General features: G+C 44.6%; 3 protein-coding genes across 5 annotated transcripts; all 3 read right to left on the bottom strand.

Annotated features, from left to right (window-relative positions):
- Positions 1-33,579: 33,579 nt before the first annotated feature.
- Positions 33,580-50,519, bottom strand: SOX15 (SRY-box transcription factor 15). 2 transcript variants are annotated; one of them, XM_033925163.1, is made up of 2 exons: positions 49,728-50,519; positions 33,580-34,349 (listed from the first exon to the last, which is right to left on the bottom strand). In XM_033925163.1, exons 1-2 carry the CDS (start codon positions 50,330-50,332, stop codon positions 34,064-34,066), a joined length of 891 nt encoding a protein of 296 aa, XP_033781054.1. In that variant the 5' UTR covers positions 50,333-50,519; the 3' UTR covers positions 33,580-34,063. The 2 variants fall into 2 exon arrangements, with proteins under 2 accessions (XP_033781054.1, XP_033781055.1); XM_033925164.1 differs by having other exon boundaries at positions 33,580-34,346.
- A 45,103-nt stretch (positions 50,520-95,622) lies between these two features.
- Positions 95,623-179,005, bottom strand: FXR2 (FMR1 autosomal homolog 2). Its single transcript, XM_033924538.1, has 17 exons — positions 178,754-179,005; positions 148,801-148,853; positions 133,741-133,834; positions 132,613-132,684; positions 125,725-125,873; positions 124,925-125,018; positions 122,834-122,950; positions 119,017-119,187; positions 118,816-118,894; positions 113,482-113,591; positions 112,061-112,147; positions 111,607-111,805; positions 111,175-111,396; positions 110,845-111,045; positions 103,451-103,549; positions 99,868-99,974; positions 95,623-96,850 (listed from the first exon to the last, which is right to left on the bottom strand). Exons 1-17 carry the CDS (start codon positions 178,814-178,816, stop codon positions 96,743-96,745), a joined length of 2,025 nt encoding a protein of 674 aa, XP_033780429.1. The 5' UTR covers positions 178,817-179,005; the 3' UTR covers positions 95,623-96,742.
- A 4,443-nt stretch (positions 179,006-183,448) lies between these two features.
- Positions 183,449-204,956, bottom strand: LOC117350370 (zona pellucida sperm-binding protein 3-like). Of its 2 annotated transcripts, XM_033924639.1 has the most exons (9): positions 204,529-204,956; positions 193,416-193,534; positions 193,227-193,330; positions 192,970-193,147; positions 191,004-191,121; positions 190,827-190,868; positions 189,000-189,091; positions 188,778-188,917; positions 183,449-183,711 (listed from the first exon to the last, which is right to left on the bottom strand). In XM_033924639.1, the coding sequence occupies exons 1-9, from the start codon at positions 204,913-204,915 to the stop codon at positions 183,491-183,493; spliced, it is 1,401 nt and encodes a 466-aa protein (XP_033780530.1). In that variant the 5' UTR covers positions 204,916-204,956; the 3' UTR covers positions 183,449-183,490. The 2 variants fall into 2 exon arrangements, with proteins under 2 accessions (XP_033780530.1, XP_033780531.1); XM_033924640.1 differs by lacking the exon at positions 190,827-190,868.
- Between the last annotated feature and the right edge of the window lie 64,088 nt (positions 204,957-269,044).

Genomic DNA, 269,044 nt, shown 5'->3' with positions numbered 1-269,044 from the left:
GGATGCACTGGGGAAGGCTTTTGGCACCTGAGCCCTGCTTTAACGAGTCTTACTGCCATGCAAAGTTTTTGTGCATCTTGCCCTAAATGCTGACTATCATCACTGAACCCCCAGGACACCTCCAAAATAGCTTGTTTTCAGTTTGGCACTAAGCAGACATTTTAAGTGGCAGTAACCAGTTAAAATTAGCCACTGAAAATTAGCCCCAAACAGGCAATTTAACCAGCCAGGAGCTGTTTCAGGCCAGTTCAATCACTTTGAATATCATACATAAATCGATAGACCTTATGGCCAGTTTTATAGCATTGAGCCATTCAGTCCTGCAGCTGCACCGCTGTAGGGAAGCTCCAGGAGCCATGAAATGGAAGTTGGCGAGGGAGGAGGTGTTGGCTGTGTGATCGCCCGTTGCTTGGTGGTAATTCTCCTCCTTTTCTTTCGCATTCTTTGCTTCTTCTCTTGGGTCTTTTGTCCGAATGTCATTCATATGTATCTGTGGGGGAGAGATTGGGAGGCTGGGCTCTGGCTATTGCCCCGTTGCCCTTGGAGATTCCCTCAAGTAGATGTTGCAGCTGCTGCCTTCCCCTCCCCCACCCCTCACTTTGTTCTTCAGTGGAGTCCAGAGAGCTTTTCTGCTGAAGCTTGTGCTGAAAGAGAATCAGACTGGCGGCAAGATGACATATACATATATTTTTAATTTGAAAGCGTTTTTGTGTTTAGCACAGTAAACCCCCCCCCCCCCCCCCACACACACAAAACCAAACCTTGATGTGGGCACTGATTATTAAGGCATAGGCGCATTTGATAATATACCACCCAAAATGACCCATTGGACTGTGGTTGGTAGAACTGGGCTGCAAGAACCAGAGGGAACGGTACAGTTTAGGGGGTGGAGAACTTATGTGAACGACGGAAGAGCGGGACTTGGGTGTGATTGTATGTGATGATCTTAAGGTGGCCAAACAGGTTGAAAAGGTGACGGCGAAAGCTAGAAGGATGCTAGGTTGCATAGGGAGAGGTATGGCCAGTAGGAAAAAGGAGGTATTGATGCCCCTGTGTAAGACTCTGGTGAGACCGCATTTAGAATATTGTGTACAATTCTGGAGATATAAAAAGGATGGAGTCGGTCCAGAGGAAGGCTACTAAAATGGTGCGTGGTCTTCATCATAAGGCGTATGGGGACAGACTGTATACTTTGAAGGAAAGGCAGGAGAGGAGAGATATCCCGGAAAAAGTGGTGGAGACGGAGACTGTCTGAATTCAAGAAAGCCTGGGATAGTCACGTGGGATCTCTCGGAGAGAGAACGAGATAATGGTTACTGCGGATGGGCAGACTATATGGGCCATTTGGCCTTTATCTGCCGTCATGTTTCTATGTAAATATTTTCAGCTTTTGCCAATGGTTTGGGGGGTGGGGCAACAACCATGCAATAAAGAGAAATAGCACCCACCCAAGAGAAATAATCCAGGCAAATTCACTTCCGATGCCTGCTTTCGTACAAACATTAGCCTCATAAACATTTCTTGCACATAAAACTTTAGTGAGGGCAATGTGTGCTTACAGTTTCCTTTCAGTTTGGCACATAGAGCGTGTCAACCTTAAATTGGGCGCCATTTATAGAATCACGCCTAGCGGCACCTAAAGGGGACTTAGGCATCTCTAGGCGCTATAATCGTAGGCGTTCCTGGGTTTTCATGGCCTAAATACCGCCACTTAACTTGGGTGCCTAAGTCCACCTTTGGTGCCTACATACAAAGCACGCCCAGGATCTGCCCAGGTTCCGCCTCTAACCACGCCCACTTTCTGGTAGGTGACTTGGACCAGGCTCCTACCAACCAATTAATTTATATTTATGGCAAGTATGAGGTACTAATTGCTTGTTATCGACATCAATTAAGCTTTTTAAATTAAGTTAGGTGCCTGGATCAACTAGGCCCAGCAATCTAGGCACCTAATTTTAGACGTCTTTTATAATAATAATAATAACCTTATTTTTCTATACCACCATAGTCAGTCGACTTCTAGGCGGTTCACATCAAGAGAAGGCTGGACATTCAGCGAATTACAAATGCATGAGGGGAAAGTTACAGGAGAAAAGGGTTGTAGGGGAGGGAACGTAAGAGGGGGTAGGAATTGCCTGAAGAATTGCTTAGGGGTTTGAAGGGGGGAAAAAGCGTAGAGAGCGCGGAATGGTCTATTTAGGTGATGAATTTGTCAAACAGAGCGGTTTTGATAGATTTTCGGAATGCATGGTAGGTTTGTCTGGTTATATTTATGTAGTTTTCCAGCCAGGATTGTTGTCGGTTAGCTTGGAACATGAAGGTTTTGTCAAGGAAGGATCTTCATGTTCCAAGCTTATAGGATATGGGCCTAAGTTTATAGAATAGCATTTAAGTCTACATAACTACAAATGAATGCCACTTAAGTGCTAATGTTGGCACCTGATTTAATTATTAAGCTAGGCTAGGGTTACCAGATGTCTGAGAAAGCCCAGCCATGTCCTCTCTTTAAAGGACTGTCCGAGTGCCCAGACAGATGTTCAAAGTCTGGTAGTTGGTCTGGGTTTCCCGAGCTCAGGGCCGCGTCTGGAGGGCCTCCGGGCATGCGCGGAGGCGATGCGATGATGTGTGGCATCGTCGCATCACGTCTGGACACGCTCAGAGCCCTTCCAGACATGGCCCCGAGCTTGGGAAACGAGACGAGGGGGTGAGGCTAGGGGCAGAACGGAAAGGGGACAGGGAAAGTCGTGGAGAAGAAATCTGGTAACCCTAAGCTAGGCGCGCATAACGTATGTGTCCAAATGAGCGCGTTGGTTGGAAATTTGGGTGGACGGCTTTAGAGAATCTGGTCTATTATGGCATAGTGTGCGACTTACAATGTCAACACAAAAAAAAAAAAATCTTAAGGCAGCCTAGGCCGCAAACAGAGGTGGAATATGTAGGCTGATAGGCCAGAGCAACAGGCATTAGAAAATAAGGGTGATTAAGATAACGAAAAGATGCACGGGAAATCAGGAAGGTGCATGAAAATGATCTCAGCTGGAAGCAGAGTGGAGAAATAAGTCCTGGTACAGCATGACCTGCCGATGTTAATCCTTGAGTGTATGACTAGGCAGTTAGGTGCTTCTTCCATTAAATAACTGGAGAAGAGCCAAGCTTTTACCCGTTTCCTGAAATAGAGATGGTCTTGAGTAAGAGAAGCCTTTTTGGGTGTGCATTCCAGAGTGTGGGAGAAAGCTCATTGCCGGGTGTCATACCACATAATTTCCTTTGGAGAGGGTGTGGTTAGGGATTTTCTTTGAGAGGTCATTAGCAACATTGAAGGTGTGTAGAGGAAGAACTTGTTCTTCAAGTACGGCCCATTTCCTTTAAGGGCCTTAAAGATCAGAAATTTAAATTTTCCCCGTCCCCGCGGGAACTCATTTTCCCTTCCCATCCCCACGAGTTCTTTTCTTGTCCCTGCCCCATTCCTGCAAGCTCCGTCCTCAGTTGCACAAGCCTCTAACCCTTTCAGATCATAAGTAGGAACCTTCTAGAGCTCAGATTGTGATGTCATAATGCCTCATTCCACCAATGCCTATGCTCCGTCCTCAGCTGCACAAGCCTCAAACCCTTTCAGATCATAAGTAGCAACATTCTAGAGCTTAGATTGTGATGTCATAATGCCTCATTCCACCAATGCCTACGCTCCGTCCTCATCTGCACAAGCCTTAAATGTTTTAAAATCCTAAGTAACAACATTCTAGAGCTCAGATTGTGATGTCATAATGCCTCATTCCCCAATGCCTATGCTCCGTCCTCCGCTGCACAAGCCTCAAACCCTTTCAGATCATAAGTAGCAACATTCTAGAGCTTAGATTGTGATGTTATAATGCCTCATTCCACCAATGCCTAAGCTCCGTCTTCATCTGCACAAGCCTCAAATGCTTTAAAATAATAGGTGTTCGAGGCTTGTGCGGTTAAGGCAGAGCTTACAGGAAAGGGTCAGAGACAGTGACAAAATTCACGGGGACAGGACGGGGAAATTGAGTTCCTGTGGAAATGGAGAAAAATTTGTCCCCGTGTCATTCTCTAATAGCCGGTGAAGTTTTACAGAAGAAATCAGTGTGGTGGCTTGTCTTGAGCCCACACCATTAACAGGGGGATGAGCCAGTGGCATAATAAGGGGAGGGAGGAAGTGTGGACCACCCTGGGTGCTGTTTTAGTGGGGGTGCCGGCACTTCTCTGCCCCCCATGAAACGCTCGCGCCCCTCTTCCCCGAACCTGTACCTCTTTAAATCTTCACCTGCACGAGCAATTACTCTGGCCTGCTGCTTCCAGGTTGCGGGGCCAGGAAGTGACATAAGAGGGAAAGCCAATGCCGGCGCGAGCAAGAGATCGGAAATTAGAGGAAACAACGCAACACCAAAGAAACCGTGATTTATGACCCTCCTCTACTGCACAAAATGTAACATAGCAGATGTAAATTCCAAAAAAACGATGCATTCTCAATCACTAATAAGCTAAAAATTAATTAAATTTAAAAAAAGAAAAGGAAAATAAGATGATAACTTTTTATTAGTATATTTTTTTTTTACCAGCTTTTGGAGGCCTAAACCTTCTTCAGGTCATCCCTTCACCTTCTCCACTACATCCATCTCTTTTTCTTTCAGCTTTCTTTCATGTATTTTTCTCCTGTCCACTCAGATTTCATTTATTCTTATTATCCAGGCTTCAATCTCTCCCTTTCTATTGCACCCACCTATACTTTTCTCTTATTTATCTGTCTTTCACTAAATCTTCTTTCTCTTTTACTCTGCCCCCTGCCATCCAGCATCACCCCTCTCTCTCACCACCCCTCTGTCCATCATTACACATCTGCTCTGTCTTCTTACTTCTGTGTCCAGCATCATCCCTGTCTCTCCCCTTTCCCCTTCCATCCAGCATCTCCCCCTCTCTTTCTTCCTTCTTCCCACCACCTTCTTTCATCCTGCATCTCCTCTCTTTCTCACACCCCCCTTCTCTCCAGCATCACCCTTCTGTTTCTCCTGACCCCTGTGTCCAGCATTATTCCTTTGTCTTCTTACTCTCAAGAATCTCCCTGTCCCCCTATTCACCCTTTCAAAAATAAAGTGCTCAAATAAGTAACTAATAAAATATGAATACATTTTTAAATGTGTGAAATAATACAAGATAATAATTCAAATGAGTGAGCTCAGTGCTCCCACTCACCGGTCAATTAAGCTGAAGACCAATGGCACTTGAACCATTATCGCATCACTGTGGTCTCTTCCCCCCCCCCCCCCAGATATTTTATTGAAAAATATATGAATAAAGAAATACAACAACATATTTCAGTAACATATTTGTACATAATTATATCCCAAAGAGCAACAACATTCCATGCTACCGATCCAGGGCAAGAAGTGGCTTCCCCCATGTCTTTCTCAATAACAGACTATGGACTTTTCCTCCAGGAACTTGCCCAAACCTTCCTTAAAACCAGCTACGCTATCCGCTCTTACCACATCCCCTGGTGTCAAAACTATGGGTAAAGGTGAATGAGAAGAATATGTCAATACACGGACTATTGATTCAGATTTTTCATTTGTGTCATTTTTCTTAACTACACTATCGCAAACAAACCACTCCCTGTGTGTATTCAGGGCTCGTTTATATGTCCTTTTGATTGATCGGCCTGGATACCACCTGTGGGTAAATTTGCACTGTATGGAGTAAGCATGATGTTTAAAAACTGTTACATCAGAGCATAATTTTCTTATTCGCAGAAATTGTCCAGAGGGGATATTGTCAAGCAAAGCTTTGGGGTGGTAACTAGTATAATATAATAATATTACTAGTATAATGCCTATTATTCAAGATCCTACATGGCATTCTTCCTCCCCTAATTCCACTATCCTGGAATTCTTCGAGACCCGACACTACCAGATCCGCCCACATACTCAAACTATCTTTCCCCTCGTTAAAAGGCGTCATGTATGCAGGTAAATTAGGGCAATCCCTTTTCTTCAAATTCACTGAGCTTTGGAATAACCTCCCTGCCCCGCTGCGGAACCTAGGCCCATTCCAATTATTCCAAAAGCATCTGAAAACCTGGCTTTTCTCCAAAACGTAAAGCTATCTATTGAAAATGTAAAGCTAGTTATCCTCTTCATAACCTCTAATTTCTTATTGTGTCCTTCCCTCATTTATTGAATTACCTGTAAACCGTGCCGAGCTCTATCTTTATGGAGATGATGCGGTATGCAAACTTAAGGTTTCGTTTAGTTAGTTTCTCTTCCTCTCCCTCCTTTTTTTCTCTCTCCCTTCCTCTCTCTTTCTCTCTCTCTCACTCTCTTTTTTCTTTCTCTTCCTCTCTCTCTCTCTTCCTTTCTCTTCTCTCTCTCTCTCTTTTTTTTTCTCTCTTTCTCATTCTCATTAAAAGGTGTCATGTATGCAGGTAAATTAGGGAAATCCCTTTTCTTCAAATTCACTGAGCTTTGGAATAACCTCCCTGCCCCGCTGCGGAACCTAAGCTCATTCCAATTATTCTGAAAGCATCTGAAAACCTGGCTTTTCTCCAAAACGTAAAGCTATCCTCTTCATAACCTCTAATTTCTTATTGTGTCCTTCCCTCGTTTATTGAATTACCTGTAAACCGCGTCGAGCTCTATCTTTATGGAGATGATGCGGTATATAAACTTAAGATTTAGTTTAGTTTAGTAATAAGGTGTTATGATCTGTGCCTTTCTTATATAGACTGGTAGAAAAACAGGTGATATCACGCGCATGATGGCATTGCTTGGCATCCGCACATGCGCGAATGCCCTCTTGCTCGACACAGTTTCGGGGGGGAGGGAGGGGGAGCTTTTCAAAACCTGGACAACTTTTGCAAGCTGATTTGTTTAGACAGTTTGGGGGGAATTGCTGTAAATGTACAGTTTTCTCTTATGTGAATCTCAGGATAACAATAAAGCTTTATGCTATGTTATAGGCCTGGATTCTCTATATGACACCGATATCAGTGGCCAGGGTGGCACGGCAACAATCGCGCATCGACATCTGCACGCAGAATGCATGCACGCCACCGGTTCTGCCGCTTTTATACCTTACCGTTAGCATTCTGTGGGTGGGCATGGGGGGAACCCCCCACTACACATAACTGCTCATGCTCCCACTGGAGGAGTTTGTGTGTGTGGGTGAGAACCCCCCCCATACTGAAAACTCCCGAACAGCGAGAGAATGGAAGTTTTCAGTGTACTCCCCAACCCCCCTAGCCCCTCCCCCCACGGGTGCGCGACCAGTTCTAAGTGTACTGGGAGGTTCTTCCCCACCCCACCCTCAGAACGCTAACAGGAAGGCGTGAAAGCAGCAGAACCTGCATGCTTTCGTCGGTGTACCAAAAAAAGCGGCCGCTGCTCATGTGTCGGTCCCATGATGGCACCATATAGAGAATCACGCCTCCGGGAAAGAGGGGCACCAGAAATATAGGACAGGGTTTTCCAGGCCTACATTTCCAACGTCTGGCTTTGTCGTGAATCACACCTTCGTGGGCGCTTTAGGCCGGCCTAAAGGACTTACGGAGGCGTGATTGCAGTGCCAAGTTTTTAAGCGCTTTGAAACTCAGTTAAAAATGTTGTTTGGGTTTTTTGTGGGTTTTTTTTACAGAGCTTGGAAACCTAAAAAAACAGCGCTGGTTAGAGAATCTGGGCCATACTGTCTATTAAGATGTTTCATGTGAATTATGTTGACACTGTATATATTGTACTATGCTTCTTCATCCTTTGGAAACTGAAAACCATAAAAAAATACTTCGACCCGCTATCCTTCAGAATATTGGTACAATCACTGATTTTATCCACCCTGGACTACTGTAACATTGTCTACTTGGGAATATCTTAAAAAAATGTGAGAAAACAGAATAGTTCAAAATACGGCCATCCGTCTAATATTCGGACTAAAGAAGAGCGATCATGTTAGTCCATTCTACAAACTCCTTCATTGGTTACCAACTGAAGCACGAATTCTATTCAAATTCTCCTGCCTCTGCTATAAACTAATCTGGGGACTGGCCCCCAGCTACCTACTACCTCACTTCGAATTCCACTCCTCGATTAGGCCTAGCAGAAACCGTAACCTCTTTACCTACCCAAATATCATAGGCTGTAGATATCGCACCTTCTTTGATAGAACATTCAAATTCCAAGCAGGTAGACTGCAAACTTGGACAGGCTACTTCACCGATGCCGCCAGAGAATCATATAGTATCTTTAGGAAAGAACTAAAAACCACCTTGTTTAAGAAATTTATAACCTAACTAGACTTCTCCCCTAAAATCGGAGCCTCCTCCCATCCCAAGGAGTCCGTCTACCCTCTTCTGCCAAAATTTCTATCTTTAATTGTTACCAGTTTTTCCCACTGGTGCCCGTCCTTCGTTCAAATGTACCAAGTTAACAACTTACTTCTCATCAACATCTTATGTTATCTTTTTCACCTTCGCAGTCTTGCACCTTTGTAACTCAAAGCGCAATCTCCTTTCTCTTCTCCTACTTATGATCTGAATATCGTCGACTGTATAATGCTACTCATTGTGAAACCGTGTAATATGCAGACCCTGTAACTCTCCTGTTACTATCACTAGATGTTCAATGCTATACTCTGTAATTCGCTGTCTGTACAGTTTCTCTTCATTGTAAACCGCCTAGAAGTCGCAAGATTGTTGGCGGTATATAAGAATAAAGTTATTATTATAATGTAGAATGTCATTAGAATTTTTTTTTACTGCTGTAATTATGTATTGCCTATATCCAACTTAGTTTTGCTATACAGTGCCTTGGGTAAATTTCTTCAAAAAGATGATAAATAAATCCATTCACATTGCGATGAAAGTCAAAGTCAGACGTGGGATCAGTTTTGAGGCTCGACCTGGGTTGAGTGGCAACCCTGGATGTTTCTGAAACCGTAGGGGCCTGTTTTCAGGTGAGAGGCTCGACCTGAGTAGAGTGGCAACCCTGGATGTTTCTGAAAGCGGAGGGGCCTGTTTTCAGGTGAGAGGCTCGACCTGGGTAGAGTGGCAACCTTGGATGTTTCTGAAGGCGGAGGGGCCTGTTGTCAGATGAGAGGGTCAACCTGAGTAGAGTGGCAATCCTGGATGTTTCTGAAAGCGGAGGGGCCTGTTTTCAGGTCAGAGCCTTGACCTGGATAGAGTGGCAACCTTGGATGTTTCTGAAAGCGGAGGGGGCCTGTTTTCAGGTGAGAGGCTCGACCTGGGTAGAGTGGCAACCCTGGATGTTTCTGAAAGCGGAGGGGCCTGTTTTCAGGTAAGAGGGGAACTCCTGTTACTACTTGCCCTGACAAAACCCTTCACTTCCTCTCTTACAGGCTGCTCAGAGAATCCTGCTCTGCTGGTCCCCCCTCCTTCTCTCTCTCCCCACCCTAGACAGCAAAGGGATTCAGTCAAAGCGTCATTTAACCCTTCCCCACACTGGAGGAAGAAGGGGAATGCAAGCCCCTGCCAATCACAGGTAGATAAACGGCGATCAAGTGACATGCTGGAGATCACACACAGAGTTTATGGCTTATTATAGCTTTGATATACCGTTCTCAGTAAACATGTCAGAGTGGTTTTTACAGTAATAGATTAGAACAAGAAAAGGCCTTCAAAACACTGTTTGTTTGACTCTCTGGATCTTGGTGTGCTGTTATGACTGAAATATTTTCCTCAACCAATCCTTCCTTTTCTTTTGGGTCTTTTAAAGACTGTTCACTGCCTTGTCCTGCCCTGTCAGTAGAGAAAATTGGAAATAGTTTGAAAAAGCACCTAACCACGCGGATCAGAAATCCGTCAAAGTGACTAACTACCTTAATTAAAATCCGTTGCTATCATTCTGGCATGACATTTATTCAAATACATATGTCTTTGGAAATACAGACCATATACTAGCCACGTCCTATTTAGTAATGTAGCGAGGCAGCTGCGGGGGAGGGCTGTGACCAAAGCGGGTGGGCCAAAAATTTAGGGCTCCTTTTTACTCAGGTGCGCTAGGGTTTTTAAAACCATGAAAATTCAATGAAAAAAGTACAATGATAAAAAATGCTGTGATAAAAATCCAACCGGACCCTACACGGTCCGTGTTTCGGCGAACACGCCTTCCTCAGGGGTCCAGTGGTTTGCAAACTCACATATAAAGAATTGGACTGAAAACGGTCTATTGTGAGCAAAGAACACCGCAGACAAGCTGAAGTAACTTTTTTTTTTTTTTGCTACTTCAGCTTTTCTGCGGTGTTCTTTGCTCACTGTATTTTTTATCATTGTACTTTTTTAAATTGAATTTTCATGGTTTTATATGTCAGTGTTTAATAAATTATCTCCAGAACATCTGTATCCACAGTTTTTGTTTTCATTGGCCCCTGATAACTAACCGCAAGTCATTTGATTTTGATTTTTTTATACAGTCGTTATTCCTAACTTGAGCAACAAAGCAATCAAGGCTTTGTTACTTTTTGGATCTTCTTATCTTTGCGAACTTGGATTTTCAGCTCGGACAGAAATTTTAAATTTTTTTTTTTTTAAAAAGCGAACGACTGCAGGTGGCGGATGATGAAACGCGTATTTGCTTGTCGACTCTCGGGCCGCATTTTCAGTTCATTTGCACTCAAAAACAAGCTCATCCATCGCATTGATTAGCAATTCTATTCTATTCACTTTAGTTTCACCCATACGTAGCTTAAAGAACTTTATTATTCCCCAAGAAACCAATCAATGCAAATCAGAATAAATTGCTCCTCATCATGACAGGAGCTGATAATGAAAAATTGGAAAAGTTGGGATAACTTAAATTATAGTCTCTGTTGAAAACATTAACTCTTTACAGAGGGGACACCATAGCAAATTCAAGGAAATTTGGGGCCCGTTAGCAAAGTATTTTAAGATACGATTGTGAACTATGAACAATATTTCCCTTTGATTCGTGAAAGATTGTTATACACATCCTGGAGGGACGGGGGGAGGGTTAGGACGGGAGGGGGGGGGTTTAAACAGCTTTAAATAATTTGTTGGAATAAAGTGCAATATGTGATATTATTTGATTGTTCAACTGTTTGCACTATGTATTTGATTTTAAAAACAAATAAAGAATTTTTTTAAAAAAACTTTAAATTAATAACTCTCAAATTTAATTTTTTGGTTGGTTTGCAGTTTTATAATTTCAATTACAATGTGCCGTGGAAAACATTTGCTCCGTTTCGTGTTGCCAGAGCTAAAAAAAGTTTGAGAGACCCTGGCCTAGGGCCTCATCAAGTCTAAACCCATCACTGATGGCTGGGGCTGTGGCAAGCTGGGAAATGAGCACATGGCAGGGTTTTGTCTCCTTTGGAACTGGCAACCCTCGGCACATCCTTAGAAGACAGCATCTGCTCTCTGAATAGAAGGAGGGGGATGTGTACACGGATGCCGCCCTCCAAGGATGTGCTACTGTGTAAGCAGGGTAATCGTATAAGGCTGTTTTCAGGAGCCTCTGAAGTAGGGTTACCAGACGTACGGATTTCCCCCGAACATGTTCTTTTCAAAACCCGGCACTTTGTCCAGGTTTCGAAAAGCTGCGTCAGGCAGGGAGGAAGTGTACGCATGCACAGCCGTCATGCGATGACATCATGTGCACGCGCGTGTGTGACATCTTCACGTAGCATCTGCGCATGTGCGGACTTCCTGCCAGACAAGAGCAGGCAGTGGGGGCGGGGCTAGGGCAGGCTTGGGGGCGGGGATGGGTGGAACTAGGAGGACCTGGGGGCGTGGCTAAGGGGTTCCAGATTTTCCGAAAGGAAAATCTGGCAACCCTACTCTGAAGGCTTGGATAGTCAGTGCCAGTATATGTAGGGTTACCAGACGCACAGAATTTACCCGGACAATGTCCTCTTTATAGAGGGCATGTCTGGACGGCTTTTCAAAATCCGGCACTTTGTCTTGGTTTTGAAAAGCTTCCTCTTCATATTGCGTTGGGAGGGGGGCACCTGCGCATGCTTGGATACTCTCCCGGCCAACGAGAACAGCTGAGAGGGGGTGGGGCTGAGGCGGGGATGGGTCTGGATTTTACTTAAGTAAAATCTGGTAACTCTAAGTCAGGGGTGTCCAACCTTTGGCTTCCCTGGGCCGCATTGGCCGAAAAAAATGTTTCTGGGGCCTCACAAACACGCAAACGCTGCAGCAAGACAGAGGAGGGAGCCGGCATGACGGTAAACACCCGGGGGCAGCAGAGGAAAACACTGCATCGCCCTCGACCGGGGCCGCACAAAATACTCCACGGGGCCGCACGGGGCCCTCGGGCCGCAGGTTGGACACCCCTGCTCTAAGTATATGGATATGGCCTGATGCTGAAAATCTGAGTCCATTTGTGCCCTCTTAACTGCCCACCATGGGTGGAATATTGACCAGCAAGGTATTCCTATTGAATATGTTGCTAGAGCAATGGAGGTTATGATAGAAAGTTGGGGTGCAAAGGGCTGAAAACTTGGTGAACCGGGTTCAGTTCCCACTTTGGCTCCTCGAGACTCCGGGCGACTCACTTAAGCCTCTGTTACCCCCAGGTACAAAAATGTAGATTGTGAGCCCACTCGGGACAGAGGAAGTATTTTATTTAATTTATTTCTAAAACTTCTAGACCGCCTTTCCCTAAGCGGTTCACAGTAAGAACATTCACAATAGTTCAAGGCAGCATGCATACAAACATTTTCAGTTACAATCGCAAATTAACGCAACCCTTCAAAGATTAGAGGGTATCTCATGTACTGACTAAATGTATCTTTCTTGTAAACCGCTTTGAACTTCACGGTATAGCAGTATATAAGAAATAAATTATTATTATTTTACTAAGGTGCGCTAGTGGTTTTAGCGTGCGTGCTACACGCTAACACCTCCATAGAGCTTGCGTATTTTTCATGTAGCGCGCGCTAGAAACGCTAGCGCACCTTAGTAAAAAGAGCCCTAAATTAAATCATCTTTTATTTATTTAAAAAAGTTTTAGACCGTTTAAAACTACACGGTTTACGTAATTTCCATACATAGTTTTAAAACAAAAACATGCTAAAATCAACGTGCAAACAATGCAGAAATCATAACTCCGAAATAATGCCACAGCTTGCGTAGTAAAGATCACGCACAGTTCGCCGACTCCGCCAGAGAGGGAAATTATTGGCTCGAAGAAAGGCATCGACAAATAACCGCGTCTTAAGAAGTTTTCCTCACACGCCCTTTTCACGGCCGTTTCGTATCTGACCCAGTAAGGAGTTCCGTATCTTAACTCCTGCTCAACAAAGAGTCATTTTAACCAGTCTCGACAAGCCTTGGATTCACAGTCGCCTTCGGTAAAGCTAGAGTCGCAGAGCGCAGTGATCTTTTTGGTGTATAGCTAAGTATATAGTGTTCCCCCCCCCCACCGCGGTTCGCGATCGCAGACTCGCTCATTCGCGGTCTGCTCCGACCGCCTCTTCCTGTAGTAAAGTCGAGCTACACCAATCAGGAGCTGCGTGTCAAAGCAGCTCCTGATTGGTGTAGCCCGACTTTACTACAGGAAGAGGCGGTCGGAGCAGACCGCGAGATATTTTCTTTACCCTCCGGCGCTCCAGCTGCCCTCTCCTGCCTTTTGACAGGTGGCAAACCGCATTTGCGGTTTTTCAAAATTCGCGGGGGGCACCCGGAGCGGAACCCCCCACGAATTTCGGGGGAGTACTGTATTAGTTTTAAACAATTCTGGAATGTTTCCATACAAGAACTGACGACAAATCACCACTGCTTTATACTGTACTCAGAAGGCGACAGGTAGCCAATGCCGTTGTTGGAAATGCGATCGTATTTGGACCGTCCCATTATCAATCTTGCTGCTGCGTTTTGTACTCAGATAAACAGTATCACATTATATGAGAATTTTATGAAATCTAGAAATAAACAGAACATAAAATGCAGCGTTAGAAATATTTATATAACAGTTCTTCATTGACAGGTAATATTCTTCTAGGACAGTGGTTCTTAACCTTGTTGGAGGTACTGAACCCCACCAGTTTCACATGCGTGTTCACCGAACCCTTCTTTATTCCCTTAGTTTTGCCGGAGCTAGACTAGAATTACTCAACTTGGCATTGCAAATCATGCAATTAGGACGCTGACTCCCATCACGTTCTGTTATACATGTGAATCCGTATTGTACATATTCGTCCGACCACTTTCGTATTTTGCTCGACATAGTCAGTAAGGGATTAAAATATTAAGATAGGTATCACACGACGTACCATCACAACAGTTACAATTCGACTACTGTGCGCATCAAATCCCCTGCCAAGCGATGTTGCGTGATCACCTGCACCTGTATCATCACGAATCATAAGCGCTTTGGTCACGTTCAATCATCTATCAGTTCAATCACAAATTTTGATCAGGAACTGATTGATGTATACAAGGCGTTAGTTACAGATTGATAGATCAAGAAACCGAGTCCACGATCAGTCTTGATCAAAATCACGGAATAACTGATAGATGATTGAACGTGACCGAAGCGCTATAGGAGTCGGAGGTGTGTTTAGACCTCCGCCGAACCCGCGAGACTGACTCACCGAACCCCCGGGGTTCGGTCGAATCCAGGTTAAGAACCACTGCTCTAGGAAAACCTTCTCAAAATAATGAGTTTCCAGGTCTTTTTTTTTTTTTTAATTGCTAAATACTGTATTTGAACAAAGTCTTAAATAACCTGGACGATTATTCCACATAATCACATTTCACTTGGGGGTAATCGTCAGTGAGGACATGAAGTCTGCCAATCAAGTGGAGCAGGCTTCGTCCAAGGCAAGACAAATCATGGGCTGCATACGAAGGGGTTTCGTCAGTCGTAAGGCGGAAGTCATTATGCCATTGTATAGATCCATGGTGAGGCCCCACCTGGAATACTGTGTGCAATTCTGGAGGCCGCATTATCGCAAGGATGTGCTGAGACTGGAGTCGGTGCAAAGAATGGCCACCCGGATGGTCTCGGGATTCAAGGATCTACCATACGAAAAACGGCTTGACAAATTACAGCTATACTCGCTCGAGGAGCGCAGAGAGAGGGGGGACATGATCGAGACGTTCAAGTATCTTACGGGCCGCATCGAGGCGGAGGAAGATATCTTCTTTTTCAAGGGTCCCACGACAACAAGAGGGCATCCGTTGAAAATCAGGGGCGGGAAACTACGAGGTGACACCAGGAAATTCTTTTTCACTGAAAGAGTGGTTGATCGCTGGAATAGTCTTCCACGACAGGTGATTGAGGCCAGCAGCGTGCCTGATTTTAAGGCCAAATGGGATCGGCACATGGGATCTCTTCACAGGGCAAAGGTAGGGGAGGGACATTAAGGTGGGCAGACTGGATGGGCCGTGGGCCCTTATCTGCCATCTATTTCTATGTTTCTATGTTTCTAGCGTTTTTAGAGCACCCACCGGATTAGCGCGTGCTAAAGTGTGCGCTACCCGAAAAACTACCGCCTTTGTCAAAGGAGCCCAAAATGCGAGAAGAGGATTTTCCGGGTTTTTCTTTCTATCCTGCACCTCCACCTAAATTCTTCCAGGAAAGGTCAGTGCTTCTTTTTTTTTTCTCTCCATTCTGTCAGAACATGCCTGTGAAGTGGGGGAAATGACTCAAATTTCCTGGATTTCTGTAAGTGACAGCATAAAGCAGCAATTACGCTTTACGATTCCTCCAGTACGAGCCAGAAGACAATAGTTTCAGAGGGAACACTTTAAGGTCACTACCAGCTTCTAAATTTACTTTATGGAGAGAGAGAGAGAGAAAGAGAGACCACTTATTCATTCAATTTTCGATACCGTTCTCCCAGGAGGAGCTCAGAACGGTTATACCTGAATTTATTCAGGTACTCAAGCAGTTTTCCCTCTCTGTCCCGGTGGGCTCACAATCTATCTAATGGACCTGGGGCAATGGGGGGATTAAGTGACTTGCCCAGGGTCACAAGGAGCAGCTTGGGTTTGAACCCACAACCCCAGGGTGTTGAGGCTGTAGCTTTAACCACTGTGCCACTCTAGAAATCAAAGTGTAGCAAAAGTGAGCCAGGTATAGGACAATGAAGCCATTGTGACATCACTGATGAGGTTGGCTCTTAGGCGTTGGTGGAATGAGGCATGATGATGTCACAAGACCAGCTCTGGTTATCAAAGGCTGAAACTTTTCACACTATTTATTCCATTTTCTATCCTGTTCTCCCAGGGCAGCCCAGAATTGTTTACATGAATTTATTCAGGTACTGAAGCATTTTTTCCTGTCTGTCCCCGTAGGCTCACAATTTGTCTAATGTACGTGGGGATTAAGTGAACCCACAAGTGCAGGGTGCTGAGGCTCTAGCTTTAACCACTGCAGAAATCAAAATGTAGTAGAAGTGAGCCAGGTATAGGACAATGAGGCCATTGTGACATCACTGATGAGGTTGGCCATTAGGCATTGGTGGAATGAGGCATTATGACATCACAATGCCAGATCTGGTTATCAGAGGCTGAAACTTTTCACACTATTTATTCCATTTTCTATCCTGTTCTCCCAGGGCAGCCCAGAATTGTTTACATGAATTTATTCAGGTACTGAAGCATTTTTTCCTGTCTGTCCCCGTAGGCTCACAATTTGTCTAATGTACGTGGGGATTAAGTGAACCCACAAGTGCAGGGTGCTGAGGCTCTGGCTTTAACCACTGCAGAAATCAAAATGTAGCAGAAGTGAGCCAGGTATAGGACAATGAGGCCATTGTGACATCACTGATGAGGTTGGCCATTAGGCATTGGTGGAATGAGGCATTATGACATCACAATGCCAGATCTGGTTATCAGAGGCTGAAAGTTTTCACACTATTTATTTATTCAATTCTCTATACTGTTCTCCCAGGGGAGCTCAGAATGGTTTACATGATTTTATTCAGGTACTCAAGCGTTTTTCCCTGTCTGTCCCGCTGGGCTCGCAATCTTTCTAATATACCTGGGGCAATGGCTTGCCCAGGGTCTGAAAATAGATTACAGCTCGAGAGAGCAGGTTTCTTTTACCGAGCTTACAGGAACTGACAGATATACACCTGGACGTCCTTGACTGGGGGAGGGAAAATGGTGGAACTGCAATTTGTCAGGTAAAGCACATTGAAAGGGAAAAACATTAGGCAAAGTTATGAAACTGCCTAGAGAAATGGGTTCCCTTTATACCTAGGATTACAGCCCTATGCAAGTATTCTTTGCACAGCACACAAGATCACACCCTGGGTGAGAGAGCAGGTCTTGTTTACAGAGCACACAGGTTCACAACAACCGAGGATTGTGTCTTGCAGGTCTCCCATCTACAGGTTCTCGGAAAGAAGGAAGGTGAGACGAACAGGAATAGAAACGATATATCAATCAAATTTTCTACAAAAGGTTACCTGGAGCCGTTCACCTGTAGGGCTTGGTTCTTCCCAGCTGAAAGGAATTATAAATATGTTTCTCGCTTGAGAGAGAGAGAGAGAGAGGTGCAGTTCCAGCCTCTGCCAGCAGGAGTCACTCCATCACAGCATTTCTCATGCTGATTCTGGAGTACCCTTTAGTGCAGGGGTGTCCAACCTTTTGGCTTCCCTGGGCCGCATTGGCCAAAAAAAATGTTTCTGGGGCCGCGCAAACGCTGCAACAAGACAGAGGAGGGAGCCGGCAAGATGGTAAACACCCAGGGGCAGTAGAGGAAAACACTGCATCGCCCTCGACTGGGGCCGTACAAAATACTTCACAGGGCCGCAGGTTGGACACCCCTGCTTTAGTGCAAGGGTTCTAAACCCAATCCTCTGGACACACCCGGTCAATGAAGTTGTCAGGATATCCACAATGCCTATGCATGGGAGAGATTTGCTATCTCTCTCATGCATAGGCATTGTGGATATCCTTAAGGGGGAAACTGTAGTGGAGGGAAAAGGTTACATATGAAGCAGTCTCAGCCTCTCCCAGCAGGAGGTGCTGTAGGACTTGGTGCAGGAGCATTGGCTGAGGGCGGGAAGTTATAGCTCCTGCTGCCTTAGCCTCTCCCATAAGGCAGTGCTGTAGGAATTGGTGCAGCAGCTGTGTTGGGGGGGGGGGGGGAGTTAGAGTTACAGCTCCTGTTGTCCCAGCTTCTCCCAGCAGGAGGTGCTGTAGGGATTGGTGCAGGGGCATCTTCTGTGGAAACACTCACTGGTTCTCCAGTCCCAAACTCTCCCAGCAGGAGGTGCAGTAAGGACTGGGGTGGCCCCACAATTTATTAGATACACTGACCTCCTTTCTTTTCCTGCCAGGGTGTCTCTGGTTTCCTATTGCAGAACTGATTTTTCAAGTAAACCCTAAGGCAGGAAGGGATCAGGGAACCATCTTGCTCCTGGAGTCCTGATAGTCTGCTGAACTGTCACCATCCTGATCTTATCTCGTCGTCCCTGAAGCCTTTCTTAACCTTTTCTGGCCTCCCCCTCTCTGAGCCTGACAGCTCTCTCAGTGCAAGACAGCACTTGCCCAGGTGATGGCAGGCCCCCCCATGGTTCAGTCATTAAAGACCACACCCAGTACATACCAGACTTGGGTAGGGGAACTGACTGATGGTATCAGGTGTAGACTAGAGACAGCCCCTGCTCGGCAAGAAGTGGCTGGCTTGGGCACAGTGTGACAGCCCCAGGAGAGAGCAGTTGAGGAAGGACAGGTGACAATGACTCAGCTTTGAGACAGCCAGGACTAAGCACAGAGTACAGAAAAGTGCTTTGGTTCAAGGAGTGGCTGCTTGTTAGTTCTTGGCTTGCAGGCAATGGAGCTGTCTCAGCTGGGAGTGTTCAGATGGCTGAGCTATGAGAGGGCTTAGATTTAGCTAACTTCACTCACATGACAGTTGTACTGCCAAAGCCATACAAGGGTAGGATAATTGTAGAACTGGTTAAGAGAGTAACAAGGCTGGAGATTTGGGGGCAGACCCGGTTTTGAACTTACTGCAGTGTGGGATTCGTGGGGCCTGAACCTGCCTATCAAAATCAGTCCCATAATGCACCAGGGTGGGGTGGTCAGAAATCCAGGACTGCCCAAAATCGCCAGTCTGGAACTGGGTTAACTTGGGCAGCTTCACAAGTACCTGCGGTCAGACATGAATGATATGATCTCCCATAGGCCTTTGCTGACATTGGTTAGGCTACAGCATTATAGGTTAGCCTAACCAATGTCAGCAAAGACCTATGGGAGATCATATCATTCATGTCTGACCTTAGGCTTTTGCTGACATTGGTTAGAGTCCAGTGGTTCCCAACCCTGTCCTGGAGGAACACCAGGCCAATTGGGTTTTCAGGCTAGCCCTAATGAATATGCATGAAGCAAATTTGCATGCCTATCACTTCCATCATATGCAAATCTCTCTCATGCATATTCATTAGGGCTAGCCTGAAAACCCGATTGGCCTGGTGTTTCTCCAGGACAGGGTTGGGAATCACTGGGTTAGACTAACCTAAAATGCTGACACCTGCCACCTGGGTGCAGAAAGGTTCAAAATACCAGCACTTTATGGGATCCTGTACCAGTCCCCAATTCAGGCTGTTCTTCTCACAAGGTTTTTCAGTGGCAGGCCGGGCCTTCCTTGACTACTGTCTTGTCTCTGGGTTGGGTTTGGTTTTTTTTTCTCTCTCTCCTCTCCTATCACCTACAGCAGGAGTAGGCAATTCCGGTCCTCGAGCGCAGGAGCCAGGTCAAGTTTTCAGGATATCCACAATAAATATGCATGAGATAGATTTGCATCTCAAGGAGGCAGTGTATGCAAATCCATCTCAAACATATTCATTGTGGATATCCTGAAAACCTGACCTGGCTCTGGCTCTCGAGAACCGGAATTGCCTACCCCTGTTCTAGGTGGTTCACAAAAGATTAATCAGTCATAAATATGGATGGATGAGGAGAATAAAAGAGATTCTAATTGCCTCTAAACTTTATGAAAAGATGAGTCTTTATAGTTTCAGTTTTCCCTTTGTAGACTGTGGATCACTTTGTTCTCATTGAAACTTGCAGGGACATAGTTACAGGTGGGCCGGGGTGAGCCAATCTCCACATAGCGATGGCACTACACTGCGCTCTCCCTTCTCCTTTCTGCGGCTTTCTGGCATTGACCGTCCCTCCCTGGTGCAATTTGCAGCTGGCCCTGATGCCAGCAGGGATTCAGTTTTGCTGCCAGTGCCGTGCCCCCTGCACTTCCTCCTGCTGTGGCCTGCCCTGACTAACATCACTTCCTGTTTTCTATCTGACAGGATGTGACAGAGAGAAGCTCGGGGGGGGGGGGGGCCTGCACAAGCAGCAAAACGGAATCCCTGCTGGTGTTGGGGAAAATACACCATAGAGGGACAGGGTTCTCAGATAGGGCAAGTGTTGTGAGGCCTTGGAGGAGATGGGGAACAGAGATGCTGAATGTGGGATAGGTATACCAAATACAGTTTTTCATATCCCCTGGAAGGGGTGTGGAAGGGTCTGTCCAAGTTAACTGTGGGCTCGTCTAAAATACTAGGTTTGGCTATACCACTGACTGAAAGGCAGTAGATATATAAGAATACATTATTATTATTATTATAAAGTGCCAATAAACATAAAAAACGCAGTATTCAGGTAGCGGCACAGTGGCGTAGCAAGGGTAAGAGGCACCTGGTGAGGTAGTGCCCCCACCCTTCTCTGCTGAGGAAGGCTCTGCGCAGCCGAAACACGGACCGTGTCGGGCGACAACAATAAAGTTTTGGATTTATAAAAAAAAAAGATTAGGGCTCCGAACTGTTTCAATATAGACTTTTGCCGTTGACCCGCTATTTGACTTTTAACACTCTTGACCACCACGGTTGATGCCATTAAGACTCCACTCTCGGGGGGGGTCTCATCGTCCAGATCGTGCCACTGAAAGTCAAACTCTGGCCCCACAGTCAGTGGCTCTATCTAGGCAGCAGGTGCCCGTTTCCAGAGTGAGTGAGTGGTTTTGAATATCGGGCAGTGTGCACGTAAATCGCGATTCTACGTGCGCTCTGCCTAAACTCTGCCACTGCATATGCCTACATGCGGGTCATCTAAAAGTGTGTGCAGTTTTGTCATCGCTTATAATTCTTTTACACATGAAAAAATCACCCCCCCCCCCTCATTGGAAGTTAAGAGAAAAATAAATACATAAAATAATTTTTTTTTTAAAACCCTGAAGAAAATAATTTACAGATTCTTAGCAGATGCAGGGTTTCGGCAGTCTCTAAGGGCTGCTGGCAGTCTCACCTGGCGTGAGAGGCGCTTGCATGCCTTTATAACTCTCCCTGCTGAGACATGTCTCCAGGGACTGAGCCTTGGAGACCTCCCTGAGGGAGGGGCCCTTCAGTCTTAATCTGTTTCTCACAGGCACTCCCTTGCAGAGCATCCTTCCTAGAACGGCACAGTTGGAAAAACCAGAATAGCTGGACCCTAAATACTCCTAGTCCCACTCGGTGATTAAGAAAAAGCTTCAAACTGTAAAGGACTGCCCTCCAAACAGGCTGAAATGAGTGCCTGTACGATATGAGGGAGACCTGCTGTCTTCCCCAGTTGGAGCTGAAATCTCCAGAGGTGAGGTGGGGAAGAGATGGGGAAGTGAGGTGGGGAAGAGATACTCAAGGGCGCCTCTCTGCCCCCGCCTCTTCCTGCTCCTGCCTTCTCTTCCCCGTACCTCTGATTGTTCGCCGCCGTGAGCAACAACTGCAGCCTGCTCCTCGCGACCGCTTCCTCTTCGCCGCGCATAGGAACTGACGTCAGAGGGAGAGCCGACGGGGTCGCCAGGAGCACGTTGACGCTCTTGTTGCTTGGGGCGGTACGGGGGGGGGAGGGAGTGCGTGCGCGGCAGGGGGGGAATGGGGCGGAGGAGGAGCGCCACTGCCCTGGGTGTCTCGCCCTCGCTACGCCACCGATGGCGCCGTTGATGTCTCTGTGGTGAATGACTGGGAGGTGATGCTGTTGGGAGGGGGGGGGGGTGAATGATGTGCGGAAGAGGTGTTTAAGGGGGTGATGCCATTGGAGTCTCTGGAGGAATCTTACTAGCATTCGTGGAGCCTCTGGTAGCCATAGAGAGTAGCAAAGTGGGTGGCAGCTGCCTGGGACCTCTCACTTGGTGGGCCCTAAAATTTTATCAAGAAATATTTTTGCAGGTGAGGATTTTTCTAGCCAATGTTTGTTTTTCCATTGTAACTCTTGGCTCTTTATTAGATACCTCTCCCCTCAAACCACCATTAAACGGTTTTACAAAGATTCACGATACAATTTTCAGAGCATTTCGTTTTGGATCGAGCAAAGCCAAACTGAAATAAATCTGCCCAATATGTTTCCAGAATAAACTACCCCAAACAACTCTCTGGACACCAAGACCACCTCTGATGTAAGTGACTGACCTGAGAAAGAGAGAATTCCGGAAGACGCTGGAATCTTGTCTATATGCTTTGTTTTTTTGTCATTTTAATGGGTTGTATTTGTGTTTTACTTCATAATGGGGCCTATTCACTGACTAAAGCCACATTATTTATTTATTCATTCAATTTTCTATACTATTCTCCCAGGGGAGCTCATGAATTTACTCAGGTACTCAAGCATCTTTTCCCTGTCTGTCCCGGTAGGCTCACAATCTATCTAATGCGTCTGGGGCATTGGGGGAGCGGGTGATCTGCCCAGGGTCACAAGGAGCGACATGGGCCTGCACCCGCAACCTCAGGGGGCTGAGGTTGCAGCTCCCACCATGGTGTTGCATTCTCAGACATAGTATGGGAAAAGACAGCATGTCAAACAGAGACCAAGATGGCAAAACCCAGCTAAGAAAGCAAGGTGGAACACAATGTCATAGCTTGGCGAGCATAGTTCAGCAAAACATAGCCTGGCAAACATAATACAGGGCACCCACAAAAACACTCCTTTGATTTTAAATGGTTACAAAATCGAAACTTATTGGAATATGTGTATAAATAAGATGACAGCAAATACAAGTCCCCAAAAGCGCGGTTAGCAAGATCTTACGCAATCGCTCGCACTTTCACCCTTATAGGCTGCAATTGGTGCAGACGTTACAACCTTCAGACGACACGACGTAATAAAATGATCAGGTGCTCCTCAAGTGACCCCCGAGATCACCGGACATTACTGTTGGTGGCTTTTTCCTTGGGGGAGGGGGGGACGTATCTCCACTACCCGCAACTATGGATGATCTGCAGGAACGCATCACTATAAACGCGATCAGGCTGGATATTATTCGGAGAGTCTGGTCCGAGCTCGATTATCGCATCGATGTTTGCCGAGTAGCAGGCGGGGCGCTCGTCGAGTGTATGTAATCAACGGATACCATAGGAAACTTTATGAGTTGAGGAAACTGTAGCCTCAAAGGTGAAAGAATATTCCAATCAATTTTGGTTTTGTAACCATTTAAAATCAAGGAGTGCTTTTGTGGGCACCCTGTATGACAAAACATGGTTAATAGAAACATAGAAGATGACGGCAGAAAAGGACTACAGCCCATCAAGTCTGCCCACTCTGCTTACCCACCCCCTGTCTATGCCCTAATGACCCAATTTCCTTATCTTGACCCTCGTAGGGATCCCACATGGGTATCCCATTTATTCTTAAAGTCTGGCACGCTGTCTGCCTCGATCACCTGCACTGGAAGCTTGTTCCAATGATCAACCACTCTCTCTGTGAAGAAATACTTTCTGGTGTCGCCATGAAATTTTCCGCCCCTGAGTTTGAGCGGGTGCCCTCTTGTGGCCGAGGGTCCCTTGAGAAAGAAAATATCATCTTCCACTTCGACACGTCCCGTGAGGTACTTAAATGTTTCGATCATGTCTCCCCTCTCCCTACGTTCCTCAAGAGTGCAGAGCTGCAATTTGTGTGGCTCGACTTGGCTAAAATGGCATGAGGAAACATAGCATGGAGTATTTCAAGTTGGACATTGTTTTGGTTTGATTCTTATCTCGTTCTATTTCAATTTTATTCTATTGTTTTTTTCCGCTAGGGTTCATTTCATTTTGCTCTCTCCTCCTCCCTATTGCATCCGTATTATAGGCACCCCTAGTTTAGAATGTGAACCCATCTGGGACGTGGTGGGTATTATTTGACACCGCATCGTTCAAACTACTGGCTCAGTCGTTGGTGTTGAGCCAACTGGACTATTGTAATAGGGTATATTTTGCAAGTCCTTAAAAGAATCTATCTAGGCTGTGCATCCAGAATGCAGCGGTTCGCCTGATCTATGGATTGAAAAAGTTCGATCAGGTGAGTCCTTATTATTGAGAATTGCACTGGCTTCCTGTGCAGGCTCGAATTAAATTTAAATTCGGTCGCCTCTGTTACACAAGTCCTCTTTGGCATTTCGCCCATTTACTTATCTGAATTCTAATAATAATAACTCTATTTTTCTATACCGCCAACACCCAAAAAGTTCTAGGCGGTTCACAGAGTAAGAGGACTGAACATTTCATTGATAATGCAAAGCATTCAAGAAGGCACCATACAATATTTTGTTTATAAAACCTCAATATGAAAACTATAACATAGGGCTCCTTTTACGAAGCCGCGTTAGCGGCTTTAGCGCGCGTGACTTGTAATCAGGCGCTAACCCCCGCGCTAGCCCAAAAAAACTACCGCCTGCTCAAGAGGAGGCGGTAGCGGCTAGCGCGTCCGGCAGTTTAGCGCACGCTATTACGCGCGTTTAACCGCTAACGCGGTTTCGTAAAAGGAGCCCATAGTCTTCAATCAAGTAACAAATATTTTGAACAAATGGGTCTCAACTGATTTTCTAAAAGTGCAATAAGAGGCAGTCTGTCGAATCAATTCATCTAACCATATTTGAACTTTACCTGCTTGATAGGCCAAAGATCGGTCGAAAAACTTTTTATAATGATGATTTTTGGGATTAGGGAAAGTGAATGAACCAGTGCGCCGAGTCGACTTAGTAGGCCTATGCGATTCAAAGTGCGAAAAAAGATCGGATGGCGCTAATCCAAATAACAAGCAAATTTTAAAAATATTCTTGCTTCCGTTGGCAACCAGTGCAGCTGGCGGTATCAAGGGCTGACATGTTCCTGTTTTTTTCAAAGATTAAACGAACAGCTGTGTTTTGGGTTAGTCTTCCTAAGATAATTTTATAAGATCCCAAATAGATTATATTAAAATAATCTAGAATAGATAAGATTAATGCTTGAACTAATAGTCTAAAAGAAGTAGGGTCAAAATAGTTTTTCACGGAACGCAGTTTCCATAACGCGAAAAAAAAACCCAAAACATTTCTTAGCAAGCATATCAGTGTGTTCCCCCAGAGTTAAAACGACGGTCTAGTACAACTCCTAAAATTTTGAGGGAAGAGACTATCGGATATTCTTGTCCTCTTAAATGGAGAGTTTTATCCTTTACTCAATCCAAGAAATCACGCAGCTCACACAGCCTCTTTACTTTTCCGCCTGTCAAAGGCTGACGTTACACAAAATACCGCCAATCTTTGCTTTCTTACCAGGCGGCTTTCTGCGGCGAGGAACTGAAACCTTTGTTATTGAGTTCCACGTCTTACAATCATTTTCGAAAGCAACTGAAGACACGTTTGTTCGCAAATTACTCAATTCTCTCTAGTTTATATCATTTGTTAAATTTTGTAGACCGCATCGAACTTACCGGTTATGCGGTATAGAAATAACTTGTTCCGTTCTGGGTAGTTTAATATACCTATTTTATTATATTTAAAAGCCGCTTTGACCCGCATTAAGCGGGATAACAGATGTACGATAAACGTAAACATAAACATGTTTAATGCCGCATTGGCCATCTTAACGCTGGCTTTTACAAAACGGCGCTAGCGGTTTGTAGCGCAGGCCGGTGAGGTAAATACTCCGACGCTCATAGGAATTCTATGAACGTTGGAGCATGTACATCGCCGGCCTGTGTCAGAAACCTCTGCCGCAGCTTTGTCAAACCCAGTCTAATTTTTTTTTAAATTGTCTTTTTAATCGGTTTTTAATGGCACGTTCAATTATCAGCGCCAATTAAACCAATTTCAAAAAAAATTAAGTTAGATGCCTTAATCGGCAGGCACCCCTATCTAGGCATCTACCAGTAGGCACCTTGTATAGAATCGGGGCTTAAGTGTAAAGTTGGATACCCAATTTTATAGAATTAGGGAGCTATTTACCCTACTTAATTGGATTTATTAACTGTCTTTATGAAGAGATTCACCCAAGGCTGTGCACGGCAATTAGTGTCGAGACCATCAATGTTTCAGTGCTGTGTGCTGAACAGAATCCATACTGAACCTGTCCAAAATATCAGCTTCCTCCATAAACGGACACTATTACCAAAATGCTACCTTCTCTATAATCTTTGCCGTGACAGACAACGAAGACACCATTTTTATGGCCTTCCTTTCACTTGCCTCTACCTTCTTAGGGTTGTGGTGTCCAAACTGAAAACAAGCAGGACGGGATTGACCAATAGGCCAAGTAGGCACGTGCCTAGGGCCCGAAATGGTCAGGGGGGCCCGATGAAGGAGGGCACCAACATTGTTTTTCCAAACGGCGATGGGCCCCTCTAGCATCGATTGGCAACGCGCCCCCTCCCCCCATCGACGGAAAGTAAGACAAGCAAGCAACGCGGGTAAGAAAGGCAATGGGAACTATTGTGCAAGCTTCCTTCTGACGCAGCTTCCTGTTTCCGCCTGGGCACATGGTGGGGTGGGGCGGGCAGGGGGCCCAATGTACTTGTGTGCCTAGGGGCCCTCGCCGAATTAATCCTGCCCTGATGCTACTTATAATCTTTGCCATGACAAACAACGAAGACACCATTTTTTATGGCCTTCCTTTCACTTGCCTCTACCTTCTTAGGGTTGTGGTGTCCAAAATGGAAATAAGCACTCGGCCGGAGCCTTGCTAGAGAGGTAGGTACAAATGTCGAACAGGGTGATGCCAGGGAATTCATTTTGTGTGCCCTTTGCTGATTCCCCCCCCCCCCCCCCCCCCCAGGGCTAGAGCCTTCTGAAAACTTATGTAAGAGGAGGAGGTGGAGAAGGATGGTATCCTAGGGTGAAGTACAGCTTTCACGTGGCAAAATTTCCAGGTAGGGGGAAGAAAGTCACACCCTCAGAGAGGCTCCTGTGGGTTGCTAGGCCACTGTGAGTTTGCATCTTTATGCAGGCAGCTTTGGGGAGGAAATCCCAGCACAATAGGGGAGGGCTCTTGCCAGTAAAGCACACAAGAGGACTAGGGCTGATGAAAAATTAACTCTCGAAAAGGGGAAGCAGGTTACTGCGATCTATGTAATAATTTTTTTCGCTTAATGCTAATTTGCAAGTGATTTTTTTTCATCGCCGCCGATCTGTGAATTTTGCACAGCGCCTGCCCGCTATAACATTGGATAATTCTATCGCAGGCCCCGATGAATGCGTTTCATACTGTTTCTGACTTCCCATCCGTTTCCAAATACAATTCAAACTCCTCATACTGAGCTACAAATGCACTCACTCAGCTGCCCTCACTATCTCTCTTCGCTTATCTCCCCCCCACCCCTTGAGCTCCGCTCAGCTGGTAAATCCCTCCTATCTGTGCCCTTCTCTTCAACTGCCAACTCCAGACTCCGTCCCTTCTACCTTGTTGCGCCGTATACTTGGAACAAGCTGCTCGAATCCCTACGGCGGGCTCTGTCTCTGGCAGTGTTCAAGGCCCAGTTAAAAGTCCACCTCTTCGAGAGGGCTTTCGACTCCTTTCACCTCACCCATCCCCAACCGTAAATGTCTTGTCTGTCTGTCCAAGTTAGATTGTAAGCTCTTCCGAGCAGGGACCATCTATTAAAAGTCAAACTGTACAGCCTTTCAACACTACCTAAGTGATAAAAAGAACATAATAACATAAGCAGTGCCTCCGCCGGGTCAGACCATAGGTCCATCCTGCCCAGCAGTCCGCTCCCGCTGCGGCCCAAACAGGTCACGACCTGTCTGAATCACCAGAAGGGGCTCCCTTGCCACCTTGGTTTCTCATTGAAGTCCTATCTTCCCATCGAAGTCCTAACCCTCCGGTCTTGCACATGCACGACCTGATTGGGTTTCTATACTTATTACCTGGTTAGCTTTCTATACTTGTGTTACATCCCAGCACTTCTCTCGGTATCCCACGATCCCTTTATCCCTCAGAAATCCGTCCAATCCCTGTTTGAATCCCTGTACCGTACTCTGCCTGATCACTTCCTCCGGTAGCGCATTCCAAGTGTCCATGACCCTTTGTGTGAAAAAAAAGTAGTAGTTGGCTTAGTTCTACACCGTTCCTTCTTTTGCCGTTCCCTGATTTATTTTTTTTTGGTCGTCTTCTCTGGCTCTCTCTTTTTTTTTTTTTTTCTTCACAGTACTTGTTGGAACCTATGGCTGAGTTTTGTTGATTTAGCCTTGGGCTCTAGGACATCCATCCATCCATCCACCATCTGCCTGTGATTCATGTCCCGACCGGCTTGGCAAGGGGCAGATCCCGGAGGCTTACTTCTAAGCCTTTCTCAGCAATGAGTGGCACAGAGCCAGGGCCTCTGGCTCTAGGTTAGCAGTGCCTCTGTTGCTGATCTCCAAGCCTTGCTGGCACAGAGAGGAGGGATTACGCTGCTTGGCATGAGAGCGGCACCCCCTAGTAACCAATTTTGTTAAGTAATTATGGGGCAGATAAAAACCGGGGAAAGTAGCCTGCACTGTACATAAGTAATCTGGCAATGCTTCGGGGCAGACTAGATGGACCAGATCAGTCTATTTCTGCCATCATCCGCCATATGATTACAGTAGAAGCATTTTAGTTGGGATCGCAAATCCTTTACCCTTCCCTCTTTTAATATTATAACCCCTGAAGCAACCCGAGAGTAGGCAAACGTGGACCACATTGGGTGAGATTTTGTTTTGCAGCACTCCTTCTGGGATCTGTTTCTTTTGCATCATAGAAAATGGCAAGGACAGCTCAAGGTCAAGTATGTGTATGTTATCTCTTTTTGGGCAGACTGGATAGGCCATGGGATCTAGCTGGGTACTTGGGACCTGGATTGGCTACTGTTGGAAACAGGATACTGAGCTTGATGGATCTTCTACTGTAAACCGCTTTGAACCTCACGGTATAGCGGTATACAAGAAATAAAATTATTATTATTATTATTCAGTCTGTCCCAGTATTGGCAGTTCTTATGTTCTTAAGTGAGACAAGTTTAGGACAATGAAGCCATTGTGACATCACTGATGAGTTTGACTCTTAGGCATTGGTGGAATGAGGCATTATGACATCACAATCTCAGCTTTGGAATGTTGCTACTCTTTGGGTTTCTGCCAGGTACTTGGGACCTGGGTTGGCCACTGTTGAAAACAGGATACTAGTCTTGATGGACCTTTGGTCTGTCCCAGTATGGCAATTCCTATGTTCTTATGTGAACCAAGTATAGGAAAATCAAGCCATTGTGACATCACTGATGAGGTTGACTTTTAGGCATTGGTGGAATGAGGCATTATGACATCACAATCTCAGCTCTGGAATGTTACTACTCTTTGGGTTTCTGCCAGGTACTTGAGACTTGGGTTGGCCACTGTTGGAAACAGGATACTGGGCTTGCTGGATCTTCAGTCTGTCCCAATATGGTAGGGTTATCAGATGCCCGGATTTTCCCCGAAACCCAGCACTTTGTCGCATTGGGCAGGAAGACAGGCAGCTGGGAGGCTGGGTCAGGGCTAGAGTGGGATTTGGGGTGGGATTGGGGCATAACGGGGCATGGATGGGTGGAACTGGATGGGCAACTCTTAACAGTAAATTGTTGAACATTTTTGGAAGACTGTTATTTATTGGTGCACCCAGACATCCCAGCAGAGCAGTGGGGGCAGCTCAGAAGACACTGCAATGAACTTCGCATAAAAGGTCCCAGGTACACATCTCACCATAACCGCCTTAGCTAGTAAAGGTATGGGAAACTTGAGCTACAAAGAACGCCTAAGAAAACTGAGCTTGTTCATCCTTGAGAAGAGAAGACTGCGTGGGGATAGGAATACTAAAAGGATTTGACAAAATCCAGCAAGAAGCATTGTTATTCACGTTGTCAAATGTGACTCGGACGAGAGGTCATGGACTGAAGTTGAGAGGCGACAAGCCCAGGACAAATGTCAGGAAGTTCTGTTTCACACAGCGAGTGGTGGACACTTGGAACGCTCTCCCGGAGGAGGTTGTGACGGAGAGACCTCCACTGTGGGATTCAAGGGCAAGTTGGATGCACACCTCCTTGCAAATCACATTGAGGGATACAGGTAAACAAGGTCTCATCTGGGAACACCTAGGTCTTCATCAGGAAGCACCCAGTTAAGCCTCAGCGTGTGCGGGTCGCCGGACTTGATGGACCAAGGGTCTGATTCGGTGATGGCATTTCTTATGTTCTTATATTGTGTGGTGAGCCCTCCAAATCTCACCCAAAACAATAGCCCTTATGCTTGCAGGAGTCACCTATATGATAGTCCAGTAGGTTTTGGATGGGTTCACATGCTTCACCACAAGAGTAATAGTTAGAGTGGGATAGGGGTCTGGGTCCCCCTTCTCTGCAATCCACTGCACTGATCACAGGTTACTCCGGAGACCCGCTTGCTGTTCTAATAGGACAGGCCATGACATCTGAATCCGTCATCCATACAGGCAGGTATGTACTGGTTCATTGACATCTTTGGAGGTGGGAGGGGCTCTGTGACTACTGGGGGAGTATGGGGGGGGGAAGGTAATGCCTTCAGTCCGCCAGTGGTTATCTGATCAGTTTGGGCATCTTTTTGGCACTTATTTCTTGTTAAAACAGGTCTAGCCCCAAACATCCAAATTGTGCTCTGGATGTGTTCTAATATGTTTGATTATGGCAGAAAAATGTCCAGGTCATCAGCATGCCTCCAACGTTAGAACATAAGAATAGCCTTACGGGGTCGGACCAGTGGTCCATACAGCCCAGTATCCTGTCCTCACGGAGGCCAATCCAAGTCAAAAGCACCCGGCAAAAACCCAACCAGTAGCAGCATTCCACGCCACCAATCCAGAGCAAGCAGCGACTAAGTCTAGAGTCTGTCTCAACAGCAGACCATGGATCCTTTCTCCAGGAACTTGATCAAACCTTTTTTTTTTTTAACTAGCTCCATTAACCACTCTTTACCGCAACCTCTGGCAACACACTCCAAGAGCTCAACTCTGAGTGAAAAAATTCCATGCCAGAAAAAAAAATATTTCCTCCTATTGGTTTCAAAAGTATTATCCTGTAACTTCATCAATGGTCCCCTAGTCTTTGTAAATCTTGATGCAGTAAAAAAAAAAAAAATCGATCCACTTGGACCCGTTCTATACCACCCAGGATTCTGCAGACTTCAATCGCATTTCCCTCTCCAAGCTGCACAGCCCCAACCTCTCCGTACGAGAGAAGCTCCATCCCGGTAGACTCAGTTAACTGGCACCCATGGGTAGGATTACCATATGGCTCCAGAAAAAGGAGGATGGATTGAGGCATCCGGGTTTTACTTCTACTGAAAGCAATGGTAATAAAACCCAGATGTCTCAATCCGTCCTCCTTTTTCTGGAGTGAGATGGTAACTCTACCCATGGGGGATTGATAGGTGCAAGATATATGTAGTTTCTGGTTGTTTGAGAGTTACTTTAAAAAGCAGGCCTAACTAATACTATACTCCACACTATGCCATACCATAAACTTTTCCAGACAAACTACCGGACATGCGGTAGGCAAAACGTGGGTGTACTCAGGTGTGGCGTGCCAAGTTTACACTCAAATTTCTGCCAGAAATTGATTTTATTTTCATTTTATATTTAAAGTATTACAGTATTTCTTAGATATATATTTTTTTTTTTTTGCTGGTTGCTTGAGTTCCGGTTAACAGAGAGTGTCTGATGATTATCTCCGTGAAAACAGTGAAATGGTGAATAAGATTAATCTGTGATTGCTACTGGGGAGGGATAATAGGGAAAAGGACGGGTGAGGGGACCCTTTGCCCAAAATAAATAAGTTGCCGGAACTTTTTTTTTCTGTAGACTGCAAACTTTCAAACAGATTAGGACTGTGGGCAGTTCTAGCTATGTCGCTTGTTGAAAAAAAATGATTTGAACATAAATATAGAGATTAATAGGTACGTGTTAAGGCCATTTGAATACTGGGCCCAGTGTGTTCATCTTGGTAATATGATTGAGACCCCCCCCCCCAACCAAATACTTTGAAGTTATATTTGGCTTGGGGTGTCATGGATAAGCTGTGTGGAGAGAAGACCAAAACAGATCAGCCATCTAGGACACTGGTTCCCAACCCTGTCCTGGAGGACCACCAGGCCAATCGGTTTTTCAGGCTAGCCATAATGAATATGCATGAGAGAGATTTGCATATAATGGAAGTGATAGGCATGCAAATCTGCTCCATCCATATTCCATAGGGCTAGCCCGAAAATCCGATTGGCCTGGCGGCCCTCCAGGACAGGGTTGGTAACCCCTGATCTAGGATATTGCAGAGTTGTACCACACATTGTGCGAATGCTAAGGTTAAATAATATTTAGTTAAGGCATTTCTTTGGCAACTGGGACTTGAATTTGTGCTCTCACCATTCTCTACAGCACCTCCCCCCAATGTGGCCCTTTCACTGTCCACTTTCTCATTCCTTCTCTTGCTGCAAAGGGAATGGGGGAAAAGAGAGAGAGGGATACAGAATGCATCTCTCCTACCCCCTCTACTGCCACATCCAACAATTCCCTCCCCCCCCTCTCTTTCCCTCTCCCCATGTGCGCCATCTTTCCCTCTCACACCCATGACCGACAATTCTCCCTTTCTTATTCCCTCTCTCACCTCAGCATCTTTCCCTCCCTCCCTCCCTCCATCTTATGTCCCAAGTTTGTGCCCCCTCTCACAGAGCCATCCAAGTAGGCCTCTTTTCTGCCTTCCAGCCACACTTGCTTTTTTGCAAAGCTGCAGGCGGCAGTTCCTACATGCTGCCCGTGGCTGACCCGGAAGCCTTCCCTCTGACATCTTAGAAAAGGTTTCTGGGTCAGCTGCGAGCAATATGTAGGAACCGCTGCCTTCCAGCCGCACTTGCTTCTTCACAAAGCTGCGGGCAGTGAAGGAGGCGGGTCTTAGAGTGAGGTAACACCTGCGGGAGCCCCGAAAGGGGTGCCTACATCCCTGCTGAAGATCCCCGTGGATTCTGCGGGATTCCCGTCGGCCCCGCTCCCGTGCAGCTCTTTAATCCTGACTTCTCTGGTTCTCTGCTCAACCCACACACGCACACAGCCATCCCTTATACACCTCCAACAAGAAGAGACCAGATACTCTTGAAATCTTTATTTCTTTTTGTAGATGACCAAAAGAATGTAGCTTTTTGAGGATCTCCCCCCTCAAAAAAAATTCTATTAAAAAAAAAAAAAAAATAAGTCAAGAGTCCATCTGTGCAACTTAAGGAACAAGATGCAAACATTTATTAAAGACATGAATATAGGTTCTACCCCCCCCCCCCACCACCACCTCCCTCCAAGATATTCTTGCAGAGAAATGTCCATTCTTTCCCCATAGGGGAACAAACTTTTCACTCTGAAAAAAAGTTCTAGGTTTCATTGTAATGTACTTAAAAAAAAAAAACGTCTCCCTTTAACCACTCTTTGGAGTGGCAGCGTGTGACATCAGCACAGGTCTGCGTTGCCTGCAGGCGCACAGCAATGACATCACCCGTCGCTGGGGAAACAGTTGCCAAGCTCTACAAACTGAGCCAGAGGCCTACGTAGTTATCTATACCAAATAAATATCACACCTGTTTTCATGGCCCTGATATTTATGTGCTTGCATTGAGAGGGGCAGAGCAGCTAGATGTAAAAGCAGAAGGCACTTTTAAATTATGGAAAGAGAGGATGTTTAAACATTCACACAAGAATTATGTACAAAAGTAGATAAAAAACCCAAAAGTTCCTTCATTATATTCTGTACATCATTAAAAAAAAAAAAAAAGCACAAGACATTGAAAGTCTCTTCTCCTGCAGTCCGCGGCTGCTGGTTCCCACTGCCTGTGGTGGGCTGTGCTCCTCCAACCCCCCCTTGTTAGAGGTGCGTCAAGGGTGCCGTCCCGTTCAGGCCCAAGTTCTGATAATGAGGTTGAGGGGTGTGGTAAGCCCGCTGGCCGGCAGGCTCTGCCACGTCCCCTCCCGCCAGCCCGTACATAGTCATCATGTCGCGGAACTCGCCCTGGAAGCCACCGGCTCCTCCGACCCCCCCGGTTGCTCTGTGATGTGCCACCGAGGAGCCAGGGGACAGCGACCCACTTTCCTGCTTCACCATAGGGAGAATCGTGGGGGAGTGCTGGGAAGGGGAGCTGTACGACAGGCTGCTGCAGTGAAGAGAAAAAAAAAAACAACAACAAAAAAAAACATGTCATTATTAAAGCAAAACTGGGTCAATGTTTAAGCCGTTAGTCTACTTTAAAAGGAAAATTAGGTGATAAGTTCTTACCACCTTATTTTCCATTTTATTTATTAACCTATAACAGTGATTGCATCTCTAAAAACAAAACACAAACTATGACACTGCGTCTGTTGCTTCATGCTTTTTATTTTTTTCATTTTAAGACTGTAAAGTAGTTTATTCAAGTATCTTAAAGTTGCAAACCCTACAAACTATGGTCATCAGATTTTTAGTGGATTCGTGTAGAACGGATCAGACCTCTCCATTATTTCATTTCCACTGGCTTCCCTGGGGGTCAGCAGGGATGTAGGCACCTCTTTCGGGGCTCCCGCAGGTGTTACCTCACTCTAAGACCCGCCTCCTTCACTGCCCGCAGCTTTGTGAAGAAGCAAGTGCGGCTGGAAGGCAGAAAAGAGGCCTACTTGGATGGCTCTGTGGGAGGGGGCACAAACTTGGGACATAAGATGGAGAGAGGGAGGGAGAGAAAGATGCTGAGGTGAGGGAGGAAATAAGAAAGGGAGAATTGTCGGTCATGGGTGTGAGAGGGAAAGATGGCGCACATGGGGGAGAGAGAGAGAGGGGGGAGGGAATTGTTGGATGTGGCAGTAGAGGGGGTAGGAGAGATGCATTCTGTATCCCTCTCTCTCTTTCCCCCCATTTCCTTTGCAGCAAGAGAAGGAATGAGAAAGTGGACAGTGAAAGGGCAACATTGCACTTGGGGGTGGGGGGAGAGAAAAGATGAAATGCTGTGGAGAAAGAAATCAGTGAAGATGCTGTATAATGGAAGGGAGGGAAGAGAAACGCTGGACCATGAGTTTTATGACGAGCTATCATTATGCCTTTCGTAAACAGCTGAAGATTTAGTTCAACAGTACTACGGATCATAAGCAAACATGCTTATGGCAATTTTTAATATACCTGTATTTTATATCAGGACAGAAGATTTGACTGAAAGTGTTATGTGTAATTTTTTCTACTGATTGTAAACTGTTAATCTGATAAGCAGTTTACAACAACTAAGGTTATTACACTGTGTCCAAACAGTATATGAAATAAAAATAGGACCAATCCAATCCAATGGACAGCAAGTGCTTGAAGAAGAATTTGCAGAAGACAGGAAAGCAAAAAACCAAACAAACCAGAAAAGAGAAACTGGAACCAACTTGATGGGAAAAAAAAAAAAAATCTCCAGACATCAAAGGTGAAAAAAAGAATTTATTGACGGACATACATTAGCTTTGGGAAATGTATGTAGCAGATGGCTTCATTGCGCTCAACCGAAAAGGATATGCATTCCTGGTTTTATTTCACCAGTGTTGGAAGTTCTTGCTGTAGCTGTAGGGATTCCCCCAAGCACCGTCAGCTGAGGACCTCCTCCAAAGGTGGCCAGAACTCCCTTCTACCAAGTGGCAGCATCCTTGAGCCACTGAGGTGCCAGCGTCTGTGGCTTAGCCACAGCTTGGTACAAGAGATTTTGGGCCACCTTCAGAGGAAGTCTTCAGCAGACACAATACTGACATTAGAGGCTCTGGCAGAGACCCATTTACAAAGTATGCTTCCCAATTACTATTTCTAAATTGAAAAAGTGTCTTTACAAATAAGCAAATGGGTCTCTACCACAGCCTCTAATTCAGTAGCATAATTAAATCAAATAACTACTTCTGAAGTTCATGGGGGGACAAGCGAGGACGAAAGATTACTGTGGAGATGGGCGGGAACAGATTCAATTCCAGTAGGGATGGGTTTGATTTCTGTCCCCGCTCGGTCTCCTAGTCAGGATTCAAATCCCACTTGTCCTGATAACATTAACATCGTACTTATAAACCGCATAACCAAAAGTTCAACGCGGTTAACAAAAAGATTAAAAATAACATAACCTAGGGATCATTTAACTTAATTCGCCAGATAAGTCACTTCACCGTCAGGTAAACTTTAGATCAGGGGTGTCAAAGTCCCTCCTTGAAGGCCGCAATCCAGTCAGGTTTTCAGGATTTCCCCAATGAATATGCATGAGATCTATTAGCATACAATGAAAGGAGTCGGGCCGCATCGAGGCGGAGGAAGATATCTTCTTTTTCAAGGGTCCCACGACAACAAGAGGGCATCCGTTGAAAATCAGGGGCGGGAAACTACGAGGTGACACCAGGAAATTCTTTTTCACTGAAAGAGTGGTTGATCGCTGGAATAGTCTTCCACTACAGGTGATTGAGGCCAGCAGCGTGCCTGATTTTAAGGCCAAATGGGATCGGCACATGGGATCTATTTACAGGGCAAAGGTAGGGGAGGGACATTAAGGTGGGCAGACTAGATGGGCCGTGGGCCCTTATCTGCCGTCTATCTCTATGTTTCTATGTTTCTATGTTTCTATGAGTGCATGCAAATAGATCTCAATGCATATTCATTGGGGAAATCCTGAAAACCCGACTGGATTGAGGCCCTCGAGGAGAGACTTTGACACTCCTGCTTTAGATCCTAGATAGGGAAATAACTCGTGCACTTGACCGTGCCTCACCTCAAGCTCGGATTTAGAAAAGATGAGTTGCTCAGGCCCAGTCCTGCCTCTACTAGGATTGGAAGGGGTTCCACCATCTACTTCCCATGGAGAGGGGATATGGGCTCTCTGGAAGCTGTGAATGAGTGTCCAGGACTGGTGATACTGTTGGACATTGAAGACTAATTGTAGATGGCTACTGTGGGAAGCTAGGGTTGGAGGGATGCGGAGATTTTGGGGGGGGGGGGGTTACAATGGAACTATGTTCTGTTTCCTAGTTTATATACTGTTGTGATTTATGTTTTCGTAGTTAATAAAAATCATTTAAACATAAGACTAATTGTAGAGCAAAACCAAGGAAAATAAACCTCACAAGGGGGTGATGGAACTGTACACACCAACCAGAGATACATGAATGAATATTTATTAAAATATTAAAAAATGAACAGAACAGTCTCTATTATCTGTATGTGTTGTAGATCCGACACGGTCTGTTTCAGCATTGGAGCCTGCCTCAGGGGTACAAGAGACATCCAGTATGATATTGCTCTTATAACATCAATGATTGCTTATCACAGTGGGTCGGGAACAAACCTAGAACCCTCCAAGGGAATGTTAGGAAGTGTTTCCGAGTCTAATCTAATCTAAACCTTAGGTTTGTATACCGCATCATCTCTACATTCTAAGCGGTTTGTGACGTTGGGAAGGGGGTTGCGGGTATGGAGGGGGGCCTGAGCTCAGAGGTAGAGGATGACATGGGGACAAATTTTTCCCCATCACCGCGGGAACTCATTTTCCCGTCCCGGCGAGTCCATTCCTGCAAGCTCCGTCCTCATCTGCACAAAAGCCTCAAACCCTTTAAAATTATAAGTAACAACATTCTAGAGCTCAGACTGTGATGTCATAATGCCTCATTCCACCAATGCCTAAGCTCCGTCCTCATCCGCACAAGCCTCAAACCCTTTAAAATCCTAAGTAGCAACATTCTAGAGCTCAGATTGTGATGTCATAATGTCTCATTCCACCAATGCCTAAGCTCCGTCCTCATCTGCCTCAAACCCTTTAAAATCCTAAGTAGCAACATTCTAGAGCTCAGACTGTGATGTCATACTGCCTCATTCCACCAATGCCTAAGCTCCGTCCTCCCCTGCACAAGCCTCAAATACTTAAAAAAATCATAAGTGTTCGAGGCTTGTGCGGTTAAGGCAGAGCTTACAGGAACGGGGCGGGGACAGTGACAAAACCCGCGGGGACGGGGGGCGGGGAGATTGAGTTCCTGCGGTGATGGGGACAAATTTGTCCCCGTGTCATTTCTCTACTCAGAGGGAGCCAAAGCCCTCAAGGGCTCCATGGCTAAGCCACTGTGTGCTACACATTGTATTCTGTAGGCTGTACATGCAGTGGCGTAGTGGGGGTTGGAGGCGCCCCACTCCCACATCATAAGCGTCATGGGGGGTGGGAGAACTACTAGCAAATCATGCAAATGTGAAAACACAAGATATACATTCCTCCCTCCATATTTGCGGTTTTAGTATTTGTGGATTTGGTGACGCGCATTTTTGAGGCCCGGAACCCCCCTGGTGAATCGTTCCGTCCCCGACCTCCCCAGACCTTACCGGGAGTGATCTTCCTACATGGACAAGCAGCCGGGCAGCGATCAAAGTTGCAGGAGGAGGGTTCTTCCCTCTGCACAGGTTGGACAGAGCCCAATCAGCCAATCTGTTGGACTACCGCTACCATTTACAGCACGCTTTTAGAAAAGACTTGAGGCGGTCCAGAGGAGGGCGACGAAAATGATAGGAGGCTTGCGCCAGAAGACGTATGAGGAGAGACTGGAAGCCCTGAATATGTAAACCCTAGAGGAAAGGAGAGACAGGGGAGATATGATTCAGACGTTCAAATACTTGAAGGGTATTAACGTAGAACAAAATCTTTTCCAGAGAAAGGAAAATGGTAAAACCAGAGGACATAATTTGAGGTTGAGGGGTGGTAGGTTCAGGGGCAATGTTGGGAAATTCTACTTTACGGAGAGGGTGGTGGATGCCTGGAATGCGCTCCCGAGAGAGGTGGTGGAGAGTAAAACTGTGACTGAGTTCAAAGAAGCGTGGGATGAACACAGAAGATTTAGAATCAGAAAATAATATTAAAGATTGAACTAGGCCAGTTACTGGGCAGACTTGCACGGTCTATGTCTGTGTATGGCCGTTTGGTAGGGGAGGGCTTCAATGGCTGGGAGGGTGTAGATGGGCTGGAGTAGGTCTTAACAGAGATTTCGGCAGTTGGAACCCAAGCACAGTACCGGGTAAAGCTTTGGATTCTTGCCCAGAAATAGCTAAGAAGAAAAAAACTTAAAAAAAAAAAAAATTTAAATTGAATCAGGTTGGGCAGACTGGATGGACCATTCGGGTCTTTATCTGCCGTCATCTACTATGTTACTATGTTACTACGATTCTAAAGCTACTCGGAGCTCCCAACACTTTAACAATGCCGATATACCCACCACATTCACCCAGCTACCTCCGTGATATGAACATTATCGCACTAATCTCGTCACCCCTCTAATAATATTCTTACCCACGGACCTTACCTGGTGGTCTTGCGGTGACTCGGGGCAGAAGCAATCTTCCTACGCTCCTGCCCCCGTGCAGATCCCTCCTCCAAAATGGCTGCCGCGAGGTCCCGTTGTAGTCTCGAGAGACCACGGAAACTCCCGGCAGCCATTAGGGATGATGGGTCTGCACGGGACAGGAGCGTAGGAAGATCGAGGTAAGGTCCGGGACCCAGGAGGGAGGCGGGGGCGGCTCAGAGTCAGCCCAAAAGTTATTTACGAATTTTCCATATTCGCAGGCCGGCTCTGCTCCTAACCCCCCACAAATACGGAGGGAGGAGTGTATATGTTTTTATTGGTACCCCCGAACCAGACTTTTTTTTTTTTTTAAACTTCCACCTCTCATGCAATCAGCAGCCCCAGACTTGCTGATATGTAAATGCTTTTAACCACACACAGTTCAATGCCACCAGCGCCTCCAGACCTGCCGGCAATTCTGGAGCGCTAAAACTTTGCGCTTCATTTTGTGCATCGTCCGGCGTGCTCATTTTAATATTAATTAGCTGGCTGAACTACATTGCCACAGTATTCTCGGAAGCTGTTAAGAAGCACAAAACCATTTTGCGCATTAGAAGCTAAAATGCTTGGACGCTAAACTGATTAGAACTGGTTTAGCGTCGAACGTTAAAAGCACGGTAAGTTTTGAACATCGGGACCTCTGTCTATTTGCTGCCATTTATACATGGAAACACCAGTTTTCTGTTCTCTGATACACACAAGTGGCATGTGAATTCAGGTGATCTGTTCTAGGCTTGCCCCTTAAAAAGCCAATTTGCAAGCATTAAAAAGTTCAGACTAGAGAATGACACGGGGACATATTTTTCTCTGTTCTGTGGAAACTTATATTCATGTCCCGGTGAATTCTTTTCCTGTCCCTGCCCCATTCCTGCAAGCTCCGTCCTCATCTGCACAAGCCTCAAACCCTTTCGAATCCTAAGTAGCAACATTCTAGAGCTCAGATTGTGATGTCATAATGCCTCATTCCACCAATGCCTAAGCTCCGTCCTTGCTTTAAAATCCTAAGTAGCACCATTCTAGGGCTCAGATTGTGATGTCATAATGCCTCATTCCACCAATGCCTAAGCTCCGTCCTTGCTTTAAAATCCTAAGTAGCACCATTCTAGAACTCAGATTGTGATGTCATAATGCCTCATTCCACCAATGCCTAAGCTCCGTCCTTGCTTTAAAATCCTAAGTAGCACCATTCTAGGGCTCAGATTGTAATGTCATAATGCCTCATTCCACCAATGCCTAAGCTCCGTCCTTGCTTTAAAATCCTAAGTAGCAACATTCTAGAGCTCAGATTGTGATGTCATAATGCCTCATTCCACCAATGACTAAGCTCCGTCCTCATCTTCACAAGCCTCAAACACTTTCAAATCATAAGTGTTTGAGGCTTGTGCAGTTAAGGCAGAGCTTACAGGAATGGGGCAGGGGCAGTGCCAGGGCCAAAACTCACAGGGACGGGACGTGGAAATTGAGTTCCTATGGGGACGGGTCCCCGTGTCATTCTCTAGTTCAGGCCATGTTAAATGATTTGCATTAATGCATGTATGAAACTAAAAGGTCTGAAGATCATAAAAGGAGAAATGTTTCCCCGTGACTAACCCTGGCTGAGGCTCCCTGGTTAAAAGAGCGCATGCATGCTTAAAATAAAAAAAAGGAGTCCCTGTGGAAGTGTCCAGGTTGGGATGCAGGAGGAACCAGCCAGCTTGTATTCATTTCCAGCCGCGTATGTGCGATCTTCATTTGCCCACACAAAGAGCAACTACATGGCCGGCTTTTAGTTTCACTAATTTGCACTTCTGTCCGCGTGATTCCCCTTTTGGGAGCCGAGTGAAGTGCCAGTGGGCCTAAGTGTCCAGGTACATTGCACAGGGACCATTCCAAACTGCCTCTAATAGGATTGGAAAGGGTTCCACCGCCTCCCCCTCCCCCATCAGTCCTAGCCCCCATGGAGAGGGGGGATATGGGCTCGCTGGAAGCTGTGAATGAGTGTCCAGGACCGGTTCTTCAGGTTTCCAGGAGCCTGTTCCATGTGGACACCTGCTGGGCCTGGGCCTTCCTGCTCAGGCTTGTCAGGAAGGGGGAAGCAGAGGGCAGGATGTGCCAAGAATCTTCAGCCCTCATTCACACATCCTCTAAACACATTTATCCAACAACCAGTGGCAAATTGCTTTATACCGCATCAGGCCGCAGTGCCCACAGGGAGCCCTAGGCCTGTCGGGTTGCTGTCCTCTCCTGCCACACTGCCAGGCCTCATCCTCCCTTGCCCTCTATTTCTGCCTTAATTTTTCAGCTTTCAGTCCAACTTTCTGAATAAGACTCAAAGCCTCAAGTAGAAGTACCCCCCCCCCCCCCCCAAAAGAGCACCTGAAGCAATGGGAGAGTGATATACATTTTATGAAGGGACAAAAAGGTATTTCTGCTAATTAGAAGTCTAGCATCCTATATCATTAGTACCAATTTCAAGGCCCATCGAACTCATAATATAATTGCTCTTGTCTGTGGTTTAAAGCAGGCCCTTAGGAGGAGAAAAAGGTATTCGTGAAAAGTTTCATGACCCTCCTGGAAAAAAAAAATAGGAGAAAAGTGTGGGGGGGGAGGGGGGAGTTGGAAATAAATGCCGAATTTCTGGGGACAGAGTGCAGTGGGGTTGTAGGTTATTTCTCTGGCCCATTCCGTTCCCCATAACCCACTCGACAGTCTCCCCTCCCTCCACCTTCACAAGGTTTTAAACTGGAGAGCTCTGGTCCTGTTCCGTCTCCCCCCCCCCCTTTCTTTAGCCAGTGTCCACGGAGAGACATCGCTGCCAGTGATTGGGCCTGCATGGAAGGGTTAAAGTGCACACGGAAAAGTGTCCTGAAGAGACCTGCGTGGAATGGTCCGGAAAGATGGCATCAGGAAGCAGCCCAAGAAAGAATCGGGACTGTGAAAAATTAAGCCCAGCTGTGTGACACTTGGACATCAGAGCAATTCAGAGACTTGATCTACTCGGCCTCCAGCCACCTCCTTAACACTGGATCAACTTGACACTAAAAATTATTTGCCGGACAGTTTCTCAGAGAATTTTTCACCATTATTTTCATTCGATTAAGTCTTCTTTCTGCCCCTATTACCCGGTAGCCAGTATGTGTGACCTTCCACACACCATTTAACATCCCTGAAGTCAAACTTGGTGTCCCCTGTTCATAAACTCTGGTGGTGGGGGTAGGGGTGGCTCTACAAAGACCTATGATTTAGGGCAGGAATGGGCAACCACTGTCTGAGGGCCACAAGTTTAAGATTTCCATAATGAATATGCACGAGCTATGTACATGCACTGCTCCCATTGTATGCAAATAGATCTCATCCATATTCGTTGCGGAAAATCTGACTGAGCTGTGGCCCCCAACGACTGGTGGCCCAACCCTGATTATGAATATGATTTTTTTTTTCTGAGTAGTCTAGCACCATGGACAGCGAGAGTGGGATGATCAGGGTCAGGGAAGGAGTGGGGGAGGTGGGTATTTTTAAGAGACCTTTGCCCTCCCCCTTGGGCTTGGTGGATTGAAAAAAAACCTGTCAATGTACCTCACTCCTGTCCTGCGGTACCCCTGCTACTCCGGTAGAGATTTCCCCAAACAGCCCAACCAAATCTTCATTCTTGCCCTGCACTCTCTGCTGTTCTAGATCAGAGACCCGCCCCCCCCCCCATTCAGTCACACATCTCTCTACCAAATGTACCTCACTCCTGCTCTTCTATTCCACCCGCCCGCCTCTGCCATTTCACCTCACTCCTGCCATGCAGTACCCCTGATATTCTAGTACTGAGACACACATGCACACAGAGCTCAGCCAAATGCACCTTATTCCTGCCTTGCAGTACCTCCATTCTTCCAGTACCGAGAGAGCCCCTCAAACACACAACTCTGCTAGCTCACCTCACTCGTGCCCTAGAGACCCCCTTCGTTCAGAGCTCTGCCAATACCTCTTACCCCTGCCATTCACACCCCATCCTATGAATACAGTCACCTTGCACTGCATCACCCCCTGCTGTTTCGGTAAAGAGATCCCCTTCCCAAACACAGATCTACCAGTATATCCCATGTCATTCCCTGTTATTCCAGCACAGACTTCTTCACTCTCAACCATAGCTCTTCCAGTAGTACTCACTCCTACCATGTAGTACCACCTTGCTGTTTCAGCACAGAACACCCCCCCCCCTCCAAACACATACATACTCATTCCTGCCTTGTAGCACCCCCCCTATTTCAGCGTGGAGACTCCCACCCCTACACACACAGCTACAGTTCTCCTCACTCCTTGCCCTAAAGCACCCTAGCCAGTATCCAAAAGTACTAGACTAGTCTGATTAAGAGTTGCATTTTTCTGTGAAGAACTTGAAAACAAGTACATAAAAATTCCCATACCGGGACAGACCGAAGGTCCAACAACGGCCCATCCAAGTCACAAATACCTGGCAGAAAGCCAAATAGCAGCAACATTCCAGAGCTGAGATTGTGATGTCATAATGCCTCGTTCCACCAATGCCTAAGAGCCAACCTCATCAGTGATGTCACAATAGCTTGGTTGTCCTATACTTGGCTCACATAAGAACATAAGAGCTGCCATACTGGGACAGACCAAAGGTTCATCAAGCCCAGTATCCTGTTTCCAACAGTGGCCAACTCAAGTCCCAAGTACCTAGTTAAATCCCAAGTAGTAAAACAGATTTTATGCTGCTTATCCTAGGAATAAGCAGTGGATTTTCCCAAGCCATCTCAATCATGGCCTATGGACTTCTCTTTTAGGAAATTGTCCAAGCCTTTTTAAAACCCTGCTAAGCTAACTGATTTCACCACATTCTCCTAGAACACAAAGAATTTGGGTTTTCTAGGGAGACTTGGTGGCTAGTCCAAAGTTTTCAATTTACTGTACATGCTTTGCTGGATTCTTTTTGCCTTTGGGTCTATAAATTTTACCCTGTCCCCTCCCCCCATTTAGCTTTGTTTTACCTTAACTAGTCAGGGAATATAAAATCCTAGCTACACCTTAACCCACAGTTGATGTCCATACTTACTCTGCAGTAGTATATGCAAGTTTATATAAATACTGATGCCCCAGATTGTAGCAATTCCAATGTAAATCTGTGGCATATCACCACAGGAAAATACCACACCAATAAATGAGCTGAACCTGTCAGAATACACCAAACACCCCAGGAGAGATCCCAGGGAAGGAAGACAGCAGCAATGTCTCTGTCCAAACCGATAACCACAGGAAACCATCCTCATGCCATTCTTTAAGGAGAGAGGGAAGAATCAGAGTATGAACGGGCCCAGCCACTGACCCTCAAGCCTTGCATTAAAGAATGCTGGTGTAGGACTAAGGTTGAGACAGACACTAAAGAATGACATTGGATGGTTAGAACATAAGACCATAAGAGTTGCCATAGTAGGACAGACTGAAGGTCCATCAAACCCAGTATCCTGTTTCCAAGAGTGGCCAACCCAGGTCCCAAGTATCTGGCAGAAACCCAAATAGCAGCAACATTCCAGAGCTGAGATTGTGATGTCATAATGCCTCATTCCACCAATGCCTAAGAGCCAAACTCATCAGTGATGTCACAATAGCTTGACTGTCCTACACTTGGCTCACATAAGAACATAAGAATTGCTGTACTGGGGCAAACTGAAGGTCCATCAAACCCAGTATCCTGTTTCCAAGAGTGGCCAACCCAGGTCCCAAGTATCTGGCAGAAACCCAAATAGTAGCAACATTCCAGAGCTGAGATTGTGATGTCATAATGTCTCATTCCACCAATGCCTAAGAGTCAACCTCATCAGTGATGTCACAATAGCTTGATTGTCCTATACTTGGCTCACATAAGAACATAAGAGCTGCCATACTGGGACAGACCAAAGGTCCATCAAGCCCAGTATCCTGTTTCCACAGTGGCCAATCCAGGTCTCATATACCTGGCAGAAACCCAAATAGTAGCAACATTCCGGAACCCCAAAAGAGTAGCAACACTCCAATGTTACTGATCCAGGGCAAGCAGTGGCTTCCCCCATATCTGTCTCAATAACAGACTATGGACTTTTTCTCCAGGAAATTGTCCAAACATTTTTTTAAATCTAGCTACACTAACTGCCGTTAGCACATCTTCTGTCAAGAAGTTCCAGAGCTTAACTATTCTTTAAGTGAACAAATATTTCCGCCTATTTGTTTTAAAAGGTATTTCCATGTAACTTCATTGACTGTCCCCCTAGTCTTTATGATTTTTGAAAGAGGAAAAAAAAAAGGGTTAACTTTTACCCATTCTACACCTTTGGGATTTTGTAGACCTCAATCAAATCTCCCCTCAGCCATCTCTTTTCCAAACTGAAGTGCCCTAACTTCTTTAGCCTTTCCTCACACAAGAGGAGTGCCATCTCCTTTATCATTTTGGCCATCCTCCCCTGAACCGTTTTAATTCTGCTATATCTTTTGAGATATGGGGGCCAGAACGGAGCACAACGCTCAAAGGGAGTGTGTGGTGCAGTGGTTAGAGTTCCAGCCTCAGCACCCTGGGGTTGTGGGTTCAAATCCCCATTGCCCCAGGTACGTTAGAGTGGGAGCCCACCGGGACAGTAAGGGAAAAATGCTTGTAATCCACATAGAATTGTAGGATATGTGGATATAAATAATATTCTTGGTCTTATTTACCATTCCTTTCCTAATAATTCCTGGCATCCTGTTTGCTTTATTTGGCAACCACCATGCATTGGGTGGAAAGTTTCAGCATATTGGCTATGATACCTAGATCTTTTTTCTTGGGTGCTTACCTCTAAGGTGGACCTTAGCGTCTGGTACCTTATTCAGGTTCGTCCTCACGATGTGCATCACTTATCCATTTGACCGCATTAAATTTAAATCTGCCTGTTGGCTACCCAGTCTTCTAATTGGCGAAGAACTTTTTAGAGTTTAGTATCATCCGAAAATTTAATTACCTCACTTGCCCTATCAATTTCCAGATCATTTATAAATAGGAAGGGGGGGGTGCCGAAAAGTTCTCTGCCCAGCCAAGAAGAGAAGGACGTGGATATAGTTTAATCAACGATATGAACATTTAAAAAAAAAAAAAAAAAAACCCCATAGAATTTTGTTTCTACAGATTGGCATTTAAAAAAATAAGCTACTCTAGCTACAGTGGCAAAATAACGCTCAGAATTTAGAAAGTTGGTTGGTTGGGCTGAGAACTTTGTAGCGTTCTCTCGTACGTTGACTAGCGGGGGTTATTCCCCCTCCCCCGTTGAGAGAAATGGCCATTTAGCCCCACCCTCTATTTTTCCGTCCAATAACTAATTCCTAATCCAGAACGGAACATTATGCCCCGATGCATCCCTCCGTTGAAAAGTGGCAACCTCTCACCTGCTGACGAGATACGGAACAGTTTCTTGTACCTGTATTATGAATGTCACCAGCCAGGATTTAGGGTGCGCTAGTGTTTTTAGCGCAGGCAGGAAATTAGCGTGCAGTAAGACAAACTGTGAAATCAGCAGGTTAGGGAGACTTTCACCTCAGTGGCTTCGGGTTTTAACCAACTGGGTGCTGAAAAAAAAACTCCTTTCACCCCTCACATAGTGAAAAATAAATGTTTTCCTTTGGTATTACAGGGTGACAGGGGCATACAAAGGCCCGACTGTATTTTTTTTCATCAGACAAATCAATCACCATCGCTGGAGTGGGACCAACACAGTAGCGGGCGTCAAGAAGGAAACAGAAAATGTGCGATAACATTTCATGATTTGGGGCAAGGGAAGTCAACCCCCAGATGTCTCAATGTGTCCTCCTTTTTCTGGAGTCGAGACAGAAACATGTGGGAACCCACAAGATGCTTCCACACGGGGATCTTTATTGACGTGGCTTTATATCTTTGGGGGAGGGGGGGGGACGACTTTGTGTCGCTTTTTCCTGGCGGAACGCCTTCTGGAGCCATTTGGTACGGGAAACAAATCGATTCACCTGATGCCCACAGACACAACCAATGGCAGTACAGCTTTAAAAATATTTAATGACATCACAATGTGTTCTGACTCAAACTCCACCCTTAAAAATATTTAATGACATCACAGTGTGTTCTGACTCAAACTCCAATAGAACTAGCCCGTTTGCCTATGAGAAATTTTTTTTTAAAAAACCTATAAAATAGGATTCTACGGTAAGGTCTCCTTTTACTGAGCAGACGTTAGTTCTAGTCACGTAGCCCGCGGTAATTTCCTGCCTGCGCTAAAAACGCTAGCGCACCTTAGTAAAAGTGTGTGAGCATTGTGGGAAGTTAGGGGGGGTAGCAGAGTGCTTTACTACCTGTAGCAGAAATCTGAATGAAATCCGACGAATGGCTCATCATTAAGAGGGGGATAGGCAAGTTAACAAAACCCCACAACCAAATCATGCCGAAATCTCCGTGCTTTCCCCTCCATGCAGTCACACCACAAAGAAAACCGAAAGAAGTTTCAAGGTCGGAGACTCAAAGCAAGACAGACTCCTTTCCCTGATTTGGGGGTTCCTCCGCTTCCGTTATAGTTGATCAGATTTAGGATGATATAAAGGAAGTAGAATCGGAGCCAGAGGACGACCCGAAGAATTCAAAGGCAGACCTTCTGGGTAGCCCTAAAGGCTTTGAGAACATCCCCCCCCCCCCCACCACCACACATAAAGTTCAGGAATTCTAAATCCAGGAGATATTTCACATTTTTAAAAAATATATTTTATGAAATTTTGCAAAATAAATCATTTCAAATCGTGTCACTTGTTAACACTGATATTAAAATATTTTCACATTTGTCATTCAAAAATAAATTATATATATTTGTTTTTGTTGTTTCAAGAAAAGAAAGCATTTGGAAGGCTCTATTCTCTCTCTCTTTCTTGCAATGTCTTATTTCTCCCTTACTTTGGTGGGGGAAGTTTCTGGGTTTGGATTTTTTACATAAAGGGAATGCACATGTTCCCTTCAATAAAAAGTGATTATTATTTATATTAACCGCTTTTTTTTTTAACCCCCCAAGGAACTTTTTTCAGAAGTTTTTCTGCTAAGGAATGACAAATGCCAAAATATTAACCACTTTAACTGCAAAGGAACTTTTCAGAACTTTTGAAGGAAACATGTGCGTTCCCTTTTTTTTGGGTAAAAATGCAAACCCAGAAATTTCCCCCACCAAAGTAAGGGAGAAATAAGACATTGCAAGATATGCATGGAGGGAGAAGAGAGAAAGAATATAACCAGGATTAGGATGTTTGTTTTTTAAATTCCTTTTAAGAGCTCCATTCTCATTTCATACGTACATACAGCCTTCTCTAGTTAAAAAAAAAAGAAGAGCCTAAAGCAGTAATCCCTTCATTTCTCCCCATTTCTGTATGTACCGAAATGATCACCTGAGGTCACTAAGGTGAATGAACGGTAAGTACCCGATGTGATGTGGCAGGAAAACCCCCAAACACTTGAGTGTTATCTAATTTCTTGTTTTTATATATATAATTTCTGAAGACCTGATGAATAAGTTGATCATGCAAAATACAGTCGAATGGATATCGGGATGGGGGGGGGGGGGGTACTCCGGAAAAAGAGGGTGAAGGATCTGAAGAGAGATATTCTGGATTCAAGGGAAGAAACACAAATCCCACAATCGGTTCCTTATTAGTTAAATATGGGGTGGGGGGATTCTTAGCACAGAGATACTTGGGAGGGTTACAGTGGATCCTCTGTAGAGGTGGAGGGTGGGGAAAATAAGTGGGATAAGTACAGAGAAAGCTCAGCAGGGAAGGAAAGTTTTGGGGGTCGTGCTACCGGTTAATTAGGGTCACTGCAGGAAGGACGAGAAAGAGTGGAGGGGCCTAAAGAGTCAACTTTTCAATCTATCATAATGTAACTGGGGGCAGCGTCAAAGGGAACAGCGTGGGGTTTTGAACCCACAACCTCAGGGTGCTGAAACTCTAACCACTGCACCACACTAGGCTAAACTCATAAGTCTAAGATTTAAGCCTTGGTGAATAGTTTAAGATAAACCCCGTTTAATTAAATGGATAAAGTTCTTTGTCCGATGTCACATGTCTATGCCGAGCATGCCCTAGTATCAGAAACTAACCCCCATATCAGAAAGAATCCCCCCCCACTCCTCCCAGAAACAGCATGTAAAGAGCATTATGAATCCCAACAATTAAGAAACAGGGAGCCTGACCTGTAGGAGTTCGATGCACTCATGTAGCTCTGCGAAGGGGTCAGCCCTGGGGGATACTGCAGTCCTGACAGGTCGTAGCGATGGAGAGGTTGCTGGTACCCGAGCACCTCGCTCTGTATGGGGGCGTAGCCACCGGGGGGGCTCCAGCTGTAACTGTCCATGTGCGGGCTGCCCCCGGGGCCCGGGCTCAGCATGGCCCCAGCGCCCACCAGTGGGTACTTGCCAACTGGCTCCTTCTTGGCCGTGGGCTTGGTCTTGCGGCGGGGCTTGTACTTGTAGTCGGGGTAATCCTTCATGTGCATGGCCCTCAGCCTTTTGGCCTCATCGATGAATGGCCGCTTCTCAGCCTCGCTCAACAGCTTCCACTCGGCCCCCAGCCGCTTGCTGATCTCCGAGTTGTGCATCTTGGGGTTCTCTTGAGCCATCTTCCGCCTCTGGCTGCTGGACCAGACCATGAAAGCATTCATGGGTCTCTTGACCTTGTCCATGGGGTCCACCGCCGGGCTGCTTTCACAGGGCCGGCTCTTCTCCCCAACCCCTGGGGGCAGCCCTGAGCTGTGCTGGGGCATCTGGAGTTTCAGCTGCTGGTCCATTACTGCGTACATCTTGGTGAGCCTCAAATGCCCAATCAGTCAACCCAAGACCCCCCCCCCAACCCCCAACCAACAAAGCCCAAACTCAAGAGCTTGGACAGTGGCTGGCTCTGGTTTCTCTTATTCAGCTTTCTTCTGGGAGGTGCTGCTGAGCTGGAGCCTGACTGAGGACTCAAGTAGCTAAGTTTGCACAACTTCAATCCTTAATGTCTCCAGTGACAGAACAGATACAGGAAGATCAGCTCTGGGTATGGTGGTTTTAAGGATTAGGGCTCCAATCAACTGGTCCTCATGCTAATTGGGAACCTCCTCCCTCCACTCCCCCACTTCCACCCCACCCCTGCATTCCAGGGAAGAAGGTGTGGTCTACCAACCAGTCCCTTGAGTGTTTTTAAAGAGACATTGCTGAAGAATTGAACTTTTTGAGAAAGTCTGAACCATCAGGTGCCAGTTATTGGGGGGGGGGGGGGGGAGGGAAGAGCCCCCAATATTTCATTTTTTATAAAATATTTTACCACTACTATTTCTGGAGCGAGACTAGACATACGCAGCGTTGTACATCACAACACAGAAGAGCCAGTCCCTGCTCAAAAGAGCTTATAATCTTTCTAGGCAAGAAAGCGCATCAGTACACTCTGCTCAGGTAGGAGAATTACAGGTTGGGAATTTTAGAGACAGTTCTGTTTTCCCCCAGTGAAACTGCTAATTGAGAAGGGTGGTCCATATGCACTCGGGATGGATTGCTCCTGTACCCTAAAACTCCCACAGCCTAAACACCATGCATGAAAAATTGAAGAGAGATCTCAGGAAACAGCACCCTAATACACTCAAAGTCTCTCTGGAGCACACAGAAGTGAAGCGACCACGAGGAAAGCAGACAGAGTCACTTCTGTCTGAATACAGTACAAACACCTGAAGACAGACTTCCGCAAAAACAATATTATGTCTACGAAATGGACTTCTGAAGAGATAGTTTGGGGAGGAGGTGGGGAGGGGAGACCAGCACCCTAAGTGTTCCAAAAGTCTGAACACAATACAATGAGGTGAAAACAGACCCCCCCCCCCCCCCAGAGGAGGAGACAGCAGTACCAGAAGACACCCAAAACCTGAATACAGCACAAACAACCGAACCATAACTTGAACACAGCACGACAGCTGAAGGCAGACTTTGGGGAGAGAGATAGCAGCACCCACAGCCACCAGGCTGATATTCCTGGGGAATTCTGTGCAGAGATTTAAAAAAAAAAAAATTATGCACAATATTTTAAATCTATGTAAAATTCCGGATACTATGGGACACTTTTACTTAGCACACACTAACAGCATTAGCATGCATTAAATACTAAGAAACCGGAGGGCTAGGACTTCGATGGGAAGATAGGACTCATCAGGAAGCCAAGATGGCATGGGGGCCCCTTCTGGTGATTTAGACAGGTCATGACCTGTATGGGCCGCCGCGGGAGCGGACTGCTGGGCTAGATGGACCTATGGTCTGACCCGGCGGAGGCACTGCTTATGTTCTTATGTTCTATGTTAAAAATGTCCAAAAAATGTCATGTTGGCCCTTGGTTGTCCTAATCGCCGGGACGTCCAATTTTCAAAGGCATTTTTCTGGACGCCTAGCAAGGCATTTTGCCCGCTGTACATCCAGAGTTCCAGGGGGCCCTGTTGGCAGGCGTGTTATGGGCGTGCTCAATTTGGATGTCTTGCGGCGATAATTAAACCTTTCCTAAGATGTCCTGGACGGAACTTGGTCTAGGTCATGCCTAGGTTGTCCCAACTAGGATCCCAGTTTCGGCATCCGTAGACGCCTTCATCAGGGGACGAGCGAACACTGCCATTAACGAGGGACAGCAAAAAAACCCGGCAGGAGTAACCGTCAAAACGCAATGAAAATGCCTGTGCAGGCAAATTAATGACTCCTTATTGCGTTATTTTGATAAATATAGGGCTCCTTTTCCTTTTTCCTTTCATGGCGTGCTTTGTGCCTGCACAGACGTTTTTATTGCGTTTTGACTGTTACTCCTGCCGGTTTTTGCTGTCCCTCATTCACGGCAGGAGTACTGGGATCCTAGTTGGGACAATCTAAGCATGACCTAGACCAGGGGTAGGCAGTGAGAGCCGGAGCCAGGTCAGGTTTTCAGGATATCCACCATGAATATGTACGAGATGGATTTGCATGCACTGCCTCCTTGAGATGCAAATCTTATCTCATGCATATTTATTGTGGATATCCTGAAAACCTGACCTGGCTCCAGCTCTCGAGGACCGGAATTGCCTAGCCCTGACATAGACTCAGTAAACATCCATACCAAGATGGACATTATACCATAGACTTTGTCTATTTTTATGACACTCTCATTGTTGACTCAATAAAGGATTTCCATGGTTGACATTCAGACATCTCTTTTGCAAAATTCTTCTTTTCCTTTCTTGTTTGCATATTGGATGGGCTAGTGAACCATTGAGAGGAGGACCCAGGCCCATAAGCCACCCTAACCTCTATTCAAATTTGCACAATCCCACACGAACAACCAGAAACAAAAATATCTTTGCATACCCAAAGATCACAGGCTGCAGATACAAATTAGAGAATGACACTGTGACAAAATTCATCACCGTTCCCGTCCTGGGACCTAATCCTTTCACCCACGGATAACCGCGGGAAATAAACCCATGTCATTTTCTAGTGTCTATTTCATCCTCTGTCCTTCTACACCAGCATTATTCAAAGCAAAGCTTGCAGGTCAGTGGTTGTGGCCATTCATACTCTGATTCTTCCCTCTTTCCTTAAAGAATGACATGAAGATGGTTTCCCGCGGTTATCCGCGGGAACGGGAACGGTGATGAATTTTGTCACCGTGTCATTCTCTAATTACAAATCCTTCCTGGATTGAACCTTCATGTTCCAAGCGAATAGACAGCAAGTCTGGCTGAAAAACTTCCTAAATGAATCCAAATTGACCTACAACGCATTCCGAAAATAAATTAAAACCGCCCTATTCGACAAATTCATTGACTAAAACAGACCACCCTCTCTCACTATGATATTCCCCTCTGTAAACGCTATTTCAATCTCTCAGGAAGCTCCAATTTTCATGTATTCTTTACCCATGGAACTCATAGAACATAGAAACATAGAAATAGACGGCAGATAAGGGCCCACGGCCCATCTAGTCTGCCCACCTTAATGTCCCTCCCCTACCTTTGCCCTGTGAATAGATCCCATGTGCCGATCCCATTTGGCCTTAAAATTAGGCACGCTGCTGGCCTCAATCACCTGTAATGGAAGACTATTCCAGCGATCAACCACTCTTTCAGTGAAAAAGAATTTCCTGGTGTCAACTCCAATTAGTATGTAACTTTTCTATTTTTAGGCTTCTTGTTATTCGCTGTCTGTCCAGCCTTCTTTCAATGTGAACCGCCTCGAAGTCGCTTGACTATGGCGGTATAGAAAAATAAAGTTATTATTATTATTACTACATATATGGTAGAAAGTGTGAGGCCACCAAAACCCTACTATACCGCCATATATGAGGGTTCTTCAAAAAGTTTCTGCACTTTCATATTTTTGTGGGGAAAGGGTTGGGCGGGAGAAGAGGCAAGAAAGAGGCCATGTCGTAGAATGTCATGTGACTAGTCAGTCAGGCAAAACAGGGTGATTATGTGGAAACGTGAAATCATTAATTTGTCTGCACAGAAGTTTTCACTGTGTTTTGACGGTTACTCCTGCCGTTTTTTTTTTGCTGTCCCTCGTTCATGGCAGTGTCCGCTCGTCCCCTGATGAAGGCATCTACGGATGCCGAAACTGAGATCCTAATTGGGACAACCTAGGCATGACCTAGACTAAGTTCCGTCCAGGACATCTTAGGAAAGGTTTAATTATTGCCGCAAGACATCCAAATTGAGCAAGCCCATAACACGCCTGCCAACAGGGCCCCCTGGAACTCTGGATGTACAGTGGGCAAAATGCCTTGCTAGGCGTCCAGAAAAATGCCTTTGAAAATTGGACATCCCGGCGATTAGGACAACCAAGAACCCTACTACTCTTTGGGGTTCTAGAATGTTGCTACTCTTTGAGGTTCTAGAATGCTGCTACTCTTTGGGGTTCTAGAATGCTGCTACTCTTTGAGGTTCTAGAATGTTGCTACTCTTTGAGGTTCTAGAATGCTGCTACTCTTTGGGGTTCTAGAATGCTGCTACTCTTTGGGGTTCTAGAATGTTGCTACTCTTTGAGGTTCTAGAATGTTGCTACTCTTTGAGGTTCTAGAATGCTGCTACTCTTTGGGGTTCTAGAATGTTGCTACTCTGAGGTTCTAGAATGCTGCTACTCTTTGGGGTTCTAGAATGTTGCTACTCTTTGGGGTTCTAGAATGTTGCTACTCTTTGGGGTTCTAGAATGTTGCTACTCTTTGAGGTTCTAGAATGCTGCTACTCTTTGGGGTTCTAGAATGCTGCTACTCTTTGAGGTTCTAGAATGTTGCTACTCCTTGGGTTTTGGCCAGGTACTAGTGACCTGGATTGGCCACCGTGAGAACGGGCTACTGGGCTTGATGGACCATTGGTCTGACCCAGTAAGGCTAGTCTTATATTCTTCTTCTTTTTTTTTTTTATTCCAGCAATCTAAGAGCAGCTGGCAACGCTGACTTGTTGCAGCAACACAGCAGGTTCGTAATTGTTGCCATAAAGTGAGCATTTGAAAAAAAAAAAAAGGTCATACTTGCATGTTGTAGACTGCCCGTTCCTCCCCCCAGCACACACACCCTGTCTTTGTCCCTATTATCATCTCCCCTAACTCATAACATAACAAATTAATTTCTACAGCGCAGGAACGTCTCAGTTCAACGCCGTTCACAACAATTAAGAGACTGTACAAGCCCAGTGCATTATAATCACATTCAGAAGAATTTGTCAAATGAGTGGGTCTTTAGCATTTTTCTAAAGGAAAGATAGGAGTTGGAGTTTGTTCTCGGGACAGAAAAGGGCTTCCCCCCTCCCTCCACACAGATCCCCTTCCCATCTAATTTCTTTTTCACCCCACAGGATATGCCCCTTTACCCCCATCTCTTCCAGGTTATCTGCCCTCTTCTAACCTATCTCCCCAGCTCATTTTTTTCTCTTTCCACCCTCTGCTGTCCCCGGCTCTCTTCCCTTGCTCCCTGCAGCTCATCTCTCTCTTTCCACCCCATCCCTTCGCCTTCTGTTGTCCGCAGTTCTCCCTCCCCCTACACCACATCCCCTACCCCCTGTCTACAGCTGGCCTCCCCTTTCACACATGTCCTCTTACCCTCTGTTGTTCCCAGCTCTCCTTCTCCCACACCACACGCAAATTCCCTCCCCCCCCCTTCCACCCACCACTCATGTTCCAGTGGTCATATCAAACAGCATTATAGGGTAAGGACATGGATCATCTGATTATGCTTTCTGATTCCTTTGTGGAATTTAGGAGACATTTAAAGACATATTTGCTCGTGAAATACTTAGGCAGCTAACTGGCAAAGATATTGTGGGTTCAAACAATTTTTATTGATGAAAACACAGCAAATACAATACCAGCGAACCCCAAAGGTGCACAGTACAAATAATAATGCATCATATACAATAATAGAACAAGCATATACAATAAAAGAGTAATATCAACCACACTCCCTCCCCTTCCTTCTCTACATAGGGCAAGTGAGATTAATAAGGGTGGAAAGGTTCTCCAAAGCCCTGTACTCTTATGAACCCCAAAAATGTCACACCACCCCTTCCCCCCACCTGAACCACTTATCCTATCTTTGACTAATTGCCAGAACCTTCAATACACCCCATTTCCCCTCCTCAAACCCCCCTCTCCTCCCCCCCAATGATACTCTCCACCCCGCCCCATCAGTACTCACCATTACTCTCCCAACCCAACTAACTAACAAATTAGGACACCCATCTTAAAACCGCACTGCGACCCTTAGGATGTAAGACTTGCAGATAAGGCTCCCATATATTCAAAAACAACATCTTTCGTTTCCTAGATCCTCCAGCATCTCGCGCCTCCCAAATGACCAACTGATGCAATTGGTTCCGCCAATGCCAATATGCCGGAGGGTCCGGAACCATCCAGCACTGAAGAATACAGTTCCTGGCCAGTAAACTCATCTTCTTACACAAAGCTCGATGCCCCCTAGGTAAATGGCCAAAAGCCTCTGGCAAATCCAAGACAAAGTGGTCCGGGGTACTGCGTAAACTGTCTAGATTCTAGATCAGCGGTCTCAAATTCAAACCCTTTGCAGGGCCACATTTTGGATTTGTAGGTACGTGGAGGGCCGCAGAAAAAAATGGTTAATGTCTTATTAAAGAAATGACAATTTTGCATGAGGTAAAACTCTTTATAGTTTATAAATCTTCCCCCCCTCCCCCCGAAGGCCTGCATGTTCCCTTCCCTTCTTTGCAGCATCCTCCAGCTTCTCCCCCGGCCCCCGATTTTAGTTTCAGATAATTACTGCAGCCTGCAGAGAGGATCGCCAGTGCTGTAGCGTTCCTTGCAGGCTGCCATCGGCCTCCGCAGCACATTCCCTCTGCCGCGGTCCCGCCCCTCCTCTGACGTCAGGGGTAGGATCGCGGCAGAGGGAACGTGATGCTGAAGACGATGGCAGCCTGCAAGGAACGCTACGGCACCGGCGATCCTCTCTGCAGGCTGCGGTAATTTGCTGAAACTAAGACCGGGAGGCCAGGGGGGAAGCCGGAGTATGCTGCAAAGAGCGGGAAGCACTAGTACAGACAGTGGGCCACAAAAGAATACCTGAGGGGCCACTTGTGGCTCCCAGGGCGCAAATTTGAGCCCACTGATCTAGATCATTATAGTATTATTTCTAATTATCTGGTTATCTAACTTTTTCTCTTAATTGTAATTGTTTAATTTTTTGTAAACTGCTTAGAACTTTACAGCCCTGCGGTATATAAATTGATCCTCCATCACAATAAATGATATCCCTATTATTTCTGTGTCTGCCACTAAAATCTTGGGTGTTGTAATAGATAATAAATTGACTTACCGCCCACAAATCAGCGCTGTAGTAAAGAACTGTTTCATTAGACTAAGAATGATTTGATCCCTTGCGAACATTCTCTCAATCCTGTCCTGGAGGACCACTAGGCCAATCGGGTTTTCAGGCTAGCCCTAATGAATATGCATGAGAGAGATTTGCATATAATGGAGGTGACAGGCATACAAATCTGCTCCATTAGGGCTATCCTGAAAATCCGATTGGCCTGGTGGTCCTCTAGGACAGGGTTGGGAACCAAAGTTCTAGATCCTCAATCACTCAACATCTTAATACATTCTCTTATCACATCCAAGCTAGATTACTGTAATGCACTGTATAAGGGTTATCTGTCAAAAAGATATCCGTCGCCTACAACTGATACAAAATACTGCCATAAAAATGATTACAAACAGGAAAAAATTTGACCATGCCACTCCTCTATTAAAAACCGCTCACTGACTACCAATTCCACACCGTATCATATATAAAACAGCTGCGCATGCTCAGAGGCCCGCTAAACGTGGCTCTGAGCTCAAGGAGACGAGGTTCGAGGGTTGGGCAGAACAGGGCGGGGCTGGGGGAGGGCCACGTGTCTGGATTTTATAAGCCTAAAATCTCGTATCTCTATCTACGGTGCTCCACCGGCTCTATTGCCATGTCTGTGTGCCAAGGCTGGCCCCTCCCATGTCCAAATGGTCTGTATTTGGACGCTTTCAACTTGGACTGTTATGTGGTTGAAAATGGAGAATACAGTTGGCCGTCCTAAGGTTGGACATCCTGGCAGCCAAAACGTCCAAATAGACGATTTTCAAAAAAAAAACAAAAACAACCCCAACTTTTGGATGTCCATCAGTTTCAAAAATGGCCGTTTCTCCACCTCCCGATTTTGGACGACTTGCAGGAAACATCATCCAAAGTCGGACTTGGACACACTATTGAAAATGGCCCTCCACGTATGTTAGAACACATAAGAACATAAAAAATGCCACTGCTGGGTCAGACCAGTGGTCCATCCTGCCCAGCAGTCCGCTCACGCGGCAGCCCTCAGGTCATAGACCAGTGCTCTAAATGAGTCCAGCCTCACCTGCGTACGTTCCAGTTTAGCAGGAACTTGTCCAACTTTGTCTTGAAACCCTGGAGGGTGTTTTCCCCAATAACAGACTCCGGAAGAGTGTTCCAGTTTTCTATCACTCTCTGGGTGAAGAAGAATTTCCTTACGTTTGCACGGAATCCCCTTTCAACTTTAGAGAGTGCCTTCTTGTTCTCTCTATCTTGGAGAGGGTGAACAACCTGTCTTCGTCTACTTTGTCTTCAATCCCTGGAGGGTGTTTTCCCCTATGACAGATTCCGGAAGAGCGTTCCAGTTTTCTACCACTCTCTGGGTGAAGAAGAACTTCCTTATGTTTGTACGGAATCTATCCCCTTTCAACTTTAGAGAGTGCCCTCCCGTTCTCCCTACCTTGGAGAGGGTGAACAACCTATCTTTATCTACTTTGTCTTGAATCCCTGAAAGGTGTTTTCCCTTATAACAGACTCCGGAAGAGTGTTCCAGTTTTCTATCACTCTCTGGGTGAAGAAGAATTTCCTTACGTTTGTACGGAATCTATCCCCTTTCAACTTTAGAGAGTGCCCTCTCGTTCTCCCTACCGCAAAACTGTCAAGTGGACTATGAAGACAAGAAAAGTACAACAATGTTTATCAAATAATATCAATAAAACCTCTCAGGAATCTTGTGGAAGGTCACAGGTTAACACAGTGGATTATAAACAGGGCCCATAGTTTCTCAGTAATCCTCTGTTGACTGGGGAACTCAGCAGTTATGTTCAAAACCATGAACCATTGAAATGGGACACCACCAAAAAGTCATTTTCAAGAATGTGGTATTGTTCTAGTTGACAAAGACCATGTGGATTAATATGTCCACCAATCGACACTGCCGCTTGTCCAGAGGATCTAAGATGGCCATTGATCAAATATACCTATGTGTATCCCAAAGACCTCAGTTATAGGAAGGACTTTTTAAAATTTCTACCCACGCACAAAAACCCAATACGGGTGAATCAAAGAACAGTGAAACACCATATGCAAAAGATCTCCCCAAAGAAACTTTATAGTGCCAACAAATATTATTGGGCCATTGTCCCGCTCTGTGCATTTTGAGAAGGGGGGGGGGGGGTGTTCCTTGGTAGTCAGTGAATTAAGACTAGTTGAGAGTGTAGATCTAGGATTGAAAATACTTTTCTTTTAAAATATTTTTATTTAGAAAATTTTCAATACAGAAAGTACGACATTCATAAATACAGCCCAATCTGAAAAAGCAAACAATAAGAGAGTCTACTGCGTGGTTCTTCGCGTACGGACCCAGAAAACATACCAATACCCCCCCTCCTCCCCAGCCCCCAACCCACCCCTCCCAAGCACTCCAGTGTCAAAAATTCAGGAGAGCACTTGGGGCTCTATGGGATAAGTTGTCCCAAACAGGAGCCCAAAGAGCCCGGAATCTCCTCCAACGCCCAGGACCTTTGAAAATACTTATAATCGACTACTTGTTGCTGGACAAAATGGCAGCCTGCGTTTCCCTTCAGTGTTAAGCTCATGTACTCTTAGACCTGCAGCCTAACTCAGAACGACAGCGTGGCATCTCAGCTCATTGCACACTGCATGCAAAAGCCAGACTATTGAATTCTCTGCTTGCCTGGCTGAGTGCCACATTCACTTAGCTGCACATTTCAGAGACCTTGGTGAGTACGAGCTTAAGAAGAGAAGAACATAAGACTTGCCACACTAGGATAGATCGAAGGTCCATCAAGTCCAGTATCCTGTTTCCAACAGTGGCCACCCCAGGTCACAAGTACCTGGCAAGATCCCATGGAATAAAACAGATTTTTATGCTGTTTATCCTAGGAATAAGCAGTGGGTTTTCCCAAGTCCATCTTTAATAATGGCTTACGAATTTTTTTTTTCAGGAAATTAGCCCAACCTTTTTTGAACCCTGCTAAGCTAAGTGCTTTCACCACATTCGCTGGCAACGAATTCCAGAGTTTAATTTCATATTGAGTGAAGAAACATTTCCCTCCAGTCTGCTTTAAATTGACTACTTAGTCGTTTCATCGCTTGCTCCCTAGTCCTTGTGAGTATCTGAGCTGGTACAAGTTTCTGGGTGGGAACTACTATTCCATTATAGATATGGATATAGAGACAGACACATGCACACAGGGGGGTGTAAGAGCAGGGAAGACGGCAGAAAAAAGTGTGACAAAATGAGATGATATCTTTTTATTGGACTAATTTAATACATTTTTGACAACGCTTTAAAAGTTAGAACCAGGTAGGAACCAAAAAAATGACAATATCAAAACATACGTTAACTGAAATGTGAAAAGAATTCCAAAGAAAGGTCGGGGTGGTGGGATTACAAAAAGGGATCAGTGTCTACCAAATAGGAAGACAGGAGTGTGAAAGTGTGTGAAGATAGGAGGAGGTTGCAGGAGAAAGTTACCCCCTCCTTTCACCTTCCCCCCCCCCTCCCTTTCTATCACAGTCAATGCAAAGCTGAACTCATGGCACAAAAGGCTTTCCCCCCCCTCACATCTCTTTTCTCCCCCCCCCACCCCACCTCTTCTTTTTGTCTTGCAGATGTGCTGGCTCCCATCTTTAATGGGAGGGGGCATGGGGGTGACATTTTAACCCTTGCTGCCAGTCCTGCCGGATGACTCCCTCCATTCATCAGTCCCCCTGGTTCCCCGTTGTCAGGGCAACTGCCAGGGCCTCCATAGCTCCGCTTATTCTTCAGGGTAACAAAAGAGCTTGGGCCTTCCCCCTGCTGTCCTTCCTTTCACATAGGCCCCTCTTTCTCTCTTGCATCAACCAAGAAATTACTTCCCCATTACTCCCCTGCCCCCACCATAATGCGCTGCCATCAATTAACTATTTGCTGTCCTGGCTCCACATCAAACTTTCATGCACCAGGGCTAAAAAAAAAATCACGACATCCCTGGCACCCTCGCTCAAGGGAATACAGGCACCAGTGTTTCTATGGGAGATCTCCAAGGAACCCTGGGTTTGTGGCTTAGTAGAGAACAGTCTGTGTCTTGAACCAGTACTGGACCAGTGTGGTCCAGCGCAGTGCGTGTGGAGGTAGGGGGGGAGGGAAGAGAGAAAGTTTTCTCAAGTCAATACTGACACTTTACTAGCATGGTATGAAAGAACATGCTTCTCTGAGCCAATGCTGACTCAATACCGTGCAGAGTGTCAGGCCAACTCTTTCCTCGGGCTCCATACTGAGTGTGATGACAGGTGGCTCTGTGCCTTCGATGCGAGTACTGACTCAGCTTAGTGTTAGGGACCCTGCACTGGCCCAGAATCCCTGCACACACTCAATGTCCCAGCATGGTGTTAGTGACACTGCCCTCTGAGCTGGCACCGACTTAATGTCCCAGGATGGGGCAGAATTGCATTGCAATTCATGAAAGGATAGAGGATTCATTCCTAAGTGATAGAAGAGGAAGGTCTAAAGCTAGCAGGTGCATAGTAGACAATTCTCAAAGTCAGAAGTGAGGGAGCAAGGGGTAAAGCCCAGGATGGGCAAAAGGATCCTCAACAGTGAGAAGTAGATTTTCTGAAGAATCCTCAGGAAATTAGAAAGGCATGTTTTGATAACTGGTTAGGTTAGGGCTAAGGGCCAGATTCTCTAATATCCAACGGGCCACTGTCATGGCCGAAAATGTAACGATTTAAAAAAAAAAAACCAGACAAGTCATTCTTGAAGAACTGTGATGCAAATAAGGTTCGCGGAGGCTCATGGAGGGTTGCCAAATTTACATGAGATGAGTCGCTGGGGATAGCGATCGGCACATGCGCAGAATAGTCCGCGGAAAGAGGCTTCAGTGTGGGCGTATGCCAGGGAAAAGCTATGCCCCAGGCACACATATCGTGGGCGTGCCTAATTGGAGCGCAATATATGCACACATCATAGGCGCGCATCCCACGCGGCTGTTGAGTGAATCGTAGGCGTGCCAGCACTATTGGACGGAGGGGAGGGGAGGTGGAAGTGTAAGCTTTCAACGGTTCATAGTCAAGAGCGCGCGCCGACAACCGAGCGCAGACAACTGAGTGCAGGCCTTAATCGCGCCAAAAAAACCCCCATATTTTAAAGGGGTCCGACGGGGGGTGTTGGTGGGGAACCCCCCCCACTTTACTTAATAGAGATTGCGATGGCGTTGTGGGAGGTTTGGGGGGTTGTAACCCCCCTCATTATATTGGAAACTTAACTTTTTCCCCCCCCAACATGGCAGCGTGAGGCAGGGTGATCCCTATTAAGTAGAGTGGGGGGTTACCCGCCCACTTTCCCCCCCCCCCACTTCCGCCCCACTCCCCGTCAGAACCTTTTAAAATACAAGTTTTCTTCAGCGTGATCAAGCCCTGCGCTCAGTTGTCTGCGCAAGGTTGTTGGCGCACCTTTGTCCTCGTGCGCTTTTGACCCGTCACCCTATAAATTAGGTGAATGGTGTATTTTTTCTAGCATGAGCCACAGCCAGAAACACACGCCTGAGACGTGCATTTCACAGTACCGGCACCTCCGGACCAGCCGGTAATTTTTGGTCTTCGAAAACCAGTGCTGTGCTTGGAGAATCACTTAGCGATGATGGAGAATCGCCCGGAGTGCTCATTTAAATATTAATGAGTCCATTTTACTACCGTTTTAATATTTATGTCCTCGTTGTAACACGTTAGCACGGCATAGTCGGAGGCTGCTAGGAAGCTCGAAAAAAAGACCACGGTGAGTCGTTCTGAGAATCACGCGGTAAAATGCTGCCACGCTAAACTGGCTGGAGCTGTTTTGGCGACCATTGTCAAAGGCGCAGCAAGTTTTGAGAATCCGGCTCTAAGTGGTTACTTTTCCCATTGAAGAAAGATAAACACGCCATATTTGCATAAAATCTGACAAAGAGAGCAGTGAGTGACGTGATCAGATCTGTGGCGGGAACAAAACTTTTTGACGTTGTTAACCCCTTCCTTTACGTAGCATTTGTAATGCCGGCCGCCGCGGTAACAGCTCCGACGCTCATAGGAATTCTACGAGTGTCGGAGCCGTGACCGCCGCGGTCGGAGCTACAAACGCCAGCATGGCTTTGTAAAGGAGGGGTTAAATCACAAACAGATTGTGAAGAACGGTGTCAGGTCAAAAGCGCGCCGGGACAAAGGCCCGAGCAGACAATTGAGCGCAGTGTGGAGGCGCGCGCCGAAGAAAATTACTGTTTTTAGGGCTCCGACTGGGGGGGGGCGTGGGGGGGGGCGTGGGGGGGAACCCTCCCACTTTACTTAATACAAATGGCGCTGCGTTGTGGGGGCGTTGTGGGGGGTTTGGGGGGGTTGTAACCCCCCAAATTTTACTGAAAACTTCACTTTTTCCCTGTTTTTAGGGAAAAAGTTACGTTTACAGTAAAATGTGGGGGGTTACAACCCCCCAAACCCCCCACAACGCCGGCGCGATTTGTAGTAAGTAAACTGGGGGGGCTCCCCAACAAAAACCCCCGTCGGAGCCCCTGAAAACAGTAATTTTCTTCGGCGCGCGCCTTCGTCTTGCGCTCAGTTGTCGGTGCGCGCCTTTGTCTTTCGCGTTGTTGTCTATGAACCGTGAAGAACTGCAGAAGGACCTCATACGGCTTAAGACTGGGCATCTAAACAGCAGATGAAAAGTAATGTGGAATAATGCAAAGCGATGTCACATGGAGAAAAATCATCCCAACCACAGGTCACCAACCACAACAAGGATCATTCTGACCAACATTTTAGAAGACAATTAAAGACTCATCTTTTCATAAAGTTTAGAGGCAATTAGAAACTGTTTTCTTCTCCTCATCCGTCCATGCTTATGACTGGTTAATCTTTTGTGAACCACCTGGAACAGGGGTAGGCAATTCCGGTCCTCGAGAGGCGGAGCCAGGTCAGGTTTTCAGGATATCCACAATGAATATGTATGAGATGCATTTGCATGCACTGCCTCCTTGAGATGCAAATCTATCTCGTGTGTATTTATTGTGGATAGCCTGAAAACCTGACCTGGCTCCGGCTCTTGAGGACCGGAATTGCCTAGCCCTGACCTAGAACTATTTGGTTAAGCAGTCCGTAAATTGATTTATGTTTATGTAGTGTGGTGTGGTGGCTGTGTTTACCTACTTTAAAAGTCAAAAGGTGGAGAATAAGTTGACTATATGAAGTTAGCCCAACTAGCTTTCAATGAAGCCAAAACCTCCTTCCTCAGGTCAGAACATTATGAGCTCATTCCATCTTGACTTAAGGTGGTTTTGGCCTCCAAGAGCTAGGCATAAATGAATTATGGATCTTGGAGTCATAGTGGACAGCACAATGAAATCCTGAGTTCAGGGCAGTGGCATAGCTACTCTCTCCTGACTAGGGTTTCCATGTGACTCCAGAAAAAGGAGGACCGATAGAGACATTTAGAGAATGACACGGGGACAAAATTTTCCCTGTCCCTGCGGGAACTCATTTTCCCGTCCCATCCTGACATGTTCTTTTCCTGTCCCTGCTCCATTCCTGCAAGATCGGACCTCATTTGCACAAGCCTTGAACACTTTTAAATCATAAGTGTTCCAGGCTTGTGCGGTTAAGACAGAGATTACAGGAATGGGGAAGGGACAGGGACAAAACTTGCAAGGACGGGAAGGGGAAAACTTTGTCCCCGTGCCATTTTCTATGGGTTTTACTTCTACAGAAAGCAATGGAAGTAAGGAGGACCTTTTTCTGGAGCCATAAGGTAACCCTACTCCTGACTCCAGATTCGGCATTCCCTTCTTGCTCTAATCGACCACAGCAATCTCCGCTGGCGCAACCCCAATGCACCTGTGCTGTCAGCATTGGCCCCGTAGACGTCCGTCTGTTGCATTCTACCCTCGCTGACATCACTTCTCATTTCCAGGATGCAAGGTCAGTGCCATACCGGCAAAACACTGAGGTAGACTGGGAAGGGGGAGCTAGAGCAGGATCTGGGGTCCGAGGAGAGGAAGAGATGCAGATATAGTTTTGGAAGGCCCACTCAAAATGGTAGGTCTGACGGCGATCCAGAAAAGCAAGTGGTCGGAATTATTCAGGAAGAAATCGAGAACATCTCTGTGTCTCCCTTTAGCTCCACTCTCCTAACCTGTTAACTTTAATGACCTGTATTTTTCCTGTAAATAAATTTTACCTTCCTATTGTACACCCTTGTATATCTCGGTCAACTGTACATTTCTAAACTGTTAACTCCAACGACGTCATTGTTTGTAACCTTAATTAATTGATGTGAACCGCCTAGAACTCCCTGGGTATGGCGGTATACAAAATAAAGTTCTTCTTCTTATTATTCCTTTAGTAATGAATGCAGTTCTGGCTGTCCCATCTCTAAAAAGTCCGGAGAAGGGCAACCAAAATGATAAAGGGACATGGAAACAGCTCCCTTGTGAAGAAAAGCTAAACAGATTCATCGGGAGGGGATAAGACAAATTTTTAGAGCCATGAGTGGGTGAAATGAGTAAATAAGAAACTTTTGTTTACCCTTTCAAGTAGCTTCAGCATCTCTTAGTGTTAGTGGTAACAGGTTTCAGACAAATCAGTGAAAGCATTTATCCGTTCAAGGCACAATTAAGCTGTGGGATCTGTTCCTGCAGAATATGGTTATTCTCCTAGGACAAGCAGGATGAGTCAGCCACATATGGGTGTTGTCCCAACACCTCCCAATTTGCGGATAAGCTCTCCAATAGGGGACATCTGCGATGCAGCCACTTGGTCCTCCATGCACACCTTCACCAAGCACTACTGCCTCGACATAGCATTCCACGCTCCAAATGCATTCGGCCGAGCAGTCATTGACATTGACCAGTTTTCGCTGTTCTGTGAGTTAAGTAGGTCTTCCAGCACTCCTATCTAGACTGAATGTGGAATAGGCAAGTATGAATTCTCACATGCAAGTACGAATGGTCACTGTTGACCAGTTGGTTTCTCACTGTTCATTGATTGTCATTGACCAGTTCATTGTTCTGTGAGTATTATTGCTCAGTTAACACAGCACTTTATCTAAAACCTTGTTTCCACAACTTTACCTGCTTTGCCTGATTACCCTGCCCGGCTCGGCCTCCACAGCCAGGCGAGGGATGCACAAAGCGCTAAGGCGCAGGTCCAGTCGGTACATCCCTCGGCTAGGGAGTCACCCATATGTGGCTGACTCATCCTGCTTGTCCTAGGAGAAAGTGTAGTTACTTACCTGTAACGTAGGTTCTCCGTGAACAGCAGGATAGTCAGCCACACAACCCACCCGCCTCCCCATACGGCCGACCCGGCCACAGCTAGGAACATCCTGGGGATTAGGGGGAAGCAGGGGGAAATGGGTAGGGCTCGGGCATGCCCAATGGGGCCTGGGCACTGCACGTGCTCAGAGAGAGAGAGAAAAAAAAAAAAAATATCTCTCTGAGCTATTGGAGAGCTTATCCACAAATTGGGAGGTGTTGGGACAACACCCATATGTGGCTGACTATCCTGCTGTCCACGGAGAACCTACGTTACAGGTAAGTAACTACACTCTATAGCTGGGTTTAAAAAGTGTCCAGGAGAAATGGTCCATCAGCAATTAGCAATACAGACTTGGAAAAGTTGTCACTTATCTCTGGGAGTGCACAAGAGGGAATGGATCAACTCTTTGCATCTTGTTGGATACTTGTGACTCGGATTGATGCTAGATTCCGATGGACCTTTGCTTTGATCCAGCTCAATGCGTTCGATGTTCCTAGGCTTATTTTATTTATTGACAAGGTGCTTGTGAATCTTTTTGGCGATCGTGACCTCACGATGGTGGATCACATCTAGAGTCAACCAGGAGGGTCTGAGCGTGCGTCGCGATCGCTCTGCAGTATCCGTGGGGCGTGCGTCCGATCACATTAATTTGCATGAGGACTCGTAGTGAATCTTAGGCCATAGTAACTAAACGGTCTACTACACTGTTGGTTGTGTTCAAAACAGAGCTAGAGAAACAGGCTATTTCAAATCTGTATTTCATGGAAAAACAAGACCTGTTTTGTAGCCAACGGGTACCAATCTTCCCTGATGTATCCAGGCAGACTCAGTATAGCAGGAAGCAGTTTCTACTGATCAAGCCAAAAGCTTTAGCGGTGGGTGCGACCTTCTTCCTAAAAATTCCTTGCAAATGCCTTATTTCGTATGCAAGTGATAAATATGTGTTCTTGGACCCGGTCCAGTTGGACGATTTTCTCAGAGATAAACGTTTGCTGATAGTTTCTTAATTTTTCTTCTTAAAGCTTCGGAGGGTGTTTTTTGGACACTTAAAAAGTGAGCCACAAATTTTGCCTGTTAAAGATGGATACGAGTCATTGCAGTTTATAATTTCCAGCATAATGTGAGCCAGATCATTGATGATGTTTATTTTCCTTGTACGTATTGTTTGATGTACATTTTTTTTTTTTAATTTGATGACCATTTTTATTGATCTTCCCCTGCCCCCCTCCCCTCCTTTGGTTCTCTCTCTCTCCCTCTTACCTTCCATCCAACCTTTGTCGTTGCTTATAACTCTGATAAATTTCAGCTAAAATGTTCCAACATTTCCTTCCTCGTTGCTTGTAACTCCGACAAAATATTGTAAATCCGTGTTCAGATCGGATCTTAATTAATTGATGTGAACCGCCTAGAACTCATTGGGTATGGCGGTATACAAGAACATAATAATAATAATAATAATAATAATAAACATAGCAAACAAGCGTAACAGAGAAGCAAATCAAGCCGTACATGAAGAAGGACACAGTACTACTCGAAAAGGTCCAGAGAAGAGCGACTAAAATGATTAAGGGGATGGAGGAGTTGCCGTTCAGTGAGAGATTGGAGAAGCTGGGCCTCTTCTCCCTTGAAAAGAGGAGATTACGAGGGGACATGATCAAAACATTCAAAATACTGAAGACTTAGTAGAGAAAGACAGACTGTTCACCCTCTCCAAGGTAGGGAGAACGAGAGGGCACTCTCTAAAGTTGAAAGGGGATAGATTCCGTACAAACGTAAGGAAGTTCTTCTTCACCCAGAGAGTAGTAGAAAACTGGAACGCTCTTCCAGAGTCTGTTATAGGGGAAAACACCCTCCAGGGATTCAAGACAAATTAGATAAAGACAGGTTGTTCACCCTCTCCAAGGTAGGGAGAACGAGAGGGCACACTCTAAAGTTGAAAGGGGATAGATTCCGTACAAACGTAAGGAAGTTCTTCTTCACCCAGAGAGCGGTAGAAAACCGGAACGCTCTTCCGGAGTCTGTTATAGGGGAAAACACCCTCCAGGGTTTCAAGACAAAGTTGGACAAGTTCCTGCTCAACTGGTGAGACTGGACTCATTTGGAGCACTGGTCTTGATTTTTGGGCTGCCACGTGAGCGGACTGCTGGACAGGATGGACCATTGGTCTGACCCAGCAGTGTCAATTCTTATGTTCTTATGTTCTGTGTGTTTGTTATTAATGTCTAACAAATAAAGAATGAAAAAAGATGAGTCATTCTCAAAAACCACGCATGCAAAGGAGGTTGGTGGAGAATAGTGAGGGTTCGCTAACTTTACACGAGAAGAGTCACTGGCAATAGTGATTAGCACGTGCGCAGAATGCACCATGAAAGAGGCGTAAATGTGTGCATGTGCCAGGAAAAGTAATGCCGTAAGCATGTATGTCACGCGCATGCCTTATTTGAGCATACTATATGCTCACGCCATAAGCGTGCGACACATGCAGCCGTTGGGCGCTCGTGTCGCAAAAGCAGACAAAAGCTGCTATAATTCGTGTCAGTCTTGTAATTTGTTTTTAAGGTCAAATTTGATCATGAACCACAGCCAGAAACACGCAAGACATGGCTATAAATCACGCGCGCTCAAGGAGTGTGCTTTGGTTCACCCCCCCCCCTAAGAAAAAGACTCTAATATATGTGAATCATGCAATTTTATTCTGTTGCATTAGCCAAAGTCAAAACACGCGCTGATTTTTGCTCGCCAAAAGCCGTGCTTGGAGAACCACGCGGCGACGGCGACGAATCCACCGGAGTGCTCGTTTAAATACCGATGAGCCCTTTTGCACGGCAGACTCGTCGATTGCTAGGACGCTCGGAAAAGGCCACGGTGAGCCGGATGTCGATAAATCCGCCGCCAGAATGCAGTGCGCGCTACGCCAGCCGGACACGGTTTAGTGACCGCGTTAACGCCAACCTTAAGCCTTGGGAATGTGGCCCTATGCGACTTAGCACCGAAAGAACGCAACGTTGTTGTACTTGCACTCCCGGGCTCTGATCTCACTTCGGTACCAATCGCCCAGCGTAACCCCCCCCTAGATAATATATTTGGGATGGGGGGGTGGGGAGAGAGAAATAAAACAGCAATACAGTACGGTAATAGCAGAAGCTGTTGTACGCAGGAATGAGCTACGTATTTGCAGGTTTGTGTGTGTGGAGGGGGGTCCGAGAGCGCCATTGTTATAATCTGAAGGCCCGGGGTCAAGCCTCCCCCAGGTGCTTTGTTAAACAAAATATGCTGAATGTCCCACTAATCATCTTTAAAGCCTCATTAGCCAACCACTGAGCTGAATGGCCCAAAAAGCAGGTAAGGAGGGAATATCATTAACTTCACCCAGAGGGTATGCTTTCAGTATAACAAAGCAATCCCAAGGACAGTGTGCCACGCAGATATTTCTCCTCCTTCCCCAAAATACACACACCAAACCCTGCTGCTAGCCAGGGCTTTTGCAACCGGGGCACGAAGGTCGACCCTGCACCAGGAGTTGGTCGTGGGGGGGGGGAGGGGGGAAGCCACAAAAGTGGAGAGAGAGCCTCCTTTCACCAGGGAAAGAAGGGGAGTGGCACCCCGGGTCTTTTGTGTGCCCGGCCGCAGTCATTCACCTGCCACAGCCCCAGCAACAGGACAGCCCCGGGGAGGGGGGGGGGAGGGGAAAGACAAGCAGCAGATTTTGAGCTGGCAGCGGGTAGATGAGTCTCCTTTTCTCATGCTAATTGGCACCTGAATGCCCTCTCACAAGGGTGAGGGGATGGGAGGAAGGGGGGGGGGAGGCTGGGAGATGAAAAGGCAGCATGGCCAAGGGTTGGGGGAGAAGAGAAGACTCTTAGTTAATGTGCCCTCCCCCCCCACCACCACCCCATCCATTCTGCTGGTACAGATTGCAGGAGGCGGGAGAGGATGCGGAGAGTCTGGGCAAGCACTTTGCAAACCTTTCCGCAACACATTGTTGGTTGCTATTCTCTCTTTGGGCCCAAAAGCAAGATCCAGGCAGGTGGGAGGGGGAGGGGGTTGAAGGTAGTTGCTCTTAGATCTGTGCCACACATTCGTTTACCCTGTGTTCCTTTCCTGCCACAGCAGAGAGGTATAGGATCTCGCCCAGCGCCAGAGGGGAAGAGGCTCAGCCTTGGGGGAGCTCTCTGCAAAAGTTTTTTTGGGTGTTTTTTTTTTTTTTTTTTTAAGTGACTGCCTTCTCCATTTACATCAGAGTTATCTCACCTAGGGCAGGTGCTGGGCACCCAGGGGGGAGGGGAGGGGGAGCCCATCCATTCTTTTCTCCTGCTAATGGTTTTGGCTTTGTTGGGCTGAGCATTTGGAAATAACTCTGGCTAAACTTGGCAATGCATCGTTAAGACGCAGCAGGAGAGGGACAGAGGTATAAGTCCAGGTTGCAGAACCAGGTACAGGATTTGTATGTGTACACACAAACTACTTCTGTCCTTTTCGTCACTACGGTGTCTTTTTATTCTCTTCTCCTTCCTGTTGTTCTCTTTCCCTCCATTTCTCCCCCCTTCCCCTGCCTTTTAACACACAGCCACTGATTCCAGCTCATGGTGTTAACAGGTCTCCACATCAGACATCCCTCCCAATTTCATAAATGGTAGCCTATAGTTAGGCACTTAACTGACAAAATATAAGAAAACAAATGAAAGAACCTCCCTCACCCCAAGAAGTCTGCAAAGATTAGGGAAAAGAGATGAAGTCCAACTCCAAACTAAGCAGAAAATGAAAATAATTCTATAATTTAATTTAAGAGCATTAACCGGACAAGCCCTCAGTCACACAGCAACCTCTGGAAACTCCAGGGAAAAGCTGTCGCGAATTTACACCCAGAAAGGTGTTAACTGCGAAACATCCCCGGGCTTGCTCCGGATAACGTTTGAGGTGCTTAATTAGTGCAAAATGTGCAATGTGTGAAAAAAAACTCAAATGAAAAAAACACACATTATCAAAATAAAGAAGGAATTCATCTCTTACCCCTAAGCTGGGGGCCAAACTGGAAAGTTAGTGTCCAAATCCAACCAAGCTCAAAAATACACAGGCTGTAAGAACTTGGCTTCTCCGTGCGTAATGGAAATAGTGATCCATAAGCAGTAAATGAAGTAAATGTCCAACGGACTCCGTTTCGGGGGAGAACCCCCTTCCTCAGGAACCGCACTGCTCGATGACTCTCAAGTTCGTGAATGAAGCAGGAAAGAAATGGCCATTTTGATAATGTGTGTTCATTTGAGGAAGGGGGTTCTCCCCCGAAACGGAGTCCGTTGGACATTCACTTCATTTACTGCTTATGGATCACCATTTCCATTACACACGGAGAAGCTAAGTCCTTACAGCCTGTGTATTTTGGAGCTTGGTTGGATTTGGACACTAACTTTCCAGTTTGGCCCCCAGCTTAGGGGTAAGAGATGAATTCCTTCTTTATTTTGATAATGTGTGTTTTTTTTATTTGAGTTTTTTTCACACATTGCACATTTTGCACTAGTTAAGCACCACAAAGGTTATCCGGAGCAAGCCCGGGGATGTTTCGCAGTTAACACCTTTCTGGGTGTAAATTCGCGACAGCTTTTCCCTGGAGTTTCCAGAGGTTGCTGTGTGACTGAGGGCTTGTCCGGTTAATGCTCTTAAATTAAATTATAGAATTATTTTCATTTTCTGCTTAGTTTGGACTTGGACTTCATCTCTTTTCCCTAATCTTTGCAGACTTCTTGGGGTGAGGGAGGTTCTTTCATTTGTTAGCTTGTTGTTGTACCTCCTCCATTTAGGGTTCTATTTTTTGTCTTGTTCAAAATATAAGAAAAGACATTTGGAGTCAAACATAAATAATTAAAGTGGAGGCATGGCCTAGAGCTTAGAACTCCTGCCTCAGCACCATGAGATTGGGGGTTCGATCCCCCACACCGCTCCTCGTGACCCTCGGCAAGTCGCTTTATCTTCCATTGCCCCAGCCACCATAGTTAGATTGTAAGCTCACCGGGACAGGTAGAGAAAAATACTTAAGAATACCTGAATGTAACTTGCTTATATAAGAAATGTAAATAGATCAAAGCAGGGCTGGCATTAAGTGGGAGGAGGCAAACAGGGCAGCTGTCCTGGACCCTACAGCTCCAGGGGGCTCCCGTGGGCCAGGATGTCCTTCCCTTCTCCCCACATGGTTCTGAAGCCCCCCCCTCCCCTCGCTGTAAAAAGTGCCTCACTGGCATGGCAGTAATTCTCTTCCTTTTTTATCCGCTATGGGTTTTGTACAGGCAGAGGAGCCTCCCCAGCCCCTGCCATCACCGCTCTGCCCATTGCTTTTCCAAGTGAATGGGAGTAGTAAAAGACCAGATAATATGTCCTACCCCATCTAATGTAAACTTCGTGCATCACAGGGGACAGAACTGGCAGAGCTGGCAGTGGAGCATGCAGGAAAATGGTGGCACCATTGCCAATCCAGGATGGTTAAGCTGGAGAGAGGGTGAACATGATGAATGGGAAAGATGAGAGAAAGGGTGATGGTGATTAGGGCTTGATATACCACATTTCTGTGGTTACAATCCTGCTGTCCACGGAGAACCTACGTTACAGGTAAGTAACTACACTTTTCTGTGGTTACAATCAAAGCTGATACAGATACTTGTTTTGGGGCATTGGAGGGTTAAGTAATATGTCTAGAGTCACAAGGAGCTGCAGTGGGTATTGCACCTGGTTTTCAGGTCACTGCAATACTCCTCCAGTCCTGGATTGGGGGGGGGGGGATGAAGTCTCTACACTTAGATTACCCAGCATACAGTGCATCAGCCTGAGACTGAAACTAGCCTACAAACTGCAAAAAAAAATCCCACACACCTAAACCTGCTTGGTCGGAGGTCCAAGCCTGGCCTGAGCAGAGGCAGCAAAAAACAAATCACAGTTTAATATCTTCCAACAACAGCCGTGCCACACTGCAGGTCATGCTCAAGCCCAGGCTTAGGAGTTGTGTTGGAGGTCCATCGAGAATGAGCCGTTCCAAATCAGAAATGTTAATATGAAATCCATTTAAAAAAAGACAAATTACAGGGTATAGAAACAACAGTAGCAAATACAAATAATGACAATGGAAATTTCATCCAGGCTATATCTAGGGAGAAATGTTTAATTAGTACTCATAATATTTAAGGAAAACTAATTCCATCTACTTATACAGCATAGTATTCACTCTTTACTAAAAAAAAAAAAAATTCACTTCTCATGAGCTTTAAGAAACTCTGGAAACTAATTAAGGCCCCCTTTTGTCAAGCCGCATTAGGGATTTTTATTGCCGGCCCCTGCGGTAAAAGCTCCAATGCTCATAGATTTCCTATGAGTGTCGGAGCTTATACCCCAGTGGCCTGCGATAAAAAAAACCTACTGGGTGTCAAAGTCCCTCCTCGAGGGCCGCAATCCAGTCGGGTTTTCGGGATTTCCTCAATGAATATGCATGAGATCTATTAGCATACAATGAAAGCAGTGCATGCAAATAGATCTCATGCATATTCGTTGGGGAAATCCTGAAAACCCGACTGGATTGCGGCCCTCGAGGAGGGACTTTGCCACCCCTGGCCTAGATAAAACGGGGCCTAAATATTTGCAAAAAATTTGAGAAAAAAACATGGCACCCAAAGCCAACACCCTAGGCTTCAATATCAAAAAAGCCTTCTGTCTTAACTGTGTGGCCCTGGCTATGTCAGGAAATATCATCACTTTTGCCCCACAAAAAAACCCACATCTTTCTTTTTTAAAGTTAAGCTTCATAAATCAAAGATTTGTCATACTCATTAACATGTTACTTAAAGAGTGAAGTGGCATAGAAGGGGAGGGGGTGGATTGCCCATGTGCTATCTTTGCGGGCGCCAGCGCTTCTCTGCCCCCCCTCCCTTCCCATACTTCTTGAAATGTTCACTGGCGCGACCAGCCCTTCTACCTGCTGCTCAGGCTGGCCTTGGCTCTCTTCTGACATCACTTCCTGGTCGCCGGACTAGGATGTGATGTCAGAAGGGAGCCGAAGCCTGCGCCAGCAGCAAGTGGAAGATGCTGCTTGCACTGGTGAACATTTCAAGAAGTAGGTGTGTATGGGGGGGAGGGGTGATTGAGTGGCAGGAAAAGAACGCAAGGGGGGGGCACGGCAATGCCAGATGCCTACCTCCCCAGCTCCGCCGCCGAAAGAGTGGATCTAGTTTGAATCCCTTCCTGAGAATCTTCTAAATGAGCAGTTAAATCTATGTCAGGTGAGAGCAATTTATCCACTCTTTGCTCTGTAGAAGCCTTTTTTCTTCACAGGAAGGTAAAAGTAATTGGTGGAAGGAAGTGTTGCAGTGTTATGCAAACTTACGACTGCTTTGAGATATTGCCTCAATAAAATCTCAGGTGAAAGCAAATAACTCAAAGGAAAATGAACAAGACAAAGGCTTTCTCCATCATTTCTCATTTTAAATAGTATAAGAGTCTTTAACTGCAGAGGTAGGTACTGCCTGAAGAGACGAGGCCTGTGTCTGGGGTTCAACTGCTGACAAACATTTAGCCAAAAGTACTTAACATTTGAGTCCACATTAACAAGTTTCTCTGCCACTTCTTGAGAGAACATAAGCAGTGCCTCTGCTGGGTCAGACCAGAGGCCCATCAGGCCCTGGACCTGTATAGTAATTCTCTATCTATACCCTTCTATCCCCTTTTCCTTCAGGAAATTGCCTAATCCCTTCTTGAACCCCTAATACCGTACCTGTCCTATCACTCCCTCTGGAAGCGCATTCCAGGTGTCCACCACCCGTTGGGTGAAGAAGAACTTCCTGGCTGAATTGGTTCTGAATCTGTTCCCTTTTAATTTTTCCGAATGCCCTCTCGTTCCTGTAGTTTTCGAAAGTTTGAAGAATCTGTTCCTATCCACTTTCTGGTGGAGAATTTTTGGTTCTGAGAAATAGCCGATTTTAACATTCCCTCCATACGTTGATTCAAACCCCATAAATCTTTTTAAGGCGGGAGTAGGCAATTCTGGTCCTTGAGAGCCGGAGCCAGGTCAGGTTTTCAGGATATCCACAATAAATATGCATGAGATAATTTGCATCTCAAGGAGGCAGTGCATGCAAATCCATCTCATACATATTCATGGTGGATATCCTGAAAACCTGACCTGGTTCCAGCTCTCGAGGACCGGAATTGCCTACCCCTGTTTTAAAGTAATGTCCTGTGACTCTCTAGACCATAGGTGTCAAAGTCGGTCCTCGAGGGCCGCAATCCAGTCGGGTTTTCAGAATTTCCCCCATGAATATGCATTGAAAGCAGTGCATGCACATAGATCTCATGCATATTCATTGGGGAAATCTTGAAAACCCGACTGGATTGCGGCCCTCGAGGACCGACTTCGACACCCCTGCTCTAGACCAGTGGTTCCCAACCCTGTCCTGGAGGAACACCAGGCCAATTGGGTTTTCAGGCTAGCCCTAATGAATATGCATGAAGCAAATTTGCATGCCTATCACTTCCATCATATGCAAATCTCTCTCATGCATATTCATTAGGCTAGCCTGAAAACCCGATTGGCCTGGTGTTCCTCCAGGACAGGGTTGGGAATCACTGCTCTAGACCAGGGGTAGGGAACTCTGGTCCTCAAGAGCAGTATTCCAGTCGGGTTTTCAAGATTTCCCCAATGAATATGCATTGAAAGCAGTGCATGCAGATAGATCTCATGTGTGGGGTCTCCTATGTCTGGTTGTGGTTGTTTGGATTAGTCGGTTGTTCAAGTAGGCTGGGCAGTCTCCGTTTATGGTCTTAAACCATTTATGCATCTACACAGCGGGGCAGTTGACTATATCAAATAATGTAATATGTGGACCACATCATCACAACTCCAACCAAGCCCGAGTCAGATAAAGGTTCATCAGTTCTAGCACCTTGTCTCCAACTGTGGACAATTAGGCTTGGGGGGGTGCTTGGTGGATGTTCAAAAGTAGACCCTTTGTGCCCTCTGCTGGTGAGATTTTAGATTGGATTGGAATTTAGGTAAGAAAGCTTCATGCAACCAAAGCAACATGTGAAATGAAACCAGTGCCAGTGTTAAACATAGACACACATCATTTTTACTACTTTTCTCATGCCCCAGTCACATTCACTTTTCTAAACTTCCTTACACTTCCTATGAGCTTCATTCATTGCGAACGCCCTATGTCACGACACTTCTGCAGCAATAGGAGTGAAAGTGCAGAGCCTAGCTACAGGAGAGGTGCCAATAATAGTTTGTGAATGGGCATGGAGCAGTGAACTGGTACATACTTCGAATATGATGGTTCAACAGAGCTGCCAAACTATTAATTTCTAGGAGGGGGATTCTGAGCCATTCCTAGATTTCAGACAACTCTATTCTGGTGCATTAAGGGACCTAAAGCATCGATTTTGACAAGGAATTACAAATAGCACCCTGAACTGGGATGCATGCTTAAGTTCAAAAACAGAACTAATCAAAAAAAAAAAAAAAGTCTCCCTTCTAGACCTGAACAACTTGGCAGCTCTAGAAAGGTGGACTTTAATGTAGGGAAGAGAAACTATTTTCACTACCCTTGCCTGTGGTACAAACTAGAGATGCCAAAGAAGGCCAACCCCCAAAGAGCGAGACTTTAATAAAGTTTTACATTTGAAAAAAGTTTCACAAATAGAAGATGCAAAAGAAAATGGTACTTATCTTGCTTTGTTGCTTCAGAAAGGACAATGAAAACAGACCTAATACTGAGGAATTTCCTACCGTGGCATACCTGTCGGGGCAGGAACCCGGGGCAGAGTGCACCCTCCTGTGGCTAACGTACCCCCCTCCTCCAGGCAGTGGGAAGATAGGTGAATCGGTCGTGGTTTTGCAGGCTGCCTGTGTGCAACTGTTGGCTCTTCTGGTCTCTCAGAACAGGAAGTTGACATCAGAGTGGGGTGGGGGCAGCTGATGGCCATGTATAGGCAGACTGTAGACCCATGTGCTCCAGCACCCCCATGCTCCCTTCAACCGAGGCTCCGCTCCGCCCTTGCTATACCACTGATTTCCTATGAAAAGGCAGCTCTCAACTAACTTTCCCTTACCCCTTTCACCCTCTACCCTCCTGTTTTCCATTTATTTGTGGGTCTTGTCCATGTTTTGGTTTCTCGTAAATTATTTTTATTTTGATCCCCTCAATTTAATTGTATTATATATCGCCTAGAATGTTAATAGGCAATTAATCACATTTTTAATAAAACCTTGTATCTTATTAACTGGGTGAATTCCCTGGGAAGAAAACATCCCCTCTCTTAATAGGAGGTAGAGCTAAGTTTGTACGAAGGGCGTTCAATAATTTTTTTATCTACCTGAGTATGCGAGAACGTAGCAAGTGTGTTGAAACAAGTCTGTTGTTGTGACATGACTCAAGGTTAGTCATGCAATTGTAATCCATCTCATTCTTGTGTTTCCAGGCTAAACTAAACAGAAGTGCCAATTTACATTAAAAGTGTTCTTAGCTGTTAATTTCCTTTCCTTGAATCCTGGTAGACCAGCAGATGGAGACAAAACACATTTCTGTACTGTAAATCAGTAGCATTTGCTCTTCATCACCAACAGGGTTGCCAACAGGTCACATTTTTCGGCTACCCTTTTTTGTCCCCAAAATTTTTATTTTATTTTAACAAAGACATTAATTAAATACAACAGTCAGAGCACATACAAAACTGGTTCAAAACAAAAGATAAGATAGTCATCCACAGGGTTTCTGCACGGAGACTAAAGAACACAACAAGACAATGCAAAAACCATCTCCCCATCCCAATCCCACCCTATACCGTCCCCAGTACTCCAGTGTCAAAATGCCAAAAAATTACAAATTCAACAGGACACTTCGGGCTCCACGGGACAAACTATCTCAAATAGTAGCCCAAATGGTCCAGAACCTTCTCCGACGACCAGGCCCACAATTCTTAATATCCAAATATTCATATCTTTTTCGGATACCTTTAATGAATATGTATGACAGAGGTGCTTATTATGGAGGTAGTATAGCATACAAATCTCTCATGCCGATTCATTAGTGATATCCTGAAAACATGACCCACTGGCACCCTCATGACCAGCATAAGCGCTTGTCAATTAGATGAACAATCTCTCCAGCAAGAAAAACCCCCGACCTCTTTAACTGTATATTCCATGTAGGGAAACTTAATGTAGCCAATATTTCCTCAGCGGTATGACCAATTAGATGTCATCTGCGTAAATGTAGCATTCCCACTCTAGGTTTCTGATGAATTGTCCAAGCCGTCGGAGGAAAATGTTGAATAGCCTGGGTGACATGGCAGATCCTTGTTGGTATCCCTATGACAAGTTTCTTTCCAGTTGCTGGTATTCCCTTGCCATTCTACTCTCGTTAGTCTTTTAGATATCAAATGTAATGTTTGTTTCTCACTAAACTGCAATAAATTTAGAGCAAATCACTTACTGATGAAAATACCTCATAGTGACAAATATCCCCTTTTTCCTCTTAATTGGGATAATTGACTATAAATTAAGATATGTTCCAGGGGTGGGTGGAAAGTAAGAGTGAGAAGACTAAGTCAAAATGATGTAGACCGGATAATAATGTTCCCTGGCCAAGTCATTTGATCCCCTCATTGTCCCAGGTACATTCAATAGATTGTGAGCCCACCGGGACAGAGAGGGAAAAATGCTTGAGTACCTGATTAAATTCACATAAACCGTTCTGAACTCCCTTGGGAGAACGGTAGAGAAAATTGAATGAATAGTGTGAAAAGTTTCAGCCTCTGATAACCAGAGCTGATATTGTGACATCATAATGCCTCATTCCATCAATGCCTAAGAGCCAACCTCATCAGTGATGTCACAATGGCTTCACTGTCCTATACCTGGCTCACTTCTACATTATGATTTCTAGAGTGGCGCAGTGGTTAAAGCTACAGCCTCGGCCCCCTGAGGTTGTGGGTTCAAACCCACGCTGCTCCTTGTGCCCCTGGGCAAGTCAATAATTCCTCTCTTGCCCCAAGTACATTAGATAGATTGTGAGCCCACCAGGACAGACAGGGAATAATGCTTGAGTACCTAAATAAAATCCACGCAAACCATCCTGAGCTCCCCTGGGAGAATGGTATAGAAAATGAAAGAAAAGAAAAAAAAAAAAGGACTGAGTTGACATAAGCAAAAACTTTTCTTCGCAAGCAAAGGAGTGAGCTCTGCCTGCTTTCCCTACTTATTTACCTGTTGTTTAATTATACTGTACTAGTCTTATAGCCCGTTACATTAACGGGTGCTAGAATATATGTGTGTGTCTGTCTTTTTTATTTTTTCTCTCTCCTTAGCTGCTTTCTGTATTTCTGTTTGTCTCTTTTTTTTTTTTTCCTTGGCTGTCCACTACCACCCCTTGCCTGCTCCCTCTGTCCATTCTCCCTTCCTTTTACCTCCCGTGTCCTCCACAACCCCATCACTGCTTACCTTATCCAGCAGAAGCCCTTCTCCCTTTGTTTTACCTCCCCCTGTCCATCATCACCAACAGTAGGCCTGTCTTCATTTTTCTGCCCCCTCCCTGTTCATCAGCACCTCTTCCCCTGTCCATCAACCCCTTTTCTGCCCCTCCATTTCTGTGTGTTGCGGCATTTCCCTCCCACCCCACTTCCCTGTGCAGTATTTTTCTCCCCCCCCCCATACCTTCCTCCTGAACTCCATGCCCTACTTATGTCGACATCCTTCTGGAGGGGGGAGGAAGAGAGAGAGAGAGCTTCGGGTGGCTAGCAGCCGCGGCGGCCGACATCTGCCTCGGGGGGGGGGGAGGAAGAGAGAGAGCTTCGGGCGGCCAGCAGCCGCCGTGGCCAACATCCGCCTCTGGCCGCCGCGGCCGACATCCACCTCGGAGGGGGGGGGGGGAGGAAGAAGACCGTAAGCCACGCATGTGCACTTCCTAGCTACAGCTCACGGAAAATGGACGCACGCATAGGAACTGCGCATGCGCGGCTTACCGTTTTATTATATTAGATGTTTATTGCTGCTCTGAATTTTATTCAGCTACTGGATTTGTTTAACTCAACTTAGAGGGAACAATGCTCCCCCTGTATGAGCACTACTTTTTTTTTTTTAATAAGGAGAAAGTAAAGGGTAGTTTTGAACACAGCAGGGAAGGACTCTTCGGTGTCTACCAGCTGCCGCTCCCAGTAACTTTTACTGATGGGTATTATGCGCTGTGTATAAACTCTTTCTTATGTACTCTAGTCTTAATTACATGTGAACCGAGTTGAGCTCCGTTGGGCGATGACTCGGTATTTAAATTGAAGACTAGATTAGATTAGATATTCGTGTGAGGTAGTCAAATCATAGCCCCGTTCAACCATGCACTAAAACTAAGGTGTTAAAACTAATTTATTGCACTATTTAAAAATTTATATTAAAAACACAAAACATACTTAAGAACTCTTCTATCAAACTACGCTAGCAGATTTTAGCGCAGAATGGCCTGCGCGGCTCCCGACACTCATACGAACCGGAATGTACGCAGGCGAGGCTGGTCTTTGACCTGGGGGCTGTCGCGTGAGCGGACTGTGGGGCGAGATGGACCACTGGTCTAACCCAGCAGCGGCAGTTCTTAGGTTCTTCTGTTAGCCTTTAGTTCACTGCAATTTATTTCTATTGGGCTGCTAGACGTAAGAGACAAACCCTGGTCAATACAGCTAATATATATTATGTATTGGCTGTACCTAATGGTAAGAGCAGCAAACTGAGAATCAAGGAATCAAATCCCAGGGCCACTCATGGAGGACCTACCTAGGAAAAAGCAGCACCTACATGGATTAGACAACTAAACAAGCCATATTGGTACAGATCAATCCTGAACAGTCAAAGCTAATAGAAAAACATGTTTCTTTTACATACACAGAACAAATAGATCCTCACCCAGTACAGAATAAGTTTATTTTAATTAATTTTTCTATACTGTTCTCCCAAGGGAGCTCAAGAATAGTTTACATGAATTTATTCAGGTACTGAAGCATTTTTTCCTGTCTGTCCCAGTGGGCTCACAATCTATCTAATGCACCTGGGGCAATGGGGGGATTAAGTGACTTGCCCAGGGTCACAAAGAGCAGCGTGTGTTTGAACCCACAAGCCCAGGGTGCTGAGGCTGTAGCTTTAACCATTGCGTCACACACTAAACTAAAAATAGAAATACAAAGACAAAAATTAAAGCCCCCCCCCCTTTCAAGAAGCCAGAAACTGCAACCAGTGCAATACCAGAGAAATAGTGATGCATGTCCCCTATACAGTGCAAAATATAAAGATAATGGGCAGAATGTCAAAAAACGATATAGTCCTAGCACTACATTACAAATTAACAAATACATATAAAACAAATAACAAATACAGTTTTCAAGTAGCTTTCGGAGGCTATAACCTCCTTCCTCAGGTTAGGACAGAATACTGCTGTTATGGTATCCTGTCTCCAAAAGTTAGTCAAAAATGTGTCAAAATTAATCCAATAAAAAGATATCACCTTATTTCCATTTTCTATTTCTAATAATGTCTATTAACACAGCTTCCACCCTTCTTTATCCTAAACTAAAAATACAATTCTTTCTAAGTTTGTTGTTTGTCTATTTACATATTCTAATTGTGTTAGACCCAGTCTCTGGTTTCTGCTTTCCTCATATGCTCTCAACAACTCTCTTGCCAAGACTTTCTGTCCATTTGTCAATTCCCGTCTTCTTTTCCTTTCAGCTTTTTTCAGTTTTGGTTTTTTTTTTGCCTCCCTGTCCAGATTTAATTCTCTTACTATCCAATCTTCAATTACCCTCTTTGTACTATGTCTACCTCCCTCATCCTGGCTCTCCTATTCCACTTCCTCTTATTCCCTAGTCTCTTCCTTTTACAAAACAGTGCAAGATGTTTTTAGCACCAGCTGACGTGCTAAATACTCTGCGTTGCGCCGATGGTCATAGAGTTTCGATGAGCATTCATCACACCGGCCGGTGCTAAAAGCCTCTTGCATGGTTTTATAAATGGGAGGGTATTTTAAAAAAAATTAACAATCCTACATAATTTCTTCTATACCAAATCTACTAACAAAGTAATAGTCACTCACTGAGTAAGGTGGCTTCACTCTCAGAACTTCCTCTGTTAAGATTTTTGAAATAAAAATGGCCGAACGTTATTACATCTCTTTCTAAATTCCGTGTTCAGCTGTCCATGCTAATTTCTTTCTTTATATGTACAAAAATATCAATATTAAGGAGGGAACCTATACACTAAAAATTTAAACCTCTCAACCAAAATACTCTAAATAACCACTGTGAACACTCTCGCATAGCAGAGAAGGAAAAAGCCTCAGATGGAGTGTCAGCAACAACGGCTCTACCACACACACACACATCACAGGCATAAAAAAAACTTTCAATGCTCCTTATGAAATATTGTGACACCCTTATGCCTAACATATGCTTTTGCAAACCCCCCAAAACTTTTTTTTAATGTATTATGTATTACTTCAAAGTAAAGATCTGCCAATTTCTGCTGCGTAATGGCCGCTTTTATGAGGTGCAGCATTATCTTAAAGAAATTAAGGTTCCTTTCAAAAGCTTGCCTTGACGTTTCGAGACGAGTTGCTGCTTCAGTTTATCAAGAAATGCAACATAGTACTTTGCCATTGTGGTTATAGCCTTTTTCAAGTAATCTACAAACAAAATTCCATCTTCGTCCCAGAAGACAAGACGCCAATGCCTTGCTTGATAACTTGCGTCTTGAACTTCTCAGGACATAGGACACACTGTGTCTCCATTCTTTGGACTGTTCTTTTGTCTTGGATCATATATATACATATCCAAGTGTCATCCATAGTTACATGATGGTTCAAAAATCCCACCAGATCATGCCAAAATCAGTCCAAATTGGATTGTGAGGCAAAACACTCGATTGCATTTCTGGTCAGCACTGAGTTATTGGGAACCCATTTGGCTAAAAGCTTACTCATATCTAAAATCTCATGAATATAGCCTACTCGTTCTTGGGATATCTCCAAGGTCTCTGCTATTCTTTTCGTGATATTCTTCGAACGTCCAGGATCAGGATCATTTGAGGTATTCTGGAATTGTCACTCGAGTTGATCTCCCAAAATGTTCTTCGCCTTCTGTTCTCCTGTTCTAAATCCAGAAGCCCAGCTCTCGGCTGTGGAGTAGGAAGGGACAACGTGTCCTCTAATTAATGTAACCGACATAGCATCGTAAATTTGTTTGGCCGAGTTCCCTTTTAGGAAAAGATATTTCATCACCGCTCGGCCCTCTTTTGCAATGAAATTTGTTGTCTTGTTAATATTTAGAAGCTTATGAATTTGATGAAATATGATGGGTGAGTTGATTAATAAAGCAACGCCTACTTTTAGGTACTTTAAAAAAAAAAAAAAAAATCTGTAACTTGTCTCAAACTTATATGATGAGGCTTGACATCAAATTATAGAAAGTACAGAAATGATATGACAAGTAAAGCAATTGTCGCTGCTGCTTTAGAAAGGGTACACTATATTAATTTGGAGCTTGTTTCTAAGACGGACTGTTTTCCATTTCACTTTAACTGCAGGCCAGCAAAAGTAACAGGATTACTATGGAGCCGTTCAAGTAGGTGTAGAGATACTGGCACACCTGTGTGGAGGCAGCCAGGTGTTCTATAGAAAAAGAAAATAGCCAATTTGAAAGCATGCAATCATAACAGCGATGACTAAACAGTGTTGGCCTGGTGATTAATGCCGTAAATCCCCCCACTATTTATTCTGGCGGGGCAGGATTCCGCCTCGAGCAAGCTAGAGCTTCACCGATCTGGAGAAAATAGAGGGTTCATTGGCACAGATAAAATCAACATTGGCCAACAGGCCCAAGGCTACGCGTCGATCTGGAGGACCTCCTAGCTGGTCATCCCGGAGCAGTGGCAAAGCAAGGGTGAGAGGTGCCCGGGGTGGGGGGGTGCCCGGGGTGGGGGGGCACCCCCTCCCCTGCCCTCTTTTCTGTCCCCTGCCTCTTCCCCGTGCCCCCTGCCACAAACACACCTTTCCGACCCCGTACCTCTTTCAACTTCCCCGGCGCGAGCAGCATCACCAACTCACTGCTCATGTCGGCACGCACTCTAGGTGCGGGACCCGGAAGTGACGGCGGAGGTAGAGCTGACGCTGTGGTGGGGGGAATTGAAGGCATGCACAGGGTGGGGCAGAGAGGAGGAGGGGTGTTGGCGCCCTCACCAAGATGGTACCTGGGGCTTACCGCCCCCCCCCTTTTCTATGCCACTGATTGCAAGGCTCCTTCTGTGAAAGAATGACGAACACCAGCAAGACACAGAGAGGGAAATTCTGTAAAAGGCGCCAAAAGATAAGGGCCAAAATAGGCACCTAACTTTAGTATATTGGCTTCAATTATGAGCTTTAATAACTGGCTGAAATGGTTTTCATATCCTGTAAAATGCATTCATTTCAATCTGCCCCACTTGCTATAGTAACTTCGATCTCTGAAGTGTGCTGCTCAGGTGCCTCACTTATGGAATTTGTTATCGCCGATAATCCAAAATAAAGTGAGTTTTTAAAGTAGATCCTTGGTGTTGTAGAATCAGTATGGGTATTAATTTTTAATGCTTAAGACCCAGTCTGAACAAGTAGGCCAAGGCAGTTTACAAAATTAGTAGCATGTGTAATGTAAGCTTGAAGTCTTCTAGTGCAGTGGTTCCCAGCCCTGTCCTGGAGGATCACCGGGCCAATCGGGTTTTCAGGATAGCCCTAATGAATATGCATGGAGCGGATTTGCATGCCTGTCACCTCCGTGATATGCAATCAGACTAGCCTGAAAACCCGATTGGCCTAGTGTTCTTCCAGGACAGGGTTGGGAACCACTGTTCTAGTGGCTCTCAAAGCTTTTCCATATTGCAGCCGTATACATCAGGGATCTCAAAGTCCCTCCTTGAGGGCCGCAATCCAGGATTTCCCCAAGGAATATGCATTGAAAGCAGTGCATGCACACAGATCTTATGCATATTCATCGGGGAGATCCTGAAAACCTGACTGGATTGCAGCCCTCAAGGAGGGACTTTCAGACCCCTGGTTTACATGAAAAAGATTGGAGACCACAGCTGTGCAGACAATTAATTTGTTGTGATACTCCAAGACAAACAAGTGGCGAGTTCATGCAAAGCATGGCTCATGAATTCTTTCCAACCTCTGTGTGTGGCTATGGGTGTATCTATCTTCTGGGGGGGGGGGGGGTATGAGAGGAAGAGAATGACAGGTTTGAGGTAAAGATCTACATGGGAATGGGGATTCCCACAGGGATGGACACAATTGCCAAAGGATTCCCATGGGTGTGTAGTCAAAATCTCTGACGATTCTAGATCAGGGGTCTCAAAGTCCCTCCTTGAGGCCACAATCCAATCGGGTTTTCAGGATTTCCCCAATGAATATGGGAGAGCCGACAGAGGAGAGCTGCAGTCCGGCGCTCAGCACTAACAGTCGGTTCGGGAGCCCGTTCCAGCAGGGCACCCGACACCATCTTCACTCCTCCCCCATTCCGGCAGGGGAGAGCTGCAGTCCGGCGCTCAGCACCAACGGTCGGTCCGGGAGCCCGTTCCAGCAGGGCACCCGACACCATCTTCACTCCTCCCCCATTCCAGCAGGGGAGAGCCGAGAGAGGAGAGTTGCAGTCCGGCGCTCAGCATCAATGGTCAATTCGGGAGCCCTTTCCAGCAAGGCACCAGACACCATCTTCACTCCTCCCCCGTTCCGAAGGGGCTGCCTCTGAGGATTTCGCATCATGTGCGGCAACAGTGGAGATTACCTTGCCAGAGATGTCGCCTGTTCTTGGAGGAATCTCATGACCCAGATGATAGCCATTGGAACTGGGGTTGATGGCAGTTAAAAAATAGAATGGGAATAATGGTTGAAGTGAATTGGGGTAGAGATGGAGAGAGATAGGGATAAGATATATTCCGGAAAGGCATTAAGATCTGATGTTAAATGATCATAATAATTACAAGTCAAAGATCTTGATGTTTTTTTGGAGTGTGTTTCTGTTTCTCTCTATGCTTGTTTTTATCTGTATTTTTGTTTACTTTAATTATTATTTTAATTCTATCTTTAAATTATTTATTCATTACTTGTTGGAATATTTCATTTCTATCTCTATCTCTGTCTTTATATTTTTATTTTTCATAGTTTCTTCAGGTACTTTAGTTAGATTGTGAGCCTTTGGGACAGTTAGGGAATTTCCAAGCTCCTATCTTATTTATTTTTATTTAATGTATCTTTAATGCATCATTTTTGTAAACCGCTTAGAAACCTCACGGTTATTAGCGGTATATAAGAATTAAATTAAATTAAATATGATAGAGATGTTTAAATACGTACGTGATGCAAATGCACACGAGTTGAAAGGAAGCTCTGGAATGAGAAGGCATAGGATGAAGTTAAGAGGTGATACGCTCCGGAGTAATCTAAGGAAATCTAAGGGTGGTAGATGCGTGGAACAGTCTCCTGGAAGAGGTGGTGGAGACAGAGACTGTGTCTGATTTCAAGAAAGCCTGGGATAGGCACGTGAGATCTCTCGGAGAGGGAAGGAGATAATGGTTACTGCGGATGGGCAGACTAGATGGGCCATTTGGCCTTTATCTGCCAATATTACATTGCATTACATTACATTAGTGATTTCTATTCCGCTTGTACCTTGCGGTTCAAAGCGGATTACATAAGAAGAAGCTGGACATTTCCAGGAGGGTACATGACATTTAGGGTAAGACATAGTTACAGAATGAGTATAGACTTGGTAACATTGGATGAGAGCAGTTATATTACATTACATATCAAATCTTTTTCCGGTTTTTGGTCGGTTGAGGATTTGGTGTCAGGGAGTGGGTAACCTGGTCGGTGTATGTGGAAGAGGAGATTAGGTGTTATGAATATGCTTTTTGAAAAGTAGCGTTTTGAGTTCTTTGCGGAATGCTTTGAAGTCAGATGTTGAGGTTAATAATCTGGTTATGGAGGGTTCGAGTTTTGCTGCATGCGTTGCTATGAGGTTATCGTAAAGCTTTTTACGATGAGTGCCGTTGAGTGGTGGGTATGAGAATGGTGTCAGTGTTCTTCTTATTCTGGGTGGAAGGTTCCGGTGTAGGCGATCGATTAGATAGGCAGGTGCTGTACCGTTGAGTACTTTGAAGATTAGACAGTATAGTTTGAATTGGATTCTGGCTCTGATCGGTAGCCAATGTGAGTCTAGGTAGGCGTTAGTTATGTGGTCATATTTTCCGAGGGAATAGATTAGTCTGAGAGCCGTGTTCTGAATGGTCTGTAGTTTTTTGATCATTTTTGTAGGACATGGTAGATATAGGATATTGCAGTAGTCCACAAGTCCTAGTACCAGGGATTGAACAATGATCCTGTAGTGTTCTTTGTCGAAGAATTTCCTTATTTTTCGTAAGTTGCGCATTGTGAAGAATGCTTTTTGGGTAGTTTTGTTGATTTGAGTCTGCATAGTGCAGCATCTATCTATCAGCACTCCCAGGATTTTGAGGGAGGTCTGGATTGGGTATTTGGTAGTTTTGATTTCCAGGTCTGATATGGATGGGATTTTGTCCATTTCAAGCATTAAGAATTTGGTTTTATCCGAGTTTAGTTTTAATTTGTGGTTTGTCATCCATTTTTCTACTTCGTCCAGTATTGTTTCCAAGTGTCCAGTAGCGGAGTTGTCTTGGGTTTCGAAGGGGAGGAGGATAGTTATGTCGTCTGCGTAACTGAAGGATGTTACGTTTAGGTTGTCTAGAGTGGTACCAAGGGAAGAGATGTAGAGGTTGAATAGAATGGGCGAAAGTGGAGAGCCCTGAGGGACTCCACATGGATTAGACCATGTGTTGGATTTCGTGTCGTTTATCTTAACTCTGTAAGTTCTTGTTTTGAGGTATCCTTGGAACCAGTTGTACACCACCCCTGAGATCCCTATTGCGTCAAGTATCTGGAGTAGTATGGTATGATCAACTAGATCAAAGGCTGCGGAAAGATCTAGTTGGATAATTAGGATCCTGTGACCTTTACTGAGGTGTTGTCGGGCTATGTCCAGTAGTGTTGCTAGTAGAGTTTCCGTGCTGTGATAAGATCTAAATCCTGATTGGGATGAGTGAAGTATATTGTGGTCTGCTAGGTAGTTAGAGAGGTATTGAGCCACGAGTCCTTCAATCAGCTTGACATAGAGTGGGATTGAAGCGATCGGTCTGTAGTTGGTAGGTGTGTCTACAGGGCCTTTTTGGTCTTTCAATATGGGTGTGATTATGATCTCTCCTAGATCTTGTGGGAATTGGCCTTCTATGAGAGTGCTTTGTATCCACTGCATGAGGCTGGTTTTGAATTTAGGGGAGGCATTTGTGAGTAGATACGATGGGCAGTTGTTCAATTCGCATGAGGTGTGGCTGTATTTTTTATATAGTCGGTTTTTATGTAATAATTTATAGATCATAAATGGGTGCTGTCAGATTGAGTAACTGTTGTCACTTTTCCTTTGGGCACTTTAGTGCTCTAGAACCCCTTTCGAACATGTCTTTTCTCCAGTTCATCTCTTATGCTAGATTTGGGCCCATTCTATTCAATTTTCAGAGATTGCCAAAAAGTAGGGCTACCATCTGGCTCCAGAAAAAGGACAGATTGAGACATTTCCATTGCTTTCAATGTAAGTGAAACACAGATGTCTCCATCCATTCTCCTTATTTCCATTGTTTTCAATGGAAGTATAATCTGGATCTCTCAATCCATCCTCTTTTTTTTTTCTGGAGTCATATGGTAACCCTACCAAAAAGAGTTTCCATATATTTATGCCAACAATATATACCCATCATAATTCCTTTAACCTCTCAATTATCTGCAGTCACTCAGTTCATACTCTGTGATTTTGTTGGTTGATAATTGAACGAGAGATTTCAAACTAAAGTTGAATCCAGCTAAGACTAAATTTTTTTAGTATCTCCATATAATTGTGAAGAAACTAGAATAACTCTAAATGGAATCACATATCCCATTGCATCTATCATTAAAATATTAGGTGTTTATTTGGATTAATCAAGTTCATGCGTTGATGAAAAAATATTTTTTTTCATGCTTTGGAAACTTAGAGTGATTAGATCGTACTTTGATGACAAATCATTCAGATTAGTAGTTCAGTCCCTCGTCTTGAGTACTCTGGCCTACTGGAATATTGTTCATCTGGCTGGTAACCAAAAATATCTGGTTTGATCCAATTAATACAGAACACTGCAAACTATCTGATTTTTAAAGAAAAAAATCAGACCATATAACTCCCTACCATAGGGAGCTGCACCGGCTCCCTATAGAAACATGATGGCAGATAAAGGCAAAATGGCCCATCCAGTCTGCCCATCTGCAGTAACCATTATCTCTTCTCTCTAAGAGATCCCATGTGTCTATCACAGTCTCTGTCTCCACCACCTCTACTTGGAGACTGTTCCACACATCTACCACTTTCTGTTAAAAAAGTTATTTCCTTTGATTATTAGAGAACATAAGAACTGCCATCTTCGGATCAGACCTTCGGTCCATCAAGTCCGCACACGCGGAGGCCCAGCCAGGTGTGCACCTGGCGTAATTTTATTCACCCATATCCCTCTATGCTTCTCGTAAGGAAATGTGTATCTAGTTTGATTTTAAATCCTTGAACAGTGGATTCCGCAATAACCTCCTCTGGGAGAGCATTCCAGGTGTTCACCACCCACTGCGTGAAGCAGAACTTCCTGATATTTGTCCTGGACTTGTTCCCCCCTTAGCTTCAGTCCATGTCCTCTTGTCCGTGTCACATTAGACATTGTAAATAATTTTTTTTCCTGCTCTATTTTGTCGATTCCCTTAAGTATTTTGAAAGTCTCGATCATATCCCCTCGCAGTCTCCTCTTCCTATTCCTCAACCTATCACCTCTTAACTTCATCCTATGCCCTCTCATTCCAGAGCTTCCTTTCAAATGAAAGAGACTTGACTCATGTGCATTTACATCACATAGTTATTTAAGTGTCTCTATCATATCTCCCCTCTCCCATTTTTAAGTCTGTCTCCATATGCTCTATGACAAAGACCACGCACCATTTTAGTAGCCTTCCTCTGGACCAACTCCATCCTTTTTATATTTTTTTGAAGGTGCGGCCTCCAGAATTGTGCACAATATTCTAAAGTCTTATATAGGGGTATAAGGAGCATCAATACCTCCTTTTTCCTATTGGCCTAGTATCCTTCTAGCTTTCACCGTCACCTTTTTTGGTCACCGTAAGATCATCACATACAATCACACCCAAGTCCCGCTCTTCTGTCGTGCACATAAGCTTTCACTCCCTAAACTGTACCATTCCCTCGGGTTTTTTCAGCCCAAATGCATGATCTTATGTTTCGTAGCATTAAATTTTAGCTGCCACATTCCAGACCATTCTTCAACCTTTGCCAGGTCTTTTCTTCATGTTATTCACACCATCCTGGGTGTCTTCTCTATTGCAAGTTTTTTTCCAAGTTTCGTTTAAAATTTGATAAAACGCTTATATATTTTCAAAGCGATGTACATTGATAAAATAGACAAATAGAAACATATAATAAACAGGCTTTAAACATTACAAACTGGAAGGTGGGGGTAAAATGGAAGAACTAGAATTTCATTAATGGAAAAAAAACATTGAGGGATGGGGGTCGCTGGTAACCAAAAAGGTTTATTCTTGAGGGTAGCTAACAATGTAATGTAAAAGAAAATCTATTTCCAAGGGCATCAGTAAAAAGGAACCGTTAAATTTCTCCAGATTTTGGTATCATCCGCAAAGAGGAAAATCGTACCCGACAGCCCTTCAGCAATATCGTTTCTAAAAATGTCGAAAATAACAGGCCCAAGAACAGAACCTTGAGGCACACCACTGGTAACTGTATTTTACTTTTTGCTTGCAGCAGGTTTTTTTTTAACTTTGTTAAACCGCATAGATCTGATGGGGAATGTGGTATACAAATGTTATGTTATGCTGGATTGAAAAAAAAAAAAAAAAGGCAGCACTTCCTCCCAATGGCCAGACTAGGTAACTGCAGAGAGAAAATATTAAAAGGATGCAAAAGAATATTTAAAGAACACACAATAGACACTGCTTTTGATTGCTATCTTGACTCCAACCCCACATTGGTACTGCAGATCGATTCAAATTAATCCCATTTCTAGCTCAAGCAACATGCATGACTCGATACCCAATGTCAGCAGGCTTAAGCAAAAACTACCAGCTGCAGTTGGGGAAGGGGTAGGTTTACCAGATGTCTGGATCTCCACGGACATGTCCACCTTGTCAATGACATGTCCGGGGGGTCTGGATGGCTTTTCAAAACCTGGCACTTTGTCCGGCTTTTGAAAAGCTTCTAGCAACGGGTGAAGTCGGCACAGCAGATGCAATGCGGTGATGTCACGTTCATGCATGTGGTCATTGCATCACACCAGCGCATGTGCAGATGCCATCCTGATGAGCGAGTAGATTGAGGGGGTGGAGAACAGGGCATGGCCAAGCAGAATGGGGCAGGCCTGGAAGTGGGGCCGTGGGTCTGGATTGTCATTTATGGAAATCTGGTAACCCTAGGATGGGGGAATTTATAAACACATAAGATCTTCTATTAAGGCAGATGTGCATAATAATAATAATAATAATAAATTTTCTTATATACCGCTCAACTGGAAGTTCCGGCGGTTCACAGCAAGAGAACTGAGACATATCAGCGAAGACACAAAATACAGTAGAATTCAGTGGAATACAATATGATGCAGTACAATGTAATATAATGTAAAATCATCGCATAAATTTACCAAACAAATGGGTTTTTATCGATTTTCTGAACTCAAGGTAAGATTGGGATTGGGCAATTAGAGGACACAGCCTGTACTGTTGGCTCAACGGACAGTACCATTGGTGCTGCAGGGTGCCGAGGGGTGGGTGACCACGATGAGAAAGCATGCCCTGGAGATACAGCCTGCACCGGAGACTGGTGATGGCGTTGTTTGGCATGCATTGAAGGACTTGATGCTGAAGAGGCTTGCAACGCAGGATGTGAAGAGGATGGCTTCGAAGCAGGTTTACCCAAATGCTGGAAAGGAATCAGACATCAAGAGAGGCATCAATGCCGGTACAGTCGGTACTGATGGGATCAATTTGTCACTGGAAGCCATGGCCGGTCCAAACAGCTTCTCTTGCTGGATGTGTCGAGCCTTATGAGAGTGTTTTTGTATGGTTGAACAGCAGATACAAGTGTCTATTTGGGGCTTCAGCATCAGACACTGAATGCACCAGTTGTGCAGGTCAGTGATGGAGATAGGCCGCTGGCAACAAGTGTACTTTATCAACTTTAGAGGAAAAATCTTGGTGGCAAGGTAAAAAAAATACGATTGCACCCCACGACGAAAAGTAAATTGAGAAAACGGAGAAAAAGAACCGAAGAATAACTATAAAATAAAACAAAAGAAATGAGCTGAAAAAGTCAAAATTAAGTTAACTGGGAAGGCAACTTGGATTGGCCAGAAACGAAAAACAACTTCTTCGCTCTGCGGAAAATGATGAACTAAGGAACCACGAGCTGACATCGGACGGGAAGGCACTCGCATGTGCACAGTGCGTGCAGTCTCGAAGCATCTTAAGAAGTTTAAAATTGACAGAACACTTTTAGCACTGTCCGTACCGGGCTCAGTGGATGACATCACCCACATGTGAGAATATGCTGCCTGCTTGTCCAAGGATAAAGGGATTTTTTAATGGAGAGAAGGAAAAGCTTGCAAAGTTTATGTAGAACAGGTATTGTTCATTTTTATATTTTCCTCATCAACTGGTTCCAAATAACTAATAAAAGCGATTAAAAGTGTGCACAACTGAATGCTGAAGATACATTAGAATTGTATAGTAGGCTTAGCTGGTAAATAGTACAAGGCTAGAATGTAGACTATAAGTGGGGGTGGTATTCTAGACCTCCCTTGAATGCCTTCTATTACTTGTTTACTTTTTTTCTTTCTTTTCTTTTTTCTTCACGGCCCTCAGAGATGCCACCAAGGGTTCAATACATGATCATGACCCCTGGCTTTATGCACCCAATCGTCACCGGGTCTATATTAGTGTAAAACTAGTTAAGTCTTAAAGTGCGTTGTTTTCTGTTTTCTTGTATTTTTCCAAAAATTTTTCTAACTTAAGATTAATATCATAAATATTTTATAAGAAGTATTTGAATCAATACTTAGCTTAACCGGGATGGTGGTTGACAAGGGATAAATAAGCCAACATGTTTATCCCTTGTCAACCACCATCCCGGTTAAGCTAAGTATTGATTCAAATACTTCTTATAAAATATTTATGATATTAATCTTAAGTTAGAAAAATTTTTGGAAAAATAACTAAGATAACTAAGTTTACACCCCCAGACTATGTGAAACAGCACCACTATTTCTTTCCCCCCTCCCCCAACGCTTTCATTCCAAACTCTTTATGACAGTTTTTAGTTTTCCTAAGTGGGCTCAACTCCAGCACATACTAAAGCAGTGGTTCTCAAACCAGTCTGAGGCTCACACACCAATCAGGTTTTAAGGATTATCGATTACCAATACATACGAAACAAATCTAAATACAAAGGAGGCTGTGCAAAAAAATCTATTTCACGCATATTCATTGAGGATATTCTAAAAAAAAACAACCCCTGACTGGCTAGGGCATGGCTTGAGGACTACTGCCCTAAATAAAAATGGACCAATAGGCTGCAATCTGAGGACTTACTTGAACCCCCAGACTAGAACTGGGTTACACAGGTACTTCATCTGCTGGAGACTGAGAAATACTGGCTGGCTCAGTGTCACAGGACCCTAATAGGGCAATATCATAGAACCAAAAGGTCTCAAGTCTCCAGCTGGCATGAGTATGTCCTACTACAGTGGAATCTCAGTTATTCGGCACCCACAGGGATTGGTGGATACCGGATAATTGTTTTCCCCGTTGATTGAGAATTCTGTGTTAGAACACAGATCTCAATCCCCCCTCCTTCCCAAAGCTCCAGCGCGGCAACAGTTCTGACCCGCAAGCAGTGGTCCTGAGCCACGAACCCCCCTCGCTCCCTCCCTTACCCGGAGTGCAGCCGGTCAGCAGCCTCAAAACAGGTTGCTCATGGCCAGCCCCGGCAGGGCCTTTCCTATGACACGTCAGAGGAAAGGCCCTGCCGGGGCTGGCCGTCAGCAGCTTGTTTTGAAGCTGTCTCCTGCACTTCAATGAGGAAGGGAGCGAGCGAGGGGGTTCGTGGCTCAGGAAGGCTGCTGCGCTGGTGCTTTGGACGGGAGGGGGGATTTGTGTCTCAGCTGCTTCGAGGCTTGAGGGAGGGAAAGAGGAAGGAAGTGGGGTTTGCAGCTCAGGACTGCCGCTGCTTCTAGTTTATCGGAGCTTGAGGGAGGGAGGGGGGTTTGCGGCTCAGGACAGCTGCCGCTGGTGCTTCAGGAAACTTCCCCCCCCTCCAATGATTTTTTTGCCAGTTGGGTGAGTGCCAGTTAACCGAGAGCCGATTAACTGAGATTCTAAGTACTCATCGGGGCTACTTTGGAGAGATGAATATTTCTTTACAGAAAGGTTAGTGGATACACAGAACAGTTTCCCAGTGGAGATGGTAGAGATGATGGTACCTGCATTCAAGAAAGCATGTTGTCATTTTTCTGTTTGTAATGCCTTTTTTTTTTTCCTTTCGATACTTAGCCTGGGATCCACCAACAACTCTTCCTCTCTACTGTGCGATCAAATCAAAACCTTAGCAAAGAGTTTGGGAGTGCAAGGAGAACAAATTTTCTGAAAACAGTTTTACAATTTTAACTCCTTTCATCCCAATAATAAGAATTATTCTTCATTCAACACTGCTATGGTTCAGCGGAACAAATAAAAGGAAAGAAAGGGAATTTATGAGAGAGACTTTTATTATCCTTTCATTGTCGGCATAACAGCAGTTCAGTGTGGTCTCTCTCGATTCCATTTTTTTTTTTTAAATACTGTACAGGGAAATTATATATAAATTAAGCCTTGGCAGGAGTCCACAGAGGCAGGAGGGCTTCCCCTGCTCTTTCCCTTGTGTTCTGCTCCAGCTGCTTCTTCCCACACCTTCACTTTCTCAATGGTTGGTACACTTCCCTCCTAAGCTTCTCAAGTATTATGCACTTAGAATCAAATCTTTAACCGCATACAGTGCTTGAAAAACATGGTCACCGACTAATTCAAGACCTATTGCTTTCATTCCATGTGCATTCCCGTGTCTGCACATCCATCCATCCATCTCTATCGATGTCCCCGTTCCTACTGCCCTGCTTTCACACTAAGTATTTTCTGAATTTTCCTTAATTTGGCATTCCACCCCCGATTAGCCCAATCGCCTCTCCCCCCCCCTTTTCTCCCCTGCTCTTCAATTCAGGGTTTCTTCCAATGTCCCAACCCATGTATAGCTGTACCCTTCCTTCCCAACAGGAAATAAAGTATCCTTCCCTACTGTCCCCCCCCCAACACAAAAAGAAAGTTGGTGGATGCTGTAGAAGGCACAAGTTTTGGTTTTTATTTTCATATATAATTTTTTTTTTTCTCTCGGTGCTTCCTGGTTGCTGCTACTGGTTATTGTTTCTGGATTTTTAAAAGTATTTTTCTGAACTTTAATCCCTTGTCCAGCCCTCCCCCCCCAGCCCCTCCCCAAGAAAAACACCCCATGAAAATCCCAGATGGAGAAATTGCGTAGCTGCCAGGAATGCCTCTGTTAAGGGTGGCTGGGAGATCTCAACTGCAAAACAACCCAGCAGTCTCCCAAGCTGGGAGGGCAAGTATCTGAGCCCTAGTTATAGCAAGCCATCATCCATAGAAAGGACTCTCCTCTCTCATCTTTGGCAAGCTTCTGTCAACAAGTGATCATTCTTAGGTGGTTAATTATTTTTTTTTTGAACATACAATAGTTTGGAAAGTCTATTTTTTGTTTTTTTGCTTTAAAGGACTGAGGTTTTCAGAGGGTGAACACTCAGTCTTTTTCCTCTATTTTTTTTTTTGTTAAATCTGTCATAGTGTTAACAGAAAGGACAACAAGGTCTTCTCTAAGACATGCCATTCACCATGGTAGCTGGTTCCTCGCTGCATGGCTGGCTGGGGCAGTGTTCACCATTCTCAGAGGGGCCGTTGGGTATTTGGTGCTCCATCTCTTCCTGAAAGGCGGAGGGGACAGGGTGAGGAAAAAATGAAAAAAATTACAAATTAGAGATGTACTATCATAATCTAAAGGAAAATGGCATGCAATCTGTAAAGGCTAACTCATTTAGCCCTTCTAACTCTATGAATTCATCACAGGTGAACTAGGTTTTTCTATATTCTACTATGAAACAACAGAGACCACAATTTACAAGGATCACAATAAACATTTCAAATTGCTGATATAGCACAGTTACTTACTATAACAGGTATTATCCAGGGACAGCAGGCAGATATTCTCACATATGGGGTGACGTCATCGACGGAGCCCCTGTACGGACAGCTGCAAAAGTGCATCGGCACTTTAAGAAATTTAGAAAGTTTGCGACTGACCGCGCATGCGCGAGTGCCTTCCCGCCCAACGTAGGCACGCGGCTCCTCAGTTCAGTAAGCCAGCTAAGAAGCCAATCAGGGGAGGCGGGTGGGTTGTGAGAATATCTGCCTGCTGTCCCTGGAAAACACGGTAAGTAACTGTGCTTTATCCCAGGACAAGCAGGAAGCACACATGGGTGACCTCCAAGCTAACCAGAATGGGATGGAAGAAGGTTGGCCTTTAGGTGAGATGGAAGATATTTTTGAAAGGCAGGCAATTGCTTAACGAGATATTTCAGGTAGCATGTGAAAAAGAGGTGACGGGATAATCGCGCACCAGACGCCAGCGCGCCGACAATTTGGCGCAAGACAGAAGCGCGTGGGGGAAAAATAATTTTTAAAGAGCTCCGACTGGGGGTTTGGGGTGGCAACCCCCCCCCACTTTATTGTTAGTGTTCACGCTGTTGTTGTGGGGGGGGGTGGGGGTGAAACCCCCCACATTATAGAGAAAACGGAACTTTTCCCCCCAAAAAATCAGAAAAATTTCAGTTTTCTCTATAATGGAGGTTTCCAACCCCCTGAGCCCCCCTCCAACAGCAGCGTGAACACTAACCATTAAAGTGGGGGGGTTGCCACCCCAAACCCCATCGGAGCTCTTTAAAAATGACTTTTTCCCCTGCGCACTTCTGTCTTCTGTTGGCGCTGGATTGTCAGCGTGCTGGCGTCTTGCGTGCCACTGACTATGAACCGAAAAAGAAGTTGTAATTAAGGACGTGATTTGCCAACATGGAGTTTTAGTAAACACATCTCCCAAACCTGTCCATAGTACGACCCTCACAACTTGGCGGGACCGAGGCATAAACTTTGATGGGGTAGACTTTCTCAATGTAGACTCTACAACCAGAGACTGATGAAACAGTTGAGGTTTGTCAAAACCTGGACTGGGAATAATCCTCTAGAGAGAGTCCAGTTTCTTAAAAGCAACAGGAACAGAGAGAGAAGATTCCTAGTTTTTATGTAGGAAATTTAATAAGTTCCTTAGGAGGCTGATCATAGTCCATGGTTTCCAAAAATGTAGCGTTATATTTGGAATCTGCTTCCAGCTTCCTTCCTCCTTACTAGTGCTGCCCAATTCAGGAAAAAAAAATTTCAATTCGATTCAGCCTACTGAATCGATTTTTTTATTCGATTTTTCTGCCCAATTGGGTGTTTTTATAAAACATCCTGGTGGGTTTATTTTATAGCCTCTTCACCCACTTTGCCTTCTCCTAACCACACTGGCGCTGTGGTGTAAACAAACAAAAAGGACTTTTCCTCTCTCTGTTAAATCCTAGCTCACGTTTGCGGTCTAACAAAAGCTCTGGCAGGATACACTTTTCAAATCTGACATTGTAATCACAAAACAGAAAATAAAATTATTTTTTCTACCTTTTGTTGTCTGGTCAATATTCAAATCTTGTTGGTCCCAGGCTCTGGTTGTCTTCTGATAACTTGCTTGCCAGGGTCTCCTTCTTTTCTTTCTCCGTGCTAACCATTAGTCTATCTCAGCCTTCCCCTTCCGTTTCCCTTCCCTCCCCCTGGAGATCTGGCATCTTTCCTTTTTTTTGTCTCCATCCACAGATCCACCTTTTCTCAACTACCCTATGTATGACCCTCATTTCAACCATAATAGGAGATTGCTTACTTTCAATACATTTCAATTTAGCTAAGAAAAATTCTGTTAGATGGCAGAGGGAGACTGCAAATATTCTCAAATGAAAAAAAAAAAAAAAACCCTTGCATTTCCAGAGAAGTTCATCAGATGGTGGCGAAACACTATGGAGCCCATCCTCAGATATTCTTTCCCCTTATAACCCCAATGTATTATGTAATTTCTTTCTCTCATGTATTCCTTCCCTATGCTTCCGTAATTATTATGTAACTTCCTTCTTATTACATTGTGTATTTCGCTGATTGTCCAGCCTTCTTTCTATGTGAACCGCCTAGAAGTCAGTTTGACTATAGCGGTATAGAAAAATAAAGTTATTATTATTATTATCCTAGCTTGACGGATAAAGAAAGGGACCTTACAGCACCACAAAGCACGTGCAACCCTGATCAAGCTCAATAGAATATTTTTTACTAGTTGTAGCTAGGGAATTTTTATTGTACACCGCTTAGAATTCTGATTAAGCGGTTTAAATTTTTTTTTTTCATAAACTTGAATGCTCTGAACTCGATGCCGTTGACATCACACACGCGCTTCTCAAAATGAACAGTTCTGCCACACCCTAGAACATGTCCCCTACTTCCCCCCTCCCCTCACCAAGCTAGATGCTGCGTGTAAAAAATCAACCGCTACTGCCTGCTCTACTAGCATTGAGAGCATAATCAAAACTTAATGGCTAGCAGGACTTTTCCTCGCTGAGCATGAAAAAAGTGCGCACCTTTGGAGTTTTGAAAATGCTTACTATGCCAGAGCAGAGGGCAAAATGCTTCTCTTCATATTACTGAGTTAGATGAACTTTGGTTACAGACCAGATAAAGCTCACAGTCCATAGTTTGGGGACTGCGACGAGGATAATTGGCTTTTCAAAACAGTTTGCTATTTTACAATCTATGCTAGACATGCTGTGATTTCTCTGATTAAAAGGCAAATACCCATTCCCCTGCATGCACATACCTTCTGTTCTGTTTTACTGCCGTCTACTGACTTCTCTCTGGTCTCTATCTGTGCAGGGCGTTGGCGGCTTTCAGACTCCGCACGAGAAATATAATCTGCCACAGTAACTATTAAAGAGGGAATGGGAGAGCCCTTAGTCAGAGCAAGCAGTTATTCTACGATCATGCCTGTGCCTGTTCCATGAGTCCCCTAGTCCTACGAATGACATGCAACATGCTCTGCATCTCTATGTCCATCCCCTGACTTTCTATATCTGTGCCCATGTCCTAAGCATGGACAGGCTCTAAACAACTTGTGCCTGTTCCAAATACGAGTTCTAGAAATGACCAGCTCTAACGCTCTGTGCCCATCCACGAACCAGTGCAAATGTCAAATAGGTTTAAAGAGTTAAAAGATAATATAAACTTGTAAATTTTCTTTCCTTAAGTTTTGCCAGATTAGTGGGTTATGTTGGTGGTAGAACCTCATTCACCAGTTTGTGGAGGTGGGGGGAAGCAAACAAGTCTATCTAAGGAGTCTCCCACTGAGAAAATATGGGATGCAGAAATGCAGAGTTGAGTGTTCATTCATGTGGTTGAAGATCCCTACTGAGTCTGTCTGCAAGAGAATTCTGTTCCTCTTGAATATATATTGCTTTCAGGAATATATTGCGAGCAATGGCCGAGTTCCAAATCTTCTGGGCCTCCTGACGAAGAGACCATTGTTTGTTTATATAATACATCGTGACCTGATGTCTCTGCTGATAAGAAGTACGATGTTGGTCACAATGTGCTGAAAAGCTCTGAGAGCACTGCAGATCACTCTGAGATCCAACAGATTTATATGACAAAGGCGGTCCTGGGCAGACCATTGACCTTGCGTGCGAAGACCGTCCAGATGAGCCCCCCAAACATAAGTGGACGAGTCTGTGGTCAAAAACTTCTGATGAGGAGGGGTATGGAATAGCAATCCTCTGGACAAATTGGAAGAGTTCATTCACCACTCCAGCGACTGTTAAAGTGAAGGAGTGGACTTGAATATGTTGAGAGAGTGGGTCGAAGGCTTGAGACCATTGAAATGCAAAAGTCCATTGAGGTATTCTGAGATGAAGCTTCACAAAGGGAGTAACATACACTGTGGAAGCCAGGTGACCCAGTAGAACCCATCATTTGTCTAGCCAAGATTGATGGCAGGTAAGTCTGAGTGCAAAACTGGATCAAATTCTCTTGTCTTTGCTGTCATAGAAACGCCCTGAGATGGTGTTGAGGACAGCGCCTATAAATTGTAGAGTTTGAGATGGTTGAAGTTGAGATTTAGGAAAATTGATTTCAAAACCCAACTGTTAAAGGAAGAGAATTGTCATACAAGTCGCTACTGTTACCCCTTGCGAGGTAGAGTCCTTGATCAGCCAGTCATCCAGGTAAAGAAAGACTTGAAGGCCCTGAGACTGAAGTGCTTTTGCCACTACCACCTCTGGGAGAGGATACAAGGCCAAAGGGTAGTACTTTGTAAGTCCCTTCACAGAACTTTGGTTAGCAATAGCAGAGGCAGGAAATCCTCCTGGTTCTTGAGAGCTGGAAGCAATCCTGTTGGCATCTTTCCAGAGTCATGGTCCTTGTGTGATCACCAAAGCCACCACCAGAGTCTTGGATCACCGTGATAGTGAAGGAAGCAAGCTCTTCCCGTGCTGCTGTAATACAGGGATTACTTCCATCACAACTGCTGGCTTAACCGGCAGGACCTGTTCCTTGGGGATCAGCAAATGCTATGTTCAAGGGGAGCTGGAGTATGCCTTAGAGCACAGGTGTCGAAGTCGGTCCTCGAGGGCCGGAATCCAGTCGGGTTTTTAGGATTTCCCCAATGAATCTGCATGAGATCTATGTGCATGCACTGCTTTCAATGCATATTCATTGGGGAAATCCAGAAAACCCGACTGGATTCCGGCCCTCGAGGAGGGACTTTGACACCCCTGCCTTAGAGAATTATCTTTGGATGGTGTTCCTTTTACTATAAAAGCATAGATTGTTGAGGAAAAGTAGGAAAGGAGCAGTGCTCTGCTTTCCCTTCTTTTTTCCATTTTGCCTGGCATGAGCACAGATAAGAGTTCAGTTCTGTTTATTTGATATAATGCCAATACTTGTTGAAGGGGGCAAGAAGGGCTTGCGGGCGGTTCCACCCCGATTCTAAGGTGAGAAAACTAGTGTATGTTGTAGTGGTAAGATAGCCGACATTTCTGCCAGCTTTACTAAAATTACCAAGTTCATCTGTAGGGTCTTTTGACCATGATCCTAAGAGTATTCAAGAGCCATAGTCTGGGGATTCCTCTCAAACCTTGCATCACTGCAGGTTCTGCATCACTGGGGTTCAGTGTACCCCCTACAGCTGCCATAATTAAAGAAGATGCCCCAGCCTAAAAGAGCATGTCCTTCATGCCTATCTTGGAAGGGAAGAAGTTTCTCTCACACTCATCAGAATCTTGCCTAGCCATAGCACAGAACACACATGGGAACACACAAGGGAAATTCTCATGTGCCCTTTTCTTCCTTTCAATTTTATTCAAATATCCTTAATGGAAACCAGGTCACTCCTCCAAGAACCTAAAGCTGCTGTCTGAAGACCAGAAAAGGCTAATTGACCTCGCTCTTATACAATCCCTCAGGACTATCACATGGAAGCCACCTAGGAATTAGTCACTGATACTCTAAGCTCCAGGCCTGCCCTCTCCTACTACTACTTCAGTCCAGTTATCTGCTCCATCTGAGGGAGACAGAGAAATAATGGCTAAATCTTCGGCTGCAAAAAATAACCCGGAAAAGTGAAAAATCAATAATGTTATAGCAAACACTTTCACTAGAAATATGAATAGGATGTCATAGAAGGTTAGTGCTGCTATAGTTCCAATTAAGGGAGTTTCAAATCACTGGAGGAAAAAGCCTCAGATTGGAACCCTTCCACCACCACAATGGTGGTCCAAGGTGGTCGGGCGAGCACCTCACTGGCAAAAAACCTCCAGACCAGCTCCCGACAATAGTGAACTTAAAGCAGGACTATGGTGTAAAGATAGAGGATAATTTCCACTTATCAATTGGTTGATCGGTACACCGACGATGGCCAGCGTTTCACATCTCTGCTGCCTCAGGGTGTATAGCAATCCGATCACACTTTAAGCTGGACGCAAACCGCATCTCAAGATCAAAAGAGTCCTGCTTTAAGTTCACTATTGTCGGGAGCTGGTCTGGAGGTTTTTTGCCAGTGAGGTGCTCGCCCGACCACCTTGGACCACCATTGTGGTGGTGGAAGGGTTCCAATCTGAGGCTTTTTCCTCCAGTGATTTGAAACTCCCTTAATTGGAACTATAGCAGCACTAACCTTCTATGACATCCTATTCATATTTCTAGTGAAAGTGTTTGCTATAATAATATAATAATAATAAATCTTCAGCTGCAACAGGTCTTATGATGTGTAGAATCAGTAAAGGAAGTTTCTCTTCTTTCAGCAGGTGGACATAACACACTTGACTCGACTGGCCAGGATGTAAAGGAAACAAGTTCTGATTTCTTGGTATGGATCTAACACCTCATCTATCCAATGTTTGCCTGTTTACCTGGCTGGCGGTCCCGGCTGATGGAGCCATCTGGCCTGTTGCCTCGGTTTCGGCGACGTCGGCTGCGGTTTCTTCTCTGTGGTTTAGAATCATTCTCATCTGCAGCATTAAACAGAAGCAAGGGAGATACTAATGACAGCAATAAGGAAGCCCTCAAGCCCTACTATATCTAAATAGATTAGGGTTAGTAGAAAGCTTTTTTAGAGTTAAATAGGACTCTAACATATATGCTATCTATAAAAAGGAGAAATGTCTTACCTGATAATTTTCTTTCCATTAGTCCTTCCACTACTCTAAAACTTGTGGGATAGTTATGTCCATTGACCAGCAGATGGAGACAGAGAACACTAAAGTGAGTTGTAAGCCCAGTACAGCCCTTCACTATTTACACAGACTAGCAGGGCATAAGAAAGAACAATGTCAACACTGAAACCACCTTAAATCAACCAAATTGCCCCAACAATACAACTGAAAAATGTCTTAACAGCAACCCTACCAGAAATGAAATTGGCAGTATAGCAGGGAAGCCAAGACTTGTGAAGGCCAGCTACGTCAATATTAATGGGCAGGCTTCTGGAACAGTATGAAAGACTAAAGGAAAGAAAATCATCAGGTAAGAGTTTCTCCTTCCTTACTGTCCTTTCAAAATTTTTTTCCAGTTGTTCAAAAGCAATCCCTAAACAGGATGAGTACTTAGTCCCATTGGTCCTTTCTTACAACATCTGCCCTGTAATGATTGACAAAGTTGAAGTCCTACAAATTTCAGCCAGCAAGACTAAAGCAATCTCCGCCCAGGAAGAAGCCATACACCTCGGAGTGCAATTGTAAAGCAGAAGGTGCCTGCTTCCACAATAGCTTACTTCAACCACCTTGCAATTGAGGGTTCAGATGCCGTCAAATCCCGTTTCGGCAGCCTGAAGGAGGATAAAGAGTCTGTCTGAACTCTGAAACTCATTAGTGACTTCAAGGTAGCACAGCAGTAGACGCATATCCAGTCTCAGGGATAAAAACAGATCACCACAATCTTCCCTGCGAAAGGACAGGAGTTCAACAGACTAAAGGCCAAATCCACCTTTGGAAGAAAGGAGGGGAAGAGCCTATAGCAATATCCCTGCTTCCAAGAACTGGAGAAAATAATCTTGACGAGAGAAGGTTTGAAGCTGAAAAACAAGACATGCTGAGGCAACAGCAGCACCCCTCCACCCCCTACCAAAAACACCCAAAACAAAACCCACCTGTCTTCAAAGTCAGGTCCTCGACAGATGCCTTCTTAAGAGGCTCAAGTGGCTGAGGTCGAGGTTTCAGTCTAAACATAAAGGATGGAAGGAAGATTGCATATAATTCACTCCTTTCAAAATCTGACAATATCAGGGTACGCTACCAAGGAACAATTTTGCAACCGGTCTCCGAAACATGTCAAAGCCACTATCTGAACCTTCAATGACCTCAGCACCAAAATCTCCAAGTCTGACTGAAGAATGGCCAAGATATCAGTCAGTGAGGAAGAGAAAGGCAAAATAGGCATCCAAGAGCACAAACCCTTGAGAGTTCTCCAAACATCTGCATCTGCTTCCAATGTACAACAATTGAGCTTGAAAAGAGTAGTAATTACTGAGTTGATGTTTTCTTTGAGTCTCAACTACATTTTTTCAATGGCTAAGCCATAAGACCATAGAGGGACAAATCCTTCATTAACACTGGGCCTTGCCTCAGCAGCCCCCACTCCTGCAGGAGCCAAACTATAGCAGATGTACAGCTCCTAGATAAACAAGACCCACATACCATGGCCTCCTCGGCCAGTTTGGAGCTACCAGAATGACTCAGTCAAGATGTAGCACAATTCTTCTGATCACTGAGCCTACTGTATGCCACGGAGGGAAGACAGAGCGAGCTGTTGCTTATCCTTGACATGAGAAAAGGGTCAAAGCCTGATGATCCTGGCAGGCTGAAGTTCTCCACTTTGGCACTATGCTTGGTTGTGCCTGATAATTCATTACAAGCAGAAATGCTTTTATGGAGGAGAGCTCCCACTCCCCTATTTCTAGGAAGGTTCTGCTGCAAAAATCCACCTGCACATTCATGGTGTCCACAATGTGAGCTGCCTACAGGCAGAGCAGGTGCCTCTCCACCCATTGCACCAGAAGGACCATCTCTCCTGCCAAGAACAGTATTGCTTTGAACTGGAAATGATGGCCCAGAATCACAAACTGCAGAAACTGCTGATGATGTTGTCAAATGGAGATATGAAAATAGGCCTCTTTCAGGTCCAGTTGTGAGGAATTTACCTGGAAAAAAACACAAGTTCTCCATGTAAAAGTGCAAGATCCTTAGGCAATGACTGAAGCCCAACACCGGATGAAAGGAGTCTTCTTTGCTTTGGAATGATAAAACAGATTGAATATCTTCCCCGACACCTCTCTTTGTGAGGGACCAGAACAATTGTGTCCAGGGCGAGCAAGAATTCTATGGTTGCTCAAATCTCAGATTCTTTGGCACCCTTCCAACAGGGAGAGCTTAAAAAGAGAGGTGAGGTGCAATTGGCCAGAACATGAGAACTTCAAAGACCCATTGGTCTGATATGATTAAGGCCCATTACTCTACAAATGCCTAGAGGTGACCCCCCCCTCCTCCCCCCCCACACACACACTAGTGAGGGGAGAGGCCACGGGCCAGTCTCACTTTATTGTGAGCAATAAAAGACTTTGGAAGGCTTCCCAGCCTGGGAAGTGGGCTTCTTGACAGTACAAAAGGCTGCTTACTCAGAAAAGCATATAGTGCCTACTCTCCATAAATCTGGAATGAAGATGCCTGCTTCTGAACGAAAAGAAACTTGCAGTCTGTCCTCAGGTACACATTGTGGCTTTGTTTAACCCAGTTCCTTAATCAGGTTTCTCAGGTACTCACCAAAGAACCACTTGCCCCTAAAGGGATGCTTGACAAGGCAAGCCTTGGAGGTTGCATCAGCTGCCCAATGCCAAAGTCATAATTGCTTGCTTTATACAACTGCTGAAGATATGCCGCTAATGAAGGCACAGAGCATGTCCAATAGCCTCCACCAGATACATCAGTCCAGTCTCCATCTGGGCTTACCACTGGCCCTCCTGTGTAAGGGACTGAGGTTGTCATTCATGCAACGAAGAGTTGAAAAATTGATGCCACCTCAAAGGTGTTTCAGATCATGCTTGATCTTTCTGTTCTTGAAATCTCTCAGGGCAATATCTCCCTCCACTGGAGAGGAGTCTTCATTACCCCTGTGATCATAGAGTCCACTATATAAATGAAGCTTTTCCTTCTATTCAGGTACTAAGGGAGCCATCCATTCCACCAAGATTAAATCCTGTATATCTGGAGGCATTCAAAAAGCTTTAGAAGGACCCTTAATAGTAGAAGATTCCCGCCCTCCTGAAGAGGAGGACTTTAGGCTAATGACCCTCTTCAGGAAGCTCCCCCTCCTCCACAGGCTCCTGCAGAGTAGTCCCCCAAAACCAATGAGGCCACATCAGAAAAATGGGAATGATAAGAATCCTCCTCAGGCCAATCCTGGACATCCAAACAAGGCCTTTTTGGAGCCATAGGAGCAGCGGGCATAGAAAGACCTGCAGACCGAGACAATCCCCCCTAACTCTGTCTTAGATATTGCATCAAGCCTTACATGAGTTCAGGGGAGAACAGAGCACCTGCATGCCCTGGAGCTAGAATAACGGAGGCATCCTCACAAATGGGAACACCTGCAGCGTTCCCTGCACCATCTCCTTGTGGCTTCAAGATTGGCGCTCCTCCTGCACTCAGTTAAGAAGAGGCACCAACAGCGGCTTCCAGGAACCTAACACCAGAGGCAGCAAGGAATCTTGCAATGCTCCCTCACTGGCACTATCAGGCTTACCATGGGAATTTCCCAGCTTGTAAGTTCGCAGCGACCAGAACACTCATGGTGGGCCCTGCAGATGCTGCATTAGATTGTGCCCTCGATATGGATCTGCTGATAGTGAGACAGAGGAACATGCATGGGCATCCCAACTGAGAGCTCCAGAAATTCTACAGATGAGCCTGGGGCAAGCAAACACTTGTCTCACTCAACTGGAAGCCAGCTGACCAACTATACCAGAAGTGGCCTGTTCTAGAACCTCAGACTGGAGCCATGGCTACCCACCTGCTGGAGATAGAACATACTGAAGGGCTGTGGTAACTTACCGGGCTTATATGTTACAGCTCACTTTAGTGTTCTCTATCTTCACTTGCTGATCAATGAACACAACTATCTCAATTTCTAGAATAGTGGGAAAGGATGATATGGAAATATATATAATCTTTCCAACACGTATATTTTGTCTATTCCTCCATATCACACTTGCACTTGGAGAAAGCTTCTTATACCTCAAAGTTAGAATATCTCATACGCTCCCTCAGACAGGCAGTCATAGTTTCATAGTTTATTTAAAATTTGATTACAGTCCTATCAAAATTCTAGGCGAAAGTACAATATTGATAAAATAGGGGTACAATAGTTTAAAACACAAATATAAGAACAAAAGAAGTTGCCTCCGCTGGGTCAGACCAGAGGTCCATCCCGCCCAGCGGTCTGCTCCCGCAGCAGCCCATCAGGCCTATCACCTGTGCAGTGGTCCCTGACTATTCCTATAACCTAAACTAAAGACAAACCATATAGATTAATGGAAAGGAGGTAGGAACTACAATAAAGTTAAGAAAAGAAACATATAACGAACAAACAAAAGGGAATTCCTACTGTTGATTTATTTATTTGTTACAATTATATACCAAACATGCAGGAATAATAAAAATAATGAAAATGCTCATCAAAAATGAAATACAAAAGGAAAACTATTTATCAATGATCTAGTCCACATTCCTACTGTTGATTTACAGTCAAATTCATATCACTGCAGGCAGCATGAGGAAACCTAAGCTGGCTGTCAGACATTGCATTATGTCCTTCAGCAAGTAGTTCAGGCCCTGAGTCTATTCAGAACACAGCAGCAAGCTTAACAGATGGATTTCAGCCCAATGTTACAACCCCCACACTAGTTGAAAGTTGGGCCAGGTATCAATTCAAATCACTGATGTGGGTACTTAAAGCCTTAGTTGGGACAGCACCTAGATATTTACAGAAATTGGTTTATTAATATATTCCCTCCTGGTCATTTCAATCATCACAGGATAAATATCTAGTGACCCCCCTCCTGGAAATAAATTTAATCTGCAGAAGAGTGACTGGGTTCTCTTTTGGTGGCACCAATGATATAGAACTTTACGCTACTAGTTATTAGGATGGAGAAATTAGGTTCTTACCTGCTAATTTTCTTTCTTTTAGTCCCTTCAGACCGGCACAGAAATGGATAGGTTTACATTCCTCTGCCAGCAGGTGGAGACAGACATTGACTATTGGCTCTATTATAAGTGGGCTATGCAGTCCCATCTACAATCAGTCTGATGAATAGCCAAGCAGAACTAAGAACTTAACTGTAAACTAGAAACACTAAGAGCACTCTCAGAAGGAGAACATAAGAACAGCCTTGCTGGGTCAGACCAATAGTCCTAGCCCAGTAGCCCGTTCTCATGGTAGCTAACCCAGGTCTCTAGTACATGGTCAAAACCCAAGGAGTAGCAATATTCCATGCTACCGATGCAGGCCAAGCAGTGGCTTCCTTCATGGTTTCCTCAACAACAGACTGTGGACTTTTCCTCCAGGAAATTGTCCAAACTTTTCTTAAAACCAGCTACGCTACCTACTCTTACCACAACCTCTGGCAATAGCTTAACTATTCTCTGAGTGAAAAAATATTTCCTCCTATTGGTTTTAAAAGTATTTCCCTGTAACTTCATCGAGTGTCCCCTAGTCTTTGTCATTTACCCTTTCTACTCCACTCAGGATTTTGTAGACTTCAATCATATCTTCCGTCAGCCGTCTCTTTTTCAAGCTGGAGAGCCCTAACCGTTTTAGTCTTTCCTCATACGAGATGAGTTCCATCCCCTTTACCATCAAGCAATTGTTCCAAATGGACAGGGCAAAGCATTGTTTGATACTGATTAGAATAAGAACCTTCAAAAACCGTCCCCACAGCTCACCAGCTATGCCAGATGAACCAAATGCCGCTGCTCTTAGTGAACTCCCCAACAATCTAGATAAAAAGATACTGCAGAAAAAAACGCTATCTTCAAGAAAAGACACCGAACAAGATGTCAGGGTGGGGGTCTGTGCCGGTCTGGAGGGACTAAAAGAAAGAAAATTAGCAGGTAAGAACCTAATTTCTCCTCCTTTAGCGTCCCTCCAGATCAGCACAGAAAGAGATGGGACATACCAAAGCATTACCCATCATAGGTGGGACCCCCAAAGGGCCACCAGAAGAACACGCTCACTGAACACCGCATCCCGACGCGCCTGACAAGCAGTGCACGCGTGAAGGGGAACCCTGTTCACCGGCACTCAGAGCCATCGAGGATTACTCTTCAGGATGGCTGGAGCACTTTGTGCACACAAGGGCCGCGTTTCACTGCTCGTCGGGCACACAATGAGCACTTTGTGCTAGAAAGAGAAAGGAAAAACCGCCAGTTAACAATTAAAGTCAATTAAAGCTTATTGAAAGCTTCCTTTCAGACCAGCACTGCCTCAGGATGTCTTTTTTATTATTTTAAATTTTTTTTTTTCAATACAACTTTAACTATAGTGAGCAGATCCCATTGGCTCTCAAAGCTATATACCTTGCCTGAACAGTTGCAAGGCATATTTCAGGGAGGTGGGGGAAAAAGAGGGGGAGGAGACTCAATCAATCGAGTGTGGCACCCCTAAAGTCAGAAGGACCCCCGAAGCTCAATCCGGCACCCACAACAGGGACAAGAAGGCCACTAAACAATCCAACAGGCCCTACACTAAACCAGGGAGAGACTGCAAAGGCTTACCACCTCCACCTGCTGGAGACTGAGAACAGACTGATTGTAGATGGCACTGCATAGCCCACTTATACTACAGCCAAAAGTCAATGGCTCAGTCTCCACGTGCTGGCAGAGGAATGTAAACCCATCTGTTTCTGTACCGGTCTGGAAGGACACTAAAGAAATTTTATTTTATGAGTTTTCACAGATTATAACATGGCTTATGTGGGAAAGAGGATTGGGGCTCTTCTATAATTGTCGTGAATTTAAAAACAATTGCATGTTAAGTTCCTAAGGTAGCAGCACCTAAGAAATGTAATAAATGAGCGTTAATAGCAAAGAGGGGTTGGACAACTTTATTTTACTTTTTCTCTGTGAGTGAAGGCTAAGACTATTACGAGGACAAGACATAGCTTCCCCTAGAACCCCTGAAGCTAGAATCTGGACAGCGGCTATCATTATTGGCTGATGACTGGGATTCTCTCCCATCATGCACCATTACTTACCCACACCATTCTCACCGACTGATGGGTTGTCAGAGTCTGCCTCACCATCCATCACTGTGGCATCCTCATCAGTGCGCCGCCGGCGGGACCTGCGCCTGCGATCCTTGCTGGGCTGTGACTCGCTAGCATCTGTGTCCACGGTATGCTCTGTATCATTGTTATCCAAAAGGCTATACGGGTTGCTGTCAGGATCCCTCAGCACTGGCATGGAGAAAGAACTCAGCATGAAACCTGACCCTTATCAGAACAGGTACAGCATAGACAGAAGCAGTCCAAGTCTCTCCTCACCCCCCCCACCAGTTGCACCTCATGCTGCTAGTATCAAAGTACCTGAACTTATGGATGAATTTCCATATTTGCTTCCACTGGAGCCACCACCACGTCCCCTGCTGCCTTGTGTTGATCCACGGCCTCGGCCAAGTCCACCACCCCTCCTCCGGGTGTCCTCTGAACGTTGGCGTAGGTCCCGATCGCTTGGCAATGGCCATTCTCCATAGTCTTCCCTCTTCTCAGACTCTGTCTCGGAGGCATTGGACTGCTCAGAGTTGGTACCTAAGATGATAAAAGGAACCATGAGATCAAGGGAATAACATCCCTTTAATCCTTGCTCAAGAAGTTACTGTTGTTCTGTAAGAGGAAGCCAAGGAGCAAGGTATCACAGGGGCAGGATCCTTGATGAAAGCCAGATGGAAGGCCTTGCAAAGAAAGGATTACTGATAAAGAGCTAGAGGTACTATTTGTTGCAAGGAATAGTCATCTCACCATATCCAGAGTTAGGGGCCCTCCGACCACGGCCACGTCTTCCATAGGTGCGGGTTGTATGCAACGAGGAGGTGCTGTCATCGGTCGTGTATCCGCCACGTTCCTTGTCCGTTCGGCTGGAAAGTGGGCGAAAGGCCACGCCAATCTGTCGTAGCTGCTCATCAATCTGCAGTCGTTCCAGGCGCAGCTGCTCCACTTCCTTCCCCAAGGTTCGAAACGGTGGGGGATGGAGAAGCACACAATGAGAAAAGCAGCATAGACAATGGTGGGGGGAAGCTGAAACAGTGAATTCCAAAGGGGTGGGGAAGGATATGTGTTATACGTATATCAGATGACAGCCAAATGATGTTATTTTTGGGCAGGGAGGGAGGATACCATGCTTACTTTTTAAATACACCAGATGACTTGGGGTGGGGTGGGAGGGAGAGAGACCAGCAGAGTGCACTATTTGTACCTGTAAGTATGCCAAGTGATACTCCAGAAGAGCTTGTGCATTGCTGATATTTTCCTTTGTGCCCACAAAGATGAATGGAACCAGGCCCTGAAAAATAAAAATCGCTCCTTAATCCTCACATTACTGGAGAAATCTACTCATTGTTCCTACTAACAGACATATCACGTACAAATCTGATACAGTATTTTTTTCTGTTCAAGGACCATAACAATAAATTTCTAGACTGCATAACCATAAGTTCTGTGCGGTTTACAAAAGATTAAAGAAAAAAACCCAAAACAAATAGGTCAAGAAATTAGAAAAAAGATAAGTTTTCAACAACTTTCTAAAGTGCTCATATGAAATAGAATTTGTTATAAGTAATTGAAAATCTTTGACATGATATGCTGCCTGATATGCAAGGGTATGCTCATGATATTTCTTGCGTTTGCAACCTTTAACCAAAGGAAACACAAACAGAGCATGTGATCTTCTATTATTCTTGGTGTCAGGTCAAAAGCGCGCCGGGACAAAGGCGCACCCAGACAATTGAGCGCAGCGCGGAGGCGCGCGCCGCTCTAAATTACTGTTTTTAGGGCTCCGACGGGGGTGTGTGTGGGGGGGGGGAACCCCCCCACTTTACTTAATAGACATCGCGCTGCGTTGTGGGGGGTTTGTAACCCCCCACATTATACTGAAAACTTCACTTTTTCCCTGTTTTTAGGGAAAAAGTGAAGTTTACAGTAAAATGTGGAGGGTTACAACTCCCCCAAACCCCCCATAATGCCGGTGCGATGTCTATTAAGTAAAGTGGGGGGGGGGGGGTTCCCCCCCCCACACACACCCCCCCCCCGTCGGAGCCCTAAAATCAGTCATTTAGAGCGGCGCGCGCCTCCGCACTGCGCTCAATTGTCCGGGCGCGCCTTTGTCTTTCGCGCCGTTGTCTATGAACCATTATTCTTCTGTGGTAGGATATCAAATCTGTCAACCAGGTATCGTGGGGCAAGTCCAAAAGCTACACACACATATGCCTTGCAACCTCCTTGGAAAAATTCAAATCTACACTCAACACAAACCTGTTCAAAGATGCATTTGATTAGAACTTTTCTGCTCTCTACTTTTGCCATTTTCTGTGGGCCAGTGGGAAAGACTCCAATTGCTCAGATTTTTCATTCCTTTTCTATTAATTAATGAAATTACAATTTTACTGTTTCCATTTTCTATATGTATAATTTCTTTATTTCCTTCTTTCTAATATTAAACTGGTATTTAATAAACTTGAAACTTAAGATCAAGGAATAGGGGCGGGGGAGAGGTACCATTCTTCCACTCCCACACTCTTAGGAAGGGGTGAATAGAACTTCTCAGTACTATATGAACATGGCAGGATTTATTATGCAATGTCAGAAATATGTGTTTACCCCGACCCCATCCCATCTCACCTCTTCCCTGGAGTTCTTTTTGTCGTTATCTCCTTCCACACGTACTCGGACCACTCCAGATTTATCCACTATTTCCTGGATTACCTTTCCATTTTTCCCAATCACTTTTCCTGCAAGTGAGGATGAAGGAAAGCAGAACCACGTCAGTAAGGTGGAAGAACAGGGATCATACAAAATGACTTTTAGCTAGAGTTGTATAATAAAGGCTCTGCACAGGCCTGGATTCTCTAAAGAATAACAAAAAATTTCCAAGGATAAGTTTCTCTCTCTCTCCTTACTGTACTCTCTTTACAGGTGTATCTATATCTGTTTCTACTGATTTGTATTTTTAATCAAACCTCACAGCATGTGTCATTAATGCTGCTACAGATTAAGCAAAGTTGCTTACCTGTAACAAAGATTCTCTGTAGACAGCATGGGAATGCAGTCGCACTTGCTGGTGAAGTCCTCCGACTGAGCCTGGGTGCCGGTGCTCTCCCCTAGTTTGTTTTTGGTATTTTTTCTTTAACTTACTGAGTATGTGCAGACACTTTGCCTTCTGAGCTCCACCCCCCCTGCTTAGTTATGTTACTAGCTTAGAAAAAAGGTCTCATTATGGAGATGGTGGGTGGGCAAGTGTGGCTGCGTTCCCCTGCTATCTATGGATACCCCCTGTTACAGGTAAGCAACTTTGCTTTTTCCGGAGACAAGCAGGAGTAATGCAGGCACACTTGCTGGTGACATCCCTTTCCTCAGAGCGATCTCCATCGATCACTACCCTCTTGTCGCCTTCCACTCAACCAGTTCCTGACCCAGCCCGTTACTTTGGGACCCATCCCGAGGGCACTCAGTTTATTTATCAGACGTCTGTGTGGAACACTGTCAAAGGCTTTGCTAAAATCTAAATAGACCACATCTAGCGCACAACCTCTATCCAATTCTCTGGTCACCCAGTCAAAGAACTTGATCCGATTTGTCTAGTGAATCCATGTTGCCTCCGGTCCTGTAATCCACAGGATTCCAGAAACTTCACCATTCTCTGTTTTAAAAGCGTTTCCATTAATTTGTTTACCACAGAAGTCAGACTTAACGGCCTGTAATTCCCTACTTCCACTTTTGTGGAGAGGGACCACACCCATCCTTCTCCAATCCTCCGATACCCCTCCTGAGACTCGTTGAAAAGGTCAGTCAGCAGAGCTACTAGAACTTCCCTAATAATAATAATAACAGTTTATATACCGCAATACCGTTAAGTTCTATGCGGTTTACAAAAAATTAAGCGAGGTACAAATTGATTGAACTTAAGAGGGGAGAAGAAGGAGAGTTAATAGGACTGGAAATGCGTTGTTGAGGAGAAAGTTCCTTCAGTAACCTCGGATGTACACCATCTGGCCCCATCGCTTTGTCCACCTTTATTTTAGCTAGCTCCTCACGAACACAACTCTCCGAAAATTGATCAGGGTCTATTACTCCTCCATCCCTATTCACATTTGTCTTCTGTGGTCCCGCTCCCAGCACTTCAGAACACAAAACAGAAATATTTGTATATTTGTTAAATTATTTGGCCTTTTCTTTATCAGTTTCTACATATTCCTCCCCTTCAACTTTGCGTCTCACAATGCCACTTTTGCACTTCTTCCTATCACTAATACAATGGTACCTTGGTTTACAAGCATAATTCGTTCCAGAAGCATGCTCGTAAGCCAAAGCACTCGTATATCAAAGCAAAGTTCCCCATAGGCCATAATGCAAACTCAGAAGATTAGCTCCACAACCAAAGTTTGCAATGGTGGCCCAGGGGTGGGTACCTGCCTTTGGGTGCTGCAGTGCTTTCAGCGTGGTGGCTTCCTTCCCTTGGGGTCCCCGTGCGGCTGCCCTCCAGCTTGGGCCGATGCCCCTGCCGTCCACCAGCACCTCCCGCTTCTTATTCAAGCCGGCCGCCATCCTGCAGAAGCATGCGTAGGACCTCTCAACTCCTGAGTCAGTTTATTCCTTTTTAGATGCTCGTCGATGCTGTCTTTTATCAGCGCTTCCGCCATCTTCCCCGAAACCGAAGTCAAACTTACCGGTCTGTAGTTCCCCAGGTCACCTCTCGATCCTTTTTTAAAGATGGGCGTAACATTTGCTATCTTCCAGTCCTCCGGGATCACGCCTGTTTTCAGGGATAGATTACAAACCTGCTGTAGAAGTTCCGCTATTTCCTTCTTTAGTTCTTTCAGTACCCTAGGATGGATTTCGTCCGGGCCCAGAGATTTGTCAGTTTTGTTTTTTTTAATTTAATTTATTTATTTGAACTTTTCAGAAATATACAACATATCAGAGGTACAGCAAACAGAAATCCAAAAATGACATACAAAACAAACCCTCTCACCTCCCAAAAGCTGAACTGTATCTCTTCAGTACAATGCATCAGAATACAACTAAAAGAACCAAACCCCCCTCCCCTTTCCCACCCCAGGGTCAATTTATACAAAGAAAAAAACACGAAAAGATGATTGCAATGAAGAAAAAGAAAACTAAACAAGAACCATGTTATAGAGTCACCCCAGCGAATAGATGGATCTCACACCTTTAAAAAGGGAGTAAGTCGATTAGGCAGCAAAGCAGTCAGTTTAGACATACAATAAATAAAAGTCACTTTACACAATAAAAACATTCGACCCGGGGGATAGGCCTGTTTCCAATTTGCAGCCAATAAAAGTCGAGCAGCCGTAAATATAAAACATGCAAGTTTATGTGCTTTAGCAGGTAACTGAGCTAATGGAAGATGTAAAAGAGCACTACCCATGTTAAGATGAAGAATAGTATGGAAAATATCGGACAAGAATTCAAAAACCATATCCCAATAGGGAACAACCCGTGGACAATCCCACCAAATATGGAGAAAGGTGCCCTGCTGACCACAATTTCTCCAGCAAAGATCAGATACCTGGTGGTACATTCTTTGAAGGCGCTGGGGCGTTAGAAGATTTGTCAGTTTTTAATCTATCTGCTTGAGTACGTCTTTATGACGGCAGAAAAGGGCCGACGGCTCAACAAAGTCTGCCCACTTGAGAACCCTCCCTCCAACTAGTCTGCCCACTCAGAAACACTTTCTCTGTTTGTAAGCACTAAGTCCAGTATGACCCCATCCTTCGTGGGTTCCATTACCAAATGCTGGAACAGTTCTCCTTGTAGAGAATCCAGGATCTCCCTACTTCTAGAAGACCCCGCAACAGGGATACCCCAATCAACATCCGGCATGTTAAAATCACCTATTACTAAGAGTTATCCTTTTTTAGAGAGATTCTGAATGTCTACTATTAAATCTCTATCTACTTCTTCCGTCTGTGAAGGCGACCTGTATAGCACACCAATGTAAATATATTCACCATTCCCTCTTTCCAAATTGATCTACGGTGCCTCTTTGTTGCCCTGCAGATCCTGCAATTGTGTGTCTAAGAGCAAAGGAGACCAAACAATATCCGGTGGACTTAAAAAAAGGTCCTGGCCATAGAATTTCGGGCGAAGTACGCTGCTCAGTACAGTCAGGGCGCTGTTGAATTTCCACTGAGATGGAAGGAGAGAGCCTTGGTACAGTAAAGCAACACTATGTCCCATAAAATTCTGTAAAAGCGAGAAAAAATTTATTGTATGCATTGAACTTTGTGTCTGTGTAGAAACCGCTGGTAGTAACTGAGGCATAGAAAACTTCTTAGGAGGTACCATGTCCTCAGAAAGGTGGGCTGGAGAAACTGGCTTTTTTGACCTAAGTTGTGGCTTAGAAGAATTAAAAAAATTATCTGTAGAGTCCTGTTTTGCAACAGGAGAGGACTGCGAAGCAGGAGCAGTGCCTGTGGGAGGCCTCCCCGACTTTACCTTCAAAGCTGCAGCAGTCGCAGGCTGTTTCTGGGAGCCGCATATTGTCATCAGGGAGCCAGTGGAGAATGTGTTTTTACATGCCTCCACCACCGGCTGCTTTTTCTTAGTGCTGGCCGCAGGTCCCATTTTCACTTTCTCCAATGGCTGTGGCAGTGGTGACCTTCCTTTCCCCAGTGGTACCAAACCTGGGTCCTGAGGAGGAGGAGTAAGCGGCAATGACTGTGGCCTCGGGGATTTCTCATCTGTTGGCGCGAAGCCTGCTGTGAGGGAGCTGCCTTCCCTCCGTGAAGAAAAGAGTTTGTGGTTCCTAGCGACCGCCAGGTTAAAATGGCAAGGGTTTTGCCACTAAGAAAAAATTTATTGACATTCTCTTTCCTCTTTTTTTTTTTTTAGTCTGAATAGACAGAAAAATCTGGTGACACTCTCTGAAAAACTTTTTTTTAAAAATAAGGTAACTTTTTCTTTAAAAATAGGGCCAAGGACTTTCTGGGTTTCCATATCCAGATATTTCCTGATGTCTCGAGAGAGACTCAGAAGAGAAGAAGGGAATTTTTAATGTTAAAACCAGGAGTGACTCAGATAGGGGGTTTATTCTTTCTTAGGTACCCTTGTAAATGTGTCATAAGATACCGTTCCTTGAAATATGTATTTGTAGAACCAGCTCACTTGACTGCTTTCCTTTCTGCGAAACGTCTTGAGTCTGTAGAACCATTTGTACCATTGTAATAATAATTAGCTCACTTTTCAGTAGCAGTTTAAGCGATTTTCCTTGTTAAAAAATGTTTTTCTTTAATTTAATTTCTACTCTTATCGTTAATCTTGGATCCTAATTTGAGGACTAGTGTGTGATTAAGTTATGATGTTTATTTTCTTTTATTATTTTGAATTACTTTCAGGCTTGAGAGTAAATAATACTATTATGTTCTCTTGATCTCACTTTCTGTACAAGATGATATGCTTGATAATAATTGTGTAAATTTCATAAATAAATAAAAAAATAAGGTAACAAATAAAAAAAAAATGTTCTTTCTCTGAGTCAGGTTTTCCTTTTTTTTTGGCTGAAGAGGCAAAGAGATGGGAGAGCTGCAACCTTTGAGGAGCCTGGTCAAAGAAAAAAACCAACTAAGCAGGGTGAGGCGCTCAGAAGGCAAGGTGTCTGCACATGCTCAGTAAATTTAAAAAAACCAAACCTTCCTATACATAGAGGAGAGCACCGGCATGCAAGCTCAGTCAGAGGACCTCACCAGCAAGTATGCCTGTCTCCAGAGAAACATGGCTATCCTTCTGGAAGGCTTCTTCAGTTGTCTGAATAATTATATTTCTGGGGATATTACAGTTGCTATACTAATAATAGTTAGGGCTCCTTGAGCGGGCTACAAACCACTGTGCTGAAAACTAATGCACACCTTTCCTCCCCTCCTGCACTACAGGGGCTCAAGAATAAGCCCACCTGACCCAGAGTCTCGACAAGGGAGGCAAGCAGCTATGACTTACCAACCAGGCTTCTAGGCACCAGTACAGAATCTTCTGAGAACTCCAGGTAACCACGAGCCTGTCTGACGGCATCAGGAGACTGCAAGACAAAAGGCACTCAGCATTTATGAACACTTAAAACCCATTCCTTCTAGCACACCGATAACTGAAAAAAAACAAAACAAAAAACCCCACCACAATACTGGTCTTCCTCCCCCTCACCTCTCCATAGATACGAAAAGTGCAGCTCTCCTCATCCAGCTCAATGGCAGTCACACCGGGCACCTTGCGAGCTTGCTGGATGTTGGCACCATGTGTGCCAATGGCCAGGCCCATCAAATCCTCCCGCACTGTGAACTCTTCTTGGAAGGCTGAGGCAAGTCGCTTGCTTGTCTGCGAGAACCAAAAAAAGAGAGAAAGGTGATTTACCTTCCAACTTCCAAGATGCTTTGATTTCTCTATAGTAACATAGTAAATGACAGCTGATAAAGACCTGAATGGTCCATCCAGTCTGCCCAACCATTCATGCTCCAAAAATTAATCATTTAATTTAAATGGTCCTTTTTCTTAGATATTTCTGGGCCAGAAACCCAGAGCCCTACCCAATAGTGTGCTTAGATTTAAAAAAAAAAAAATTTATTCATTCATTTTTGAATTCTTACAACAAGTGAATTAAACATATTATAATCAATTATCATATGGCACTTGTATTTACAAACAACTCCTCTTATGATATAGAATAAATCCCCCCCTTTTGTCAGTATTCCTATTTCCATATGATATACATTCCCCATCCCACCCCTATATATCTACTACCCATGTGCTAAGATATCTGATCATTAGAATAATTAGTCAATGGTTCCCAAATTTTTTTAAAATTATGAAGATTCCCTTGTTGTAATGCTAACACCTTTTCCATTTTATATATATAACAAACTGAGTTCCACCAAAATGTATAATTTAATTTAGTATAATCCTTCCAATTTTGAGTAATTTGTTGCATGGCGACCCCTGTTAATATTAATAATAACTTGTTATTATTCGCAGAAATCGGACTCTGAGTTCTCTGTCAAAGCTCATTCCAGCCCATCTTAATCATCCCAGCCATCGAAGCCCTCCCCAGCCCATCCTCAACTGAATGTCCATATACGGGACACAGGCCGTACAAGCCTGCCCAGTACTGGCCTTAGTTCCTGCAATGCATTCCCATTATTTTCTGATTATAGAGATCCTCTGTGTTCATCTCACACTTGTTTGAACTCTGTCACCGTTTTCTTCTCCACCACCTCCTTCGGGAGTGCATTCCACGCATCAACCATCCTACACTAAACTAAAACTTAGCTTTATACCGGGGTCATCAACCAGAGGAAGTTCGACACAGTTAACATTACTCTTGAATCTATCACCGCTCGACCTCAAATTATGCCCTCTGGTTTTACCATTTTCCTTTCTCTGGAATAGATTTTGTTCTAACTGAATACCTTTCAAGTATTTGAACATCTGAATCATAGCTCTTCTGCCCCTCCTTTCTTCTAGGGCAGGCATGTCCAACTTCGAACAGGTCGTGATCTACTTTTTCCGGCCAAAAGTGCCGGTGATCTACCACCATGAAAATTAAGTTTCAAATTAGTTTAACTTTCATTGAGTAATTTGTGTTAAATTTAGGTTGAATATTGATCCAGGCTGATCTTGCACAATCTTTAATATTTTGCTCTTGCTCATTAGTGAGACGTCTGAGCCTGCATTTCATCCACTAGCTTTTTGAAGTTGGGTGAATATTGCATGAGGGGCCAGTCTCAAGGAATCCTGGAGATGTTCATCCGTCATGTTAGAACGTTGTATACTCTGTCATTTTCAGATGGATTCACACAAATAAGTTGAACCGAAACAGGAGTGTACAGCTTCACTGCATCTTCTCAAGTTGGGAAATTTGTCTCTAGGCACTAGCTTCCAAAACTATTCTTGCTCAGCACGGGTCTTGAGAAAAATGGCATTTTTAAAGGTTAATATTTTGTTTTCAAGAGATGGCTAGTTCGGCTCAGAGAAAATTCAAGATGGCGTCCTATCAGTACACGCCATGAGGAGCTCAGTCTTGGGAAAATTTTTTCCTTGAACTTTGTAGTTCTAAATAACTTTGATAAGATGGGTAAGGTTAGGGCTCTGCGATCTACCTGTTGGACATGTCTGCAGTATCCAATCCATCAGAAGAGAGAGATCACTGGAATAGGACATCATGTTTGGGAATATTGAAGGAACCAGGTGAAGAGGGTGACCTATAATCAGATGGCTGGACACGTTGAAAACAACCGTAGGGATGACGCTGGAGGATCTTTCCAGACTAGCACAAAACCGATTTCTTTTTAGATCTGCAATTCATCGAGTCACTAGGACTAGATATGAGTCGACTGCACCTAACAGCAATCCAGTATATCCTTGGTGGGTAAAACAATGTATAATGTAAAGCAAACAGGTCCTCACCTGTACAACAGAATTACTCTCCAGCTTTTTGGAAGCTCTTCTTTTGTGAAAGTTAAGTTGAAGAAAGCTATGAAAGAAGTGGTCAGTACATCCTTCAGCTCTTTCGATATTCAGGCTTCATCGTTGTTATCTATTATGATTGTTCTATAAATCTGAATCACTGAACACACAATTTGGATACCATATTACTGTTTCCCATGATTCTGCTAAATTTAGTTGCCTTCATGCATGTACAACTTCACATCTCCACTAGTGCTGCCCGATTCACGATTCAAATCGATTCACCGATTCACTTCAGGTGAATCAATTTGAAACGATTCAAACCCCCAAAAAACCAGCTTCCCAATTCGGCTGATCCTTCCCTTTTGCCCCCTAAAGTAGAAGCGGCAGCACTGCTCTTGCTGGCCGGCCGCTGCCGCACCTGCTTTAGAGGGCGAGGGGGCAGGGTCAGTCAGGAAATGCTGCTGTCCGGCTTCCTCCCCCCTGGTTTCTCTCCCCTGACGTCCGGATTTCCCCCCTGGCCTCCCCGCACAGTTTACCTTTGAAGACCAGCCTGCAAACAAGATCATGGTTATAGCATCTTTCCAAACTGCTTCGGAGCTGTTTCCTCCGCAGCGGTTCATGGAGATGAAAAAAAATAAAAGATGCCAGACCTCCGGGGGAGGAAAGGGAAACTAAAGGGGAGGACAGAAATGGCAGATGGATGGTTAGCACGGAGAAAGAAGAAAGCAGGAGACCCTGGCAAGCAAGTTATCAGAAGACAACCAGAGCCTGAGACCGACAAGATCAGAATAATGACCAGACAACAAAAGGTAAAAAAATAATTTTATTTTCTGTTTTGTGATATGATCGAGACCTTCAAAATACTGAAAGGAATCGACAAAATAGAGCAGAGAAGATTATTTACATTGTCCAATTTGACACGGACAAGAGGACATGAAATGAAGCTAAGGGGGGACAAGTTCAGGACTAATGTCAGAAAGTTCTGCTTCACACAGAGAGTGGTTGGCATCTGGAATACTCTCCCAGGGGAGATTATTGCAGAATCGACAGTCCTAGGCTTCAAAAGCAAACTAGATGCATATCTCCTTGAGAGAGGCATATAAAGTATGGTTGGCTATAAAATAAACCAGGTGTATACCTGGCAGGGCCTCCGCGTGTGCGGATCGCCGGACTTGATGGACCGAAGGTCTGATCCGGAGATTGTGCTTCTTATGTTCTTATGTGATTACAATATGTCAGATTTGAAATGTATCCTGCCAGAGCTGGTGTTATTCCGCAAACGTGAGCTAGGATTTAACAGAGAGAGAGGAAAAGTCCTTTTTGTTTCTTTATTTTGTTTACACCACAGCGTGGTTAGGAGAAGCCAAAGGGGGTGAAGAAGCTATAAAATAAACCCACCAGGATGTTTGGAAAAAAAACACCCAATTGGGCAGGAAAATCGAATCGAATCGAAAAATCAATTCAATAGGCTGAATCGAAATTGAATTGAAATTTTTTTTCCTGAATCGGGCAGCACTAATCTCCACCTCATGACCAGCTTGCTCTGTCGTCTTCTTACCTCTAAGTGTTTGTTGGCCTCTTCATTGCGGGACATCAGCATGAGCTTGGTCCGGATGCTACGGAAATGCATATCGCCCAACAGAGAGGCTCGCTTTGTTGTGGAATCACCCATCGACTGTGGAAACCAAGAATCAAGAAAATAGTCATTGTAAGGAGCCATCTACCTCATAAGCAATCACTTTACACTAATCACCCTTACTGAGAAAAAGCAGGCCACATTTCTTAGGAAAATGTGGGCAGCATAACTGGAGAGGGTGATATTAACCGATATTAACTGCATTTAATAGCTTAAGTATAACACATAAAAATCTATTTCTAGACCGCATTACTTTCAAGTTCTATGCGGTTTACAAAAGATTAGCTAGGAATACACTGTGGATGAAAGTTAGAAAGTAGGCGCCCAAGAACTTTGTGAATAAGTCCAGAGATCTCAAAGTCCCTCCTCGAGGGCCGCAATCCAGTCGGGTTTTCAGGATTTCCCCAATGAATATGCATTGAAAGCAGCGCATGCACATAGATCTCATGCATATTCATTGGGGATATCCTGAAAACCCGACTGGATAGCGGCCCTCGAGGAGGGACTTTGAAACCCCTGAATAAGTCAGTCTTCAGTTGGAAAAAAAAAGTTAACCCCTATTCGTTTGATTTTTGATCCCTGTTCATTTGCAATATTGAGATCAATGTCTGACTATATTGCTCGTGCATTAGTAACTATTGTGTTTAGTTGAGGAGAAACTTCCATGTTCTGTGAAATGTACAATGGCAAAGCCTATGTTAAAAAGAGAAAAGCTAAATCCAGTTGCCTTCAGTAATTATCCAATTTCAGTTTTACCTTTTATTGGCAATGTGATTGAGAAAGCTGTATTAGATCAATTAGTCCGGTATGCGGAAAATGCCGGAGGCTTAGACCTTTTTCAGTATGGATTTAGGACAGCACATGGAGTAGAAACTTTGTTAATATCGATAATATAAATTAGAACGGGGATGGATAAAAAAACAAAACAAACCTTTTGTTTAGTGTCGCTAGACGTTTCTAGTGCATTTGATGATCTGGGTTTATTGCTCTTTCAATTACAGAAACTAGGGGTAAAAGGAAAGGTTCTTGAATGGTTTACTTCATATTTAATGGATAGATCACTGAAGGTTGTGAATAAAGGTGAAGTTTCTAGAAGTATAAATGTGAAGCGAGGTGTTCCACAAGGGTCAGCATTATTAGCCCGTCTTTTCAATGTTTAGATGGCATCCATAGGTGAAATTTTTTGTGAAACTGAATGTTGGCTATCAGCTTTATGCTGGCGATGTGCAATTTTTCTTTCCCGCAGATAGTCGGGGTGAGAAATTTGACAAGAGGTTAAATGATTGTAAGAATGAAGTTGGTGAACATATGAAGACAAACAACACTTCCCCCTCCCCATTCACGGTTCCTGCACTCACGGTTTCATATAATCGCAATTTTTTCTGGGGAGGGGGAAAATAAAAAAAACAGTCTTAATGTTAAAAATATCCATCTTTTTTTCCTCCCCGACGCCTTCTCGACCTGTAAACCCCCCCCCCCCTTACCTGGTGGTCTATCTAGTGGGTTTTCAGGTCTTACCTGGTGGTCTATCTAGTGGGTTTTCAGGCAGGAGCGATCTTCCCATGCTCCTGCTCTGTGCAGATCGCTCACAGGAAATGGCTCGAGAGACTACGGAAGCTCAATGCAGCCATTTCCTGTGAGCGATCTGCACGGGGCAGGAGCGTGGGAAGATCGCTCCTGCCTGAAAACCTGCTAGACCACCAGGTAAGGCTTAAGGAGGGGCTTACAGGGCTAAAAATAGCCGTGGGAAGCTGGAGATAAGGGCAGAACTGGCCTGAATATTATTCGCGGTTTTTTTCCATATTCGCGGGCCGGCTCTGCCCCTAACCCCCATGAATACGGAGGGGGAAGTGTAAATTGCTTTGAATTGGATATCCAAAATTGAGCAGTGTATCAAATTTTCATAAAGCAATAACCCCAAGTCCCTTCTCGGAATAGGTGTATTAAGAGTGGCCCAGCCAAGGTGCACATGCCTTTCCCTCCATAATGAAAATGAATTGGTCTGATCCTTACCAAAACGATGAGCTCGCTAGTGGTGCTGCTAAAGACAATGCAACTGGCTCCAATGGCTTTCTTGAATTCTTTGTGCACATCTTCATTTGAGCAGCTGGGATACATACAAGAGAGAAAGCTTATATAGCTGTTGCACAAGTTTGCTGTCTTGACAGAGATGAGTGCCCAGGCAGCAAGAAGATGCAGAACAAAGAGCCTGAAATGTTACTTATTTATATGTTGCCTCTCAGGGTTAAACCGACTCATTTACGTACTATGATAAATACAGTACTCCCCCGATATTCGCGGGGGTTCCGTTCCAGGAACCCCTGCGAATGCTGAAAAACCGCAAATACGGTTTTTAGCGGGGGAGATAGGAGAGGGCAGCCGAAGCGCTGGCAAATGAAGAAAATCACTCGCGGGATGCTCCGACCGCCTCTTCCTGCACTAAAGTCGGGCCTCACCAATCAGGAGCTGCTTTGACACGCAGCTCCTGATTGGTGAGGCCCGACTTTAGCGCAGGAAGAGGCCGACCGCGAGCAATTTCCTTCACTCGCCGGCGCTCCGGCTGCCCTCTCCTGCCACTCCGGCTGCCCTCTCCTGCCCGGTCATTCGCGGTCGGAAAATCCGCGAATGACCGGGATCGCGAACAGCGAATGACCGGGGGAACACTGTATATCATACTGTGCCAATGGCACACCTCCACAGTTTGCAGAAATAAAACACACATACATTCTGCTCCCCCCAGCTCTGCCAGGTTCTGCCTCCTGTCCTTGCTTCCTACCACCCCCTTCCTCCCCTTTATCCTTCACCATACATACGCTTCTTTAAGATCCTCAGGTACAGCAATGGTGAACTTGCAGAAAGTGGATTTTGTGGCTAGCTTGTTGGGGTTGACAGGCCGCAGTCGCTCTAGCGTGACTATTTCATTGTAGGTGGCATCACAAGCTGCATACTCTATTACATAAAACTGTAGAGTAAAGACAAGAGAATGATACGCTAGAACACCGCCATTGTGAAAAAGCTACAGCCAGTGGGGGGTTTGGACTTCCATTAGGATTGATAATACAGGTAGGAGGAGGAACAGATACAGTGAGCTATAACGTTAACAAATCTAGTGCTCAAAGGCTACAAAGCCAGTACTTTTTTCACTATGAATATGCATGTGCATACAACAGGGGCAATGCCTGCAAATGCATCTTATGTATATTCACTGTGTATATGAGAACCCAACTGGCTTGTTGAACTCAAAGCAGGAGTAGACACCTCTGATGGTGTAGAGAGCATGGGGAAGGACTTAAAGGGAATGGTCTGAAATTTGGCAGCTAAAACTTACTATTAAGAAAGGCATGATTATGCATTTGGGCTGAAAAAAACCCGAGGGAATGGTTACAGTTTAGGTGTTGAAGGACTTTTTGTGCACAAAGGCACAAAAAGGAGGCAGTGTATGCAAATCCATCTCATACATATTAATTGTGGATACCCTGAAAATCTGACCTGGCTCCGGCTCTCAAGGACCGAAATTGCCTACCCCTGGTATAGTGGATGGCATGTTGGGGCAGACTAAATAGGCCATATGGTCTTTATCTGCCTTCATGTTTCTACGAGTCATTGAATATATTCAATCTAACAGAACTGCAATAATAGTTACAAAAATTTTAACATTTTAAATACTAAAGTTGTAACACTTGTTTTCTAAAAGATAGAACCTTTATAGCAGGCCTGCACAACTCTGGTCCTCGAGGGCCGAATCCAGTCGGGTTTTCGAGATTTCCCCAGTGAATTTGCATGAGATCTCTTTGCCCGCACTGCTTCCATTGTATGCATATTGATCTCATGCGTATTCATTTGGGACATCCTGAAAGTCTGGCGAAGGCCGAAGTTGTGCAGGCCTGCTTTATAGTATCAATACGATCTATTGCTTCAAATACATATATATGTTACTTGTGGTGCACCACAAGGTTCAGCTCTTTCATTAATATCTTTATTGCTCCCTTACTTACAATCGTACAAAAATGTGGAATCTGTGTTTACTGTTATGATCTACTGCTTGTAGAAAGGATTGATCCATTAACCTTAGAACTTACTGTGATGTAAAACTGTCTTATCTGTAATTGAACGCTGGTTAGAGAAAAATCATTTGATATTGAATACGGGTAAAACATGGACATGCTGGATTAATGGTCCTGAGATTGTTCCAGGTAAGGAGCTAAACCCACTGGGTAGATCAATTCCGAGAGTAAACATAAGTGTAAATATCTTAAGGGGTTATGATAGATTCAAATTTAACTTTCTTTGAACATTTCTTTTATTGTTAGAAAGGGAAAATCTGCTACACACTTCTTTACATGTGGTTTTTATATCAAGAGTTGATTATAGTATATTTTGTAATGACTGATAACATTTTCCCATAATAAGATATTTGTTAAGCGGGGATGTGGGTGGGTATTATTTTATTTTTCTCATATGTATGAATTAATAAATATTTTTGATGTATTAGGTTAGATTTTCTGAAACAGGTAGGGAGGGAGTGGGGGGTTTTCTATTTTAATTATAATTGTTATACATATTAAATGTTTTACATAATATTTAAATTATTATAAAATATGAATATAAGAATGATATGTTGTACTTAAAGTGTTACATGAAGGAAAATGAAGTGTGTATTTATAAGATCATATGAATTTTTCTGATACACTTGTTGTAATATGCAAAACTGAATAAAGAAATTAAATTAAAAAAAAGAGTTGATTATAGTAATATTGCATATGTGGGACTTGGAGGCGAGGAGGATGGCAGTTTGAGTGCAGAGCTCCTCTCCCTGGACAATCTGCCTGCTTTTAAATATCAGCAGCAGTGGGAGATCAATTGCTTTTACACCTAAGCAGCAACGGGACCAACCCACCAAAAACCCACAGTCCCGGTCCTGCAAAAATATGAGCTCCACCCTCCCTGCAGTTCGCTAGGAAAATCAACTGCTTTTACACCTAAGCAGCAGCAGGACCAGCCACCACTACCAAGAGCCCTTTGCCCCGATCCAGCCAGGCATGTGAGCTCCTCCCTCTGCAGTCCATTGGAGAGATCAATCTACCTGCTTTTAAATATCAGCAACAGTGGGAAATCAACTGCTTTTACACATCAGCAGCAGCGGAACTATCCGCAACTACCAAGAGCACACAGACCCGATCCAACCAAGAGTGTGAGCTCCACCTCCCCCTGCAGTCCACTAGGAAGATCAACTGTTTTTTACACCTAAGCAGCAACAGGACCAGCCACCACTACCGAGAGCCCTTTGCCCTGATCCAGCCAAACAAGTAAGCTCTTCCCCCAGCATTCTGTTGGAAAAAATCAATATGCTTGCTTTTAAATATTATCAGAAGTAGGAGATCAACTGCTTTTACACCTAAGCAGCCTATAATAGGAGCCCTTGCCCCGATCCAACCAGGCATGTGAGCTCCTCCCCCTATATCCCATTTAAGAGATCAATCTACCTGCTTTAAATATCAGCAGCAGTAGAAAAACAACTGCTTTTACATACAAGCAGCAGCGAGACCTACCGCAACCACCAAGAGCCCACAGACCCGATCCTGCCAGGAGTGTGAACTCCTCCCCCTGCAGTCCATTGGAGAGATCAATCTGCCTGCTTTTAAATATCAGCAGCAGTGGAGATCAACTGCTTTTACACCTAAGCAGCAACGAGACCAGCCACAACCACCGAGAGCACACAGACCCGATCCTACCAAGAGTGTGAACTCTTCCCCCCATGCAATCCGCTAAGAAGATCGACTGTCGGCTCCGGGCGGCTTTCCCGCAGAGGAGAGAATCCTGCATTCACCGTGGGCCTCATCTGGGGCAGCCTCCTTGGAGCGGCTGGGGCACGGGCAGTGTGTCTGGGAGGGAATGCATGGATGGGAGAACATCGCAGGGGAGGAGACATAGGCATCCTGGGACTGTCTGCCAAGTCTCTTCCCTGAAGAAGCCCTTTCTGGAAACGTCAATCGCTCCTCCTAAACTTACTTGCTCCACTTCATCACTGACGCTGAAACCGTGGATTGAAGACAAAGTTTTATTTTATTTTTCTTTCCAGCTTATGATTTATCTTTAATCTTATCTATTGTTTTGCCTTTTGTCTTTGTTTTGTTCTATTTCTTTCATTTAAATTTCTCCAGAATTCTACTGTTCAACGGCTCCCCCTTCTGCTTCTATTCCTTTCTCTCATCTCTTCTACCTTCCAAAGTATTTAGATCAATGCTGTCTTGTTAAAATGTTTATTTTATTTTTATTTTTCCTCTAACTCTACTTTTCACTTCTCTATTACCCTCCAGGTACTTTAGTTAGATTGTGAGCCTTCGGGACAGTAAGGGAATTTTTCAAGTACCTTTCTTATTTCTAATCTTAATGTATATTTTCTGTAAACCGCTTAGAACCTAACGGATGTAGCGGTATATAAGAAATAAATTACATTACATTACATTACATTACTTTTGAAATATAATCTCAAATAACTTCAGTTAATGCAAAATGTGGCTGTACGCTTATTAGATCACGCAAAAAAAATGTTGACCAAGTTACCCCTCTCTATTTAAAATATCATTTTTAGCTATATCTTTTAGAAGACCATTTAAATTATTAACAGTACGAGGAACGGCTTAAGAGACTGGGATTGTTCTCCCTTGAGAAAAGGAGACTGCGAGGGGATATGATCGAGACTTTCAAAATACTGAAAGGAATCGACAAAATAGAGCAGGAAAAAAAATTATTTGCAATTTCTAATGTGACACAGACACGAGGACATGGACTGAAGCTAAGGGGGGGGGGGGGGACAAGTCCAGGACAAATATCAGGAAGTTCAGCTTCACGCAACGAGTGGTGGACACCTGGAATGCTCTCCCAGAGGAGGTAATTGCGGAATCCACCGTTCTAGGATTTAAAAGCAAACTAGATGCACATCTCCTTACGAGAGGCATAGAGGAATATATATGGGTGATTAAAATGACGCCAGGTGTACACCTGGCTGGGCCTCTGCGTGCGCGGATCGCCGGACTCGATGGACCGAAGGTCTGATCCGGAGATGGCGGTTATGTTCAGTGGCACATAATACATTTTGGGATCCTTTTACTAAGGTCCGCTAGCTGTTTTAGTGTGCATTAAACACAAACACATCCATTATAGTCTATGGATGCGTTAGCGTTCGCTAAAACGGCTAGCAAGCCTTAGTAAAAGGATCCCTTTATAAGCATCAACCATCTTATTTACAAAAAAGGCCCAAAAATGGGTGTCTCTGCTTATATTCAGGTCAGCACCCACCCCCTTCCCAATCCGGGCCTGCTGTAAGGCCTAGAGGTACAGCGGTGGGTCGGAACCCCTCCTGACTCTTGTCCTGGCCAACTGCGATGACTTAACTCCCGCGTGCCTCCCCCGTGAACCTTTGAAATCCCTGGTGATCGAGCGGTGGGCCAGAGCAGAGAACTCGCAGCAGCCATTCAGCTAGTGGCTCAGCATGGAGCAGGAGTTCAGGAAGACCACTCCTGGTCTAGCCCACCACTCGACCACCAGAGGTTTCAAAGCTATACAGAGGAGGTGGGATGGAGTTAAAAGTCATCCTCCAGGACAGGAGACAAGAGGGATCCCGCCTGTTCCCGGCCCACTGCTGGAGCACCAGGGATTTCAGAGGTACGCGGGGAAGGCCTGCATGGCATCGCGAGGGAGGGTGAGTGGACAATGTACTGGGTAGGGAAGGAGGGAGGACAAGGCACAGGGCAGGAAGGGAGGGGAGAACAGGGTGCAGAGCCTTGCAGGACAGGAAGGGAGAACAAGGTGCAGAGCCGGCAAGGCAGAGCACTTGAATATTAACCACCCCCCATAAGATTTGCCGCTGCTGGGTCAGACCAGTAGTCCATCGTGCCCATCTCCAGTTTATATTCAAGTCAACTTTTTTTCTTCCTTTCTGGGAGGAAAATTGTTACCTCGGTTTAGCTTATATTCGAGTATATACGGTGTACCATTTACATCCTCAAGGGTGTTATAATCATTACAAGATAAGTCTGATTCTGTCTCAAATTGTCAAGGGTTCAATGGGAAGCAACTTATAAAAACTTTTTTTTTGGTCTGGTGCCAGTCTAATGAAATGCTCCCCCAAAGGAAATTAAAGCTGAAGCAAAAATTTAAGATTTTAATTAAGACATTTCTTTTTAAACAAGTGTTTACTACTGAGAAAAATGAGGATAAGAAAAAACATTAGCGTTCTTGTTGAAAAGACTTTATGAGAGACTGATTTCTTCAAAAGAGTGTTTTAGGCTTTCCTAACTTACTTAGATCTGTGTAAGTTGTCTGGTACATCAAGTTTTAATAAAACACATTGCAGTCCAAAACTTGTGTTTAAAAAAAGTCTTCACTATCGCCTTTTCTGTAGTGTGAACGTTGCATCGTCCTTTTCATTGTGTGAAACTGGTATGGTGCCTCTCAAACTTCCTGGGCTTCTCCATATTAACAGGTACTATGCTGTAGACTCTAAAGCCAATCAAAAACTGGCAAAAAATCAACTGAACCATGCCCACTCATGGCAGAACAGTGTTTTTTCAACCTTTTTACACCTATGGACCGGCAGAAATAAAATAAATTATTCTGTGGACCGGCATAGATCCGTGGACTGGCAGCTGAAGAACACTGGGCTAAGTCGTGGGCCAGATCCCGCCCATTTCTACCCCAGACCCCGCCCCCATAATAGTACTAATTGCACCTTGCACGTCCCGTGCCTCATCTGGAAGCCTTCCCTCTGACGTTGCAACGTCAAAGAGAAGGCTTCCGGTTCAAGCGCAGGATGCCCGTAGGAACCACTGCCCGTGGCTTTGTGCACTGAATCATTAGGAAGAGGGAGCTGGCTTGAAGATAACACCGCATTGATTGCACCGTGGACCGGCAGTCGAAGAACACTGTTTTGGGCATGATGCATGTGCTGGCCCTGTGGACCGGCAGGAAATTTCTGTGGACCAGCACTGGTCCATGGACCAGTGGTTGAAGAACACTGGTCTAGAACATGCACCACTAACTGGGAATTTTCAAATAGTGACCTTAAAATTGCAGGGTTCTAAGTGACAATTTTCAATATTTTTAACTCCGATGACTTCCGGGTTCTATCTGACATGTAGATGTTACAACACTCACGAGGATTTATTGCAACTTAACCGTTCCTTCATTTCATAAGAAATTACACGGTTCTATGTACTAAAATTAGTCTATGCATGGGATTACAAGGTTCTAATTGCGGTACAGTTAGATCCCTGTAATTCTAAGGTTGCGAAATGCCTAAAGATGTCTTCCCACACTGGATCATTATTATGGTTAAGTGCATGCTGCTGCTGATTGGTTGAAGACCGTCATTCCATCTTGTTCCTTCATGTTAATATTAGAAGGACATTGTCCATTAGCTGGGGGAAAGGGAAGTAGTGGAAGAAATTGTAAGTAAAAGTCATACGATCCTCCTATTTTGACTCCAAACACAAGGCATGAGTAGTAGGGTAAGGGTCGTCCAACCAATGCTTCCTATCACTAGAGTCCCAGAACTACATTCCGTCTCATTTCAGGGGATGGAATTGCTGACAGCCAATCTCAAAGCCCTCCCCTACCGCCACGGTCCAGGGTCCAATAAGCCCTTTCCATTATCAGCATGCTCCATTCAGTCACCTTTAGAGCCACAAAAAGTAACTTACGTCGCCTTTCATCATCCGAACCCTTGCCAGCCACCAGCCGCATGGCTCATGCTCATTTGCTCTGGAATAAACCTGGGGGAATAGGAAGAATACACACTTTAAGTCATTATAAAAATATAAATTCATAGCATCTAGTTGACAGTAGAGGAAAACTGAGCTTGGAAGAAGCATTCAATTAGCCTCTTATGCACATACTGTCATCTGATTAGACCAGTGGTCTCAAACTCAAAATCTTTTGCAGGGTCACATTTTGGATTTGTAGGTACTTGGAGGGCCACAGAAAAAATAGTTAAAGTCTTATGAAAGAAATGACAATTCTCCATGAGGTAAAACTCTTTCTAGTTTATAAATCTTTCCTTTTGGCTGTCTTAATAATAATATTGTCATTTATAGCTAAAGAGACGTATGATCAAGAAACTGTTTTATTTCACTTTTATGATTATGATAAACATACCGAGGGCCTCAAAATAGTACCTGGCGGGCCGCATGTGGCCCCTGGGCCACGCGTTTGAGACCACTGGATTAGACTTAAGGGAAGCTGGTATGTTGGCCGGTTCATAGCCTAAAGCGCTCGAGGACAAAGGCACGCCGACAACTGAGCGCAGGATTTCATCACGCCGAAGAAAAAACGTATTTTAAAGGGCTCCGACGGGGGGTGTTGGTGGGGGAACCCCCCCACTTTACTTAATAGAGATCGCGCTGGCGTTGTGGGGGGTTTGTAACCCCCCTCATTATACTGGAAACTTAACTTTTCCCTGTTTTTTTAGGGAAAAAGTTAAGTTTTCAGTATAATGTGGGGGGGTTACACCCCCCCAACATGGCAGCGCGATCCCTATTAAGTAGAGTGGGGGATTCCCCCCTACACCCCCCCATCAGAGCCCTTTAAAATACGGGTTTTCTTCGGCGCGATTAAGCCCTGCGCTCAGTTATCCGCGCTCGGTTGTCGGCGTGCCTTTGTCCTCGCGCGCTTTTGACCCGTCACCATGTTGGCCACTTAACATCACAAATACAAGTCGGATGTTTGAGGTCATGCTCTTTGAGCAGTGACAGCAATGAAGTATTTCAAAAGAAAACTGCCACCAGAGTGCTGGCCAGTTATTTGTCTGCCCCACTTCCACCACGTCTTACCTCCACCTCATCACTTTCGGTGATCTCCTTGCTGTAATCTGAGGGAGGGGGCAACCGCACATCATTGAATGGGATCTGCCTTTCAGGCTGCCAGCTAAAAATGGAGGAAAAAAACAAAATTTCTGCATTACTGCTAGCACGTCTGAAGTTCAGCAGAAGTGCCCAAAAAAATCTTTCCTAGGTTTTATGGGTTCCAGAAGAGCCGACATATGATCTGGAACCGTCTCGTCACCAAGATTGCGCGACTGCACTGATCCCGCATGGCACAGAAAAATGCCCCTCTGGTTCGATCACTCATTATTGCCTGCGACATATCAGAGAGAAGTGAAAATACTCCCCCAATTGAAGATCTGAGTGTTATGCTACACAACACAAATGGATAGCTTCTGCTACATTAACAAATCGGAGGAATTACAAAAGGTGGATGAATTTGGGGCCAACTGTTTGCATTCTTTTTAATCAGCATGCGGATACATTTCACCAAATAACTGTCTACCAGTGTCACATGTTGGTTATGGATCCTTCCTTCCTCACAAGCAAGACTTAGGCAACAAAGCAGAAGGTACAGATTTCCCTCTTAATAGTCACATTTCTGAATTTTGGGGGGCTTGCGATTTTGTCCAGATCAGTTGAAATCGGTATGAAACATAGAAGATGACGGCAGAAAAGGGCTACAGCCCATCACATCTGCCCACTCTTCTTACCCACCCCCTGTCTATGCCCTAATGACCCTCGTAGGGATCCCACATGGGTATCCCATTTATTCTTAAAGTCAGGCACGCTGTCTGCCTCGATCACCTGCACTGGAAGCTTGTTCCAATGATCAACCACTCTCTCTGTGAAGAAATACTTTCTGGTGTTGCCATGAAATTTTCCGCCCCTGAGTTTGAGCGGGTGCCCTCTTGTGGCCGAGGGTCCCTTGATACGCTTAACCAGGGTACTTTTACATACACTCTCTATTTGAAGCAATTCATTGCAGCAACTGAGCTCAGTCGAGAGTTCACACAACCCTGCAAGCTTGGCCTGAATGTGGTTGTCCTGCTATGGCCAAGGCTCCCTGAGAGCACTGCTGCCACACCACCTCCAGCTCAAGGAGAAGACTTTGTTTTGGAATCCCAACACTGCCAGGGAGCCACTGGACATGACTCCTTTCACATTTCTTTATACTTTTAAAGCCAAATTGTATGTAGTTAAAAGTCTGGAAAGATTTGTCAAAGTCAGTAACATAGTAGATGACGGCAGATAAAGACCTGAATGGTCCATCCAGTCTGCCCAACCTGATTCAATTTAAATTTTTAATTTTTTCTTCTTAATTATTTCTGGGCAAGAATCCAAAGCTTTACCCAGTACTGTGCTTGGGTTCCAACTGCCGAAATCTCTGTTAAGACTTACTTCAGCCCATCTACATCTACACCCTCCCAGCCATTGAAGCCCTCCCCAGCCCATCCTCCACCAAACGGCCATACACAGACACAGACCGTGCAAGTCTGCCCAGTACTGGCCTTAGTTCAATATTTAATATTATTTTCTGATTCTAAATCCTCTGTGTTCATCCCACACTTCTTTGAACTCAGTCACAGTTTTACTCTCCACCACCTCTCTCGGGAGCGCATTCCAGGCATCCACCACCCTCTCCGTAAAGTAGAATTTCCTAACATTGCCCCTGAATCTACCACCCCTCAACCTCAAATTATATCCTCTGGTTTTACCATTTTCCTTTCTCTGGAAAAGATTTTGTTCTACGTTAATACCCTTCAAGTATTTGAACGTCTGAATCATATCTCCCCTGTCTCTCCTTTCCTCTAGGGTTTACATATTCAGGGCTTCCAGTCTCTCCTCATACGTCTTCTGGCGCAAGCCTCCTATCATTTTCGTCGCCCTCCTCTGGACCGCCTCAAGTCTTCTTATGTCCTTCGCCAGATACGGTCTCCAAAACCGAGCACAATACTCCAAGTGGGGCCTCACCAATGACCTGTACAGGGGCATCAACACCTTCTTCCTTCTACTGACTACACCGCTCTTTATACAGCCCAGCATCCTTCTGGCATCAGCCACTGCCTTGTCACACTGTTTTTTCGCCTTTAGATCATCAGACACTATCACCCCAAGGTCCCTCTCCCCGTCCGTGCATATCAGCTTCTCTCCTCCCAGCATATACAGTTCCTTCCTATTATTAACCCCCAAATGCATTTCTTTGCATTGAATTTGTACTGGCTTGCTGAACGTAGGGCTTTTGTAAAGTTATGTACAAGAGTACAAAAAAAGGCATTTGGCGGTCATATACTATACAAACAGCCATTTTGCAAAAACATGTTAAGAGTGGCCATCATTCGGAGCTTTTTATATGTTAAAGTAGTGATACTTTTATGCAAATGCTAAATTTTCTAAAATTCTAAATTTAACGTAAGCTGATCAAGGAGCTCCAAAACTTTAATTTTTGACATTCTGTTTTGGATATTTGAGGATAAGTACAAAATTACCCCCAAGCTCTCTTCCTAAGCCCGGGCCCATAGCAAAAGTCAGCCCACAGTTATTCATGACTTAAAACAGGTGTAAATGCCGACAGAAAAATCTGAGATGCACGTGCATTCTTGTAGCAAACAACAGAATCTGTATAATCTCAAGGTCCAATCAAGCAACACACCCTAAAACTCTGTGCTGTAGGGTACATATAATAATAATAACTTTATTCTTCTATACCGCCATAGTCGTGAGACTTCTAGGCGGTTCACACTGAAGAGAGCTGGACAGTCAGCGAGTTACAATATGTAGAAATCCGGGATACAGTATGTAGAAAACTTACAAAAAAGCACATAGAATCTTGCAAAAGGTCCGAGATACAGCATATCGAATCTTACAAAGAGCATATAGAGTCTTACAGAAAGGTAGAGAGATACAGCATAAAGAATCTTACAAAAGGCAGCAAAATTGATGTTAAGCATTTCAGACTTAAAAACAGGAGTGGATATATGTAGTGTTAGGTGTAGATACTTTTTTAGGTGGTGATTTTGTTGAATAAGGAGAAATTAGGTTCTTACCTGCTAATTTACTTTCTTTTAGCTTCTCCAGACCAGTAGAGGTTAACTTTACGAGTGGGTATATATCTAATCATGACCAGCAGGTGGAGACTGAAAACAAAACTTTGGGACAGTATATCCTAGCCCCTCCTCTCTATTTCCCTCAGTCTGCCGAATAGCCAAGCAGAACCAAGAACTGGAAAAAAACAGAGAGAAAAAACAATACTCCGAAAGGAGTAACAAATAACATACCCAAAATGCTGTTGGAAAATGCAGAGGAGAAATTCCCGAAGGAAGAATGTCCCCACAGCTCGCCAGCTAAGCCAGCCGAGCCACAGCCGCTGTTCTTCAATTCTCCCCGGCCCTAGAAAAATACTAGAACCCGCAGCAAAAACCAAAAACTGCCCGCGCAACAGCCCCAACAACAACAACAACAGACAGGGTGGGGACCTCTACTGGTCTGGAGAAGCTAAAAGAAAGTAAATTAGCAGGTAAGAACCTAATTTCTCCTTCTTTAGCACTCTCCAGACCAGTAGAGGTTAACTTTACGAGTGGGACGTACCAAAGCAGTCCCTCTTACGGGCGGGACCCCCGAAGGGCCGAAACCAGAACACGCTCACCGAACACCGCGTCCCGACGCGCCTGAACATCTACCCGATAATGTCGAACAAAGGAATGCAAGGAGGACCAAACCGCAGCCTTACAAATATCCACTGGAGGCACGAGCGACGACTCAGCCCAAGAAGCCGCCTGACCCCAAGTGGAATGAGCCGTGAGAAACTCCGGAACAGGCTTCTGTTTCAGAAGATAAGCGGAAGCAATCGCCTCCTTGATCCAGCGCGCAATAATAGCCTTAGAAGCGCCAGCACCCCGACGAGGACCCGCCAGAAGGACAAAGAGATGATCGGATATCCAGAATTCCCGAGTCCGCTGCACATAAGAGCGGAGAACCCGACCGACATCCAACTTGCGCAGCTGCTGTTGCTCAGACGAGCCCTCCCGATTTCCCAAGACCGGGAGGACCACCGATTGATTGACCTGAAAAGAAGACACTACTTTCGGCAGAAAGGAAGGAACAGGCCGCAAGACGACCCGCTCCCTAGAAAACTCCAAGAAGGGAGCCCTACAAGAGAACGCCTGCAGCTCAGAAACACGCCTAGCAGACGTAATGGCCACCAAAAAGACCGCCTTCAAAGTAAGGTCCTTCAAAGAACAGCCATCCAAAGGCTCAAAAGGCGGACGCACCAGAACCGAGAGAACCAGATTGAGATCCCAAGAGGGAACCGAGGGCCGAATGGGAGGCCGAAGCAACTTGGCCACCCGCAAAACCCGAATCACATCAGGAAGGGCCGACAAAAGCTGACCTGACACCAACCCTTGAAAAGCCGACAGGGCCGCAAGATGCACCCGGAGAGAAGACCAAGCCAGGCCTCTATCCAGGCCATTCTGCAAGAATTCTAGAATGTGAGGCAGGGAAGCGCGAAAAGAGACCACTCCCCGCGCCCGGCACCATCCCTCAAAGAGACGCCAAACCCGCACATAAGCCCGAGAGGTAGAAAACCTACGGGACCCCAAGAGAGTAGAAATTACCTTGCCTGAATAACCCTTCCTGCTCAGGCAACCCCTTTCAAGAGCCACGCCGTAAGACAGAAGGGAGACGGGTCGAACATGGGACCCTGCGTCAGAAGGTCGTCCAAGAGAGGCAGAGGAAGAGGATCCGCCACCAGATGCCTCACCAAATCCGCATACCACGGACGCCGAGGCCAATCCGGAGCCACCAGAACCACCAGTTCCGGATGGCGAACAATGCGAAGAAGTACTCTGCCCACCAGAGGCCACGGAGGGAACACATACAGGAGCCCCTCCATTGGCCACGGCTGGACCAGAGCATCCAGACCCTCGGCCAGACTGTCCCTGCGCCGACTGAAGAAGCGGGGCACTTTGGCGTTGCCACTCGTGGCCATCAGGTCCATCAGGGGCTGCCCCCAAGCCTGCACTATCAACCGAAACGCTCCGGCGCCGAGAAACCACTCTCCTGGATCCAGGAAGTGACGACTGAGGAAGTCTGCCTGAACATTTTCTACCCCGGCTATATGAGAAGCCGAGAGGTCCATAAGATGGGACTCCGCCCAAACCATGAGCCGAGCCGCCTCCTGCGCCACAGGAGTGCTCTTGGTGCCCCCCTGACGATTGACATAAGCCACCGCCGTGGCATTGTCCGACAGGACTCTGACCGACTTGCCCAGCAAAAGGGAGTGGAAAGCTAACAGCGCCAGCCTGACCGCTCTGGTCTCCAACACGTTGATCGACCAGGAGGCCTCCTCCGCGGACCAGGTGCCCCGAGCTGAGTGGCCCATAAACTGAGCCCCCCAACCGAGGAGACTCGCATCCGTAAGGAGCACCGTCCACTGCGGGAGATCCAGACCCACCCCCTGAACCAGGTGAGGGGTCCGGAGCCACCAGCGCAGACTGCAGCGCGCCAAGCCTCGCAGGGGAACCGGAACATCCAAATCTTGCCTCCGGGGAGACCACCTCCGGAGCAGAGCATACTGAAGAGGACGCATGTGGGCCCGCGCCCACCTCACCACGTCCAGGGACGCCGCCATTGACCCCAGGACTTGGAGGAAATCCTGCGCCCGAGGACCCCGGGACGCCAAAAGCAGGCGAATCTGAGATTGCAATTTGCTCACCCGGGCCTCTGGAAGGAAGACCTTCCCCAAGGAGGTGTCGAACATAACCCCAAGGCACTCCAGACGCTGAGCCGGGACCAACCAACTCTTGGAAAGGTTGACCACCCAGCCCAGCGACCAGAGAAACTCCACCACCCGAGCCGTAACCCGGGAGCTCTCCTACAACGACTTTGCCCGAATCAACCAGTCGTCCAGGTAGGGGTGAACCAGGATGCCCACCGACCGCAAGGCTGCCGCGACGACCACCATTACCTTGGTGAACGTCCGAGGAGCCGTGGCCAGACCAAAGGGAAGCGCACAGAACTGAAAGTGCCGCCCCAAGATCGCAAAGCGAAGGAAGCGCTGATGAGAGGCCCGAATTGGAACCTGCAAGTAGGCCTCCGTCAGCTCGAGAGACGTAAGAAACTCCCCCGGCTGAACCGCCAGAATGACCGACCGCAGCGTTTCCATGCGGAAAGACGGAATCTTGAGAGCTCTGTTGACCCCTTTCAAATCCAGGATGGGCCGAAAGGTCCCCTCCTTTATGGCCACCACAAAGGGTCTGACGAAAAGCCTGCGTCTTCCATGGAGTCTGACATGGAGAAGCGAGAAAAAGGTCCGGCAGAGAGCGGGTGAACTCCAGAGCGTAACCGTCCCGCACCACCTCAAGGACCCACTGATCGGACGTGATCTCGGCCCATTTGGGGAAAAATTTGCGCAGCCGGGCCCCCCACCGGAACCAAAGGGGGCGCCGGCAAGGAGTCATTGCGCAGGACGGGAAGCGGGGGAACCGGCGGAGGGATTCCCTGCCCCCCGACGGGCCCCCCGAAAGGGCTGCATGCGCTGGAAGAACCGACCCCGGGAAAACCCCGGAGACTGGAAAGAAGCAGCCCCACGCCCAGGGCGATACTTGCGAAATTCCCGCAAACGCCCCCGGGCCGCACCCCCCCGAGACGCCGGGCGGGCACGGTCCTCAGGCAGACGGGGAACTTTCGAGTCCGACAGAGTCTGAATCAACTTATCCAAGTCCTCTCCAAATAAAAACGACCCCCGAAAGGGAAATTTAGTAAGCTTAGCTTTGGACGCAGCATCCGCCGCCCAAGCGCGCAGCCACAACACACGCCTTGCGGCCACGCCAAAAGCCATAGACTTAGCCGAGATCCGCACCAAGTCATAGAGAGCATCTGAGAGGAATGAGGCCGCCATCTCAATCTTCGCTACCTCCTGATCCACCAGAGACCAGTCGTCAGACTCTCGATCCAAGACACGCTCCGCCCACCGAAACACGGCGCGAGCGACCAGTCCCCCACAAATAGCCGCCTGGACCCCAAAGGCAGAGACCTGAAAATTTTGCTTAAGGATGTTCTCCAATTTGCGCTCCTCAGAGTCCCGCAAGGCAGAACCGCCCTCAACAGGCACGGTATGCCGCTTGGAAATTGCCGAGACCACCGCATCCACGACTGGCGAAGCTAACGTAGCCCGATCCCCTTCAGGAATGGGATACAGGCGAGCCATGCTGCGCGCCAGCCGAAACGGCGTCTCCGGCGTTTTCCACTGCTCCAGAATAATATCCCGAATATCCTGATGCATAGGAAAAGAGCGGGAAACGGAACGGATCCCCCGTAACAGGGGGTCCCCCACACGCGGAGTCCCCGGCGGCGCGTCCTCAAAACGCCAAACCGAAGAAACCTGCTGAATAAGGTCAGGCAGCTCATCTTTCTGAAAAAGGCGCACAACGGACGCCTCGTCACTGGAGAACGGGAAATCCGACAACCCGCCGCCAGCTTCCGTCCCCTCCAGAGGGTCCTGGAATTCCTCCGAAGGGTCCAGGTCCTCCTCCAGACCGACACGTTCCTCCGACCACAAATTCTCGTCCCACGACACCCGCGGACGCTTGGACAAGGGAGGCGGCGGAGGGGACGTCACGTCAGACGAGAGAGGCAAAGCCGCAGGGAGCGCGGAGGAAACCCCACCCCCCGAAACCCCCTGGGCGCAACCGGGACCCCCAGCCGCCTGAAAATAGGCTCTGCATAAAGAAAAGAAAAAATTCAGGGGAAAACCCCCCGAGGGTCCCAAGGGACTCCCTGCCACAGCAGGGGACCCAGCAGAACCTTGCCCCTGCATAGTCAAAACAGGGGGAAGGTCACCTGAGGTGGAAGACAAAATGGAGGGGCCAGACAGAGAAGATGGCGGTTTTCCCGCCAAAAAAACTCCCTCCATAGCCTGAAGCGGCTGAGAAACCTGAATAGTCTCAGCCGCTAAAGCAGGCAAGCCGGCATCAGCTGTCAAAAAATCAGCTGAGAGGGAATCCTCTAAAACCCGACCGTCGGCGGCTCGGGGATTCCCTCCGTGGGCGGACGGAGAAGACCGGGCTTCCCCACCGTTCCCTGCCGACTCGCGAGGCACCATCGGCGGGGAGCTCTGGGCGCCTGCAGCCGCTGCCGACGGAGCTCCACCACCTCACCGACCCAAACCGCCGAGTTCAGGCCGGCCGCGAGTGCCTCGCGGCTGGACTAAATTTGTGTCCTACTCCCCCGGAGAAGGGCACAATTGCTCCATACGCGACCTAGCTAGAAAAAAGTGCCGGTTACATGAAAAAATACAGTAAAATACAGTTTTCTTAAAGGGAAACAACCCTTCAGACCAGCACTACCTCAGGATTTTTTTTTTTTTTTTTTTTACAGAACAGACTCCACAGGCTCTCGAAGCAATATGCCTTGCTTGATTTAGGGGGCAAGGCTTACTGCTGAGGCTCCTCTAAAAAAATGTGGGGAGGTGGAGGAAGTGGGGGGAGGGACCCCGCTCGTGACCCGCCGGGTTTGACACCCCCGAGGTCGGACGAACCCCCAAACAGAGTCCGCCCAAGCTCCGTCCGGCCAAAAACAGGGACAATAAACCCCCTAAACAAATTCCAACAGCCCTACCAAGGGAGATGGGTACAGATCACTCAACACCTGCTGGAGACTGAAAGAAGACTGAGGGAAATAGAGAGGAGGGGCTAGGATATACTGTCCCAAAGTTTTGTTTTCAGTCTCCACCTGCTGGTCATGATTAGATATATACCCACTCGTAAAGTTAACCTCTACTGGTCTGGAGAGTGCTAAAGAAGGCAGTTTTTATGGCTTTTCTAAAGGCATTATATGTCAGTCTTGCTCCATTTATGTAGCTGTCTAACCAGTGTTGTGGCTGTTTCAGAATCTCTACTTAAACGTGCATGATGCCTTTGTACAGAGCCATGGTGAGGCCTCACTTGGAGTACTGTGTTCAGTTTTGGAGACCACACTACCGAAAGGACGTGCTGAGGATCGAGTCGGTTCAGCGAACGGCCACCAGGATGGTCTTGGGGCTCAAGGATCTCACGTATGAAGAAAGATTAAAAAAATTGCGGCTGTATTCACTTGAGGAAAGAAGAGAACGGGGAGATATGATTGAAACATATAAGTACATCACGGGACACATCGAGTCAGAAGATGATATCTTCTGGCTCATGGGACCCTCGACCACCAGAGGGCATCCGCTGAAAATCAGGGGAGGGAAGTATCATGGCGACTCCAGGAAGTACTTCTTCACCGAAAGAGTAGTGGATCATTGGAACAGACTCCCACTCCAGGTGATAAAGGCCAGCAGCGTGAAGGATTTTAAGAGAAAATGGGATACTCATGTGGGATCTTTAAGGGAGTAAATTCAGGGGAGGGGATACTTGGAATGGGCAGACTTGGTGGGCTATAGCCCTTTTCTGCTGCTTTTTTCTATGTTTCTATACATGCAAATTGCACCTAACACTTCTAAAATCACTGCTTTATTTTCAGCTTTTTCTGAACTAATGAATAGCTGCCAGGAGCGTCCCAACTGTTCCTGGCTTAGCTCAAAGTTGGGGGGGGGGGAAGAATTTAGCATGGCAGACAGGCTCCATATCCTATCTCATAACCCCTGGAAGAACACGACACCAACTTTTCTGTGAAGGAGAGAGACATTGAGAACATGGAGAAATCCGAGGAGGTCTTAAGCTTAGCGGGAGCCCTCGGATGCACTGAGATTCAAGCAAGCTATTTATAGGACCCCCCACCCCCCCATCTTTTAACTCCGCTTCAGCAAAAATCTCAGTTAGTTTGTAGATACAAGCGCAAGTGAGTGGAGCAGGGCTGAAATCCAAAAATGCTGAGAAAATCACCACTTGTCTTTCAACATGTGTTTACCTGGATTCAGCTTCCTTTTCAGTAGTAGCTCAATATATATTTTCCTGTCCCTGGAGGGCTCACAATCTAGCTTTATACCTAAGGCAATAGAGGGTTATTAAGGAAATTTATAGATAAGTCTTCAGACAATTTTTACAAAAATACACTTACTTTACTATAAACCAGTAACTCACAGAACCCTCCTGCATCCCTTAACATTAACCTAACTTCACTGGTCATTTTCACTTATATGCTCCTTGATAAGCCTCGTTGACCCCATTCCCCCCCTAAGATTTTCAGCTTTGCTTGAACGTCTTAAATGAGTACACTTGCAAATCAAACTCATAGAACCCTCCTGCATCCCATCTTAACATTAACCTAACTTCACTGGTCATTTTCACTCATATGCTCCTTGATAAGCCTCGTTGACCCCACTCCCCCCCTAAGAATTTCAGCTTTGCTTGAACGTCTTAAATGAGTACACTTGCAAATCATCTCAGGTAAAAGAGATTCATCCCAATGGAGCAGCCACTGATGTAGCATATTTCCTTACAATGTTCTTTCAAATGCACTTCCTTGCACACTTGGCAGCCTCAACAAACCAACTCACAGAGCAGAAACCAAGGCATGGGATGTGCTCATGCGACCTCTCCCGAAGGTATTCTGGGGCCAAGTCTTGTTACACCTAAGCACTATTTCCATTATCATACAGACCTGTATTCTAAAATCAAAGTGGCAGCTAGTGAAGCAAGTAGAGGCATGGAGCAACAATCTTGACTCCCTTTCACTGGCTGCTGTGTTTGTGACTTAAGCTCTTCTGGGGCAAGCCCAGACGCACCAGGTGACCACTGGATGGTTTTCCTGTTATTGTAGATGATATTTGATGTGGAAGATCTCCTCATCTGGACATCCACAACAGAGCGAGGATCACTTGGGGAGCCGGGTAAGAAGGATGGTTGGTTTGCTGATTGGCCTCTTGAGTGGCAAGGGCTAGCTAGGTTGGGAGTAAGAGCTGGGAGGTGGTTAAAGGAAAAGAGAAGTGGTTCTCAACCTTTCTTCTGTTACGACACATCTGATAGACATTTGTGCTTGCGACACATTGAAAACAACAACACTCCAAAATATTTAATTGTTGACAGTAGGTTTAGAGCAGAGATCTCAAAGACCCTCCTTGGGGGCTGCAATCCAGTCGGGTTTTCAGGATTTCCCCAATGAATATGCATGAGATTTACGTGCATGCACTGCTTTCATCGGGGAAATCCTGAAACCCGACTGGATTGCGGCCCCCAAGGAGGGACTTTGAGATCCCTGGTTTAGAGTGAATTTGCCAATCATTCAGTCCCATATAAAACAAAACTATAAGTAACACATCAGTCTTAGACTTCTCACTTGTCATACAAAACAAAATATTCAAATTCTGGAGTCACCTCAGTAATAGCAACACAAAATCCCTCCACTGCCAGATAGCGTGAAGCAACACAAACCCCTACAAATATGGTACTCAAACGCATTCTACTTATGCGGTCAAGATCCGCTAATTCACATATCCGCATATGTGAATGGTGACTACTATTCATCGTTCTCACTGTCGTGTTTCTGCACTACTACAAACATGCGCATTTAAAAACAGCCTTCTTCGATGTCGCTTTCGCTTTCACAGTTTTGGCGCTCGCTTCTGGAAAATGGCCACCAACGGTCCAGGGAGAGTGTTGCAAGCAAACTACTCAAAAAAAAAAAAAAGCGATTTTTCCTAGTGACAAAATGTACACGTTTGTTTTTTTTGTTTTTTTTTAGAAAATCTTTATTCATTTTTCATCTTACAACAAATACATTTATATAAAACATTTGTCAATGAATACATCTTTTGAAATTCTATCATTATACTAATAGATTAAAAAAAAAATTTCTCCATCCCTACCACCCTTCAAATCTTACATTCAATCAAATATATCACATAAATAGTCTTTCCTAGTAATCTGATCGTTTAATAAATTCAAATTCCCCCTTCCCACCCCTACTACCTTTAATTGTATCTATATTGTAAAATGGTATCTACTCATTGCAATATTTTGTTAATGGTCCCCATATCTCTTTAAATTTATTAAAATTCCCTTGTTGCACAGCTATTGTTCTATTGTAGCTATTGTTCTCTCCATTTTGTAAATATGACATACCGAATTCCACCAGAAGTTATAATCGAGTCTATTCCAATTTTTCCAATTACTTGTGATCTGTTGTATGGCGATTCCTGTCATAATCATTAAAAGTTTATTATTCTTTGATGAAATGTGGCTCTTTGTTCTTATTGTCATACCGAATAAAATCGTATCCTGACAAAATGACAAACTTCATGCTGGCAAGTCTGTCTCTGGGGTTAGCCACAAGTTTAATGTTAATGAATCAACAATCTGATCCATTCGGCAAAAAAAGGAAGATGCCAGGATTCATCTGTCTGTTCGGGAAGCTGTGCTGTAAAGTTCCAAAACCTATCTGTGGTTTGTGATGCGCCAATTGAGAAGTAGATAAATTTGTGGATAGTGCAAATGGTTTAAAAAACCCCCACAATGGACAGTGTTTCCCTATGGGAATATTACTCCAGAATCCAACATAGAGCCTATGATGCACCTTTGAAACATGACAGCATGTGGGGGAAAATTCATGCATACTCTCATTCATGTCTCAAATGTTCAGATAACTAGTTGCGGGTTTTAAAAAAATTTTTTATTGAGTTTACTAGGATCCTTTCATGTAGTGGGAAAAGGGCCTAAGATCCAATCTCAAAAACTGGGACTACTGGGGAAAAATACAATTTTAAGAACATAAGAATAGCCTGACTGGGGTCAGGCCAATGGTCCATCAAGCCCAGTAGCCCGTTTTCATGGTGGCCAATCCAGGTCACTAGTATCTGGCCAAAACCCAAGGTGTAGCACTATTCCATGCTACCAATACAGGGCAAGCAGTGGCCTCCCCCGTGTCTTTCTCAATAACAGACTATGGACTTTTCCTCCAAGAACTTGTCCAAATCTTTCTTAAAATCAACTACGCTATCCGCTCTTACCACATCCTCAGGCAACGAGTTCTAGAGCTTAACTATTCTCCGAGTGAAAAAAAAAATTTCCTCCTATTGGTTTGGCTGATCCACTATCTTACTGAAAGTGAAGAGTGAATAGCATATTTAAATATCTTTATTATCAAGGTCATTCCATAAGATCCATGATTATAACATCATGACAAGAGTTTTCAGTACAACATTAACCAAACACCCTAACTTAACCCTCTGTCCCTCCCTACGAGGGATTGATCAAAGTATGACACTTAACTTTGCAAGTGTACTTTGTTAGCCAAAATTCAATTACGTGCTGTAGGCGAGAGCACTCTCCGAAACAGTTCCCATAGCACAGTCAACAAACGACCTTCCTTTGACTCCCATTTACTCAATCCCGTTCTCAAAAGGTGAATCATCCCAGAGCACCATTGTACAAATTGTTGGCGAGTTAACATACAACCATTTAGTTAAAATAGCTTTCATATCTAACATTACCCTCTTAAGAAACCACTTTAGCCCTCTCGGTCTAGGACAGGGGTGTCAAAGTCCCTCCTCGAGGGCCGCAGTCCAGTGGTGTTTTCAGGATTTCCCCCATGAATATGCATGAGATCTATTTGCATGCACTGCTTTCATTGTATGCTAACAGACCTCGTGTATATTCATTGGGGAAATCCTGAAAACCCAACTGGACTGCGGCCCTCGAGGAGGGACTTTGACACCCCTGGTCTAAGAGGTTGTACATCAAAGATCCAAAACAAGCTGTAATATGCCACATGCAGTGCACTCGAGCGAAAACTGATGCCGAAAATCTTTTAATAAAAGGGCAAACCCAAAACATGTGAGAGGGGTGGCTTAACTAGATTGTAAACTCATTCAAACAGGGTCTGCCTTTTCCATATTTTGGTGTACAGCACTGTGTATGCCTGGTAACGCTATAGAAATGATAACTATACAACAGGACCTTGAAATACTTGCAGGTATAATCATTAATAAGTGATAGATGTCCTAGCACAGGAAGCAAGCAGACAGGTACATACTCCATCCCGAGGGTGGAAAACATAAAGGGTGATCACCTGCGGACAGTCCAGTTTAAATCTATCAAAAAAAAGTATTCTAAGACTCCAGCTAATCCAGAATACTGCAGCCAAACTGATCTTCTTAAAACGCAAGTCTGACCATGCCTCCCCACTCCTTGCCAAACTTCATTGGCTCCCAATAATCTCCAGAATCCATTTCAAATGTTCCTGCCTGGCTTTCAAGATCATTCACGGAATCCTGCCTCCTCTTATCCCACTGTCTTTCAACTCCTCCAGTCCCGACTCCTCCAGAACTGCCCAAAGGCTTAAATTAGCCTTCCCCTCTCCACGCGGCATCCACTATTCAGGCAAACTGGGAAAATCCCTTCTCTTCAAAATCACAGGTCTTTGGAACGACCTCACCACCCCACTGCGGAACCTGAGCTCCCTTCAGTTATTCCGCAAACAACTGAAAACCTGGCTTTTCAGCAAATTGTAGCTCTATCCTTCCCCCCTTTCTCTTCCCCCTTCTATACATAAGTTCATGTAATCCTTTTTCTTCTTCTCTACCCACTATTTTAAGTTCTTGTAAACTGTGTCGAGCTCCATTCTCATGGAGATGATGCGGTATATAAACTTAAGGTTTAGATTAGATTAGATTTATACAACTGGGAGATCTAACTCATGCAGACAAATATAATTGAACAGATCAAAGAGTCCCTCAATAGTAACACAGGTATTGGCAGATATGTTCAATAAACTGAAGCAAGGCTCTTTTGCACAGGAACAACATAAAATCTTTACTAGAAGTCTGCCCTTCCAGCTAAGTGGGAATGAAAATGAATAATTGTTTATACAGACTTTTTTTGGAATGTGTCATAAGAGACCATTTTCAAGGCATCTGGCCCTTTGCTGCTTAAAAAAAGATTAGCGTACCACAAGATATTGCTTTCAAAGAAGTACCAACTGTCTCCGTTGAGTGCTCTTTGGACACTCACTTTTTCTGTTTCCACTTTTATGTAAAGGCAAGCAATTGGGGGTAAGAGGATGAAATAGGGGAATGTATTACAAAACGGATTCCGGGAATAGCTGCATTTAACATTAGCCCATTCCAAATAGATATACACAGTCACTTACTTGTTTTCAAAGGCAATCGTAAGGGAATCCTCGTGCACATCCTTAACAAAACCCTGCAGAGAGAAGACATTAAAACAAATATATGAGCAAGCTTTTGCATAGAACAATTTCACTGCTAATTCTGCTGGGGTGATGAACATTAAGGGGTCAATATTCAGTCGGCGGCAGTGACATTAAGCTTTTACCCACTCAAATCTTTTGTTGATTCACAGTGCTATGTCAATACAGAGTCAATATCCGATGGTGAATTTCCACAGGTTTCACGCCCTCTGCCCAAAGAAAGCACACTGCTACACGTTGTTCTTCGATGGTGCAAGCTTGCAATGGAGCATCCGTATTTCTGACCTTGTGGCTGCCACATGACTAAAAGGCCGAGCACTGCACTGTGCGTGGACGAACTCTCTAACGCAGTGTTTTTCAACCTTTTTACACCTATGGACCGGCAGAAATAAAAGAATTATTCTGTGGACCGGCGGTTGAAGAACACGGGGCTAAGTCGTGGGCCAGACCCCGCCCATCTCTACCCAATCTCCACCCCAGACCCCGCCCCCATAATAGTATTAATTGCACGTCCCGTGCCTCATCTGGAAGCCTTCCCTCTAACGTTGCAACGTCAGAGAGAAGGCTTCCGGTTCAGGCGCAGGACGTAGGAGCCACTGCCCGTGGCTTTGTGCACTGAATCAGTGAGGAAGAGGGAGCTGGCTCGAAGATAACGCCCCATCGATCGCACCGTGGACCGGCGGTTGAAGAACACTGTTTTGGGCCTGATGCAGGTGCTGGCCCTGTGAACCGGCAGGAAATTTCTGTGGACCGGCACTGATCCATGGACCGGTGGTTGAAGAACACTGCTCTAACGGGCAATGTATGAGTTGCATTTTGCTTGCTCGGTTCCAGTTATCGTGTAATTACACAATTGCCTTTAATTTTTGATTCAGCCTTGTACTTGTTTGCTTGTACCTAGGGCAATGGAGGGTTAAGTAACTTACCCAGAATCAAAAGGAACTGCAGTGGGAATCCAACCTGCTTCCCCTGGCTCCCCAGGCCTCTGCATTTAACCATTAATTTGTGCTACTCATAATAGTTTTGGAGCTTATTTTTATGGCACTATGGCCTTGTTATCAAGCCATAGTAGTGAGTGTCGTGTGGCAAAATGCATCAAAGCCCGTTCAATCCCAACTTTAACTTCTCAAGTCCTGACTCCACCAGACCCGCCCAAAGATCTAAACTATCCTTCCCCTCTCTACGCGGTATTCTCTATGCAGGTAAACTGGGAAAATCTCTTCTCTTCAAAATCAAAGGTCTCAGGAACGACCTTACTATCCCGTTGCGGAACCTGGGCTCTCTTTCCAACTATTCCGCAAGCAACTGAAAACTTGGCTCTTCTCTAACATGTAATTCTATTTTCCCCCCTTACTCTTCCATTCTATATATAAGCTCATGTAAACCTTTTCCTTTCTCTTCTTTATATTTTAAGTTCTTGTAAACAGTGCCGAGCTCCACTTCCGTGGAGAGGATGCGGTATATAAACTTAAGGTTTAGTTTAGTTTACCGTGCCAGTCCATGCTATTTGGCTTGATAAAAGAGGCCCTATAGGAACGTAACATAAGACTTTATTTATATACTGCAAAATGTCTTTCGAGTCGATGCAGTTACAAGAAAAGTAGATACAACAAAGAAGAAAAAATGTTGACAAATACAAAATAATAGAACCGTTGGAATGCAATGCTGAGGTACAAGGAATTTCCCTATCTGTCCCAGTATAGGATTGTCTCGTTGGGCTGGCTACAGTTAAGATAGATGAACAAAGCTACAAAATGTAAAAATCTCACCCCAACCTGAATTATCTAAAATTTGTTGTCAACCATCTTGGGAAACTAATATGAAGTGTAACTTCATCTCTCTCCTCTCAAAGGACAAAAAAAGACAGTATCCAATACGAAAGAGTAACCTGCCCGAGCAGTGAACTTGTGAGGAACAGTTATGACTACTTCATAGAGCCCCTTTAAAGATTTGTTGTTGGGTTCCAACAGAACTCATGCCTCTTAAAAAACAATGAGCAAAATTGTAAAGAACCCCTTCCTCTCCTAATTTTACAGCACCTAAGTCAGGGGTAGGCAATTCTGGTCCTCGAGAACCAGAACCAGGTCAAGTTTTCAGGATATCCTCAATAAATATGCATGAGATAGATTTGCAACTCAAGGAGGCAGTGCATGCCAATCCATCTCATACATATTCATGGTGGAGATCCTGAAAACTCTTGATGACCGGAACTGCCTACCCCTGACCTAAGTTTACTAGAGCCAGTTTTTGGAAATGTTATCAGCCTATGTTCCAAAAAAAGGCAGCTTTTGAGACTGCCTTGTACGGACGCCTAATCTTCTGGTATCCAAGCCATAATGAGATTGCAAGTAGAGAATGACACGGTGAAAAAATTGGTCCCCGTCACCGCCCCGTCCCCGTCTCACCATCCCCGTCACCGCCCCGTCCCCGTCTCACCATCCCCGTCACCGCCCCGTCCCCGTCTCACCATCCTCTTCACCGCCCCGTCACCGCCACTGCCACCCCATTCACCGCCCCGTCACCGCCACTGCAATCCCATTCACTTTTCTTTATTTACGTATAAAGGAAACATTCTTTAAAACTTTAAAACTTAGTTAAATATTAGTTAATAACTATACAAAAACAAAACACGCAGAGAAAAAATTAATTAATAAAAATTCTCAAAACTGACACATTTTGATCACTAAATTTAAAATAGTTATTTTTCATACAGTTTTTCAATCACTAATCTTCCACCACCCCTGGGGCTAGCAATGCAAAAACAAACACGACATGTACTTTAAATGCTGCCGTGATTAGCATAGTGACCGCGGCTACGGCTGCAAGTCTCCCCTCCCCCCAGCGATCACGGCAGGAGGGCACCCAACCCCTCCTGTAGACCCCCCCAACGGCCCTCCCGACAATCGCAGCAGAAGGGTACCCAACCCCTCCTGCCGGTCCTCCCAATGGCCTCCCCTAAGATCGCCGGCAGGAGGGTACCCAACCCCTCCTGCTGGACCCCCCCCCAACGAACCCTCCCACCCCGGAACCCCCTTAGTCTTACTTTTCAAGTTGGACCGGACAGCTCCTCGCTCGTCTGGCCAGCAGGCCTGCCTCCGTCCAAATGAGGCGGGCCCGCCCCTCCCCTCCCCTCCCCTCCCCTCCCCTGCCTCCCAATGGCCTCCCCTAAGATCGCCGGCAGGAGGGTACCCAACCCCTCCTGCTGGACCCCCCCAACGAACCCTCCCACCCCGGAACCCCCTTAGTCTTACTTTTCAAGTTGGACCGGACAGCTCCTCGCTCGTCTGGCCAGCAGGCCTGCCTCCGTCCAAATGAGGCGGGCCCGCCCCTACCCTGCCCAACCCACAGGATCCTAGGGCCTGATTGGTCTAGGCACCTAAAGCCACTCCCGCTATAGGAGGGGCCTTAGGTGCTTGGGCCAATCAGGCCCTAGGATCCTGTGGGTTAGGCAGGGGAGGGGAGGGGCGGGCCCGCCTCATTTGGACGGAGGCAGGCCTGCTGGCCAGACGAGCGAGGAGCTGTCCGGTCCAACTTGAAAAGTAAGACTAAGGGGGTTCCGGGGTGGGAGGGTTCGTTGGGGGGGGGGGTCCAGCAGGAGGGGTTGGGTACCCTCCTGCCGGCGATCTTAGGGGAGGCCATTGGGAGGCAGGGGAGGGGAGGGGGGGGGAGGGGAGGGGCGGGCCCGCCTCATTTGGACGGAGGCAGGCCTGCTGGCCAGACGAGCGAGGAGCTGTCCGGTCCAACTTGAAAAGTAAGACTAAGGGGGTTCCGGGGTGGGAGGGTTCGTTGGGGGGGGGGGTCCAGCAGGAGGGGTTGGGTACCCTCCTGCCGGCGATCTTAGGGGAGGCCATTGGGAGGACCGGCAGGAGGGGTTGGGTACCCTTCTGCTGCGATTGTCGGGAAGGGTTGAAATGACAAATGAGGAGCACGGTGAAATAGCGGTTCCTAGAAGGGGGTACATTGGCCCGCGGGGACAAACCTGTTCACCGTTTCCGCGGTCGGTGAATGGCCTTGTCCCCGTCACCGCAGCGACTGCTAGTTTTCTTCCCCGTTTTCGGCGGTGACCCGCGGCTTAAATGCGGTGGCCGCGGGTAAACCGTCACCGTGTCATTCTCTAATTGCAAGTGTCATGTCGGAGAACTCTAACGAGGACATATATTTTTTTTTTTAGGATCCATGTACAGAAGCGAGTCCTGAAAAGTAGGCTCCACTGATTCTGCATAAACTTCATGCTGCATTTCCAAGATCTAGGAAGCAGTATTAATCTTTGCTATCAATTTTCATAGCTTTGAAAACTTGAGATGCATGCTTTATAAAAGGCATCCTATAAAACAAATGCTCTTCCCTTTTGGTTTTAAGGCAAGGGCTACATTAAAAAAAAAAAAAAATTAAATTCAAGGAACGCTGTTATTCTTTCCAACCTCAAAGGATTTTGGAAACAGAGCCCAAATGAATTTTGGTTTTGGCACCAAAACTAACCTGAAATTCCAGTCTGTCTGTTTTAGTTGAAAATGTAGATCCATTTTCTGTTTGAAACTAACTCCCTCCCATCCTGAACAAAACTGCCCTATACTCTGTCCCCTTCTCTACCTGATCAAAACCACTGGCACACCTCAACTACCCCTAGGCCTAATCAGGCCTAACTTAGGAGCTCTGACGGTTTAGTGGCCTAATTGGGGCAGCAGCAAACCCCCGTCGCTCCTGCTATCTCTGCCGTCAAAATGGCCGCCGAGACCCTCAGCAGCAGTCTTGTGAGACTACTATTGAATGTCATGGCAGCCATTTTGGAGAAAATGAACTAGCGCACAGACAGGAGCGATTTACAATTATTCCTGTTGAGGCCAGCAGATGTGGGGGGGGGGGGGGGGGGTCAAAATAACTGAAAATTTATCAGAAAAGGACTACATTTTTTTCTGGGTGGGTAGGAATGGTAAAGAGATTTAATGTTTCGTAGGATTTATAGACCGCTCTTCACTTTAACATCAATGCGGTTTACAAAAGGTTAATTGGAAAAGGAACACCATTTTCATAAGGACAGAAAAGCAAGAAAAAAAAAAAAATGCATGGACCAGAATATCTTTAGAATCTGTAGCAGAAAGACAACCCCCCCCCCCGCATTGATTTATTTTTATTATTATTATATTTATTTATTCAATTTTCTATACCGTTCTCCCAGGGGAGCTCAGAACGGTTTTACATGAATTTATTCAGGTACTCAAGCAGTTTTCCCTGTCTGTCCCGGTGGGCTCACAATCTATCTAATGTACCTGGGGCAATGGGGGGGATTAAGTGACTTGCCCAGGGTCACAAGGAGCAGCATGGGTTTGAACCCACAACCCCAGGGTGTTGAGGCTGTAGCTTTAACCACTGCGCCACTCTAGAAATCAAAATGTAGTAAAAGTGAGCCAGGTATAGGACAATGAAGCCATTGTGACATCACTGATGAGGTTGGCTCTTAGGCGTTGGTGGAATGAGGCATTATGATGTCACAAGACCAGCTCTGGTTACAGAGGCTGAAACTTTTCACACTATTTATTCCATTTTCTATCCTGTTCTCCCAGGGCAGCCCAGAATTGTTTACATGAATTTATTCAGGTACTGAAGCATTTTTTCCTGTCTGTCCTGGTGGGCTCACAATCTATCTAATGTACCTGGGGCAATGGGGGGATTAAGTGACTTGCCCAGGGTCACAAGGAGCAGCGTGGGTTTGAACCCACAACCCCAGGGTGCCGAGGCTGTAGCTTTAACCACTGTGCCACACTCTTCCAGCTTCTGTGACACTGAAACGTAGCCGTTAGGTAATTACTCCTTTTATGGCTGCTTCTCCCTTGTTCTGTGCTGCCAACTCTATTTCTGAGCTGATTTGGTGTATTTCATTTTCTTGGCTGTGAGCAATGTAGCAGCGATTGCTATGTATAGCGACACCTAATGACAGAACCATATAACTTCTCCCTCCATATTTGCGGTTTCAGCAATCGCAGTTTTGATTTTTCACGGTTTTTAGCTTGCTGGCTCCTCCCCCCACATTGCGTCAGCTTGCATATAGAAATCACCGATGCCAAGCGATTACAGAGAAAATCGCCGATTCCTGGCACTTTCTTCACCGTGTTTTGCCTCTCCTTCAGGAACAGGCCAGGTCTCTCCCGCCATGTTATTTGCGGTTTCACCATATTCACGATGGTTTTAAATAGAAAACAGCGAATAACATATGAAAAAGTTATTCATGGGTTTTCTGTATTCGTGGGTCTGTTAATCCCCTATCACAGCGAATACGGAGAGAGAAGTGTAGTCTGTTATTTGAGGCTCTGTACTGCCAACTAGTGGTGAAGCAGCTCAGCAATATCCAAGGTTGTGTACAAGAAAAATAACCTGGACACAGGCAATATGTAATTAAAGCAATTTACAAAAATAATTTCAACAGAACACATTGAGCAGAAGCTTGTGGTTAATGAGCAGAACGTGTGCTCATTACGGACTATGCAAAAAAGGGGTTTTACTGCTACAGTAAGCTTGCACAGTAGACATCAGCACCCAGCATATTATATGTATGGAAACACTGCCATTATTCAATTCCTACAAGGCAAAGCTACATGCTTATGCCTGCTGGGTAAGCAAAAACAAAAGGTAGTAGGGAAACTAACAACAATAACTTGTTGTGTAGAATATAGAGATCAGAGTAGACACAAAAAAAACTACAGATATCTTGAAAAGATTAGCTATTGTATTGTGATTTTAAGTGAAACTCACATACACTCAGAATTGTGTAATTTCACCAGAGGCCGAAGCCCCTATAGCCAAACCCACCATCCAATCATTGTGTAGGGAATATTTATAATATTTTATCCGAGAAAAAATGTCGCTGCTGGGTCAGACCAGTGGTCCATCGTACCCAGCAGTCCGCTCACGTGGTGGCCTTAGGTCAAAGACCAGTGCCCTGATTGAGTCTAGCCTTACCTGCTTACGTTCTGGTTCAGCAGGAACTTGTCTGACCTTATTTTGAATCCCTGGAAGGTGTTTTCCCCTATAACAGCCACTGGAAGAGTGTTTCAGTTTTCTACCACTCTCTGGGTGAAGAAGAACATCCTTACGTTTGTACGGAATCTATCCCTTTTTAACTTTAGAGTGCTCTCTCGTTCTCTCCACCTCGGAGAGGGTGAACAACCTGTCTTTATCTACTAAGTCTATTCCCTTCATTATCTTGAATGTTTCCATCATGTCCCCTCTTTTCAAGGGAGACGAGGCCCAGTTTCTCTAGCCTCACACTGTACGGCAACTCCTCCAGTCCCTTAACCATTTTTGTTACTCTTCTCTGGACCCTTTCGAGTAGTACTATGTCCTTTGTACAGCTTTATGCACTGATCCAATGATATCACACTCTCCAAGACAACACCCCCCTCTCCCCGTAAAAAAAAATGTCCTGGTCTCTAGCAGCACCCTGTACCCTGACCTTCTTCTTCCCCTATATTAAAACATAAACCCATGGTGCTTAATGGTACGGTGAATTCCAAGTGCACACCCACCTCGGCTTACCTAGTCCATTCCCCCCAGTCATACATTGAAAAGGCATCGTGGAAAATGGTGGCACCTGACCCTGCATGGTGCATCCTGGTCTTATGTGTTTGCACAGACTATGCAAAAAAAAAGTCATATTTGCCTACACATGCAGATCTCCCTCCTTCAAGCCACAATAAGCAGGCTAAAAAAAGGTAAATGCTAATGCACTTTTTTGGCATGAAATAAAGCTGCTAACACAGCAACAGACAATGCATATTTGAGAGTTACTTGAACTTTTACCACTTGTTCAACTTAAGACAAAGGGATTTCAAGCCAATAATTACTCAGGGGTGAACAATTTTTACTGAACTGTGCAAGTTGCCATTCAAAAGATACATTTTTCAGTGTTGAGAAATTTACTCTTCTGCTAGTAAATTTCTATCTGCTCAGATTTCTCTCTAAGTCAATATGTCTGCACCTGAGATTAAATAAACCAGCTCTTGCTCATCCAAACCTTCACCTTCTTGGCTGCGAGCCTTGAGCAGGGCTCCCCTTTCAGCCAAGTTTAGCATAAGACCCACCTCTCTGACCCCACAAAAGCCTCCCGCTGGCAGACTTCAAGTTCACCTGTTAAAAGATACTGTTACTACTGTGGCTCAATCCTTCATTCATTCTAATATGTTTCCACTCAATGCTTTCGTCCCGCCGGGGGGGGGGGGGGGAGGTACACAGACTGGTCAATACAGATCTCCTCTTTTATCAACCAACAGAGTCAAAGATCTGTTTTAGAGGTTCACAGATAACCCCGCGAAAGACAAAGGCGCGCGCCGACAACCGAGCGCAAGACGGAGGCGCGCGCCAAAGAAAATTACAGTTTTTAGGGTCTCCGACGGGGGGTTTTGTTGGGGAGCCCCCCCAGTTTACTTAATAGAGATCGCGCCGGCGTTGGGGGGGGGTTGTAACCCTCCACATTTTACTGTAAACTTAACTTTTTCCCTAAAAACAGGGAAAAAGTGAAGTTTTCAGTAAAATGTGGGGGTTTACAACCCCCCAAACCCCCCCACAACACAGCACGATCTCTATTAGGTAAAATGGGGGGGTTCCTCCCCACCCCATCCCCGTCGGAGGCCTAAAAACAGTAATTTTCTGCCGCGTGCGCCTCCGCACTGTGCTCAATTGTCTGCGCGCGCCTTTGTCCCGGCGCGCTTTTGACCTGACACTGTTTTAGAAAACACTTTCTTGCCTGCACAAGCACAATCTTTATATCTATTCCATTGTATTGCAATAGAAATATCTTTATTTCTCCTGCGTCTACCTCATTTCACATACATTCTGTGACCCCCTCTCATTTCTGTTAAGAGATCTGCCTCTTGTACCATTTAAATAGCACCAAAGAATAAATGTATAATATTTCCCCCATTTCGCTTTTATTCAGGGTATATATCCAAACGTTTAAGAATACTCTCATATGTGTTATGCTTAGGATCACTGACCAGTAGCCACCCTTTGCACCAGCTTCATCCAATTTATATCCTTTTGAAGGTACAGCTGTCATTTCTGCCTCCCTGACTTTGCCAGCGGGGGTTCCAGGCGTGGGAGCTTGCTCAACGTCAGACGCTGTGGAATTTAAAAACAGCGCCTAAGGCACAAGGCAAAGGCGTGCACCTTAGCATGGCGACTTAGTGTGACGAGTTCTTCTGGAACTTCTGTCAGGGAGCTTTTCAATGTCAATGCCTTGGTCAAGCAAGAAATCGCTGTGACTTTTAAAGCACTACTGATGTTCGGCTTTCTTTTAGGTTATTTAGCAAAAGGCACTTCTCAAGGATTTGCTAGTTTATCTACATGTTGGTAGTCTCGGAGGTCAGCTCTCTGTCCCCTGAAATTCCAGTAGATTATCCGTTTCGAAGGTCTTTAAAACATGATAATCCAACCTTTCCTCTGCGATCACTTACTGATCGTAAAGAAAATGGGCCCTACTCAACTGAAGTGCTTACGAATAATTTTAGATTTACACGAATCAACCGAAAAAGGGACAGAGAATTAAAATCCATTAGACCAGTGTTTTTCAACCTTTTTACACCTATGGACCGGCAGAAATAAAAGAATTATTCTGTGGACCGGCATCAGTCTGTGGACTCTCGGTTGAAAAACACTGGGCTAAGTCGTGGGCCAGACCCCGCCCATCTCTACCCCAGACCCCGCCCCCATAATAGTACTAATTGCACCTTGCACATCCCGTGCCTCATCTGGAAGCCTTTCCTCTGACGTTGCAACGTCAGAGAAAAGGCTTCCGGTTCAGGCGCAGGACGCCCGTTGGAGCCACTGCCCGTGGCTTGGTGCACTGAATCAGTTAGGAAGAGGGAGCTGGCTCGAAGGTAACGCCGCATCGATCGCACCGTGGACCGGTGGTTGAAGAACATTGTTTTGGGCCTGATGCACGTGCTGGCCCTGTGGACTGGCAGGAAATTTCTGCGGACCGGCACTGGTCCATGGACAAGTGGTTGAAGAACACTAATCTAATCTAATCTAAACCTTAGGTTTGTATACCGCATCATCTCTACATTCGTAAAGCTCGACACGGTTAACAAGAGTTAGGGTAGAAAGGAACTCCAGTGGAGGGAAGAGGCAAAATGAAGAGAAAATTTAGAGGACTAGAATAACCAGAGAGGGAGGAGGAGTTACATTTTTGAGAATAACCAGGTTTTCAGATGTTTACGGAAGAGTTGGAGGGAGCTCAGATTCCTAAGAGGGGAGGTAAGGTTGTTCCAGAGCTGAGTGATTCTGGAAGGGAGGGAAGAGCACTGCATTAGACTACACAATTTTTCAATCTCTGCTATTCCCTGTGCTTATCTCAATTCGAAATCTGTTAGGAATATGGCCCTTTGCTTAGAGATTGGATTGCTAATAAATTTGCTTGCCTCTTCATAACTGAAACCTGGCTACTATCTGTAGATAACCGCATAATTGGTGATCTGCTATCACCTGGATGCAAAATTATTCCTCTTTGTCATGGAACTAAAAGAGAAGGTGGTTTAGCTATTACCATACAGGATAGCTTTGAATTCACAGTTTTGGATTCCAAGTTGACTAATCACTTAGAGATATTATCCTGTAAATTAAGCAGGAATAATCTGGCGGATTCTTTTTCCTGTATTCTCTTTCATATCTCCCCAGGGAGTTTGACAAATGCTAGGGATGATTTTTATGAATTTGTATTACTTAATTCTGCTTCTACACCACATAGTTTATTGCTGGAGGACATTAATTTACATTACATTAGGGATTTCTATTCTGCCATTACTTCGTGGTTCAAGGCGGATTACAAAAGAGTTATAGAAGATGGATTACAGAAGATGTCTGGTCATTTTTAGGGAGAACAAAGAGTAGAGTAGGCTGTTTCTGAGGGTTGGGGAGTTAGTGGAGGGAAGGAAGAGGACTTGTGGTGGTAGGTCTTTTTTCAGAGATTTTTCTTGAGCAGTATTTGCATCTTGAGGAGGAGGACAATGTTGAAATTAAAGATTATATTCTGCCAAAATTTACACAATCGCATGAAAAGAGTCATCATTTAGATTTAGTAGCTCTTTCCTCTAAAGATGTCTTTTCTCCAAAAATTTCTTTAGAAAATGGCTTTTGGAGTCCAAATATCTGACATGGAGGTATTCACAATCTAAAAGATCACCCATATTTAAAAAGGTCATATCAAGGGGCCCAACTGAGCCTATGGAATTTTGGAAATGCTACAAGCAAATTCCTTAGATAAAAGATACTAACAAATTCGCTTCTCACTAGGAAGATTCTTGTCTTCCTGTCCTTGACAGCATAGCTCCAACACATCACTTTAAAAGACGCCCCTGTAAATTTAAGAACTGGTTCGACACAGAGCTCCATCCTATGAAACGTACAGTTAAGACGTTTAGAACGAACCTGGATCAAAACCGGGGAACAATCAGATCGTGATATCTAGAGAAAGAGAATCCATCGTTATAAGCAATAAATAAAGGATAAACAGAAAGCTTTCTATTCTGCTAAGATTGGCCCATCAGTAACTAATACCAAAGAGCTGTTTTAAGTTGGTTTCTAACAACTTTAACACAACCTGACGCTCTCAATCAGTACATATTACACTTCCGACATCAGAAGACTAAGCTCATTATTTTAGCTCTAAAATTAATAGCTTAAGAACATCCTGCCTCAATTAATGATAATAATAATAATTTTATTCTTATATACCGCCAAAGCCATGATAGTTTGAGGAGGTTTACTGGACTAACAGCGAAGTGGTCACCATACAAAGTCATCGAATACAAGCTTACAGAACGGAAGAAGAGATAAACTATAAACTTCTTAGGTTACGAATCGATTACACAAATTCGTTTTTACGGATTTTCTGAAATTGAAGTAGGATGAGGGACTTGTATTCCCAAATTTTGCTACCTTTATCTGATGCTAGTTATGCAGACTTAGGTTGGTGGGACTACTTAAAAAATAATTATACAATAAGTATGTGAATTCATTTAGTCACTTAGATCAGTGTTTCTCAACTTCATCAAGCCAAGTATACCCTAAGCCTAACAAATACTAACCGAGTATCCCAGCCCAAACTCTTACTCAGACCCACCCCCATAATAATACTGTAGTATTAATTGTAACACAATTTCTTCCATCCATTTTTCACATAAACACAATATAATCTTAATACATAATGGTAACTACAAAATTTAAAAAACACAAAGCACACTATAAGCACAGAAAATTTCAATTATCACTTATATTCGGGGTTTTTTTTTTTTTTTTTTTAAGAGGTCAAGGAAGATGACTTTAAATATGAAATCAGTAACAACTATAGAAAAATAGACAAATATAGAGCAAAATATAGATAGCAGAACCATAGCTGAAATTTTTTTTAAAAAAATCAGCATTTATTCTCACAAGTACAACCCGGGTTTAAACAATAGCACACAATCGGACCAACATAAAGCTGGGAGCTCAGGATTAACCAACAAAAGCACTGCATCTGTGAGGAGGAAAACGCCAAGACCTTATCCCAGCTCTGCTTTTCCCACAGGGGGGTGGGGGGGGGGCAGATGTCTTCCAGTGATTTTTAAAACAATGACTACAAAGGCCTTCTGGAGAGTTGGTGTTAAAGAGCTTGCAAAGCGCACAAGTTGTGTGTGGTGCGGCAGTGGCTCCACAGCTTGCAGAGGCTATGGGATAGAGCACACAGTGAGGATCGTTTTCTGGCTAATGTTATTTTTCATTCCTTGAACTGATTCTGAAGGATACTTCCATTTGGCAGGACACCAAGCTTGCTCAGTAGGAGAGCACAGGATCAAAAAGACAAGATTATATTACATTTTCTTTTGGCAGGGGAGGAGAGGTGTGGCCCCAATAGATCTAGTGGAAAATATATCCATACCAGGCTATAATCAGACTATAATCTTTTCAAGAACAGAATAATAATAATAGTTTATAACAGGGCTGTGGAGTCGGTAGATAAATGTTCCGACTCCGACTCCTCAGTTTTTTGTACTTCAGACTCTGACTCCAGGTACCCGAAATTTCCTCCGACTCAGACTCCTCAACTCCAACTCCACAGCACTGGTTAATTTTCAGATTGTTAAAATGGAATGTCAAGTTGAGAGAAATGAGCATTTTCGACACCACCTTCTTTTTGCTTTTAATCAAGGTTCTAAGGCCGCAGAAGCTGCTTGCAACATTTGTGCTGTGTATATAGTGGGTGCTATAGCTGAAAGAATCGCTCGTGATTGGTATGCCAAGTTCAAAAATGGAGTCGGTAGATAAATGTTCCGACTCCTACTCCTTAGTTTTTTGTACTTCACACTCCGACTCCAGGTACCCGAAATTTCCTCCGACTCCTCGACTCCGACTCCACAGCCCTGGTTTATATACCGCAGGACGGTGAGATTCTATGCGGTTTACAATGATTAAAAGATGCTACAAATTGAGTAGAATTAACAAAGTTAAAAGATAATGAGTTAACAGCTCTAGAAATCAGTTATTGTGGAATAAGATTGTACAGGTCAGTTGCCTAAATACTTCAGGAACAGATATGGTTTTAGGCGTTTCCTAAATTCCCCATAAGTGTTAGCAAGCATAAGCAATTGTTCCAGATCTTTACCCCATAAGGCTGCCTGATGTGAGAAAAGATGTTGATGATGTCTTTTAAATTTACATCCTTTAACCGGTGGAGAAACAAAACTTAAACGTGAGCTTCTTTTATGTCTGTTGGTTGAGAAAGAGAAAAGGTCAGTTATATATTTAGGGGTTAAGCCAAATAGTACCTTAAAGCAAAAACATCCAAACAAACTTCACACGTGCCTCCATCGATGGCCAATGCAGAAGTCAGTAGGAAGGTGTTACATGATCGAACTTCTTTAACCCCAAAATTAGCTTGACCGCTGCATTTTGCACCAATTGTAATCATCGCACATTCTTCTGGGAAATTGCCAAATAAGTGATATTACAATAATCAAGTTGACTCAAAATAAGGGATTGTACCAGAATTCTAAATGATGAAACATCAAAATATGCTCTAATTGACCGAAGCTTCCAGAGAGTAAAAAAAAACCCTTTCTAACTAAGGAGTCCACCTGATCTTTCATGAATGAGCAAATGCACTACGTATAAAACAAAATATTACAGCAAGTGAAATGAAAAGGGTACGGGGAAAGAGGCACTTTCCATGGAGTGGCCAAGATGGTGCTGAAAAGAGAAAGCAAACCACTAAGCTCTGACTTTGCTACGGGCAAATTGTGGGCAGAACCATGGTGAAAGGCAAAGGAAAACCCCAAACTTACCCCTTTGAAGCCAGGGTAACCTCAACCCCAACACAGAAGATTCTTAGATTTGTGGTGCCTGTTGCTGGACTTCAAGAGTGGGCAGGTGTGCCCTAGGAGGAAGATACAGATCACAGCAAAGTAGGCAAAAAAAATTCACAAATGAAAATTTTTGGCACAGTTTGGCTCCATACTGCTGCTGGTAGGTAAGTCAACTGAGAGTACAACTTTACCAGCAGACATGTACCATGAGGTACTTCCAAGATTTGCAATATGAACTTTTACAGTCAAGTGAAGCTGACGATATGACCATCCATTAAATATGGTTTATGCAAACTGTGCCAAAAATTTTCATGTGTGAATTTTTTGGCCTACTTTGCTGACCTGTAGGAATGGAAGCACGTTCGCAAAAGATTTCAAACTTGGCACAGAAACTTGCCCCATGGTGTTGTACCAAACTGCTCTGTAATATTGTGCTCACAGCTATAATTTATGTTAACAATAATGCTTTCCTTAAACTATTTAGAATATTATTGTGAAGTGCTCAGACCAAGTAACCCAAAATATAGTGAAGTCACTACAATGAGGTTAACAAGGGGACGATCATCGCCTTCACCTGTCCCCTGCCCTCCCTAGATGACCATAAACATTTTCAGATCAGTGTAATTTAATGTACTTATCTGAATAGGAGGGGAGTTGGTTTCGTTAATTCTCATTGGTGACTGTGTGCTAATAAAACTCGTGTGCTCCGTTAAAAATCTTAGAACTGTTCATTCATTCTTCCAATCCCGTCCCCCCGACTCGAGTTTCACCTCTTCATCAGGGAGGGACACTAAGGAAAAATCAAGTTCAAAATTCACAATTCAAACTACTTGAAACATCGTATAACAAATCAGATTAACCCTAATGGTTCTGAGTACTATTAACTAAGTCCCAGTGTATTGACTTAATCTTAATCTTTAAAGGTCTTAAAGTTCGTATATTACCTGGTGGCGGCTCACTGAGACCAGACTCATTCAAAGCTAACGGGCCAACTGAATCTCTCTGCTCAGCTTGTGAGTTTTTAAAGCAAACTAACCGGAAGAAGCTGCCAAAACGACAACCGGAAATCAACCCTAATTTCAATTGAATTCGCTGAAAAGAGAGTCATACTTTTACAGAGTAATTCTTGTCACAGAATACTAAGTTTTATCTCCCTATTAAGTAAGAAATGTTGTACCAAACTGCAAAATTTCAGACTCCTAAGTAGTTTCCTTCTGCCACAGTGTTTAAGCAAAGTTGGCGTTTTAAGTCACACGAGGCATGGGAGTGGATCGATTGCTTTTGTTCAACCACCCCTAGCTCCTGACCAAATTGACATAGATCCAAAAAATTTTACAGAGTTTCATTTGAGACCTTAGACAACACCCCTGTAAAATTTGGTTGATTTCTAGGGGGTTGAGCGTGGGCTCCTGGTCCACTTGACATGGAATGACCCTAAAGAGTCACAGATCCAGCACCAATCCGGTGCAACCAAGGCACACATTCGACAGATAGGGACCGAGGAGTCCATCCCAGACAATTTTTAATAAAAGAGGGGTTTTGAGGCAGAAATAAAACTTTGAAAAAAAGATCGATTAAAATCATAGATGGCCACCACCAGCGAATTCACACCAAACACGGCAAAAATAAACAAAGCCCGAAAATAAAAGGAATAGTGATTTGGGGTCTGGGGGGACCTGAACCCTACCCTCAGAAACTGTGAAAAACGAGTTTTAAAACGTTTTACAAACCACCCCTGAAGTTCCCATAGGAAATAATGGAGATTTATTCACAGTCTCTGAAGTGCCAGCCTGCTAGCATTTTTATATAGCAGCTTTATGGAGAAAAAAATGATTTTCTGCTTCAGAATAGCTCCAAAGTGACCAGACTTGAAGATCTTTGGACTGCCAGTTGGCTGGAAACAGACTGTAACCTCCGCCTCCAAAGATCCTCTCCACGTGACCAGGGGCGGAAAATGCAGCCTGTACCCTGAAACCCAAGGGATTTTCACTCGGGACACATTCCCCTGTGCTTAAACCCCTGACAAGTTCAGCGGGCAAGCAAACTCCCAGGGTAATGGACTTTGAGTCAAAAAATGGTGGCACAAGGCAGGCTGGCTCCACAGATCCACCATAGGTTCTCCATGAAGCAGCAATCTGGTCTCAAGGCACTGAATACACCGAAAAAGATGAACTTTAAGCAAAAAATAAGAATCAGAGCAATTCAAAAGACTTCTACATAGATTGCTTGTAGAAATTGAAACTACAGATGGCTCTAGCTGTAAAGGGGAGAAGCATGTGCTCAGAGAAGTGTTTGCGGGAAGGGATTGAACACCTAGCGTATGGAAACCAGAAGGGACATAACAGAACTGGCTCTTGCAACAGTATTTTCGCTATAAAGATGTAGAATTTCAGGAGACATAAGGTGCAGATATTTTCAGATCTCTTGGGAGTCACAACTCAGAAGGATGGCTTTTTTTTATTATTTATTTATAAATTTAATCAAATTTACAAGCACTTAAGCTTGATTCAGTAACAAGGATTAAACGCTCAACAGAAATAGATAGTTTTTCTTGAGAACAAGAAAATAGGAAAAAAAGATTACACCTCCTTAGACCACAAATTAAGGAGGGGTTGTTAAATCAACAAAAGAATAGACAGAAAAAGGAATAGACTGCTTTTAACAAGCTACAATCAAATCTTCATATCTTCTCGTAAAGCCAAGAACAATTTCTTCCTTTCATGTGTGGATTTTGTTATGTCAGGATAGATCCAGATCTTCTGAACACAGAACAATATTTATGAGTTATGCAAAAATTGTTTAAGAACCAGGTTAAGATAATTTTCAAACACAAATAATACAAAAAGCATGGCATGGTGCTGGAGAAGACTAGGAGAAATGGTCATGGGGCTGGTGGATAGTGGTTAAAAATGCTGCACATGTTCCAGGGGATGAGAGATGGAGAAATGTTGGCTGTTGCAGTAGATTGGGTGGGAGAGATGCACCCTGTATCTCTCTCTCTCTTTCCCTACTCCCTTTGCAGCAAGGGAGGGAATAAGAGAAAGACAGATGGACAGAGAGAGAGGGAGACATGTTGCAATAGGAGTGGAGGAGAGAGGAAGAAAAGTTGGACTCATGGAGGGACAGAGAGAGATGTTGGTTGGGGAAGGGAATGAGGTCTGTTGGAGAGGAAGGGTGCAGGAGGCAGAAAGAAAGACATATTGGATAAACAGTCAGAAGGAAGTGAAACCAAAGACCCATGAAATCATCAGACAATAACAAAGGTAGGAAAAATGATTTTATTTTTAGTGATCGAAATGTGTCAGTTTTGAGAATTTATATCTGCTGTCTATATTCTGCACTATATTTGTCTATTTTCCTGTAGTTGTTACTGAGTTGTGACATTGCATATTTTAGTCATCTGCTTTGACCTCTTTGAAAAAATAAAAATATATATATATATATATAAATAAAATTAATATTTTCCCTGCGTACAGTGTGCTGTGTTTTATTAATTTTGTGGTTACCAGAATGGAAGAAATTGCATTACAATTGGTATTATTATGGGGATGAGTCAGGGGCAGAGCTTGGGTGGGGGTACTCGGGTTGATATTTGTTAGACAGGGAGGGATAACTTGGCTTGAAGAAGTTTAGAAACTGCACTAAGCTATTACTCCACTCAAAAGCTTATTTGATCAATTTCTGTTGCTTTGGATGCAATACAGTTGTTTCTGGAGGTGATATTGATGTTTTAGGTTTGTTGTTTTTTTGGGGTGTTATTGTTTTGTATTTGGTTCACTTTGTCGTTGTAGCTGGCATGTTTTAATGACTTATTTTTATATTATGTTTTAATATGTGCTGTAATTTACTTGGAACTCCCTTATACAGGTGAGATGTAAAGCTTAGTAACTGAAAACAGCAAACCTGAAGTAGCTAAAAATGGAGAGCATGGAATCCAGGAGGAAGATCCAGTTCTATTTCAGAGCCACAAAGTTGTCAAGTTTTTTGAGATCTCTCTAATAGTTATGTCTGACATCATACATATTGATGAAATTCAAAGAGATCTCTGAGTAACTAACAGAACTGGAAAGAGAGAAGATTATCTTGAATCCAGATGGGTTATATAATCCAGTGTAGCTCAGTTTTACTAGAAGAAATAATGCCCAATCAGATCAGTTTCCTTGATTGAATGAAGAATTACACCAGGGACGAGTACTTAATATGCTGTACTTGGACAGAATTTGTTTTTACTGTGTAATTTCTATTTTCAACACGCGAGCCACACCAGCTGAAAACCAGCACACAAGAAAACGTAAATAAATGAGGAGGAGGAGGAGAATGATAATATACCCAAACAACTCAATAATTGCTAAATATACAACTCAGCATTTTTTGGCACGCGGTAATAAGAATACTGGCAATAAACCTGAGCCTGAGACCATACCTTACACACTGTGGTTTAGGTCTAAGGTTTCATTATGGCCACATTATGCACAAAACACTAATTTGAACTCAGTACAAAGAGTATAATCAGATGATCATAATCCGATTATAAAGTTGTAAAACACAACAAAGCGGCCAGAGCTAGATGAATACTAGAAAACAGCAAAAAGGTATTACCAGTGGAACAAGCTGTACATTACACATTTACAGTGACAATATCATAAGAACATAAGAATTGCCGCTGCTGGGTCACGGCAGGCCTCTGATCAAAGACCAGTGCCCTAACTGAGACTAGCCCTACCTGCATACGTTCTGGTACAGCAGGAACTTGTCTAACTTTGTCTTGAATCCCTGGAGGGTGTTTTCTCCTATGACAAACTCCAGAAGAGCGTTATCCCCTTTCAATTTTAGAGAGTGCCCTCTCGTTCTCTCTACCTTGAAGAGGGTGAACAACCTGTCTTTATCTACTTTGTCTTGAATCCCTGAAGGGTGTTTTCCCCTACAACAGCCTCCTGAAGAGCGTTCCAGGTTTCTACTACTCTCTGGGTGAAGAAGAACTTCCTTACGTTCGTACGAAATCTATCCCCTTTCAATTTTAGAGAGTGCCCTCTTGTTCTCCCTACCTTGGGGAGGCTGACAGAAGAAGAGGAAACGTCCAATAGCCAGAAAAGGCGGAGATACCCAGCACTGTGCAGGAAATGGTCCATTTGCCTCCAGATCTCATTAGATGCAATATCACATTTAGCATCCTTGAGAAGCCCTAAGTAAATGTTATGCTTGCTTACACTGTGCAGCTCAGAAGCTTTGCAAAATTATCAAATGCCACAATTTCACTGGTCAGAGAAGCAGGTTGCTGAAAGCAGAGGGACTGATTTTTTTTTTCCCCAGCATATAAGTTGTTGCTCTCCTCCTGGTTGACAGGACTGTTCCTGCAAACTTTTAACTACAACAAGCTCTGAGCAAGCAGCCATTCAATCGCACAAGACATGCAAGCTCAAGCTCCTTCTCTCCATTCTATTGAGGAAAGATAAAGAAACGTTGAAACGACGTGCTGTCAGATAAGTGACTTTATGATGATATGCTTTGAAAATCATTAACTCCCCTTTTATCAAGTTGCGCTAGAGGTTTTTAGTTCAGACCGGCGAGGTAATTGCTCCGACGCTCATAGGAATTCAATGAGCGTCAGAGCATTTATCATGCCAGCTCCCGCTACCATGCCAGCTCTAGCGCAGCTTGTTAAAAGGGTCCTCAGTTGGCTTGATATGACTATCTCGAAATCTCATAACCTTATAGGGGTTGGAATATTTTACAGACACAGTATAGCGAAATGGAGTACTGGAGTCAGTTCATTTATTGTGCAGTTCACTTTTGAATTTTTTGCACAAGCACAGCCAATCAAGTGGAGAAGGCTTCATCCAAGGCTAGACAAATGCTGGGATGTATCTGTAGAAGCTTTGTTAGCCAGAAGCCAGAGGTCATTATGCAATTGTACAGAAGCATGGTGAGACCTCATCTGGAGTACTGTGTGCAATTCTGGAGGCCGCACTACCGTAAGGATGTGCTGAGAGTTGAGTCGGTTCAGCGAATGGCTACCAGGATGATCCTGGGGCTCAAGGATTTCTCGTATGAAGACAGGCTGCACAAGTTGCAGCTAAACTCTCTCGAAGAACGTAGGGAGAGGGGAGATATGATAGAGACATTTAAGTACATCACTGGTCGCATAGAGGTGGAAGACGAAGTTTTCCTTCTAAAAGGACCCTCGTCCACAAGGGGACATCCGCTGAAAATCAGGGGGGGAAAGTTTCATGGGGATACCAGGAAGTACTTCTTCACTGAAAGAGTGGTGGACCATTGGAACGAGCTCCCGGAGCAGCATACAAGATTTTAAGAATAAATGGGATGCCCACGTCGGATCCCTACAAGGGTTGCATAGAGAAGGGCAGCTTGGGGACGATTGATAAGAGTGTAGATTGGGGAGGGTTGTTGGAGTGGGCAGACTTGATGGGCTATGGCCCTTTTCTGCCATCATTTTCTATGTTTCTATATTGTGAGAGGCCCGTTGATGTTTCCGTGAAGTGAAGCTCTACTGGGAGACCAGAAGAAGAGCTCTCTGTTCAGAGCGCTTCAATTTGTTGATAACGTTACAAAAAACCGAGGCCTTCATTCACTTCACACATTTTTCATCACTTTGCGGTTTTATTGGGTCCATCGCTGTAATCATCGTCATTACATTGCAAGGGATTGTAATTGACGATGCAAATTTTTGAAGCATTTTCTCATATTTCTTCATACTATCAAATGCCACAATTGCATCAAACAGGCAGGTTGTTGTATTTTTTGGGGGGGAGGGGGCAGCATGATGTTAAAAGTAGTTGCTGATCCCCTCCTGGATGAGAGGCTGACGCGTGGAAAGTGTTGTCCCATTTGCTTGTACCATGTCCAAATGCTGTGCGTTTCAGAAAACTACAGGCCCATTTATTTAGGAGTACTTTTAGTTGATACTATTACCCTGGCTTAAATGCTTTCTTGGTATTTGTTGAAATGGTCTAATTGCTGGTTAGATACATGAGTCTATGAATGACTGTTTTCTCTATTTTATTGCTATAGTTATTGCCTTTTAAGCTACAGTATTTTATTTTACAGATTCTATGTACTTGCTTTGTTATGCACTGCGGATGTGTAATCTGTAGAGTTTATGTTCAGCATCCATCATTATTATTGTGTATGTATCTGTTAACTGCCTGGAATTGCAAAATAGAACAAGATATGAATTTTAAATAAAACACACACACATACAAACATCTTTTTTCTTTATCTACTCTATATCTAGTAAAGGGGAGTGCTAAAATGTTCTCAGCCCAACCAAGAAGGGAATGATGTGGAGCCATGAAACTTCCAAGTTATTCCACATATTCACTCCTAAGTTATATACACTTGGCACATTGTGTCTGAAGCTTCTGGAACCCTCACAAAAAAATAATCCAATGTCTGGTCACTGAAATACTGCTCTGCTGCTACAATTACCTCCGAATCAATCAAAAATTGTCACCCTTTCAAAACTCTTTTAAAGGTCTGGAAACAGAAAATAGATAGAGCAAGATCTGGTGGAGTAGGGTGGATGGTCTATGCACTGAAATCCCCAACTGCATCAAAACATCCACCGTTTTGCCAGCCTTGTGAGCAGGTGCATTTATCTTGCAAAAAGAACTCCTTTCTGTAGCTTCCCTCTCCTTTCTTTCAATGCTGCTTTAAATCATCACAGCAAGTTGCAGTAGTATTCTGAACACTATGGCAATGCCTTTCCTGCTGACTTGTGGGTCTTGAATTTCCTTGACCGTGGACAACCTGAATGCTGCCCCAGTATGGACTGTTTTGGCTCTGGATCACAGTGGTGTAGCCATGTTTCTTCAACAGTAGTCATTGGCAACAGCTCGCTGAAAATGCTGTAAAATCAACTTGGAAGCATCGTTTTTCGTCAGCATTCAAACATTTGGGCACCCACTTGGCCAACAGCTTCTGCATACCCAAGTGCATGTGGATTATACATCCAACACATTCCCCGGATACCTGCAATGTCTCAGCAATTGTTTTAGCTGTTATTCGCTGATCTGCCAAAATCAGGTCATGGACATATGGTCAACAATTTCAGGAGCCGACACTGTTTGAGGCCTCCCAGACCTTGCTGCTTCTTTGGTCTCAATCTCCACACTGAAAGTTTGCACACCACTTCTTCACTGTGGTGTATGATGGACATTTGCCACTCAAATGTTTGCATCATAGATTCATAGATTTCCTTTTGGAGTTTTCTTCTGCAGGAATAGGAACTTTGTGACGGCTCAGAGTTCCACACTTTCTGCCGACATGCATTATGATTCTGCAAATTGGCACTTCGCAAAGTAAAATAACACTTTTCAGCTACAGTGGCAAACTAACACTCAGAATTAAGGAAGCTGGCTGGGCTAAGAACTTTTCAGCACCCCCTCATATGTTATGTAGGTATGTGTACATATACACACACTTATAGTGCAATTCCTTCCTGCACCATGAAGAGACAGCAAGGGGACACATCTTGTGTGACTGGGTCTAGGTTCCCCTTTGCCCTCGCGACTCCTGGCATATCTACATCTATATCCGTCAAGAAAATCAAAATGATCAAAATGCAGGGGATGTGAGGTAACAAGGAAATACTATGAACTCAGAGAGAGAAGGTGCTTATATCCTCATCAGTGTTGTCTACAGATCTTCACATCAGACAAAGAAATTAGAGATCTGGTCATAGATATCCAAAAGTTGGGAAATGAAAGGGGAGATGCAGTTGCTAGATTTCAACCAGAGTATCCCATCAGGGCAATTTGAAATAAGTTAAGATACTGGATTCTTTACAAGTCCCGTGAAACTTATCTGATTTTAGCAGTTTAAAACAAATTTTGAAGCTGTGTAACAGAGTATCTTATGTTGTTTTGTCTTAAGATTTATTCAAGGTTATGATGTCCGAGAAAGGGCGGGACCCCCGGAAGAGGAAGCAGCATAGACGCAGGGCTCAGAGAAGGGGCGGGACCGCCGGCAGAGGAAGCAGCAGGACAACGGTAGGCAGCTTCTCCGTGATGTGGGGGGGGGAGGCTGTGGGGGTGCGAGCGGTCCTTCGGGGTGGGGGTGCGAGCGGTCCTGCGGGGGTGGGGGGGGGTGAATTGGACGTCGGGGGGGGGCAGGACTTCAAGGGGAAGAGGAGAGTCGGGGCGGGCAAAAGGAGAGTCGGGCGGCGACAGGAAAGTTGGGGCGGCATGCGCGGTATACGGGTGTGCGCGGTATATAAAAATTTCTTTACATAAATTAGTTTCCCGCGCGCTATACCCGTGTGCATGTTTTACATGGGGGCGCGATATATGAGTGAAAATATGGTAATTAGAATTCTAGGTGGATTACAGGCAAAAACAGTTACATAGAATTTTGTATAGAGTTAAATACATTACAAAGAATTATACAAGCCACAACGATATCAAATTATACATACAGTCTGAGGTAACTATATCATAAATAGCATCTCACTATTAACATTGTCTTTAAGGTTACTTGTATTATTAGTCTGAGTCTCTTTTCAACCCCTGGTAGGGATTTCTTAAGACATGTTTCTAGATTTCTGGGAAACAGTTTGAATACTTTACTGGATAGCATAGGTGAGCTACTTTGGTCTTTATTAATTGCTAGCATTTGCTATGTAATTAGAGCATGTCTTCTCAATCATTAATACAGAATCACAAAAGCCTATGGCTACATATCACAACCAAGATAAATTCATGATGAATACGTATACCACCAGATGAAAACAAAAACCGGTAAAGAAGCCAAAGTAGTAAAAGATGCAAATGTATCCCTGAATTGTAATAAGGGAAAACCCATTTTTTTTTTCCTCTTCTAAACACAGGTTACAGGAATCCAAATGAAGAAAACTGAAATTAAATCAGATTGTTCAATAAGGAGTAACAGAAAAAAGGGCATGTGTAAGGGAGAGAGAGCAAGGCCAAGAGTCAGCAACTCCAACCATCCATCTATTTGTGGAAGAAATAGGAGACCCCCCAAGCAGATGGGAAGAGGTTAGCAAAAAAAGGGCAAGCCTTCAGAGTACATGGTAAGCAGGGAACCAACATGGAGACTGTAGTCAGCTGGGTTACTGCACACAAAAAAGGATATAATTAAAATCAGAAAAGTAATTTAGTGGTTTAAAAAAAAAAAAAATCAGGTAAAGAAGGGAAGTAGCAGGCAGTGAGAACATGAAAAGCAGGTAACAGAGAAAGATAAATCGTATCATGAACTGTGAAGGGGGGAAAGAAGATGCTTAAATAAACAAAAAAGTAAGATACAGGATAGCACAGGTGTACAGACTAAAGGGGCTCTTTTAAAAATTCTATTTTTAGTGCTCAAGTTTCCTGCATGTTGAAGCCACTTTTTAGTGTGGCTCTAAAAATGGCGCACTAAGCTTAAAATTAGATTGCAAGCCGTTAACTGCCACCTATTCTTTAGGTCAGGGGTAGGCAATTCCGCTCCTCGAGAGCCGGAGCCAGGTCGGGTTTTCAGGATCTCCACAATAAATAGGCATGAGATAAGATTTGCATCTCAAGGAGGCAGCGCATGCAAATCCATCTCATACATATTCATGGTGGAGATCCTGAAAACTTGACCTGGCTCCGGCTCTCAAGGACTGGAATTGCCTACCCTTGCTTTAGGTGGCAAGGGCTCATGCGCTAATCTGGCAGCATGTGTCAGCGCCCACAAGCTAAACGATTAGCATAGGGCACATCTACTCTCCACCCCCAGTGCTGAAAAAAAATGCAAATTACTGCTTAGAATGTGGCACCTGAGCACACCCAGCAGCCATCATTTTAAGTGGCAGTAAGCACGCGTTACTGCTTACAGCTGCTTAATAAAAGGGTCCCTAACTAGATGGTGAACAAGAGGGTATGTTCTTACATAGTACAGTAGGAACTGGGGAGTAGAAGGTACAAAATGTCAACAGAATGCCAGTGGAATAGATTAAAGTAAAATTCTGTGATGCCGTGTTTCCCCGATGACAAGGCAGGGCCATCAAATAAGACAGCCCCCCTTTTTAGAAAAAAATGTAAAATAAGGCACCCCCCCCGCAAATAAGCCACCCACCGATACCTGCGCTTACCCGAATCGGGTGGTACGGTGGGTGACTCCATGTGGTCCCTCTGTCTACCGTATTTGCCTCCATGGCTGCGTGCCGCGCCTCGTCATGAAGTAAAGAGGAGGAAGTGACACAGGACTGCAGCGCGCGCACGTGACTCCGCGCAAGGAAACACAGGCAGCTTCCCTCATCCCTCCCTAACGGAGACTGCAGGAGTTTGTTCACGGCCAGAACATCCAAAAGTGAGACACGCAGACAGGTTTCTTTTGCTGTGAGCAATACCACTTACTGTATATAAAGCCTGTTTAAAATGCATACGGTATATAAACAATGGTTTCACATTGTCAAGTCCCCTCTGATGCTGCACTACAGAATAATCTCTTTACTGTGTTTCCCTGATGGAGAACATTGGGGACATTAAATGGTACAAAATATGGTATGATGGATAAAGCTGGCCATACACGGTACGATTTTTCGGCCGACCGATTCTTCAGCCGACCGTTTTCTTCCTCCAACGAACGCATTGCGAACGTACCTATCGCGAACGTAATAAAATTCTGTTTTTTTTCAACAATAACTGTGTACTGTAGTCTTCTTCATGGGTAAATAAGGCATCCCCCCGAAAATAAGCCCTAGAGCATATTTTGGCCTTCCAAAAAAAATAAGACAGTGTCTTACCATCGGGGAAACAGGGTAGAGGGGACAAAAAAAAAAAAAAATCAAAGCATTTACAGAGAAAAGGTAAAAAGGAACAAACTATGAGATAAAGAAAGAGGCAAGTTAATGGGAAGGAATAGAAGAAAGCTGGAGACAGGTCAACTCTTGAAAGTATAAAAAAAACAAAAAACAGGTAAGCAGTGATGGCAAGTAAATTTCAAAAGGAAGCAGAAAAAAGAGGCAGAATAGGACCAGAGAGTTAAAAAAATAAATGAAAAAGGGAAAGAAAGGAAACAGATTACACTATGAACCCCCACCCCGTGAGCTTTGCTCAGCTGGTAAGTCCCTCCTATCTGTGCCCTTCTCTTCAACTGCCAACTCCAGACTCCATCCTTTCTGCGCCATATGCTAGAACAAGCTGCCCGAATACCTACGATGGGCTCCATCTCTGGCAGTGTTCAAGGCCCAGTTAAAAGCCCACCTCTTTGCGAGTGTGTACAACTCCTCCTTTCACCTTGGGTTCTGCATCCCCAACCCCATATGTCGTGCCTATCTGTCCAAGTTAGATTGTAAGCTCTTCCAAGCAGGGACTGTCTATAGCGCCGCGTATGCCTTTCAGTGCTATATACGTGATAAGTATTAGTAATGGAAATTATGATGCAAAGAAGAAAGAAGCAAAAACAGTGGCTAGAAGTGACTCCTTTTGAGAGTCAGAGGAAATCAAAAAGATGAGGAAAGAGGAAGACAGAAAGTTATCTAAATACCAATGTATAAATGCATAGGAAGAAAATTTACTTACTTGTAACAAGAGCTCTGTGGACAGCAAGATAAGTCAGCCACTTGCAGGTGACATCATCTACTTGTAGGTGACATCATCCAACAGTTCCCAGATGATATCACCTATATGTGGCTGATGCGTTCTGCTTATCCTAGGAGAAAGATGGGTTTATTTCAATGAGAGGTTGAGTGCAAAAAGGTAGGCCGGTATTAAGGGGGAGAAAAACAGAGCAACTGCCCTAGGCCCCCACGGTACAAGAGGTCCTAACCTACCTAAAGCTTAACAAAATGCAGCCTGCTGCGGTGAACTTTTGAAGCCTCTAGTAAATGTCTGCCCTGGGTCCCACCATACTTAACAGCCCCACAAAAGACTATAGGATCAAGAAATAGTGGCAGATGCATGAACAGCCTCTCACGGAGATCATGCCATCTACTACTATCACTTCGCCTCCTTTAGAGATCTCATGTACTTGGTGTCGACAACAAACAGTTCTATCTCCCAAGAAAGACAAATATAGAAGTTTTCCGATGCCGAGAAAGGAACGGTCCCGGCTGGGTAATTGCATTGGTGGAGCCATGTCGCCTTATGGTGCTTTTCGAAAAGTAATGAAGTCAGCCTTGTTTGATAAATTTATTTCCTAAATGCGGATGCTATTGTTAACAAAAGTTTACATTGAATATACCAAGAAAATTTTAACTATTTCGCCGGCTGTTCGGCCTTCTTCTGCGTCAACCGCCTAGAAATTGTTTTGATTAATAATAATACATAGTTCATATACCGCAGGACCGTGAAGTTCTACAATGACTAAAAATGCTAGAAGGTTAAAAATAGTGAATAAGCAGCTCTAGAGATCAGTTATTGTGGGAAAGATTGTACAAATCAACTGCCTAAGTAGTTCAGGAACAGATATGTTTTGAGGTGGCTCCTGAATTCCCCATAAGTATTAGCAAGCACGAGTAATTGTTCCAGGTCTTTACCTCATAATGCTGCGGTATAGGACAGGGGTCTCAAAGTCCCTCCTTGAGGGCCGCAATCCAGTCGGGTTTTCAGGATTTCCCCCAATGAATATGCATGAGATCTATGTGCACGCACTGCTTTCAATGCATAGTCATTGGGGAAATCCTGAACACCCGATTGGACTGCAGCCTCAAGGAGGGACTTTGAGACCCCTGGTATAGAAGAATAAAGTTACGTCATAGAGCTATGCAAATACTCAGACTCCTAAGACACGGTACCGTCTTTAATGTCATGGATCCATGCAAAAAAAAAAAAAAAAAAAAAAGAAGAGGGAGCAGACAGAGAAGTGACCTAAAGCAGTGGTTCCCAACCCTGTCCTGGCCAGTCGGGTTTTCAAGATAGTCCTCATGAACATGCGCGGAGCAGACCTGCACACCTGGCACCTCCATTACATGCAGATCTCTCTCATGAATATTCATGAGGACTATCCTGAAAACCCGACTGGCCTGGGGCAGGATTGGGAACCACTGACCTAAAGGAGTGAGGTGCCAGGGGACAGACATTATTTGGAGCTCAAACGCTGCAGGTGCTAATGCTGTCCATACAGCTCAGGGGTAGGGAACTCTGGTCCTCGAGAGCCCTATTCTAGTCGGGATTTCAGGATTTCTCCCAATGACTATGCATTGAAAGCATCTCATGCATATTCAGTGGGGAAATCCTGAAAACCCAACTGGAGTCCGGCCCTTGAGGACCAGAGTTGCCCACCCCTGTTCTAGAGCAGGGGTAGGGAACTCCGGTCCTCAAGGGCCGTATTCCAATCGGGTTTTCAGGATTTCCCCCAATGACTATGCATTGAAAGCAGCGCATGCAAATAGATCTCATGCATATTCAGTAGGGAAATCCTGAAAACCCAACTGGATTCCAGTCCTTGAGGACCAGAGTTGCCCACCCCTGTTCTAGAGCAGGGGTAGGGAACTCCGGTCCTCGAGAGCCGTATTCTAGTCGGGTTTTCAGGATTTCCCCCAATGACTATGCATTGAAAGCAGCGCATGCAAATAGATCTCATGCATATTCAGTAGGGAAATCCTGAAAACCCAACTGGATTCCAGTCCTTGAGGACCAGAGTTGCCCACCCCTGTTCTAGAGCAGGGGTAGGGAACTCCGGTCCTCGAGAGCCGTATTCTAGTCGGGTTTTCAGGATTTCCCCCAATGACTATGCATTGAAAGCAGCGCATGCAAATAGATCTCATGCATATTCAGTAGGGAAATCCTGAAAACCCAACTGGATTCCAGTCCTTGAGGACCAGAGTTGCCCACCCCTGGTCTAGAGCAGGGGTAGGGAACTCCGGTCCTCGAGAGCCGTATTCCAGTCGGGGTTTTCAGGATTTCCCCAATGAATATGCATTGAAAGCAGCGCATGCAAATAGATCTCATGCATATTCATTGGGGAAATCCTGAAAACCCAACTGGATTCCGGCCCTCAAGGACCAGAGTTGCCCACCCCTGGTCTAGAGCAGGGGTAGGGAACTCCAGTCCTCGAGAGCCGTATTCCAGTCGGGGTTTTCAGGATTTCCCCAATGACTATGCATTGAAAGCAGCGCATGCAAATAGATCTCATGCATATTCAGTAGGGAAATCCTGAAAACCCAACTGGATTCCAGTCCTTGAGGACCAGTGTTGCCCACCCCTGGTCTAGAGCAGGGGTAGGGAACTCCGGTCCTCGAGAGCCGTATTCCAGTCGGGGTTTTCAGGATTTCCCCAATGACTATGCATTGAAAGCAGCGCATGCAAATAGATCTCATGCATATTCATTGGGGAAATCCTGAAAACCCGACTGGATTCCGGCCCTCAAGGACCGGAGTTCCCTACTCCTGAGATAGCTTCTTATTTCACCCCCACCCCTCCTAAAATAAAATAAAAAAAAAAAAAAGCAGGCAAGCTCCTGGGATGGCGAGAGACAAAGGAGGAGCGAAGCGACCACAGAGTGAAAGGAGGATCGGCGAGGCCCTGTCGCGGTCGTTCGGTCACGACAGACGTCCTCCCTTCAGCCCCTCCCCCCCCCAACCCAACCCGGAGAAAGCGGCGCCCGGGGCCCGGCCTTACCTTGTAGAAGGCCCCGTTGGAGCCGCGCACCTCCACCGCCAGCGAGTTCACGTCCGGCGGCATGTTCCTTCCCGGCGGCCCCGTAGCCCACGAGGACGAGGCGGAGAAGGCGCCACGGCGACCCGGACTGAGAGAGAGACGGAGGAAGAAAGACCGCCCGTCCGGCGGCGCCGCCGCAGCCGCCCGCTCCTAGCCTTGGAACCGGCTGCTGCGCCTGCGCAAGGAAGGCGCGCGCGCTCGCTCGCTCGCTTTCTGTCTCCGGATGGGAGCAGCCTGTGCGCTTGCGCGGGGCTCGTGTCGCGAGAACCCGCCCACCCCCCCTCCGTCGCGCTCTCTCTCGGGGAGCAGCCTCTGCGCCTGCGCCTGGTCGCGCCGCTAAGGCTCCGCCCCCCCCTACACACCTCCGCGGCCTCTCACGCAACGCCTTCTCCCCCGCCTCCCTTACGCTGAAAGACGCTGCGACAACGGCGGACGTCGCTGTCAAAAAAGCCAGCCAATCAACAGAAAGTACTCCTGCCAAGAAAAGAATAGGGGGGGAAAAAAAGGGCGGGAAGGAGAGGTGGGTTCTGGTAGTAAGATAAGGAAGGAAGGCTATCGAAACCAAAGCTTATATACCTCATCTTCTCTTATAAATATAGAGCTCGACACGGTTTACAAAAGTTAAAAGGGAAGCACAATGGGAGTTGGTGGTAGGGGGAAGCAGAAATTTGCATTTTTTTTTAAATAGCCCAGTTTTCAGGTGTAATAGCTGAAAAAAGCCCAGGGTTGCGCAGCTGAACAAGGAAAATTATTCCAGGGCTCTGTAGTTTTGAAGTGAAGAGATTTCCTTAGTTTTCCAAGGAGAAGAGATGGAAAAAAATTAAAGTTAGACATATAGATATTGAAAAGAATAGGGGACAGAGGTGATCCCTGCGGGACTCCCTCTGCATAGCGGCTTCCAGGGTGATGATCTGGTGCCATTCCTATTAACAGTGTATGAACCAGATCGTAAGAGTCTTACAAAGACAGTAGAATCAATACCTATCTCGGAAAGTTGGTAGATCAGAATGTCTTGCAGAACAACATCAAGACCGCAGACAGGTCAAATTGTAATAGAATAGCAAATTTATTACAAAAGTAGATTAGTGAGACCAATAGCGCTTCTGTACTGAAGTTAGGTCTGAAACCAAACTGGCACGGTAACAATGGAAAATCTCTTACTATGATGAAAGTTGAGCAGATATAATAGACTAACATTTTGTTCAGGAAGGGAATGTTCGCTATGGGTCAGTAGCTAGAGGGTGAGGAAGGGTCTAGGTCAACTTTTTTCAGTAGTGGGGACAGAGCAATGTAGCTCATCTCTTCAGAAAATAGACCTGACCGTAAGGCCGAATTGATAGTCTGGTGAGCAATGAGATAGGTTTGAGGAAAATGTATCCAAGATGCATTTACAAAATCTTAATTTGTGACACAGTTTTTGAGACCTAAGCCTCACATACATACGCAAAGGTAGTCCAGTATCGTGTCTACTGGTGTAGAAGTGGTGTCACTGGGCACTAGAGCATCGTAAGAAGCCAATGATGGAAAAGTGTTTTATAGTAGCAACTTTGTCTCCTACTCTGTTCAGTTTGCCAGAATTCATTGCAAGCACTTTTGCCCACCTGTACTTTTGTTATTGTTAATGGGGGGAAAAAAAAAAAGAGTCAGGCCTACCTTCTCTCATGCTCTACCCACCAACCAGCCAGAAAGACACCTGTTGAAGGGCTGTTTCTAAGGCCATGCCTCCTTCCATCCAAATTTTATTTCTCTGATTGAACCAAAGTGATCCCCCCCCCTCCATGCCCACCTCTGCTTGCAGTGGTTGGTACAAAATGGTTGTCCATCACCAACTATGTGTGAGTGACAATGAAATTGATGTCCATGCTCTAGTCAAAGGTTGCACTCCTTGAGTTCTTACTACTTTCCAGGCACTGCCACTTATGACAAGCTGAAGTCTGAGGTCATCTAGTGATAGCAGGATCCAGGCTGGTTCTCAAGCTATTCACAATAAACACACGAGTTATATTTGCAACTCTCTCATATCTGGCTACCTATTCCCTTTTTTAGCATAGCTAATAAACTTGATGATGCAATAGTCCTGTATATTCTTAATCCAAAAAGTTAGAGTACATAGACAATTGTAGCCACTCTTACTGCATGGTTTTAAAGGCCAATGTTCAGAATTGAGTGACTATCAGTTTTTGCTTAAGAGATAATTAAGGAAGATATCAAATTACAATATATACCTAAATAACTAAGTAGTATGTGATTCTTACCACGACACTCAGGAAAGACTTGTGGTGAAACAGAAAATTTTATTTGCTCTTGCCAAGACAGGGTGCTCATGTACAAAGTAGGCACACAAAGCTTAGTATAATCATTCATTTTATAGTTGGTTCATAGTTTCTGGTCCCTCCTGCCTGCATGCTCATTGGATTGAGCAGAGGCAGTTCACACCCTATCAAATTTCTCCTGTATTTCCATTTTCTACACCTCTCCCCTTATTTGTATTCTTCAGCCCCCAGCCCTATTTACTGTTACCCATATATGGTTTGTCTGTCTTTCCATCATGTGCCTATCCTTCATGCTACATTCTATGTCCTTCAATTTGTTATTTAATAAAGCCCACATTCTGTAATGCTGAGATGGCATGTTCTAGAACAGTGTTCTTCAACTACCAGTCCATGAACCAGTGCCGGTCCCCAGGGCCAGCACGTGCATCAGGCCCAAAACAGTGTTCTTCAACTGCCAGTCCATGGTGCAATCGATGTGGTGTTATTTTGAGCCAGTTCCCTCTTCCTAACTGATTCAGTGCACAAAGCCATGGGCAGTGGCTCCTACGGACATCCTGTGCCTGAACCGGAAGCCTTCTCTGATGTTGCAACATCAGAGGGAAGGCTTCCAGATGAGGCAAGGAACATGCAAGGTGCAATTAGTACCATTATGGGGTGGTGTCTGGGGTGGACATTGGGTAGAGATGGGCAGTGTCTGGCTCACGACTTAGCCCAGTGTTCTTCAACCACTGGTCCACAGAATAATTTTATTTCTGCTGGTCCATAGGTATAAAAAGGTTGAAAAACACTGTTCTAGAACACAAGATTTGCCACTGCTGGGTCAGACCAGTGGTCCATTGTGCCCAGCAGTCCACTCACATGGTGGCCCTTAGGTCAAAGACCAGTGCCCTATTTTTTGAAACTACCCTTACTTGCATATGTTCTGTTCCAGTAGGAACTTATCCAACCTTGTCTTGAAATCCCCGAGGGGTGCTTTCCCCTGTAACAGCCTCCATGAGTGTTCGAGACCACTTTGCACGAAGAACTTCCTTATGTTTGTATGGAATCTTTTCCCTTCTAACTTTAGCGAGTGTCCTCTCATTTTCTTCACCTTAGAGGCATTGTGGTCATACAGTTACAAAAACTATCCCAAGAATGCCTCCTTTCCCTCCCTTACTGTCTCATTACCCAACACACTAATATACAAACAGGATTAGTGCAGGTTTTGCCCTACTGTTTACATATTACACTGCAATAATTACCATACAACTGTTAGCAAAATCTATTAGTATATAGACTCATTTATAAAGTTATTTCAAATTACAATATTATCAGTTTGTGTGTTGTATGGGTTGAATAAGAGGCACTAATGTAACCCTTGGAGCATGCTGAACTGCTCCTACTTTTAAGAGTCCAAAATGTCCTTTTAAGTGCTCAGGGTTATTAAAGGTCACCCCCAAGGGATATTTCTATCCTGTAAGATTATAACCAAGTTCTCTCTCTCAAACAAGGGAAATGTGGTTGTGTTCTGTTTTGTAAAGGAAGAATGAACTCAAAGTATTTGGTAGTATTGAGATATTGCTAGATATTCAAGAGGCTTCAGTGCTGGACTAGTTATGTTAGTAGCCATTGACCTGTTCTGGTTATGCTATTTCTAGGGGAAAAGAATGGAATGCCTCAATTTGAATCTGTACAAGCCAATATGTGTTCACTTGATTAGCTATAAAATGCACTGCTCAACTCCATGAACTCCTGTTCATAGGAACATAAACAATGCCTCTGCTGGGTCAGACCTGAAGTCCATCGTGCCCAGCAGCCCGCTCACACGGCAGCCCCAACAGGTCCAGGACCTGTGCAGTGATCCTCTATTTATGCCCTTCTATCCCCCTTTCCAGCAGGAAATTGTCCAATCCTTTCTTAAACCCCAATACTGTACTCTGCCCTATTACGTCCTCTGGAAGTGCATTCCAGGTGTCCACCACACGCTGGGTAAAGAAGAACTTCCTAGCATTTGTTTTGAATCTGTCCCCTTTCAATGAGTTTTAGGCAATTGCTATGTGCCAGAATAGATCACTTCTCTTGTCTAGTTCATGATCATTTAGTCATTAGTCCAGTGGGGAAGTTACCCAAAGCTGAGTGGGCACTATCTGTGATATCACTAATTGTCTGCCTTAAGTATCCAGGAAGTGAGTGATTTTAAACTACCTCTAACTCTGTGGCACAGGTATTCACTATGCTTTCTTTGGAGGGGTTATTTGAACTAGTAGCTGCATGTCATTAGTGTAAACACTAATCGTCTGCCAAGAGCCCCAGTCACAAGCTAGTCTTGCTAGTGGCAGTTTGTATTGAAGTATCCAGATGCCGACACTGGTAACTCCACTCTTAATAATGACAATTAAGACAGTACCATGAAGTTGACATTTATTCATTTGATAAAATGAGTACATCATGTAGAAACTGATACCACCTTCCTTCTTTGGCACAGAAGCAGAGATCCCATAACCACCATACAAGATAACACTCCAACTACTGCCATTAGCACCAGCTCAGGTACTGGGGTGGTAGAAACAGCTTGGTCTTTGGTCATAGCTAGATGACTGTCCTCCAGGATAAACAGTGGTCCTATCACAACATCTTCTAGCTGGGATGCAAAAGTAGAGTTCACATCTGCAAATGTTACCAACAAATTTAGACTAGGAAGCTCCTCAACTTGATCTAGCTTATCTTAAGATAAAGCAATATGCAGTTGGCTGCCTATCATTCTGGAGCACTCCAGCAAGTCCCTGCATGCTTCAAATGGTGGTAGCCTCACTTCCCCACCAACATCTAGGGATAGGTGTTAAGCCTGTGTCCCTTTCAATGGAGCCAAATGTCTTAAGGATGTTTGCTATGTAACAGAGTGACATGGGGATAAAAACTATTTCCCATTCCTGCAAGCTCCATCCTCATTGGCACAAGCCTCAAAACACAAAAAAAATTGTAAATTTTCAAAGCTTGAATGGTTAAGGCAGAGCTTACAGGAATGGGGCAGGAACAGGGACCAAGCTCATGAGGATGGGGAAAAATGTGTTCCTGTCTCTGCTTTGTAACAATTTAACAAGCAAGTAACTGATGCCTTTGTACTTTAGTTCCAGTAAAATTTGTTGGCATGCCTCAGATGCTTCTTGATTAAACTCAAGACTTGGATATGATGCTGCCATGTGGCATCAGTGTAGCCAATACCACAGGACTCGTGCAGTATTAATTCCAAGCTGTCTAGACCTTCATATTAAAAGCATGAGCATACCAAAGTGTTTGAGTGCTTTTTCCTCAGATCTTCACTTTAAAGCATATATTTATACTGTTTGGAATACTCTGTACACCATATCCTGTAAAAATGCAGTTAATTTCTAGGACCTAAAAGCAGAAGGCTAGAACCTGCTATACAGCTTGCATAATAAACAGATCTGTGTGCCATCAAGAAACTAAATGGCTGTCTGCCACCATTGAGCCTGCCTGTTCTATTGTGGGTCTTGACCTGTAGTCTCCCTTCCCCACCCTGTAGGTGTAGATGAATAATCCAACTCATCTGTGCTGTGACAGCCACCAAATACTTGAGTACCTGATTACATTCACAACCTGTTCGAGCTCTCCTGGGGAACAGTATAGAAAAATACCTTTCTTTGGGGGATAGGTTGCATTATTTAATATAGCCATTTTGGAAAACTTATCATGTTTTCCAGATGATCCCTTTAGTATCAAATAATGGTGATTGGCGGAAATTACGAACTTTTAAGTTATAAAATTTTGTTGGGCTGCTAAAAAACCTAAATTGTCTCTTGATTTTTTACTGGGTCCAGGTATAAAAGGATGTTTAGGGTTTCCAGATATTTGTATTTATAATTGGACTTGTTTATTATGACAAAGGATTGTGTTTTAGAGGACGAGAGCGCCTTTGCGAGGGGCCTTGAGAAGGGCAGAGCAAAAACAGCCATGGACTACAGAACACCAGAGAACTCTACAGATAAGTGATTACATTTAAAGTTAAAGGTAGGGACAGTAAAATGTGCTATGATGGTCCCAATTCTAACCGCAGTTTGGTTGTCATCACTAAACATATGGTCTGAGCACTTTTACTAATTTATACTTATAGTAAATCATAAGGGCTGTGATTGAGTAGGAGATTGAAGAGTTTCATCAGAGTTGAATAAGCTATTCCCCATTTGGTTGCAGCAAATAGAGGTAAGCCATGAGGATGTCCTCCAACAGATAGATTGAAAAGCGACAAATCACCAGGCCTGGATGGAATCCACCCAAGGGTATTAAAAGAACTAAAATGAAATAGCGGAAACTCAGACAAATTTGCAACCTATCCTTGAAAACTGGGGAGATCCCGGAGGACTGGAAAATAGCCCAATGTTACACCTATCTTTAAAAAGGGATTGAGGGGTGACCTGGGGAACTACAGGCCGGAAAGCTTGACTTCAGTTCCAGGCAAGATGGTAGAAGCATTGATAAGACAACATCTGTGATCACATAGAAAAAAAATGGACTAATGAAAGCAAGCCAGCATGGCTTCTGCAAGGGAAGATCGTGCCAAACTAACTTACTGCACTTCTTTGAAGGGATAAACAGCCAGATGGACAAAGGTATCCCATGAGCAGCTACTTAGGAAGCTGTGGAACCATGGGGTGGAAGGGGACGTATACAGATGAGTTAAACACTGGTTGGCATGCAGAAAGCAAAGGGTTGGAGTGAAGGGCCACTACTCTGACTGGAGGAGGGTCACGAGCAGTGTTCCACAGGGGTCGGTGCTTTGACTGCTGCTGTTCAATATATTTATAAATGACCTAGAAACAGGGATGAAGTGTGAAATTATAAAATTTGCGGCAGGGTTAAAACCGGAGGAATGTGAACACCTACAAAGGGACCTAAACAAACTGGAGGAGTGGGCAAATAAATGGCAAATGAGCTTCAATATAGAGAAATTGAAGGTCATGCATATAGGGAAAAAGAACCCGATGTTCAGCAACAAAATGGGGGGATTAGTACTAGGGGAAAGTAACCTTGAAAAGGACTTGGGTGTGCTGGTGGATACAACAATTAAAGTCAACGGCACAATGTGCAGCAGCCTAAGAAAGCAAACAGAATGTTGGGGTATTACCAGGACGAAGGAAGTCATCATGCTGCTGTATTGTGTGATGGGGCGCCCGCATCCGAGTACTGTGTCCAATATTGGTCACCATACCTTAAGGATATGGCGATACTTGAGGGTTCAGAGAAGAGTGGCAAAAAGGTATGGAAAACCTTTCATACGCAGACAGGTTAGAAAGGCTTGGGCTCTTCTCTGGAGAAGCGGAGACATGAGACTTTCAAGATCTTGAAAGGCATAAATAAGGTAGATAGGGACAGATTCTTCAGCCTATTGGGAACCACAAGAACAAGGGGGCATTCAGAGAAGTTAAGGGGACAGGTTTAGAACCAGTGCTAGGAAATTTTCACTCAGAGAGTGGTGGGCACCTGGAATGCGCTTCAGGAGGTTGTGATAGGACAGAGTATACTACGGGGTTTCAGAGAAAGATTGGATAAATTCCTGAAGGACATGGGGATTGAGGGTACAGATAGAGGTAGGGATAGGATTATGAAAGGGTATAGATAGAAGGAAAAAGGGGATTAAAGGGTTTTAGGCAAGGATCACCTTAAAGGTCATGGACCTGATGGGCTGCCGTGGGAACGGACTGCTGGGCAAGATGGACCTCTGGTCTGACCCAGCAGAGACCACTTCTTATGTTCTTATGATTGGTCAAATGCATATTGCAATATTGATTACAAAAAGATCCTCCAAGTTATTGGCATTGGAGGAATCAATTCCATCGTTTAATTTTATTTGAGGTTTTGAAGGTTCGTAAATTTCCTAAAGAACATTTTTAAAAATATTTGGGACCCTTATACAAAAATTATCCTTGAAAGCAAGAAGTATGATTCTTAATACTTCATAAGTAAAATGTTTTAATATTTTATTTGATATTTCATGTCACCATTCATTCTAGGGTAGGGAGGGAAATAGGAATGATGATTTTAATATGTTAAATTACTTGAAATGTATCTTAAGATTTGATATTTAAAATATTTGAGGAATGATAAAATATGTATGCAAATGTTTTATTATGAATTTAATTGTAATGAATATCTTTGTATCATTATTGTATATCTGTTTGATTCCTTCAATAAAATATTATAATATCAAATTTAAGAAAAGGATACTTGATCTAATCAGATCATTTACACAATTTGTATTTGTTAGCTTGGGTGAATCCCTAAAGGCAAAGTGGTATGTGCTGCTTTAACTGTGCTTAGAGTCTAGAGTAGAGAGCTGAACGGGGACGACAGGGATTCCGTGGGGATGCCCCCTAGGGTTGCAGGATTCCTGCGGGGTTGGATGTACTCGAGCCGCGAGGCTCGTCTTTTCCCTACCTATCCTGCCGCAGCACACAGCCAACCGGAAATCTTCCATGTTGTCAGTGCTGACGTCGGAGGGAGGGCTTAAGCAAAGCCCTCCCTCCCTCGGAGGGGGCTTGTTAACCCACGAAGGTAAGGGGCAGGGAGGGAGAAAGGGAGAAAAGTTGGAGAGGAAGACGCTTAAGGGAAATGGGTAAAACTGAGGGGGGGGAGAAGGACGCTGAAAGCACATGGGAAGACAAAGGGGTGAGAAGGATGCTGACAGGACATGGGGAAGAGAGAGTGGGGGTGAAGATGCTGGCAGGGAAGAAGACAGATGCCAGACTATGGGGGAGCAGAAGGAAGAAGATGGGTGCCAGACCAATTTGGAAGGGGGGAGAAAGGGAGAAGCACAGTAACAGAGCAAATGGAAGACGCAGAGAGAAGAGATAGTGGATGGAAGGAATTGAATGAGAACATGAGGCAAGATAAACCAGGCAACAAAGGTAGGAAAAAATTTTTTTTTTTGCTTCAGGATAAAGTAGTATATTAGTTGTTGATAAAAATTTATACACATTAGAGGCTCTGGTAGAAACCCGTTTACAAAGTATGTATTCTTCCCAATTAATATTTTTAAATTAATAAAGTCTCTTTGCTTATTTGTAAATGGGTTTCTACCAGAGCCTTTAACTCAGTAGCATAATTAAATTAAATAACTATTTCTGAAGTTTATAGGGACAGGCAGGGATGGCGGGGATTCCTCACAGGGATGGGTGGGTGGGATTTCTGTCCCTGCGCAACTCTAGTCTAGAGTAGACAAACTAGTCCAACCTAGCAGATTGTATATGGGCATATATTACCACTCATTGGTTTAAGTCTTAATCTGTACCCTTCTCTATTGCCAATACTAGACTGCCCCTTCTACTTTGCTGCACTGTATGCCTCAAACTGCCTGACTTAGTATGTCAAGCTCAGTCTCTGGCAGTATTCAAATCCATGCTCAAAGCCCACTTTGAAGCTGCTTTCAAATCTCTTTAACTCCAACCCACTTAAGCACCCATACCCATATTGTTATTTCTTCTAATTCCACACTTGAGCACTTTGTATAAATGCACATTTGTCCTGGACAGCTCTTTCAAGCAGGGTCTGTCTCTTCCATGTTTGGTGTACAATGCTGTGTATGCCTGGTAGTAGCAATTGTCTCCATACCATGACCCAACAAGTCCATAACTGGCATCCATGCTACCAATGCCAGTTCAAAGTTTCAGCGCTTGTTAGCGTTGTACTAGAAGCAGACAATGGAGCGCTTGACCTACCAGAGTCTGATGGTGCTGCTCTTCCAATCCTTCTAGGAACTGGGAAGAAAGGTCTGAGCCCCCTGGTTAGATCTTGAGGACCACAGTTCCCAGTCTCGCAGCAGCTGCAGATATTACGAGGGCCTTCTACTGAAGACCAGCTGGAAAGAGAAGAGTATGGTATTGGCTTCATTTCCATAACCTCTGGCCACCTGTTTAGGATGTTACTTTTAGTTTACTTACACATTGTTGACTTTGCTGAATGAACAAGCCTTGTGTAGTGGATCTGGTGCTTGATCAATTGCTGTTGCCCTCAAGCTACAGGTAATGTAGATCTGAAAAGGAATATGAAAGGCAAGATTGTTATTGCCCAAGGGGACTAGATACCCAGAAAACTTGGGAAAATATAGAAATGAATACTTGGTTCCAACCTTTAACACTGAGCTAGAGAGCTAAATAACAGAATTGGTGGTAAAAAGCCACCCCCCATTTTCCCCAGAACAGTGGTAAAGTGCCCTGTAGAGAAACACAGCATAGGGCAGTCACCTACAGTGCTATGCCATAGATGAGCAAGGATTACTACACCCTACTCAGGATCCTGATCCCCTGAAGCTGGTGGAAAGGCTTGATGCACCCAACCTGAAAAAAAGCTCTTAAAATATGCCATCTATTTGTGATGGGAAGGAATATAAAAAGGTAGGGTTATACTACCATCACCTGGAGGAAAAGTCCATCATCTGATATTGAGAAAGACATAGGGAAGCTGCTGCTTGCCCTGGATCAGTAGAATGGAATGTTGCAACACCTTGGGTTTTGGACAGGTACTAGGGACCTGGATTGGCCACTGAAAACTGGCTACTGGGCTCAATGGACCATTGGTCTGACCCAGTAAGGCTATTCTTATGTTCTAGAGCAGTGTCTCAAAACTTTCTGGCTGGCAGAACACAAACTAGTGCCCCAGCTGAAGGCACCCAGAAGTGCACGAATGTTGACACACTATGACATCATGTCAACATCTGTGCATGTTGAGGCCCACCTGGCTGCGGCAAAACCTGCTTTGGTGGAGGGATCTGAGAAGTGCAGGGAGATGCTGGCCAGGAGGAGTTATCTGTGCCGGCTGACTTCCTACAGGACGTGCCTCTCCATGTGTGGCTGACTATCCTGCTGTCCACGGAGAACCTATGCTACAGGTAACTACACTGTACTACCTCAGTGCTGTGAGAAATCATGCTGTTCCTATAAATCTATAGCCAGTTTTCAGCTTCTCTGAAATGGGTTACTGGGTTTCCAGTGTATTGAGTTCTAGAAATGAGTAGAGTTAAAATGCCCAAGGTTTCATGAACTTGTCTGAAGATGGAGGAATTCCTTCCAGCTCAAAAAGTAGTCTAGTCCAGTGGTTTGATCACCTGGTTGGTTCAGTGAAGGTGTAGACAGTAAAGCATGACATGGGGACAAGTTTTTCCCTGTCCCCCACAAAGTTTTCATGTCCCTGCCCCATTCTCACAAGCTGTCATCTGCACAAGCCTCAAACACTTTAAAGTCATAAAGTATCAACATTCTAGGGCTCAGATTGTTTTGTCATAATGCCCAAGCTTTGACCTCATCTGCACAAGCCTCAAACACTAAAATCATAAATGTTTGAGGCTTGTGTGGTTAAGGCAGAGCTTACAGGAATGGGACACCGACAACTCATGGGAATCGGATGGCGAAATAGAGTTCCTGCGGGGGACAGGGACAAATTTGTCTGTGTCATTCTCTAGTATACAGTTATACAAGCAGTCCTGTTAAGGGTACTAGAAAGCCTTCTTGGGGTATCCTGCATGGTGTATAGGTTCCTTACCAGAGGTCTGAATGGAGAGCAGAACCAGCTGCCTCTGTTGGATAGGCCTCGATGTCTACTCTATTGCAGGGAATGCATTTAGAAAGGTTTATGTTCAAAGTGCTGGTATTGCAGCAGCCTCAGTTGGCAAAGCTAGAGCATCTATTTTCTGTTGGATTAAAGGTCTCGCTCGATATGGAGATATGAGCAGAGGGGGGAATTGTGTATCTGAGAAACTCATGCTGTCTTACCCTGGACAATGGGCAGTATTTCTCCAGTGGAAAGTTGCATACCTGTTATTTAAATTTAAGAACAAAGTAAAAAAGGCTTTGATGCCTTGTACCACAACAAAATAAATGTTAAAACTTAATTGCAACTTTAGTCTTCTACATAGTTTTCAGAAGGTTATGGATTTACTATAGGCTTACCAAAGACTCTCTCTCAGAAAATCTGAAGGCATCAACAGTGAATTGGATCTTGTCTGACTGGATCCGAGGGGATCTGAAGGCAGAGAAGGAGTCCTCCTGCTTTCCATCTACCAGGCATCTAAGGTAAATAAGATGGACATAAGCATTTGGCAAGATAGATGCAAAGCCTAAGAAAGCCAAGAATGAATGAAGTGAAACTTGCCAAAGGCAACAAAAAAATACATCAAAAGCAGAAAACCTGTGATGGAATCTGTGGGACTGTTGGAAGATTAAGGAGCAAAAAGGGAAAGATAAGGCCATAGCAGAGACACTGAATGAATTTTGCTTTTTATGGAATATGCAAGATCTACTGGAACTGGAAATGGTAGAGGGTGATGGAGGAACTGAAAAATCTCAGTGAATCTGGAAGATGTACTAAGCCAAATTGACAAGTTAAAAAGTGATAAGTTACCTGGACCAGATGGTCTACATCTCAGGGTACTAAAAACTCAAATATGAAATTGCTTACTTGTTAGTGACCTGTTGCTAAAATAATCTAGTACCTGAAGACTTAAGACTGTAGCCAACGTTACACTGATTTTTAAACAAGGGCTCCAGGGAAGATCTGGGAACTTAAACTGGTAATCCTGACTTCAGTGCCAGGCAAAATGGTGGAAAATTAAAATTGTGGAACATGTAGACAGACATGATTTAATGATAGTTAGCATGGGTTCAGCCAAGAGAGATCTTGCCTCATCAGTTTGAAGGTGTGAACATGTGGATATAGGTGAGCCAGTCGGTTGATGTAGTGTATCTTGATTTTCAGAAAGCTTTTGACAAAATTCTTCATGAGAGGCTCCCGAGAAAGAGTCATGGGATAGATGGCAAAGTTCAGTTGTGGATTAGGAATTGGTTATTGGATAGATAGAAGAGAGGGTAGGGTTAAATGGTCATTTTTCTCAATACAAGAGTCAGCAGTAGAGTGCCGCAGGGATCTGTACTAGGACTGGTGCCATTTAAAATTTAAGTGATCTGGAAATTGGTACAATGAGCAAGGTAATTAAATTTGCAGATAAATGTAAACTGTTCAAAGTTATTAAAAGGCATGCAGATTGTGAAAAATTGAAGGCAGACCTTAGGAAATTGGAAGGCTGGGTGGGTGTCCAAGTGGCAGATGAAATTTAATATGGACATATGCAAAGTGATGCACACTGGGTAGAACACCACAAATCAGTTCATCTTGGGGGTTAGTGCCCAAGAGGGAAAAAAAAGGGTGTCTTAGACAATGATGAAACCTGTCCAATGTATGGTGGCGTCCAAAAATCAGACAAGATGCTAGGAATTTTTTAAAAAAATATTGTTAACAGACTAAGAATGTTATGCTCTATGGTGTGATCTCACCTAGAGTATTATGTTCAATTCTGGTCTCCTTATCTCCAAGATATAGCAGCACTAGAAAAAGGTTCAAAGTAGAGCAACCAAAATAAAGGGGATAGCACTCCTCTCATATGAGGAAAGGCTAAAAAAAGGTTAGGGCTCTTCAGCTTAGAAGAGAAGGGAGATATGATTGAAGCCTTACAAAATCCTGAGTGGAGTAGAATGGATACAAGTGGCTCAATTTTTCACTCGGGTCAAAAAGTTAGACTAGGGGACACTCGAAGTTACAGGGAAACGCTTAAAACAAGAGGAAATTTTTTCACTCAGGATAGTTAAACTCTGGAACGCTTTCCCAGAGATTATGATAAGATAGCATAGCTGGTTTTAAGAAAGGTATAGACAATTTCCTGGAGGAAAAGTCCTTAAGTCAGTTAAAACATAGGTTTTTTGCCAGGTGTTGGTGACCTGGATTGGCCACCATGAGAATAGGCTACTGGGCTTGGACCATTGATCTGACCCAGTAAGGCTATTCCTATTTCATAGCCATTGTAACTTGTGTATATGCAAGCATTTTTATAAAAAGGAGTTTTGACATGGTGCAGGGTCTTACCCATAGAAGTCAACAATGTTGTATCTGGGTTTGGAATCCTTGTCTGGAGATACTGTAGCCACACAGTTGTCAACAAGGAGTATCATAGGTATATGGTCTCCAGCATTGACAGAGGCCTCTATGTGGAGTTCTTCACCCAGGTGGAACACAGCCGATGTTCTCTCAGCACTCCAGTCATCTACAGAGGTCAGATTAAAAGATGAACATGAGCAGGAAACCAAGTGAAATCAGGGATCATTATCTATTCCCTTATTTACCATTCATCAGACGCAAGATGAAGGCCAGCTTCTCTTCTGTAGAGATTGTAGAGCTGAAGGGTGCCCATGTAGGCTTGATGGCCTTACTGCTCACATTGCCAGTCCTACAATGGGAAGACCCATAAATAAAGTCAGCCATGTGTTTAGCAACTATGAGATAAGATGGATGTCAATGGCTCCTTTCCTTACCTTGGGTAAGTGCAGTGAATAGGAACCACAGCTGGATTGCTTCTGACAATAACTTGGCTACCTGAAGGCTTTGGCTTGTAGGACAGGTGTGTCCTGTATATCAACGAGTCTTGTGTCATCTGGAAAGACATTTAGAGAAAGTTCAGTTTGTTGTCCTCTCCCACAAAGCAAATACTGCTACAGATTCTTTGTTTAGGCAGTATTGCTATAGACTATGGATGTTCATAGCACTATTCCTTGCTACTGATCTTGGGGCAAACAGTGGCTTCCCTCATGTGTCTTAATTCTGTGGAAACTCAGAACCATCTGAAAATACTTTGATGCAGCATCTTTCCGCTTATTGGTTCAATCTTCCATCTTAAGCATGCTGGATTATTGCATCATTTACTTGGGATCCTTAAAAAAAAACCCCAAAAACCCCCACATTCTATCATTCAAAATTCTGCAGTTCGACTGATTTTTGGGCTGAAGAAATGGGAACATAAGCCCCTATTATCAAAAACTTCACTGGCTTGCCCCTGGAGGCACGAATTTTGTTTAAATTCTCTTGTCTGTGTTATAAGTCAATATTTGGTCTGGCCCCCCAATTTAACCTGGCTAGCTCTGCTGAGCCCACACGAAGAATACATTCGTTCACCTATCCGACAAAGGTCGGCCACTACAAAAGATTCCTGGACAGAGCCCTGGCCTTCTAGGCAGGCAAATGGAACGACTAGCTGAGTAACATCACACATTCCTCAACCTACTTCAAATTTAGAAAATTGGTAAAAACTAGTTTGTTCAACCGAATTGTAAACTAAGAATTTATAGCTCTGTTAATTCAACCAGTAACCTAAGAACTATATAGCTTTCCACTTCTTCCATTATGTAAGACTGTATCGACGACTTTGACTTGTAACCTCTTTGCTGATTGTCCAGCACTTCTTGTTGTAAACTGCCTCGAACTACCATGGCTTTGGCGGTATAAGAATAAAATATTATTAACAGACTAGGGACTTTCCCTTCAGGAATTTAAACCCAACTACACAAACAGCTTAGTGCATCCTCCGGCAATAGGTTTGTGCTTACTTTCTTTGAATGAAAAAAATCCTCTTAAAAAGGCATTTCCATGTAATTTAATTGGAAAGGATAAAAGGGTACCAGAGACCATGAGATACTCAAAAGTACTTTTCTACAGAGATCCTTCCTTACATTACATAAGAGCTGCTCACAAAAGCCACTAGGTAACAAATCCCCCCCCCAACCCTTTCAGTGTTGCACCTTGGCCCTAACCCCCTAGAACACGTCTCACGTCCGTTGTGGAGTACCCCCCTTGCCAGTCAGGTTTTTCAGGATATCCTGAATGACAGGACGGCCGGAATCTATGAACAAACTTCCTCCCATATTCTTCACCACGCACCCTCCGATCCTCTGATCAAAATTTATTAGTAGTCCCATCACAGATGCATCAATACCAGGAGGGAAGTTCCATTTTTTCCAGTTGCTGCTCCTTCCCTTTGGAACTAGATGCCCAACTCCTTATGAGACAACATCTGTTGAGAAATTCAAACTAGAGGTCTGCACGGGAACGGGGATTGCAGGAATCCCCCCTAAGCCATGGGACGCCCACGGGGACCCCCCTCTAGCCAATGGGACTCCCATGGGGATGGAAGGCTTTGGAAGCAGGGTTTGTCCATATAATATAATGGACACGTCAGCCTTAGTAAGAGAGGGTTTATAAGTTAATTATCTGAACAGAAAACAAAAAAGGGTTCCACCAAAGATTCCACAAGGAAAACAGCAGCGCAAACACAAAAGAAATTGTGGAACTGATAATCCTGTCAGAAGCAATTGCTGCTTTTTATGGGGACGGGCGGGGATGGAGAGGATCCTGACGGGGACGGGTGGGATTTCTGTCCCTGCGCAACTCTAATTCAAACCCTTCCTTAAAAACATTCCTTTTTAAAGATGCTTTCCAAATTTGACTGTCCTTTTAAGGATTTTATAAACTCAATTCCAGTCCACTTCAGCCCTTTTGTATTTTCCTGTGTTTCTTTCCTTTATTTACTGTATATTATAGTTCTCCCTTTTCCTCTCGTTTCAGTAAGTCCTTTGGTCTTATTGTCTTGTCTTTATTGATGTCGTTTGTTGCTATTTGTTCCTTCCCCACCCCCTTGATTTTATTGTACAACCACCTTGAAATATTTGATAAGGTGGTTGTAAGGTATAACCTTTTTAATCAACTTGGAATATGCATGAAAGAAATTTGCATGTAATGGAAGCAGTGTATGCAAATCATGTTCAGGCATATTCATTGTGGATAGCCTGAAAACCTGAGTGGCAAGGGGGGTACTCCAGGACTGACGCGAGAAACACCGCCCTAGACCACAGAAGCCGATAACACGGTGCTTTGTAGCGTTATTCTCTGTAGCCCCACATGACCTGCATACTGTATATTCGTTTACCATTTTTGTCCATTGGGTCTTTCATAGTTAGATTGTAAGCTCTTTTGAGCAGGGACCGTCTTGTGTGTTTAGTATACAGCATTGCGCGCTTCCGATGGCGATATGGAAAGTAGCATTGCCATGTTTCTGTAGCATTTGATATACTGCGTCTGTGTTTTGTTTAGAATTCTAAAAAAACTAAACTAAATTTTTTTTAAAGATAGAAATGCAAAGTTAATAGCAAAGTAAATGGAATAGTAAAAGCTGATTTTGTGCTGTTAAATTCAGGTTGATCATTGCAAAGCATACTGTGAATTTATGAAGGATTATCCAAATGCATCCATAAAGATTTTTAATGTGTTTCACACTCAAAGTGAAATTTTAATTGAATATGATTTGGAAAAGTAGTACTTCACTGGATAGATTTAGGCCCTCTTACAAAAGGTGCGCTAAGCATCATAGCGCACGTTAAAATCAACGCATGCACTAACCGCCAACGCATCCTTAGGATTAGCCCATGCTTAGCGTGTGCTGAAAAAGCATAGTCACCTTTGTAAGAGGGGGGGTTAGTGTTCTTAATTGGAAAGAAGACTACCAGACACTGAGTTTAGACCCAAGAGGGTGATTGTCCCAGGAAAGAATCTTGGAAGATGGTGCCAGACCCAGTTCTGTTAGGACCGCACCAAGATTCAGAGGACCAGAAAAAAAAAACCCCAAGTCTCAAAAGTTCTACAGGAATGAGTATGAAATATGCTACTTCACCACTAGGAGTCACTATATGTCCATATTAAGAGCAGCAGCTTAACTTCAAAAAGTGAAGCAGTGCCTTTATTCACAAGAAAAGATCAACTAGCATCAGCCTGGAGAGAAACTGGTTCTTGCAGAATATGACACCATGGTGTTTTTATTCTAGCTGGGGGGGGGGGGGGGGGGGAGAGGGGAGTCAAACTGGTATCACCAAAATATACAGGAATGATAAAAACAAAATAATCTCACAAAATGCCCTTCTCAAACTAAGAATAAATAATACCTTATCAGAGTCAATTGAGTGCTCTGCAGCAAAAAAAAAAATAAATCTCTTGGCTTGTTTAATTCTTAGTTTTTGTTAAAGTGTGTGTGTGGGGGGGAGGGGGGGGGAGAGCCTCAGATCCCCACAACCGCACTAGATAAGGAATTAACCTCACTGGCTCATGCACCCCTTCCTGCCCACATAGAATCAAGTCTTAAGACAGTTTACAATGCTTAAAGAATCAAGACTTAAGCTTTAGCTTCAGGGCAGGGTGAATGATTGAGAGTTGAAAGTTAGATGTTTCAGCGCAGGTGATTGTTGCTCCTGCCATCTCTGCCAGTCCCTTCCCCGGCAGAGACGGCAGGTAGAGAATGACACGGTGGCGGTTTACCCGTGGCTACCGCATTTAGCGGTGGGTAACCCGCCGAAACGGGGGAAGAAAAATAGCAGTCGCTGCGGGGACGGGGACAAGGCCATTCACCGCCCCGTGGAGCGGTGAATGGTCTTGTCTGCGCAGTGAGGCATCAAGGTTCACGCGGTCCCTGCAGCCCCTGCCTGACCGATCAATCTTAAGCAGCTCCCTCCTTTCACCTCACTTTAGTTTGCAGCCTTTCTTTGGCGACCCACACGCGCGGCTGCTCAGTTTTCAATCTTCTGCTCTGACACAACTGGAAACAGGAAGTTGCAGCAGAGCCGGAAGATTGAAATGGAAGTTTACCTGTAACGGTAGTTCTCCTTGGACAGATGATCTTACAGCCACACAAGAAGGTGACGTCCCTGTGACGGAGCTGACCCGGCAGTCTAAAAGCTGCAAAGCTAAGGAGCTTTGCGCATGTGCCAGCCCTCCCACCCGAATGTATCCAACCTGGCCCCTATATAAACAAACCCCCAACCGACCAACACAGTTAGGTATAAAGCTGGCGGCAACAATAGGGGAGGCTAAAGCAGTCCAGATAGATTCCAGAGTGAATTCAGTTGGCAAATTATGTGCAGGAACTCTTCCTTTGGTAAATGCACATAATATAAAGATTAACTCTATGCAGGAGGAAATAAAAACTCAGGGGGAAAAGATGGATTGCCTGGATCAGCGGGTCCAAGGCATTCAATTAACACAGACTATTTTAATGAAGGACAAATTGCTATTATTAAGGAAAGTAGAAAATTTGGAAAATTATACTAAAATGTTGAATTTAAGATTACTTAACTTTTCTAAAAGTTTAGCAATGACGCCTAAAGATTTATTCTACAAATTTCTGAAAGAGATATTTAAATATCCTGAGAATGGTTTTCCTCCATTACACAAAGTTTATTACCTTCCAGTTTCAAAGAAGACTTCTAAAACTGAGGCTTCAGCTAATTTAAGCCCTATGGATGTTACAAAAATTTTGGAAACCTCAGAGGATGAAGTCATCTCATTCTACACTTCTGGTGACATTTGTTTTTCAGCAAGATAAAGAGGCACTTCTTAGGCTGTTTTTTAGGCTTAAAGAGGTGACCTTTATGGACTCAAAGATTTCCATGTTTCCGGATGTATCTAAATTAACTCAATCCCGAAGGAAACAGTCCCTGGAAATGAGACAATTTGTATTAACTTTGGGGGCTAAGTTTCAACTCAGATATCCCTGCAAATGTTTGATCTTGTTGGATCAACATTCATATATTTTTCTGATCCCCCCCCCCCAATTACGATTTTTTCTTGAGTCTAAAGGGGTAATGCTGTCCAGTGCTCCCACAGTGGAATAAGGTCTAGTTTTCATTTATTTGAAGAAGTAACACTGCATTTTCGTATTATAAATTTCTGTATAATATAAGGCCCTACTAATGTGAATTGCTTTTCCAATAATGTGGACTTTTTGTTGAGATGATTTATATTGTATTGGAAGTTGTTTAGTTTTCTTCTTTCTCCTTTTTCTTTTTAATTAATGTGTTTAATCTCTCTCATATACATATTGTATGAATGTATATCTATAAAATTAAATAAAAAAAAACAAAAAAAAACAATAGGGGAGGCTGGGTGGGATTGTGTGGCTATGAGATCATCTGTCCAAGGAGAACTACCGTTACAGGTAAGCAACTTCTATTTCTCCCTGGACAGAGATCTTACAGCCACACAAGAAGGTGCCTCCCGAGCTGAAGGTAACAGAATAATAACATGCTATTGTATATAATAAAGATCTGTTATCTGAGACGTAGTGGAGGAGGGAAGTTGACGCCTCATAATGCCGCTTGCAGGGCCGTAGAACCCAGCGATGCAGCCGCGCCCGAGTTGCAGCAGAGCAGGAAGATTGAACTTTGAGCAGCCGCGTGTGCGCAGCTCTTTGGGAAAGTGTGCAGATCGCCGAAAAAAAGAAAGGCTGCAAACTAAGGTGAGGACGGATATAACCATTTTATGAAGCCTGTTAAAAATGCCAAGGAGATTCTCTCTTCAAAATTCCAGGGCCTGCGGGCTGCTTGTCATTTTGTATGCTGTCAAAATCTTTGATGTACCCAAAATCTTAATGTTGGGCTATGAAAAATGCTTAGCTCAATTTAAGCCTCTCGCAAAAAAAGGGCTAACAACTGTAATTAAATCATTCAATTCTTGTCTACGCTTCACATAGAGAAAATTAACTTCCCACCAACCTCATTTTCTACTTGAACATGATTTTTTGGACATGAACACAGTTTCAGCTGCAATTACTGCAGAACTATTCATCCCTAGTTGCCAAAAGATTTGGGACATTAAGACAGCTTAGAGTTATTCAAAATGGGAGTGAAAGGGAAAAGGATTCTGGGCCAAGGGGATGAAGACGGAATGAAAACCCCACAGCAGGAAAGAAAGGGGAGGACAGGCAGGTGAGCCAGATGCTAGTAGCAGGGGGGGAGGGAAGAAAGAGGGGAAAAAGCTAGATGGGGTTGAAAAGAAGAGACACACTGGTATGGAAGAGGAAGATAGGGGGAATCTGGACACAGGAAGGAAACAGAAAGAGGGGAAATTATGTGCATGGGGCATAGGGACAGAGACATAATGGGGACATGCCATGGGGATGGTATATGGACACAGGGGCGGGGGCAATGGCAGATACATAGGGGAGATATTAGAAATGGGGAAAATAGGAGCACAGAAGCGAGATGGTTTGTGGGGATGGGGCAGGGACCGAGCTCGCAGGCTACAGTGGCTTGCACAAATTACATTGTAACGTGGCACGAAAATAAGAGGGAGGAAGGTAGATATAGGCCACACGAGAGGAGCTGAAGGGTGGTAGAAAGGAACAGATGGGAAAGGAGGGAGGGAAGGGTGGTGGTGGAAAGAAATAGGACAGACATTGAAGGAGGGTGGAGAGGAACAGACCCTGAAGGGAAATGTGGAAGACAGAGTGGGAAGAAGACAGATGCCAGACTATGGGGGAGCGGAGGGAAGAAGATGGGTGCTAGACCAATTGGGGTGGTGGTGAAGGGAGAGGCACAGTAACAACAAATGGAAGACGCAGAGAGAAGACACACAGTGGATGGAAGGAATTGAATGAGAAGTGGAAAGCAGAAACCAGACAACAAAGGTAGAAAAAAAATTCTATTTATTTATTGCTTTAGGATAAAGTAGTATATTAATTGTTGATAAAAATTTATAACAAAGCCCTGCCAGTTGAACATCTTTCTCTAGTTCAGCAGCAGGAACTTTGATTTATAAGAAAGGAATAAGCTAAATATTACAGTACTAAGGCTTATATGGATGCTGCGGGGACGGTGACAGGGCGGTGAATGGGATGGCAGTGGCGGTGAAAGGGAATGGCGGAGACGGGGCGGTGCAGAGGATGGTGGGACGGGATGGTGACGGGGACAGATTTTTTCCCCGTGTCATTCTCTAACAGCAGGAGCAATAATCACCAGCTCTGAAACATCAACTTTCAACCGTCAACCATTTACCCTGCCCTGAAGCTAAAGTTTAAGTCTTGATTCTTTAAGCATTGTAAACTGTCTTAAGACTTGATTCTATGCGGGCAGGAGGGGGCATTCATTCTATAACCGCTTAAAACCCCAAAAACCAACCCACCATCTGCCTACCAGGAATAAGATTTACTTATATTCCCTCTCAAACAAGTTTTTATGCTTTTTCTAAAATTGCACCACATTAGAAGACTGTTTAATTTCAATTGGCAACAAAATTCCACAACACTGCTTGCTCCCTGTACTAACGCCTCGCCAAATTCAGGATGTCTGGTGCTGTACTCAGAGCCCCCAGGAAAGAAATTTGGGAGTACTTGTAGACAAGTCAATGTGTGGCGGTGGCGAAAAGGGCAAACAGAATGCTAGGAATGATTAAGGGGCTCAAACAGATCGGAGAAGGTTATCATGCCGCTGTACCGGGCCATGGTGTGCCCCCATCTGGGGTACTGCATCCAACACTGGTCACCATACATGAAAAAGCACATAGTACTACTCAAAAGGGTCCAGAGAAGAGTGACAAAATGGTTAAGGGACTGGAGCAGTTGCCGTACAACGAGAGGCTAAAGAAACTGGGCCTCTTCTCCCTTGAAAAGGGGAGACAAGAGGGGACATGATCGAAACATTCAAGATATTGAAGGGAATTGACTTAGTAGAGAAAGATTGTTCACCTTTTCCAAGATGGAGAGAAGGAGAGGGCACTCTACAGTTAAGAGGGGATAGACTCCGTACAAATGTAAGGAAGTTCTTCTTCGCCCAGAGTGGTAGAAATCTGGAACGCTCTTCCAGAGGCTGTTATAGGGGAAGCACCCTTCATGGATTCAAGAAAAGGTTAGATAAGTTCCTGCTGGACCAGAATATACGCAGGTAAGGCTAGACTCATGTAGGGCACGATAGACCACTGGTCTGACCCAGAAGCGGCAAATCTTATCTTATGTTTTTAAGATTCTTTTGGGTCTCAGAACGCAAGGGTAAGTTTTCCAATAAGTTCCTTAAGCATTTGTGATCAGGATGTACTGAATTGTGTGATTATACAAAGTGGGTTGTTTTTTTTAAACGAGTATACTGAATTTATATGGGGTTTTGTAAGCCACGAACATTTGGCCTGCATGGTCAATAAATTCAGAAAACAAGTTGAGTTTACTTGGTATTTTAGTAGTAAAAATGAGTCACTCAGGTGCAGTGGGCATTGCCTGTTCCCAGAGGGCTTTAGATTTGTCCCCAAGGTAAAAGAGGGTACAGGGACTTGCCTAGGATAAGCAGCAGCAGTGGGATTGGAACCCATTTCCCTACATGAAATCTGAGGCTCTGTGCCAGACACTGTACCAGCCGCAGCTGCCAGAACCAAGTACAGATTTAAAACAAATGCCAGAAAGTTCTTTTTCACCCAGAGGGTGGTGGATACATGGAACGCGCTTCCGGAGGCTGTGATAGGCCGGAGCACGTTGCAAGGCTTCAAAGAAGGTTTGGATAGGTTCCTAGAGAATAAAGGAATTGAGGGGTACAGATAGGAGTAGCGGTAGGTTATAGGGATAGTCTGGGACCATTGCTCAGGCAATGGGCCTGATGGGCCACCGCAGGAGCGGACCGCTGGGCGAGATGGACCTCTGGTCTGCCTCAGCGGAGGCAACTTATGTTCTTATTAGGTATTTGACAAGCAGATCTTGTGGCCTTTCTACAACCCGGTGAAAAGGACTGGTTGGGGCGACAAGTTGTTTTTATTACTCCACCTATTTGGAAAGTAGGACAAGTACTCCACCTATTTGGCAAGTAGGACAAGTACAACGGCATTTTCAACTGCAAAAATTAGGCGTGAGTCAGCAGGACAAAGTGATACAAGTAAAGCAATATTGCCGATCCTCAAGCACAGGTGAAGAGAACTTCTGCTGGACCAGAGGTGACAGTATGGGGGAAGCATAGGGTTACCCTATGCCTCCAGAAAAAGGAAGCGAGGCAGCCGCGTTTAACTGCCAGTGAAAGCAATGTAAATAAAACCTAGATTGTTCCAATCCGTTCTTTTTTTTCCTGCAGCCATAAGGAAGTCAAAGGTGCTGCAGAAAGCAGACTAGAGTGCTCTAGGGAGGACGCTAGTTTCAAGTTTATTTTAAAATTTGATCGCAATATAATCCAATGCGATTTACAAATACTATAGTGATAAAAATCAGGGTAAGAAAATTAAAAAAAACCCCAATTAAGTCACATCTGTTAAAAATTAAGACATTACAAGACACAAGAGGAGGGTGGGATTAAATAAGATGCAAAAGCAAAAATGAACACGGGGTTAAAACTATAGGTTGGGAAAGAGTTACCCACTTAGTTTTCCTTTAAAGGAAGTTTTTAGTCCGCTATAGGATGTTTGAGTTATAAAGAATTGAAGTAGCTCACTAAAAAGCCAGCTTTTCAGGAGATCTTTAAGTTTACTGAGTGATTTTTCTTCCCTATATAAATTGGAAGCGAGTGCCAAGTTTGAGTTGCCGTAACAGAGAAGATCGTGTCTCTAGGAATAATAAGCGTCACCAAGATTGCCAACTGAAAGATTCTCCTTAAGGATGAGCCAGTCCTGGGTTTACCCCCATTGCATGCCTTAGCCTACAAGTCCCAACATGCAAAGGGAGAAAGCCAGAACTGGCTCATCCTGGCCAGGCAAATCTGGGTTCAGTTTACGCCCTGGGCTGCCTGAAGACAAGGAATTGTGTCACCCTCTTTTCTTTAGCTGCCTCCTTTTCAGCACCTATGCTGTCTTCCCTCAAAAAAAGGAGGGGAGTAACTCAACGTAACTGAGCACAAATACCAGAGACTGATAAGTTTTAGTTTAAAAAGAGTGTTTACATTTAAAAATTGCTACAAAAGGGCTAGTGCAAAGGTATGGGACCCAGTGGACAGATATTCAATCTTGCATTACCCCCCCTCCTTAACTTCAAAGCCCCTAGACACCCTCTCCCAGAACAAGCCTGTATACACATAGATTTTGACATCATGCATTCAGTAATTCATTTATACTATAGGGGACACTTGATGACGTTACAGGGAAATACTCTTAAAACCAATAGGAGGATTTTTTTTTTGCACTCCGAGAATAGTTAAGCTCTGGAACGCGTTGCCAGCGGATGTGGTAAGAGCCGATAGCATAGTTGGTGTCAAGAAAGGATTGGACAAGTTCCTGGAGGAAAAGTCCATAGTCTGTTATTGAGAAAGACGTGGAGAAGCCACTGCTTGCCCTGGATGGGTAGCATAGAATATTGCTGCTCTTTGGGGTTCCAGAATCTTTGTTACTCTTTGGGATTCCAGAATCTTGCTATTCTTTAGGATTCTGAATGGAATGTTTCTACTCCTTGGGTTTTGGCCAGGTACTAGTGACCTGGATTAGCTACTGGGCTGATGGACCATTGGTCTGACCCAGTAAGGCTATTCTTTATGTTCTTATAGTAGACCTAATGAGAGAAGTCTGCAAAAAGCCATTTAGTTGATGAGGGCAGTTTGTGCGGCCATTAGAACCGGCATCTTGCTTTGGACCCTTTACTGACCCCTCTCAAAAGCCGCTTCCCTAGGCCACTGCCTAGTATTGGCAAAACAGTTGAGCCAACCTTATTGCCATACTCGGCAAGTGACAAACCTGCTACAGGACCGCAAACAAAGAGGGACATAAAAAGCCGGGGAGGGGGGTAGGACCTATAGAGGTACTTCAGAGACCACACCTTCCTCCCCCAAGACATAAGTTTACCACTTAACATTCCTACATAAGCCAATAGGAAGATCTTACCTGCAAAATGCTGCCACACTCATGGAGTCCAACCTCAAAAGTGACCGTTTCTCCTACTCCAGAGGTTGTAGCCTTACAGGAAGCTGGACCCAGGCTGAGATCTGTAGCTTTGATCAACCGCCCTGTGCCAAACAGATCCTTCCTCACTATTATCACCATCTTAGCCTCTTTGCACTGAACTGCGACGGGGTGCAGCCTCACGTCTCGGAGCTGGCCAGGACGGAGCCAGGGGACATAAACACCATGAGGCCTGTGTTCAGAGAGAAGACTCCCCGAAGGGGTGCCTGCTAATGAATCCCTCTGCAGAGAGCCCCAGGAACTAGTACTGAGCAGCTCCGTCAGCAGCCACATCAAGACCCCAAACCCCAGCGTCACCCTCTGCCCCATCCTGATTCTACACTCCCAGCACACAAAAGGACCGCCCCTGCTCAGGATCATTTATACACTCCCTCCTCCTGCCCAACACCTGGAACCAATTCCCACCTGGCTCAGGCAATGAAATGCTCCAGAACCTGCCTGCAAGACACCAGGGTGATTTCTAGCCCCTGAAAAGTGGCAATTCAAACACCATGCATCAGGATGTACTGCAAAATAATTTGTGCTTGGGGCCAAAATCTTATTGCTAATTTAAGTCCTGCTAAATTGACTAAGCATAAGCCATTATTGATGTTCTCTTTTGACAGCTGTAGGCAATAAGATAATATAATTTGTTGTTATATAGGTTACATCAAAACTGTGGGGTATATATCCCAAGCTTTAAATAAAAACACCATTGGTATCTATTTGAAAAGCTATATATAACACTAAAGTGTGGTTGCCATGATTAAATATCTAATTCTTTTTGGTTCATTCTTTTAAAAAAAAACCCAAAAAACCAAACAACCAAAAAACCCATAACACATTAACTGATAACTTACTAATTACTAATTTGCAATAGGGACATTTTTGGCCATTTCTGGCACAATAAAGAACCCTAAATGGATAATAGCCAATAGTATCCAAAAAATGATAATAACACTAAAGAATTGGCTAACACACCTGGTCCTTGGAAGGAAAAAGTCTAGAGGAGTGAGGCAAATCTGTAAATTTATAAACAATGGACATCAGTATGAGCCCTTGATAGATCAACGTAAACCTCTGGCTCAGGCAATATCTCAAAAGGTGACCAGCACCAGACCGCAGTCTAAATGAGAATAGCCTCATACATCACATAGTCCATAATGTATTGGTGAAAATGCAAATCAAATCACCCCCCCCCCCCAAAAAAAAAAAAAAAAAATAGACTTTTACACCAAGGAGAAGGGGTTATAAAGGCATAATAAATACATACACTCCCTGAAAACACACCTAGTGAATAAAGACCTACCTAATGAATAAAACAATAAATATAATAAATACTATAAAAACAGTAGACCATACAGTGAACATATATGATAAGACAATACCTAAGTGCAAGAGACAAGAAATAAATGCCTGACAAATAATTCTAAGAGGAATACAAGGTGCGAAGTGCTTACTAATAATTCGTAAAGTGCAAAAATGTGTATATCAATGAAATATAGCAGAGCAAGAGACAATATAAGTATAAAGTGCAAATGCAAATCCCCACTAGAAATCCATAATTGAGGTCATATCATATAAAATGCAAATGCAGAGTGTAACAAAACAAAAAAACAGTATAAATATAAAGTGCAAATGCAAATCCCCACTAGGAATCCATTACTGGGGTCATATCATGTAAAATGCAATAATAATAGGTCCATAATAGGATTTGTAGCACTGATTTCAATGGGTATAATCAGGAACTACAAATCCCACACAACTTGAGATGTAAAGCAGGGCTGATAAGCTGGTAGCTATTTATTCCAGAGCTGCCAAGCTACCCATTCCTAGGACGGATTAAGACATCCGGGTTTTATTTCCACCAAAAGCAATGGAAGTAAGTAGGACACACTGAGACATCTGAAAGCAATGGAAATAAAACCCGGATGTCTCGATCCGTCCTCCTTTTTCTGGAGCCATAGGGTAACCCTAGTAAAAAGACGCGTCGGCCGGTCTTGGATTTCTGTCAGCCTCGACATGGTGCATTGTGGGACCTGCGGCACTGATTTGAATGGAGAGAATCATGGAAATACAGGCACTGCACTGCTTTGGGATACAAGTTTAAAACCAGGACCGGCCAACAAGTCTCCTTACTCATTCAACGAGGGTCTTGGTTTTAAACTTGTATCCCAAAGCAGTGTAGTAGCTGTATTTCCATGATTCTCGCCATGGACATCAGTGCCGCAGGTCCCACAATGCACCATGACGAGGCTGTATTCCGTCCTCGTGCCATATAAGAATCATCTGTATTTCCCCCTGCCCCCCACACACACCTTTTTGAATGCTGTCACTGTTTTTGTCCCCACCATGTCCTGAGGAAAAACTTTACATTGTGCTTAATAACAGAGTAAAACTTTTCCGCAGGAGGTGGTGGGGACAAAAACAGTGACAGCATTCAAAAAGGTGTGTGTGGGGGGGGGGGGAACACAGATGATTCTTATATGGCACGAGGACGGAATACAGGGACAGAGCATTTTCCCTAAGTGGAGTGGAGGAAAAACTCAGTGCTTAGAGCAGTGGCGTTGTAAGGATGGGGGTGCAGTCCGACCTGGGCACCGGCACCCCTTCTCTTCTCTGCCCCCCCCCCCCGGCCTCTTCCCACTCCTCCCCCCTCGCCACGCGCCTGCCCCCCTCCCCTTCCCCCAAACCTCGCCGCCGTGAGCAACAACTTCAACGGGCTCCTCGCAACCACATCGTCTCTCCCGCTGACATCACTTCGGGGCGCCGCGCAAAGGGAGAGCCGGCGGGGGTCGCGAGGAGCACGTTGCAGTTCTTGTTGCTTGCGGCGGTGAACAGCTAGAGGTATGGGGGAGGGAAGGGTGCTCGCACGGCAGGACGGGAAAGACACCACCCCACCGGCCGCCACTGGCTTAGAGCAACCAGGAAAGCCTGATTCAAACTCCACCGCAGTTCCTTGTGATCTTGGGCAAATCTTCTATTTTTATTTATATATGTCACTTATATCCTAAGTGTGGGTGGGTTAACAGTTAGGTACTTTATTGTATTTCCCTATCTGTCCCGGGGGATTAGAACTGAGGCACAGGAGTACAAAGTGTGTCTCATGGGAACCTTCAAACAGAGCAGGGGATTAGAATGTGGGAGACCAATTGACGTTCAGTTCATCCTTAGTTCTAAAAATAATTGCCACACCATATCCCTCCTTCAAAATAAAAGAGTATTGAACAGTATGGGAGGGGAGAAAGGAATGCAGCCTGTCTGGTTTCATGTTTCTTAAAATTTGATGCGTATGCTTATACCATAGTGTCAAGGCGAATTACAAATGTATAAAAAAAAAAGGGGTAAAACAGTTTTTGCACATACTTTTACCAAGGCAAACAGATTTACAGACCACGATGGGATAGGGGGTGGAACGACATAATTTTGGAAAAAGGCAACAATGCTTAAAACAGGAAATCTGCGTTCAGTTAGTGAATTTTAATTTTCGAAAGCATCTTTGAAAAGAAAGGTTTTCAGCGGGTGCTGGATTTCAGTCTTTTGAATGGAAACACCCCCCCCAAACAACCTGTTAATCTTGCTCCTTCCCTCTTGAGCAACAGTACTGGAGGGAGTGACATTGGGGAGAAAATACAGGGAGATGTCCTGAGCCAGTGTGAATGGAAAACAAAAAAAATAAACGGAGCAGAATGGAGCAGCGTTGGCTAGGTGAGTCCCTGGCACTCTCGGGTTCTTTTAGTACGGGGAGACTGCATGATGACTATTGCCCTTGGTGAACATAAGGGGAGAAGGAAGAAGGAGAGAGTGTGGGGGGGAGGGAGACAGAAAGAAAAAGACATGGAGAGTGGCGGAGAGAGAGCAAGAAGAGGAGAAAAATAGAGAGCGCCAGAGAAGGAGAATAGATAAAAGAGAGAGAGAGAAGGGGGGGGGGAATAAACAGACAGAAAGAAGTGATAGGCTAAAGGAGATAAAGTAAAGGGGAAGATGAGAGATAAAGTGGAAAGGAGAGACAGGATCACTCCTCTTTCTAAGAAGCATATTACATCGGGATATAAAGCACTGTTTGTGGAAGAATACAGAATGGGACAGACATACTTTTTTCTCTTAAGAACATAAGACTTGCCGCTGCTGGGTCAGACCAGTGGTCCATCGTGCCTAGGAGTCTGCTTACGTGGCGGCCCTTAGGTCAACGGCCAGTGCTCTAAATGAGTCCAGCCTTACCTGCGTACGTTCCAGTTTAGCAGGAACTTGTCCAACTTTGTCTTGAATCCCTGGAGGGTGTTTTCCCCTATAACAGACTCCGGAAGAGCGTTCCAGTTTTCTACCACTCTCTTCTGCCCCCCCAATACTGTACTTCCAGTCCTATAGCATATACTCGTTCTCTTTCTCTCTCCCCTCCCCTCCCCCCCCCACACACACATAATGGGGGTAGAGTCAGATCAAGATCAGTCTTCTTTCACTTCTCCACTTTCTCATACTAAAATTAATACTCATATCTCTATATAAACTCAATATCACTGGAAATGCTTTAGGAGAGCCCGAACACAGTTATGGAGAGAAGAGAGGGCAGAGAGATGGGGGACAAAAAAAACTCGACCGCTTTAAGGGTTTACTTATGAGACATTTGTTTATAGAAGCATTTACACTATGACAACCTTCAGTTCTAGACTCTGTCCATCAACTATCAAGGCAACATTGTCATGCCCCGGTCCTTTTGTTCTTTCCTTAAATGGTCTCCTTTTTTTTCGCATTTGTGTTTCATACCCTCCAACCTTGCATTTCCCGTTAGTCAAATGTCCAAATTTAGTTTTGTTATCCGTATTATAATTTTTCTTACCCCCCCCCCCAAAAAAAAATATTTTATTGCAACTCACTTCGAAATCTTGATCAGCGATTTTATCAAATTTTAATAAAACTTGAAACGTGAGCGGTACGGGAAAGAGAAGTGAGATGAAGAGGTGGGAAGGAAGGGAGGAGGGGAGAGACTGATGGGGAAAGAGTGGTGGGGAAGGAGAAGGGAGATGAAGAGGTGAAAAGGAAGAGAGGAGAGGGGCAGAGAGATGGGATAAGTGAGATGAGGGAAGGGAAAGTGAGATGGAGAGGTGAAAAGGAAGAGAGGAAAGGGGCAGAGAGATGATTTCAAACACTGGAAAATATGAACACATTACCCCTCTTTTAAAAAAATAAAAAATAAAAAAAAAAAGCCCACTGGCTTCCAGTCTAACATAGGATAACTTATAAGATTGCCCTCTTAATATTCAAAACCCTCAAAACTAAAGAACCGGCTTTCCTCGACAAAAATCTTATACCTTATGAATCTAATAGATCCTGAAGATCCTCTGGACAACATCTGCTCTGAGTTCCTTCTCTAAAAATAATAGATACCTGTAGATCAGTGGTCTCCAACTCAAACCCTTTGCAGGGCCACATTTTGGGTTTGTAGGTACTTGGAGGGCCTCAGAAAAAAATAGTTAATGTCTTATTAAAGAAATGACAATTTTGCATGAGGTAAAAACTCTTTATAGTTTATAACTCTTTCCTTTTGGCTAAGTCTTAATAATAATATTGTAATTTATAGCTAAAGAGACATGATCAAGAAACTGTTTTATTTTACTTTTGTGATTATGATAAACATACCGAAGGCCTCAAAATAGTACCTGGCGGGCCACATGTGGCCCCGGGCCGCGAGTTTGAGACCACTGCTGTAGACCAATAATATTCTCAGTTACTGCACCTACACTTTGGAATGCATCTTCGGGCAGAGCAAAATGTAGACAAATTTAAAGGAGCTTTAAAAAGCTTCCTATTCACTGTTGCCTTTGATCCCACTATTCTTTTCTCATTGATCCCCCTCGTCCTTTTGGCTTTCTCCCATATACGCTCTCTTTCCTGTATTTATTGCAGTTCTCCCCCCATCCCCTGCTCGTTCATAGTACGTTTATTTTGTGTTTGTCTGAGTAAAATTGGTCTGTTTATCATTGTTCTTTTTAATTTTGTTCTTATCCCTATCTTATTGTTGTAAAACGCTTAGTATTTGATAAGCGTTCAATCAGATTTGCAATAAACTTGGATGTTAGGAAAGAGGAGGAGAGGGGAGCAAGAGAAAAGAGGTAAAATGAAAGACTGGATGGCCCTGCGGTTGGACCATCTTGGGAAGGGAGACTTTGAGCCTTGCCCTGCTTTGCTTGCTCCTCTTTTCGGCATCTCATCAGTGGGAATTGTTGGGTTCTTCTTCGTATCAGCTTCATTGTGTGCTACTGTGTTTACTCCTGTAGTTGCCTTATGGTACAGTCTGCACTATTGATGGAAGCTTTTGTAAGTTTGCATTATTCCTTCTGTTTGTAAGAACTTTGCGCCCTGCCTGTTTTTCTGGTTGCCTCTTTAATAAAAATGATATTTAAAAAAAAGAAAGACTGGAAGGGGAGGGTTCAGAGAGAGCTGGCTCTCTTGAAATGTTGAAATGTTGAAATGTTTGCTCACGCTGGCCCCGGTTTCCTTTCTGATGTCACATCCTAGTCCTGCGACCAGGACACGACAACAGAAGGGAGCCGGGGCCAACGTGAGCAGCGAGTGGAAAATGCTACTCGTGCCGGTGAATATTTAAAGATTTTGTTCAAGTTCAATTGGTTTGATATACCACCAATATAAAACCAAGTTAAAATCTAAGTGGTTTGCAATAAAAGGGAAGTCCTTTTTGGTAAGGCTTGTGGGGTATATGGTCAAGGAAGATGCCTTTTATTTCAGAAAGTAGGTCATACATATATTATGCAATATTGGTTACAGACAGAACCTCCTAGTTTTTGCCATTGGAGGAATCAATTTCATCGTATACTTTTATTTGAGGTTTGGGAGGTTCGTCGATCTCCTAGACGAACTCGTTTCTTTTCGAAAACTTGGAACCCATATATTCAAAAACTTTCACCTAGAGCAGGGGTGTCAAAGTCCCTCCTCGAGGGCAGCAATCCAGTCTGGTTTTCAAGATTTTCCCAATGAATACGCATGAGATCTATTTGCACGCACTGCTTTCATTCTATGCTAATAGATCTCATGCATATTCATTGGGGAAATCCTGAAAACCCAACTGGATTGTGGCCCTCGAGGAGGGACTTTGACACCCCTGACCTAGAGCAAGAAGTTTAATTCTTAATGAATTACATTGAAGCTGTGGTTGTCTTCATTGTATTCTAAAACCTGGCTGTTTTTGTCACCTTTCATCTTGGGAGGGAAGGGGGGAGGAGGGAAAGGGAAGGAGTGGGGGGAAGGGGAAGACTATGGTTTGTCAAGTGACCAGGCGATCCTCACGCCAACCAGCCACCCAGCTATCTACATGCCTAATGATTGAATCACCAACTACAACAACTGTCCCCCCTAGGCAGAAGCCTCCAGAGACATATCCTCGGTGCGAGAGGACATTGCATCCCCTGGTGGGCATGTCCCAGCCACAGGATTATTTCCTACCTCACCAGAGTGATGCTCTCCCCCTAGGAGACCTCTCTCCTCCAAGGCAGCACAGGGGCCAGCAGACTGGAGGTGGGACCTTTCTACAACATCCCTTTAGGTCTCCTCCATGTACCTCTCTGTCTCCCTCAGCTCCTCCAAGTCTGCTACTCTAGCCTCAAAGGAACATATTTGTTCTCTGAGAGCTAGGAGCTCTTTGCAGTGAACACACACATATAACTTCTCGCCTACCGGGAGAAAATCATATGTGGAACTATTCAGAAGCAAAAGACTGGATAGCACCCCTCTTGTTGCTGGACTACTGTTTGCATCTTAATATTGAGCTGATTAATTAAGCTACTAGGAATATATTAGACTAGTATAGAGAGGATTATATCATATGCTTAATTTAGTGTTTGTTTTTTAGATAGTCTTAGGTTTATATTGTATGCATATTGTGACCAGCCAGGAATTCTCCCTGCTCAGGTCCCAGGTAGGACAGAGGAAAAAGCAGAAAGAAATAAATCCCGGGGAGGAATTGGGAAGGGACAGGTAGTTCCTGAGAATGATACTAACTCTGTCCACCGGGGGAGCCCAAGAGGTCCTTGGAACACTGCCAGGGCTGGCACAGCAGGGCATTGCCCCAAGGTATTTAAACCTGTAACTGAGAACAGGAAGGGAAGCCAACTAGGGAGGAGATTTAAGTCCTTTCTCCCTAGAGAGTCTCTAGAGCCAAACAGGTGCAACAAGCCTATTCCAATGGAGCTGGTTGAAGCTGGTCAGGCGGAGGAGCCACAGTTGCCAGAAGATCAGTCCATGGAAGTTGAGGAAAGCCTGGCAGAATATGACCCTGAGTTTGTGGAAACTATGCAGGTAGATTTGGCTTCCACCCACAAGCAGTGAGTGAAATTTGTTTGTTTTGTACTGCTTGAGGAACTATTTTTGATTGCAAGCTAGAGAGTGATTTTTCTTGGGGAGAGGTTTTGTGTACACCCTGGGAGGGAATTGGCAAGTCAAGTTAAAGGCTTCATTTTGCAAAACCTATCACTCTCCTGACCTGGCAGTGAGTGGAACTGGCCAAAGGCTTGTGTGGACTTTGGACATCAGTGTGGAGTGAGTACCATGAACTGTATTATGTTGGTATTTTGAAACTGCCTGCGTAGGAGCAGACAGGGCTGCGACTGAGGGGGAATTAAGCTCTCTGTCACAGCTGAAGTTGAAGCACTGCTGAGAGCAAGATAAAGACTTTATTTTGTGCTGTTATTTGCTTTCCTTGTTTGCTACTTTTTGTGTTGCTTTCCTTAAGAACATTCTGACAAGTTTGGCTACTATTTTTGCAAGTCTACTCACCTTGAGACAATAAGGAAAATAAATCTAATATTATTTTTCTACGAAAGGAAAAATTGTAGTAACTTTTGTTGATTGATTTTCTTTTCCTTTTTATTCCTGTGTGGAGTTCGGTCCTGCAGGGTGGCTCCAGTCCGGGCCACACGTCTGGGTGTTATTTTTGGTGGCTTCCCACAGAGTACTATTGGAGCCCCGACCTGGGCTACAGTGGGCCACAATATTTAATGTTTGTTTCTTTGTAGTCAATGAAATATCAAGAGTTTCCCTGTTGTCCTAATTAGAATAATTGAGAATGAATTAAGTCTATAAGTAAAGAAATGAGCTAGGGGTGGGCGGGAGAGGGGGATGGTGGGAGAGAATGGAGATTAAGCTAGACCCTACTCTGCCTGCCAGAATCTATCTCTAGCAGAAAGTTCAAGCATACAAAACTAGAACTATAAAAGGCTATTATCCTATTGAGACTAGCTAAGTAAAGTTTGTTCTTTTAAGATCTAAACTGGCTATAGAAGGGAACATACAATTGAGCTTTTCTCCCCAAACCTATCGAATCTCAGAGAAAAATAATGTATACTTACCCAAAGATATGTTTTCTACTATTCTCCTCTCAGAAAGAGAATGCCTCTTCCCTCTTTCTCTCCTCTGCAGCAGCCATTTTGAGACTGGAGAGTGCACAGGCATGCTTTCTTCAGTTATCCTGCCTGAGATCTTGTGAGATAATCTTCCAATATAGAAAGAAGATATGAACTGGTTACTCACCTGATTCCAGCTTTTTATACTCTTTACTCCAGGTACCACAGAAAGAATCATGCCCAAATCTTTCAAGATCACCCTGGTTCTTCTCTTCCTCTGTGGTTTTTTCTTTAAAGTGATTACTCGGCTGATAACGATGCACAAGACTTCCCACATAGAGACTTATTCCCTACCTACAAAGGAGTCACTATCGCCAGCACTAACCACTGCTGAACCGTACCCTACTTTCCGTGAGACAGTGACGCTACGTGATGAGGCCTATACGTACACTCTCAACCTGAGCCAGTACGAGAAGGACTACTTCTATCTGCAGAACTACACCTGTCGACTGCTGATTGATAGAGAGGACTTTTGCCAGATAGGCCATGGGGACCCCTTGTTTGTTATTGCTATGAAGTCACATGCTACATTCAGTGATCGCCGGGAAGTCCACCGCAACAACTGGGCCTATGAGCGCCTCATGTACACTTATATAGTGAAACCACTGTACCTTCTAGGGGTGGTGACCGACAGCAATACCATGAATGCGGTGATGAAGGAAGCCAAAGATTTTCAGGATATCCTGATGTGGGATTTCCCCGAGAGCCACCACAACCTTGCTCTGAAGGAAAGGTGTTTTCTCGAGTGGCTTCACCACCACTGCAAAGAGGCAGAGTTTGTTTTTAAAGGTATGTTTGTCACTATCGCTTTCTGTTTAGAGAATTACCTCTTGGGCAACTTGATAGATGTTTTCCTGAAGACACACACATGCTATCATTCTGTGGCAGTCATTTCATAAGGACATAAGTATCAACTGAGGAGTCTTAAAAATAGTTTATCAGGTTTAAACTTCTTAGCTTACAGACCTCAGTGGTACCACCTGTATTCCACTAAACGTTTAGATCATACAGAACACTGGCACCCCTAATCGTCATCGGCCTCTTATGATAATAGCTTTTTAAATATTTTGAATGCTTAAATAGATATACTCATCTTATGCTATGCGGGTGGGGGTAGGCACTCCGACGCAGACCTACGTTTCGCCCCTAAGGGCTGTATCAAGGAAATCCCCCCTGCAATACATAATATAAAGTATTAAATCTAGCTTTAGAAAAAATAGTAGAAATAGTAAAAAGCATTAATACTTGATTAGCAGTTACCTTAAATCAAACAGCTCATGCTCCCCGCATTATAGATTTAATCCAGGAAACATGGCCCCAGCGTTCAGACATTTAAATAACCAAACCCTTTTTAGAACGTGATGACCTCACTCTTAGCGTTAAACACGCCCCCCCCCCCCTTTTCCAACATTATATCGGCCTCATATTAATGTAGTCCATTCTATTTTGGCATTTAAACCCACAGGGGTCACGGAATTCAACAAGTAAATCCATTTTTACTCCTTAAAATTTAGTTTTTCTTTTATGTCGCCACCCTCCCACCCTACATGAACCTGATCTATGACCCGCCACTTAAGATCTACAATTTTATGTTTCCTCTCCCTCCAATGCTGTACAAGAGGAGCTTCCATGTTCCCCATATTAATTCGAGATTTATGCTCTGTCAGACGAACACTAATCTTTCGACTCGTCCTCCGTATGTAAAGTAGTTGACACGGGCACTGAATCATATAGATTACTAGGGAGCTCTGACAGGAAGTGTTCGAAGTAGCATGATATATCTTTTCCGTCCGCGGATGCCTCTACGTTGGACCCATGGCGTGTTCGCACCATTGGTTACAGGCTAGATGATTATAGATAACAGTATTGTCTCTTTTTTTGATCTCAAAATGATGATGGGACAATAGTTCCCCCAATGTTCTTCCTCTTCTATAGGAAACTATAGGGTAGTTTTGGAACTGCAAACTCAGCTGAAGTACCAGCCAGTGTCGTTTAATTATGTCCAAAAAAGCAGCATTTAAAGTTGTAAATGGGAGCACCGCAATGAGGCAATCATCTTATGTTTCCTCACTCTTTTCATAGAGCAGAAGGGGCCGTTGGGCAAACTTTGCCCGTAAGTAAGCCCTACAGACAGATTTTGTAGGGTACCCCCTCTCATAGAAGCGATCACTCAATATTTTAGCCTGCTTCTCGAACTCCTCCTGTGAAGAACAGAGCTTCCGAACTCGCAAAAATTGGCTGACAGGAATATTAAATTTAAGAAAAAAAATGGATGGAAACTAGAAAAATGGAGGAAATGATTTATATCCACTTCTTTTCTATATAGTGTAGTTTTTATCTGTTGATTTTTATCTCATAAAGCAGTTTCTGCATGTAAAGTATGTCTTATGCACAGAAAATACGTGTTTAGTGGGACATTCCCAGATTAGGATGCAATAACTAAAAGAATGACAAAACCCAAGTGAGCTTAGGACAGATATGGAAGATAAGGGTGACGGGTCATTATAGAGACCGAGGGGGAGATGAACAGAACTCTGGCGCTGTACAAAATAGCACCAGAAAACACCGAGTGGAACACCAGTTTTAATTTAGCGACCAATACTCAACGATAAAAGCATGAAAATTATGTGTTGAGTATTGGTCGGTAAAGAGATCAGAATGCTCCTGGCGCATGCCCTTAAGAGTTATGTGGTAGGCATAGCTTTGGTGCACATGTTCTGTGAACAAGAGGGGGTTTGGGGCTGTATTGCCTGGGATGATCAGGAGCTGCAGAGCACTGGGGAAGGGGGGGATCTCGGTTGGGGATCAGCAGCTAGTCCCCCCCCCCCCCAATATTCAGACCGCAGTAGACAGCCGACTGTCAGTGTTGGCACCATATCCAGTGACTGGCATTGAATTTAATTTCCAGGGTTTTTTTTGGACTGCCGAGACATAGCCAACTAAGTCAATATTCATCGGCTGGCCGGTTAAGCCAAAGCGGCCAAATACCTTCCTTTTAGGCAAAGGGAGATAGCCAGCCATCTTCAAATGAATATTGGTGAATTTATATGCTATTAGCCAGCTGGGAGATGTTCCCAGCCAACTAAATAGCGGGCCCAGTATGTTTGGGTAGCACAAAACGGTGTGGGAAGGTGTGGGCCGTGCAGCCATGCTTCTTTCTGCCTTGTATTAGGCAGTGAAGGCAGAAAAAGTATCCACCAATGGCTGCATCTTCTGAGCGATAAGGTTTTTTATGTAACACACCTTCTTGAAAACAACTAATCATGCTTTTCTCTCTCTCTGGGGAAAGGTGATGATGATGAGTTCCTGAATCCAGCTGCCATGGTGCGTTACGTCCAGAGGACCCCCAACGCAACCCAAGCCATCCATGGAAATATTCAGAAGCATCTCACCGTGGACCGGCAGAACAGGAACCAGGTATCCGTGGAGCTCCTCTCCTCTACCCACCTACCACTCTTCCCATCAGGTGGCGGATACATAATGCCAGGCCGGTCTATTCCTGTGCTCTATCGTGCCTCTCTGCGACTACCAGTCTTCCCTTTGGATGACGTCTACTTGGGCTTCTTGGCACTGGCCGCAGGGATCCCCTTCAAGCACGATAAGCGGTTCTATTCATACGGCCTCCAATTGGACATCTGCTTGTTCCAGGAAGCAATAATTGTACACCGATTTCTGGCACAGGACCTGCAGAAGCTGTGGGTTCGCATGATGGAACCAGTACATTGTGACACAGAGAGCTGACCGTGGGACGGGGAGGAAAGAGATTCACCTCTGTCCCTCTGACATTTTGTTCATTGGACCTGACTCTACATCCAGGATGAATGAGTTCTATCTTTTCTCGCCTGTTTCCCAACCTATTCAAGTCAAAAGATGTTGTGTGAGACACCTACATTCATGACCAGGTGGAATGAGCATGGGAGAGGAATCATATAGTCAAAAGAAAAGCTAAGAAAGCACCGAAAGACCCACAGCATAAATGACCAACAGAAAAGCCAACTGTAATCCTGACTCTGACCAATAGAAAAGCCAACTGTAATCCTGATTCTGACCAATAGAAAAGCCAACTGTAATCCTGACTCTGACCAATAGAAAAGCCAACTGTAATCCTGACTCTGACCAACAGAAGAACTCTCCCTTCTGAGAACCCTTCCATAGTCTCTGACCAATAGAGAAACCAGCTGTAACCCTTCATTGCATGCAAATGTAACTCATGAATATTTATTTATTTTAGTATTTATATCTGGGGTTATCATATGGCTCCATAAAAAGAGGACGGATTGAGACATCCAGGTTTTACTTCTACTGAAAGCAATGGAAGTAAAACCTGGATGTCTCAATCTGTCCTTCTTTCTCTGGACAAACAGTAATTCCACACAAGCTGAATATAAAAAAAAATTATCATAAAGCTCCTTTTTCTGGAGCCATATGGTAACGTTCAAGTATCTTACGGGCCGCATCGAGGCGGAGGAAGATATCTTCTTTTTCAAGGGTCCCACGACAACAAGAGGGCATCCGTGGAAAATCAGGGGCGGGAAACTACGAGGTGACACCAGGAAATTCTTTTTCACTGAAAGAGTGGTTGATCGCTGGAATAGTCTTCCACTACAGGTGATTGAGGCCAGCAGCGTGCCTGATTTTAAGGCCAAATGGGATCGGCACATGGGATCTATTCACAGGGCAAAGGTAGGGGAGGGACATTAAGGTGGGCAGACTAGATGGGCCGTGGGCCCTTATCTGCCGTCTATTTCTATGTTTCTATGTTTCTAATAGCCTAAGCAGTTTACATTAAGGTACTCAAATATTCCTTCCTATATGCTCTATTGGGCTCACAATCTAGCTAATGTATCTGGGCTAGGGTTACCAAATTTGTTGATGGAAAAACCCAGATGCATGACCCTGCACCATTCTGCCCCCAGCCCCGCCTTGTTCTGCCTCCAGCACCACCCCATTTTGCCTCCAACCCCACCCCCAGAAACACATTTTTTTTCCCTGCTCTCCAAGCCGCATCTGGTAACCCTAACCTGGGGCAATGGACTTGCCCAGAGTCACAGGGAGCATGCTGGACTTGAACCTGCAACCTCAGGGTGCTTAGGCTGCAGCCCTAACAACAGGGCCACTCCTCCAGAAAACCTGACTGGGGTTCCCCCCCCCCCGGATGTATGGGAACCACTGCTCTATTCCATAGAACTCTCCCAGCTGTGATTCCTTCCACAGCCGCTGACAAATACAAGAGTTCTCCCAGCTGACCCAGTCCCTTTCATATTTCCTAACCTACTGAAGAGTTCTACCAGATGCCTACTCTTTTTCCCCTGTCTTTGACCAATAAATAGCTGCATATCATCAGACTAAGGTTACCATTTACCCGGACATGTCCTCTTTTTAGAGAGCTGTCCAAAGCGTCTGGACAGCTTTTCAAAACCCGGCACTTTGTCTGGGTTTTGAAAAGCTTTGAGCTCGGGACCAGGTCTGGAGAGCATCTGTGCATGCTCAGATGCAATGCGGTGACATCACATGCATGCGTGCATGCAGGCGATATCGTGCTACACCCTTGCGTGTTTTTCCCTTATTTGGTTTTTCTTTTCTTCCCAATTATGAAAAATATCAATATTGTACCTGTCTTCTCTTCCTTTCCCTTATGTATCTGAGTCTGTCTGTTCTATCAGTTTGTTTTTAACCCCTTTTAAAGTTGTATAATGAACTCTAGATCTATCTTATCTTTTAATGTTACTCGCTTAGTATGTAATAAGCGATTTATCAAATTTAAATAAACTTGAAACTTGCAAGCTCAGAGGACCTCCAAATGCGGTTCCGAGCTCGAGTAGAGGAGGTTTGGGGGGGGCAGAGCTGGAGCGGTACAGGGCATGACTTGGACGGAATGGGACCGGGCTGGGTGGACCTGGGCAGGGCTGAGAGTTTCAAGTTTTATTTATATTTGATTAATCGCTTAATTAGATTATTTCTAAGCGAATTACCGTTTGTAAGTAAACACAATATTGAAACAGTAAATAACATAAAATATTAAAAATTTAACAATTTATACATTAAGTTTTAAGAAAAAAAACATAATAGTAAAATATAAAATTACAAATTAAATGTTATAAGGTACAAAGATCATAAAAATTGCAGAAATTTTAGTTTAAAAATTATATACTAAAATAAGAATTCAATAATATAACGGATCTTGACATATAAAAAGAGCACATGGATAATTTTAAATATTAAAAGCGTCTTTAAATAAAAAGCATTTTAAATTCTTTTTAAAATCGTTTAGGTTATTTATTTCTCTTAAGTGTAAAGGTAAAGAGTTCCAGAGTTGAGGTGCTACTACAGAAAACATATCCTGACGACGGGTTCCAATGATTTTTAACGAAGGAATAGTTAGTTTGTGGTTGTTTGATCGCAAAGAACGTGAAGAATTATAGGGGATAAGTAATTTGTTTATGAATTGGGGTTCATTGGTGTCTAAGGTTTTGAAAGTTAACAATAGAATTTTATAGGTAATCCGATGATTAATAGGGAGCCAGTGTGATTTAATTAAGAAAGGAGTCACATGGTCATATTTTTTTCCTTTATAGATGAGTTTAACGGCGGTATTTTGTATGATTTGTAAGCGTTTTTTTTCTTTTTGGGTAATGTTTAAGAAAAGAGAGTTACAATAGTCAAGTTTAGAAATGATCAAAGAATGAAGTAGAATGTTTAGCGCTTTAGGTTCTAAAAATTTTGAGATTGATCGAATCAATCGAAGTCTATAAAAGCATGATTTAACAATGTTATTTAAATGTTCATGGTATGAAAAATTGGGGCTACGTGTCCGGATTTTACTCATATAAAATCTGGTAACCCTACATCGGAGCCACGCCCATAACAGCTCTCCCGGCATAGCATGTGACCAATAGAAGAGTTCCCCCCCCCCACCCGCCTGTCTGTGCTGCATTTCATAGCTCCTGAGTACAGGGGAAGTCTCCTGATTGCCTGTGTTCCTTCCCACAGTCCTCCCCAATAGAAAATATTTCCTGGCCATTAGCACACTTCTTTTTTTCAACTTCTGACCAGTAGAGGAGACCAACGGTCGGCTTGGGGGCCTGTTCCAGCGGGGCACCCGACACTGTCTTCGCTCCTCCCCCCATTCCAGCAGGGGAGAGCCGACGGAGGAGGGCTGCAGTCCGGCCATCCGACCAACGGTGGGCTCGGGGGCCCGTTCAAGCTGGACTTCAGTTTTGACTGTTTTGATTTTATTTTCACTTCTTTTTAGTTTATGATATATTTTTAAATCTCACTTATTGTTTTACCACTTATTTTGTTTTATTTTATCATTCAAATTTCATTTAAATTTCCCCAGAATTCTATTGCTTCAACGGTTCTCCCTCTGCATCTATTCTTATCTCCCCTCTTTTTTCAACCTTTCAAAGTCCTTTAGATCATTGTAGTCTTGTTAGAATGTTTATTTTCTTATTTTTCTCATCTATTCTCTATTTTATTTCTTCATTACTCTACTAATTGTCATTTTTCCAGGTACTTTAGTTAGATTGTGAGCCTTCGGGACAGTAAGGGAATTTCTAAGTACCTATTTTACTTATAATTTTAATGCACCCTATTGTCTATTTTTCTGTAAACCGCTTAGAATCCTAACGGAGTTTAGCGGTATATAAGAAATAAATTACATTACTTGTGGCTACGTGTCTCCCTTTCCACAACCTCTGAAAAATCTGTCCGTCCACACGGCATGAGCTGCAGTCACACGGGTTTCTGTCAGTACGCAGGGCACAGGTTAAGAAATGATGGAAAAGGCTGATTACTGTGTAACTTGCTAATTTTTGACCCACTGTGAGATGTTACTGATTCCACAGAGCTCATCGAGAGTTCTTAGATCTACTTCTCAGTTTACCCTTAATGTTCCTTCCTTGAAAATTATCGGAACACGCCGTGCTTCTATTTTTTTCCGTAACTGCTCCAATGACTTGGAATTCTCTTCCCTTATATCTAAGACTCGAACAAGATTTTCAGAAATTTAAGAGTAGTTTAAAGTGCCTTCTTTTTAAAGAAGCCTTTAACTGAAAATACAATGTCCAACCAAGACGTAATACTTTACGATTTCAGCCATCTAACAAATTAAGATTTTTAATAGCTCTTTTATTCGACCCCCATCTCCGCCAGCAATCCTCTTCTTCCTGCCCCCCTTATGTACTTCCCTTTTATGTACTTTTTCTTTAAAATTGTATTTCTTCCCCTCTTTCCTACTGTTTCCCGTGGCTTTAAAAAGCAAATACCCAAGTAGGTCTGGTAACGAATTATGTATATGTGATTTCTCTAAAATCATATTTTTACCTTTTGTACAACGCTTTGTAATTTGGTAAAGCGTTCAATCAAATAATATGAATAAACTTGAAACTTGAATACCAGTATGTATCCTATAAATTTCTTGAAATTATATATTTTAGTAAAAATAAAATATATTTAAATCTCTTGTAAGCTTTTTGCTCAAGGCCTAATTTATGGTTCGAGTCCTAGCGACCTGATGATATCATCAAGCTTTCGTGGCAGAATACAGAAGCAGATTGCCGGGCTTCTCTTCTGCCCTGTACCAATTCAATGCTGTTGCCGCTGTCACATCAAATACGATCCTCCGCCTCCAACACTGCCCATCTGCTGCTGCCCAAACGGGCGGTACATCGTTAGTCTGACATCTCTGCTGAAACCTCTCCGTCCTGCTAGTAGTGAAACTGCCGACGGCATAGCTTCTCAGGTGCGCACAAGCCCCAGTGGCACGACAAGCCCATGTATCATGGCCTCGCTTGCCGGTTAGCCACAGCAGGCTGCTTTCGGCCAGCTCTAAGTCTTCTCTCTGCCATTTCCTGCCTCTTCTGATGCAATTTCCTGACGCTGGGATCCAGCCGAGGGAAGAACTAGGGCTGACCGAAAGCAGCCTGCTGTGCACGCTTTTGCTACTGGCAAGCAAAGTAATATTTAGAGGGCTGCGAGGGAGGAAGCAATACCAGACTATGGATTGGAGAGAGAAGGGGAGAAATATTGGACCGAGGGGGGAAGAAAGATTTGGGGGCAGGGGGCGCCGCCACCATCAAAGTTGGCTCAGAGTGCCATAACCCTTTGAGCTGGTCCTGAATCATAGGGTCTCCGTATGGCAGGGTATCACAACGGTGTGCTGTAGCACACTAGTATGCCTCCTGAGATTTGAGGAGTGCCGCGAGACGCTGGGGAAGAGGAAAGGCGCTGGCCGAGTGCCTACAAGAGGCAAGAGGCACATCCTGTAGGCAATCAGCCTGTGCCAGCTCCTCTCCTCTCCGTGCATCTTCCCTGCCTGCACCCCCCCCCCCCCGGCAGTTCAGGGCCCATCTGGAGGGCCTTCACATATATGCCATTTCACACATGCACATGATGTCATTGCACCAATGTCGGAGCACCTTCGAATGCCTCAAGCAGCGGCCACTACGTTTACTGTGCCGAGGCTCAACAAAGTTTGCAGGACACTGTAGGGACGCCATTCTGCCATTCTGAAACAGGGCGAGATCGGCACACTGATTTCAAAGCCCCTGTCAATGAATAATCAATCATTCCCTCTCTCCCCCTTATCCGTCACACATTAACCCTTATCTTAAGCTGTTCTTATTTGGAAAGGACATCAGCTGACAGGCATTGCATTGCATATGTGCAAAGTCTCAGGTTTTGTCCACTTGTTAATCAGGCCCTTGCCTAAGTGCTGAGTTGGAGGGTGATCACGATGTAAAAGCATGTACCTTTGTATCCACCAATGTAAAAGCATGTACCTTTGTATCCACCAATCATTAGATGTGTAAACGAGGGAGTTACTATGATGTCATATGCAAAGAAGCATAATAAAAGGGACTCGGAGCTAGCCACTGGGAGCGCCTCCTTCCCGACTTGCATCCTGTGTGTGTGTTCCATCCCTACAGGACAGTGCCATATGGCTCCAGAAAAAGGAGGACGGATTGAGACTTCTGGGTTTTACTTCCATTGCTTTCAATGGAAGTAAGACCCGGATTTCTCAATCCGTCCTCCTTTTTCCCGAGGGCAGAATTGTGACGAATGAACGGGGCTCTACTGCAGAATATGAACTGGTGATAGGAGTGTAAGGTTTTCTCAGATGTGTCACCTACTACCTAGCTCCGGGTGATGAGGTTAAAGAGAGTGGGAAGTTAGTGATGCTTACATATTCCCTCTTTTGGAAAAAGCTTTCAAAAAATACGGTATGTACAAAACTCTAGAGTCCTTTACTCTGACCATCCGATATTCAAAACAGAATTTTAAAACACGTGGGATAAACACAAATGAATCCTGTATGGAAAGAGTGGAAGCAAACGAACTCAGCAGTGATTATATGGCAATTCCAGCAATTGAGATGCAAAGCCAGTGCTGGGCAGGCTTCTATGGTCTGTGCCCTGACCGTGGCTGGACAGATTTGGATGGGCTGGAGAGGGGCTTCGATGTTGGTGAGCAAGGCCAATACCATTGTGCCCTGAAAATAGCAAGGGCAAATCAAGTGCGAGGGGGTGCCGAAACGTTCTCAGCCCAACCAACCAACTTCCTAAATTCTGACCATTATTTTGCCACTGTACTTGAAAAGAGTGTTATCTTATTTCGATAAGTGCCAATTTTCAGAAATTTTGACATTGTTTCAGATCATTGATCATTGCTTGGGCTGAGAACTTGTCAGCACCCCCTCCTATACAAACATAATATCATATCATACCTTATTCTATGAGTCTATCTTGTTGGACAGACTGGATAGACAGAACAGGTCTTTATGTGAAGAACAGGATCTCCTTCTATATATCTCTGAGGTCACTGAGATCCTTTGAAGGACCATCTCTAACCCCACCCTTTCTAGAGGACCTTGCTCAGGGGCTTCGAGGTAAAATTACATTATTCGCCGATGACGCTAAACTATGCAACATAGTAGGAAAAAGCACAGTGCCCAACAGTATGGCGCAGGACCTACTCTTACTGGAACATTGGTCCACAACTTGACAACTAAGTTTTAATGCCAAAAAGTGTAAGGTCATGCACCTTGGCAGCAGAAATCCATGCTGAACTTACACCCTAAATGATGAGCCCTTAGTAAGAACTGCAGCAGAAGAGGACTTAGGAGTGATCATTAGTGAAGATATGAAGACTGCCAATCAAGTGGAGAAAGCTTCATCCAAGGCTAGACAAATGATGGGTTGTATCTGAAGAAGTTTCGTCAGCCGGAAGCCCAAAGTTATAATGCCATTGTACAGATCCATGGTGAGACCTCATCTTGAATATTGTGTACAATTCTGGAGACCACATTATCAAAAAGATATGCTGAGAGTTGAGTCGGTTCAGCGAATGGCCACCGGGATGGTCTCAGGACTCAAGGATCTCCCGTATGAGGAACGGCTGGGTAAGTTGCAGCTATACTCACTCGAGGAACGCAGAGAGAGGGGAGACATGATTGAGACTTTCAAATATGTCACGGGCCGTATTGAGGTAGAAGAAGATATCTTTTTCCTTAAAGGTCCTACGGCAACAAGAGGGCATCCGTTGAAAATCAGAGGTGGGAGATTTCATAGCGACACCAGGAAGTATTTCTTCATCGAAAGAGTGGTTGATCATTGGAATGATTTTCCACTGTAGGTAATTGAGGCCAGCAGCGTGCTAGATTTTAAGAAAAAAATGGGATAAGAATGTGGGATCACTTCAAGGAAGAACTTAGGGGGATGGGTCATTAGAGTGGGGAGACTTGTTGGGCCGTAGCCCTTTTCTGCCGTCATAGTCTACGTTTCTATGTGATACCTGCCAGTGAGCCTGAGAGACTTTGTTTAACACAAGACTATCTCTACTTCTGAAAGCAGATGAAAACTTGGCTCTTCTACCAGGCCTTTAATGGAAGAAGTAACTTACTTGCTCGTTACATACACATACAAGGAATGATGCCAGCTGCAAATACTATAGCAGTGAATATTATACCCTAACTAAGATAGTATTCAAGCAGCTTTCTGACCTAATGTGCAACTTTTTTAGTCCCTGATTTTCTTACTCCTGTTATTAAATCTTATCCATTTATTTGTTTCATTTTTGCTTATACTCTGTGCTTTCTATTAAAATGTTTAATTGTATACTGTGTTGATATTGTTATTTGAATATTTTTATTGCTATAATTGTCTATTGCTTATGTTTGATTATTCTTGTTGTACAAAAGCATTGGAAGTAAGGAGGACAGATGGAGACATCTGGGCTTTACTTCTAGTGAAAGCAATGGAAGTAAAACCCGGATGTCTCAATCCATCCTCTTTTTTCTGGAGCCATATTCTAACCCTAACAAGAACCCTAATTGAGAAGTGTGGCCTCTTGTGTTGAATACATCCCTGCATTTTGCTAGCCAGGCAAAAATAGCCTGGAAGAAGAATGCATGAGACAGTTCTTCATGGCAGGGCCTGAGGCCTATTTCCAAGTAGTGATTGGCTTAATGTGCCTTTGGAATGGAAGCTGGAAATGGATATATGCTTGTGTACACAAGGTAACCTTGTCCAATAGAATAGGATTTAAAAAAACACACATCTGCTCCTGGGTTTGGGGAATGTGGGACAATGAAGAGCGACCCTAGAGGGAAATTCCCATAAAGAGAAGGCCACCCAGAAAAATTCCCAGGGGATTACTCAGATCTCTATGGCAACCTTCCCTTTCAGGCCTTTGCTGCTTACGTCAGCAGAGCTGGGCCTACAAGACCCTGGAGTTCAAGTTATGGCTGGAAAATTACCCCCTTCAAGGAAAACAGACTGCAAAGTGTGATATGTGCTAAGAATAACTGATATCTCATTTAATCTTCCTCCTGCTTCTTGAAACCAAGGGTCATCTATGTTAATTTCTTTATTTAAGAGATGGAAGTAGAACCTATTAAAGAGGCAATCCCTTTAGGCGCTCCACGACCACATGGTAGGAGCCTAATCCAGTGTTTCCAAGTCAGTCTTGGAGGACTCTCTTGCAAATTCAGGTTTTCAAGATATCCACAATGAATATGCATAAAATTTGCATACAATGGAGGCAGTGTATTCAAATCAGTCTCATGCATATTCATTGGAGATATCCTGAAAACCTGACTGGCAAGGGGGTACTCCAGGACCAACTTGGGAAACACTGGCCTAATTTATAATAGAACCTAGGCCAGAGGTGGGGAAAGATGGCCGCAATCCAGTCAGGTTTTCAGGATTTCTCCAAAGAATATGCATGAGATCTATTTGCATGCACTGCCTCCAGTGTATGCCAATAGATCTCATGCATATTCATTGAGGAAATCCTGAAAACCTGACTGGATTGTGGTCCTCGTTCCCCACCCATGATCTAGGCCCCAAATTTCCATTATAGAATAGAGCAGGGTTTCCCCAACCCAGCCGTTCAGGTACACCTAGTCTCATCAGGTTTTCAGGATATCCACAGTGAATATGCATGAGATAGATTTACATACCATGGAGGCAATGCATGCAACTCTCTCATGCATATTCATTGTAGATATCCTCAGTGGTGTACCCGGTTCGCTGGCTACCCAGAGCAGAGCAACCCATCCTCCAGTTGGAGCAGCCTTCTCCTCTAGGCAGTAGGTAGCACATGGAGTGGTCACAGGGTCATGGTCTGCATGTGTGTGGCTGTTGGCTCTGTCAGTTCTCTATCCCAGAACAGGAAATTGAAGGGGGGGAGGGGTAGTGGTAGAGACAAAGGCCACACCCACATGAATCACAGCCCCTTGATTGCTCCAGCACTCCCCAACTTCCTGCACCCGGGGAGGACTGTCCTTCCCATAGTATGCTAGAGGATATTCTGAAAACCTGATAGGACTAGGTGTGGCAAGGACTGGAATAGAAGTGTAAACTGGTATTGGCATTCCTAATATGTAAGTGCCCACAGTCAAGCCTGCCATACAGGTATAGCTGACGTATCTGCAGATGCCTTCATGAATAATTTTTTTATTACGCAGATTTTTTATTTTCACTCCTTCCCAACCTTTTGTTTCTTAGCTTGGCTAATTGTATCCCTGTTAAGCTCTTTTTTTATCCTCCCATTTCTACTTAATTTACCTTTGAGATCTATGATGCAATCTAAGCCACCTACTCTGTTTTTCTTTCAGGCTTCCTATTCACTTTTTAAAAAAATTAGATTGTATACTGCTTAGATCAGTGTCATAAGAACATAAGAAGTTGCCTCCGCTGGGTCAGACCAGAGGTCCATCGCGCTCAGCAGTCCGCACCCGCGGCAGCCCATCAGGTCCTTGACCTGTCAAGTGGTCCCTGAACTCATCCTATAACCTATCACTACTTCTATCTATACCCCTCAATCCCCTTATCCTTCAGGAATCTGTCCAATCACAACCTCCGGGAGTGCGTTTCATGTGTCCACCACTCTCTGGATGAAGAAGAACTTCCTGGCATTGGTTCTGAACCTGTCCCCTTTCAGTTTCTCCGAGTGCCCCCTTGTACTTGTTGTTCCCCACAGTCTGAAGAATCTATTCCTGTCTACCTATAACCTATAACCTATCTCTACCTCTATCTGTTCCGTACACTTTCTCAAGCCGCAGCACACTAAAGGCAGTGGCTGTGGCTCAAGGCACCTGGAAGTACACGGATAGTGCCCTGATGACATCCATCGATGTCCGCGTGTGTGTGAAGGCCCTCCAGGCGGGTCCTGAGACGCCAGTGGGGGGTGCCAGAAGGGAGGAGAGCCTGAGAGAAGGATAGGTGCTGGCACCTCTTCTCCTCTCCACCCTACCACTCCTTCCCCACCGTGCACATGCCTTCAATTCGCCCCCACCTAGGATTACCGTATGGCTCCAGAAAAAAGAGGTCGGATTGAGATGTCTGGGTTTGACGTCCATTGAAAACAAGGGAAGTAAAACCTGGATACCTCAATCCGTCCTCCTTTCTCTGGAGCCATATGGTAACCCGACCCCCACCGTACCTCTAACTCTTTTCCGGCGTGAGCAGCAGCCCCGACCTGCTCCTTGCGCCGGCCTCAGCGCTCCCCTCTGATGTCACGTCCAGGCCCCGCGCCTAGAACGTGACATCAGAAGGAGAGCCGACGCTGGCGCGGGCAGCAAGTTAGAGATGACGTTCCCGCCGGGGACGCTAGACAGGTACGGGGGAAGGGAAGGGGAGGGCACGCGGCGGGGGGGGGCGGCGGAGAAGAGGAAAGGGGTTAGCCACCACCCCCAGGACGCTTCCCACTCTTGCTACATCACCATCTCTAAGCTGTGCAGGAGTCCTCCACATACATTTCTGCCAGTGACTGCGCTGTTCCAATGTTTTCAAAAGCAAGGGACAGATATCTGCAGGCCTCCAGAGAAACTGCCTGTACCTAGTGATTGAAACTAAAATATTGAAGTACCACTCCTCAATAGTAGGAATGCAGTTGGAGGACTCGTGCACACCTTAGAGGAAACATTGTCTCAGGTCCACCCATCGCTAAACCCCTACTAGGTGGTATGCTAGACAACATTTTGTTGACGGTGATGTGCCTGGGGCTTGACAAGCATTGGGAAACCCTGCATTAGACAGCGATAATTATAGGCTAGCACCTCATCTAGCCTGTGTGGTGACAATGACCTAATATTTTAAAGCAAACTGATATAGTGCGGCGGCAGCCAAACAAAGAAAACAGGATGTTAGGAATTATTACAAAAATGGATGGCTAACAAGACTAAGAATGTTATAATGCTTCTCTGTCGCTCCATGGTGTGACCTCATCTGGAGTATTATGTTCAATTCTGGTCTCCTTATCTCAAGAAAGATATAGCAGCGCTCAAAGAGGAGCGATCAAGATGATCAGGTTTCAGGTTTATTTAAAATTTGATATACCACCTTATCAAAGGCGGAATATCAAATTTTAAATAAAGGGGATGGAACTCCTCTCGTATAAGGAAAAACTTAAAAGGTTAGGGCTCTTCAGCTTGGAAAAGAGACGGCTGAGGGGAGATAGGATTGGAGTCTACAAAATCTTGAGTGGAGTAGGATCGATATTTCACTCCGTCAAAAATTACAAAGACTAGGGGACACTTGATGAAGTTACAGGGAAATACTCTTAAAACCAATAGGAGGAAAAAAAATTTCACTCAGAGAACAGTTAAGCTCTGGAACGCGTTGCCAGAGGTTGTGATAAGAGCGGATAGCGGAGCTGGTTTTAAGAAAGGTTTGGACAATTTCCTAGAGGATAAGCCCATAGTCTGTTTTAGAGAGGGACATGGGGGAGGCCGTTGCTTGTTCTGGATCAGTAACACGGAGTATTGCTACTCCTTGGGTTTTGGCCAGGAATTAGGAACCTTAATTGGCCACCGTGAGAACGGGCTACTGGGCTTGATGGACCATTGGTCTGACCCAGTAAGGTTATTCTTATGTTCTTATGTTCAGTGCTTGGAATCCAATAAATTCTAAGACCAAGTTCAATGAGATTCCTAAATGTGTGTCCTTCCTAGGTGATATGCATCTAGTGCGGGGTTTCTAAAACTGGTTACCAGTATCTGGTTAATGCTATCTGGGGGCAGAGTTGGGTGTTTTCCAGGTACCACTGTTATTTAACATCATTTTAACCCAAATCACTGGGAAATAACATCGCGATTCTGGTAGGGCCAGTCTCAGTTAGGGCGCTGGTCTTTGACCAAAAGGGCCACCGCGTGAGCGGACTGCTGGGCATGATGGACCACTGGTCTGACCCAGCAGAAGCATTTCTTACGTTCTAATACAGTCAAGTGTGAAGAGTTTCAGTCTTTGGGAAGCAGAGCTGAGCTTGTGATGTCATAATGCCTCATTCCACCAATAAGAGCCAACCTCATCAGTGATGTCACAATGGCTCAATTCTCCTGTACTCCCCTCTGCCCTCCAACCCAGCCAGCTGATTAACCACTTCCCCTTAAGTGTATCCATAACATCCTGTTTTTCTGTCTTGGCTGTTTAGATTGTAAGCTCTTTGGAGCAGGGTCTGTATTCTTTCTGACTGTATAGCACTGTGTACATCTGGTAGCGCTATAGAACTAATTCAAAGTAGTAATGTGAAGAGTTTCAGTCTTTGGGAATCAGAGCTGAGATTGTGATGTCATAATGCCTCATTCCACCAATAAGGGCCAACCTCATCAGTGATGTCACAACAGCTCGATTGTCCTGTACTCCTCTCAGCCTTCCAACCCAGCCAGCAGATTAACCGTTCCCCTTAACTGCATCCATGACATCCTGTTTGTCTGTCTTGTCTGTTTAGATCAGGGGTGTCAAAGTCCCTCCTCGAGGGCCGCAATCCAGTCGGGTTTTCAGGATTTCCCCCAATGAATACGCATGAGATCTATTAGCATACCATGAAAGCAGTTCATGCAAATAGATCTCATGCATATTCATTGGGGGAAATCCTGAAAACCCGACTGGATTGCGGCCCTCGAGGACCGACTTTGACACCTGTGGTTTAGATGGTAAGTTCTTTGAGCGGGGACTGTCTTCTTTGTAGCACTATAGAAATAATTAATAGTAGCAGTGCTTTCACCTTATCCTTAGCCTTGCAGCAAGCCGGACATGGGATTGTACCACAGAACACCTCTTAATTGTGCCACCCTCACCCTCTATCCTATCTGACATTGTACGTCTCTCCCTCCTTCCCTCGCTGTCATTGTCCTATTACAGCTCTAATATTACTTTTAAATTGTAAACCTTACAGACGCTCATTGATGGAAACCCATTGTTTAGAAACTTGGACCTTGGAGAGAGCCACTGGAAATAGTGACTGTCCTTGTGAGGGAGATAAGCAGACAGATGGACAGGGGAGATCCCGTAGACATCATTTATCTTGACTTCCAAAGAGCCTTTGACAAGGTACCACACGAGCGGCTGCTTAGGAAGCTGAGGAACCACGGGGTGGAAGGCGACGTACACAGATGGGTTAAGCACTGGTTGGTAGGCAGGAAGCAGAGGGTGGGCGTGAAGGGCCACTACTCAGACTGGAGAGAGGTCACTAGTGGGGTTCCGCAGAGGTCAGTACTCGGACCGCTGCTGTTCAATGCATTTATTAATGACCTAGAAACAGGGATAAAGTGTGAAGTTATAAAATTTGCGGATGACACCAAACTCTGTAGCAGGATTAGAACAGTAGAGGAATGCGAAGAATTAAAAAGGGACCTGAACAAGCTGGAGGAGTGGGCAAATAAATGGCAGATGAGCTTCAATGTGGAGAAATGCAAGGTCACCCGAGGTTCAGCTACATAATGGGAGGGTTGGTACTAGGGGAAAGTAACCTTGAAAAGGACTTGGGAGTGGTGGTGGACACGACAATGAAGCCAACAGCACAATGTGCAGCAGCCTCAAGGAAAGCAAACAGAATGTTGGGTATCATCAAGAAGGGTATTACAACCAGAACGAAGGAAGTTATCATGCCGCGCTGTATTGAGCGATGGTGTGCCCACATCTGGAGTACTGCGTCCAGTACTGGTCGCCGTACCTGAAGAAGGATATGGCGATACTTGAGAGGGTTCAGAGAAGAGCTACACGTATGATAAAGGGTATGGACAACCTTACATACGCAGACAGGCTAGAGAGACTGGGGCTCTTCTCCCTGGAGAAGCAGAGACTCAGAGGGGACATGATAGAGACATATAAGATCATGAAGGGCATTGAGAATGTGGAGAGGGAAAGATTCAGTCTATGGGGAACTACAAGGACAAGAGGGCACTCGGAGAAACTAAAAGGGGACAGGTTTAGAACCAATGCCAGGATGTACTTCTTCACTCAGAGGGTGGTGGATACCTGGAATGCGCTTCCGGAGGGAGTGATAGGACAGAGTACCTTACAGGGATTCAAAGAGAAATTGGATAAATTCTTGAAAGAAAAAGTTATTGAGGGATATAGGTAGGGAAGATATAGGATAAAGAAGGGTACAGTAGAAGGATATGGATAAGAGGAATGGAAGGATATAAAGGATCACTTACAGGTCATGGACCTGATGGGCCGCCGCGGGAGCGGATGCTGGGCATGATGGATCTCTGGTCTGACCCAGCAGAGGCACTGCTTATGTTCTTATGTTTGATGTGATGGGTGAGAAAATGTTATTCAAAAAAGAGATGACGGAATTAGGAGTATGTTTGGGTAGCTGTTTGACTACGGAAAAACAAATGTTGAAACCGATTCGGACAGGCTATATTCAATTGTAATTGTTCTATAGATTAAAACCCATGTTACCAGCATATGATTTCCGTAGTGTGATGTTAATCTTATAGGCCGGTCTCGTTGTTAGGGACTGAATACAAGCTTTTTACAAAATTTCGAGCTACCCGACTACAGCAATAGTTACCTGATTTAATCCATGAGAATCAAGCAGACTTTACTGGAGGAAGACAAACTTTTGATAACCTTCGCAGAGTTAGTTATTCTAATCCAGATTGCTCGAGACACGGATACGCCAATGCTTTTGTTGTCTCTCGACGCCAAAAAGGCGTGTGATCGAGCCTATTGGCCTTTTTGATTTTCTGTTGTGCCAAAATAAGGGTTTGGATTTTTGGTACGGTTGCGTTTACTTTATATAGAACATTTTTGAAGGTAAATCATTCTCATTCTGCTATTTTCCCCTCTGCAATATATATTGATCCGGATATAACACTATCACGCACAAGACTATTTCATACATTCAGATCCAATGGTTTATCATAACCCATCTGATCTCTAATATCTGAAGTTTTCTTAATAAAGAAGGAACTAAAGTCATCAACTGAGACCAGAGCCTCCCATTTATATTGAAGGAGTTATACATTACTATTTGAGATCATTCACGAGGGAGGAGGGGGGGGGGGGACAAGGAAGTGGTCCATTAACTACACCACAATGGGCCTAGTTGCCACAGCAGCTGGGGCCGGCCCTAAGAATTTCCAGGTCCAGCAGTGGCTGCCTTTCTCTCCCCACAAAAGCCCGCAGGATTATCTCAGTGTTAATCACCTGGCCAGAGTAATTAAATGCTTCCCTCCTGCTTAGTTAAACTCTTCAGTAATTAATAGGCTGCGAGGCCTAGCATAGAGAACCGATGACAAATTCAGCAGTGGGCTCCTTCAAATCTCCTTGTCTCCGGGATCCGCGGTACCTCGACCTCAGTAGCCAAAAGACCCCACTGGCAGGAAGAAAGGAGCTGGGGCTCACCACGAGGGGCTCATTAACTTGAAAGGTCACCTTTTCAAAGAGGCTAAGCTCATCCTTCTCACTTTCACTATTGGATCTCTGAAAGGGTGACGCAGTGCTTTTAGAAACAAGCGCCCCACGCAACAAAAGCCCCACACAACTACTGTCAGCATGTTTTTGAGGTGATTATGACAGAGATTTGGTATGAATTCGATTCTAAAAATCAATCCTGGGAGGGGATTTCAGTGGAGGAAGGCCTACGATTCTGATATGTTAGGCTCTCTTGTCAACTGAGGGTGATAATAATGGAGCTAACACATAGGATTTGTTAGGTACCATCGACTCAGTGTTCAAGTCCTAGCAACTTGATGAATTACAGATCTAAAAAGAAATCGTCTCCATGTCACAGCAAATACACAAAAAAGTGCCCCAACACAGGACAAGTGAAGCATGGGCAGCGAAAGCCCCCCACCCAAGCAAGAATGAAGATCAACCTTAGCATTTCTAATTCTTCTAGCTCATTGTATCACAAGTTCAAGGAAAAAAAAAAAAAAAGACCATCCCAAAGCATTCCTGTCCCTTCTAACTCACATACTACAGGAAATAAAGACCATTCCCAGGAGTTTCTCTCTCACTTGAATATAATGCAGTTTTGAAGTCTTGTTCTTTTCACATGTTAACTTGACTAGAAACGAGCCAGACAGTTCAATGACGTGAGTGTCACTCTGCCTTCCTAGGAAATGATTTGGTGTGTCAGTGACGTTCATAGGAAGGTCAAAAGGCTTTGGGGGGAAGTGCCTCATAAGAGAATTACTGACTCCCGGCATTGCTCTATACAGGAGTCCCCTGGCATATTGTGGCCAAAAATTCTCCAAGGGTATCCTAGCAGCCAGTCCGATAAAGAAGCCTTTAACTTTCTAAGACTCCAGAGGAGATCCAATTAAATATTAAAACACGATTAATTAAACTTTTACAACTGACTTCAAGCTTCCGTTTTTCTAATAATCCTTGATCTTTGATAGGTTGAAGGATAAGTTCCTTCCTGAGGTGTATGGAGAGAGCAGTACGCCAAAAAAAAAAATTTCCATCCACCTCTCCCCCCACCATTTTTATCTCCTCCTTTCCCATTGCAGCTTCTGGCTACAGGTTCCCAACTGAGGGGCTAAGGAGTTGGACTGGTATCCCAGGGAGATGTGACTGAACCATTGACGTCATCGGGCCTCCCTTTATAAGTCCAAGATTGCACGCAAGGCAAGGAGTCACCGTACAAACCAACATCCCACCTTGATCGATCCCACAGTTCCCTCCCTTCCTCTCACCTTCTCCGCAGGACGGAGGAAAGAAACCAAAGAGCCGAGCAAAAGAAATAAATTCCGAACGCGAACACCACTGCAACCCAAGCCCTACGACTCGGGGAACGGTCTCCCTTTGGCGTTTCGAAAACAATTTGTTTTGAAGGCGCAAGACGCTGCGACGAAAACTGACAATGCGTGCAAATCTTCAGGTGTTCTTTCTACTGTCACTGATGCTCTGTGTCCAGAGCAAACCCACACAGCCCCGCCGGCATCACAAGGTAAGAGAAATGAAATAACGGGTTTCCTTGAAAGGATGCAACCTCTCTTGATCTCTCTGTTCCCTCTTTTCAACTTCTGATTCTGAGGGAGGCAGAAGAGCACTGAAAGCGCCTTATATGTGCCCATGCCTGCCTCTATAAAACAACTTGGGTTAGGTAAAGCTCAGAAGGGGTGCTGCGGGGCTGTTTATCACTGCAAAATCTTTCAAGCCTACAGTACAGTCCTGGTTTCTAACAAGTGACTTCAGGGTAGAAGAAATTTTAAAGGAGACAAAGGATGAGCAGGTTGAAAGACACATGCATTTTTTTGCATTCCCCCCCCCCCCCAGATTCTATATAGGTCGCCAAAATTTGGATGTGAATCCCAGATCCATACATAAACCAATTAATTAGTCATTATCAATCAATAATTGGTGTTAATAAGCACTTAATTGGTAGTATTCCGGAGTTACATATGGATCTGCCCTATGCACTATTTATATCATATGCCCCTAAATTTCATAGTGCGCAACTCAGAATGGGGAGTGGACATAGGAGGGACTTGGGCAGGTCAGGGGCATTCCTAGAAAATGACCGGCATTTGTATACTTAACTGCCATTGGTTGGAACATAAGAACATACTGGGACAGATTGAAGGCCCATCAAGCCCAATATCCCGTTTCCAACAATGGCCAACCCAGGTTTCAAGTCCCAGGCAGACATTTAAAGAGTAGCAAACATTCCAGAGCTGAGATTGTGATGTCATAATGCCTCATTCCACCAATGCCTAAGAGCCAACCTCATCAGCGATGTCACAATGGCTAGATTGTGAGCCTTTGGGACAGATAGAGTCGCTTTTCTCGAGTACCTAATTTCATTTTAGTTTGATACATTGAAAACCGCTTAGGTCAGTAAAATGCAGGAGCGGCAGATCAAATCTTAAATTAACATTGTCCTAGACTTGGCTCACATAAGAACATAAGAATCGCCATACTGGGACAGATCGAAGATTCCATCAAGCCCAATATCCTGTTTCCAACAGTGGCCAACCCAGGTCCCAAGTACCTAGTTAGATCCCAAGTAATAAAACAGATTTTATGCTGTTTATCCTAGGAATGAGCAGTGGATTTTCCCAAGTTCATCTTAATAATGGCTTATGGACTTTTAGAAAATTATCGAAACCTTTTTAAAATCCCGCTAAGCTAACTGATTTCTCACCATGTTTTCTAGCAACGAATTCCAGAGTTTAATTATACGTTGTGTGAAGAAATATTTTTCTCCAGTTTGCTTTAAATCTACTACTAAATAGCTTCAATGCATGTCCCCTAGTCCTAGTATTTTTGGAAAGAGCGAACAAGCGATTCACATCTACCCTTTCCACTCCACTCAGTATTTTATAGACCTCTATCATATCACCTCTGAGCCGTTTCTTCTCCAAGCTGAAGAGCCCTAGCCGCTTTAGCCTCTCCTCATAAGGAAATCGGCCCATCCCTTTTATCATTTTTGTCGCCCTTCGCTGTACCTTTTCTAATTCCTCTATATCTTTTTTGAGATACGGCGACCAGAATGGCACACAGTTTTCAAGGTGCGGCCGTACCATAGAGCGATATAAGGGCATTCTAACATTTTCATCTTCGTTTTCCATTCCTTTCCTGATAATTCCGAACATTCTATTTGCTTTCTTAGCCGCCGCCACACATTGAGGTGAGGGTTTCAACGTATCCTCAACGGTGACACCCAGATCCTTTTCCTGGGCAGTGACTCCTAACACAGAACCCAGCGTCGCGTAGCTATAGTTCGGGTCCCTCTTTCCCACATGCATCACTTTGCACTCGCTCACATTCAACGCCATCTGCCATTTTGAGGCTCAGTCTCCCAGTCTCACAAGGTCCTCATGCATTTGCTCCAGTTTTTGGCAGATATAAATGCTTATGCCCACAGTTGGGTGAGAGAAGTATTCCATAAAGAGTGTATAACATGGCCCTGAGACTTTTTACTAACCTCACCCATTAACCGAATTTGTGCATGGTAACACAACAATACAATTTAAATAAATGTATTCATTCAACTTCAATACGATAAAAATAAGCATCTCTTGAACCCTTTGGGTAATGCCTTTTGTTTCCTTCTGTCTCAGGTACCAGTAGACCTCCTACGAGAGGATGCCTTTGCTCTGATATCAGCAGAGCAGACGCCAGGCGCTTCAGAGCAAACCTCGCCTGAGCCCCGACCCATGCGAGACGCTCCTGCCGCTGCCACGGAATCCACGTCACCAGGCTCGAACCGGGGCTGGCTACGTTTCTTCAACGACTTCATGAATAACCAAAAGAAGTTCCGCGGCCGGACCAAGAAAATGCCGGCCCAGGGCTGCTTTGGGGCAAAACTTGACCGCATCGGTGCCCTGAGCGGGTTTGGCTGCTGAAGGATCCCGACAGGGAGAGGGGCTTGCGGTAAGGATTCATCCATTAGATCCTGGCCTGTCGGCATAGCTCAGGGCTCAGTTGCGGAAGCCGCATAGTCCATGTGGCAGATTTACTGGGCTGATACTCGGGATCTCGTACCCAGAGCCACCATGCCAATACATTTCATGACACCAACCAACATGAAACTGCCTTAGTAACCATGCTCATCTTTACAGGCACTTGTGTTTTAGGAAGAGTGAGAGGACCTTTGACATGGGGGTGGGGGTACCTGTGGTATAGGCCACAGGTAGACCTGGGTGGGCCCAGGCCTACCCACTTTGGCCTCAGGCCCGCCCAGTAGCAGCAAGCCCCACCAACTAAAAGCTCCTGAAATCTTTTCTGATGCATACCTTTTTAGAGAGCCGCTCTTGCGCTGGCCCCACAACCTTCCTTCTGACGTACTTTGCCTATGCGGAACAGGAGGTTCTGTCAGAAGGAAGGCTGTGGAGCCAGTGTGAGCAGCACGCCGGTAATGATTACCTCTCTAAAAGGTATGCGGCAGTGGGCTTGAGACACTGGAGTGTCGGGGGCAGGAGCTGGATTGCCCAGGCGGGGGCTTCGACCCGCCCACCTGATTTGGAACCAGGTTCACCTCAAATTGGGTGTCTGGCTATGTCCCGTGGGGGGGGGGAACAAGGGAGGAAGAGGGTAAGAGAAAGTATTGGGTGAACAGAGAGGACTAAAGGTCCTGTGATGGGGGAGAAAGAGAGGGATATGATAGAACCCTCTTTGCACGACCGTAGTGGTGCTGATATGGGAATATATTACATCTGAGGTCTCTCTTTCATAGGGACCCATACTGGTTAAGGATTTTGTTTAGTTTTTCTGATTTCTATACAGCAGAGTTCTTACGAGTTTCTGATTATCAAATTTCATCATTGTCGGCCTGAAATCTTCCCCTTGGGTCCTAGAGTGGTATAATTAATTAAATGACTCCAGCAAAAGGAATGGGCGTGGAAGTGTGATAATACCATTAAATGCAAGGGTTCCACAAAAATTGTAGAACAGGAGATTGGATGTACCAGTTTGTAATTTAAGAAACATCCAAATACCGTTAAAGCAATCCGCAAAGGATATATACAGTCACAAGCGACCCACAGAACAAAATACAAATGACGTGTAAAACTTCAAGTGACCCGACAAGGGCCGTGTTTCGGCCAAAACTAAAAATGACTTCCTCAGCGGTCCTAATGGGTCCTTGGCTGTCTTATATATATATATATATAGAAACCAATATAAAAATCACCAAAAAATCCAAGCAGTTAGGCTGCAAACTGGCAGCACACATAAACTGAAGAGCCCTACCTCAAAACTTCCAGTGTTGACTGGTGTCCTTGTTGACTGGCACATGATCTAATCTAATCTAATCCTTAGGTTTGTATACCGCATCATCTCCACGTTCGTAGAGCTCGACGCGGTTTACAGTAGGAGAAATAGGAAGGAACTACAACAGAGGGTTAGAGTTAGAAGTGGGAAGAAAATTTAGAGGACTTGGGAGGCCAAGATATAAGAGTTTCCTTGATTCCTAAGTTGGAGGGAGACTTACATTTTTTGAGAAAAGCCAGGTTTTCAGATATTTGCGGAAAACTTGGAGAGAGCTCAAGTTCCGAAGAGGGGAGGTAAGGTTGTTCCAGAGCTCAGTGATTTTGAAGTGGAGGGAGGTCCCTAGCTTTCCTTTTAGCGAGGGGAAGGATAGTTTTAATTGGTGGGAGGATCTGGTGGTGATGCCAGTCAAAGTCGGAAGTTGATGTGCGCATGCTGCCTGTTTGCAGCCTCTTAACTGCTTGGACATTTTGTGATTTTTTTGGTTTTTTTAATGTATAAGACAGCCAAGGACCCATTAGGACTCCCTGAGGAGGGCATTTTTAACTTTGCCGAAACACAGCCCATGTCGGGTCACTTGAAATTTTATCCGTCATTTGTCTTGTATTTTATTCTGTGGGTCGCTTGTGACTGTACATATCCTTTGCGGATTGCTTTAACGGTATTTGGACGCTTCTTAAATTACAAACTGGTACATCCAATCTCCTGTTCCACAATTTTTGTTGTTTTTATGGAAGGGTGATGCCAGGGAATGAACAGATTACTCGAGGAAAGCAGAACACAACAGAACACAGAGAAAAAGCAGAATTGAACAGAACAGGAACGGGTTAAGATGGAAACCTGTCTAGTGGTATATAACCATGCCCTCTTTCCACCATGTTTATCCAAGGTGAGAACTGGGGACCAGGGGAGGGGCTTGAAATTTGGTTCCTTCTTGACCCCTTCGAGGCAGCTTCTCATCCCAAAGTGACCTATGATGCTCAGTCAAAGTTTAATAAGGACCACAGTCTCTCAGACAGGGCAAGAGAGACATGAACCAGAGGCAAGAATAAAAAGGGTCAAGGACACATTTCTCTGTGTTCTAATTCCCTCTCTTTTTCTGTCTCTGCTGCAGATTCTCCTCTTTTGACGATGGCTTCTTGAGGCTGAAGACTTTTGACAAATGGAAGATTTCCTGCCATCCTAAACTGTAACCCTCCCCCCTCCTCATATAAGATTCCCTACTGCCCTTCCCCCATTACATCCTGTGTTCTCCAAGACCCTTAACCTGCAACAAACGGGCCCCCATCCTCAAATGGAGCCCTGAGAACAAAGCACACATCCTTCCGCTCTCCCAGGAAAACACCCCTAGCCCCTCTCCGTCTATCCTTTCCCCAGAAATCAGCTTCACGGAAAAGGAAGACCTTTTGAAGGCCATGAACTCTTTTAGCTTCAGTGTTAATGAAACTGAACCAATATTTCTTGAGAATGGTGCCATTTCTCTAATACGAGCCTCCACCGGAGTCCATATGAGCCAATAGTAGGGTTACCAGACGTCCAGGAAAACCTGGACCTGACCTCTTGTTAGAGGACTGTCCAGGTTCCTGGGCAGACTTTCTAAAACCCAGCAGTTTTGTCCGGGTTTTGGAAAGCCCCCGACGAGCTCCGGCCGCATCTGGAGGACCTCTGAACATGCGCGGATGACATCGTACACATCCCGCGCGCATGCTTCATGCCCTCCAGGTGCGGCTGGAGCACGGCGGGGAAGAGGGGAGGAGGAACTGGATGGGGCTGGTGCGGAACCGGCAGGGGTCATGTGTCCGTGGTTTTGCGGAAGAAAATTTGGTAACCCTAGCCAATAGTCACTTGTAGATGGTACTGTTGATGTTCCAATTTCTTACATAAATCATTGAGTAAGCATGGGGTGGTCAGTGAGGCACTAGAAGGATGTCTGACCAGACCATCACCTGCACCACAAGCTAGCCAAAGGGCATTTTAGATTATTAATTAAGAGTACGCACCTTCTCTGGTTGTAAAAGCCCTCCTACAAAGATGACAAGTGTCACAGGTAAAAAGTGATGCATCCACTTGAAATATACACCTGATATAATTTATATGTACATACTGTATACAGTTTTTTGTCCCATATGGAATGCTCAGAGCGCCTTATTGTGGGACTGCTGGAACAGGTAATAAATTCATCTTCAACTCTTACTTGTGCTTTCTTTGGCTTATAAGTAATAATATTGTTGCACAATCCAGAACGTGACCAGAGGAGTACTGAATTTTATTTATCTTTCTCAAAATGTGATTAAAAACCCTCTGAAACTTCACATTAAAGTATCAAGCAAACCAATATTCTGAATGAACGTGTAATAAAGCAAAAGCATAGACTTCAAACCGAACACATTGACAGCTGCAGGCAGGATGTGGCTTCTATCCTTGCTTCCAGGAGCTCTCTCTTCCTCCTGTAGCCTATTGGTCAGATATGCCAGCCAATAGGCTATAAAGGGAGGCGGGAGCAGTCACTAGGACAGAAGCACTTCCTTCCTGCCCTATGTGTCTTGTGTGGAGCTTTCAGCAGCCCTGATTGCCCAGGCTGATTAACAGTTAAACTGGCCCTGGAAGCTGAGGTAAGATTTTAGGGATGTCAAACTGCATTCTTGGAAGGCAGCAAACTATCCAGGATTCTAGGATATTCATAATGATTTAGGTAACAAGCATATCTATTTTTGTATGCAAATATAATCAAGCTTATTTACTAAGGATATCCTGAAACCCTGACAGGTACCCAGCCTTCCAGTATTGCAGCTTGAAACCCCTGGCCAGCCAAGCTCCTTATAACAGAGTTTCCAAGATGTCCATTTCCAGGAGGGAGATTTTGGGCCTGACCTGGATTTCTGACCCTATGGGACCTACAGTACTGATTTAGGATCAGGAACTACAAGTCCCACAATGCCTTGGGACATAAGTTCAAAACCAGGACTTGCCAACAAGTCTTCCTGGAACTGGGTAACTTTACAGCTCTGTTGTAAAGGTAGGAAGCAGGAAATGCATTTCCTCGCCTTTAATTCCAGCTCCTCTACTTCAAATCTCTCATGTGTTCAGGACCTGGGACTGAGACTCCAGCTAATGAGTTTGACTGGACAGCACAGCTCTGAAAACAAACTTGAAGTGAGTTCAGGAACTGAATAGAAATCACGATGTAAGGGAGGGAAACAATAAAGAGACTTGGGGGTACAATATAAACTCAGGGGATTAGGACACTTTATTAGGGTTACCCTATGGCTCCAGGAAAAGGAGGATGGAAGTACAGTGGTGCCTCACACAACGAACTTAATTCGTTCCAGGAGCAAGTTTGTTATGCGAAAAGTTCGTTATGTGAAACGCGTTTTCCCATAACAATACATGTTAAAAAAAATAATTCGTTCTGCAGCATAAAATATGCTAAGATGACATAAAAAAAGATAAATTTGTCAAAATGGTGAAAATGGTGGTCTTGCTGAGGCCAAACTCTTTGACGAGGTCACACTGTTTTACCCCACATTCACTCCTTCTAATTATTTCCCGTTTCATTTCAACAGAAATCACCTTCCTGCTTTTTTTTAGAAGCCATGATATATAAAAAATATTGAGTTTATCTTAAAAGGATGACTGTATACAGTGAGAGAGGGCAGTTAAGCGCAGTGACTAACGACTGCCTGCAGTGCCTGCGCGGAAGGATGCAATACATCGGCAGCTCGGGCGACTTCGTTGTGTGAAACGAAGTTCGTTGTGTGAAACGAAGTTCGTTGTGTGAAACGAAGTTCGTTGTGTGAAACGAAGTTCATTGTGTGAATCAAGACATGAAGTTCGTTGTGTGCAGCGTTCGTTGTGTGAGGCGTTCGTTATGCGAGGCACCACTGTAAAATCCTCAATCCGTCCTCCTTTTTCAGGAGCCATATGGTCAATCCTACACTTTATCATTCACACCCTTGTATTTTCCTGGCTCCATCTATACTTCTTGAACTGCAAAAGGAACAAACAACCCCAGTAACTACAAGCATTGTAGAACAAACGAACCCCTCCTGTTTCTAAATTCGCTCAACGCCACCTCTGGAATAAGGCCTCTTTTACAAAGGCGATTATTGCAGTGGGCCATGGTAATCATTCCGATGCCTATAGGGATGCAATGGGCATCGGAGCATTTGCCGCACGGCGGCCACTACCGAGCCTTTGTAACGGGGGGGGGGGGGGAGGGGGATTAGGATTATTGAAGGAGAATCTGCCATGTGACAATGGTGATATTGTCGTACTTTCATATAAAGTATTACTTTTTAAAAAATATTTGTATTTTATACTGTTTCTTTAAATTATTTATAGTTAGATGACGGGTTTATTTTAAGTTTTCCCATCTTTCTGGAATATGAAAAAAAGGACCAATGGAACACAACTGCCTTGCCATTGTAAATTTCAGATCCCTCTAGCTTGAGGCCATGTCAAATATGAATACAGCACGGATGGCTGGAGGAAGAACTCAGTGATGAAACAGACACCCAACTGGAGAATACATATCAAACAGATGAACAGAGAAATGGGGTGGGGGATGCAATAATAAGCGACAACCGCCTTGAATCCAAGGGCATAGGAAAGTAGAGTGTTTTTGTGATTAGAAAAAAAATTAAAAATGCTCTGGTTACAGGCCACACAGATAAGTCAATTTCTCTCAGGAACAGTGTCTCCAAATGGGTCACTTTTGCATAGGATATGCAGTCCAGTATCGTTGCTTGTGTGCTTTCATGCAGAAGGCTACACACTGTCAACGGCAATGAAAAAATCAGAAATTGTGAGGGTTTGCCTGTCCAGAAAATGGTAAATCTCATTTTAGGTGACTGCATATCCCTGGCTTTGCATGGGCCATGGGGTGGGACAAGGGTGTAACAGGATAGGGATGGGTGGAACTGGGGGGGAGGCAGGTCTAGGGGGTCCGCAACTACACTAACCTATCTCTTGGTACTTGAGGATCTTCTTTCTTTTCCTGCAGCTCATAGAGTTATCGCTAAGGGCAGACACTTTGCTGATTAATGTCCATCTGGGGTTTTTCTCTTTCACCACTGTGTCCAGTTTCTTTGCATCCAGCTTTTTACTGGTCAGAATGGGGATAACCCAGGTGCTCATAACCTCTTCATTCTCAAGAATTCTCTTAGGGTTGTGGGTCCCCAGTGCTCTTCCAGTCCAATGATGCTAAAGTGTTTACAAAGTTCCCAGCGGATGTGAGATGTTATTTCATTGCATCTTTCTACATTGAAAATTACTACCCTCAGTACCTTGCAGCTGTCTATGAATAGGGTAACTGTTCCTAGCAGTTACATTTCTGTTTTTCCATTTTCCCACTCCTGTATTCACTACGATCCGTATCTCCCGTAATCCACTGGGTTGCAACTTCCCAAATTCTTATCCTTTGGTTTCAGTTCCCCTTTCCTTAAATGTGTCCAGTTTTGATTGATTTACATTTGCCACTTTGTTTCCACATTAACCACCTGTTTTATTCCACGCTGGTGAGGGTGATGTTGAAACTCTGCTCAGGTAGGGGTTAAATGGTTCAACCTTTATGCTAGACATTTGCCACAGGAGGGCAGCACTGAGCATCTCTGCAGTACTGATTCCTAAAACAATGGCGCCCTCCAGTGGCCAGTGACTGGAATAGCCTCTGCAAACTACCAGTAGAGCGAAAGGCAGATTTTGAACAGAAGTGAATGAATGAATTCCTTTTTATTTGCCCTTTTAAATTGTTCTCCATCGGTTTCTTATTGAGATAAACTGCATTGCGTTCCATAATTGAGGAAGAGGGCGTTCTCTAAATATAATGTGATAGAGTATGAACCTAATCCATCTCTTGAGCCGTTTTCAAATGCTGACTCCGTGGTAGTCTGAAGATATCACTTTGTTTTGTTTTTTTTGTTGTGTAATGAAGCAGACAGGCAGACACCAGGACCACACTGTGTTATTATGAGAAGGTCCACCTCGTCTGCCACAGTGTGCTCTGCTGATCAATGCTTTTTTCTTGCTTCCTTAGAGTCTGTGCTTGAGCCAGGATTTCTTGAATTATGTCACTGCTATCTGCTCCAGAAGTCCATCTCAGTGAATGTCTGAGATGGACTTCTGGAGCAGATGCTACCAGAAACTACCTTAAGAGACTGGGAATCCAAACGGCAGATGATGTTTAATGTGAGCAAGTGCAAAGTGATGCATGTGGAAAAGAGGAACCGGAACTATAGCTATGCGAGGATGGGTTCTGGTGTTAGGAGTCACTGCCCAGGAAAAGGATCTAGGTGTCATTGTTGAGGATACGTTGAAATCCTCAGCTCAATGTGCGACGGCTGCTAAGAAAGCAAACAGAATGTTAGGAAATATCAGGAAAGGAATGGAAAACAGATGAAAATGTTATAATGCCCTTGTATCGCTCTATGGTATGGCCGCACCTTGAATACTGTGTGCACTTCTGGTCACTGTATCTCAAAAAAAGATACAGAAGTGTAACCTATGGAACTTTGTGAGTCTTAAGTAGTTTGAAAGTGAGCCCCAAAGTGGAATTAGAAAATGTACAGAGAAGGTTGGTGAAAATGATAAAAGCGATGGGTTGACTTCTCTATGAGGAGAGGCTAAAGCATCTAGGGCTCTTCAGTTTGGAGAAGACACAGCTCAGGGGTGATATGATAGAGGTCTATAAAATACGGAGTGGAGTGGAAAGGGTAGATGTGAATCGCTTGTTGACTCTTTCCAAAAATACTAGGACTAGGGGGCATGCCCTGAAGCTACTAAGTCGTAGATTTAAAACAATCCGGAGAAAATATTTCTTAACACAATGTGTAATTAAATTCTGAAATTCATTGCCGGAGAATGTGGCAGAAGTAGTTAACTAAATCTCCAGCATCCTCAAAGCAGGCAAGAGCCAGTCCCAAAGCTGTAGAAAACAGGAACCTCCCTGGGCTATAAAAAGCTGGCACTGAACAGGAGGCCGGACTGGAAGAGATCTGGGCTCTCTGTGACCCACCAAGGGATTAAAATCATCAGAGATTGTGACTATGTTGAACTCCTTTTGACTTGCTGAAAAGTGTAAGGTTCAAGACCGCAACTTACCCAAATTGCTCACATGAATGGTCCTATACTTTTAAAGTCAGGCAAAACTTGAGATTTGAACCCACAATTCTTAATACCGCCTTTGTTTGCAGGACTAAGATCAAGGCAGGAACATGTAATGGAAACTACCTTATCGCCACTTGCAGCTTCTGCCAAGTTGTCATCCTACAAGTGTTCTTGTTTCTGCTGAGGTGATTTGAACCCAGAGATGGAGAAATAGAAGTTCTGAAAAACTCATGATGTAAAAGCCTGGCTGGCTCAAGGGCTGAGTGCTGGGTTAGTAACAGGAGGCTGAGAGTTCAAGCCTTAGCTAAGGAGTTGGGGCTGATACTGCTCCAAGTGAAGAGAAGTCTTCTTCTGTGCCAACTATTAGGATTGAACTCAGAGATGGAGAAATACAAGTTCTGAAAAACTCATTGTATGAAAGCCTGGCTGGTTGAGTGGGTTGTTGGGTTAGTAACAGAAGGCTGAGGGTTCAATCTTCAGCTAAGGAGTAGGGCTCATACAGCTCTAAGAGAAGAGGTTGAGGGTTCAAGCCTCAGCTAAGGAGTAGGATTTGATCCTTCTCCAAGAGAAGATGGTGGTTTTACTCAAATTTAGTCTATTTTTCATAGTAAAAAGTAGCATAATCCCCAGCTACTGGTGGCTCTTGCCATGAGGGTAGTAACAGGAGTTTGAGCGCTCAAGTCTCAGCTAACCAGTAAGGGCTGATACTGCTCCAAGTCAATAGAAAAGGGTAGTTTTACTCAAATTTAGTCCATTTTTCATAGTAAAAAAGTAATACAATCCCAAGCTGCTTTGAACCCCCATCTACTCTCCCCTCCCCTCAATAGAAAAGGGTAGTTTTACTCAAATTTAGTCCATTTTTCATTGTAAGAATCCCAATCTGCTTTGAATCCCCCTCCACCACCCTCTCTTACCCCCTTCTCTCCACCCCACCTGGTCTCCCTAACCACTCTCCAACCCACCTGTTTACCTGTTCTGGCCTAACCTAGCTTCAGGCCAAGCTAGACTTGAACCTGTGACCTCTTATATTGGATCCAAGCCCTTTAGGCACTGAGCCACCAGTCAGCCAGGCCTTAGGTGTTTTCGGTTTCTTCCCATTATACCTTTCATGCTCTGATTTGGATTTAAAATTCAAACATCCAGTCAGGGGAGTTGAACCCAGGACTCATTGGTGCAAGGTAACAAACCTTTCCTCTAGTCCACCAGTGGACTGATGAAGGTCAGTTCACTTTTTCTCCCCGTTATACTTCTTCCTTGATTTGGCTTTAAAATTCAAACAACCCATCAAGCAGGGGGGGATTTGAACCCTTGACTGTTGGATACTGAGCAAGTACACAACCAATAGACCACAGGCTGCGTCATATAAGGCTAGTCATTCTTCTCCCTCTTATTACGTGATTTGGATTTTAAAAATTCAAACATCCAGTCAGGGGAGTTGAACCCAGCACTCCTCGGTACAAGGTAATAAACCTATCCTCTAGTCCACCACTGGACTGACAAAACTTGGTTTTCTTTTTCTCCCCTTATACTTCTCCTTCCTTGATTTGGGTTTAAAAGTCAAACTATTTGGTCATGTTCATTGAGTACGGCTTTTACATCGTGTATCTTTTAGCTCCTCTTACGGATCGGTTCATAGTCAAATGTGCGCAGGACAAGGCAAAGGGCCTAGGTAACCATAGTAACGAAAAGGCACTCACGTGACCCAGCGATATAAAAGTCACGTCCCTCTGTCGTGCGTAGGCCCTGTATAGATTTCTGAGGCGCGTCACGGTGTTGCACGACATGCGTACGTCACACCTCCTGCCAATTTTTTCTCGCGTGGGGGGGGGGAGGTCAGCATGGCAAGAGGGAGTGGGCATAACACACACACAGCATCTGTGCCCATTTTTATTTTATTTTATTTTTTTTTTAAAAGGTTTGGCATGATATAAATATTTTTGTATTAGTGGGACAGGTAAGTGACTGGTCTTGACCAGTTGCGGTTTTTTGGATCACTAAAAGCAATCACGTTTTTTTTTTTGTGCAACAGGAGGCCATGTTAGAGCGTCAGTCGCTCTGCTAGTTTACGTGGCATTTCAATATTAATGAGCTTATTTGCATGGCCGGATCGGAGAACGAGCGATCGTGCAGAAAACCACGTGGTGAGCCATTTTCTGTATTGGGTCGGCTGACTTTAATGCATCTAGCTCTGGATTAGTAGATTTTCAAGTTTCTTTATTTTTGGTGTATCGTCTGTCATAGCAAATGTCTAGACGGTGTACAATATAAAAAGATTGTGAGAAACAATTACAATAGGTAAATAAAAGCAATATTTTATCAAATGTTAGACAAATTCAGATTAACGTACATGAAGCGGAAGGAAAATAGGGGAGGGAAAGATTGTTTAAAATACATCGAAGTAAAATTAATAAAAAAAGGACGGTAAATGGGGAGTGACAAAAACATTAGGATGGGAATCACTTCAGAGGAAGCATTAGATGTTTCAAAGCTTCATTAAGATCAAGGGATTAAGAGACAAAAGCTGATATTAAAAGAGGAAAGCTTTAAGTTTGGCTTTAAATTTTTCAAGCGAGTTCTCTAATCGAACGTCTAATGGGAGGGCATTCCACAGAGAGGGGGCGGTGACTGAAAAAATAGATTTGCCAGTAGTATCGTAAAACGGTGTCAAGTCAAAAGCGCGCCGGGACAAAGGCACGCCCAGACAATTGAGTGCAGCGTGCGCCGCCGCTCCGCTCTAAATTACTGTTTTTAGTGCTCCGACGGGGGAGGGCGTGGGGGGGAACCCCCCACTTTACTTGATAGGCATCGCGCCGCGTTGTGGGGGCGTTGTGGGGGGTGTGGGGGGTTGTAACCCCCCACATTTTACTGAAAACTTCACTTTTTCCCTGTTTTTAGGGGAAAAGTTCAGTTTACAGTAAAATGTGGAGGGTTACAACCCCCCAAGCCCCCCATAACGCCAGCACGATGTCTATTAAGTAAACTGGGGGGGTTTCCCCAACAAAACCCCCGTTGGAGCCCCTAAAAACTGTAATTTAGAGTGGCGCTCAATTGTCGGCGCGCGCTTTTGTCTTTCACGCCGTTGTCTATGAACCTCATAAAACAGTTCCCGTATTGATGGTATGGAGAGTAAATTTTGATTATTTGATTGGAGGGTCCTAGATGATGAGTAAGAGATCAAGAGTTTATCTATGAACGCCGGTTGGTTAGAGATTTTTGTTTTAAAAGCGAGGAGGAGTGTTTTATAGGAGAGACGATGAGTGATAGGTAGCCAACGTGCTTTGCGGACGAGAGGAGTGACATGGTCAAATTTTTTTTGCATGGCAGATTATTTTAACAAAAGTTTTGCAAAAGTTGTAGACGGCGGATTTCTTTCTGGGTTATACCTTGAAGATAAAGAGCATTACAGTAATTTATAGTTGAGATTACTAGGGAGTGAATCAGGATATTAATTGAGGAGGGATCAAGAAAAGAAGAAATAGAACGGATGAGCCTAAGCTTGTGAAAACATTTCTATACCATGCCAAATCCAGAATGTTGCCATTGGAATACTACGGTTTATTGAGAAATCATTTATTTTGTTCAATTTCAAATACATTATAAATCGTTGATTTTTTTTTTAACTTCCTCAAGACCCTACCACTGTAGTGCTACTGCTGATCATTTCTATAGCACTAGCAGACATACGCAACACTGTACATCAAAACACAGAAGAGACAGTCCCTGCTCAAAAGAGCTTACAATCTAATTTAATAGGTAATTGACCCTGCAGTCAATTGCCTATTCAGGCTATCCAACATGAAAACGCATGAGATAAATTTGTATATACTGAATCTCAAATGAACTGTGGCATCACTCAACAAGCTTCAGGGTCTTGAGGACCAGCTTGAGAGTCAAGATTGCCTGTAACCACATTACCTCTCGTGTCCACCAGGTGTCACTAGCGTCTCAGTAATATACCATTTATAATAGCAGTGAAAGCCCAATTAGAACAGTTACTTGTTAGCTGGCTGCAGTTGCACTAAACAGGCTGATCCAGTCATTTACATGAACTTTATAGTTCTGATTTAAGGTTCTCCATTGGCTCCAGATTTTCAGTATACATTAACCTGGTTTTACTCCATTGCATGCAGGGACTTATAGTCTTGATTGGCTTATGATTAATTTGTATTTGATATAGCCACATTTTCCAACAAATGCAGGGGACAAATGCAGGGGACATGATCGAAACATTCAAGATATTGACGGGAATTGACTTAGTAGAGACAGAGAGATTGTTCACCCTCTGCGAGGTGAAGAGAACGAGAGGGCACTCACTAAAGTTAGAAGGGAAAAGATTCCGTACAAAGGTAAGGAAGTGTTTCTTCAACCAGAGAATGGTGGAGGTCTGGAATGCTTTCCCGGAGGCTGTTATAGGGGGAAACACCCTTCAGGGATTCAAGACAAGGTTGGATAAGTTCCTACTGGAACAGAACATACGCAAGTAAGGCTAGACTCAAATAGGGCACTGGTCTTTGACCTAAGGGCTGCTGCCTGAGCGGACTGCTGGGCACAATGGACCCAGCAGCGGCAAATCTTATGTTCTTTGAAGTCTACCCAGCATTGGTCTTATTCCTAACTACTGGAGTTGCTGTTGAAGCCCCACTGTTTGCAAGGCCTCCATTCTCGTTCCATATAGGAATCCCGTGGGGCCGATGTTCAGACTGCAGAAGGCAGGCTGGCTAACTCTCCCAGTTGGCACTGAGCCCAAATATTCAATGCCGGGCCATTTCCGGTCTCCGACATTGGAATATCCGGGGTTAATTTTAGCAGCTATGACTTAACCGACTGTGTGTGGTGCGGGTGGCTAGAGCTACGGCCTCAGCACCCTGAGGTTGTGGGTTCAACTCCCATGATGCTCCTTGTGACCCTGGGCAAGTCCCTTAAACCCCCATGCCACTGGTGCATTAGATAGAATGTGAGCCCACCGGGACAGGTACTTCACTGTAAACCACTTAGGCTATAAGTGATAAATAAATAAGTCAATCTTGAATGCTGGCCACTTAAGTTTATAGGAGCCAAAGATATGCCTGCTATTATGTACCCCCAATTTGGCCACTAAACTTGGCCAGGAAGTGCTCAATATTGGTTGTTATCACGCGATATTGCCAGCTAAGGGGTCCTTTTACTAAGGCGCACTAATCGATTTAGCACGTGCAAGATGCTAAGGCTGCGAAATCGGTTAGCGCCCTTTCGTAAAAGGACCCCCCTCCCCAAGTCTGTCTTAACCCCACCCCAATTTCTAAATCGCCACATTTGTTTGTCATTCCCTCCGTAGCCTCTTCCGCTTCTCCCTTTGTAGTCCCCGCATCGGCAGCACGTAGCGATTCACCATTTTTGCTAAGCGTGTCCTTCATCATGAGACTGTAAGCTCTTGCAAGCAGGGACCGTCTCTGGTGTGTTTAATGTACAGCGCTGTGTGCATCCGGCAGCCCGGCCGAAAGAATAAAGAGTGGTAGCAGTAACCGCCAACCGCAAATATTCAGCAGAGATGGTCGTCTTGTCTCCCACTGAATACCGAGGGTTAGCTGGCTAAGCGCTATTTAATCGGCAGTTTGTATTGGCCCAAACCTTTTTAAAATCCCGTTACCATTTTCACCTGCGCCACCTCAAAGCGCCTATCGAACATAGAATTAGTTATAAAAATTTTACTATTAACCTTCACTACTCGTTCATACAGTCAACATCGCAAGGATGTGCTGAGACTGGAGTCGGTGCAAAGAATGGCCACCCGGATGGTCTCGGGACTCAAGGATCTACCATACGAAAAACGGCTTGACAAATTACAGCTATACTCGCTCGAGGAGCGCAGAGAGAGGGGGGGACATGATCGAGACGTTCAAGTATCTTACGGGCCGCATCGAGGCGGAGGAAGATATCTTCTTTTTCAAGGGTCCCACGACAACAAGAGGGCATCCGTGGAAAATCAGGGGCGGGAAACTACGAGGTGACACCAGGAAATTCTTTTTCACTGAAAGAGTGGTTGATCGCTGGAATCGTCTTCCACTACAGGTGATTGAGGCCAGCAGCGTGCCTGATTTTAAGGCCAAATGGGATCGGCACATGGGATCTCTTCACAGGGCAAAGGTAGGGGAGGGACATTAAGGTGGGCAGACTAGATGGGCCGTGGGCCCTTATCTGCCGTCTATTTCTATGTTTCTATGTTTCTATGTTTATCGACAGACTCCTTACTCCTTATTATCCCACTAAATCTCTGCGCTCTAGGTCACAAAACCTCCTAGTTGTACCATCTTTAAAATTAATTCATACGTTGCGATCCAACAACTTTGCCGTCATTGCACCGTCCCTATGGAATTCTTTGCCCAATCACTCGCGAGCAGAATCTTCGACAAAGCAATTTAAAACAAAACTCAAAACATTTTTATTTGAGGATGCTTTCGGATTAAACTGTCCTTCTTAGGCCTAAATGAACGAAAGCCCCTCCCCTACCTATCGTTCTCCTAGGACAAGCAGGATGAGTCAGCCACAGATGGGTGTTGTCCCAACAGCTCCCAATTTGCCATATGTGGCTGACTATTCTGCTGTCCACGGAGAACCTACGTTACAGGTAAGTAACTACACTTTCTACCCCTAAGTGTGCTTTATCTATAAATTGTAGTTCAGCCCTTCCTTCCCAATGGTTTCCAGTCTGTACATGTGTCTTTTGTTAATATAGATTAACCTAACCTGTGTCTTGTATTATATTTTAATCTTAATTTGTTTGTCTCTTTTAAAGATCTCTCTTTTATTATTATTGCACACCGCCTAGGAACCTGAATAAGCGGTATAAAAAATCTTTTCATAAACTTGAAACTTCTCGGCCCTGGCTACTGCTTTATCGCATTATTTTGCTGTCTTAGGACCATCAGACACTATCACCCCATGGTCTTTCTCCTGGCCGGCGCACGTCAGTTCTTCACCTCCCGATCGGTACCATTCCGTTGGATTTTTGCACCCCCAAACGCAGGACTCTACACGTTTCGCACTGAACACTCGCTGCCAAACACCCAGGCCCAGGCCTTCATAGAGCATGCCTCCCTTCGCCTACGGTCTCAAGAGTGTCCGCCCTGCTGGGTCATCTGCAAAGAGGAATTCTTTTCTCTCCCTCCCTCCCTCCCTCCCCTCCCCCTGCAATATTATTCAGGACTGTCCAGCAGCAGCATAAGTAGAGAAAGAGAATGTCATTCCGTAGCCTGATATAAAGGAGGGAACTTTGGGTTTTTGGGAATAGGAAACCCAGGAAGAATTGCAGAATTCAAAGGCAGAGGTATAAGCCCCCTCCCCAGGCAGGGATTTGGAGTACACACCTGTCCTTGAATAGGAAGCCCTAATATAGAGCACAATGAATGAATTAACTGGGTGCTATTAAGTGGGTTAATGAGGTGGACAGGAATCTGTCCTTCTCCCGTTGCAGAATAAAAGATTCCTTCCACTCCTGCCCAGCCGCTAAACTGCCCCCCATCATCTGCCTTTTTTGCTAACAGCAGTGACCCAGAGGCAGGTACAAGCCAGAAGAATGTTCCTCCTTCTTTTAAAGAAATGAACCCCCCCCCTACCTCTTTCAGGTTTAACATAAGAGAAACCCCCTCAGAGGTTAATGACCCCCCATTCCTGTGGTGCCATCTCTAATCCCCAGAGCCATAATCAGGGTCGGATTAGATGTTCGCTGCTGGAAACGGACCATTTAAAATCTTTTTCATTCCAGCTTCTAATTTACCACTTTGTCCTTCAGAAAATACTTTGGGGAGGAGTGGGGGGGACAGGGGCTGAGATAGATGCTGGTAATAGACTAGAAATGGACCACAAAAATATACAATGATATTCTCAGATACAGAGAAACATATACATACCAATGGAAATACACCGACTCGCTCACTAAGACACATATCCACGTACACACAGGGGTACGGCAATGTCCCAGGGGAAGCTTCGATTGTCCCTTTCATCAGGGAATTCAGGAGACCTGTTTTCATTGTGGCTAGTTCTTAATGCTGGAACCAATTGCCACCGCTGTCGTGGTTGATCACAGATCCTGTAACTTTTAAAAAGCTGCTGAAATCACATTTATTTATTTGAGCCCTCTGATACAAGTTTACTAAAATTTGATTAATCGCTTTGCATAAAATTCTAAGTGATTTTCAATTAAAATGAGGGGGAAAACAAGTAATCGTATAAAAGCATGACAAAAGACAGAGACATCAATTAGAAACTGGAACGTAAGGAAAAGGAAGGGCTACAATTTGTAGAGTAAAGAAACATAAGGACAACACGAGAGGTGAGGCAAAAGACTGAAAAGTGGAAGGAGCGGATTAATTTATAACATTTTATTGACGGAATCAAATAAGTATACAATAAAATGTTCAATACAATTATGTTCACAATACTAATTTCATACATATTTCTATCATTCCTCCAAAATATATTTGGTTCATAGACAACCCCGCGAAAGACAAAGGCGCGCGCCGACAACTCAGCGCAAGACGGAGGCGCGCCCCGAAGAAAATTACAGTTTTTAGGGGCTTCGACGGGGGGTTTTGTTGGGGAGCCCCCCCAGTGTACTTAATAGAGATCGCGCCGGCGTTGTGGGGGGTTTGGGGGGTTGTAACCCTCCACATTTTACTGTAAACTTAACTTTTTCCCTAAAAATGGGGAAAAAGTGAAGTTTTCAGTAAAATGTGGGGGGTTACAACCCCCCAAACCCCCCACAATGCCCCAACAACGCGGCGTGATCTCTATTAAGTACACGCCCCCCCCATCGGAGCCCTAAAAACAGTAATTTTCTGCGGCGCGCACCTCCGCACTGCGCTCAATTGTCTGCGCACGCCTTTGTCCCGGTGCGCTTTTGACCTGACACCATATATTTCCATATTACCTACCTCATACCTCTATACATTTCCCCCATTCCCATCCCCCCTTCCCCATCCCCCCTTCTCTACCCCCTCCCCCCTCCCTACCCCTTTATTTATGTTCAAACATTTTATTAAAGAAATAGAGTAAAAATACAAATAAATTCTACAAAAAGATATTCTTAACAAATAATAAATAATTCATAATTGTTAAAATTCTAATCTATATATTATTTAAAAAAAAACATCCCATAATCAATTCCCCCTCCCCGGATGAAAGCTGATAAAAATAAAGAACTGGAATGTAATTTAAACAACCTTAGCCTCAACGTAAATCATTGAGAATTAAACTTCTTGCTCTTGGTTTTGAATATACGGATCCCAAGCTTCCATAAAAAGACAAGTTTTTCTAGGCCATCGCCTACCCTCCCAAATCTCAAACAAAAGTAAACCATGAAAGAGCGGATTAATGTTTCAATATGGCGGAGTAGTGTCCGAGTTAGAGTTCAAAAGCACTTTAAAGATCCTTGAAATTTGTCCAGGCTTTTTCCCTCCCTTAAAAAAGCAGGCAGTGAGTTCCATATAAGGGGTGCTGCTTCGGAAAATGATGCGTTATGGCGTGTATGGATGGACTTTCAGCAAAGGAACTGTCAATAGAATTTGAGAGGAGGATCTTAATGTACGAGATATAGTGTGTGGTAGGAGAAGCTTATCAATGAAACTGGGAGCACTTAAGGTGGGGAAGAGAGAAAGAGATAATGGTTACTGCGGATGGGCAGACTGGATGGGCCATTTGGCTCTTATCTGCCGTCATGTTTCTTTAACCATAAAGTTCTATGACATCACAATGCAGGTGTAAAGAGCCTTAGCCTATAGGAAGAGGAGATGCAAATGTTAAGAGCCTTAGTCAATAGGGGGAGAAAGAGATAATGGTTAGTGCGGATGGGCAGACTAGGTGGGCCATTTGGCCTTTATCTGCCGTCATGTTTCTATGTTCTATGGATTGTTGTGTTAGTATCCAAGTTTATTCAAAACTTACTATACCGCTGATCAGCCAAGCCATCTGAGTAGTGTACACGCTACATAGGATAATCAGAGATGATATACAGAAAAGTAGTAAGAAAGAGACAGAGAATTGAAAGGAGGGGAAGGATATATTGAACTACAATAATAAATAGGCCAGGATAGGGGAAAAATTGTGGCTATGTCAAACAGGTCTCTCCAAGGGAAGTACTGACGTGTAGTTAGGTGTAAACATCCGCCCAAAAGTATGTTTTTAGTTGAGTTTTGATGTTCTGGAAGGTGTCTAGTTGACGTAAGCTGGATGGAAGAGCATTCCAAAGGGTGGGACTCACTGATGAGAAGATGGAATATCATGTGGTGTCATAAGTTATCTGACTAAAGGAAGGAATGACTAGAAGATGTTGGGTTGGGCGAAGAGTCCTTGACAGAAAGTAGAGTATCAGATAGCAAGCTAAGAAAGCTGGAAGACCTGTCGTCTTGATTTTGAAATCTAAGAGCAGAGTTCTGTAGGCAATACAATGGGTTACAGGGAGCCAGGAAGCATTTCTAAGGAGGGGAGTGATGTGGTCCAATATTTAAAGCCAGTAATTAACTTGATAGATGTGTTTTGGTTCAGTTGAATGCAATGGAGGTCTTTCTGTCTGAGTTCTTTGTATAGTAAATTACAGTAATCAGGCTGATTGAGTACAACAGAATGAACTGTTTCAAGAGCCGATTGTTGACGAAGTAATCTGATTGAACGAATCACGCGTAGTTTTATACTTGTGTAATTGTATTTGTATAGATGTCAAGTTTTGATCACAGTGTGGTGTAGATTGCTATTGGATGACCTTATGTTTTTAGAGAATTATGTTTGTAGAAGTCATTCACTGCTTTGGCCCAGGCTGGTTAGAAATGAATAACCACCAACCAACAGTATCGTAGTATAAGGCAACTATTGTGGAGGAAACGAGACCTCAGAAAATGGTCATCCCTTATTTTCAGTACAATATGTCCTGTTTGGGGGCTAATCGACAACAAGAGAAAAGGTCGACCCAATTGCTCCACAGTAAAAAAAAAGTCCAGAGAATGAAAACAAAAAGAAACTATGGAGGATGATGTTCTTGAGGCTTATTTATTGATGTATTACAGAGAAAATCAAAGCCATAATCCACATATGCTCCGGTGAGACAGATGCGGGGCCCGAAAGTGACGTCAGAGAGAGGCAACACCGAAGCGGGCAGCAAGTTCATAATGCTGCTTGCACACGGAGAATTTAAGAGATACGAGGGGAGGGAAGGGGTGCACGTGTCCCTACCATGACCGCGCCTGGGGCAGACCACCCCCCCCCCCTCCTTGTTCACTCTTTCCAAAAATATTAGGACTAAGGGGCATGTGATGCAGCTACTAAGTAGTAGATTTAAAACAAGCCTAAGAAAAAAAATTCTTCACACAACGTGAAATTAAACTCTGGAATTCATTGCCGGAGAATGTGGTAAAATCAGCTTAGCGGGGTTTAAAAAAGATCTGGATAATTTCCTACAAGAGAAGTCCATAGGCCATTATAGAGATGGCTTGGGGAAATCCACTGCTCATTCCTAGGATATGCAGCGTAAAATCTGTTTTACTACTTGGGTACCTGGGTTGGAATACTGGGCTTGATGGACCTTCATTCGGTCCCAGTATGGCAATTAATCATAGTTTGGTCTTAAAGACAGTAAACCATAGTACTATAATTATGACGATGGGCAGGTTACAATGGAGCCACAGTCTGGTGTTTTGGAGTTTCTAGTTCAGTTTTTGTCTGCATGCTTCTAGTTGGTGTTTGGTGAGGGTCTCTCTGTGCTGTGTGTCTAACTGAGGGGAGATAGTCAGCTGACATTCAGCATCTGTTTATTTATTTAATTTTCTATAGCTCAGAACGGTTTACATGAATTTATTCAGGTACTCAAGCATTTTCCCCTGTCTGTCCCGATGGGCTCACAATCTATCTAATGGACCTGGGGCAATGGGGGGATTAAGTGACTTGCCCAGGGTCACAAGGAGCGGCGTGGGATTTGAACCCACAACCTCAGGGCGCTGAGGCTGTAGCTTTAACCACTGCGCCACTCTAGAAACCAAAAGGTAGTAGAAGTGAGCCAGGTATAGGGACAATGAAGCCATTGTGACATCACTGATGAGGTTGGCCCTTAGGCATTGGTGGAATGAAGCATGATGACATCACAATGCCAGATCTGGTTATCAGAGGCTGAAAGTTTTCACACTATTTATTGATTCAATTTTCTATACTGTTCTCCCAGGGAAATTCAGAACGGTTGGCATGAAATTTATTCAGGTGCTCAAGCAGCTTCCCTGTCTGTTCTGGTGGTCTCACAATCTATCTAATGTGCCTGGGGCAAAGGGGGGATTAAGTGACTTGCCCAGGGTCACAAGGAACGGTGTGGGTTTGAACCCGCAACCCCAGGGAGCTGAGGCTGTAGCTTTAAGCACTGTGCCACACTCTCCCCCCTCCCCTCCCAATCATTTAGGAATGAATGTCTAGTCCCCAGTAAGCGATGTATTGGAATTCTAGAACTGGGGGGAAACATTTGCGGTGCTGCCTTTTTATAGGGAGGGATGTTGCTGGGAGAGTTATGGTCTGGTGGGCTTGCTATGTAGCTCGTTCTGCCTCGAATCGCTCTCCTTTCTTTCCACCCGCTTCTTGTTCTCCTCTCCCCCAACAGCCTCAGATTTAGTTTGCAGCAGCCAGGCAGCCCTGGAACTAGAAGAGAATAACAAAGCTCCCAATGTGAGGAGAACCGAAGAAAAGAAAGCATATGGATCTTTACATAGCAGAGAGAAAAGTTCCGATATTTCCGCCCTGTTGTCTTTTGTCAGTTAGCGGCTGGCTGTCTCCTTTCCTGGGGGCTGGTGATGGATGGCACCCTGAGCCTGGGGTACCTCTATTCTTCTGTAATTAAGCCCCCGACAACCTAGCAGCTGTGGGGAAGATGGATGGGGTCTGAGGGCAGTGGGAGGCAGGAGTTGGGATGTTAGCAGAGGTGGAAGTATTTTGGGGGGGGGGGGGGGAGTCTGATGTTAATGGTACCAGTCAGCTGAATAGAAAGGAAGAAGGGAGGATATGACAGCCCTCTAAGCGCAGGTGTGCTGTCACGTAGGGCAGTGTTCTTCAACCACCGGTCCACGGACCAGTGCCGGTCCACAGAAATTTCCTGCCGGTCCACAGGGCCAGCACGTGCATCAGGCCCAAAACAGTGTTCTTCAACCGCCGGTCCACGGTGCGATCGATGCGGCGTTATCTTCGAGCCAGCTCCCTCTTCCTAACTGATTCAGTGCACAAAGCCACGGGCAGCGGCTCCTACGGGCATCCTGCGCCTGAACCGGAAGCCTTCTCTCTGACGTTGCAACGTCAGAGGGAAGGCTTCCACATGAGGCACGGGACGTGCAAGGTGCAAGTAGTACTATTATGGGGGCGGGGTCTGGGGTGGAGATTGGGTAGAGATGGGCGGGGTCTGGCCCACGACTTAGCCCAGTGTTCTTTAACCGCCGGTCCACGGACCGATGCCGGTCCACAGAATAATTTTTTTATTTCTGCCGGTCCATGGGTGTAAAAAGGTTGAAAAACACCGACGTAGGGGAAAGGAGCACTTTCACTCAGATTCTCAATATGAACTCTGTCTCTGCCACTGATTTTGTGTGGACTAAGTCCAGTGGTATACGGGGAAAACCAGAAAACTGGTACTCTACTAAGAAGAGTGATTAAAGGGAAACATACACACGTCAGAAAATCACTCAAAAGGTGTAATGATGAGATTCATACTTCTGGAACAAACACACTTAGAATTCAAAAATATGCTCAGAGACACGAAGGCAAAAACAAGGAGCCACAGCCCCAAGAGAAAATTGCATAGTATAGATTCAAGTGAAAGCAAAATTTGTTGCTGTAAACTAGCACAGAGCGAATTTTCTTAGACTTTAAACTGTTACAAGCAAAACACGTAGCTTGATCAGAGGTTCCGACGGGGCCCGTTTCGATCCTGAATTTTTGAGGCTCGTGTATATATGAATGAAACTTGAATTTTTGAGACACCACCACTTTTTTTTTTGAGAGTTTGTCGAGTGCTCCACTCGGTTCCCTGACGCAGGATCGAAACGGGCCCCGTCGGAACCTCTGATCGAGCTACGTGTTTTGCTTGTAACAGTTTAAAATCTAAGAAAATTCGCTCTGTGCTAATTTACAGCAACACATTTTGCTTTTACCGATTTTGTGTGAGCTGGAGAAAGTCCTCTATTCTCTAAACTAAACTAAACCTTAGGCTTATACACCGCATCTTCTCTCTAACGGTAGAGCTGGGCACGGTTTACAAGAAATTAGAAAGGAGAACAGATACAATATGGATCTGGAATAGTACGGAGAGGAGCGGGATTTACAACTTTGAAAATAGCCAAGTTTTCAGATGTTTTCAAAATGGTTGGAAAGAGCCCGTATCGCGCAATTGAACAGGAAAATTATTCCACAGCTCAGTAATTTTGAAAAGTAGAGACTTCCCTAATTTTTCCCTTTTTTTTTTTTTTTTTTTTTTAACAAGTCTGCCCATTTTCTTCCTCTCCTCTGGGTTAAAATATCTTGAGCCTTCGTTTGCAACAACCTGGGGGATTTCTCCCCTATAGTTTACAGCCCCTCTAAATTGAATTCATTCGTCCGGTCAATAATCTAGGTCAGGGGTAGGCAATTCCGGTCCTCGAGAGCCGCAGGCAGGTCAGGTTTTCAGGATATCCACAATGAATATGTATGAGATGGATTTGCACGCACTGCCTCCATTTTCAATCAAATGCTTGATTAGCACGAAGATGTATTCACTGATATTGGAGCACTGAAAAGAGACATCGCGATTTTTGCTGAGAGCGGGGGGGGGGGGGGAAGACAATTTTAATTACAAGAGATAAGTGCACTTTTTAATCTTCTCTTGAAAAAATGAATGCTGAAATTTTGGGACATAGTAAGGTATTTAACTTGGCATCTTTTATCGCTTCTATATAATTGTCATTTCTCTTTTATTTTTGTCTGATTTTCTTACACATCCAGGGTGGGAATGGGGTATTATTTTAAATAAGAATGGGTTATTGGAAGAAGAATTGCATTTATTATTGATTAAATAAAGAATTTGAGGGGGGGGGGAATATTACTTTCAATTATATGTAAGTTCAAAGTGCTTTTCTTGATTTGTTATATGTTCAGTTTCATATGTAATGCATTGTTACTACTTGAAAATCAATAAAGATTTATAAATTAAAAAAAAATCTTCTCTTGTCAGTTTTTGGAATTAAATTTTCGATGAATGTAGTCTAATCAAATGTGATGATTGAAAATGGTGCTGTCCTGTTCCTAAATGAGAAATAAGCACAAGCATACATTTTCTGAGCATTAGACCATAAAATTGAAGATTTTGCGATAATTGTGGAAAGTATAAAAAATAAATATAAATTCAATGAAGTTAAAAAGTTTTTAAAAATAATTTTAGTGTCCTGGCAACGTGTTATTATGTTCCCTATTTATGCCAGTTTTTTCTAAATACTGTCACCTAAATTAGGCACCTACCACACCAAAAACGTTGCCAGAGGTTGTGGTAAGAGCGGATAGTGTGGCTGGTTTTCTTTACTTGGTTCTTAAAATGGATTAAATATGAAAACACCTGTTGTTGGTTTTTTTTTTTTACAGCGGTTAAAATTATTTACTTTTTACGGGTCATCTAATTAACTTCACTTCAAATTTCTTGAAATGTTTATCTCTGCTTCATTCTCAGGGGTCAGAGCAAGGGTTCTTTAAAATAATATTTAAATCTAAGTCAGTCTGTGCCGTCCACATCTGCCTAGAGTGTGGAATATACAGAATTAAACACACACACACACAAAAAGGAGTTGTAAATCCTGCTTTGCCTGTCATCTGCTTTATTTCTGCACTTGAACGATTTCTACGGGTCACGGGCCGTAGCTTTATTGTAACTCGCAAAATAAACCCCCGTGATTTTGTAAAAAATTGGGCAGCCAACTTCGCTGATAGCGTGTAAATCTGCAGTGCGCAATTTACAGAATAGGGTCCGTTATGATTAATAAGCTAACAAGCTACTCGTTAGTGCCAATGACCGATTGTTAATGATGGAGTGGAGGCTCGGCACCCTGAGGTTCTGGAATTCAATCCCAGCATGCTTCTTGTGACCCTGGGCAAGTAACTAACCCGCCATTGCCCAAGATATCATAGTTAGATTGTGAGCCCACTGGGACAGAGAGGGAAAAGACCTCATTTTAAAACTTGCTGTACACCACCTTGGGTGAATCACTTCATAAAGGCAGTTAATCCCGGTAAATCCCAAGAAATAGTTAAAATATTGTCCATAAGTGGTGCTAATTGGAAGTAGTTAATGGTTACACGCACAACCGATCTTAGTCAGTATTCTAAAAATTGTTGGCCCGATATTTAAAGTGATTCAAACAGCCAGGAGAGGCTTCAGGACATTTAAATCCATTGTTCGTGGCTAATCATGAATATTTAGTAGCAGCGCTTTATCAGATTTTTTTTCACTCAGAGAATAGTTAAGCTCTGGAACACGTTGCCAGAGGATGTGGTAACAGCGCATAGCGTAGCTGGTTTTAAGGAAGGTTTGAACAAGTTCCTGGAGGAAAAGTCCATAGTCTGTTATTGAGAAAGACATGGGGGGAAACCGCTGCTTGCCCTGGATCGGTAGCATGGAATGTGGTTACTCTTTTGGGTTCCGGAACCCTGCTACTCTTTGGGGTTCTAGAATGCTGCTACTCTTTGGGGTTCTAGAATGTTGCTACCCTTTGGGGTTCTAGAATGCTGCTACTCTTTGGGTTTGGGCCAGGTACTAGTGACCTGGATTGGCCACCGTGAGAACGGGCTACTGGGCTTGATGGACCATTGGTCTGACCCAGTCAGGCTGTTCTTGCTCTGACGTTGGAGCTCTTACCTCACCAGCCTGCGCTAAAAACCTCTACCTCTACCTTGGATAAAAGGGAGGAGGGGATTATACGGATAAGTACTGAACATTGCACTTGGCCACATAAATGTTATCCAGCCACATTCAGCCAGTCTCATTTGAAAGGAAGCTCCAAAACGAGAGGGCATAGGATGAAGTTTAGAGGTGATAGGCTCAGGAGTAATCTAAGGAAATACTTTTTTACAGAAAGTTTGGTAGATGCGTGGAATAGTCTCCCGGTAGAGGTGGTGGAGACAAAGACTGTGTCTGAATTCAAGAAAGCGTGGTCAGGCACGTGAGATCTCTTAGGGAGTGGGGGGACTAGGGTGGGATTGGTGGCGGGACTGGGGGTGGGGATAGTGGAGCTGGGCGGGCTTGGGGGCAGGTCCAGGGGGAGCCGGATTTTCCAAATGGAAAATCTGGTAACCCTAGCCCTCCACCATCTTGACCAGGGCTCTCCGCCCACCCACCTACCTCTTCCAATCATCACTTCCTTGTTGCAGCGACCAGGAAGTGATGTCAGAGGAAGAGCTGAGGCTGGCGCAAGGAGCAGGTTAGAAATGCTGCTCAATACTGGAAATCATTTGGAAAGGTATGATGGGGGTGGTGGGGGATGCAACGGGGAAGGAATGTGGGGCAGTGGGGAGAGAGAGGGGGCAAATGGCACGGTGATGCCAGGCACCTCCTTCCCTCACTACAGCACCAGGCGTGAGCATTTCCACCAGGCTGTATTTTCCTGCAAATACATACCGTCAGTCAGCAGGCAAAGCATCCTCTGGGGGCTTCTCAGAGTGAAAGATGTCTAATCAAAGTGCCCCCCTGCTCCCCTCCCCACCTTCCACTTCTCACCCCTCTATTCTGTCATCTTCCCTCTTCTCTTTAATTAGTGACCCCCCTGCCCTCGCTTGCTAATGTGGTGAGAGAGCAAGCCCACGTCAGACGGGTGCCCTCATTAACCCTCCTGTTGCCGGGGAGCCTTTTTGGCCGGGTCCTGCACCTCCACAGCTACAAGTGACAGGAGACATCTGGGGGGGGGGGGGAGGGGGGGCCGCGAAAGCACAAGTAAGTATCCCCTCCCCCCTCCTGCTACGCTTCTGATTGAATTTAGTTTAATTTACAGTAGTTTACATATATTATCCCTCCATTACGAGCTCTTAAGTGGGGTATTATGTGACAATATTTGCTTTTTGATGGTGGGGAGGCGGTGGATGCAATTACAAGAGCTGGGTAAGAAGGGTGACCACGCTGGGTGCCACACTGCCCTTTTGAGTGCAGGAGCCTGAAAGGCAGAGGTTGCCAAAAGAAACCTTTGCTCAGGGTACCATATTGTCCAGCAACTGCCCTGGGTGGCAGATTGGGTGAGTAGGACTTTTTTGGCAGCTGGCATATCTATTTTTTTTATTGAAGTATTTATATACCACTTATAGACTAAGTGGTTTACATTGAGGTACTCGAGCATTCTATCTAATGTAGCTGAGATAATGGGGGATTAAGTGACTCGCCCAGCGTCGCAAGGAGAAGCATGGGATTTGAACCCATAACCCATGCCAACTAACAAAGCTTCTCCGGGTTGTATCCGGGTTGTGTCTAGGATGGGGGTGGATCGAGGAGGGAGTTTGGGCGGCATGGTTACTTAGCTGGTTAGTGGCAATATTCAGTTCGTTAACTGGCTAAGCGAGCCGAAGCCCAGTTAACTTCTGGGTCCAAGTTTATTTAACATCTGAAATACCGCAATGGAAGGACATCTAAGCAGTTTACATATAAAACTAAATAAAACTAGTCATTCAAATGATGTAAGTGAAGAACGAACTACAACATCAATCGCCAAAGGCGAGAAACTCATTTCGGACCGATCTCCGCCAAGCTCCCTATCTTGTTTTATGAATTATCGATTAAATGCGTCTGTAAACGAACAAGGTTTTAATAGTGTTTCAAAACGCTCAAGATTTTGTTCTCTTCGAATGTAACTTGGAAGGGCATTCCAGAGTTGGGGGCCCAATGACTGCAAAAGAGCGATCTCTAGTGGATGAATACATCTTGTCTAATAATAATAATAAAAATACAGTTTATATACCGCAATACCGTTAAGTTTTATGCGGTTTACAATAGATTAAGCGAGGTACAAATTGATTGAATTTAAGAGGGGGGAAGAGGAGAGTTAATAGGACCGGAAATGCGTTTGTTGAGGAGAAAGAGATTAATAGGACAGAGGAGAAAGAAGATGAGTGGGTCGGTTGTCTAGATACTTTAGGAACAGTTGAGTTGTTAGACATTTTCTGAATTCCTCATTAAGTCGTGGGTGAAAGCAGTTGATCTAGGCCTAATTGGTGGAATCACTAAGAGGTTTTGCTATAAAGAGCGAAGTGTACGAATAAGCTTTTAAATAGTCATCTAGGTATGGTGGCGACCGATTATAATATGTTTTGAAAACCAGAAGTATAATTTTATATGTCAGGCCAAGTTTTATCGGTAACACATGCTCCAGCATTGAAAATCCAGGGTTAATACAGCCCCTGGCTTTGAGCAGCTTACAAGCCACTTACTGCCATGGGCTGAATATCATCACCCTTAAGCATTTTAGTACCCATGGCAAATAAGTGTATTTATTTATTTGGTTTTATATTTGTGAACTATTGCTCTGCCAAGGGGTCCAAGCTGCTCAGCTGGAGATTTAGGGTCCGCCCAGCCTGCTCCATTCTGCTCCTTGCCCCACCCACCCCTGCTCTTGACTCCACCCATCCCTGTCCGTTGTTCCGCTCAGCACTTCCCATTGGTCCACCTGGCCCTACCCATTTCTCCACCCCTTGCAAAGATGATTGGCAGCCAGAGACCAAAAGAGCGGCCTCCCCTGTCCAGCAGCAGCAGAAAACACTTCATGTGACATCATCTGCTGAGTGGGATTAGCAGCAGCAGGAAATGACATTTTATGAAGCGTTTCTTGCTGCCGCTGGACGGCGGAAGCCACTCGGTGGGACATTGTGGCCAACCCCCAAGAATGCGGGAGGTGACCCACAAAAGTGGGAGACTTGACCGTTCTGCTTCTTTGATCCTCCACTCTGATTAACAGTAGAGAGTTGCACGGGGACCGAAATCCCACCCATCCCTGCCCGTCCCCGCCAGGATCCTTTCTGTCCCCACCTGTCCCCGCCAGGATCCTCTCCATCCCCACCCATCCCCGTCAGGATCCTCTCTGTCCCCACCCGTCCCCGTCAGGATCCTCTCCGTCCCCACCCATCCCCGTCAGGATCCTCTCCATCCCCGCCCGTTCCTGTCAGGATCCTCTCCATCCCTGCCCGTCCCCGTCAGGATCCTCTCCATCCCCGCCTGCCCCATCAGGATCCTCTCCGTCCCCACTGATCCCCGCAAGGAATTACCTCCATCCCCGCCCGTCCCTGTCAGGATCCTCTCCGTCCCCACCCATCCCCGCAAGGATTACCTCCATCGTTGTTCACATTGTCAAAAGTGACACAGACAAGAGGTCATGGACTGAGGCTGAGAGGCAGCAGGCTCAGGACAAATGTCAGGAAGTTCTATTTCACACAGCGAGTGGTGGACTCTTGGAATGCTCTCCCAGAGGAGGTGGTGACGGAGACTACCATTCTGGGTTTCAAGCGTGAGTTGGATGCACACCTCCTTGCAAATCACATTGAGGGATATGGGTAATCAGGGTCTCCATCTGGGAGCACCTGGCTTGGCCTCCGCGTGTGCGGGTTGCCGGAATAGATGGACCTAAAGTCTGATCCGGTGAAGGCGTTTCTAGTACAGTATTGGGGTTCAAGAAGGGATTGGGCAACTTTCTGAAGAAAAGGGGATAGAAGAGTACGGATAGAGGACTACTACACAGGTCCTGGACCTGATGGGCCTCCGCGTGTGCGGACTGCTGGGCATGATGGACCTCTGGTCTGACCCAGCGGAGGCACTGCGTATGTGCTTATGTGCTTATCTTCGCCCGTCCCCGTCAGAATCCTCTCCGTCCCCACCCATCCCCGCAAGGAATTACTTCCATCCCCATAAAAAGCAGCAATTTCTTCTGACAGGATCATCAATTCCACAGTGTCTTTTGTGTTTGCGTTGCTGTTTTCCTTGTGGAATCTCTTTGGTGGAACCCTTTTTTTATTTTCTGTTCAGGTAATTAACTTATAAACCCCCTCTTTTACTAAGGCTGACGTGTCCATTATATTATGTGGACGAACCCTGCTTTCAAAGCCTTCCATCCCCGTGGGAGTCCCGTTGGCTAGAGGGGGGTCCCCGTGGGAGTCCCGTGGGCCAGAGGGGGGTCCCCATGGGAGTCCTGTGCAGACCCATGGGAGTCCCGTGCAGACCTCTAATTCACAGCTCTTTTTCCTTCTCTCTCCACTTTTTTCCTTGCCCGCATTTGTATGTCATTCATTCATCCTCCACCCCACGCCCCCAAGTCTTTGCACCCTGGGTGACTGTCTCTCCGACTCACCTCTAGTTACAGCCCTGCCATACCTTAGCATGTGGGTTCTCTTATAATTTGTAGCTGAAGGAGTAGAGATCATGTAACCGTTACCAGACTCGGGTCAGGACTCAGTAGGGGGGGAAAGAAATGCATTAGAAGTTTCAGGGTTGGTGGGCAACGGTAGAATAGCAAAGACAGAAAAAGCAGAGAATTAAGGCCAATACAAGTTCTTGTTTTCCCAAGAGATTTCCATAGACATTGCAAACAAAGTGAGCTGGAGGCGCAGGGAGGGAGAGATTGAAAGAACGAAGGGGAGGGGGTGGAAAGAGGGCCAAATGCCACGAAGGAAAGGGACAAAGGGAAAGGGGAGAAACAGTCCAAGAATGGGTAGGGACTAGAAGAGGAGAGAAGCAGGAAAAGGGAGTGGGAAGAGAGAAAGGGGCAGTAAGAAATAGCAAAATGGACAGAAAAGGGTATGGGGAGGGAGGGAGGGAGGGGGGGCATGAGAAAGATGGAGAAATAGGAAAGGAAAAAGACAGTGAGAAAAAGAGACACAAATATTGACAAAACACAAAGGAGAGCCGAGAGCTTTTGGAGACCATGTCTGGACCCCAGGCTCCTGGCAACCGAAGTGCTTTCAAAGGCCAGGGCATCAGATACCCAGGAAAAACAGCTTTTCAGGTCTCTCTGACTTGTTAGAGATGTCAGATTTAATGAGGGGCTTTCAAATCACTGGCACTTTTTCCCCCCCCTATGGATTTTTAATTTGGGGATAGTAGGTCAAATCAAACAGCCAATACCAAAAGCTCATATACAGCTTACTACTACTACTAAGAATTATTTCTATACGCAACGCTGTACAGAGTCACAAAGACAGTCCCTGCTCCAAAGAGCTTACAATCTAAACAGGCAAGACAGATAAACAAGATGTCATGGACACAGTTAAGGGGAACAGTTAATCAGCTGGCTGGGTTGGAGGGCAGAGGAGTAGGGTTAAGGGTTGATGGCTATATCAAAAAGGTGGGTTTTCAGTCTGCTTTTAAACAAGGGAAGGGAAGGGGCCTGACGACATACTCAGGTAATTTATTCCAGGCCTAGGGGCATGTCACCCCTTTAATCAAACTAGAGGGTAGGAAAAGTCTCAGAAAAGAATGGGAGCAACATAGAAAAAAATCGCATGATC

The sequence above is a fragment of the Geotrypetes seraphini genome, chromosome 16 (assembly GCF_902459505.1).
Source record: "Geotrypetes seraphini chromosome 16, aGeoSer1.1, whole genome shotgun sequence".
NCBI lineage: Eukaryota > Metazoa > Chordata > Amphibia > Gymnophiona > Dermophiidae > Geotrypetes > Geotrypetes seraphini.
Note: the sequence above shows the minus strand (reverse complement) of the source record. Positions and strands in the feature narration are given on the sequence as shown.

Bases quoted from the DNA above. Each gene is read 5' to 3' on its own strand.
- LOC117350370 (XM_033924639.1), bottom strand. From the start codon at position 204,915: ATGGGGCAGAGGGTGACGCTGGGGTTTGGGGTCTTGATGTGGCTGCTG. The intron at 193,331-193,415 runs GTAAGGAAAGGA...TTCCCATTGTAG, and splicing joins ATTCACTGCACTTACCCAAG to GACTGGCAATGTGAGCAGTA. The intron at 189,092-190,826 runs GTAAGACAGCAT...ATTCCTTTTCAG, and splicing joins AATACTGCCCATTGTCCAGG to ATCTACATTACCTGTAGCTT.
- SOX15 (XM_033925163.1), bottom strand. From the start codon at position 50,332: ATGTACGCAGTAATGGACCAGCAGCTGAAACTCCAGATGCCCCAGCAC. The intron at 34,350-49,727 runs GTCAGGCTCCCT...TCTTCACTGCAG, and splicing joins AGTGCATCGAACTCCTACAG to CAGCCTGTCGTACAGCTCCC.
- FXR2 (XM_033924538.1), bottom strand. From the start codon at position 178,816: ATGCCGCCGGACGTGAACTCGCTGGCGGTGGAGGTGCGCGGCTCCAAC. The intron at 133,835-148,800 runs GTAAGTGACTGT...CTCCATTTTTAG, and splicing joins ACGATTGCCTTTGAAAACAA to CTGGCAGCCTGAAAGGCAGA. The intron at 118,895-119,016 runs GTGAGGGGGAGG...TTTGTCTTGCAG, and splicing joins CTTTTCGTATCTATGGAGAG to TCTCCTGATGCCGTCAGACA.